Genomic DNA, 210,289 nt, shown 5'->3' with positions numbered 1-210,289 from the left:
GAATCTGGGGGTGAGCAGAAGAAGTGCAGAGGGTTCTGGGGCAATACAGAGCCTGGATGTGCATGGCATCATCGAAGTGGGTTCCCTAGGCACGGGCTTTGTGGAGAGTTTCTCGGGACCTTGGGAAGCTGGGTGGTGGTCTTCTTCAAGACCTACAGATAAGTCACTGTTGGAAAAAAAGAGGAGTAAGACTGTGCAGGGCTTATGTTTATGATTCTGGTAGGTGTGATGTGTAGACGCACCCAGGAGCCCAGGAAAGACCAGAGTAGAGGTCAGGGGGCTGGGTTCTGTGTGGACTCTGGCACTCTGTGTCCTCCTGAGGCCATGACATCTCTGTGGGGCTTTACGCTTCCACATGGTGACTGAGGGCTTTGGGACTGAGTGCAGAGACCGACCATTTAGCTTTGACATTCCAAAAGTATTCATAAACAAAATGAATCCCTAAATACTTCTTTGTCGTTGTTTACTCAAGCTGTTGACTGTCATTTCCTCTAAATCTTAAGTCACTTACTATAAAGATGAGGCCGACTTCTGTGCCGCTGGTCAGAGCTGCAGGCTGAGTCCTTGAGAAAAGTAGATATAGGTCCTTCATTGGGTATTCAGATCAAAAGTCAGGAGAAGCCACCTGCACACGACCTGCATTCTCCACCCTGGCAACCTTGGACTGTGTTTACTTTCTGGAACATGCTGTGTACCTCATGTCTGTCTTGGCTTGGATTCCGTGAGGTGCAGACTCTGAGATGGGGACTTGTGTGCAGGGGACATCGGGGAGAGATCTGAGAAGACACCGCTGTCTTCAGTGAGAAGGCTCAGACAATAGAGGGAGGAGCTGAGCTGGGACACACACACAGGCCTTGGCCTATGCCACTGGGCACTCTTGAGCTGAATGGCCCTTCAGAGTCATGGTCCACTGAGGCAAGGGGATTGAGCCTTTTCACCCACCACCAATCCCTGAATTTTCGTTTGCCCTGGGAGGACCTAATATTGAGTAAGGCAGCTCCCTCTAGTCAAGGGCAATTCTTGGGAGCCATTGGCATCCACCTCTTCCTGTAGCCAGAAGAGTGAGAGGGGTATGTCAGCATCCTGCAACCTGCCACAGTTCTTTTGCTCACGCTCCTCCATCCATTACGAGGACACCTTTGCTGAGAAGCCTCCCCTTCCTTGAGGAACTCCTCAAGGCTGGGATTGCTTTACACATCTCTGTTGCAGACACATGGTGCTGGACAAATAGCTGAAATGAAATTGAATGTGCTGGATAAAAGTGAGGTCAAATCCCACAGCTACCTAGAATGAGAGTATTCAATTTTCTTTCCAAAGCTTCAGTTTCTTATTCTATAAAGTGTATAAATGGTCATTAACACTGCTTTTTAGGGTTGTTAGGATTAAATGAATAAGACACCTGACCCAGGATAAGTACTTAAGTGAAAGAGCAGAAAGCCTGCCTCCCGTAAACTTTACTCCTTGGCCTATTAGTGAGGATCTGATTATTTAGTAGCGAGGAGCGGGAAGGAGAAGAGAAATCAAGGAGAAAGAAGCTATAGCTGAGCCCATGAATGGATGTTCTGAGGGAGCCCTGGGCCCTCAAAGGTGGAGGGGCATTGGGGATAAATGAGGCCAGAGGCTGGGGTGTGGTGTTCTGACCATGGGTGGCTGGAAAGATGCTGAACTAGAAGGAGAGAAATTAAAGACCCAGAAGCAAGCCTGGTCCTGAGCCTTTGTCCTGTATTAGAAAGTCTTAGCCCTTCATGGGTGCCTTATCTTCACAGAGACCTCTGAGCACCATATCTCCTCTGTGTGTCACCTCCCCCAACAACATTCTTAATGAATAAGCAGACAGACATATCGTAAATGCCAGGCGTTTCCTCCCTCTGGTTGAGATTTCATACAATGCATTTATCACTGTTTCATCATATGGGCCACCACATATGCTTCTGAAAAAAGGAAATGGCCTGCATTAGCAGGGACTGGAGAGCTGGGCCGCCTGCATCCTGTCTCCCACGGGGCAGGGCGGGCCGGATACCCCCCTGAAAGCCCACTTCCGTCCCTTCCATCTCCTCCCTCCACAAAACCTCTCAGGAGAGAAACGTTTTCCTGTCCTGGGTGGAGAGAGACCTTTGTCCTTTGTCCTGCCTAGATGAGGGTGAAAGGGAAGACCCACCGCTGTAACTCCCTGCTCCCAGCTCCCTAACTGTCCTTGCGCACTTCAACACAGGCTCCCTAACAGCACTCTGCTTAATGTGTACGTTCAGATTGTGGGTATTTTATGTTATATGTTACTTTGCTTAAAATCCTACAGGATATATACAGATCCAGACATGTCTTGAGTTAAAATCCCTTAGAGTAGTAGTAGGTTTTTGTTTTTGTTTTTGTTTTTGTTTTTTTGTTTTGTTTTGTTTTGTTTTGTTTTTAAATACTTGACTGAAATCAAACCACCTCAGTTGAGCTAGTTCTGGATATCATGCTGGCTAAACAATTTGAAATGGGGATCAGAAGAAAGCCTCATTTGGACCATCTACAATGAATTCTACTACTTGGCAGAACCACCTCCTTCATCTCTTCGTTAGCCATCTATTCACTTAGTAATTCAATACACACCCATTTATTGCATATTTTCAAAATACAAAGTGCATTTCTAGGGTTGTGGGAAATGCAGAGATGTGTAGGAATCATCCCCCGCCCTGAGAAGCTTACAGTTTGGAGGTGGGTCAAGGGGAAGTGCAGCAGGACTGTGTGAAAGAATTATCCATTTGGAGAGCTCAGACAGAAGTAGAGGAAGTAAGGTAGGGGAAACAGCAAGCGAGGAGGCTGGGCTGGCCTGACACTCATATGTACTGATGCTTTTCATGGTTGTCATGAATCTTGCCATTAAATCTTATGCTGAAGGCTCTGGGAAGTCAATGAAACATTGTAAGCAGAGGACTCCCGTTAGACCAGTCAGTCAGTGGCGCCACTAGACGGAGCAAATGAGAGCTAAACGTGGCTTATTCTGTTGTCCATCCCAGGCACTAGCATGGGCTAATCAAAAGAGGTAGGTTCAATAAATATTTGTGAACGAATGAATGAATGAATGAAGATGTTTTAGAATAGCATAGGAGATGAGGGGATGTGGGGAGGGGACTTGGATCTTATGAAGTCTAGAAAAGGTTTGGTATACCTACAATAGGAACAAAGAATAATAAGCAAATGATGGATAAAATGATTGCCAAGCTGCTCAATATTCTTAGCTGTCAAGGCTGTACAAATTCAAACCAAATCAAATACCACTTCACATACACTAGGATGGCTAGAATCATAATAAGCATTGGTAAGATACAGAAAAAATTGGAGCTCTCCCATGGTGTTCGTGGGAATATAAAATTGGGCAGCTACTTTAGAAAGCAGTATAGTAGTTCCTCCAAAGGTTGGATGGAGATTTAAGATAGGGCCCAGCAATTCCACTCCTAGGTATATACTCAAGACAAATGAAAACATAGGTCCACTAAAAAATGTGTCCACAAATGTTCATAGTTAATGGTGTAGATCTACATGGTGTACAACCATAGAAATGAAAATCTGGTACCGCATTTGTGTACAATTAATCAAAATGCAGTCTGTAAAAATAAGAAAAATAAAATTCTTACTTCAAAAAAAAAAAAACTCATAGGAGCATTATTTGTATAAAAAGGAGGAAACAACCCAAATCTCCATAAAATAATAAATATGCAAGATATGGCATATTATTGAGTCTTAAAAAAATTGAAGAAGTGATACATGCTACAACATGGATGAACTTTGATAGCACTACATTAAGTGGAAAAAGCCAGTTGTAAAGACTACAGCTCTGTTTACATAAAATATCCAAACTAGGCAGAGTCAAAGAGGAAGAATATATCTTAGAAGTTGCCCACATCTGGAGTGACTTGAGGGAAAATGGAGAGACTATGATTACTAAAGAGAATGGGGCTTCATTCTGGAGTCATGATGTTCTAAATTTGATTGTGGCAATGATTGTGCAAGTCAAATGGGTTAATTGAACGGTATTTGAATTAAAGTTCAATAAAATGTTAGCAAAAAAGATACAATGACACTCCTACTTGTCTATAATACTTTACATATACATACACTCTCACAATGATTGCCAGACCATGGGGAAGTCCCACGGGGGATCATGACTTGTCATAGAGTCAACTGATCTGATTCTTTAACTTTCTCTGATCAGTTACAACGATCAAGGAAAGTAGATGAAAGAGCCCATAATAGTTAATAATAATTTACAGTTACTGAGGGCATTTATGAACCAGGCACTGTAGAAAGTTTTACCCATATTATCTCATCATACCTTACATATGTTTATGCAGTATATACATTCATCCTTCCCAGTGAGATAAGCACACTCATAAACCCCAGGTTACAAATAAGAAAATTGAGATCCACAAAGAGCAACTAACCTGACCAGGGTCTCGCAGCCAGTCAGGAAGTTATGGGGACACCACCCAGGCAGCCTGCTCCTGAGCACATGTGTTTAACCTTGTCCACACTGTCTTCCTAAGGGTGAGGGCTGGACACAGGTGCAGGGGAAGTCAAAGAGAATGGGATTCACTCACCCTGGGAATACCCACAGGTCCCTTTGGCTTCAATGAAGGTGAGAAACTGGTTCTGTGAGTGTGACAGTGTGTGAACAGCTGCACATAAGCTAAGGAATTTGAATTTCTGACTCTTACTTTGAGATCTTGGAGATGGTCTAGTTTAAAGCTTGGTGCATTCCAAGGTGTGGAGGAAATTGGGCTGGACAAAGAGCATGGGGGTTGATCATGGGGCTTTCATAGCCAGGATGGGTTGCTCATCTTTCATCCCAGATAGTAAAATGATTAATATCTTCCAAATCTCAAATCCCATGAATTTCAGAGGGATGAACATGCCAAAGCCACATCTCCAGGGGAAAGTTAAGGGGAACTCTATCACCTACCAACCAAATGTGGAGACAGAACAGGACTGTGAAGAATTCAATCATCTGCCAGTGATTTCCAAACTATATATCACCAAAGGCTTCTTTCAGCAACACTCTCTAAGAATAGCACATTTGGAAATATTTTGTCTATCCAATTGCATTTTAAGGGGTAATTAACTTGTTTTCAACATTTCCATTAATCAAGGAGATTTACAATTGCCAATTAGAGCTTCTGATCAGCAGAGACCACCAACCTTGCCTGGCTGGAATGCTATATGCCCCAAGCCAAGAAACAATGATCTCATCAGCTAAGGAGGCAATAGTTGGGTAGCTGTGTAATTTTCTGCCAAGCTTTTCCAAGTAAAGTAATGGTCTGCAGGTGCCCATAAGAACATCTCTGGATCCTGAAGGATACACAGGACCTGTGTCAGGATTCATTGTCCCCATCTTGTCCCCTATAGTTAGTGCTGACTTGTTATCAGGCAGAGTGGGTGTCAGGTGGGGGGACAGCTGGGAATTAAGCCCAGGTTTGAGTATCTGGAGGACAAGATGATAATTAAAATCAAACAATCTGAGGCATTGACATTGCACGTACACATTTCCCCAACTTGTGCTGAGCAGATATTTTTTTCATTCTTTTCAGTAAAGGTACTCCCTTAGGTCTAGAACTTAGGTTAATGATATTCAATGATATCAGCAAGTTTTGTAAATTTAGCTTTTCCTTAAAAGAAAAGAAATGGGCAAAGTTAACTTTACTAATGTATTTTATTTAACCCATAATCTAAAAAACCATTTCAACATTGATACTGCTTTTACCATTATTAAAATAATAATGAGATATTTTACCATTTTTTGGTACTAAGTCTTCAAATTTTGTGTTGTATACTCATAGGCCATCTCAGATTAGACTAATTACATTCCAAGTGCTCAGTAGTCACAGGGGACTAATGGCTATTCAGCTAGTAAGAAGATCCATAAAGAGGCCCCTAAGGGGAAATTGGAACCCTTTCCAGACCTCCAAATCAGGAATGGTCCTGCTGCTCTACAAGCCCTGTTTTTGTTTAAATACAAGTAATGGCTTCTTTGAAGATACCCTCCAAGGTCACACAGCCCAGCTACCCAAAGTCATAGCTGCCTATTGAAGTATTGAGTCTACGGAATCTCACAGTATAGAGACAAGCTCCCTTGGGGAAGCCAGGCCCAGGGACCTAAACTCCATTCAGTTGAATAAAGTCTAGCTTTTGAAGGAACACATGTTTCCTACTAGGCTCTTCCCCAGAACTTTCTGGTTTATCTCCTCCACAGGTCACTGTATAGTTAGCTGCTCTATTCAGGTACAAATTCAGTGGCCATGTTCTGCCCTACAGACTGGGATTCAGAAGAACAAAGAGCTTCCAGGGTTCCCTACATGTCCAATCTCTAAAGGTTCAAGTTTCCTTCCCTTGGGCTCTGAGACATTCCCCCAGCAGTAAAACAAGTTCTCCTTGTCACTTAAGGTAATCTCAGTGTGTTCCAGATGCTTGCAGCCAACAGAGCCTAAAAGGCCTGCCTCACCCAGAGGCCCTAGGCACATTCCTGGGCTCAAATTCAGCAAGAGCCTATGTCCTTATCTCGGATTCTTCTAAATGGCAATGGGGCCATTGCACTTTGCCCCCACATCCAATCTGATTTATGGGGATTTCGTTAAGTAGCAAGGCCACTCCAAGGAGAAGAGCAGAGAAGATGTACACCGCCTCCACTCACACTAGATGGTCTATGAGAAGACCAGGGCCCTCTGCACCAGGTCCTACTGTCTCCTCCACATTGTCAGAACCAGAGGCCTCCCTCTGTGGACCTCTGTCCTGGCCACCTCACATCCCCAGCCTTGTCTCTCTTCCTGTGAGTCCCAGCTGCCCATCAAGTCTTCCCCACCCCCCTGCTGGTATTATGTGTGCCTTCTTCTGCATTCCTGCACCCTTTACTAGGCACACATGTAGTTGTTTAGTTCTTGCTGCCTTCTTCTCTGGCTCTCATGGGGAAGTTGACAGTCCCTTGGTGGCAGGGACAGTATTAATCACCATTTATCTTCTCAGGTTTCTTCCCGCCCATCTTCTTCCTTATGGTCAGTGAGCAGTAGATATTCAATAAATGTTCATTGAAGAGAAGCAGGACAGGATGAAAGAAGAAAGGGAGTGAGGAAGGAAGGAAAGAATCCATAGGTCAGTCATTTAAAGTGTAAGATAGCACCTAGTCAATTAAAATCTGGGCCAGTAAACCTCACCAAGGGGAGCCATCCAGAAAGCAAATTGTAGCCAGCAAGGTGCCATCAGGACAGTATAGGAATGGCTTTTGGGGAGAAATCAAGAAGCCTGTAACTTCATCATTCTGATCTAATTTCTTCAGTGGAATTGTGCAATTTCAATTCACTTCTGTATATGTATCTGATATGATTCCCACATCTGTGTGCAGGACAAAAATACCCTTTAAGAGTAAGGTGGACATTTAGGAATTGAAATCAACTGGGCTTGGTGGCTCATGCCTGTAATCCCAGCGTCTCAAGAGGCTGAGGCAGGAGGATCACAAGTTCAAAGTCAGCCTCAGCAAAAGTGAGGTACTAAGCAACTCAATGAGACCCTGTCTCAAATTAAAATACGAAATAGGGCTGGGGATGTGGCTCAGTGGCCGAGTGCCCCTGACTTCAATCCTCAGTACCCCACCTCCAAAAAAAAAAAAAAAAAGAACTGAAGTCAACAGTTTTTTGAAAAAACACCTGATGCCAATGCCAAGCAAATGTTTCTTGAGAGACCAATTATTTCCAGGAACTCCACTGAGTCCTGGGAATACAATGGCCAGCAAAACAAGTGCTGAGCATACACTTGTGGAATTTTAGATTATCAGTTGCACAAATCAGAAAATGGCTCTAAAGAAAACCACAGTCTAAAGCAAATAAATTTTAAGAATCTATTTTAAGAGGCAGTTTTCAAGATGGTGGACTAGAAGGTGGCTGCATTTCAGGTTGCTCCAGGACTCAGGATTCAAAAGAGGAGATATTGAGAGACTGGGGACCAACTCAAAGCAGCCGGGTGAGTCTCTCCCGTTGGGGAGGCATTCCGGATGGGGCGGTAGTCCTGGAACGCAGGGAACTTTGTGAAGTAGAGCTGCCCAACGAAACACCCCCTCCCCCCACTGGAGCAGTGAACTCAGACAACTGGGAGCATCATAGAGGAGGCCGCTCAGCACAGTGCTGGGACTCGGAGCAACCACTGGGGCTCCGGGTGGCTCCCCAGAGGAGGAGCTGCGAGGAGAGCTGTTTGGACTCAGAGCAACCACTCCTGAACACCGGGGCCTGCCCAGAGGAGGAGGAGGAGGAGCGTGGCCGCTTGGACTCCGAGTGACTGTACCAGAGCTACAGGCAGTTGCCAGAGGAGGAGCTGCGTGGCGAGCTGTTTGGACTCAGAGAGACAGCTTCTGAACACTGGGGGGCTGCCTGGAGGAGGAGGAGCACGGCGGGTCGCTTGGACTTGGAGTGACTTCCCAGGGCTATGGGCAGTTGGCGGGAGGAGAGGCACGCAGTGAGTTGCTTGGACTCCTAGTGACCGCACCAGAATATCGGGCGGCTCTCTGGAGGAAGAGGCGTGCGGCGGGTCGCTGGGACTAGGAGCGATTGTATGGGGCTCCAGGTGGCTGCTCAGAGGAGGGGCTGCATAGCCAGGCGATTAGGTGCAGAGCAGGGTCCCAGGACCTAGGAGGATTCTTGGTGGAAGAGCCGCACAGAGACACACTTAAGGGTGGAGCGAAGGTTCCAGGACTGTGAGTAGATTCTCTGAGGAGAGGCAGCCTAAGGAGACTCGTCTGCGAAGGGTGAGGCTCCCAGGCCCAGGAGGTAGGACCGGGCCCCTGGGAACATTGCAGAGGAAGGCAGCCCAGCCCAGGCGGTAATTGTAGATTGAGGGGAACCTCTAGGAGGGGAACTGACCAGCGAGACCTCCGCACCGGGTGAGTCTTCCCTGCCGGGTGAGGTTTTCCCACAAGGATGGCAAAACCAGAGACACAGGCCCAAACAGGCCTTGCCTCAGCCCACAGCCTAGTTCCCCTTTGGATGACCATTGGTCAACAAATGGAGGCACCTCTTTTCCACTAGCAGGGAATATATCCCACCTGAAGGCCACCACCCCTAGAGAGGCAGCTTCCTTGTGGAGCACCGCACTATCAACTTCCTCCAAGACTTCAGCCCACTGAAGGCTAAGAGGGGATATACTAGAAATCTTCAGGGACATTATAAGTCAATAGAGGAAATCTGCAATATCTCAGCGGTCCACTGATACCTGAACAATATGAGAAAACAAGGGAAGAAAACGCCCCAAACAAATCTAGATGTTACATCAATAAAACCCAATGACAGCATGACAGAAGAAATGACAGAAAAGGAGTTCAGAATTTACATAATTAAAATGATCAGGGAAGCAAACGATGAGATGAAAGAGCAAATGCAGGCACTGAATGATGAGATGAAAGAGCACATGCAGGCATTAAATGATCACACCAATGGACAGTTAAAAGAGCAAATACGGGAAGCAAAAGATCATTTCAAATGAGTTAGAGATATTGAAAAAAAAACCAAACAGAAATCCTTGACATGAAGGAAACAATAAACCAAATTAAGAACTCCATAGAAAGCATATCCAGTAGGATAGAACACCTAGAAGACAGAACCTCAGACGTTGAAGACAAAATATTTAACCTAGAAAACAAAGTTGACCAAACAGAGAAGATGGTAAGAAATCATGAACAGAATCTACAAGAACTATGGGATATCATGAAAAGGCCAAATTTAAGAATTATTGGGATTGAGGAAGGCTTAGAAAAACAAACCAAAGGAATGAACAATCTATTCAATGAAATAATATCAGAAAATTTCCCAAATCTGAAGAATGAAATGGAAAATCAAGTTCAAGAGGCTTATAGGACTCCAAATACACAAAATTACAACAGACCCACACCAAGGCACATTATAATGAAAATACCTAACATACAAAATAAAGACAGAATTTTAAAGGCTGTGAGAGAAAAGAACCAAATTACATTCAGGGGAAAACCAATACGGATATCAGCAGATTTTTCAATCCAGACCCTAAAAGCTAGAAGGGCCTGGAACAACATTTTTCAAGCCCTGAAAGAAAATGGATGCCAACCAAGAATCTTATACCCAGCAAAACTTACCTTCAAATTTGACGATGAAATAAAATCCTTCCATGATAAACAAAAGCTAAAAGAATTTACAAAAAGAAAGCCAGCATTACAGAACATTCTCAGCAAAATATTCCATGAGGAAGAGATGAAAAACAAAGAAGCAAATCAGCAAAGGGAGGAATTATCCTAAAGGAATTGTCAAATAAAGGAGGAACCAAGTCATGTCAAATAAATAAATAAATAAAATAAAATAAAATAACCAAATGACCGGGAATATAAATCATATCTCAGTAATAACCCTGAATGTTAATGGCCTGAATTCATCAATCAAAAGAAATAGACTGGCAGATTGGATTAAAAAGAAAGATCCAACAATATGTTGCCTGCAAGAGACTCACCTCATAGAAAAAGATACCCATAGACTAAAGGTGAAAGGATGGGGAAAAACATACCATGCACATGGACTCAGCAAAAAAGCTGGAGTATCCATCCTCATTTCAGATAATGTGAACTTCAAGCCAAAGTTAGTCAGAAGGGATAAAGAAGGACATTTCATACTGCTTAAGGGAAGCATAAATCAGTAAGATATAACAATCATAAACATCTATGCCCCAAACAGTGGCTCATCCATGTATGTCAAACAAATCCTTCTCAATTTCAGAAACCAAATGGACCATAACACAATAATACTAGGTGATTTTAACACGCCTCTCTCACCACTGGACAGATCTTCCAAACAAAAATTGAACAAAGAAACCATAGATCTCAATAACACAATCAATAATTTAGACTTAACAGACATTTATAGAGTATACCATCCAACCAAGAGGGAATACACTTTCTTCTCAGCAGCACATGGATCCTTCTCTAAAATAGACCATATATTATGCCACAAAGCTAATGTTAGCAAATACAAGAAGATAGAGACACTACCTTGTATTCTATCAGATCATAATGGATTGAAGTTAGAAATAAATGAAAGAGTGAAAAACAGAAGCTCCTCCAACACCTGGAGATTAAACAATATGCTATTATATGATGAATGGATAACAGAAGATATTAGGAAGGAAATTAAAAAATTCTAAGAGGTAAATGAGAACAAAGAAACATCATATCAAAATCTCTGGGACACTATGAAAGCAGTACTTAGAGGGAAATTTATTTCATGGAGCGCATTTAATAAAAGAAGTAAAACTCAACAAATAAACGACCTCACACTACAGCTCAAAGCCCTAGAAAAAGAAGAGCAGACCAGCACCAAAAGTAGTAGAAGACAGGAAATAGTTAAACTCAGAACTGAAATCAATAAAATTGAAACAAAAGAAACAATACAAAAAATTGACAAAATAAATAGTTGGTTCTTCGAAAAAATAAACAAAATTGATAAACCTTTAGCCACACTAATAAAGAGAAGACGAGAGAAACCCCAAATCACTAAAATTCAGAATGAACAAGGAAATATCACAACAGACACGAGTGAACTACAAAACATAATTAGAAGCTATTTTGAAAATCTATACTCCAACAAAATAGAAAATTTCAAAGACATCAACAGGTTTCTAGAGACATATGAATTGCCTAAACTAAATGAGGAGGACATACACAATTTAAATAGACCAATTTCAAGTAATGAAATAGAAGAAGTCATCAAAAGCCTACCAACAAAGAAAAGTCCAGGACCAGATGGGTTCTCAGCCGAGTTCTACAAAACCTTTAAAGAAGAGCTCATTCCAATACTTCTCAAAGTATTCCATAAAATAGAAGAGGAGGGAACCCTCCTAAACTCATTCTATGAAGCCAATATCACACTGATACCTAAACCAGACAGAGACACTTCAAGGAAAGAAAATTTCAGACCAATATCCTTAATGAACATCAACGCAAAAATTCTCAACAAAATTTTAGCAAATCGCATACAAAAACATATTAAAAAGATAGTGCACCATGATCAAGTGGGTTTCATCCCAGGGATGCAAGGTTGGTTCAACATCAGGAAATCAATAAATATAATTCACCATATCAATAGACTTAAAGTCAAGAATCACATGATTATTTCAATAGATGCAGAAAAAGCATTTGATAAAATACAGCACCCCTTCATGCTCAAAACACTGGAAAAAATAGGGATAGTGGGAACATTCCTTAACAGTGTAAAGGCTAATATCTATGCTAAGCCCATGGCTAATATCATTCTAAATGGTGAAAAACTGAAAGCATTCCCCCTAAAAACTGGAACAAGGCAGGGATGCCCTCTTTCACCACTTCTATTCAATATCATCCTTGAAACTCTAGCCAGAGCAATTAGACAGGCCAAAGAAATTAAAGGGATACGAATAGGAAAAGAAGAACTCAAACTATCCCTATTTGCTGATGATATGATTATATACTTAGAGGAACCAGGAAATTCCACCAGAAAACTTTTAGAACTCATAAGTGAATTCAGTAAAGTAGCAGGATATAAGATCAATGCACATAAATCTAATGCATTTTTATACATAAGTGATGAATCTTTGGAAAGAATAATCAGGAAAACTACCCCATTCACAATAGCCTCAAAAAAAATAAAATATTTGGGAATCAATCTCACAAAAGAGGTGAAAGACCTCTACAATGAGAACTACAGAACACTAAAGAAAGAAATTGAAGAAAACCTTAGAAGATGGAAAGATCTCCCATGCTCTTGGATAGGCAGAATTAATATTGTCAAAATGGCCATAGTACCTAAAGTGCTATACAGATTCAATGCAATTCCAATTAAAATCCCAATGACGTACCTTACAGAAATAGAGCAAGCAATTATGAAATTCTTCTGGAAGAATAAGAAACCCAGAATAGCTAAAGCAATCCTTAGCAGAAAGAGTGAAGCAGGGGGTATCGCAATACCAGATCTTCAACTCTACTACAAAGCAATAGTAACAAAAATGGCATGGTATTAGTACCAAAATAGAAAGATAGATCAATGGTACAGAATAGAGGACATGGACACAAACCCAAATAAATACAATTTTCTCATACTATACAAAGGGGCCAAAAATATGCAATGGAGAAAAGATAGCCTCTTCAACAAATGGTGCTGGGAGAATTGGAAATCCATATGCAACAGAATGAAACTAAACCCCTATCTCTCATTGTGCATGAAACTCAACTCAAAATGGTTTAAGGACCTCGGAATCAGACCAGAGACCCTGCAGATTATAGAAGAAAAAATAGGTCCAGATCTTCAACATGTCGGCTTAGGACCAGACTTCCTTAACAGGACTCCCATAGCACAAGAAATAAAAGCAAGAATCAATAACTGGGATAGATTCAAACTAAAAAGCTTTCTCTCAGCAAAGGAAACTATCAGGAATGCGAAGAAAGAGCCTACAGAGTGGGAGAAAATCTTTGCCAATCATACTTCAGATAGAGCACTAATTTCCAGAATCTATAAAGAACTCAAAAAACTTTACACCAAGAATACAAATAATCCAATCGACAAATGGGCTAAGGAAATGAACAGACACTTCACAGAAGAAGATCTACAAGCAATCAACAAACATATGGAAAAATGTTCAACATCTCTAGTAATAAGAGAAATGCAAATCAAAACCACCCTAAGATTCCATCTCACCCCAATTAGAATGTCAATTATCAAGAATACAAGCAACAACAGGTGTTGGCGAGGATGTGGGGAGAAAGGTACACTCATACATTGCTGGTGGGGATGCAAATTAGTGCAGCCACTCTGGAAAGCAGTGTGGAGATTTCTTAGAAAACTTGGAATGGAACCACCATTTGACCCAGCTATCCCACTCCTTGGCCTATACCCAAAGGACTTAAAATCAGAGATACAGCCACATCAATGTTCATAGCTGCTCAATTCACAATAGCCAGACTGTGGAACCAACCTAGATGTCCTTCAATTGATGAATGGATAAAGAAACTGTGGTATATATATATATATATATATATATATATATATATATATATATACAATGGAATATTACTCAGCCATAAAGAATGATAAAATTATGGCATTTGCAGGTAAATGGATGAAATTGGAGAATATCATGCTAAGTGAGATAAGCCAATCTCAAAAAACCAAAGGACGAATGATATCGCTAATAAGTGGATGATGACACATAATGGGGGGAGGGAGGGGTTAGTTTTAGGGTTAGAGTTAGGGTTAGGGAGGGGGGCAAGAATGGAGGAAGGAAGGACTGTATAGAGGAAAAGGAGGGGTGAGAGGGTGGGGGGAGGGGGAAAAGTAATGGAATGAATCAAACAACATTACTCTATGTAAATTTATGATTACACAAATGGTATGCCTTATGCCATATACAAACAGAGAAACAACATGTATCCCATTTGTTTACAATAAAAAAAAGAATCTATTTTAAGAGGCACAATTGAAATGAATAAAAGGTTTGAATTCAGAGCAGAATTAAGTTCAAATACTGATAATGCAACTACCAGCTATAACATTTATTAAGAAGAAACATTATATAGGGTTTAAAAATCCCAATGGTTCTGTAAGCTTTATAATGACAACTGGCCTTCTCCTGATCCACAGTTTCCACTCAAGGGACACAGCTACTTTTAACTCTTTTAGCTGTTTCCTCTGGTATTAACTCCACATATTTAAATGGCACACTTAAATGATAACATTTAGCTTTGTTTAAATTTTAGATATTTTCTACCAACTTTCCATACAAATGCCAAGCTTTTATTCTCTTATATCTCCCTGCCCACTTCCCCTTATCATTCTCCAAACAGATATATCATGCTCTTGGTTAAATCCATATTCAGTGCTTTTATCCTATGAACGTGTGATTATTACTCATAATAAGGCCATGAAGTGCACTATATATACAATTTTTTGACATACAACTTTTTGTTTGTAAACTAAGCTAAAAATGATCTTTTTCTTTATCTCTCCATGTCCTTTTACTAACTCTTCACTAGCTTTCCTTCAGAAGTGCAATCTCTCAGTATGACCAGACTCATCTGGTCACAGATCAGTGGCATCTTCCCTGGAGATACCCCACCCCACCTCCTGGGGCTTCTCCAGCCAGTGCCACAGCGCTGGGGCTTCTCACGACCAACCTGGGGATTATCTGGATGGATCTCCTGGAGTGGATGACTGCCTTTACCTTATGTTTTCTCTGTCTTGGAAAATTCCCTCATTTATTTGTAACATACCCAAGGGTAAATAGGAATTAAAGTTTTCAAGACTTTGTATTTCTAAAACCATCTTGATTGACAGTTTAAATGTGTATAGAATTCCATGTATAGACAAACTATTCTCTCTCAGAATCTCAAGGACCTTGCTGCATGGATTCCGAGCATTTAGTGCTACTTTTCTTGAAGTCCAATGCCATTCTGATCCCTGATATCCCCTTCCACCCCTCAGAAGCTTTTGAGTCTTCTCTTTGTCCCTAGTGGTCTCTTTGACCCTAGTTGTCTGAGTCTCTTGATTATATGCATTCTTGTGGATCTATTCCATGCATTGTGCTTGACATTCTGGGGACCTTTTCCATCTCTACATTCATGTCTCTTTCAGATCTGAAGAAAGTGCATAAATTACATCTTTCTCCCTTGTATACCTTCTGTTTCCTTTCTCTGAGACTTCCATTATTTGGATATTAGGTTCCTCTGAATTGATCTTCTGATTTTATTACATTTTCACTCCTGTTTTCCATTTCACTTATGTTGTTTTATTCAAGACTCTGTATGATTACCTTAATTTTCTAACATTTTAGTTTATTTTTTCCTTTTGCTCTCAAACTTTAAAGTTCCAAGGGTTATTTTTGTTCTCCGTGTGTTCCCTGACTGCAGCCTCCTGTGCTTGATTATGTGTCCTATGAGGATCCATCGCCAATCACTCTGGCTCATTCCTTCTGCCTAGATTGCCTGTTTCTTCCCAAGTTCTCATTGCTTACTTTTTTTTGGTTTTCATCTGTCTTTGATATTGGAGTTCTCTCTCAAATGCCCAATGAACCTTGGCTATCCATTCCTATTTGAGAATTAGGCACTAAATTATTGATGGGCAGCTCTTCATGTGCAGTCAGGGTCGACTGTGAGGTTCTTCACAGAAGACAAGAGGATATATGAACAGGCACTTTTGCTGGGGGACTCCTCCCTTTGGCATCTGTAAGTTCTGTGCCCTGAGTCAGCATCCTCCCTGGAAAGGCATCTCCAGGCTCTGGCTTCGAAGGATATCAGTGTGTCCCAAGCCAGCCGCTCCAGGGATGAGAGAGAGGATCTAGAAGGAACCAATTGTTTCGTATACAAATATTCAACACATCCTGTTTTGGCCCCACTCATATTCCATTTTCAGAGGACTCTACTTCAAGCTTCACCCCCACCTACGTAGGTGGCACCATTCTCTAGTCAGTTAAATTGACAGTTGACCCTCTCTTTTCAGCTTTCCAGATTTTATTGCCATTTTTTTTTTTTTTTTTTTTTTTACTTTCCTGTTCTCTTTGATCATTGTTGTTTTGTTGCTTTAAAAAAAAAAATCCCTTTAGTGTCACTGTAGGTGGGTTTCAGGAAAGAGCAGTAGTAAATAAAAGTATTTGCCCTGCCATGTTTAACCAAAAGCCTTTGTCATCTTGCTGAGTTCATTCATGTCTCCAGGCCTCTTCTTCTTCATTTGGAAAAGACTATGAAGGCCTCACATTTGGAAAGGCCTATGAAGACCTCACAGGGCTGTTCTGAGAATAGAATGAGATTTTGTTGGCAAAGCACTATATGTGGTTTATGGTACATAATACGCGCTCAATACGTAATGGTTACTCTTTTCAGTTTCCAGATACGTTCTGAGAAAATGCCATGTAATACAACAAAAAAATTCAGGTTGTAATGAGACAGGACTCCCCAAATTCATTAAAGTTAGATATTGAAAGTAATTATCAGTTAAAGATCCTTTCCACACCTATAAAATTTTAAGTATGTGATAGGCAGTCATGGGCTGGATTATCTTAGATAGTCCTTCCCGGAATCAGCAGACTGAAGAGATCACCCAAAAGAAGAGATAATCACAAAGAAGCAATGCATCTTTTTTTTTCTCTTTCCACATATTTTTCATTGGTGCATTAGAGTTGTACATAATGATAGAATTTTGTTATTACACACTCATACATGCACAAAATATAATTTGACCAATATTAGTTTCCAGCCCTTTCTCTTCCCTCCCCGCCTCCCATCCCTGGGTCCCTTTCCTCTACTGATCTCCCTTTGATTTTTCATAAGATCCCTGAACCTATCCCCTACCATTCTTTTCCTTTCCCTTTCTAGTTTCCACATATGAGGGAAAACGTATAACTTTTCACCTTTGTTACTGTAGCTCTGTAGTATAATTTGAAGTTGAGTATTGCGATGCCTCCAGCATTGCTTTTTTGGTTAGAATCCCTTTGGCTATTCTGGGTCTTTTATTATTCCAAATTAATCTTAGAACTTTTTTCTAATTCTGTGAAGAATGCCAAGCAATGCATCTTTGATAAATAAAGATCACAGGGACTGGGCAGTGGTGATGTGGCCCCCTTCTTAGGCATTTGAATTGCTTGTCTTTCCGGGCCAGGAGCTGGTTGGAATATTAGAACTCTCTGAGTGACATAATGCTACAGGAAACATTCAGCTGAATTATACTAGAAAGTAAGGTAGCACTGCAAGGATATATTTGCATTAGAGTTGGAAAATAAATTTGAATATAGACAAGGAACAGCAGCCCTTAGGTTGACCTCAGGCCATTGGGAACTAGGATTCTGGACTACTCAGGCTTTGAGAACACACAGCTTTCCTAGGAATTGAGTTTTGAAGGGAATTCATCTGTAGAATCTGGTATCTCTTTTATCCAGAGCGAATTAACCCAATAAAAAGTTAACACAGAATGTTTGGGAATTTATATACTTTGGGCAGAGAGGAAGATTCTCTCTTAACTCCTTGACTTCTCTGAGGAGTAATCATGCCTGACCATTTTCAGAGGAAATTAAACATGCACATTTGGTGCCAGTGTTAGGGGAAAACAGTTGGATGGGATTTATAAAGGATGACAAACATTGGACAAGAGTTTTTAGTGAACACTTCCTTTTGAAGGAACCATTACTGAGAGGAAGGTCCTCTCAGGCATAGAGAACTGGTTCACATTCAGGAAGTCAGGAGTGCTTATAAATAGCCACTGCCCTTGTGGAAGAACCGAAAACCCCAGGGACTTCTAGATCCTGGCCCAGCACCCAAGCTTTTGTTTTAATTTTTTTTTTTTTTTATTACATGTTCACTCTAGGAAAGCAAAATATAAATGATAGAGAAAATTGCTTAAAATCTTGCCACCAATCCTAGCTTTTTCACAAATAATCTTTCTATGAGAAGAACATCTAGTAAAACTTTCTGGTTTGAATCCAGTGCTAAATTCCTACAACGATGCCCCGCTCATGGCTTGCACATAGTGGGGAGTCCTCTAGGACCAGATTCCAGAGTGCCTCAAAAGACCATTCTGTTCTCTTGCAGGATCTGGCTCCTTATCATTACAGGGTCACTTATACCAAGTCAATATTAGGACTTGGTGAGTACTCTGAGAAAAGAGTAATGTCTTATTGGCCATTAACACACCTTAGTGGGGATTTCTTTGCTACAATAAAGCCAATACCTTGGGAAGCAGGTCTTAAAGCCCCCAAAAAAGGGAAGTAATGCAGTGCTATGTAAATAGCAAATGCCTCCGCAAACAGGGCTGTTATTATACACACAAGGGGATTCCAGGTAGAAGTGCCCTGAAGACATAGGGCTCACAGGTCAACAGTGCCCACAAAAGTCAGTATCAGAAAGAAAACCATAGGGGCTGGGGAGATAGCTCAGTTGGTAGAGTGCTTGCCTTGTGAGCACAAGGCCCTGGGTTCAATCCCCAGCACCCAGGAAAAAAAAAAAAGACAAAAAAAACAAAAACAAAGCCAGAAAGAAAACCGTGACTCACAAACAGGATCGACTGTGTAACAGCACATGCAGTCGTGAGGTGTGAAGACCTGGTCTGTCTGTCCTGCCAAGTACTTCTCTGTACTGTGGACCTGTGAGCTGGGGAGTCATTGGATCAGTGGGGTTGTGACTGCTGTGATTTCAGAGGCTGTCATAGTAACTGCAATTAAAAACACAAGGAACTCTCATACGCTGCCAGTGGGATTGTGAAATTATGAAGCCACTTTGGAAAACAGTTTGGCCGCTCCTCAAAAGGTTAAACCTAGAGTTACCCTATAATCCAGCAATTCCATTCTTGGGTACCTACCCAAGAGAACTGAAAACATAATTTCACATAAAAATTTATATGCAGACAATCAAAACAGCATTATTTATTATTGCTCCAAAGTGGAAGCAGCCCAAATGTCCCTCAACTGATGAATGAATAAACAAAATATGGTGTATTCATATAATGGAATATTATTCAACCTTAAAAAGAAATAAGGTTAGTCACATGTTCAAGGGTTACTGTGATGAACTTGGTCATTGACACCAGGCACACTTGTGTCTAAATCCTGACTGTCCTGGTCATTAGCTGTGTGATCATGGATAACTTATTCAACATCTGTAAGCCTCTCTGTGTTTTTCATTCATAAAAATAGAAAAAAAATTGCTCCTTTACTGCCATTTTTCTGAAACTTAAGGCAAGAAAAAAATAATGAATGGATACCTAGGAAAGTTCTGGTATATATAATAGCTGTGAAACAATTGTTATTTATTTTCACAGTTTATTTTTTATTGTGACATAATATTTGTACATCTTTGTGGGGTACATTATGGTAATTCAATGCAAGTATATAATGTGTAATAATCAAATCAGGGCAATAAACACTTCCATGTCTGCAACCTTTAAAAAAAAAAGTAATGATGTGCTGATACCTGCTCCAACACGGATAAGCCTCAAAAACATTATGCTAAGTAAAAGAATTCAGACACAAAAGGCAACATATCACAGGATTCCATTTATATGGAATGTCCAAAACAGGCAAATCCAGAGACAGAAAGCAGATTCGTGGGTGCCAGAGTCTGATGGAGTAAGGAGTGACATTGGGTAGGGGGTTTCTTTTTGGAGTAACAAAATATTCTGAAATTGAATAATAGTGATCATTGTACAACTAACTCTATGAATGTATTAAAAACCAATGTATTGCACATTTTAGGGAAATAACATGTTATGGGAATTATATCTCAATAAAGCTAACACATGAAAACCCAAAGCCTGCTTATTCATTCCTAGCTGGTGCCCAGGCAGGATATAGTCTTCCCCCCAGGATACTAAGCCTACATCAGGACAAACCCTGAAAGAAAGGGTGGGGATCAAGCAAGATGGAAAAATCTGGGTTTGGGATACCACAGCATTTTAAACAGCCAATGCCCTTTTTCTTTAATAACTGATCATGATCATGTCTAAGCATCTTCACTATTAGTGAGAACATGCATAGAATACATGACAGAATCAGAGGTGCAGGACCAAACCCCAGTTAAGCCTCTGGCTTTGGTTGTCTGATTCAGGAAGGAAGAAGGCGTACTCCTCAAGGACACACCCTGGCAGGTGTGTGGAGCAGGAAGGGGCCTCCCTGAGAGCCAGGAAGAGGAGCTAGGAAATATTGTTACCGTTGGAAGAACAAGAACCACACCTGGACAGGTGCTGCTATCACAGGGCTAAGTTCCACTTGACTACCTCAAGAAATAGAGAACCTGCCCAATGCCAGGAACTTTTGAATGAGTTTCTTTCCCAATCAAGCCTTCCCTTCCACTGACTGTTTCCCCTTACAACACAGCTCCTGACAAAACAACCAGCATATAATGGGAGCTCAATGAATATTTGTTTCATAAATTAATAGCAACATCACTATGACAACAAACAAACAGAAATGTCCCACAATGGGCTATTGGTTCATACGTTTATGCTATATTCACAATTGGGCAAGTTACTTAATATTTCTATTGCATAATTTTTTTTTTTTGCTAAAGGAGAAAGAGTAATAGTGTATATCTCATCAGGTTGTCATAGGATTAACTGGACCAAGGTATATAAAACATCTAGAATACCGCCCAGCATAGAGGAATTACAAAATAAATGTAAACTATTATTCCACAGAATGCTACATAGCTAGCTGCTAAAACTGTATTAAGGAAATATATTTTCATACCTGGAAAAATTTATGATAATTTGAAAAGCAGGTTATGAAATAGTGTAAACAATAATGCCAATTTTTGTAAAATAGGCATATAAAGACAAAAGCCTAGACATATATATACCTACACATGTATGTATTTACATATATAATGGTAACTAGTTATTTCTAAATAGTGAAACTGATGGTGACTTTTCTTATTTTTACTATTATTAATTCTTATCTTTATTTTTAATAATGAGCATAAATTATTTAAGTGAAGAAATTAGTAAAAATCCCATTTCAATGTAAAAATGTTCATACCCTGACACAATAATTTCAGTTTTGGGGATACTAGTCTAAGAAAACTCCAAATGCCAAAAATATGACATTAAGAATTAGATAAATCATTTTTTCTATATATTATACAATATGGTGACATATAAATATGTTCAAACAGTGTATTTGAACCGTCGTTTCTTACCAACTTTACTGTCATGATATTACTCAGAAATCCTATTGCAAGTAACCTTGAAAGTTATCAAATCAGCTAGGACTTGAGAGCTCTGGGGACCTGTCAGAGGGAGTCTGGGCTGGGAGTAGGGGCATCCTAGAGAAGGAACAAATCCAAATTACCAGTTACTCCTTTCTACAATGCATTCTTGAATTTTGAAAAGTTTGGTACAGTAATTTTTTTGTTGTCATTTTGTATCAGACCTATATTGAAAATTCAAAAGTAACCCTCTGCAGCCTCTCCCTAAGGTCTCCCAGTTTAGCTAGGGCCTGCGCTGCTCTCTGCTCCCACCCAGTGGATATACTAAGGAAGGTCAGGTAGGAAGATTAATCCAGAGGTTCTCAGTGTGGTTCCCCAGACCAGAAGCATCAGCATCAAATTCTTGGCTATCCTAGGAACTCTGGCAGTGAGTCCAGCAGTATGTTTTAACAAACCTTCAAGGTTATTCTGATAAACATTTAAGTTTGAGAAGCACTTGTTTAGACTGCAATTTGTACCTGTCATTCATGAAATTGGTGGAGATCTTTCTGAGTTGGGAGAAGCTGATTCTCATACCTTTTGAAAAATAATTAAATTTCACCAGTCACTTTTAACGAATATTCATCTCCTTCTCAAAAATGACAAGAACACATACAACCCAACTTCTCCTTTTTAGGTAGAATCACCAACTTATAAATATGCACTGATTTCCAGTTACAAAGAGAGGCATTCCAGGGGCTAGAGGTTTGGCTCAGTAGTTGAGCATTTACCTAGGATGTAAGAGGCTCTGAATTCAATTCTCAATATGTCAAAAAAAAAAAAAAAAAAGTGACATTCAAGGTCTTCCAAAATTATTATTCCAAACCTGTTTTCTAGCCTCACCTCCAATCATTCTTCCATTCCATTACCCTAAATTGTAATGCAACTGGCATTAGAAATACCAAACACCATTTCTGCCAGGAGGCCTTTCCTGATTGCCCCATCCTGAACCACCACCACACCGTATCTATACCTCTTTTTTAGGCACTTTAAATGTTGCCCCTTGTTTATTCTTAGTGGACACAATTTGAGTCCAGAGCCCATGGCTTATCTCAGTGAAGCCCAGTGCAGTGTAGGTGCACAGCAAATGCTCTTTGAAATGTATATAAATCAATCACTTTGAGTTCTCACAAAATACCTCAAACACTGGAATTAAAACCATTGCAGTGCAAACATTGCAACAGAATTGGGATAACGCTAACACAGGAGCACCCGATGACCTGGGCAAGGCTGGAAAGACAAACCTTGGAATTGTCCCAAAGTCCTCTCTGGGACTCTGCCATGGATATGCGAGGCCCTCATTACAAGATTCAGGACCTGGGTCAGAGAGACCAACATCTCCCCCTACTGACGACTACAGCGATTACACCAGAACTCACTGCTACAGGTGGCCCTGTAAAGTCTTCCATCCCATCAACCTCAGCCTTTTAAAGAACCCCTCTGGGAACTCAAGAGCCCTCAAACAATTCCACCCCTGCAGCTGCTACTAATACCTAATTAAGGATGCTGCCTCCCATAGACCCGGAGCCTTTGGTCCAAATCTGTCGTCACGTCAGAAGATGAGGTCAGTACTGTTCTCTCTCCTCCCAGGCCACTCCCCCAAGAGTCTTCACCCTCACAGCCTTTCCTGTAAGTGTCCATGTGTTTGTGGTTTCCACCACTGTGGACCTATAAGGAAGAGAGATGCACCAGGCCTCACACTGGAGTTGGGGAAGAGGGTGCCCTTGAAAGAGAATCTGAAAGGCAATGAGAAGTCAGTAAATGATCCAGGGCTCCCAGAGAAAAACTTAAGAGAAGCGGAAGATGACTGCCAGAGGCAGCAAGAGACTGAAGCCTGAAAGGGCAGATGGAAAAGGACAAGCCACCAAAGACCTAGGGCCAACGCAGTGAGAGCCTGGGATAGAGTTGTGTGCATATCAGAACTCATGGAGTTGGGATGTGATCGCTTAGCCTAGGCCGCCACAGACCTCCACAGCTCCCTCTTAAGTGGGAGCTTCCTCATGTTGTTGACACTACAATCACTGGAAAAAGACTTTGTGGACAGCCTTCCTTCAGGGTCTCCTCACCAACCCATGAGTTTCAGGACCAGGTTATAATCCCTCTGTTGAACAGTCCCATGGCGGGTCTCTGTACTGTGGGCAGGTAGGAGCTCTGTGAGGGACTCCTGGCGGGGAGGAGTCAGCCTGGGGGAGCAGGTTCCCAGTGCCCACGCATACTTCACCATCATGTGCAAATCCCTTCAGGTTGCTTGTATTTGGGACAATACAATGGGACACTTGTAAGTTCTTGGGCCTAGACGAATCATTGAGTAACTGGAGGGGAAGAAATAAAGAAACTGAAAACAGTGGTTGCCTCTTGGAAGAGAATGGAGAACCATTCTCAAAGATGGGTGACTTATTTTTCACTATTTTACCAAACTGTACTATTTGCAGTTTCTATTACATGCTACAGACTAGATAGATAAATAGATAGCTAGAAAGATAGATAGATAGAAAGATAGATAAAAAGGACAAGAATAAACAAGTCATAAAGGGCTACCTTATTAAATAAACCTAACACTATGAAAAGGAGACTGCCCTGATGAAAGATAGGTTAATCATCAAAGCTAAGGGTTAGGGGAAGTAGAGAGATTACCACATTTATTTATTGTTGGGGCTATGCAAATTAGTAAGCCTTTCTAAAAGCAATTTAGCAACATCTATAGAGACATAAATATTTCTTTTTACTTGATTCCCCAATATTCCACTTCAGTTGTGTAACTAAAACAAATAACTCGAAATAGAGGGAAAAAAATCACAAATATAAATGCATTTGTTGTAGGAGAGCATAATTTGGAATCCAATACATTCAATAATATAGAGAGGGGTACTTAACTAATGTGATGTAATTAAGGGATGTTATGCAGCATTTTTAAAAAGCGATAAAGATTAATAATAGGAAACATGCCTATTCTACATTGTTAAGTGACAGAAAAATCATATGCAAATTTGTACAAACTCTGTAGTTACGCCTGTGTTTTTAAAAACTGCATTGGAAAAAGACTGGAAGGAAATGTACCAAAATGCTAATAACAGTTGCATCCAGCGGATGGAGTTATTTTCCCATATTTTAGTAATATAGTTATCCTATTTTCTATGGAAAAATAAAGAAATGAGGTTTGTTTTGCAATCCCACCACCTGTCAAGCAAGAGCACATATGAGGCCTCTTGGCAGTTGAGCTGCGAAGAGGAAGGTCAGGTGAGCAAATGCATACTGGAGATCAAACATCACAATGCATGTCTCTTTTTCCAAAATGTTTGAAGAGCAACTTCCAGGAAGTGAAAATTCCAGCTGCTGTGTCAAACTTAAGAGTAAAATATCTACCAAATACAGTTCACACTCCAATCATAAAAGGTCTAAATGAAACATGGCAAAATAAACATGGTGACTAGCTCCCAACTTGTCCTGAGTGATGTGAGCAGTGTTCCTCCTCACCCATCTGACCCTCGAAGTGTGGCTTTAGAAGCAGCCGTCAAGGAAGAGTAGGCCCAAGTTAATTGCAGGTCCAAGTCAGGTGTTTCCAGGGATTACAGTGTGTAAGGGTTCTCTAGAGAACAGAACCAGCAGGAGAGTCGGGAGAGAGAAATTTTGGTTATTGGTTCATGCAGTTACAGAGACTTAAAAGTACATGAAGAAATAACCATCAGCAAGTTGTAATTCTGCCCAGTCGAAAGCCTGAGAACCAGGAGCACTGATGTCTGACAAGGAAAAGACAAATGTCTCAGTTTAAGAAGAGAGTAAATGTGCCCTCCTCTCACTTTCTTGTTCTTCAGGGGCTCTCAACAGATTGTGTGAAGCCACTCACATTGGGGAGGACCATCTACTTTACCCAGTCCACCCACTCGAATGTTAATTTCTCCTGGAAACATCATCACAGACATATCCAGAAAGTGTTTTACCAACAGTTTCATATCCCTTAGCCTGGTCAAATTTACATGTAAAATTAACCAGCACACAGAAAATGTTGCCACTGTTTATCATCTAGGGACAGAGTCAGAGAGACATTGATCTTTGTGAGCCTGGAACGAGACACGTGAACACCTCAGGCAAGCTGAAATGCTACTTCTCAAACAGGTTAACATGGTGTTCTTTCACATCAAGATTTTGCAATATGTGTGTTCACCATACTTAAAGGGCACAGGGAAGCAGTGCTCTGAGTGAGGATGGAGACAAATTCTCTGAAGGCAGCCTTCAGCATTTCCTCCACTGTTCAAGGCAGGACAGTTCTGGTCCCAAACTCAGAAATCCCAACTTGGCCAAACCCAAGCCTCAACCTCTCTGAGGTCACCCCTGTCCCTTCCTAGTCTCTGGTGACTGCTATCTACTTATACATTATTTAACTAATGTCCTCCATCCATCCTTATTGCCATAAAAGATATTTCATCCTTTTACGGATAATATGCCACCATATACATCTACATTTTTTAATCCATTTATTTGTCAAAGAAACCTAGGTTGATTCCAAATCTTGCCTATTGTGAGTAGTGCTACAATAAACACGGGTGTGTAGTTATTACTTTGGTATAAAGAGTAAATTTCCTTTGGACATATATCCAACAGTGTGATTGCTAGATCATATGTTCTGTTGTTTTTTTTTTTTTTTTTCTTTAAATAAACCTGCATACTGTTTTCCATAACAGGTATACTAATTAACATTCCTACCAGAATGTAGAGAAGTTCCACTTTCTCCACATCCTCACCAGCATTTATTTTTTGTCTTTTTGATAATAGCCATTCTAACTGGGGTGAGATGATATCTCGTGGTGGTTTTGATTTGCATTTTCCTGATGATTCGTGATATTGAGCATTTTTTTCCCTATGCTTTTGGGGTGTTTGTGACAATTCTTTTGAGAAATGTTCATTTAAATCCTTTGCCCATTTTTAAAAAGGATTATCTGGGTTTTGCTGTTGAGTTGTTTGAGTTGCTTATATATTCTGGATATTAACCCTTTATCAGATATTTCCTCCCATTCTATAGGTTGTCTCATAATTCTGTTGCTCGTTTCCTTTGCTGTGCAGAAACATAGTTTAACATGATTTTATTATCTAGTTTTGCTTTTTTATCTATTCTTTCAGGGCCTTACCCAAAAAATCATTCCCTATCTTAGTGTCTTGAAGTGATTCCCCTATATTTTCTTCTAGAGGTTTCAGTTTCATGTCTTATATTTAGATCCTTGGTTCACTTTGAGCTGATTTTTTTAATATGGTGAGAGATGGTGTCTAGTTTCATTCTTCTGCATATGTATATCCTGTCCCTCACCCCTGCCACACACACACACACACACACACACCATCTTTCATTGAAGAAGATCTCCTTCTCCCAATCTATGTTTTTGGAGCATTTGTCAAAAGTGAGTTAACTGTAGATGTGTGGATTTATTTCTGGGGTCTCTATTCTGTTCACTAGTCTGTGTGACTTTATGGCTTTATTAGTGCATTATAGCTATACATAGTGGTGGAGTTCATTTTGACAGAATTATACATTCATGGAATATAATTTGCTCTATTTTCAATCCCTAAAACTTCCTCCCTTCCCCTCCCCTTCTTACCCCCACGTGTCCCTCCTCCTCTATTCCACTGACCTCCCCCCATCTATTTATTGTCAAACACTGGTATTTTATACATAAAGGTGGAATTCACTGTGGTACATTCACACACGCACACTGCGTAATTTGATCAACTTTAGTGCACTGTTCCTCACGTCTCCCACCCCTCTTCCCTCCCCCCTTCCCTCCCCCTCCACCCCGCTTCTCTGTTCACTGATCTCCCTTCCATTTTCTTGGAGTCCCTCCCTCCCTCCATTTTTCCCTTTATTTTGCATATGAGAGAAAAGGGTTGACTCTTGACTTTCTGAATTTGGCTTATTTCACTTAGCATGATGTTCTCCAGTTCCACCCATTTACCAGAAGATGCCATAACTTTGTTCTTCTTTAGAGCTGAGAAAAACTCCATTGTGTATACATACTGCACTTTCTTTATCAATTCATCTGTTGACTGGCATCTGGTCTGGTTCCATAACTTGGCTATTATGAATTGTGCTGCTATAAACATGGATGTGCCTATATCACTATAGTATGCTGACTTTAGTTCTTTTGGGTAAATACCAAGGAGTGGGATAGTGGAGTCTTATGGTGGCTCCACTTCTCTTCTTTTGAGGAATCTCCATACTGCTTTCCAAAGCGATTGTACTATCTATGTGTCTTTTTATGTTAACACTATACTACTTTGATTACTGCAGTTTTGTAGTGTATTTTGAAGTTAGGTATTGTGATACTTGTAGCTTTTTCCCTTCCTCTAGATTGCTTTAGCCATTCTGAGTCTTTTGTGATTCCATATGAATTTTGTGGTAGCATTTTTTCTAGTTCTGTGAAAAATGTCATTGGTATTTTTTAAAAATAATTTTTAGATGTCAATAGACCTTTATTTTATTCATTTATTTATATGTGGTGCTTGAGGATTGAACCCAGTGCCTACACATACCAGACAAGTGCTCCACCACTGAGCCACACCCCCAGCCCTAGTCATTGGTATTTTGATGGGGATTGCCCTGAAAGTAGATCACTTTGGGTAATACGAATATTTTAATAATATTGATTCTTCCAATCTGTCATGAACAGGGATGTTGCTATGGCTTATAAGAATGTACTCCAAAGGTCTGTGTGTTAAAGGATTGGTTCCCAAGGTGACATTATTGGGAGATACTGTGGGCCTTTAGGAGGTAGGGCCTAGTAGGAGGATCTTAGGTCATTTGGGGTGTGCCCTTGAAGGGGCTTGTGAGACTCCTGTCTCCTCTTGCTCTTTCTCTGTTCTCTGGTTCAGAAGGTGAGCAATTTTATTCTGCCACGTGCTGCTATTGTGATGTGCAACCCTCACTGGAGGTCCAAAGTTGTGGTGCTACTCAGTGTTAGACTAGAATTGGGAGCCAAACAAACCTTATCTCTTGATAAAGTTAATTGCCCCATATATTTTATTAGAGTAAGATGAAGTTAACACAGATGTTTTCCCATTTGTATGTGTGTCCTTTATAATTTCTTCCATCAGTGTTTTGTAATGTCTATTGTAGAGATCTTTGACTTTATTAAATTTGTGCCTAGGTATTTTATTTTTTGTATAGCTATTGTGAATATGATTTCTTTCTTGAAAATTTTCAGCCAATTTGTTGTATAAAAATGCTCCTGTTTGTTGGCTTTGAATCATTCAACTTCAAATTATATTAGTTCCAACAGTTTTTTGGTAAAGTCTAGGTTTTTCTACATAGAAGATCATGTCATCTGCAAACAGGAAAAATACGAATTCCTCTTTTCTATTTTTGAATGCCCTTTATTTCTTTCTCTTGCCTAATTGCTCTGGTTAATTGCTCTTCCAATACTGTTGAATAGGAGTGATGAAAGTGGACCTCCTTGTTTTGTTCTTGAGCTCTCAGGGAATATTTTAGCTCTCCCTCATTTAGCATAATGCTGGCTGTAGGTTTGCCATATGCAGCCTTTATTGTATCGAAGTACAGTCCTACTATATAATTTATTGAGTTTCATCATAAAGGAATGTCAGATTTTATGGAATGCCTTTTCTGAATCTGTTGAAGTGATCCTATGTTTTTTTCTCCTTCAATGTGATGATGTGCTGTTATGTTTGATGATTTACATGTTAAACTGCTTTTATATCCCTAGGATAAATCCCCCTTGATCTTTTTAATTTTTTTTAGATATTGATAGACCTTTATTTTATTCATTTATTTATATGTGGTGCTGAGAATCGAACCCAGTGTCTCACACATGCTAGGCAAGTGCACTACCACTGAACCACAACCCCAGCCCAGATCCCACTTGATTTTTATGTATAATCTTTTTATGTGCTACTGGATGGATTCAGTTTGCTAATATTGAGATTTTTGCATATTTCTTCAGAGATATTAGTTTGTAGTTTTGTTTTTGGGTCTTGGTTTTGGTATTAGGGTAATGTTTTCCTGGTAGCATAAGTTTGGCATAGTTCCCTCCTTTCCAAATTTTTTAAAAAGTAGCATGAGAAGAATTGGTATTTTTTTTTTTTTTTTTTTTTTTTTTTTAATGTTTTGGAGAATTCTCCAGTGAAACCATCAGGTTCTGGGATTTTCTTTGGTGGGAGATTTTGTTGTTATTATTACTGATTGAATCTTGTAGCTTATTATTGATTTATTTGGGTTTTCTATGTTTTCATGGTTTGAATTTGAGAGGTCACATAAATCCAGAAATTTATCTATTTTTTGTAGATGTTCCAGTTTGTTCGTATATGGTTGTTCATGATGATCCCTAAAGATCCTTTGTATTTCTGTGGTATTGGTTATGTATGATTTTCCTCTCATTTTATTTGGGTCTTCTCTTTTTTGCTTGACTACAGGTTTTTCTATTTTATCTTTTCAAAAAACCAACTATTTCATTGATCTTTTGTATCCTTTTGTTTCCATTTCATTTCTGCTCTGATTTTTGTTACTTTTTTCCTTGTAACTTTTCTAGTTGATTTGCATTATTAGGTCGTTTATTTGAAATCATTTCCTGATGTAGGCATAAATTTCCCTCTAGTATTGCTTTTGCATAAGTTTTGGTATGTTGTATCTTTATTTGTTTTAATTTTAAAATTTCTCCTTCAATTTCTTCATTGACACAATGCTAATTCAAGAGCAGGTTATTTAGTTTCTATGTATTTATGTTATTTCTAAAGTTACTTTTGTTGATTTCTAGTCTTATTCCATGTGGTAAGAGAAAGATGCATGATATGATTTTGATTTTTTGCATTTTGTTGAGACTTGTTTTGTGACCTAACATATGGTCTATCCTTCAGAATATTCCATGTGCTGAAGTAAAGAATGCAAAATCTGTATCTATTGGATGAAATGATCATCTACTTTTTCTATAAGATAGCTTAACTCCAAACTCCAATGCTTCTTTCTTTGTTTTTTGTCTGGATGATCTGTCCATTGAAAGTGGAGTGTTGAAATTCCCAAATACTTTTGTATTGGACTCTCTCTCTCTCTCTCTCTCTCTCTCTCTCTCTCTCTCTCTCTCTAGATCTAATGTTTGCTTTATATTATTGAATTCTACAGTGTTGGGTGTATATATCTTTATAATTGTTGTAGCCTCTTGTTATATTGATGTTTGTCATTATACATATACATTACATATTTCTCTCTTTTTAGTTTTTGACTTAGTCTGTTTTATCTGATATAAGTATAGTCACTCCTCACTTCTGGTTTCCCTTTGCTTGTAATATATATATATATTTTTTTTCCCAGCCCTACACTTTTAGTCTGTGAACACTGTAGAATTCAATAATATAAAGCAAACATTAGATCTAGAGAGAAAGAGAGAGAGAGAGAGAGAGAGAGAGAGAGAGTCCAATACAAAAGTATTTGGGAATTTCAACACTCCACTTTCAATGGACAGATCATCCAGAAGTGAGTTTCTTATAGGCAGCACATAATTGGGTCTTGGTTTTATTTTATGCATTTAGCTTTTCCATATCATTACCAGTCTAGTAATGATTAATTCCCTCAGTTTTTGCAGGTCTTGGAGGGTCTTCATTCCTCCACTTCTGGAGGACAGCTTTGCTGGTTGAGTGTAACATTCTTGCGAGTGTTTTGTTTTGCTTTCTCTTCTTTCAGAACTTTGACTATGTCATCCCATTACCTCCTGGCCTCTAAGGTTTCTACTGAGAAATCAGCTATTGGTCAAATGGGGACTCTTTTAAATAGGACGTGGTCTGTTCTCCTGCTGTTTTTAGAATTCTCTGCCTTGGACTTTTGTCTCCTTGTAATATGCCACGGTGAGGCCCTCTTTCAGTCAAACCGACTTGAGGTCCTTTGAGCCTCTTGCATTTGGATGTCCATGTCTTTCCCAGGAATATGGAAGACTTTAGCTGCTATTTCATTGAATCCGTTTTATATTTCCTTTCCCTTCTCTTTGCCTGTGGAACTCCCATAACTTGAATATTTGTTTAGTGGTGTCCCATAAGTTTCAGAGGCTTTCTTCATTCTTATGCATTCATTCGTTTTGGTCTAATACATATCAAAAGACCTGTCTTCAAGTTCAGAAACTGTTTCTTTGTGTTTGTGGCTCTCAACTATCTTTTGACTAAGTTCTGCAGTTCTGAGACTTCTTTTTGGTTCTTTTTCATAATCTCTATCTCTTGATTCAATTTCTCATTCATATAATGAATTGCTTTCCTAATTTCATTGAATTGTTTGTATTCTCTTATATCTTAAGGAGTTTCCTTAGTGTCATTCTTTTGAATTCCTTTTAAAAATTTTTTTAAAAATTTGTTCTAATTAGTTACACAAGACAGCATTTTGACACAGCATACATAAATGGAGTATAACTTCTCATTTGTCTGGTTGTACATGATGTAGAGCAACACAGGTCATGTAATTATGTATGCACATAATGTCCAATTCATTCTACTATCATTCCTACCCCCATGCTCCCCTCTCCTCCCTTCACTCTCCTCTGTCTAGTCCAAAGTACCTCTCTTCTCTGCCTCCATCCCTTATTGTGAATTGGCATCTGCATGTCAGAGATCTTTTGAGTTCTTTACTAGGCATTCTGTCCCTTTGGAGGCAGCGTGTTGCCTTGCTTTTCCATACTACTTGTGTTTCTGTATTCATATTTGTACTCTGGCATATTGGTTGTCTCTGCCACTTTTATAAGGTAGCTCTTGTAGTAAATGGCTTTCTCCTGAAGAGGTGTCTTAGGGTATGAGTTCATCAGCTGCATTGGCTTTGGTTCCAGGTGGTCACAACAGTGTAGTCTCACTGTGAGTTCTTGGGCCGACACTGGCTGGGTGCAGGATGTGTGCAGTGGCAGGGCTGGAGAGCCCATCCGTCTCCAAGGATCATGCAGGGATGGGGCACTCTAGCATCACAGGGGGGTGTAGTGCACACAGTAGAGGTGGGATGTCCACTGTGTGACCTCTCCAGCCATTGAAGTTGTGACTCCAGGAACATGGAGCAGGATAGACACTTCCTTAGGTACTACTGGGGAGAGCTCTGCTGTGAGCAAGGCCCTCGGACAATGGCAGCAGTAGTAGTACTGGGGGCATGGAGCATGATGGATGTGTCCTCAGGCCCCATGGGAGTGAGCACCACAGGTGGGACTTTCAGCAATGGTAACAGGGGATCTGGGGTTGTGGACAAACCCTGAGGTCATTTGGATGGCTGCTGGTGGTAGGCTCTTCTGACAGCTGCAGAGGGTGGGGTAGTACAACAAAGTGTGGACTGAAGGACACATCTGCAAGCACTCTAGGAGACTGGTACCGCTGCTGGTGGGGCTGGTGGGAGATCTTTCCAGGGCTCCCAGGTAGTACATTCCCACAATAGCCAGCAGTGGTGGTAGGGGGCACATGGACCATAGAAGGTAATACTCAGGCCCAGTTTCCAACTGCAGATGCTGATCTTTCATCTTTAAAAATGACTAGGTGTTTGGTCTTTAACATTTCAGTTGTTCTTCAATGCCTTAGAACCACTGTTTTTCAATCTTTTTTTTTTTTTTTCCTTTTATAGGTATTCTTGATTGGTTTAGTTTTATACCAGTTACTATGTCATAAAGCAGCACTCACATCCTTTTGAAAGTAGACAACATCTAAAACAATGAGTATTTTTTGTTCTTTTTAGATATGCATGACAGTAGAATGTGTTTTGACCTATTATACATACATTGAATATAACTTATTCTAATTGGGATTCCATTCTTGTGATTATACATCATGTGGAGTTACACTGGTTGTGTATTCACATATGAACATAGGAGTTATGTCTGATTCATTCCACTGCCTTTCCTATTCCCATTCCCCCTCCCTTTCCTTCATTCCTCTTTGTCTCATCCAGTGAATTTCTATTCTCCCCCATCCCCACCTCTTATTGTGTGTTAGCATCCACATATCAGAAAGAACATTCAAACTTTCGTTTTTGGGGATTGGCTTATTTCACTTAGCATGATACTCTCCAGTTCCATCCATTTACTGACAAATGGCATAATTTCATTCTTTTTTATGACTGAGTAATATTCCATTACTCTTCACATGAAGAGTATCATGCTATATATATCGCTTTCTTTATCCATTCACCTGTTGAAGGGCATCTAGGTTGGTTCCATAGCTTAGCTATTTGTGAACTGAGCTGCTAGAAAAATTGATGTGGTAAAGCAATGAGGTTTTTTTTGGGGGGTGGGGGGGTACCAGGGATTTAACTCAGGGACACTTGACCACTGAGCCACATCCCAGTCCTATTTTGTATTTTATTTAGAGACAGGGTTTCACTGAGTTGCTTAGTGTCTCACTGTTACTGAGGCTGGCTTTGAACTCGAGATCTTCTTGCCTCAACCTCCTGAGCTGAGCAATGAGTACTATTAAAACTCAATACTCATCACAATTTACCTTACCAAAAAAACAAAACAACAACAAAAAATCACTTACCTCTAGAAACCCAAAATTTCATTTTGGAATGAAACAAAACAAAGGATAAATATATTAATATAGCTAGGTCTCAAAAATCATAATTTTAATGTGAAAGATCACAGAATAATATGCATATAGAATTTAAACACAAAAACAATATTCTGTAGTGTTCATGGATACATAGACAAACAAATAATGTTGAATGGAAGAGTACACACCAGATTGAGAACAGAGGCTGCCTTGAAGAGGGAAATAAATGGATGAGGCAGAGAGTGAGGAACAAAAGGGAACTTCAACTTTATCTGTAATATTTTATTTAAAAATGTGAAACATATATGCATAACTGCTAACCACTCTTAATTCCTGGTGGTGAGAAACCTAATTCCTCAATAAAACTAACCCTGAATCCTCAATTGGAAATTCCCAGAGATTAGATGTCATGCTTTGTTACCTTGCCTATTTTTGTCTTACCCAAATATGGCGCTCCCTGGGTTGCTGATGTTGGTAGCCAAGGCACTGGGACCAAGTCCACAACTGGCCTGGATATCTGGAAAGCAAGCTGTGGATCTAGGCTGGTTCTTCTCAGAAAGCACACACCCCTTGCGATGACCAGGGGAAGCACAGTGCTCCCAGTCTGCACGTCTCTGACTCTCACAAGGAATGGACACCCCTGGTGACCTTGGGCACCCCAGCCTTTCCACCGGGCATGGGAAAGACCAAACATTTTACACCACAGTTTTAGGATCCAGCAGCAATGACACACTCTAATAACAGAAAAAAATTGACACGAAGTGGAAGGAGAATAGTGTGACTTACTTCCTCTAAAACCCTGTTTCAGAAAACCAGCCTGGTTCAGGAAGCCATTCACATGTAAATCAGAAACAAACACTCAGGAGGGCCAGAGCTCTGTGTTATTCCTAGGTCAGAGGAGGGGGCTGCAATCACTTTGAATGGAAGCCAGTTCAGTTTTCTAGTTCATTACCCAAATGGCAGAAGTCTTTCCAGAGAGAGCACACAGGGACACGGAGGAGCCAGAGTCCCAGAAGGAGATTGGGCAGTTTTCAGATCCCTTGCCTGTCTCTGCAGGGAGCCTTGTGCCTGTCTCCAAAAAATCCCAGTCTGCATGCCCAGTGATAGGCAGGGGCAGATGAAAGACAAAACGGCCTTAACAACAGAGATCAGCTCAAGGAGACCGAGAAGCTGGACTGGCAAGCTCATCAGCCAGGCCCTTTCAAAGGCAGGAGGGCATTCAACTGGAGGCACCTGGTTTGTCTTAATCTCCACATCCTTTCCTAGAAAACAAAGCTGTCTGGAAGGGCCAGGACCTAGAGGCAGCTGGAACGCAGCAAGGCCAGCCAGCAGCTGGCAGAAGGGGCTTGTAGAGAAGAGAGGCAGGCGGCTGCCTTCCCTTGGAGCAGGCCTCAGACTCCAAGTGCAGATATAGCAGGAGGCCAGGGGCTATGACCCCAAACAGACTGCCCAGTGTCCTCAGCCAAGGACACCAGCAGTGACGATTTTGGAGGGACAGCATGATGAGCCTGGCCACACACGGGGAAAATCTGGATCGCTAGGAGCAGCAGAACTGGGACTTGATCCTACTCCATTCTTTACTAGTTGGTGGCTTTGGCAAGTTGTCTTTCTGCACATGTTCCAGAATATGTGAAAGGGGTAACACCACCCACCTCACGGGGTGCAGATGAAATCGGGTAAAGTGCAGGGATTTCTGGTCACGGAGTTTGCTCAGTTGCAGCATCTGCTCTGTTAGACATTAATAAAGAACCACTCCTACTGCTGTAAAATACCACTGGGTCCATTTCCAGGGCAAGGGAGATTAGTCCGTGTCAGGTCCCTGGGCAGGGTACTACAGGGATTGCCTTCTGTTCTGCAGGTCGATTTCATCTCCCACCTGTGTACACGACCCCTACCTCCCCTTCCAAAACACACCACCATGAGGCAGCCAGGGTCAGTCCAGTTTCCACAGATGGAGTCCCATCACTCCTGGGAAAGGCTGGGGACAGATATATCTCATTTGAAGATCAGTTGCCACACAGCCCTAAGTCTTTAAGCTTTCTGTGCCCCGCTGGGAGCCAGAGCCCACTCCTACTGTGACCATTCCCTCAGCTTAGCAGAGACTGTGCTGCCCCCTCCAGGAAGGCAGTCCACTGCCCCCAAGCCTAGGGTTCCAGACTCTAGCCCCAAATCCCTATTACCCTGGGGTGAGAGGTATAAGCATGACCCCTCTCCATGGTTCTGTCGGGTACAATCTGCTGATTAGTTTACAAGTGCAGTTCTGAATGTCATGCTAAGATGCATGGACACCACCACTAAAGATTATTAGTGTGATAAACTCACAGAAGGTTTTCATCACAAAGCAGTCTGGGGGGGTGGGAGGGCAAATGTTCCCCATGAACCACGCACCCACATTAGGCTCAGAAGTCTGCATGCACTGTTGCAGAGAAGACTGAAGATAAAATAACAGCTCCAAAGATCCCAGCCACAAATGGCACCGGATGGCAGGTTAGAAGATCAACTAAAAACACATGACCAGCCACATCCATGAAGCCTCTTTGAGTTCCACATACCTCCACTGGCGGTGCTGTGTGGGGCAGGCAACAGGCTGTCAGGCTGCATAGAAACCCACAAGTGAAGCTCCAGGGCATGGGGGGTGGGGCAGGCTGCGGAGCGTGAGCTCCAGAGCCAGACCCAGGCTGGTCCCAGAATTATGTCCTGCCACATGCCGAGGGTGCCTCACTTGTCACAACAGTACCCACTGGGGGTGGGGTGTCATTAAGATCACATGAGTCAATCCATGTAGTGAGTTTAGACAGTGCCTGGTATCCAGCTAAGTACTAAACAGGTTAGCCATTGAAATATACATGGTCTTGAAAACTGGGTACTGACTACAGAGTGGGTTAGCAAAGCACAGGAAGAACAAATTGTACCTGGCATAAGTATACAAAGGACTTGGTTAATACCTGATTTCCATTTAGGTATCAATCACCATTGCTTTTGTATACTGTAAGTTCCAAGGACCTAGCCTGTGGCTTAAACTTTGTTCAGTGTCAGCACCTGGACCACGCCAGCAGTTTCTCCTCATGCACTAGCTGCTTCCCTGATGTGACCAACAGCAAAATGCCCAACTTTCCTGAGACTCAAATTCCTTCTTTGCTGAAGTTTCTGCCTTCTCCAAAATTAGTTTGTGTTTATCCAGCAAACTCTGGAATCACATTTGCCAACCCTAAGCATTGCTGACAATCTGTAGTGAAACCAAGTATGGTTTTGCATGTGGGCTATTTGTCACCCTCCCTGCACACAACACCTATTGTTGAATGTCTTTCTGAACTGCTCAGGCACATTCTCCAGGCTTGATGAGCCCGGCATGACTTACACTCCAATCTTTCTTCAGGACAGAGACTTGGCCAGGCCTTGGCTCACACATGTGAAAGTCAAGGATGACATGATACACTGAGTATTTAAGCAGGTCTGACGGGGCTTAGGTATGCTGATTTCTCTGCAAAGCCTGTATTTCTGGACTTGGGACTGTTAAATTCCATAGAAACTTGCTATCAAGTCATTTTTCCCAACCATTTAAAAATTAAGAACAGAAAAATGTCTAATGTCCAACAAAGATAGGCTTCCTGTTAGTATGGACCAGGCCGAGGGAGGAATGCAGAGCACGTGGAGCAGAGAAGGTGGAAGAAGTGAATGGCAGTCCTAGAAGGATTTCCCCCTTTTGGTTGTGGGTCTCTTAAGAACATTCCTCCTGTCAGGCCGAGAGACAGGTACCACTCAAAATCCCACCCCCCCAAATGGATGCTGGGGTCAAAAAGGGGTCTAAGTAGTTTCAAAATAAACTATCAAAAGGAGATTTTCACTATAAAATTATACCTCAATGTACATGACTTTTAAAAAAGTAAACAGAATTTATAAAAAGGACTTATTAAAACTTGCATTTGGAACATCTCATTTGCACTCGGGATGCTTCTTTTACTTAGAATAAGAGGAACCAATGGCTGGTTATTTGGAAGAACACATTTACATTGATGGGGGACAATGATGGAGTTCTGGGCACGAATCAACAGTCAACTGCAGTGGCAGCTATGAAGGATGGGAAGCATGGTGGAAGCCACCAGGGATGCTGAGGAGCTGCTCAGAGGAACCATGGCAGCAAGCTGTGGCCACCTTTAGAACTGGAGCCAAGGAGGACAGGAGCTCACCCGAGTCCAGAGGAGCATAACCAAAAATGCTGCCGGAAGCAGGGAACAGTGTAGAAATGCCCAGAGCCAGACCAGTCAAGGGAAGCCAGGGCCTCCCTAGAGCAGCCTCTAGGAGACAGGGTGGAGAATCTGCTTTGGTTCCCTATAAAACAGAGACCATGGTGCCTATTATTGCCCACCATGAGATGGAGAGAGACTGTGCATCACAGGTTCTCCTGAAATGCTTCTCCCTTTGTCGTGTCCTGGTATGGGCAGTGTGGATCTCTCGGAGCGTCACAACCACCCAGAGCCACTCATTCCGTCAGCATTCACCACTGACCACCCCCCCACCCTTCTATTTTAGAAGCTGGTCCCAGGGCTGAAAGCCTCTAAATTCTCCTTTCTCCAGTAGATCCCAGGTAATCACCTGAACGGTTTCTTGGGAGACACAGAATCAGGCTCTGGAGAACATAAAGTAAAAATAGCAGAAGAGGCATGATTCCCATTGGATGAAGCTGTTTATTGAAAAGGAAATCTTACTTTACCCAGGAATTCACTTACATGGAGGTAGCCACAATAAGAACATCTCTTCCCCATGACAACCAAAAGGAACTAAACCATACCCGAAAGCAAAAAACCAACAGAATAAGCCAATCGGCACGATAGAGTGACCCTTCAAAGCAGGGAAAAATATAATAGATATATGGTGATTGTCTCAACATTGCATTTGGCCACATATTTCTTTTTACATAAAATATTTTCTTTAAGCTAGCTAAAGAAAACTCTTGAGCAGGGTTAGTTCTTAAAGCAATAGACAAAAAAAATATATATATATATATATATATAATAAAATCAAAGAATGATAGCATATCACACTGGGAAGGACCTTTCTAATCCTCATCTTGTCCCTGGAAGCACCCTGTCAAGGTCATGGGTAATGAGATGAGCTGGAACTTAGGGAAAAAAAAAAAAAAAAACAACTCCCTAAATCTCAGTCCAGTCAATCCCCTCCAGTAGCTTCCCAGCCTGCTACACTACGTGCCAACTCCATTACAGCATAGGAGCGTGCAATTGTTAACATGCTTAGAGGCCTCTTTTCAGGGCGTGTTTTGAATGATGGCTTCTCTTCTCTTCCGGGGCACTTTTACTTCTTGTAGCCAGCCCCATAGCTAACAGAAAGAATTACCAGAATGAGGACAAATCAGATGCTGATTGGAGTTTGGAGTAGGCAGAGGCATTTCTGGGCAGACTCATTGGCAAATGTATAGTAATGGCAGAAGCAGCTGAGAAAGGAAGACCACTCTGAGTGTGACTTCAGACCTGCTGCATCCCCAAGAAGATAGAAGGATCTGGGGCTGGGCACAGAGGTGCTCAGCCCTGTGTCAGCTTGCTGGTTGCCTATTGCCCCCTTCCCCTAGCTCCAGGAAGGGAGGAGTTCTAGTCACTGCTGGGGTCCCAGGGCCAAGGACTATGTATCACAGGTGCCCAGGATGTGTTTGCGAAATGGGTGAATGGCTAAAAGGAGGAATCTGTCCACACCCAGAGAATAAATAGAGGCAAGAACCACCTCCAGCCATGGTGAGGGGACAGTGACCCTGGAGGAGGTGAAGGGTTTGGCTTTCTGGCTCCAGACCCTCATCCTTCAACTGGGCCCATCACTCTGAACCCTGCTGAGTGGGCTCTGTGACTTGCCCCAGACCTCACCCATTCCCTGTCACTGCTTGCTGGAGGTTGGAAGGATCCCTCCAGTTTGCATATCATGCCATTTTTTCCTCCCTCCTTGACGTCCACCTAGCTCCAGCTCCACCTACCTCTTATCTACACATGCCCCAGCTTTCAAGAATTTCTGTCTTCCTCACACTAACCCCACACCCACAACCCATCTCTCCCTTCCTCCATGACTTCACTGGATGCCTCCTGCCTCGTCCTCTCACTTAAGCCCATGAACCCTGTCCTCCTGTGCTCTGCTATCTTCTCCATCCCAGGCCCCAGAGCATAGCAGGGAGGCCTGCTGTGGGGGGAGGGAGGAATGGACCAATGAGACATGACAGTGGGGCCCCCTCCTTACAGAAAACACGCCACTTGTTAAAAACCCTGCATACAAGTCTCCCCTCCCCACCTGTATTAAAGAAAGTGGTGACTGGGAACTGATCTTAGCATGGTTCAGAAATAATGATTTTAGATAAAATAAGCAGCCAAGGCCATAGATACAGCCTATAGTATGTGACCTTCTGTCAGTAAGCTCTTTACCCAGATCACCTGAATACTGACTCCCAGTACTGATTATCCATTGTCACTATGTCAATTCTTTTTGTCCAATTGATTTTAAAAGTGGTCTTCCTTCTACCTCCTCTCTCTACTCCTTAATACTTAAAATCTAGTAGCTTCATATTTTAAGAAAGAATATTCAATATAGTGTGTGAACTTCACAAACAAGCCACCCTACAAAGGCTCTCACATATTCCAAAATGGAACAGCAGTAGTCTGTGAGAAGGTCTGGTTAAAATATGTACAGCCTACATATCACTTCCTCCTCTGCACAGTGACTGTTAACAATAACTCGCATTTCAGACCCTTTCTTTTGGCAGGGGAGAGGAGGGCAGAGCAGCCTATGAAAGTGGCCATAGCAAATGGCTGTGCAGATCAGGGCCTTCAGCCTACCGGATTATAATTTTGAAAATGCCCCAGTGGTGCTGGCTCCTATTCCTCATTTTAAACTGCAATAGCTCCGTAAGATCCAAGCGCCACTGGACCATGGAAAGACCCTAGGGAGGAATGTAAGGTCGAGGAACCGGTGTGCCGTGAGAAGAGGAGGCAGGGTCTCATTGGAGACACACTCCCTTCTGCTTTGGACGGCTGCAGTGTCCATTAGCAAGGATAGGCCACTTCAGCCCTGGAAGTGGGCTCAGATCTGGCTGGCGGTGCTGCTGTCCTTGGGAAGGGAGTAGCTCAGTGGCGCCTCATAGAGGCTTCCCCCGTCGGTGCTGAGGTCGTCGTCGTCATCCATGTCGTCCAGCACTTTACTGGGCAGCTTCTTAAGTCTGCTGAAACAATAAGGGGCATGTTTCCTGGCCCGGGCTCGGGCTCATCTCTAATTTGGAGATGGAGGAAGGTCTTGGGTTCCTGTTCTCCCCAGACTGTGTGCATGAACTGCTCTGCACCTCAGTTCCTTCAGCACAGGTGACAAACTGCCCGCCTCTCACTATCAGAAATGATGTTGGTAGCTGGGCCAGGATAGGTAGTACTGATTCCTCTTTTTTGTCCAAACCCCAATAGGGCTTGGCAGGGCACTGTTATTGACCCTGTCTTAATATTTTTAAAATGTCATGCCTTATTCATCAGATTATATGCAATATTTTTTTCAAACATTACATTAAAATGTTATTTTGATTACTGAGATTTTTGGTGTCCCTTAAATATTGCCCCTTAATGCTGACCGTAGGGCCAGTTTCCCAGTGAAGAGGCCCTGTGTTACAGGATTCTAAATGGGCTAGAGAATTCTGTCCATTTATGAGACCAGCTGGGCAACTGGCACAGAGTCCCTGGGCAGAGTCAGTCTTCAAGAAAGGCGAACTCTGTAGATGAGCATGGAGCTAACCAACCCCTCCCCTCAATGCCCCAGGCACTGGTTCTGGGGTAGGGAAAGCAACCCATCCTGTCCGCTCTACCCTCATCCTTAGAACTTCAGGAGGGGAGCTTGGGAGATCCTAGTCTGTGAAATAAACAGGCTGGGCCACAAACTGTCCCTCCATGTTGGTGAGAGCTAGTGTTCTCTCTAGCCTCACTTTCCCTTTATGGTCAACAGGAGTAATACCTGTCCTGCTGGCACTGAAGCACTGGTATAAGGATGACACATGGGACCTTTCTGAATATGTGAAATGACAAATTAGACTTTCATTTCTAGGATGGGATGACCCCAAAAGACAACAATAAGGAATTGGCTTGGGACAACAGGAATGAGAATGTTCTGAAAGCTTCAAGCGCCCCTCAAACGTGTGTGTGTGTGTAGTGGTGGTGGTGGTGGTGGTGGTGGTGGTGGTGGTGGTAGGGTACTGGACATCACAAACCACCACTTTTACCCACCTTAAGTCCTTCTTCATGGAATTGAGCTGTCCCTGCAGCTGCTCATTCACATCTATCTGCTCCTCCAACTCCCTCTGCAGCTTCTTCTTGGAACTTTCCAGTCTGTCGATTTCCTCCTCAGCCTCCTCTACCTGTCGCTTCATTGCTTTCAAGCGCAGGCTCAGCTGCATTGGGAGAGAGGGTGGGTTGAGTGCTGGCTGAAGGCCCAAGCCAGCGATGATGGAGAAGAGCTCTAGCAGGAGATGCCAGAGGCCTTCTCCCTGGGCAACCAGTCTCACGGGGGAAAAGGCATCCTTTCTGAAAACCAAGTTTAGGGTTTCAAGTTTACTGAAATCCCTTTCTTAGGTAGGCTTTAAGTTTCCATTCTGTGATGTAAGTTAAGAGGAGGAATCAGCCCCACCAGCTCCAGGACTCTGGCCTCCTCCTGCTTTCCCTGCCTCAGATACAGAATATCATTTGAGAACAACAGTGCAAAGGCTCCTTCACCTGGTCCTTCTGATCAGTCAGTGACAGGTGCTCATCATCCACCTGCATCACCAGCTCCTTCACTTTCCGCTCCAGCCTTCGGTTGCTGAGCTGTAGGCTGGCCCGGTCCCTGGAAGAGCAGGGAAGGCAGAAGTGAGCACCCTCTCATTCTCAGCCCTGTAGGAAGCCCAGGCTGCAGAGGAGGGGACACTCTAACCAGGGGAGCTTAGGGTTGAGCTTGAGGTTCAGGAGGAAGGACCACTCTTTTGACAAAGAAATGAGACTCTGAGAAGAGCCATGACTTGTCAAAGGTGGCAAGGCCAGGGAAGGGTTGATGGCCTATCCCAAGTTCTTCCACTCCTGAGCTCTTAACTTTGTAAGGCAAAGAGTTATAGAATGCTGGCATTTTGGGTTCACTCTAGGTTGCTCCTAAAGTCCTCCTAAAGCACATACATATGCATGTGTACTGCACCCCTTTTAGGAAGGTGAGGGGCCATGAGGAAGAACTAAAGCTAGCCAAGTGCATCTTGGTGCTGGTCCTCAGGCTGTGAATGACACCTGCAAGAGTGATCTCACATCCCTCATCTCTGCTTGGATGCACCTGGTCCTCAGGGCAAAGTCAGCCCCTGACCTCCAATCCTACTCAAAGTCAGTTGCTTGTTGAGGCAGCCTGTTTTATTTAAGGGATAGAAAGAGAAACAGCAAGTGCAGTGGAAAAGCTATGATCTTAGGAATAGAGATATAAATTTTAGTCCAGCTAGCTATGTTACTCAAGTCACTTACTCTGATGTGTCAGTTTTCTTACCTGTAAAATGGAAACAATAATAGCAAAGTTGTACTTGCTCTGCCTTCTATGTGGGCTAATGAGGATGGGAAGAGATACCCGGCATGCAAGCACTCTAATGGGACGGCCATGGCCCATCAGGGCCTCTGCCCCACCCTGTACCAGGCTCACCTCTCCTCACTCTCCAGACGATCCTCCAGCTCTGCAATCCTGGCCTCCATCTGCACCACCAGCCCTTCTTTACTGGACCTGTAGGAACCTTCCAGGTGGATAATCCGACTCTTTAAGTCCTTGTTCTGGAATCAGACAGGGAGATTGTGAGGGGCTGTGTGTGTGCCATGCTCTCTGAGCAAAGCAGAAAAGGAGATGGAGCCAGGTATTGGGTGGTGCCCACACTAACACACACCAGGAGGCAGGGCCTGGGGAGCCCAGAGATAGTTGCAGAGACTACCTTTGAACTTGGGTTTCAAACAGTCAAAGGAAGAGAGTCTAACATACTCCCCTGTGAGCCTGAATGGAGTGTTTGGCAGGTCCTGAGACTCCCAGGCCTCTCACAGGCTTGAGCTTGTCCTTTTACAAACCTGTGGGGTGGGCAGGTGTCCGAGCCCAAAGCCATGGAATGGGGCGTGGAAGTCCTGGGGCCTGCTGCCCTCACCTGTCTCTCCAGGGAAATCTTGTCACACTCCAAGTCTTGCCTCACAGCTCTCTCCTGAAGTAGCTCATTCCTCATCTGCTCCATCTACAAGAAGCAGAGCAAAAGCCCAGAGGTTAAAGGAATGGTCCCACAGGCTCTGTACTGAAATGGTTCCCAGGTGCTGAATTCCAACAACCAGGTCAAGTCTCTTCATGAAGGAGGCTAACTTAAAGGGGACCCCTCACACTGTCTGCTCTTGTGTATAGGATCTATTTCTTAGGTGTTCTTGGCTTCTCAATGATTGTGAGGATATTTATCACAAGAACCATAATAGCTAACTCTGTTGTTACAGGTTGAATTGTCTCCTCAACCCCCCAAAAGACATGCTAACACCATACCCCTTGGTAGTTCTGATATGACCTTATTGGAAAGAGGGTCTTTACAGAAGTGATCAAACTAAAAAGAGGCATTGAGGTTGGCCCTAATCCAGCATAACTGGTGTCCTTATAAAAAGCAAGGAGTCTGGATGCAAAGATAAATGTACACAGAGGGACCCCGGCCGCGTGAAGACAGGGATCCAGGGAGAATGCCCTCTGAAGATGGAAGATTGCAGGAACAGGTCTACAGTCCAAGAAGTGTCAAAGATTGCCTGCAAAACACTAGAAACAAGGGTGGCAGCAAGGAAGGATTCCTACAGGCCTGGGGCTCTGCCAGCAGTCTGGTTTCAGATTTATGGCCTCAAGAGCTATGAGACAATGCTTCTTTGTTCTGAGCCACCCAGTTACAGTAGCCCTAGGAAACTTGATACACTTGCTCAGACTCCATGACTGCACCACTGTCCTGTGACATTCCCCCCAAAACCCTGAGAAGCAGGTAATATTATCTCTGCTGAGGACATTAGGGCTTGGAGAAGTTAATCACTTGTAGGGGGATTAACTGCCAAGTATTCCTGGGACTAAGGATTTCTCAGGACATGGGACTTTCAATGCTAAGATGGAACAAGTCCCAGGCAAACCAGGATGAGTCAGTCACTTGACTTACCCAAGACCTACAGAAGTAGGACTAGAGAGGAATGAGTGTCACCTGAGCTCCTGCACTGCATGACAAGGCCACGCTCAGAAAGTTCCTTTCTCATTCCAGAAAGAGAAGGCAGAACATGGGGCAGCTCCAGGCCCTGACTAAAGGCCATGAAGGTATCTTCTATACTGGTAGGAGAGGAGCCTCGCTGGGCAGCACAGGGAAGAAAGCCTCTCTCCTGTCAGTACCTCCTGTCCTCAATTCCAGGGCGCCTCAGCAGGAGTGACATTGAGTGTCAGAGCAGAGGTCCCAGAACTAACCAGCAGAGGGCAACCTGAAGAAGGCAGGAGAACTCAGGTGAGTCAGTACAATAAAAATGACTGTGGAAACAAAATCCAGGTCCAACATGGCCAAGAGAGTCACACAAGAGTTCCTGAACCACAGGGCCTGTGGACTATTTGAAAGAGACTCACCTGGCCACAAGTTGAGTTTTTGCCATCTATCTAAGCACCCTAATGAGAAAGATAGGCTCACCTTCCCCGCCATTTCCCCAGGGAGCAAGAGCTGTAGGTCACAGGAATGGCAAGAGGAGAAACCACCATATTGGGCCAGGCTTGCATTTGCTGCCTTGTCCCCATTGCCCTGACCATGGCGTGTGCACAGAAGGACTAGCAACAAGGTGTGGCAAGGCAGGACAGGCAGGGCCAGACATGGAGGCCTCAGATACCTCCCACCTAGGGTCTGTTTTCTCCTGAGGTATCTTTGTATTAAAACTAAAACAAAAACAAAATTTGTACTTTTGAACTCCTGACTAGCAGCCTTCTAAGTCTTGGGGTTCCAAATTTTACAACAAAGGAAACTGAGGCCCAGGGAGGTTATAAACAACTATAGGCAGCCAGAGTAGAACCCAGGACAAGCTGGTTCACTGTCCATTCTTTCACCTGTTCTGTCTCTCTGGACCAACTAAGCGGAAAGGATCCATATGAACTAGAGTTCAAATACAACTATAACAAGCCAAGACCTAGGCAGGGGAGGCAACATGGATGAATAGAAGTGTCCTGTGCTCAACTCAGCCACAGAGAAGAGTCAGGGCAGCAAAGGGGGAAAAAAATATTTTGAGGAGCATGAGAGAGGGTGAATTCCAGAAATTAGCAAAGAAATAGTAGGAATCCTAAGCAGCACCAAAAAAAATGAGAAAGGCAATCTAGAGAAATAAATAAAGAAATTGTGACTGCAACCCCTATTCCCCAGCTGGGGGTTGGGGGGCAAAAGGTAAGCTGGACAATGCCAGGAACCTCCATCATAGCAGCAGACTGGTTGTCTAACTGCAAGAGAAATCACGGTTCTGGCAGGCTTTAAATCTAGATTGGGGAGCTAGCTGATTTAAAGTGATGCCTCTGATCCAAAGAAGGTTCTCACTGTGGACTTCTCCCAACAGCCGCTGCTAGAGGACAAAAAAGTTAACCCTCCAGAAACTTTGAGCCAGTGTGTGCCCACCTCACTGGGTAGAAGACAGCTTCCTCAGCATCCTGAAGCTTCAAGACCAGTGGCTGCCATTGCCATAAGCCTAAGTCCCATCCAAATTTGGCTTGTAGGAAATAGGGAAGGTCTTCTTTCTAGCCCATATTACCTGTAATGCCCTGGAAGACTTATGGAACATCTCCACAGCCCATAGGCCTCAGACCACAGTTGTTAGTACCCCAAAGCCCTGGTGATACTTGTTTGACCCCTGAGACCTAGAGAAGGTAACATCTGGGTCCCACAGCTCCAAAAATCAGCTAACAGCACTACAAGCCCCAGAACCAAGTGCAATTACTCCATGGGACCATGGGAAGGTCCTCTTTGGGTTCCAAAACTCAATCCCACAGTTTCCAGTGTCATAGACCCTAGTACCATCTGTGTTCATCTGGAGGGACCCAGGAAAGGTCATGTCCCATGGCTCCAGAACTCTCTTGCATTCATCCTAACTTTCCTGGGAAAGTCTCCTTAACATCTGGTGGCACAGGAACCATGGCCGCTGGTGGAAAAACCCTTGGATTCCCTGTGCTTGTCCTGCGAGATCTGAGACACCTTCTCCACAGCCTGCACCACTGAGACTGTAGCAGCTGCCGCCCCCAACCCCAGGGCCATCAGGGCTCAACTCTGACACACACCTTTGAAAGCCTAAATCCACTGCAAATTCATACCACTATCTTCATGACCTGTTGCAGTTTAGACTATTGAGGCACTCAGATATGAAAGATGAATCACACAGAATGTTTTGGAGTTCCCCTGTAACCAAACCACCTATCTGAGAAACTATATCCTATCTGAATGAACAAAGTCTTTTCCTACAAAGGCTACTTCATAATTGGGAGAAACAAACATCCCACAAGATGTGCAGACATCAATGTAAGGACAGAGAAACATAGAAAGAAATATGACACTTCCAAAAGACAACAACTCTCCAGAAATAGATCTCAATTTGAAGAAAATCTATGAATTGCAGCAGGAATTAATCTGTCTAAATCAAGTTTGGTTCCTGATGACTTCACTGTTGAATTTGACAAAACATTTAAAGAACTATTCCAATTATTTTAAATTATTCCAAAGGAAAATTAAAATGGACTAGGCAACAAAACTAAAAATAGACAGAATGGGATTATATCAAACTAAGAAGCTTTTGTACAGCAAAGGAAATAACCAACAGAATTAAGAGACAACCTACAGAATGGGAGAAAATATTTGCAAATTGTTCATCCAACAAAGGATTGATATCCAGAACAAAGAACTCAAAAAACTGAATACATATATATGAACATATATACATATACATATATATGATGATACATATCGTATGTATAATGTATATATATCAAATTCAAAAATGAACCAAAGAACTATACACACTTTTTAGAAGAAGACATAAATGGCCAACAAGCACCTAAAAAAAATCCACTCAGTCTCATTTATCATCAGAGAAATGCATAACAAACTACAGCAAGATATCATCTCACCCAGTTAGCATGGCTATCAAACAAAATAAATGTTGGCAGATGAAAATGGACTTCTTATACACTGTTGGTGGGAATGCAAATTAGTATAGCTATTATAGAAAACAGTATAGAGATTCCTCAAAAAACAAAACACAAAATTACCATATACTCAGCAATTCTACTATTGGGGGTACCCTAAAGAAGAAATTGTTGCACTGAAAAGATATTTGGACTTCCACATTTATTACAGCATTAGTCACAGTAGCTAAAACATGGGGTCACTCAAATGCCTTTAAGAAAACGTGGCATATTTAAACAATGGAATACTATTCAGCCATAAAACAAATGAAATCCTGTCATTTATAACAATGAATGGAACTGGAGGTCATTATGTTAAATGCAATAAGCCAGACACAGAACAACAAATCCCACGTGTTCTCATACATTTGTGGAAACTAAGTCAAAATGAAGTAGAGGTCGCTAGGTAAGAGAAGAAACAAGGGGAGAGAGAAGTCCTATAAAAGGCACAAAAACAGAGAGGAAGAATTGTTTCTGGTCCTTCTTCAGCACAGTACTGGCTACGACCATGTGAGATATTTCAAAATGACTAGAAGACTATGAAAATCCCACACATAGCAATAATTAATGGTTGAAGAGCTGGAAATGCTTATGACCCAGATGTGATTTCTATGCATGTATCATCATTCTGATATATTCCAAAAGGATGTACAAATATGCCTCAAACAAAAACAACAAAAGAAAAAAAATAAATAAAAGCAAAGCAGGGAAGGCTGTCCAGTTTCCTAAGGGCATCCTGTAGAAAGCAGGAGGAAATGCCAGCAATGCAAAGGCTCAGCAGGCAGTTCCCAGAACACTCCACCCTGTCCACTCCATCCCACTCGCCCCGAGTCCTGGAGAATCACATGTTGCAGAGAAGGCACTGGAACAGTTCCTGTAACTGTTTATGAGCACAAAGTCCACAGCTAACGAATGCAGGCTCACAGCCCCACTCTGAACAGTTTCTGCACCAGCTGACGAAACCCACAGGTGGAGGTCATCAGAACAGCCCATCCATGGGACTGCCGACGTGCTTCCCGGAGAACGCCAGTCTGGTCATGGCCTGGGGGCCCAATCCCACACTTCAGTAAGAACAGGCACACCTTTTGCTGTGGTGGGAAGCAATTACACAGATGGGCAGCTCTGACCCTGTTTCTCTTCATCACTCTGCCATTCACTTGAGCGTGACCTTGTTCATCTCACCTCTGGGATACAGGCTCCTTGACCCTAAACTAGGAACTGGAACAAGATGGTCCAAGGGGACCCTTCCCGTTGGTTTGTGACATGATGTCTGGTGTCTCCTCTATCCTCAGATAGCTCAGTGATGTCCCTTCTGAAGAAGCCAGAAAGACCCTGCCTTAGGCAGAGTAGCCACCTTCTCATGCCTTTGGGACTTCCCCCTATGCGGGGGGAGGTAAAAATATACACTGTCGGGGTGAGAGGGAGTGGGTGTTTATGAAGGCAGAGGGGCAGTCACAGAATGATCAAGTGGGTCCGTTCATTGTTGAAACAACATTATTGGTCTCATACGGACATTGTGACCAAAAAGCCCCACACAGTGCCTGCCCTCATCACAGACTCCTCTGGAACCACAGCAGGGATGGAGGTGAACATTCAGAGGGCTGAGAGGCACAGTAGGAGTCTGCAACAGAGAAACCCAGCACCTATCAGCAGATGAGGGTGAGATGTCGTGGAAGGGACAGTTACAAATGAGCAGCAAGAAGGGAGTGTGAACAGGAGACAGAAGGGCAGGGTCCAGGCACTGGGGTCAGCACAAGAGTGGGGAGGCAATTTTCTCTGAACCAGGGGGGAAAGAGGAGTCCTGACTCCTAAGGGTGTCACCCTCCTCTAAGGGTGCTGATTCCTGTAGCCCTGAAGGAAAGTCAGAGGCAAGAGAGGGATAAAAGAGGTTATTTTCCCAAAATGAAAGGATAAGGAGACCTAGATGCTGGTAGACAGAGAATGATATTTAGATATCAAGATTTTGTGCAATGTGAGGTCAAAAAACACCAAAAGAAAAAAGTTCAGCAGATCAGAGGCAAGAGTTCCATTGAGGTTGTGTAGGTCAAGGGACCAGATGGGAGGTACCAAGAGCCCCACTCAAGTCAGGTGCTGAGCCACTGAGTCCATGTCTGAGCTCATGACTCCTCCTAGACACTGAGACCTGTTTTACCACACTGCCTTTCCAAGGGATGACCAGAAATGTGCCTGAGTCAGAGGGAGTTGGAAGCAGTTTGGGGATTCTAGCCCAGGTTTTCTTACTAAAATTCATATGTTCCTTTTTCCCCTTCCCATAATCTCTCAATAAAGGGTGGAAATCCTGCAGGAAGGAAAGTTCTAGTAAGGACTTTGGTGCCCCAAAGAAAGTGAGTACAGTGTAGTGAGACAGCGTGTACCCTGGGGGCACTGAAGATGGCCGTTGAAGATGGGGGCATTGAAGTTGGAGGCTCGAGACAAATTTGTAGCTTAAAGCAGGAGCCACTGGCCACAGGTGGCCTCCCTCATTACCAGCAGCTGAGAAATGTGCATCCCACTAGAAACAGACCTCCCTGCACAGAGATCTCTGAGCAGGGAGCATCCCCACGGGCCTCCACAAGTTCAAGCCCTCCCTGGAGAGCCAGAGCCTCAGGCAAATGGGGACTCTCCAAAGGAAAACAGAAAACAAAACACTCATTATTCATAGTTCACCACATCCTCTCAGAATATGGCTATTAAAATGAAAGTGTAAAATAAATCAGATTGGAGAACAGGAAGAAGTAAAATTACAACCATAAAACTGAACAGTAATTGTGATAAAGCAGCTGATTTTTCTAGAATCTTTTTGCAAACATGATGGGTTTCCTTCCAGTCTTCAAAAAGGACAATCTGACACTACATTCTAAAATGAATCCACCACGTGGAGGCTCATGCAAGGAATTCTACAAGGTTTTGTGGACAATGCCCCCAAGAAGGTCTCACTGCAAACCCGGAAGTATTCTAGCAGTAGCTGCTTGTGGCTCTGCTTCTCAATACAGGAATCCCTTAGACTGGGTCCAAGAACATGGATCAGTTTTCTTAACCATGTCCATAGGGGTAAAATGAAAAGCACCTGGCCTGGGTTGGCCAGCTTCCTCCTTAGGACCTGAGAAGAAAACTCAAGGCCAGGAAAATTTCTATATACGAGCTTAGTGCTTTACATGCTATTTACAACTATATTATGTAGACAAAAGCTTTCCAGTCAAATTAAAAACAGGAGCAGAGGCAAAGTTTATCACAGCTGAATTGAAAGAATGCTAAACTCTGAACATTTTGATCAGAAAAATAACGGCATCAGATTCCTATGAGCTTTACGTCAGCAATACCCATGACCAGAGCCAGCTCTCAGGATTAGAAGCAGCTGCCTTTTGAGTTAATGAAAAGCTAAAGATATTTATGATTGCTAATAATAATATTTAACCCCAACACCTGTGTTTATCATTGGACTGTGAAGAGCCTGGCAAGCCTAGACTCCTGGACTGGATTTAAAAATCATAATCATGAGAAAATTATTATAAATTAACTGTACACGTCAAGTATCAGAGTAGGCAATATAATAAAAGGTAGTTCTGAGCCTTGGATCATTTTAACTAAAAAGAAAGAAGAAAACCCACTTTGATCTTTCACTGGTTTCCTGTGAAGGAGAATCACAGTCTCGATTATTGGCAGTGGCAGTCACTGAGGAGCAGGTGTGAACTGGCCACTGAGGAGCCATCCCCAAAAGTGACTGCAGATGCCCGTAGCTTTATCTACTGGGATTTGGCCTGCAGTTGCCCAGGCAACAAGGCAATCTTGCTTAGCCCCTGGAAAGACAGTGAAGCTACCCAAAGATCAAGTTGGTAATTTTCCTCAGTCTGACAGCTGCTTGGACTAGATGAGTCATCTTTCCACGGGGCTGGGTGATCCTGGCTTCCATGGCCAAGAGAATACCTCCTATTTAGGCCCAGCCCTGCTAACTATTTGCACTTAGCCACCAGCCAGCACTACACTGCCCACTGAACCAGAACACCAGCTGGCCTGACACATTTAAAACACCAAGCTGGACATCCCTCTGGCTATCTGAATCCTGTACTCATAATGAGAGTCACAGGATGATCAGGTGAACTTAAATCCTCACCTATCTCAAAAAACACCATGACACTAGGCACTGTTATGCGCAGCTGTAATGCCAGTGACTTGGGAGGTGAGGGTAAGAGGATGCAAGTGGGAGGTCAACCTCAGCAACTTAGCAAGGCCCTGTCTCAAAATAAAAGATAAGACTGGGGACATAGCTCAGTGGTAAAGTGCCCCAGTTTGATCCCCAGTACAAAAAAAAAAAAAGAAAAGAAAAAAGAAAAAGAAACAGCATGACATTATTTTTAACTTGGGAGCAGAGGTCCAAATGTAGAGGAAGGGGGGCTCTCTAAAACCCTAACAGACTGATAAAGGGGAAGAGTCAAATTGTAGCCCCACCTCTTATAAGCCCTGGGACCATAAACAGTCACTGAACCTTGTAAGTCCTGAAAACAATGAGAAAGCATGTGAGAGACATGGCATATCACCGGGCATTTAGAAAATCCTTGGTATGGATGCCCATCATTATAAATGGAAATACGGTTTTTGAAGGAAGGAGAGGAAAAGAGATTTCTCAAGATTTAAACCCATAAAATAAATACCTACTAATTAACTGAATTCTCCTTCAACTTCTAAGTCCATTAGAAACCTTTCTGCCTGTGGTGAAACTACATTTGGGTATGAAAATAGACATTCCTCACCCCTGTTATATAAAAGCTATCACTTTATCAAATCCAGATATATCCCTTCTCTTCCCTATCAATCAGATACAAAAACAGAATCCAAGTCTCCGAAAAGTTTCAAAATCTTTTCTCTCAGTTAGGGTTCCCTGACTCCATCAGTCTGAATCATAGGTCCTAAGCATGTATGAGGGAAAAAAAGACCCCAGAAAAGTTTGGGACTTAATGCTACCAGCAGGTACCAAGTGTCAAGCAGATATACAAGGAAGAGAAAAAAACAGAAGCACAGAAAGGATGGAGGGCTTGGTCTCAATTCCTTTCTTCCCTGGGAACAGCCCGGTTGAGACCTCCACCCCATCACCTGTCCTTACCCCGAATCCTGCTACATTCATCTTCCAGAACCCGGTATGCTTCACTTTTCTACCTTTGATGGGTCCCCACTGCCTTCACGATAGGGCCATTTAAAAACCTCAATCTGCTTTTCCAAACTTGTCTCCTTTCAGAAACCAGAACACACCTGTCTAGTCTGAGCTCCTCAGCATGCGATATCTATTCTTAACTCCCAACTTTGGTTCCTGTCACTTATTCCATCTCACATTCCATTCCCCCTCCTCTGAGTTGGTCTCAGTCTTCCCCTGTCTTCAAAGCTGACTTGAGGTTAAGCTTATTTTATCTCTACCTGGGTCCCTCTTACTAAGATGGTCTTCCCTTCATTATTGCTCACCTCCTTCACCTGGCATTTAGCATCTGCTACGTATTGTTTTCCATTTGTTAAATCTGGTATACCTCCTTAAACAAATCTTAGCACTTCAAGAACAAGGACCATTTGGGGTAATTTTGTAGCTTTTCCACAATGCCATGCCCAAAGTAAGCATTCATCACATTTTGCAAGCATTAGTGGATAGAATGCTGTCTTTGGAACCAAGAGAACCTCTGAAGCTAACTGCATGACAGGCCAAATCACTGGGTGGCTTGGGGCCTCAAATCTCTCACACGTTACATGAGCAATCTGGAGGGCTGACTGAGATCCTTGCCAGATCTAAGCTTCCATCTGAGGGGTTGGCCATTTACTAGTACTGCTGGGGAACCTTTTTCTGGCTTAGTCACCTAAGCCCTAGCACTAAGACTAGGGAAAAGAATGGGAGGTTTTGGTGGGGAAGCAGAGATCCAGGGGAAAATCTTATGAGAATTCAGAGTTTAAGTAGAGAGAGATACACTTTTTTTTTTTTTTTTAATTTAAGGAGCACATGATCCAAAATTCCCCATGCTTTACCTTTCTGGTGCCTCTTGGCAGTTTGCTGGGAGTCTAGGGCTGACGCTATTTATCAGATTCAGGATAACAGGCACATTTCCTGTACCTTAAGAGCTAGCCCTTGTTAAGGGGGTGTCATAGATTCAGCACTTGGGGCCGGGGAGAAGGGTCTCAGGTTTGCAAGTTTCTCTTTTCTTGTTCAGATTCTGGCAGGAAAGTAGCAGGCACGTGGCCCTGGAAGTTAACCTAAGTGAATTGAAATAGCTTCACAATGAGGGCCCAACTGTCCACACCCAAGGACTCTCTGTACAACCTTCACTCTAAGAGGCAGAAAATAAGCTTCAGATCAACCTCAACTTCGAGTACTAAGGGCTTTCCAGTGAGGCAGGTGTTCAGCCAACACATTTCTCTACCCTGCCTTTCAGATCAGGAGCAGCCAAGGCCAGAAGCTCTGAGAACTTAGTGAAGACAGCGCTTTATCTTGGGGATTTGGGTTTGGTTGTTTTACCAGTTCCTACATCAGTTTGAACCTGGAGCTCAGTTTCCCCATTTATAACAAACATCAAACTTTTGCCTGCATACCTCAGAATGCAGGGAGACGAAAGAGAAGAGGAAAAGAGCTAACAGGAGACAGGCCATAGACATTTACAGGACCCATCTTTTTAGATGTATCCTTTACATACAGGGGAAGTTAAAGGGTGAATTGGATACTTTGGGTAGCATTAAACCTTTTCAATGCATTTCAAGGTTAAAATTTGGAGAAGACTTCAGAATCTCCTGGATTAATGAATCTGTTGCATGGGTTTGAGAGGTTAGGGCTTCCCCAGAGCTCCCTTGGGCTAATGCAGGAACAAGACAGGAACTCCAAGCCAGATCTCTTTCCTGCAATCCATACTAGTTCCCTTAACTTCTTCCCTGGATGGCCATCAGGTTCTTGACTCAGTGAAAACATTGTTGACCTTGAACTCATCAGACAACAATCCCCTTCTCCACAATCTAAGGGCTTGGCTCAGGGAAAGGAGGAGCAAAAGAAACCCCAGGCCAGGTGCCTCATAGTCCTGGGGCAGCAGCTGTGCCAAGGGAGCCAACCCCATTCTAGTTCAGTGTATCTAAGTTTTGGTTTTGGTATAAAACATGGGACTGGAAGTCTGCTTCAACTGCTTGGGCACTAATAAGAGGCCACACTTTCCCACCACTCCTCCTCTTGGGCATAAGTCACAAGAAGGATTGGCAAAACAAATTCATGGTCACTCTTCTGTCATTAAGAATGCTAAGCAGACCTTGGAATGCCCTGTGGTAATGTGATCCCTTAGCCAAGCTGTTGGGAATGCATAACAAAACAGTGTTTATTCCAGTAAGAGATGCAGACATCCCTAAGAACCTTGGGGGCCAAGTGTCAAGGTTGAGCTCTCTGTCTGGGCTTTGGTTTTCAGGAAACCTCTAAACCTCTGCAGCTTAAGACTGAGCAGCTGCCACCACTTCCACATGCTATAATGCCATTAGTGCAGCCCTGTAACCTGCAGGCAGAACCCAGCTCGGTGGAGTCTGGGCTTGGGAATTCCTTCGTTGTCAGAAACAGAGCAGCATGAGTACCACACTTGCTTACAAAGAACTCTGTCACTCTGCCTCTGCCTCTGCCTCTGCCTCGTCAGTTTGCCTCTGTATGGAAACAGGGCAGGTGGAAAAGAAGCCAGTGATCACCTGCATTTCTGTGCAGGGGCTGCCCATTCACAGCATCCCTAAACACTGACCCCCCCATTCTTGTCATCCTGAGTTGAGGTAATGCGTGTGAGTGAGCAGATGAGAGAAAAGAAAGCATCCTTTTAGACAGGAAAGTTTCTGCCCAAATCACTTGCATTTCAGATTTTTAATTTTAACCTTTTATAAAATACTTCCCTAAATCATTACTTGGTGTCCTTCTAAGGTTTGGGGGTTAACTTTTTTAATGCTAATCCTAGTAGAAAAAAATCCTAGTCAAAATCCTAGACTATGTACAATTTCTCTGGTGCCATTTTTAGGCACTAGGCATATAGCTAAGCTGTCACTGAAAACACATCCTGAGAGAAGTCTACCTACATCCGTAGGCATCATGGAAATAAGGATTGAGACTGGAGGGCAGATTTATTTTTTTACTTTTTTAAATTTTATTTATTTTTATTTTTACAGACTGCATTTTGATTCTTTGTACACAGATGGAGTATAACTTTTCATTTCTCTGGTTGTGCACAATGTAGATTCACACCATTGGTGTAATCATACATGTACATAGGGTAATGATGTCTGTCTCATTCCACCATCTTTCCTTCCCCTACTCTCTCCCCCACTCATTTCCCTCTACAAAATCCAGAGTTCTGGAGGGCAGATTTAAATAGCCAGAGTGCTCTGAATTCTTGACCCGAAGTTTCATGTTTAATCCATCAAGTGGTTTGGGCATACACTAGGGACATAGAAACTACTTAACAGTGTCACCACTTTCTAAGTGATAGGACCACTGCCCTCCAGTTCCACCATTCCCAGGGGATCACACAGTCACTCTGAACCTTAAGCAAGAAATGGAAACGAAGCTGAAGAGCCTTGGGATGACACAGAGGGTAGCTTTGGAAATTAGTGCAGTCACCCACCGCCTGAGTACAAGAAGCATTCCAGTGCTGTCATAAAGATCTACTGTTAAGTGAAACTCCCTTCAAAACTGCAAGAAGCATTCACTTGGAAGGTACTGTTATTGAAGAGTGAATGCTTCACAGGGGTACGTACTGTCCCTTAGCTCGAGAAGTGCTTAAAAGGCACCATTGTGGAGTTTGCTTTCTATTGCACCTAACATAGTGCTGCTGCCACATTTCACACCATGGCTTGTTGAACCAAAAACTGAGTGCCTCAGTGCTAAGTACTTCGCCTGTTGTAGTTAGTAGACTGTCATCCTCAACCACGGGGGAAGCTTCTGCTTTATGTCTCTTATTCCCTCACTCTCGAGGCTCATTATGGTGAAGACTACTCAGTCTTCCGTCGTCTTTCGTAGGGCCTGGATTTCCTCTCCTTGCTCTAATTGAATCCTCAGGATTAACCTTTCTCATTTTCTTTGTCACACTGTACAGTACCTGTTCCCTGCTCCGAGTGATTCTCTCAGACAGCAAATCCGAGTTGTTTCTTTCTTCTTCTAGTTCCATCTCCAGTTGGGACACCTTGTCCTGAGAAAGAAATCACACACAAGTTACTTCACTGGCATGGACTCAGATCAGAAGCAAGCACTGACCTGTGGGAGGAAGACCCCCAGGGCAAATAAGAACTCAGTAGCATTAGGGTATAGGAATAAGATACGTCTATTTCTCATACTTCTCAAAGCAGATATTTTTAAAACCATGTGTTTTATTGCTTTTGTAATATAAAATGTAATCATGCATGCAGAAAATACGTAAAAGAAGAAAAAATTACCCCAAACCCTAACAAATCTAGAGATATTTTGGCATGTTTCCTTCAAGTCTTTTTTCTTCCTATGAATCAACAATTTTAACAGATCTACCTAAGCCATTTAGTTGCCTGTTAAAAATTAACATGGGAGCTGAGAAATCATCCCAGGCACATTTCTCTAAATAGTTCACGCTCAGGATAATGTTTTTGCTCCCTCCAGCTTAGAGTTTCCAAGAACCTTACGCCTGCAAGCATAACAGCAGCCTTCCACACCCGCCTCTCTTCTGGGAACCAGGCGCTCCTGGCACCGTTCAGTTCCAAACCTGCCTTTGAATACACAGAGCCGGTGGTGGCCAGTTCTGGTAAACTCATCATCACATATGAATAATTTGTCTTCCTTGCTGGCTTCTAACTTAATATCACTGAGTGTTAAGAGAAAAGTATTTTAAAGCAGTTTTGTATATGAAGAGACTTCCAATGCGAACCAGCCCATCTAGAACTGGGGAGTTGTGGAGTTTATGGCTGTGTTTCTCCTGACACTAGCAGATTAGTCATAGGTCTGGGTAAACTCAGAGTCACACATCCTAAAATGCAATTGACATCTGAGTTTTTAAACAGGAGCCTGCAGCATTTGTATATGAATATAACCTTTGCAATGGCCAAAGTTGATGGACAAGGGATGGATATATCTATAAGCATCAAAAATTAAACTCTCAGAACTCCCGTGAATGGTGCACCATCTGGTAAGGGTCTCCCCTGGTACTAATCTCACCTATAGGGAAACTAGAAAGCTCTCTCCTAGGAACAGAGTCCCAAAAGTCAACTCTGGACAGAATTGTGTCCCCCCACAAGCTGCCTATTTCTTTACTGATTACCCCTCCTCTGTTCCGTTTCAGTGTAGTCAGAAACCAAGGATCGATCCCCAAGAGCTGCATTTACATCCAACAGTCACCGGAGTATCTGAGTTTATAGAAAATGTCCATCATAGGGAAAACTCTCAAGTCCTGAGAATGAATTTGTTAATGCTAGTGAAGGACTAGGCAAGACGTTCATCACAGCAAGACAATCCTGCCAGCCATCTCCTAGGGAAGAAATATCTCTGCAGTGCCTTTTGTGGTGGCAAGGCCTTGAGAGCCAGTCATTTTGTAATTAATGGAGAAATCTCTAGAATGGTGCACAGGGGCAAGTGAAGCTTAGTTATGCCACTGCCTCCAGACTGTAAGTCAGCCATAGGAAATGTTCTTTTCAGTCAGACTATTCTAGAGGGAGATGACCCGACCACCCAATCATCAGCTAATATCACTTCTTAATGGGGCTCTCTTTCTGCCCCAAATCTACACTGGGCAAGGTTCAGGTCAGGGCTCCATCACGCCAAAGGTTCTTCCGCACTGCCTGAGCGACTTCCGCTTGCTTTTAACCAGGCTGCCTGAGCCCAGAGTAATCCATTTCTAGTTAACTGGGTTAACCTTAGCCTGCCTTAAAATGACCTCCCCCACAGAGATCAGAACTAAGAGTTAGTAAAACCGAGCAATCTTATGAAAAAAGCAATAAAACCATAATCAGGTTATTCTGGTCTCTAAAAGAGGCCGATCTCATAAAATCTTCAATGGTTGAAACATCACTCCCTAGATATAAACTGCTAAGTCCCCTAGAGGTTTTAAAAAGTTATTTCTATTTGTTTGCAAAGCTGAATCAGGAATTCCATTGATTTTGAATTTAAGCCGTCTCTCCCTGCCTTGAGCACTGTCTGTCTTTTATCAAAACCTTAACAATTTTAACTTTCCCCCAAAAGTCTGAGGCTTATTTTTTAGCCTCTCTCTCTCTAAACTCCAGTGGGAGTATGTATGTGTGTGTGTTTCTGGTTTGGGCTTGGCTTTGTTCTTGAGGATTATTCTTTTTTAAAATTTCAGGCGCACCAACTTCAATGTTCTGTCATCGTCAGAGATTGTCCATAAAGAGATTCTGCTACTTCATTTACATTTTTCTAAAATGTTGTGTTTTCAGCTCATGAACATTTCAGTCCCAACTGGTAACTGGGTTGGGCCATTTCTGAGAGTCTGTTTTGTAAACAATAAACTGAGCCACAGTTTGCTGCTTGACTCTGGCAAAACTAGATAACATATAAGGGAAACAGACCAGCAGTGGACGGGGTTTGGGGTGTGGCCAATGGGTACTAATGATCTAGGGGACAGGAGATCTGGGTTCAAGGCCCAGTGGGGCCTTTCTCTGACCATGCAGCTGGCTTGTAGCCTTTGTAGTTGGAAGCACCACCCAAAGGAACAAGCTATCTGTACCCAAAGGTACAGCCATCTAACCTCTTAGGGAATCTGTTCCATTTCCTCTTTAAGACATTTAGACTGTGCCTGTCATTCCTGCTAGTTGGAACATTCTACAAGTCTATGAACTACCAATTTCTCCATCGAATCAAGAAATGACCTTAATAACATTTGGCTGATGAACAGACTAGAACAGCAAGGCTTCCCAAAGGCTGAGGGGTGAGCAAATAGGCTACTTTCCTGGTGGCCTGGCCTGGCTCTCCACCTCCCCAGCTCCCTCCCGTGTGGCCCACAGACCTCCATCTGCTTGAGAAGTCTGCTGCGGTCATCTTTGAGGTGACTCTTGGCCTCCAGCTCATGCTCCAGGTCCTTCAGTGTCTGCTCCAGAAGCTGTCTTTTCGTGAGTGCTTCGTCCTGAGCTCGCTGGTAGTCCCGTAGCTCCTCCTCCATGGATCGCATCTAGGATGACAAGGAGTGTATATGGGGTAGGGCAGGTTTCTGGGGTACATCAAGAGCGCAGTGAACCTATCAGATATGGCTCATGCCAAAGCAAAGAGAATCCAGTGAACTTTGACTTTATTAGAGATCAAAAGATGTTGATCAGGTCCCACCTCCCTCTGGGCCTCAGTTTCTTCTTCTGCAAAAAGAGAGCTTCCCAGTTACAGAGAGTGACCCATTAGGTCATAAATTCAGTCTCTGATATACTGATTGGCATTTTTAATTAAATAAAACAAAATATCAGTATGAGCAGATATTGTTTTGTGGTTTTTTTATACTGTACACTAATATTTGTGTATGGACATATTGGTACTAGGTTAGGTTGCAATGCAAGACCTAGTTTTTCCTATGGGTGGTGCTCAACAACACTTGAGAGCTAGCCAACTAGATTAGTGCATTCCCGAGAGTGATTCATTGCCTGTCTGCATCAGTGCCACTAAAAAGAGCTTTAAAGTTAGGGTAAAACAAAAACTAAATTAATGACCTCAAAGCAACTTGCAGGCAGAAAATCTAACAATATAAACATATATTAGGTAACAAGCATGACTTTGTAGAAGAAAATTATCAGCCATCATAACATACAGTGATTTATTTCATCCACAAGATGGCACTAGATTAACAGTTTTGAAGAACATGCAAGAGACAAACTAGCTTGACTGTCAAGGGCCAAAGATGCCTGCCCGTTTGTAATTCCTCTGAATCTGCTCAGTGGGAACAGTCATCTCAGCACACAGTAGGTATTTTTTTAATCATCTGGGTGGGCTGATTCATTTAAGCCCAAGGCTGGTTCTTTTGTTCTCAAGGTCCTACCTTCCTGGAGATCGTACAGGGGTAGAGGAAGGCACAGGCTTAGGAACAAAATACACCAGAGGGTTGTTTCCTTCAGGGAGTGTTTGGAAGAGAGTGGCAAATGCCATTACAGGACACAAAATCCCCCTTTTGGGGTGTTCAACATAGAAGCCCCATTAGGTTAGACTAGTTCAGGAACATCAGTCAGAAAACTTTAGGAAACATGTTCTCTTGGGGCTAACAGAGCATCTGATATTACTAGAATAGCCCAGCCTCAACAAAAACATCTCCAGCTACAGACCCTGGTCTGGATTTGGTGGTAATGAGGAGCAAAAGCAGAGGGTGAATATCATCCCTGGAAAAAGGGTGATGAACATCCTCTGGATGCAGAGGGTTCACTATAATCTGGAGCATTCAGTCTCTCCATGACTCAATTTCCTCATTTGCAATAGTGGAGTAATTATCAACCTACCTTATAGGGCTGCTATGAGAATAAATGAGATGGAACCCAAAAAGAGCATGGGTTTGAGAGACAGGACAATAATATAGCCCACATTTCCTTCTTGGCATCCTGCCCAGTACCTCATGTGTCTGCCATAAGGGCTCCGTCATACTAAGAGTACCCAATAAGGGCACACAGAGGAGAGTGACAGGCTCAGCATCCCCAATCCTGAAATCCAAAACTAAAAAGAGAATTTCAGAGTTCAGATGTTCTTGCTAGAAGTGTTCAACTGGAAAGTCTCCACAAACACTCTGAAATCTGGAACACTTCATTCCCACACATTTTGGATAAGAGATATCCTGTTTTGTGTTTGAGAATAATTTATCTTGAATCAAAACTAAGCAAATACCTTTTGAAATAAGTGCTACCTATAAGTAGTTAAAGCCACCCTTTGCAAAATAATTCAGAAAATAAACCGAAAGTCAGTAAACTCTAAATCTTAATTCCTAAGGATTACCTTCATCGGAATTTTTCGAGCTCCACGCCACAGACAGAATGACAATATGGTCACATGTCCACTTCTCTTGAAGGGAAGACAGCAAGCACTACAGCACTGTTTGACCCCAGTAACTGAGGAGGACAGTGACCAGAGCTGAGTTGAGTTTTCCAAGGATCAGGGATGACTTTGACCTCTTACGGGTAACACTAGACTATAGTTTCCTTTGTGAGTGATGAGGTGTCTATATCTGTCGTTCAAATGCACACAATATCTCACACAGCTTGTCACTGAGAAAATCTAGGAAGGACCATCTTTATTTTCATTATAGAGAATCTTTCTAATTACTACTTTTATAAACAACAGTGGTTCCATCTGGCCTTAACTAAATCTCTCTGAGCCTCTGTTTCCTTATCTAACTAGAGGATCTCTAAGTTTCCTTCCAACCTAAAGACTCTAGCATAAAAAACTTTACACAAAAAGCAAGGGGGACCACTGTGATCTTTTGAAATCAAAACGAACCAGGTATTTGTTTGTGGTGTCCTGGCAAATATCCGAACTCCTCCACCCCTTTGCTATAGAAATGAAAATGTGTTTAATGCCAGAGATCTGTGATGTCAATGTGCTGATTTCAGTTCTTACTGGGAGTCCTGTGTGATGTGACCCTGAGCCAGAGGGACTCTGTTGTTAGAGTCCTCTCAGAAGTGTTCTGGAAGTCTGTAATAAATATCCATTGTTCTCTTACAGTTTCGGCACTGACTCATGGGAGACTTTCCTTTGATCATCAAAGAAATTAAAAGTTTGTTTTTTAAAGAAAACTTGTTTTCCTGTGGAATCTTTGTGCTTTTAGTTCTACATGAGAAAATAAGGTTTAGAACTAAAGAAAGAGAAACTAGCATTTATTAAGTGCTCAGGCAGTATAGGCCCTCTGCTACAGTCTCACATGTTCTCTCATTTAATTACTAAGTCTCTAGCATTTTGTATATTTTTTACAGAAGTGGCAACAGATGCTCAGAAAACTGGAGTAACTTGCTCAAGGTCATCCAGCTGGCAGGAGTCACGGCTAGAAAATCAGTAACCCCTGAAGCCTCTAGTTTCCCATCGAAACAATTAAAAACAGTCCTTTTATTTATTTATTTATTTAGTTAGTTAGTTAGTTAGTTCTTTAGAAACCAGGACTAAAGAATAATAATATTTGGATTTCTTTGCTCTATCATTAAATATAAAATCAAAAATGTTTCAGTAATACCAATATTCAAACTCTTAGGGATTTATTTTGGTCTTCATTTTTACTGTTCTGCAACTATTAGCCACCAACCCATCCTGTTATAAGACTGAATTTTCAAAAGCAAAGGGAACCAAAATAATTTTTTTTTTTTTTTTTAAGTCAGCAGTTATTACTAGCCAGGGACAGTGGTGCACAACTGTAATCCCAGCAACCGGGGAATATGAGGCAGAAGGATCACAAGTTTGAGACCAGCCTGTCAATTTAGCAAGATCCTTACTCAAAATAAATTTTAAAAAGGGCTGGAGATGTGGCTCAGCGATAGAGTGCCCCCTTGGGTTCAATCTCTACCCCTCCCCCCAAAAAAGTCACTACAATCCTTGTTCCAGGACTAAACTAAAACATGAGTGCATATAAATCATTTGAACACAACTGGGCCCACCACTCCTAATCCATAAATGGCAGCTCAACATTTCAGGCAGAAATCTTTGAATGAAGAAAATGCTCCAGTTAAAGTTGTGCTCATTCACCTCAGAGTCAGGTGGTTGTTTTGTATCAGAATGCCATTTGCCCAACTAACCAACAAAAATCATCTTAAACTATCCCAAAGTTCCTTGTAGAAGCATTTCAAAGCAGGCTGGACAGACACTTTGAATGAGGGTTAGAGGACGAAGTTATCTGGCCAGGCATTACCTCATCCTGCATTTTCATGGTCGCCAGTCGGGACTTTTCTGCCTCTAGGGTTTTCTCCTTCAACTGCCTTTGCATTTCTGCAAGGTCCCTGCGATTTTTCTCCTTATACTCATCCAGCTGGTTCTGGAGTTCCAGCGTTGATGTGCGGGATGCCTCAACAATGTCCGCCATCTGGAAAAAGTGACATGGGCATGAGCCCACCCATCTGGTCTCAGGGAGCAGGCTGTGGGTCCCTGACACACAGAAAGCATCTCCTCCTCTCCAAGGCTGTGAAGCACTTAGTCCTAGGCTGTCCAGGTTTGGTCATTTCTGACTTGGCAACAGCATGGAGGAGTGAACAAACACATCCTCTGGAGCTGGACACACTATCTTGGGGCCAGACCCTTGCTCTGCCACTTACCAGCCTATAACTGGGGTACATTCTTAATTCTCTGGGTCTTGGCTGAATCCCCTTTGGAAATACTGAAATCATAATATCTACCTTATACAGTCATTGTCTGAATTAAAACGATGCACAGATAAAGATAGAATTCGAGTTAGATACAAAATAGCTAGTAAAGTAGCACATGACAGGTGTCAAAAAATGGCAAATGTCAAAAAATGTCAGGTCCAAGAATACAGGGAGTCCATCAGCTTTGTGCCTTTCTCCTTCTGAGTATTTTGGGGCAGACGTGAGGGTTAACTAGGGTGTTCTGAAACTGCCTTTCACATTCCTGGACATGTCAGATAGATATAAATGCTTTGACTCTGCACAGAGATGCAGATTCCCATTGAGGGAACACTGGTTAAGTGTGTGCTTCCCTATCAGACTGTTAATTGTTATGAAGTGATTCTGGTGCCCAGGGTCCAGTTTCTCTGCATCTGGGATTCTCAACAAGTCCAAAGAGATGCTTCAGAAATCTACAAATCCCTGGCACATTTGTGCTTGGCTAGAACTACAAGTTTCCCTTTCATCAGATTAAAGGGAGCTGGGTCCCCATTGGGGTGGTCCGCTACATGCCCCACCTCTTGCTCCCTTACCTCCTTCTGCAGCTTCTCAATGGTCTGGTCAAGGTGCCAGCGCTCCTTCTCCATCTCGTTCTTCTGCTTTCTCAACTGTTCCTTCTGCTCAGTCTCATCTTGTAGCTTCTCAGACAGATGCTTCTGCTTCTGGGTCATCTGACTGAGATCTCTCTGCGGATGGCAGGAAAAGGACAGTGTTGTCACCTAGACACCAGGTCAACCACAAGAACAGGTGGCAGAAGGAATATCATAGCCATACTGCAAAGCAATCAGATCTGTTACTTCAGAGATAAGGGGAAAGGTCAGAATAAAGTAATCACAGAGACACAAGGACATCGTTGGTTCTGAAATTCAGGGACAAGGAAAAGGAGGTCAGGTCAATCAAAAGTATCCTCAGGAATGAAGGGGCAGGCCAAGCATGCATTACAGAAACCCCACAAATGGTCAAGGCAGATCATGGTAGGAATTCAGGAACGTCTGAAAAATATTCATGTTCAAAAACTGACTTACAGTTACACCCTAGACAACCTAAACCTACTTGGCAGTTTATATCCTGTGACATACAGCAATGCACCCAATATTCTATAATCTACTCTTCTACATATACAGTTCTTAGAATAACTAAAAATTAATATGTAAGGAAAGAACACTGACCCATGATCCAAAGTCCACCTGAGTGGATGGAATTGTAATCAACAGAAGTCATGAGTTGGACTCAGACACAGATGAAAATGAATTTGAAAATCCACAGGTGAACTTGATGAAGAGAAGGTATAAAATAGAAGGGATGCTAGTCAGGAAAGGAACGTATGCTGATTTTTGAGATGAATCAGCACCAAATTCCAGTACTTACTACAAAATGCCACCATAGTGCGTGCAGTATTTTCCCTGGTTCTGTCCCCAAGGCTCTCATCTCACAAAGTCACATAGACATATAACCTTCAAAATGTAAGCAACATGCAACTCCAAAACAAAAATCCCAAGATTTCCCAGGAAGGTTACAGTAACTTCCTTAAATGGTTCAGTGTTAGGGCCACCAAGCATCAAGATGTCAAAAGGGGGCACAGTGCAGAACAGGACATAATCCAAACAATTGGGATCACTCAGAAACCGTTAGCAAATGCTAATGTGGGTTAGTACAAGAATACATATGCCCTATCTGTCTTGTGTCCCTGCAGAAGATGCACAGACAATCGTTTATCTTTGTACAGTGCTTAACAGTTTCTAAGCTGCCGTCACATACTGAAGTCAGGCATGAAAACACTCCTAAATCGCTTTGGGTTTGCAGAGTATGGGAGAGCTCTGCTCTGCCAACACGTGGCCCAGGGCTAAAAAGAACCTCCCATGGAGGCCTTCTGGTCCCTGGCTCTGGTGGGCTAGCTCTTCTTTGAGAAGCAGCCAGCACAGTCAGACTGCTGAAGTTAATTGCTGCAGGGAACCAAAGTCAACAAAAGCTGTTGGGGAAAAGAAGGTGGCAAAAGAAAGGTAATCAAAAGTTCACCCTGGGGGCAATAAATAGGAGTGGGCCCTGCCAGAGCCATAACTAGGCACATACCAGAGGCAGGGTCAGAACAGGAGTTTCTGTTTTGTAATTTACTCAGTGGTCCCAGGGCAAAGGGTCAGGGGGAGTTATGACACCAGTGAGGTAGGATTTCATCATGTGGGATTAACTCTTAGGAACATGCAAATTCTTAGAGGGGAGGGGAATACAGAGGACCAGTAGTAGCTTCCTGTAGAATGTTCAGGCTCCAACTTAACTCCTGTCCCTAGAAATCCCCAGCCACCCTTTCTGCTACTCTCAGATCCCAATCCCAAAGACTCCAGGGCAGCAAACAATCTAGCTCAGTCCCTGTCAAACTCCATATGCTGATTTCTGCCTCACCTTTGGCTCAGGTTCCTCTTCCTTTGCCACTGAGGGTACCACATCCTCATCTACTCTGGTCGTGGGGGTCCCCAACACTCTCCCACACTTCAACGCACACAGTGCCCAGAAGAATTGTCTTGATAAGTCATATTTACAATATCTCTTGTATGCTTGCCTCTGTTGCAAGATAGCAAGATCCGTGCAGGCAAGGAACAAACAGGGCATATCTCCTCGCCAAGGCTCACTATTAGCAGATGACAGTAACTCAGTCACTGTTCATAGCTATTCCCCAAAAGTGGTCTAATGGCTTCTTATAGCAAAACTACTAAGGGTTGGGGTACTCCTCACTTAAAATATAGATCCTAGCCCTTTGACAGAATCACATTTTTTGTTAAAGTGAGACCCACAAATTTTCATTTAAAAGTTAACCAAATAATTATGTCCCAAAGTTTAGAAACACTGTCTAGAACAACATTCTGCTTCTTCAGTTATTCAAGAAATGTGTTCTGATAAGTGACTGCTGAGAAAACATGTCTCAAACTCACATCAAAAGAACCAAACTTGGCAACTCTGCACTTGTTTAACCAGTCACAAGGCCAATTTTGAGTTAAATGCTCTGTAGCTACAGTGACTATATTTCTAAGACCAAATGACACAAGTCCATTTGCTAATCATGGGACAAATATTGGGGGGAAATTATCCGAGTGGAGAATCCAAGACAAAGTTGGTGACATACAGTGAGTGCCTGTGATTTGGGGACCATTTTCTGTCAATGGATACAGAACCTTTTACTATATGACTAAGTAAAACCCAATTAGTCCTCATTAATAAACCAAGTTGCAATGAACTTGTGAGCTTAAAGGAAGGAGTGGCTTGATTAGAAGGAAGTAGCTCTTTTCAGAGCCTTGTCACACAATAACTGAAGACGGCAACAGTGGAAGCCTTGGGGCTTTTCCCTCTATTGTCTCAAAAGCACAAACCCAGTGCGGGGCTGGAGAAGAAGACAGAATGGATCCTGTCCCTGAAGGAAGGAACTGTGGCTTCCCCAGAAAATGCTTCTTCACCTCCCCATCTGCACAAGTAACGTGGAATCAGAATGATAGACATCTTGGCCTTGAATGCAGTTCAAGTAGCCTAGATAGCAACAGAGTCCTGGGCCAGGGTCAAGCAAACCAAGAATGACACCTTTTACATCCCTCTGCCACAGTTTGTGTCACAGTAAATCAGGTAGAAGTTCACCATTGTCTCTGGCTACCATGTGAAGCTGCACCCAATACTAAAATCACAAAGAATTTGAAATATAAAATGCTTTTGTGAAAAAAAAAATACCAGCTACATTTTTTTCTCTTCCTCAAGGGCAAAGTTCCCTTTTGATTGTCAGTTTTAAGGACAAGAGGTATGCAAATAAGATATGGAACAAAAGGAGCTGACAATCTGGTTTCCGATATTAGAGAAAAAAGTATTTCAGAGTGAGGGTGCAATGTTCATGACACTCTTCTGAGACCAGCTAATTCAGGTAAAGATGGTGAAACCAAAAGGCCCATTTAAAATGCTCGCCAAATTGTATTGCCAGTGGCCAGTGTGGGTAGCCACACACTGCACTGAAGCATTTGTGCCATCTCCAAACCACTGGGAACACAGTCCCTAAAAGTAGCATGTCAGGAATAACCCGAACGAAGCCAGGCTAGACATTAGAACGGGACAGAGGTGTGCGGCAGTGACATGAGGCTCTGTGGGCCCCAAAGCCCTCTTCTGTTCTATACAGGAATTAGCTCTGGTCTGCAGCTGCTGAACTACTTCCACGCGTGGGCAATGTTCTTGTTTGGCCAAAAATGTCCTGAAAGACTTTATAGCTGCACCCCATCCTTGGTGTGGACATGACAGGGATTTTTGTTTCTATTACTATACATTTTTTCCTTTCTTTCTGTCCTGGACTAGCTCACAAATTTAAGCCCCATATTTTGGTTCCTAGTTGGATAATACTAACCATCATGAGTCTTAACCGGCAACACAGTTAAAATTGCCATCCACACAAAATCTTCTAAACAAGAGTTTGTAACAAAGATCTAGACTCGAAGGAGAAAGAAAGAAATCCAGAGCAAAAGCAGCTGGTCACTGAAATCAGAAAAAAATAGGGCTTCAGGCAGAGACAGGTTCATCCAACCCAAGGGGCAGACACTGGGTGTGAGAGGCCTGGGTTGTGGCTGCCCTGAGTGGGTCCTGCTCTACACCCCGCGGAGATAAAGCAGTAAAGGAAAGCTGCCATCAGGCACTTACATATATGAATCCTGACTCAGCATTTAATACTTAATGTGCCCAGACCCCACCTGTCCCTGTGACAACTGGTTGGTCCCTAATGCAAAACTGTAGCGACTTCCCTCTGGCAAACTCTCAACCAACCCCTCTCCCCACCAGCTTTTACCTCCATAGAAACTCGCCCAGGGGATGTGTGGGTGCAGGTTCTTTAACAACCTGACAACCAACAGAAGGAAGGACATACCTGGATCACACTGAGGTCACTATGCAAACTCAATTTAGAACTTCAGTGCAGGCTTTTGTTAGAATGTACTTCAAATAATCTTTCTAACCTTCAAATGGGAAAATCTCATTTTCCAAGAACCTACTGGTTTTGAATAGAGATAGCTATCTAGTTTCAAGGAAATGACTTCCTCCCTCTCCTTTTAATAGCCATCCTAAAGGACTGTACTCTGCCGAATGCATTTGCCCAGAGGAGAAGGGAAATTGGCTTCAACCAGAAAGCTGACTGCACACTGCCTTGGGGACCGATCCTGCCAGCCTTCTGACACAATTCATCTTTTATCTTTGGAAAGCTGTCAAGTTCTTTAATGTATAAACCAAGGTTTTTCAACCCTATCATTGATGAGTGGGCCAGATGATTCTTTGTGGTGGGGGCTGTCCTGAGCTTTAGAGGATATTAAGTAGCATCTCTGGCCTCCACCCACTAGGTGCCAGTATCACCCCCCAGTTGTGACAGCCAAACTATCTCCAGATATTGCCAAATGCCCCCCCCCCCAGGTGAGAACCATCAGTACTTTCAGAAGCCCAGGTGATTATAATAGGTGAAAGAGAACTACCTGGAAGAAGATGACCAGAGGTGATCTTTGCCTGTCCTTTCACAAGGGGGCAAAGACGACCACCCTCAGTGTTTACCTGAGCATCTGCTAGCTCACTCTCTAGGACCCTTCTGGCTGATGTGGCTTCTTTTTCTTCCTTTTTGGCACACACAAGGGCCTCCTCCAGCTGCTGCATTTCACCCTACAATGAAACGCTTGGGTCAGGGTGTGCCGAGATGTGTGCTGTGCCTGGGAGGCTGACTTGGTGGGATGAAATAAACAAGAAGACATCCATGGACACAGTGTGGCTGTAAGATGACACATGACACCCAGAAGCTGGCCTCTTGGATGTGTGAGCCTGTTCGCAGTTCCAATTCTAGCCACATGTGAATATTCAAATTATCTAAGGCGTTTTTTTAAAATACATATATTCAGACTTGCCCCTGGAGTCTCAGAAGCTACAGGAAGCCAATAGTCCCAGGCACAGTCAGTTCTGTGAGACACTGGCAGCTGCCTTTGCTTACTGCCATGGGTGTGTGCATTTCCCACTAATGGCTTCTCACATCCAGAGGCCTAGCAAACTGGATAATTGCTTTGGAAAAACCTGTGTAACCTCAAAAACATCAACTAAGTGTTATCAACAATAGTTCCAAGTGAGAATCAGCCTAATGGTGATGCAAAGATGGCTTCTGCAGTGCTCAGAGGCCCCATGAAGCCTCCGCAGGTTAAGGGGTCTGACTTCAGGACATGGTTTCACATTCTGACCTCACCATCTTGTTCCCAGGCCTCCCATTCACACCTCTTCTGGAGAAACAAAAGAAATGGCTCTCCCAGAGAGGATATACTCAGATTGACTATACCTACCAAATTATGGTAATAAACCCCTTCCCCACCTCTGAGACTACTCACAGGAAAGAAAGCTCGAACCGTGTGCCTCACCTGGCAATTCTTGAGTGTTTCCTTCACTTGGGCTTCATCGCCCTTCACATCCTCGATCTGCCTCTGCAGCTGAGCCATTCTCCGCTCCAGCTCTCCAATTCTTTCCCGCAGCTTCTCGTTCTCCTCCTTTAAAGCCTTTTCGCGGTTGGCAGCTCCCACCTGGTTTTGCTCTGAAGCATTGCTCCGGCTGGCCAGGACCTCAACATTCTGTTAAAAACATGGAGCCGTGAACAAGGGAACTGGAGCTCACAGGCAGCCCCTGGGCTGTGAGTGGCTGACATCTTTGAAAATCCCACCATGTGCCAGGCTTTGTGCTTACTTGGAGCTGAAGGGGAGCTGGCAATGACAGCCTACAGGCCAAATCCAGCCCACCAACTGCTTTTAATAAATGAAGTAGGCTGGAGGTGAAGTTCAATGGGTGGTAGAGCACATGCTTTGCATGCACAAGGCCCTGGGTTCTGATTCTCAGTGCCAAAACAAAAAAAAAAAGTAAAAAACAATGAAGTTTGTTTTGGAACACAGCCACGCCCACTCAAATGCAGACTGCCTTCAAGCTACTACAGCAGAGCCAGCCAGAAACCAGCAGAGGTAAGGCCTCTGCTGTCACAAAGCCCAAAAGATTTGCCATCTGGCTCTGTAAAAAAGCTTGCCAGCTCTCGCCTGTGGTAAGTCCTTTTCATGGGCTCTCCACCTTGTGACAAGCCTCAAGGTGAGAGCTGCTCTTATCACACCTCAAAGACAAGGAGATTGGAACTCCCTGTAGTTTAAGTTGCCCAAGATCACTTAGAAAGAACTGCACTCGGGCAGATGGAACCCAGAACCTGACTCAGCTCTCATCTTCCAATGTGTTCCCTTCCCTGCCCGGCACCATGGGCAGGGTCCTTCGTAAGAGCTCACAACAGAGGATGACGACTGTGCACAGGTTAGTTAATGTTTAATATAAAACAAATTAAAATTTGCTGAAATTTCATAGGCCAAGCTCTAGGTATTATCATCTGAAAGTGGCTTGAGCTGCACACAGTTCACAGTGGAAGAGAACAGCAACAACTACTGTGGTTCCTGTTGATTCCTCTGTCACGTGGGCTTTATAGCGAGGGCTTAGCAACCTAAAGCTATGGCAAGTGGTCTTGTCCAGAGTTTGGACTCTTTGGGCAGACCTCTGGGCTGTTCTCTGTTCCTCCACTGCTACCTACAAGCCCACATTTGAAGTTCTCATTCTCATGAAGTGACAGTGCAGAGGCCTGCAAGGAAAGACTCAGAGGACAAAATTTAGCTCTGAAAGCCCATCAGGGAGAGCTGTCTGCTAAAGTTGTTTGCTTACTTGCATAGCTTTTGGAAAGATCTTTAAATCTTTTAATGATAGAGTAAGCTGTACTATCCTGAACTTAACCAACTTAGAGAATTTCAGAAACCAGAGCATCTTTTGGCAACCCAAAATGTTTAATTCTATACATCCAAGAAGACCCATTAGCACCAAGCAGCTGAGTTACAGTGAGGTTAGCTGGCATTGCTAGGAGCAAACTAAGGTGCCAATGGCTGGGATTTCTCAGGATTACTTGGCTACCATCTTCTAATGAAACCAGAAAGAGAATCCATCATAGAGATGAACCCAGGAGAAAGGAGATGTTGTTGAAATCCGGAGGAGTGATCTGAAGAATTCAATAACTGATCACACTAGCCCATTCCTGCCCTGACTCTTTATGTCTTAAGAGGACACAGTCACAAATATAGGTAGTGGTGGTGCTGGCATAAGGACATAGAGACCAAGGAATGGAACAAGGAGTCCAGACATACACCCTTACATTTACTGTCCATCAATTTCAACAGGGTGCCAAAATGGTTTGGTGGGGAATGCCTGGCCTTCCACAAGTGGTCCTGGAACTACTGGACAGTCACCCTCAAAGGAATGAAGTAAGACTCTTTATGTGGCACACAAAAATGAACCCAAAAGTGCATCATAGGTCTAAATGTAAAAGTTAAAACTGTAAAACCCTTGGAAGAAAATGCAGGAGTCCATCTGTGATCCCAAGATAGGTAAAGAGTCCCAAGCTTCAACACCAAAAGCACACTGACAAGACAAGACAAGAAGGCATGAGACTCCTTCAAATTCAAAACCTTTTGTGCTGCAAATGGTACCATTGCAATGGTGCCAGGACAGCCCATGCATGAGAGAAAATGTTTACGAATCAAATGCTCGAGAAAGGGCAAATAGAAAATATGAAACATGCCTCAAATTAATAAAAAGAGAAACAAGTCATTTTAAGTGGCCAAAAAGTCAATTAGATATCTTTCCAGACACAATATAAGCACATGGAAAGATGCTAACGTCATTAGTCATTAGAGAAACCACAATGAAGTGCCAATTTACACCCACGTGGGACAGCTATAATTAAAAAGACAAGGACAAGTGCTGGGGAGGATGTAGAGAAATTAAAACCTTCAGACATTGCTGGTGGGGATATAAAGTTGTGTAGACATATTAAAAAACAGTTTGGTGGCTCCTCAAAATGTTAGAGCTAGTCTATGGTCCAGCAATTTCACCAGCTGGTAAATACCTAATAGAAATAAACATATATGTTCACAGAAAAGCTTGTACATGAATGTTCATAGCATCATTCTTCATAATATCCAAAAAGTGAAACACCCCCTAAGTCCATCAACAAATGAATGAGTTAAAAAAGAAATAGGCCATGTTGGTATAGTCATAGAGTAGAATATTATTTGGCCATAAAAAAGGAGTGAAATACTGATGCATGCTACAACACAGATGAACCTTGGGAGGATTCTGCTAAGTGAAAGAAGCCGGTCGCAAAAAAATTGCATATGATATTTACATGAAATGTTCAGAATAGCAAATCTACAAAGATGGAAAGGAGCTTAATGGTTGGCCAGGAGTAGAGGCAGGAATATGGGAAAGGGGCAGGAGAGACTGCTAATGGGTATGGGATTTGTTGAGGCAGGGATGGAAATGTCCCAGCATGCATCATGGCTGCACAACTCTGTGAACAAGCTCAAGACCACCAGGTTGTGCACTTCAAATGGTTGAATTGTATGTCCTGTGAACCACATCTTAATGTAGCTGTTTAAGAAAAGGAAAGAGAGACAAAGGAGACCTGGAGGCCAGAGTAGGGATGATGTGGGGATCGATGAATTTGCCCCTGTGGTTTGCTGAAGTGTTCGTGGAGGAAAGGCAAACTGGAGACACCTGCTTGAAGCTTTCAGTAAGGCAAACAAGACATCTGCAGCCAGCACGAGTTCATTCACCCAGAAGTCTCAGGAAGATGAGGAGACTGAAAACTAGACTGGTTTACCCTGGCTTTGGGTCTGACTAGGACCCTGACATGGCAGAAGAGGACCCCTGGATGGCTTTTCGATGTGTAGAACTTGGTGTGCAAGTTCATGGCTCAGCTCACGGCTGGCAGGGATAACTCCAACCCCGACTTTCACAGTGGCACAGGCTGAGCCTGACTCCAGGGAGTTTGTTGAGGCAAACACACACTGAGTCCACACACTGAGACGTGTTTTGATTATCTGTAATGTGATGATACACTTTCCTCTACGTCTTCACGTTGTGGTGAACCACATTATGCTTACAAATAATTTATAAACTTCTGTTGGCAAATCTTTCTAGAAGCAATCTCCTGTCCTGGCCTTCTCCCACCCCCTTCTCCACACACCTAGTTCACTATTCTACACAAAGTTCATAGAACAAACTTCCTTTTCCTGACACCATACCTAATTTGCCTGCGGTAGTACTAGAATCAAAAAAGACAAATAAAACTCATATCCCTTTGTTAGAGGCAAGTACTACATGCAGGTTCTTCTCCATGACTTGCCAGCAAAGAAAATCGGTCTAGAACACCCTCCAAGGCCTCCCTGCTCTGAAACACTTTGATCTAAGCAGCATCTTTTCCAGGGCTTAAGTCTGTGTCTCGCTCCTGTGGCAAAGGCCACAGAACCACAGCATGATAGGGTGAGAAAAGAGCTACTCAGACGGAGGTCACCGGGCACAAACATTCTGACCCCACTGGCAGTGCTGAGGCTGTGTTTCTGTGACACTTTGATCTTCAGTCCTACGAGTCATAACAAGATTAGAGAGGATGTGCCATCGTAAAGGAAACCAAAGAGCCTGCTTTTGATTTACTTAGACCACTTGTAATGCTTATTTTTAAAAGGATCACATGGATTCGCTTTTTAGCATTTCATTATTCGCTCATACAGGTGTCACCAATAGTTAACAAAAATCAACTCTGATTCTTTTGCCACCCCAGAAAGTTGGACACACTATTCTAGATAATCATCACAAAGGCAAAAGTAGGAAATGTGTTGTTTTCTATTGTGGACCTGGACCATCACTAAGAGTTGTATTCAGATCACTTTTTTCCCACCTATCAGGCAGCCAAGGTCAAAAGATTTGATAATGCAGAGTGTGGGTGGGACGAGGAGACGAGTACCCTCATCCATTGCTGGGAGGGTGCCAAAAAGCTGGTAGGAGCTCCTACAGAGCAATTTGGTAGTATATAATCAAAATTATAATGTCCCTTCCGTTGCCTCTGCAACTTTTAGCGTTTTATCCTACATGAATGCAAAATAGCATACATATGGCACTATGATAGCTGAAGATTGCCAACAGCTAAATGCCAATTCATCAGGTACTAAATAAATTACATCAGTTCAATGGTATTCTGAGCAGCTGGAGGAAAAAATGAGACAGTGAGGAATAAGAGACAGAATAATGCACATAGCCCCCTTCTGTGTATAAAATGAAGGTAAGGGGGTTAGATACGTATCTACTTGGCTACACTAGAGACTGGTGGCACTGACTGGCTGTGAGGAAGGAAACTGGAGCTATGGAAAAAGTAGGGAGAAGTTCTCAATTGCAAACCCTCTTAAATTTTTTTAACCATGGTAATTCAACAGGTACACTTTCTTTTCAAAGACTGACCATCCATGGCCACAGGCACTTGGAGGACAGCTCACCCCCTTGGCCAAGTTCGCACCTCCTCTAGCCTCTGGAAACCCTTCCTGGCCGATTCACAGGCACTTCTAGGCCATGAAAGATAGCGGAGATGGAGCCCCGGAGCAGCTGTACAAACAAAACCAAGCGCCAACTCTCCCACGCTGGTTTACATAGTTAAGCAATTCCTTTTCACCACATATAGCTGGGAGAGTGGAAAAGGCCCAGATGGCCTGGGACTTGCAATTGCATGAGTGATTCTCCAACTTTTCCATCCCTGCAATTCTAAACTGGAGAAGTCTAACATAGGGTGATGAGAGAAATCTCAAGGGCTGTGAAAAACTGCTTTCAAGACTCAGGTTTTTCCACTAAAAATGTATGTAAGTCTTGCATTTGACATGGTAACATTTTTCATTTTACATCATGTCTCTTTTTATACTAAAGATACTGTGAGCTTGGTATTCCTGGAAGGTGCAGCTTTTGCCCTGTGACTTTGCCAAGCACCCTCCCCCAACACACTCTGCACACAAACATGGATCCCAGCCTAAGCAACAACCGTAAATCATCTCCAGAATGGAATTCTCATCTTTACTTCAAAAAATGCATAGGATGCCTGTAATCCCAGTGGTTCAGGAAGCTGAGGCAGGCGAATCTCAAGTTCAAAGCCAGTCTCAGCAACTTAGCGAAGTCCTGTCTCAAAATTAAAAGTTGTTAAAAGGCTGGGGGTGTGGTTCAGTGGTTAATGTCCTTGGGTTTAAACTCCAGAACCAAAAAGTGGGGGAAATGCATATCTAACAGTGTAGAGGGAACAGGGGATTTGCAGTTGGCCAGATCAGATTCAAACCCAGGCAGTGCCTCTTGCTGGGGCCTTCCTCTCGACCTGGTCCCACAGAGCCTTTTTCCTCATCTGTGAAAGGGGATGAAGCACCTACCCTTGCAGGAGTGTTATTATGGTTGCTAGGCCAACGAAACCTATATCTGTTTCCCAAAAGGGAGGGACCGTAAACCGCTTAGCCACTGTGCTTCTCCATCACCATGCTTGGCTTCAGGCTATGCCTTGCATATTTTTACCAGCTACAAATGAAGCCCACTCTTCTCAGAAGAAACCATCAAGATCTAAGAGCCTTTCCAGAGCAACTGCACAAAGATGACCCCAATCTTATTTCAAGGATAAGTCAGTTTTCTTAGTTGGTTAATTTGTTAAAAATTTAGGGCCTTTGCCAATCAATGTTGATCCAGCAAATTGATCACAACTAAGAAAACAATTCTTCCCAAAGAGGCATATATTAATATGTGAAATTTCTACTACTTTTAAGATACATGATTTTTAATCATGTGCTCCAGTTAATTTAAAAGGAGGTGAGAAAAAGAATATGTACTTGTATCACACAGACAAAAAGAACAAAACCCCACTCTCTGCCAGATACAAATAATACCTGCTTGCCAGCTCTCATGAGTTAATGCCCACATTGAGAAATGTTCACACTATCCCCTGGAACAGGGGACATTTTTTTACTCCTGACAAACACAAAATCCCCAAACAGCACCCACACTGGCCAGGTCTGAGTGTTTTGCCTGGTCAGAGCACGTCTCAGACAGCCTCAATCCTGATGGAGAACAAATAATCACATAGGGCCCTCGGGCCGCCTGGCTCGTCCTAATACAGACCCAACACATAGACATATCAGGTTTTACTAATTAACAAGGCCTCTGCCACAGCCAGCTTTTGTTTCCTTTCTGTCTCCCTTTTTTTGCTGAATGAGTGAAAACAGCTGAGGCGTGGAGGCCAGGAAGGCCAGGGAATGGAATGTTGGTTTGTCAGTTCCATCTCGCTGGCCACCCCACGCTCCAGTGTGTTGAAGCTGCAGGATCCCAGCTGAGAGGTACCAAAGTGTCCCTAGGTCAACTCATTTGCTGGAAGGTTACTGTCTTTTCCCCCAACACAGCTGTGCAAGTCCACTCTTAACTGCACAAGCAGGGCCTAGGTCACCAATAATAATTCCCTTTCTCACTAGGAGAGAGTAGAAAACCACATTCCTTGTGTTATGTCTTTAGCTTCTCCCCACCTAAGCAACAGTAAATTCTTTAGGGGTAGAAACAGCATATATTTTGGTCATAAGGCATTCTCGTCAGCCCTTTCCCTAGTCATCTGTAATTTCACTGGCCTACAGTTTCTAATCTGGATTTTCTCAAATTCAAATGAACACAGGAATCACCTGGGAATTTCAATCAAATGCTTATTCTTCTCAAGAAGCCTGAAGCAGGCCCAGCACTGCATTTCTGACCAGCTCCCTGGTGATGATAATGGTGCTGGACTGCAGATCCCACCCTGAGATCTAAGTTACCTAGATGCTGCTTAGACTCCAGGAGAGGTACAAACTCAACTCCCAAATGGTCAAGTCCTTCATGCTTCTTGGCACAACTAAGATGGGAATAAGTGGGATGAAGGAAGTGACAAAGAAGTTAAGGGTGCTGATTACCCAAACCCCAAATATCTTCAAGGAAGAGTCAATTCCAAAGCCAAGAATACACAATATTCAATTTCCTTTTGTTAAAAGATGAGAACTCTAGACCAGACTCAGCCAACAACTTATTGCATGACAACTTTAGGAGACATTGAACTTCCCTCTGCCCTCAGTTTCCTCCTAACATGAAAGGGTCAGTCTAGTTAACTTCAAAGTCCCTGCCAGCTCTAACAGTGTAGGATTCTAGAATGAACCTAAAGAAATCAGGCAGTATTAGGCAATCATGGAATTAAGTAAACTAAGACTGGCAGAGGTTTCACTCCTCCGACATCATGTTGATGTGTTATTTCCAAATGCTGTCTGCTAATCCAGGGCATTTGTCAGGGTCCCTGAGTAGAGCAGCGACCACCTACAGCTGAGGACCATATCTAACGACAGGCAACTTCCTGCCAGTAAGGCAGAACAAAGTGGTACTAGCTTATTCTCTCCCTGCCATCACTAACTTACCATAACTCAAGGCTAAACAGACAATGCTTAATGAAGATTTTATTTACAGCCTGTGTTTTAGTTGCCCTGGTGATAATTTTCCCGTGGTCAGAATGGCCTGAAACTTTCTTTTATCATATTCAATTATTCAGTTTTTTCTATAGTAATTCAATGATTATGACGGTTAAAATATAATTGGTCTCCTTTACAAAGTGAATTAAGTTAATATGGCTCCCCTTTACGTATTTTAAGAAGCCAGCAGGATTCACAAAGTGGTCTGCAACTCAGACACAGGTCCAAAATAAAAGTTATGATAATAAAATCCTCACACTTGTTCACAAAATGCGTTTCACACAGGTTCTCATGACAGCCTCACAATAAATCTACAGAGATACTCAAGATGGGAATAAAAATACCCATGATAAAAATGCTCTGCTCCAAAGTAGGTGAAATAGTGATTTTCCCAAAAGACAACATGCTAAACAGTTCAGGCCTCAACATACGGCACCATTCTGTTCAAATGAAATGTCCAGAATAGGCAAGCCCAGAGAGACAGAAAATAGGCTGGCGGTTGACAAAGGATGGGAGAACAGGGAGTTCACACGACAGGACTTCATCTGAGAGTGATGGAAATGTCTTAGAATTAGACAGTGGTAATGGTCGCTCAAAATGTCAATCAATAAGAAACACTGCATTCTATGAAAATGGTGAATTTTTGTGTTATGTGAATGTCATCTTGATTCAAATGAAGGGAAAAAATAAAGCCCAAGCTTTGGAGTCAACAGACCTGAATTGGCCCTGCTTATTCTTCTAGAGTCTCAGTTGTCTGAAAAATGAACCCCAAGACATTACACAAAGCACTTAGCATTGCTTCAGGCAAGAGTAAGAGCTCTGCTGAGGATGGCTACACATTCAGGTCAGGCAGCCCAAAGTCACACAACCAGGACTTGAACCCAGCTCTCTGGCTCCATGTGGGACCTCTGCAAGTTGCTACTAGGTTCTTCCAAAGCAGGCAGGGTGACAGCTTCAGGGACCATCCCACACACCCACTTAGCCATGGAAGGAAAAAGAAGAATCCAAACCTGCTCACCAGGAGCTTTAACTGAGCCCACACTAGGTTGCATGCAGGGGCTTCTCCAAAACAGCTCAGAGTTCTACACTTTTAACTATGCTGTGGCCTTTTACTTTAACACCACTACTTTAAAAATCTCACAAAACATTCCTCAGCCTCTCTGGGTCCTTTCAGTCTCGTGGACATAAAAAAGAGTCTATGTTATATTGATAAGACCTCCCACCAAACCATAAGGGCTAATCTATTGTGACCCTGTGACCAGCATGTGAAATTTCTGTTTATAGAACCCAACATCTCCCTGCTGTGCTGTCAACCTTCAAGCAGCTCCTGACCAGGAAGGGACTCCACCCAGACAATGCCATGCTCCAAAGCTCTGTGTCACCAGGAAAGAAATTGGGGGTGGAGGCAGGAATAAATCAGGGGTTAGACTCCCAGTTAGATTGATTTGGTCACAGACAGACCACATGTCCTTGCAAATCGTTATGAACCAGCTCGCTGTCAGCACACACATGCTGGACAGGTTGAACAGGATTTTCGAAGAAGATAAACAAGAGGGTTTTCCCAAGCTTTGACTCCTGGGGAGGTGTGGAAAGCCCTCCAAGACAAACCCAGGGCTCGATCTGGAAGCTCACAGGACCTAATCAAAGCCACAGTTCTGAACTACTCCCTTTCCCAGAAATCTTGTTATTTGTGAAATCTGATCCTTCCACTTTCCCATTTTGCTGCTACCATATGTCCATGCTGAGAGGATCAAATCTGAACTGCAAAAAATATGCAGTTTTAAGATTAAAAATGCTTAGAACAAGAATTGTTGATATGATGGTCATTCTCATGAGTGCCTCTTTATACCCTCATGCTGCAGCAAATCACCATGTAGAATATTATCACCTTTTCCCTTTGTCCCTCCACCCACATGGCTAAAGAACAATGCCAACCAAGACTGGAGGACCAAAAGAACCTGCATAGCCTTGGGGGCTCAGGGGCTGATGCTCCTGGCCAGCCTGGACACCAATTCCTACCACCCCAGGGTGGAGCACAGGAGACCCCTGCAAAGCCTGCATTTGGTTCTCTGCAGGCCCCTCTGGGGTCAGCAGCCAGCATCACCTGACTGGCAGGAAAAACCGGGCCAGAAACAGAAATGTCCTGATCCAGGTGTGCTCACCTGCCCACTCTGAGGTTTTGCCCACATAAAAATTCCTCTCCATTGCAGTTTGGTTTTCTTAGAAACAGGGGTGGTGTTTATGGATCTGTTCTTTGCACACATCATGAAAAACAAAAGACCAGAGTGCCAAGTGTCAAAGCATACTCACAGTAGAAAGAGCAAATAGGGTCCAGGAAGAAATTGTAATGCCCATCCAGAAGTTACAGAGTAAAATCACAGACTTCCTTCTAGACAGAGGCTTCATGAATTTCTGGTCTGATTCTCTCCTTGGACCAATTATTTCCCAGCCATACTATAAGCACAACTCTTACATACTCACTCCTTTTATGAATGGAGAATAAAATGTCACCTTCTCCCTCAGAAGAACTGGGAAAGGTGGAGGGATGGAGTAACCAAGTCAATCAAAGGCTTTCCCCAGGATCATTTTAGAGGGGGCTACTATGTTGGTTTTTTGTTACTGTGACAAAATACATGAGAAAGTCAGCTTAGAAGAGGAAAGATTTAGTTTGGCTCAGGATTTCAGAGTCTCAGTGGATAGTTATCTGGCTCCATTGTTTCTGGTCCTGTGGTGACGCAGAGCATAATGCTGAACTTGCATGCAGACCAAAGCTGCTCACCTCATGGCAGCCAGGAAGCAGCCGGGAAGAACAAGATACAGTTCTTGAGGGCATGACCCCAAGAACCTACTCCCTTCAACTAGGTCCCACCTCTTAATAGTTTCTACCACCTCCCAAGTAAGCCATCAGATTATGAATCCATCAACAGATTATCCATTGAGATCAGAACCTGCATGATCTAATCATTTCCAAAGAGGCCCTCTGAACACTGCTGCATTGGGCACCAAGCCTTCAAGGTCTGGGCCTGTGGGAGACATTCTAGATCCAAACTGTAACATCTCCCATCTTGCATGCCAACCAGAAGCCCCCATTAATCACTGCAGGGCATTAGTGCACTCACTCCCCAAATGTTTCCAGTTCTCCCTTCCAATCACAGGTGCTTCCCTGCCCCCTTTATATCTGCTGTGACCATAGGATCAGCTTTGGTCAGTGGATTGTAAGTAGTGGCATGCAGCACATCCAGGTACAAGCTCCAAGAGCCCAGCAGTGATTCAGGTCCATTTCCACTGCTGCAGGGATCACAGACACCTGGGTTCCCCAAAGACTCTGATGAGCAAGGTAACCCAGCCCCATCTACTCTAGAAATGTATCATGAACACGAAATAAGCTTTTCTTAGTGTTAAGCTACTGAGATGTGGAGCTATTTATGACTGAAGCATAACCTAGCTCAGCACATCACACAAAGACCTACCACGTGTGGGTTCAGCCTGCCCACCTCAAGTCTATAGGGAACCAAATCTCAAGTACATCATAAACTGCATTCCTCAAAACAATGGAACTGTAACAAGGAAAGCATGGACTTCCAGAGTCAGATTTGGGTTCAAATCCTGACTGTCCTAGCAGCCATGTGATTCTGAGCCTGTCAATTACCTTTCATGAGTCACTGTCTCCTCAGTTTTGAAAGGGCATGCAGTTTTGATGAGGTTGAGATTTAATATGTATAAAGTATGAAGTATTTAGACAGGATTGTAGGGCACACTAAAGAAACTGTAGTGATTATTGGTGACTCTCATCATTATCAGTATCCTGTTTTTATCACATACCAGCTATGAAATGGAGCATCTATTCCCTGCTCTGTATCATGGGGAAGTAATGTACATTCTAAGTGGCTACAAGGGTTCAGGTCTCTCTGCAGGCACATAAAACAATGCTAGGCACAGATAGCAGCTGCTCAGTAACTGTGGATACCTCACCCTACCCCTACTAAGCCCTTTATCCGGGCTGCCCTGAGCAAGCCTGTGTTAGTCAGCTTTCCATTACTGTGACAAAATACCTGGGAAAATCAACTTAAAGGAGGAAAGGTTTCCTTTGACCCACAGTTGCAGAGGTTTGGGTCCATGGTTACTTGCCCGACACTATACAGCTGTGGTAAGGCAGAACACCATGGCAGAAGCACATGGTGGAGGTAAGCTGCTCACCTCATAATGGCCAGCAAGTAGGGGAAAAAGAAGCAGGGCCGGAATCTCAATGTAGCCTTTGAGGACTTGCTCTAGTGACCCACATCCTTCAAATAGGCCCACACTCCTAAAGTTTTACCACCTCCCAAAAGTGCCACCAGCAGGGATCAAGCCTTCAACGAGCCTTAGGGAACATTCTAGATCCAAACTGTAACAGAGGCAAGGATGACCCTAGGGCTGATGAAGTTGAGGCACCCACCCTGCACACATGGAGATGCCTCGTCCTTGACTGGCCTGTGGCCCTGGACTCCAGATTGCCCTCCAGACCCAGCCGATAGGAGTCTCCTCTCCCACCCCCAGTTACATCACTGGCTGCCACTTACTGAACCACAAGCACTGCATCTACCAAGGGGCTTTGACCTTGGGGGCCCTGCACACCAGCACTGCAGATACCTACAGTAGCCCAGGTGACCCACTGGATTTGGAAAACACTCTTGGACATTATCTGCAGAGGCCTAGCCCATTCCGAGAACCAGGTCTACAGGAGTGGGAGTGGGAAGTCCCTTGCCAGGCTCCTACTGACTTACTCCTGAGGACCCAGAGAGCCTGTTCCCATCCCAGTCCTAGCTTTGACAATTATTCTGGTGCAGTGGGAGTCAGGAGAGAAACAGACCTCACATCTAGAAAAATCTGCCATTTGCCACGAAAACTGGTCAAACACTAAAAGCATCCCAAACTGTGCATCCTTAGGCAGGAGCTTAACAAGGTACTATCTATCACTGTGCTGAAACCTCCCAACTGTTCCCACACCTCTGAAAGTGACCTAAATGGAAGGAACGCTAGAGGCTGCACAGAAGCCCGTATCCTGAACCCATGGCAACCTCTGGGACTATTTGACCTGAAGCAAGAAACAACTCGCTGAGCCTCATTCCCACAGCCACAAAATGTCAGAGAAGGAAATCCAATTAAGGACTTCAATGCCCACCATTGATCATCTATGCTCACTGAATACATGAGTTAAATAAGGCACGGTGCCATTCTTGGAGACTTTAAAATCCCACAGGACAGTTAAACATGTCCACAAGTGGAAGAGAAGTAATCACCGGCTAAAGAGAGGCTTATGGGCACTACAGTCCAGTGGTCTCCAAGGTCACAGTCATCTGTGTGATTAAGAAGATGGCATCTGCATGACAGAAAAAGGTTCTTTCCTCTCTCTGACCTATGAAAATTTCCATTTCTGCAGATAAGTTAAAACAGACCTGGGGAGTCATTCCTTCATTGTTCTCTCACTCAAAGTCAGACAGTGTCAGAGTAACGTGGGATGCCAAATTGTTTTAAGTTCAAACCCTAATTTGGAATCTCCAACACTCCCTTCCATCTCTTCACCAGATCTCTGACAGATAAGAAGTCATCCTACCTTGTCTTCTTTAAGCTAAACCCTCCAAGGTCTTTCCCTACTTCCCAGGATGTGGTAGCAAGTATTCCCTCAAAGTGTAGGGCTGAAAGAGTCTGGTCTCACTTCATCCTGATTGCCAACTGATTTCTGGTTCATGAGACAGACTCCAAGTAAAATTATCAGATCCCTCGTTAGACTGTGTCTGCATGAAGGCCAAAGATGAAACGTGGGCCCAGGACTTCTCCTTCAATACCAATACTGCAAGATCCACAGAGACAGAGTGTCACTGCTGGGCCCTGCCCCCATCCCTTCTATGGCCCCCAGTCCCTATCTTCTTTCCTCACCATCTAGGTAGGCCTCTATGCACTTCTCAGGTCCTGGAGAGCACCTCTCACCCCAATCCCAATGCCACTAACTAGAACCTTGACTTCCAGGACAAATAAGACAACACCCTTTTCCCTTAACCTTTCTTTCCCTCCTACACTGCTTCTCCCCCTTTATAGCCACTACCCCGAACCCATCCCAGGCCAGGGGAACTGGACAATTACATGGACATAAGTGAATTGCTGGTGGTGCCACCCAAGGACACAGCTGAACCAAGCAGGCACAGCATCTACTGAGCACTTTCTCTATGACAGGCATTGTGCCAAGTGCTGTCCTTGGGTTACCCCATGTAATTCTTAGGTTCCCTTCACCAAGGAAGGCACCATTATTAACTATTGTTATTATTTACTTACATGTGAAGAAATGGAGGCACTGAGAAGATATGTCACTTGCTTAAGCAGTTACTAAGCCAGTAAGCAAAGGAGCCAGGATGAAACCATGGGTAGCCTGACCCCAGAGCCAGCAGGCTAAACACCAGATGAGTAGCCCTTCTGGGCAGGCCTGCATCTCACTCCCCACCCAAGCTTGCCCAGTGCCTAACACACAGTGTACACACAGCCCAAATTTACTGAATTAATCAGCTCATATAGGTTTTAAGCAGTAGGTGTTATGGTTTAGATATGAGGTGTCCCCCAAAAGCTCATGCATGAGACAATGCGAGGAGATTAAGAGGTGAAATGATTGGGTTATGAGAGCCTTAACCTGATCAGTGTGTTAATCCCCCCAGTAGGGATTAACTGAGTGATGACTGTAGGCAGGTGAAGTAGGTAGGGTATGGCTGAAGGAGGTGGGTCCTGGGGGCCTTCCTTGGGGTATATATTGTCCGTGGTGAAGGAAATCTCTGATTCCTGGTGTGATGTCCCCAGCTGCTTTCCTCCGCCACTCTTCTGCAATGATGATCTACCTGACCTTGTACCCCAGGGAATGAAGCCAGTCACCTAGGGACTGAACCTCCAAAACTGTGAGCCCTAAAATAAACTTTTCCTCCCCTAAAATTGTCTCACCAGGTCTTTTGGTCACAGCAATGAAAAGGCTGACTAAAACACTAGGTATATGACACTGACCAGTCATGCACACTACAATACACTGTGTGTGTATGTATGTGTATGTGTGTATAGATGCAATGTGTATGTGTATATCTATATATAAATATGTCAACACACAATGTTTTAGCTGTGTCATGGGCTAAATTGACTTCGGTTAGTTGGCCTGAAAACCCAACCCTAATATATAACAATGTCTCCTATGAGAAAATTCTGTCAGCTTCCAAACACCCTACATAAAAATAAATTGTTAGCACCCTCTGTTCCTAAATTGAGTACTCAATTAGCAGATTCCTTCATTAGGATGTTATTTACCTCCACATTAGTAAAAGGAAAGACTGAAGTCTGCTTCACTTTGCTGCCTCTTGGCCTCAGAAAACATGCTGAACTTCAGAGGAATGTGTGAATTGAACATTCTACACCTTTTTCTTTTTTCTTTTTTCTTCTTAAACAAAGGCTTCATTCTCAATCCAAATTTTCACAAAATGGATAGTTCTCTCGGAAGCACAAGGTCTTGCTAAACCTGATTAGTGATTGCCCCAGTTAGTGAGTCTGCAATTCTCCGAGATGGGGTGTTCAGCCATGCATTTTCCAGATGAGTGTTCTAGCCACTCCATTTCCTGAAGAGATTAAATGGCTTGTTCAAAGTCACACAGTGAAATTCCAGCCATGGCGGGAACTTGATGGTCTTACCTCAGACTTGACTCCCTGGCCAGGCATTATCTGTTAACCTAAATAGCAGCTCTCAGGCTGGCCGACCCAGCCACACCAGCTGAACACCCGCCTTCTCCACCCGCACTGCCTGGGAGCCCAGGGAGTCCTTCTGCTTATCAGGCTCCAGAAAAACAGATTTTCTCTTTGCTTTCTGCTGCTGATAGTGGCTGCCAGCCAAGGGGAAAGGGTGTGAAGAAAAATATCTTACATTTCCTTCTCGACTTGAAAGAGGCATTCCCCGTCCCCACCCACCAGTCCAGGTTCCCACCTGCTCACTTCTAGAAAGCTCAACTCCCCAGTTCTAACACACACTTCGCCTCCCAGCCCATTCTCAGGGCATCTTCCAGAGAGATCTGGCCAGGGAAGCACTTCCACCTTGCCAGCTCAGAGTCGGGGATGAGTCCTAGCGTATGACAAATTGAGTTCCAGTGCCTGCCAGCCCGATCTCTAAAACCTTCCTGCATCGATCTCAATTTACCTCTTCAATTGATCTTGCCTCAGTCTTCCCTTCAGGACCTGAGTCAGATAGACTCCTCTCTATACAGTGTGTCAGGCTCAGTATCGACCATCCGTCCCCAGAACAAGGAACCACGTAATGTAGAATTCTCCCAAGAGGATTGGAAGAACAAAAGCACTGTGGCAGAGTCTTTGAAAAATAGGTTGTGACCTGGTCATATAGTTCTGAAAAATTCTTCAAGTGGAGTCCTTTCTTAGAAAATCACAATCCACACTCTGCCTATGTAAAGGCTTTGGGAAGTTGTAGAACATAAAAAGCCATTTAACTTTATCCCAGGATTCCAAAATTTACCTCAGATCTACCATCCTTCCTCCACCTCCGTCACCTCCACCAGCATCTCCCTCCTGGATGACAGCGTGAGACCCTCACTGGTCTCATTCCCTCTTCTGCCCTCTCCAACCCACTCCCTACGCACCAGGGCAGGAGATTATTTTGAATTCCAAACCAGATCATTTCACCCACTGCTTAAATGTTTCAACAGCTTTTTTGTACTCTTAAGGATCAAGGCAAAAATAAACAATAAACCTCCTTAACTCTGTCCACAGGGCTGACATAGTCCAGCAACCTTTCTAGCCCCATCTCACATCACACTCCTCCTCCTCACTCACCCTGCCCTTCCACTGGCTCTGATTTTTCTAATTTCCCTACTATATTATTATTCCTCCCACCACAGGACTTTTGCACATATGCCTGCAAGACTCTGCCTCCACCTCTCTACTGCATTAACTCCTATTCAGCTGAAGAGTCACTTTCTCAAGGGAACCATCCCTAACCACCAGACTAGACCTTCTTTTCCATAAGCCTTGTCAGTTGAAATTTTTTATCTACTGGTAGAATTTTTTTAAACACTTATATTCTCTTCCATTACACTCAGCCTTTTGAGGACAGAGAGCACGTGTCAATTTTTACTCACTAGTCTGAATACAGAATCGGGACCTATGTAACTTCTGAAAAGAACTGTTGCAACGATTGATCTGAAGTGTGAGCAACTGTGGTGAAAAAGCACAACCCGCTGCGTTGTGTTGCGTGACAAAGAGATGATCCCAGAGAAGGGGAGCGGAGGCGAGGGGGCCTTCTCTGTACCTGGGCAGAAAAGCAACGCTGGGAAGGGAAGGGAGCTGCAGGCATGGAAGAGCACAGGCCAACGCGCAGAAACATGTGCAGACACCTGCTTTCTAGCTGGTTCCATTTTACCTCTAGACCAGCTTCATCTCCAATCCTGGAGGGCAGGGGAGGAGACCCTCTCTATTGCTGAGCTATTCCCCACAGGGTCTGAGAGGTCACATCCCCATGGGATGCTAACCTGAATCTTTGCTGCACAGCACACAGGTTCCGCTGGTCACATCTTTGAGAATCAAATTGCCACTCACAGATTCTGTGGGACCTGCTTCTGGCCCACCCACATGCTCCAGGCCTGGGCGACTGCCCTGTTTCTGAAAACAGTAGACCTCTCTTTAACCCCACTCAGGGGTTAGCAGCTGTCCCCAATGATTTTCCTATTAACCACACATACTACGCCTAGAGCTAAGAGGGTCGGGTTACCTGTGAGCTTTTCTGTGAGTTTTCCCACTACTGGATAAAAGTTTAAGCTTGTGAGTGTGCCTTCGTTCTTCTTCCCCATCTGAAACAGGGAGATACGTGCTAGGCATTTTTCCTAGAGTGTGTTTTAACCAAGAGGAGCCCTGGCAGGACTGTCCCACCCTCCCCGCTTGCCAAAGACCCCCCTCCAAGCTAACCAGACTTGTTCTTTGTTCCACAAAACAAACAGGTAGTTCCACTGCTAGGGCAGACAAGGAGCTCTCAGGAGCAAACAAAGAAGCCCTCTTACCCAAGGTGTTCTTCCCTGTTGGACGGATGCTGTCACTGGTGCCCTTTGTTTGAAGCCACCAGATGCACCAGGCACCCACAGGGACCTGCCCGAAGCTCCCTGGGCCTGCACCAGCTGGCAGTATCACTCCCCAGCCTCCTATTGCCACACCATCCTATTGCCTCCCACCATCAAACCCAGTAGGATGCAGGGTCAAGGGGTGCCAGAGAGCATAGGGCCTCCTATTCTGGGGTCTGCTCCTCTGTTCTGATTCCACAGAAGGTACGTCTGACCACAGAGGCCACAGAGAAGTCACTGTACTGGACCCTCACCCTTCACTCCTCTGACCAAGAGCATCCATCTGTTGGTACCCACAGTGTACCAGATACTGTGCTGCTACCAAAATCTTGAGTGTATCATCTCATTTCACCCTCATCAAAAGTTCAGTGGGGTAGGCTCTGTTATGATCTCCATTTTACTGATAAGGAAGTGAGGTCTCAGAACAGATAAGCAACATGCTCCAAATCATATAGCCAGGATGCTCGATCTAACCCCAGAACTCATGCTTTCATACTATGAGATGCTATGATATTCACTCACATGCTGGTAATTAGCTATTTGGCCACTGAGCCTTTTTTGAGGGCCTTGATAAATTCCTTTCTAAAACAAACTCGGTAAAAAAGTAGAAGGCTGTGCTAGATCCAAATATTAGGCCCAGCACAACTCTCAATCTGTTCTGCAAATAATTCTGTTTTGATACTTATGATTTTCTTGGAAAGCATCGCATTTTGGGTTCAAAAAATTCTACAAAGAAGAAAAGGCAATTTGGGTCTTGTTTTTATTTAACAAGTAAGTGGGAGTCCATCCAATTACACCCTGGAATAACCCTGTGAACATTTTCCCTGAAAAGACACGCTTCCCTCCTTGGTCTTTTACTCGTTTATCTTATCGCTATTCCCCAGAGTTCATGAGGCTCCATACCAGAGTCACTCCTGGTTATCAGTTTTGCTTTTACAAGCAACATTTATCTGCATTGCTAAGACATTCTTGGCCTTCTGGAAATATGCTTTTATTTTTCTTGTCAATTAGTTGCTTTATGTGCTTCCAAAGTTATGCTTTCATATGAAAATAGATGCCTTCCCAATTCCCTCATCCTTCACATGGCATTATCCGAAGTCGCAATGGATCTGAGACACTAGTACTTCATTACCGTCGATCTGTATCAGAGAAAGTTATGCGGGTCACAATCTAAGTCAAGGGAAACACCTCCCAGGACAACACAGATTCGTCCAATGCTCTTCCATGGGTTTACAAGCACCTCCCTCCCAAAGTTATCCATTCCATTTTTAATATACAGAACCTAAAAAGAACAGGGGCAATGCTTTTGCATTTTCCCAGATAGACTGAGAGTCCCTGGGGCTCATGTTTACCATCATTCTTTCTCTCTCCCCGTAGGGGTGCTCCTAGGTCAAAAGGTCAAAGGCTGTTTTTGAGAGTCATTGCAGGTATAAAACCAGAAGTTCAGGTTTTACAAGAAGTTTGATTTTAAAGGAACAAGGAGGAGATAATAGGCATGAAGAATTCTGAACAGAGAAGGGAGGCCTTCCCATCAGACTGGACCAAGAACCCTCGAGGCCCGAGAGCTGTCAGAGGCCCCAGTTACTGCATTTCACAGTCCCGTCCATGAGGAAGCTGGTGATAAGACCAGCACCAACTGGAAGGCCTAGTGGTAATGAGTTGACTAGAAAGCAAGAAGTAAGTTGGTAACAGCTGGTTTCTGGGTCACGCATGCAAACTATCTCAGTGACTGCAAAGGAAAAACTTCCTACAGGAACTATAGGAAACATCCATAGTTTAAGGACCCACAGGGTATGGCCAAATTACATAAACTGACTCTCTACCCTACAAAGCCCTCAGAACGATGTAAAGAAAAATAAGACCTGCTTTCAAGCAGTTAGTAGTAGAAGTGATGACAACTATCTCCCCAGCTCCTGTCAAACAAGGAACAGGTGCTAAGTCCTTTAGAAAGGGGCAAAGAGAAAGCTAGTTCATGCAGAGGAGAAGGGGAGCTACCTCCTGGCTTTACATTTCACATTATACATGAAGCACATGGAGATATTTAGAGGGATGGCAGACACACCAGTGTCTGAGCTCATGCCTAGACAACTCAAATTTCCAGGGAACACCCTTGGCCAAAATCTGCTGGGTGGGATGCCAGCTGAACACTGTGCACCATCGCAAGTGGCTGGAGTTCAGGAATGAACAGAAACACATAATCCAGCTATTCTGGAATGGAAAATCTAATACACCAGTTTGCAATTAGTTTAAAATGAAGAATCAGGACCATTTAGCTCAACAGCGAAAGAACAGAAAGTTCACAGGATTAGGTCCTTTCCCAAAATAAAATCCATCTCTCTTCAGGCTTTCACATTTTCTATTTTTAATGGTCCAATCATATAGGAGTTTATTATCAGCCACTCACAGGGGTGTTCAATGCTGAATTCTGGTGCAGAGAGAAACAAAGGACAAAGAACAGGGGTGATGGCAGAGCCCGACTCTTTCACACCCAGGAATTCAACAGAACCATAGCAGAGACCTAAAGACAAGTAGAGAGGAAAAAGAATTCCACACCTTTGTACTTTCATCATAAATAAAACTTCTTGGCCTCCAGTTAGGAATATAGATCCTTCTCGACTGCGCATTCTCACACTATCCAGTTACAAATGCTTACTCGGTGGCTACGCCTTGAAAACAAAATGCCTCCAGACTAGCCTATAAATGTAAAATTTTTAAACAGCAAAAGCAGAGGCACATAAAATTGATGGTCTTTGGAGCCTCCATTCCTTGCCTTGGAGATTTATTTTTTAAGTGACTTTCAGGTTTATTTCCCAATCAATGCTTTCACATATCTCTGATTATTCATCTCCTTCTTCTAAGTCCTGTGGGCTACAACAGTGTCATATGACTCCATCCCTCTCCCACACATATTTAGGAGAGGAGCCTGGGTCTCCTGTGAATCTAAATCTTGTCTCCTTTATCTTTTTAGTTCCATTGCCTGAACCAATCTCGTATTTACAATTGGAGCTCAATAATTACTTGCTATTTCCTGAATACACCTGGTTATAGAAAGTTACTATGCAATATCACTGGAGTTGCTAAGTGGTACCTCAGACCAGACATTTCTAAAATCTGATGACATATTTACTTATGCACATGAGTGTAGATGTACTCCTGTCAGGGAGTAGAGTTTAAGGTCATCCAAAAGTCCTACTAAGCAATTGATCCTCTATTCTGTACTTAATCTCTAAAAAGGAAAAGAAAAAAAAAGGAAACAGAAGATGTCGTTTATCTCTTTCATTTTAATCAGTTAGATTTTTAATCCATTGTTTCTGCTTATCGAGATCATTTTCAGTTTTAGGTGCACCATCTTGTACTTGGGCTGTCTCTGCCTGCTTTGGAGCACCTACAGATGTGATAAGTGTGTTTTCTATGTCTTTCTGCCATAGAAAACAAATTAACAGGACAGGATCAAGAGTCCTATCATCCATCACTAGGAAACTCCTTCCACATCTGTCTATGACCCCAATACCCTTCCCTAATAACTCTGTCAAAAGGAAAGGAAGCATATTTGAGTGATTCTGAATGAGCTCTTGCTAACTTCAAGGGATCATCTCTTTCTTTAGATTTAACTTCAATTTTTTATTATTTTCAAAAGGACAAGAGGATTTCAAAAGGACATTACTGAGTTTTACCACCACTAACACCACTGCAAATTCTCATTAAAAGCATTAATTCTGGTTTAATATATTTACTTTCCTTGCCTTGGTAATTCCTGACATCAAATCAGACTTCAGAGGCATAAATACTCACAGACTCACACATGCCTGCTAGACTAGTCCCCTTATCCTGTGATCTTATAATTCTCAATAAGGAAGTCAAATTTGGAAATTAAATGCCCCTACACAAGCAGTTGTTCAAGCCTCTGGACAATGATTTGTTTCCCCTCAATGATGTGAGTCTGAGGCATGTACAGATGACAGTGGGGACATCTGAATCTTAGCATCTACCTCCTCTCTCTGTTCATAGGGGCCCATGTACCCAAGCTAAGAAAAAAACCTTTGGCATGATTTTCAGAATTATGTCAAGCGAAGGTTTATCTCCATTGAGAAAATGTTTGTTTTCTCTTGAACAACAGAAACCGTGATTGTGTCTCCTTTTTCACTTTGACCACTGGGAGACTCAGAGTCACATTTCTAATTTACCTGTGGCTCCTTTGAACTATTACTCATAGAACATTCCTCTCCAAATGAAGACCAGGCAATCCTTAATCTTATCACTGGGCTCTTAGGATTGGAGTGTCATTCTAAAATATTTGTGATGTTTCTGAGGCATTACAGCTAGACCCGCCTCATCTTTTGAATCTCAATTACTGGGGCCAATGAGTAGATCAGAACCTCTAACCTCTGTGAAGAGGTGCCTGCTTATAACTAGATCTCCAGAGTTTACCTTTGTTTTTCTGAGAAACCTACAGCTTTAATATAAATTTAGATTTAACTAAATTTATATTATCTTCCCTACAGGAGATCAACTGTTCTCCTCTAGGAAAGTCATCATCACTGAGAATTTCAAAGAGTCAGAGTCTTACAGGAAGAAATAAAGACTTTGACTAGAAATACAGGCAATAAGTTGATGGGGAAAATGGAAGGAGAGAGTTGGTTCCAGTACTAATCTGAACTCCACTTGGGATGGACAGATTTTTAGAGAACTTTTATTGACATCATCTCATTGTGAACTTCAAGCTATTCTCCAAAGTAGACAAAGTAGCCATTTTTTCTTACTGCATCATGCCATCTCTCAGTCCATTTTGTGTTGCTATAACAAAATACCTGAGGCTAGGTATTACATGAAAAAAGGTTGATTTAGTTTAAAAATCTGGAGATTCAAGAGCATAATGTCAAAATCAGCTTCCAATGAGGGCCTCATAGTGTTTAGTGACACATGACAGGAGTGTATGCAAGAAAAAGAGGTCACATAGGGAAAAAGTCAAAGGCAGGGAAGGGGCTAGGCTTACTCTTTTGTAGCAGTCCACTCTCACAAGAACTGACCCATCCTATGTAATATCATTCACTCCACAAGACCAGCACTAACTGGTTCACAAGGATGGTCATGACCTATTGACCTCTCACCAAGTCTCACTTCTTAAAAGTTTCTACTATCACCTTCAATACTGTTAGACTGGGGACAAAGCTTCCAGCACATTAATCTGCAGGGGACAAACCAAATCTAAACCATAGCAGCAGTATTATCCCACTGCTATTTTGCCTCATAGCTATGCTGTGAGCATCTCTGAATATAGGGACCATAATAACAGAGGTTGGTATGTACAGTAGATTCATAAAACATTCCTTCATCATCCCCGTCAATAAACATGCGAGTGCCCCCCATGTGCCAGAGGCTGTGCATGGAGATGAATGAGGAGCCCATGGTCATGTAGGGAAGATAAGAGAGTCAGTTAACTGCAGTGCAGGTGCTGTAACAGAGGTGTACCTAGTGCCACTGAGAAAACAATGGTGCCACTGGAAGAATGAAGGGATGACTTCACAGAAGAGCTACCAAACTGGGTATCAGAAAATTTCACTAGAGAGGCTTAATTTTTAACTAAATTTTTTGAACAGTTTTAGATTACAGAAAAACTGCTAAAATAATGCAAAGTTCCTTTATTACTACAGCTTACATGAAATAAGACACATCTGTCATGATTAATGAACCAATACTGGAATATAATTATGAACTATGTGAGCTAACGCCTAGGCTTTATCAAGTTTTCCTATTGTTGCCCACGTATGAAAGTCCAGTGTACGGTAGAGAAAATGTATCCAGCATTAAATCTCTCTGGGTGACCAAGTTATCATCAGTAAGGCTACCTGTAAAGCAACACTGAAACTATTTTTACTCTGCCTTCAAATATCCAGTGGAAAAGGCACTCTCTTTTCCAGTAATAATCTAATTTGCCTTAAAAATCTCTCTAGTTTTCTTCACAAACTCTCGCCTGTCTAGAATGGCAATAATTAGTAGTTAGGAGTTTATCAGTCACTTCTGGCTTAAGCAATCACTTTTGAGTAAATGCTCCAATTCCCTAATATCCAGGGCTCAGTGCCAAACCTAAAGCCTGAGAAACAACTTGGAAAGGAGGGGCCTGGCAAACACCTGAACAGGAACAGAACAGTACTAAGGCAATTAAAGAGCCAAGAACAGTATCTTCAACAAAAGTGATAGGACAACTGGTATCTACATGCACAACAATAAAATAGATCTCTACCTCACACCATATTCAAACATTAACTCAAAATGGAATGTAGACTCAAATGAAGAAGCTAAAACTATTAGACTTAGAAAAGCAAATCTTCATGACTTGGATAAAGTGATAGTTTCTTAAATATGATAAAAGTGGAAGAAAAAAAACAGATAAACTGGGCTTCATTAAAATTAAAAATCTTTGTGCCTCAAAGGATAACATCAAGAAATGGAAGATAACCCAAGCAATGGGAGAAAATCTTGCAAATTAAAAAACGTAATAAGATACCAGCATCTAGAGTATATAAGCAACAATCGCAACTCAATAAAAAGACAACCCAGTTGTAAAATGAGCAAAGGATCTGAATAGACAGTTCTCTAAAGAAAATATACAAATGAACAATAAGCACATGAAAAGATACTTGATATCAGTCGTCAGAGAAATGCAAATTAAAAACACAGTGAAATACCAATTCATATCCACTAGATTTGCTATCATTAAAAAAAAATTTTTTTTAAACCCAAATAGTCACAAGTACTGGGGGGATGTAGAGAAATTAGAACCTTCCTACATTACCATTAGGGATGTAAAATGGTAATGTCACTTTGAAAAAGCATTTGGTTGTTCCTTGGTTAAACAAGATGACCCAGCAATTCTACGCCTAGGAATATATCCCAAAGAAATTAAAACATTTGTCAAACAGACAAACAAAAAAAAAAATCTTGTCCACTCAAACTATATCTAGAAACTGCAGAATGTTGGAGACTCTTTTTTGAGAAAAGTTATCTGAAGCTTTTTTCTCCCCACTTAGCAGGCCTGGCAGCATTTGAACTTGAATAGCAACTCTTTCACAGACTGCCACATAAGAAGTAAACAAACCAGTAAAGGCAAGATTCTCAATAACAACACTATCTACAAAGCTACCAACTAATCCCAATCTTCATCACCCAGTATCATACACATATCTGCCTTAACATAGGCTTTTTTGAAATATAAAATAACCACAACAAAAAGAAAACCTGAAGATATTGATTTTAATAACAACCAGATATATTATTACCAGTTATCAGAGAACACCAGCCCCAAAGAATTTCTAAAAGCACTTGTGAGAAAATTTATAATCCAACTCAACATGCCCACCCTGATCAAATGTTCCTACTAAATATCATTTTGCATAGAAAACCAAAATAACTCTGCTCAGTTTGTTTGTTTTGGGCTCTGCAAACCTGAAAATATGTAATGGTGGCTCAAGGTAAAATATGCTAAATAAGTTAAACAAGCTCAAGAAAGGAAAAGTTCTTCCTTGGAATCTACCTATCATCTCAGAAAAACTTATCTCCCAAGGAGAAGCACCCATATTGTTCATAATAAATACGCATTCACTCTAATTCCTCCCATCTGTCTGTCAAATACATGCATACAATAGAGCATCTGATCTTAGTCTTTTCACCTGTTGTAAAATTACCAGTTTAGTGTAATGATGCTGGAAAAAAAGCATTGTAGGACTGGGGATGTAGCTCAGAGGTAGAGTGCATGCCTAGCATGGGCAAGGTCCTGGGTTTGATCCCTGGTAGTCCTGGGGAGAAAAATCTGTCTACTCAAAAGATTTTCTCTACTAAAAGGTTGACTAGCATCAAACAAGTAGATTATTACCACAAACATAGCTGGTAGGGTCAGATCGAAAATTACTATGACATCTTTAAGAAGCTCTAGAATAATTTCCCAGTGGGAATATAAACAAGGACAGAACTCAAACAGCCTCTCCCTCAGGATCACTCAACTATACAAGTGCCCATTGGAGCCAACCAAAATCAGTAGCTCCAGTTCAGCCTTTCTCTTGTGCCAGATAGCCTTCCTTGAAAGGCCTCTCAAACTCAACACAGAAGACCCAATATGGACAAAATAGAAGTCTTCAGCACACTCACCACTGCAAGACATGGATCTCCCCCTTCTCCGTGCTCATAATTCACCCAGTCACTTAGTGTAAAAGTCAGAGTTCACACTTGTCATTCATTCTCACTCATTCCCACCAAATCATGACTGTGAGCACAGACTTCAGTTAAAAGACTAAGATGACAGCAGTAAGACAGAGGAAGAGTGGACAGATATACTTGAAAGAATCAACCAGACGTACTGCTAGGAACAGTTTACTTCTTGCAGAAAAGTCCAAGTTCTGTTTTGCTTTCCAACCATTTTCCTTTCTTCCCCACCCTTACTTATTTTTCTCTCTCTTCCTTTCCCTCAACTACATTCCCCATGACCCTTTACAGTGCCAGCATTCCCACTTTCATAGAAAAGTCATAGGAACCTGAAGTCTGGCTTACATGTTTTTGACCGGTCACCTAATGAAGAAGAGATAGGGAAGTTTGACAGAACTATTATCTGAAATCTGGGAGAGATGAAGTTTCCGGTTTTAGCACCATTGAGTCTATCCAAGCCTTGGAATGGCAGGAAAGCAGCTGATTCAACAAGGTCACCACCTCAGTCTGTCTGAGTCAGCCTGGATCCTGGCTCTGATTCACCCTTATTTGTGATTCCAGGTCCCTGACTCAGCTGCTCACAAATTCCTGAATTCCTGGACCTTCTGGCTCTGGCCTGGTTTGCTGACTTACCTTAGCAGACCCTTTGACTTCTCTAGAAGGCAAATGCTAGACTAGTAGGAGAGGTTACTGAGATTGGGCACCAGAAGAGATGGTAGATGGCTGACCTCCTCTTACATCATTGCCCAAGAGGAGGGATATGCTGCTGCCATTAAAGGGTATGGGAACATTCTATACAAGTTTACCTAAAAAGAGCCTCTGAATATATTGAGAGAGGAAAATTATGTCATCAAAAATAAGGTCCAAAATATGTATTTTTCTACATATACACTTATGCATTACCCAATTTATTTTAAAATAAGCCTTTACTATCATTTCTTTTTACCAAGAAGTAATTTTAAGAAAAATTCCACCAAATTAAATTTGAATAAGAAAAACTCTCACTGTAAAATATGATAGTGCACATATCCTTAATCACTTTTAACATGCAAATAGAATGGATTTGTCAACCACCAAAAAGGATGCAGTCCCACTTTTTAATGTGATATACTTAAGTCTGAGAGTGGTCAAAGATGACTTTTCTGACTAGTAACAATATTTCTAACACCAAACGTTTTTATTGCCAAGCTTGATTTGTATTTACTATTTTTAGAATCCCTTTCAAACAAAATATACATTTTTTAAGTTCTCTGGAAATATATACCAAGATAAACTAAATCTTGAGTCATTAAAAAAAAAAAAAAAAAACCTCACTCAGCAAATGTAAAAGAAACTGAAATCATGACTGTGTTCTCTGTTAAGATAGAATCAAACTAGAAATCAATGAAAGGTAACAGAAAATACCCAGACCCTTAGAAATAATATAACATATTTAACACATGGATCAAAGAAAAAATCTTAAGGAATTTTTTAAAAAATACATTTACTTGCATGAAAATTAAAATACATATAGCTCTAGGTGTTTTTATTAAAAAAGAGGAAATGTCTGAATTCAATAATCTAAGCTCTAACTTAAAGAACCCAGAAAGAGAAGAGAAATATAAACCCAAAGCAAGCAGAAGAAAGGAAATAATAAAGATAAGGGCAGAAACCAGTGAAATTGAAAACACAGCAAAAATTGGGTTGTGGGGAGGGGATGTCAATGAGATAAAGCTGGTTGTTTTTAAAATATCAATAAGATTGACAAACCTTTGGGAAGACTGATAAAGGAAGGTAAAATACAGAGTATGCCACTACAGACCCTGCAGGCATTAAATAGACAAAGGAATACTGTAAATAATACTATACATATGAACTTGACAATTCAAATAAAATGAGCAAATTCCTTGACAAGCAAAATTACCACAATTTAGGTAACATAAAGAATTTGGATAATCCCATAACTACTGTGGAAATTTAATTCACAATTTAATTGTAAAACTCCCAAAAAAGAAATTCCCAGGTCTAATGGTTTTGCTGGATAATACTATTAAGTATTTATAAAAGAATAAACATCAACTGTATATAATCCCTTCCAAAAAACAGAAGTACTTTTCACTTAATGACATCATTATTACCTAAAACCAAATGAGATCCAGTACCACAAAAAAAAAGTGAAAAAAGAACTCAGATCAATAATATAGAAATAAAAATCCTCAATAAGATATATGCAAATAGAATTCAGTAATATATAAAAGAACTATACGAGACCAAATGAAATTGATTCCAGGAATGCTAGATTGACAAATCACATGGTCATATCAATAGAAGCAGATAAAACTTGTGAAAAAATTCAACATAATTTTTTTTAAAAACTGGTTTTTAACAAAAAAAGAGGGAAACATCCTCAATTTGACAAAGAGTATCTACAAAAATATCTACAAAAGTATCTACAAGCAGTATGATAATTGGTAGAAATGAATTAAAATTTTTCACCTTTAAGACCAGAATACCTGCTCTCACAACTCTCATTCCACATAGTTCTAGAAGCTCTTCCTGTGTAACAAAGCAGCAAAAAGATGGAACAGACAAATGGAACAGAAAAGAAGAAAATAAGACTGTGCTTTTTGCAGATATAATGACTATCCATATGAAAAATTCTAGGAAATCTACCCAAAACAAAAAAAAAAGGTTGAAATTAATAAGTGAGTTTAGCAAGGTCCCTAAATTAACAGATACTGATGCAAAATAAACAGATAAAAACATAAAACTGTATTCCCTGTATAGCAGCAATGAACACATGGATACTGAAATTTAAAAATCACTCAAAAAGTTAAACACTTAAGTATAAATCTGACAAAAACACATAAAGGACTTGTATACTTAAAAATACCAATTCAAATGATGAAAGAAGAATCAAAGCAGATCTAAATAAATAGAGAAATATACCATGTTCATGGATTTCAAAAATCAATATAAAGAGATCACTTTTCCCCATATTGGCATATAGGTAAAATTTCTATCAAAATCTCAGCAAGATATTAAAATATCAATAGATATAGAAAACATTATTCTAATATTTATAATGAAAAGGTAAAGTAACTAGAATAGTCAAAACAATTTTGAAGAAGAATAAAACGGGAGGAATTCATCTACCAGATTTCAAGACATCATATAGTCACAGCAATCAAGACTTGTTCTATTGACAGAACAATGGACAATGAAACAGAATGTAGAACCCAGAAACAGATCAACACAAATACACCCAACTCATTTTGGACAAAGATTCAAAAGCAAATGAATGTGAGAACAGTGTTTTCAACAAATGATGCTGGAGCAATTGAAAGCCCATAAGCAAAATAAATAAACCTTGACCCAAACTTCTACTTTACACTAAATTTAACTAAAAAGGAATATCAACTTAAATGTAAAATGCAAAGCTACAAAACCTTTAGAATAAAACACAAATCTTTGGAATGTAAAGTAGGCAAAGAGTTCTCAAGGAAAAATTAATAGGTCAGACTTCATCAAAATAAAGACTTTTGCTCTTCAAAAGACAATTTAAAAGATAAAAAAAAAAAAAAACATAGATCAGGAGAATATATTTGCAAACCACACATCTGACAAAGCACTTGAATCTAGAATATGTAAATAATTTTCAAAATTGAACAGCAAAACAACAACCAAAAAAATACAAAATAGGCAAAAATCTGAATAGACATTTCACTGAAGAGGATATACATAACAAAGAAGCACATGAAAAGATATTCAACATTATTAGCCATTAGGAAACTGTTAAACCACATATAGTGGTTCCATCGCTATACACCTATCAGAAAGGCTAACACAAAAATACCAACAATACCAAATGCTCCCAAGGATTTGAAGCAAATGAATCACTTGCAAATGATTCCCACAAACAGTTGCTGGTGGGGATGTAAAATGGAAAACAGGTTAAAGAAACAGTTGTTTCTTTAGAAACTAAATACATGACTAAGGGCTGAAAATACAGCTCACTGGAAGAGCACACTTAGCATGTGGAAGGCCCTGGGTTTAATACCCAGCACCCCTCAAAAAACTATAAGTACCTTTCAACCCAGCAATTTCACTCTTAGACATTTATTCCAGAAAATTAAAGCATTTACACAAAAACCTATACACCAGCAGCCTTGTTCATAATAGCAGAAAATAAGAACCACCCCAGATATCCTTCACCAGGCAAATGGTTGAACAAACTGGCACATCCATACCATGGAACACTACTTAACAATGAAAAGAACTACCTGATACATGCAACAGCTGTGATGACACCAGAGAACTATATGAGGGGGCAGTCAATCCCAAAAGGTTTGAACTGTGTGATGCCATCTATATATCATTCTTAAATGACAAAACTGAAAAGCTGGAGAACAGATTGGTAGATGTGTAAAGGCAGAAGCTAGGGGAGGAAGGACGTGAGCAAGGCCATAAAAAGATGACATGAGATATCCGTGGGGCGATGCAGACATTCTATGCCTTGACTATCAATGTCAATGACTGGTTGTGCTGTTATACGATTGTGACATATTACATTTGGGGGAAACAGGGTAAAGAGTATATGAGATCTGTCTGTATTACTCCTTCTAACAGTATGTGATTTACAATTATCTCAAAATAAAACCTCCAATTTTTAAAATGCCTTACCCTCCACTGTTTGTTTTTAACCAGTCTTTCCTTAATCATTGGCTCTAATAAACATACCATATTGAGCATATTGAGCAAAACAGCATATTGAGCAAATGCTGTCCAGATACACAAAGGTTTTTACTATTCATTAAGAAATGATTTGGATTGCCTCACATGCACAAGGCCCTGGGTTCAATCCCCAGCACCAAAAATAAACAAAGAAGCTGAAGAAATGATTTGGAGGCAATATTTATGCTGACAAATCAAAGAAGTTGGTTTTAAGAGGAAGGGAGGCACCCCCCAGCCCTAGCTGGAAGAACAGGGTCTCAGACCCACCCAGTTATGCCTCAAGTTCACAGACAGATCCCTGGAAACCAAAAGCACGTCTTTCTTCTCAAGAGGATTCTAAATTCTCAGCTAGAATATATAATTTTTTTTAAAAAAGGATTTGTTGCACTCATAAGGATGAAATCAGGGTCATTTTAGTTCTTCAGTCTTTTCCAACAGTGTTGTTTCAAACTCTTGTCCAAAAACTAGAAGGCACAGCTACAATTTATTGGAGCATAATCTTTTTTTTTTTCCATACACAAATAAATGACACTTGTAGGTCTTTTAAGCATTAAAGACATATTTTCACACTCATGTTCAATGTTATAGACAGAGACCCTAGGAAAAGAAGGCACAAAGATTACCCATATCACGTCACAAAAGACTCATTTATTTTCTTCTAGTTTCTCACACTTCATGCTTTATTTCAAAAAGCCATGAACTGAGTGTGGTGGTACATGCCTGTAATCCAGCAGCTCAGGAGGCTGAGGCAGGAGGAGCACAAGTTCAAAGCCAGCCTCACCAATTTAGTAAGGCCTTAAGCAACTCAGCAAGACCCTGTCTCTAAATAAAATATATTTTTAAAGAAAGGGAGTGGCTCAGTGGTTAAGTACACCTGGATTTGATCACTAATACAAAAAAAAAAAAAGTAATGTATCTAGTAACTATATATTTCTAATATTTCAATAGAACAAACCCTGGCTGCCATAGCTCTCTGCAGTAACCAAGGATCAATTTGGCTCAAACTTCAGTCTCTTTTTACCTCTTGATGTTTCCTGTTTCCTATCCTGCCCACCTCCCACCTCTGATACCTCTCCCTCCTGCCTCCATGACCTCATCATTCCCATTACACCAAACTGCTTTTAACCCTCTGTCTGCCCCTAATGCTGTGTTTCTGCAGCTGCATACTTTGGACACAGCACATGCTGGACTCAAGTTCAGGATCACATTTAGAAACCCAATTGGCTCAAAAGACTTCCCTGAACATACTCTACAGTACCTGGCCCTTTTCCTTTTAGCTCCAACCTTTTCTTTTCCACATCTCTCCTTCTCTAGTTGCTCTCTTTTCACTTCCATCCTCCTTGCCCTCTCATCCTCGCCCAGCTACCTTCTCCAAAAGCACATTTGTGTTGATAGAGCATGGAGATGTTGGCTAGATGAAAGTCAGTGTGTTAGAAAAAGCAACAGACCAGGAACTCAAAAGCCAGACCACGTCGTCATTTTATCTTCCTGGACTAGAAGCCCCACTTCTACAGTGCATCAAAGTTCTTGATAGGGGAACTAACTGTGTTTCTATTTTAGACATCAACCAAGAGCACCCAACACAGATTAATTCAAATAACTCCCTAGTAAAGTGAAAGTCTCCATTGGGATCATCATGTGTTCTTTAGCAGGCTAAACATGTCCAGCAGCTAGCCAGAATTTTTAAACTTGCTTTCCACAATACACCACCAGGCCATTACTGCCTTGGGGCTGCTTTCGTTTCAGGAAGTGAAAGGAACAACGTCTACAACATGAGGCCCCTCCAGTTCAAGTGCCTTCTAGAAGCAGCAGTACTGTTGACTTTTCACCAGGAAGTTTAATCAGTTTAACCTTCTAAGGGAAAGATTCAGAACAGCTCAAGAAAACAAAGGCTGTGGATTGAAAATAAAAGGGGCATGTAGGGACAGGGAAGCCTCTTCACCTACCATACCTAACAGGCCCTGGGCATCTTGATCACTGTGGCCTCTGTCCTCCTATCATGATGAGCAGCTGCATGAAAGCCAGGCTCTCAATCTTGGGTGACATCTTTATCTGCTGAGCACTGTGAACACAGCGAGCAAACAGTTCTGACTACTGTTTGCAAACAGGACCAGCTGTATGTAAATGTCAAGTATAAACTCCGACAGGACTAACCTCAAAACAAGAGGTTATTTGGTAGTCCATTATCCTATAAGTTAAATGCCAGAGCAGGTTCCACTCATTTCGACCAGTGTTTTGTCAAGGTCAACACCCATGGCTACAACTGGGGCAGAGTAAATTATTAACCCTGGTTCCCCACTGGGCCTGAATCAGCCACAGAGGTCACCACCTGCCTGCCATGTTTTCTCCCTGGTTCAGCAGCAGGAAGTACACGGTACACAGCACAGGCATCTGCTTGTAGCTTAAAGGGTCACTAAGACAAATACAGGAAATGGCACTGAGTTGGGCCTGCAAGGGACACCATTTTCATAACAGGATGGGCAGAAAGGAGCAGAGCAGGCAGGGTAGAGGCCTGCCACCCTAGGTCTCAGAAGCCAAGTGTCAAAGGAGTCATGAAAATTTTCTCACACAAGTTCATGGGCTTAGGAACATGGAAGAAAAAATGCCTTAACTAGGTACAGAGGTCCCTGTAGACCAGAGAGCAGTTGGGATCCACACAGTGTACTGTTCTTTTGGATGTGGCACATGCTGGACTCAAGTCCAGGGTCATGTTTAGAAACCTAACTGGCTCAAAAGACTTCTCCATATGTACTTTACTGGACAAACCCAACTGCCTATTTTCCAGGACGTATGAATGCCTTGATTCTTGCTCCAAAGACAGGAAGAGCTCAGTGTTTTCCAACTGCATTTGCCCATGTCTCCATCTTCCCAGTCCTGTCATCTAGCCAACACTCCCTGGTGCACAGCCAGCATCTTCAGGTTCTCAGACAAGGTGGGGATGGAAAAGACAAGGTTTAACATCCTCCACAACAAGTCTGCCCAAATGCTTTCAGATCCATCTCTTATGCCACCTTTTCTTTATTCTGTCATTTGTTTGCTTGACTTCTTTATTTCCAGCCTTCTTCCAAAAACTCTTTGAAGCACATCCAGCCTTTTTTCTTTCCCTAACTATAACTGGACTCAAAGTTTCCTTAAATCCAGACACAGCCAGTATTTCTTCCCTCTGGACCACACACTTGAGAAACATGTGCAGAAATTTAACAAATAAAACAAAAATAAGGAAAAAGAGGGGAAATGTTAGAAGGAGAAATATGTGTGCTTGGCCCTAATCTCCCTTCATCTGTATCCCAAAGGATAAGGCTCATCCACAACTCTGGAATTTCCGGAGGAAAGGAACATGCCTCTTGGGTCCCCAACTCCTACTCACTGTGGACATAGTCCTATTTTATTCATTACTGTGAAAACTGCTGCAATCACCTGTGAAGCAAACACCTTGCCCCTTATCTTGCCTTTCATGAAACCAGCCTAATGATCCTAGCTCAAACAAGAATTTTTCCACTGCATAAGACTGGCTTGTTCTCACACACAGAATCCTGACGTGTGGTCACCAAGAACACATGACTTGTTCTGCAGCTCAAACTCACTAAACCACATCTAATTACGTCAGAGGCCACCTACTTACCACTCTAATGATTTTCAGTGCAATCTGTTTACCACCAATAATATGCCTAAATCCCTTTATATCCTTTATATCTGTCTAGTACCTCAAATAGACAAATACATAAAAATTTGTTCAATGAATAAATACATGATACAAAGTGATTAGCTGCCTAGGATAAGTCAAAATGTTATATTAGTTATCTATTGCTACATACAAACTGCCTCAAAACTTAGCAACCTAAAATAACCATTATCTCAGAGTTTCTGATGGTAAGGAATCTAGAAGTGATTCAGTTGGGTGATTCTGGCTCCGTTTTCTAACAAGATTGTAGTCAAGATGTTGGCAGTGTCCACCTGCAGGTTTGAATGGGGCTGGAGGACCGACTTCCAAGATGGCACACTCATACGGCCCAATCCCTAGCCACTTGGGCCTTTTCACAGGCTGCTTGAGTGACCTAGGAACATGGTAACTGGCTTCCCATAGAGCAAGAAATCCAAGAGAAAGCAAGGAGGAAGCCACGATATCTTTTATGACCTAACAACAGAAATCAAACTCCATGTCCATAACACCATTTAGTTACCCAGATCAGGCCTATTCAACATGAAAAGGAACTACCAAGGAGCAAGAAAACTGGATCACTGGGGACCAACTCAGAGGCTACCATAAATGCTGTAAATACTCTGATTTACTTTGCCAGTATAAATGTTCCCATCTCCATGCCACTCCTTACCTAATGGATTTAGAGCACTTTTGACATGTTCCATTTTCTACTTAGAGCACTCAAATAATAATGCCAATTTTTTTCCACCAAGTAGAAATCTATTTAATGATCTTGGCACATCTTTAGAAAAATACCCATCAGGCAGAGTTTAGAAGGTTAGAAAGAGTATAACACAGATTAAGTAGGATTTCCAATTTTGAAATTAAAGCTATTTTCCTTTCAGATGTTAAGGATTCAGTTGTTTGCAGTATTACAGCAGCTGTGATCGCCCTTGTCTTTTACAGTAGGCCCCGTCCTTATACTGACTGGTTCGTGTGGTTTGGCCATATCACATCCATAAATGTACCTGTTGGGTACAGTGTGTGGCCACAGCTCCTTCTTCACTCACCCTCGCACTCTGGGTAAGTCTATGGAAGGTTCAGAGATCTCAGGATCTCCATTCCATTGGTGCAGATAGGCAAGCACCCCACTAAGAGGCTTCTGTTAACATTTAATGTTATTTCCAGCACTGACCCATTGTCACAAACAACAAATAAATGAAAACTTTACTCCTACAAACCTTCATCACCATCACACCTATCTTCCCCTTTGTCCTTGAGCCCTATTAATGCTCAAGTGCACTTTACAAAGTCAGGTGACTAGCGAAGAGCAAAACCTAACAAAATGGGGCCCAGCATAATTCTATTCCCTTCCCTTTTCCCACAAGAATCAGCAGAGAGAGGGGTAGGTGATAATCCCATAAAAAACAGAACCAGAACACGGAAGAGAACTCACAGCCCAGGCCCCCACTTTAAGTGACAACAAGGGGGAAAACATCCCAGGGCATTCTATCTTACTTATAAAGACCAGATCAGACTTCTTTTCATAAAATAATATGCCATGTCAAATTAACTCACTCTTAAGAAGTCTTTAATGATTTCCATCACCTTTAGAAAAAGAACAGGGTCCTTTAAGATGCACCACATAAGCCTACATGAGTTGGTCCCCATTTGCCCCTACTTCATCTCACAGCAGACTTTCCATCGCCCTTCACAGACCAGCCTCACCATTCTTTCTACCAACATCTTGAACAGATCATGGTCCCTCCTGACAGGATGCTTTGCATGTGCTGTAGCCTCTGCTTGGACTGCTCTATGGGTTTTGTTTTAATCTAGTTAATTCCTGTTCATCTTTTAGAGCTCCATCATTCTCTTTAGGAAGTTTTCCTTTCCTCCCTCCGTCAACTACAAAGCACTATCACAACAGAATCACACATTTATATATGTGACTCTAAAAATAATGTCTGTCTCATCCCTTTTGTCCATTTTATTTCTACAACCTGGCACAGAGTCTTGGATAAATGAATGTTCCACAGTTATTTGCTTACGTAGTTAACAACTATGAGTGAACTATTTATTGAATGGAGATTCCCAAAACTCTACCAATGATTCATCCCCAACTGTTCCTAATTGGTATGAGCTCTTTAACATCAAACCTGCTGAGTTATTAAAGCCTCTTCTTTTATCACCCTGTCACAAGTGGGAAGCAGGCAAGTGTCTGCATGTAAGGCCCAGGTAAAGTAATGCACAGACAACATGACTCTAAGACAGGGCTGCTCTGTTGCCCTTCCTGAAGCCAGCACGAGTTTTATACCCCTTTCTTCACCCAATTAAGTCTCAACACCTTCTCTTCACACTGCATGTGAATTTGCTGTGATTTTCTGAGTCAGCTGAATACTCCAGATGTCCTGAAAGCCCTGTCTTCAGCCCTCCATTGGAATCACTGGAAAATGCATCTCTTCAACCACATTCCCTAGGTTTCAGGTATGGTCACTAAAGACAGTCAAATGTCCCACCTCTCTCTGTGAAGAATCATTGTGATGGATCCCTTCATCAGCTCTTCTTATGATGTTAAAGCCAAAACCCTCTCCTCAGAACAGGAGCAGCTCCATCTACATCCAATGGTCATGACAGTAGACCTGGGTTGTTGTCCTAGCCAGGAAAGCTAGAGGCCCTCCTCATGAATACTTTAGTTTATGAAGATCTCCCCTCTGGAAATCTTAACTGTAATCTAATCAATTTTTTAAAATAAATGCAATGCACTTTAACTCATCCCTGGGTCAATATTCTTTGTCTTGCATCTAGACAATTTAACCTTTCTAGCCACTCTAATTGTGAATCTGAGTTTTACCAAGAGTTCACAAAATCAGGAGGTACATGGTATACTAACATCCAGAAGCCCTTGGGAAGACCTTAGAAAAAGAAAGGTTCCCTTTCATTTCTTCTGAAGTATTTGGTATAGTAAAGGCTCCAAGGGTGTCAAATCACAGATCTGAGGAGCCATATTCTTCTGAATCTTGTCATGTGAAGCAATAGCTGTACTGACCTCCTACAGTGCACAGATCTCAACACACCTACATCTTTCTCTCAAGACCATAAAAGATCCTCAAAGTTTGCCTTTACAACCTTGGGGACTAGCACAATTAGCACATGAAATATGCCCCACCATCTCATGACATATGAACCTGAAAATCAAACACATGCAGTACTCTCGTATTCTGCCTTCTCCAACCCAGGGCAAGGGACTCTGGGCAGCAAGCTCAGTTAAAACACCAGAGTGACTCACGGGGATGCTCTGTTCACCAAGCTGCAGTGACCCAGCCCCCTGGAGTTTTCTCACAACAGGGATGACTCTCAGGGTGCATGGAGTAGCCACGATCAGAGCCACAGAACAGGGTGCTAGGACACCACACCTGACCTCATATTTATGTATCTTTCTGGCAGTGCTGGGGCTTGAACGCAGGGCCTCACGCATGCCATCAAGCATGCTACCACTGAGCTACATCCACTGCCCTTTATATTCTTTTTAATCAATACAGGATGCAGAAGAGGCTTGCAATTATTAAGAGTCACTTTGGGTGTGTGTGGGGGATGTTAACTGTGGATCTCTCCCATTTTCCCTCGCGGGGCAGTTCTGTGTCGCCCTGGGCATGCTGGCATCTGTGAGAGGCATCTCCCTTCTCCTGTGCACCTCGCTGCGAATCCCACTGCTTCTTCAGCTTCCAGGAGCTGTCATTCAGGGTAAGCTGATTATTTGAAGTTAAAATGCTGAGGAAATGAATTTTACAGTTTCCTTGGCTAACCTGGCTCCCTTGGAGAAGACAGAAATGAGATTTTACACTGAATTAGCCATGTCTTAAGGGAGGCAATTCCACTGATCCGGAGATTAGCACTGGTTTTCCCATGTGACCCTCTGCTGACCTTATGCTTTGAAAGAACCTGTTCAGGACGGGTAGGAAAGGGAAAACCTACAAGTGACGTGGGAATAGGGCACCAAAGTACATATGCACTTCTATAAAATGAGTGACATTTCCAAATTGGTTGGTGAGAAAAACACAACAGCAAAAATTGGAGGAAAATGTTTCAACATATTGAATTTGAAAAAAATTCCTAAAGGATTGTAGAATATTAAACAGGGGTATAACCTTAGGAAAAAATTTATAACATAAAGAAAAGATTAAAAGTGTTAAGACTCATTATCTAAATATAAAATGCAAAAATAGATTGCTTTTAGGAATTCCTCAAATAGATAGTTTATTAAACAACACAAAATATTCTTCTCTGTGTTCCTTGTCACTGGACTTGGTCTGCTCTCTTTAGGTTTGTCTGTGTCCTCCTTTCCTCATGCTGTCCTGAGTCCCTGCTCTCTCCATTGTCAGTCCTCATCATGACCCTCCACCCATATGGACTTGCTCACTGCTCCCCCAGTAACTCCCAGGTGGAGAGAGGGAGACCTGTCTCTCGCCAACTATGTACACACACACACACACACACACACACACACACACACACCACCTCAAGACATATACACATATACATAAGCTTTCCCGGTCCCAGTAAGGCCCCTCGGGGCACCCAGAGGCGACACTCCTTGCAGTCAGCTTTGTCTCTTATTTCTCCCTCACCTCACACAAAGCTGCTGCAAGAGCCTTCTTGAATCAGGCCAACCTCTCCTCAGCCCCTTCCTGCACCCGTTCTGCCTCACTCCTTTCCTCACCCATTCTCTAGCTGCCAGCCTCTCCCCCACAACTCACGTCAGTGTAAAGTAACGACCCCGTCGGGTCCATAATAAAACAGCACTCATCTGCCACCTCGCCAATGACCACCTAAAAGTAGTCTCCACAATCTCACCCACCCCATCTTTCTACCTTAACTTTTTTGTGCTGCTCTTTAAAACATAAAAACATGAGTGTTTATTATAGAAATAGAAATGTAGAAAACGCAGAGGATAATGTAACTGACTCTTATATACCCATCAGCCAGCTTTGACACCAACTCATGGCTCATCTTCCATCCACGCCCACTCACTTTTCCCCCAAAATTACTTCAAAGCAAATTCCACACAGTTTATCATTGCATCCATAAATACTTTAATATGTTTCAAAAGAAGACACAGACTCTTAACATTACTACCACCCTTAAAACGATTATTTAAATCATTTCTTACTATTGTTAATACAGAGACAGAGTTTAAATATTCCCAGTGATTTTTTATTTTTTTCCCAGCTGGTTTGTTGAATTGGGATCCAAACATGGACCACTTACTGGGTCTGGGTTCCTGCCTCTTAAATCTCTTAATCTGTAGCAGCCTCACTTTCTCCTGTGAGGGCCAGACATTTCTCACTTCCCCACCTACAAGTCATTGCTCATGCTCTGCTCGGCATCCACCATGTCCATGGCCTCCATGGCCCCTCTGTGCAAATGCCCCTCAAAGTCCAACTCAAACACCACCCTGTCCATGAAGTCTTCCTGATAGGCACCACCTCTCCTCCCGAGCATGGGTAGTAGGTGTCCCACAGTGCTTCGTCTCCTCCTTACGTGGGGTGTTCACACTTTCCTATCATCAGCTTCCATGTTCCTCATCTCACCTCCCATCTCCTGGATGGGTGGATGCTGTCCAGTTCACCTTTATGTCTTCAGAGTGCAGCACCATCTCCTGCACTTGGCAGTCACTCAGTCAATCAACATGTAAATGCAGTATTTAAAAATATGAGCTCACTATTATGTCTGATTATACTGCACCAAAAACAATTTTAAAATACAAGCAGAAAAGTGAAGGATGGCAAGAGTAACTCACACGTCTTCATCCTTCCTCCTCCTCCCCGGGTCCACTCATTTATAAGATATTTGTTGTGTAACTGTTGTGTGGTGGCATTCTGAAAATACCTACTGACTCTAAAATCATATTTCCTGATACAAAAGTGTATTTTTTATCATCCTTAAAATACTTGAAGCCTTTAGATGCAAAATGAGTCCTTCCGAAACCAAATTAACATTATGATATTACTTCTAAGAGTCAAGATTTATTTTGCCCAGAAATAATTCTACTTCATAAACAAGACCCCAGAACATTCTAATGCTTCATCTTGGGATTTTCAGGCACCTCAGGTATCTCCCCTTTTGTCTGCTCATCCTCCCAATCCCACTACTTGCTAACCATCCATCAACTGCCAAGCCCTGTGGGGATGCCAAGCAAAAAATGAGGACAGTTCCCAGCACAGCAGAAGGGACAAAACCAAGAATGAAATTTCCAAAAACTCCAGGTTTCTAGAAACTGTAAAATCCAAGAAGCAAATAGAGAAGTTCTTGAGGGACCTGGATTTGCATGGAGTCTACTCTCCAAGAAATCTCAAGCAACTACACTGCCTGTGCTTCTCTTTGCACAAAGGATGGAGACGGAAAGGGTCAGGAGTGAGAAAGAGAAGCCAACAGTGATGGACCTTCTTCATTCTCCTCCCAGATGGCAGCCATTGCCACCCCACTCATCCATCTCCTCCCATGGGCCCAAGCACTGCCACAAACCCAAGGGGAAAGAGGACATTTCCTTTTCAAAACTAGAAACAGGAAACAGAACAGGAAAAAAGTACATTAGGAAATAAGATGCCAATGTGTTGAACAGTCCTTTAAAAGAATGTTTCATAGAATCCCCTTCCTAGTGGACTACAAAGTCCCTTTTCTCCATCACTTCTCTGCTGGTGAGATCTAATTCATTCGGCTGGGCTAGTAAGTCCCACATAACTGAGGCATTCACCAATTCTTGCCTTTTGAGCAATCTCTCTGTTCTTTAAAAGGTGTGGATGTTTGAGTCTACCAAAAGCTATTACAGGGTATCTATTTGGAATACCTGTAAAATGTTCCTATTATAAAGACAGTTTTCACCAAATGGTCTGGTAATTTAAAACTGTTAGTACCTAAGCTGAGACCAGGATAGAGTATTTGTTATTTGGCAAAGATAAAACAACCCAGTGTTGGTTTTGGATTGGAGCAGTGGCAAAATTTAGGAAAACTGATGAGGGCAGGTTGGCCTGTCTCCTAAGACCTACCAAGGAAATGAACGTTTTAAGGCAATATGATTCCTCAAAGAAAAGGCAACTTTTAGTTCCAGTGGTGGACAAATACTTCCCCTGAGGCAGTGTGAAGGCTAAACAAATTTAAGAAATACTCTTTACCAAATTCAACAATTATACTTAATTCCTTTTCCTCCACGTGTTTATTAGAAAACTCTTACAATTCTATTCTACAAAACTGCCATGTAAATATCGTAACAAAAAGACAGCTTCTGTCTGTTAAAAAAGTGGGGTTTTTTTCTCCATAAAACATAATTCTATCACATCTGTTCAGCAGCCACCTTTAGAAGCAAAAGCTACCAAGCAATAAAAACACAAACATGATCTTCTTTAAGAAGCTGCAGGGAAACTCAAAAGCCAGACATAGAATAGCAGAGTTCTCTGAGAAACTTCCCACATTCCCATTGGAAAAAATATCTAATGGAAACCACTTGGCAAGAACTTAAAACTCAGTTAGGAGGGGAATCTGACTCTACCAACTTTCACTGATCAGACACTGCACAGATGTGACTGTGTGCCCTACCCTGTGCTGAGCTCAAGGGGCCAGGATCACAGACTGATGACCTGCCAACAGGATATGTTTGGTCTATGTGTTTTTTTTTTTTTTCCAGCAATGCTTAAAATAGGAAAACTTACATCAACATCCAGATGTGTGATGTTTCTTAAAACTTGAAATATCCGTCAACATGGGCTCAGCATTCCTTCACTGGTGACTTTCACAGCTGCAGCAGAGAAGCTACTGACCCTGACAGCAAAGGACACACTCTCCAATTTGCCACAGTCCCCACTTTACTCTAGTGTCCCCTCGATGACATACTCAGAGCTTCATTTATTTATTTGGTACTGGAGATTGAATCTAGGAGTGCTCAACCACATCCCAAGCTCTGAACCCCACCTCCCCACTTTTTAATTTTTTTTTTTTTCTTTAATTTTGAGACAGGGTCTAAGTTGCTGAGGTTGATCTCAATCTCAAACTTGCTATCCTCCTACCTTAGCCTCCCAAATCCCTGGAATTATAGGAGTGCACCAACACACCTGCGTGCTTCACTCATTTATGCTCCCTGTCTGGCCCCAGAAGCACTTGAATTCATCACTCTAAAGAAAGAAGAGATAAAAGTGCCTCTGTGCTTAAGAAGTTCAGTCTAAGGGAGAAGGCAGACAAATGGATATATTACAACAGGATAGGACACAAACCCTGAACAGCCAGGGTTCAAGGGAAACCCTCAGGAAAGTGCACTGAATGGAGAGGAGGAATCAGGGCATGTTCATGGGGAGAGGACATCTGGGGAGGGTCTGCAGGACAAGAACAGGTTGGTCAGGTGGAAAAGTGCAAAGAGGTCAAAGTGTTTGGGCATGTGTTTGTAGTTATTTGACTACTTCTAGTGATGGGATTAGGAAAAAAAGGGACTTCTACTGCCTACCAGGCTAACAATTTTGAGGTTAAGTCTGGGACAATGGGGAGCCAAGCAAGTTACCAAAGCAAGGGCTGACATGATCAGATTGTTTCTTAGGGGGAAGGTGCAGCAGTGAATGGCCAGGGGCAGAGACTTTGAGAGCACACACTGGGTACTAACATGAACGCTGTTGTGTGAGCTTCTAGTGCTCAGAAACTCTACATTCTCTGCCAATGATACACGTTTACACTAAACCCCGCTATTTCTTTCACAGTCACCTCTCTTGAGCTGGCATAATGAAAATTCTGTGAGATGACACACAATGCGGACCTCTGAAAGGATCAAAATGAACAGCCCAAGTCTCTACCGGTGAACCTGATTCCATACAATAAAGGTGTGCTCCTTCACCTGCCCTGTTTCCTTCCCCACTTACATGGCTGAAAGAAGACCTAGCAGCTCCCAAAAAATATCCTTCCCACATGTGCCACAAGTTTGACTTTTCTCCCAGTCAAGTGTCTACACACACATGCCCAAACACTGTTCTCAACTGCCTTTAAATGAGCCACATAAACTATAACAATGTTAACTCCCGCTTTGATGCAGGATCAAAGGGTGATAAAGAAATAATGTGCCCTAAGGAGAATTATCTTACTCAGAAGCCTATGGGCATATGCCTGGAGAAGGTCAACTGTAAGGACATCAGGCTGTAGCAACCAGATGCAAAAAATAGACATATCCCCCCCAGCGCAATGACACTGAAATCCGTTTTGCTTCTTTTCCCCTCAAATTAAATCAAATCTCAAAAAAAAAAAAAAAAAAACTAAGATAAGCAAATCAACAAGAGGCTTTTTAAAAACTGTCTCAAAGTTATAATAACCTCAAACAGACTATTTCCCAGACTTTTTATTGTTATAACAAACAAAACCATCTTTCACTTCTTGTCATTTGCAATTACCATGACATAATTGAGAATCGGTGAATCACCATGGGGCTTAGGAGAGAGGGCCTCCTAACTCTGAGCTGTCACTATAATCTTCACAGGATAAACAACATCAAGAGTTCTTTCTTCAGCATCTTTAATCTATATGTTAGAAAAACTGAAAATTTCATACTCTGTAATTCCCCTCTTTCCCTAAAGATGGCATGATATTTCAAAGCATTTTCCCCTTGGAAATACTGTTTTTCTCTTTAACAGCCAACTTGAGTCCTGTGCCAATAGACTTTGACATAATTTAGAATCTATTTGTAAGAGCCAAAAATTCAATTAAGAGAAAAATTATCTTGGAAGGGCTTGGGCAATTCAGCCAATTAACCCTCATGTAACTTTTCTGAGGAAAAACAGAAAAAAAAAAAAAAAAAAAGAAAAAAAAAAATCTGAATGGTTTAACAAAAGACTCTACAAAGTCCAAAGGAACAGGCTAGAGCAGGGGCAAAGGATTCCAGATGTTATTGTTTAGATATGAGGTGTCCTCCAAATGTTCCCGTGTTGATGCCAACATATTCAGAGGTGAAATTACTGAATTGGGAGAGTTGAAACTTATTCCTAGTTTGAATAGAGCAACTGGGTAATAAATGTAGGCAGATGGGACATGGCTGGAGGAGGTGGGTCACTGGGGGTATGTGCCCTGGAAGGGTTCATCTGTCTGCCTTGTATCCCCTTCTCCTCTCTCTGCTTCCTGGTCAGCCATGAAGGAAACAGTTCTTCACTCTGCCCTTTCTCCATAATGTGCTGCCTCATCTTGAACCCAGCAATGGATTCAGCCAACCCTGAATTAGACCTCTAGAATCATGAGCCAAAATAATATTTTCCTCCTCGAAGATGTTCTTGTTGGGTATTTTGATCACAGTGACATAAAGCTAACTAATGCACCAGAAATCGGAAATTGTCTGTAATTCTGCTCTTAGCAAAGTCACACTCTCATCTGTCTCTGTGCCAGATTCTCTGACCCCATCCCATCCTCTGTGGTCCAATGGGCCAGTATGGTGGACTAACCTTTGTTGCTTCTTCCACGCTCTCCCTCAGGGCCTGCAGTTCGGCATCATATTGTTCCTTCAGCTTGTCCATCTCCTGGTCATGGCTGGAAACCTCTTCTTTCAGAGCACCCTTTAGGGCCGTGAGTTCTCGCTCCCTCTTTCTCAAGAGGTCTTCCTGCTCCTCTTTGGCGATTAGTAAATCTTGAAGATCCTGTTTTGCCTGGAGGAGCTCCTAAAGGGAGGAAACGGGAAGAAGGAAAGTGAAGAGAAGACACAGACATCTTTCTTTAGTGGACAGTTATGTCTCCTCCAGTGCAGCCACCAGGTGTACAGACATCTCACCTGTTCTGCCTGCTCCCTGTTTCCTCATATCGCACACCTATGTAGACGATTTCTGCCTCTTCCTCTGCACCTCCAAGGCCATCATTCCCTTGGATTCCTCTGTCCTAACTCTTTTGAGATTTGATTTAATATGAGAGAGAAACATTAATGTCACTACTTTTGAGAGGACAGGTCTGCTTTTGAGGGGACAGGTCTGTTTCCACTTCTGCAGGTGGCCTGCTGCCCTTGCTGTGGCCTTTCATGTGCTGTTGCTACAGAGGGCTGGGCTGACTTGCTGGCCTCTCCTACTTCATCCCTCCTAAACCCCTAGAGTGATCAATCTTTAATCTATATGCCTAGAATTTGGGATGACTCTCACCATTTCTTTTGCCCATCTGAGTGGAGTACAATATTTACATTTTCTCCTGCTTCGCTGCTAAGAGTTCACAAGGAAAGTCACAAAACTGGGGCGTGGAGTCCCACTATGAATCACATCACCTAGGCCTAAGTATGTCCTGGAAGGGATCAGCCTTCCTTTTACTTCAACATCTTTGTCCTGGATCCCTAGGTGCTCCTCCAGCTCAGTGCTTGCCCTGCCCAAGGGTCACCCTATTATACATGCAAATGCTCAGCTTCCCCCTTCTCAACTCTTCTCTGCATGCCAGGCATCTACCCACCAAAGTCACCTCCTAGAAAGCAACTGATCCCTGCCAGCCTACTCCAAGTTTTTACACATCTGTTATCTTTTCTTTCTGTCATTTTGTTCTTTTTTATTTCCTTGAATCTTGGCTAGCCCCAAAGATTTACTACCAAACTTTGAAAACATAATTTCTGTTCAGTGTGTCTCATGGCCACTCATTTGTTTCCTAATCTCCTTTATGGCCAATTTCCTGTATGGCTTTTGTCCCTCTACTAACAGTCATCTCCAAGGTCATCATGACCTATAAATCACTACATCTGGTGGCCTTTCCTCTCTACCATCTCCTAAGAGTCTTCTCTTTCTTACACTTTCCTGGATCCTTTCCCCAGGCCACTTTTTCTGTGAAGATATTTTCCAGTTTTTGTCTCCCTCTTTCCAAAAGCTAAGATGATCCCCAGCAATGCAACTCTGCATTCTTTACTCTTCTTTAACAAGTGGATTTTTTTTTCCAACTATTAATTCTACAAAAATGATTCCCAAACTTTTACTTTCACTCCTTCTCCGAGTTCATTCCTACACTAACACATCCAGTGACTCCAAAACCACCCATCTGGATGCTCCCCAGGCACCCCAGATTCAATAGGATTGCAGTTTTAAGTGAATCCATCATGTTCCTTTCTTTCACTTCCTTTTCTCATTATTTTTGTGAATGTGTACCTCTGGCTAAGCACTTAAGCTTAGGAACTAGACAGCAACTTTGACTTTTCTTTCATCCTTGTCCCTTGTAACCAAAAAATTAGTTCTGTAATATCTTAGACCCCTCCCGAATACCAGCTCACTCCCACTCTCACCCTCTGAGAGCACTTGAGTCTTGTTACCTTGCATTCTACCTATTGTGATCATTTTTCTTATGTCCCCTACTACATTGTCAGCTTCTTAAAAATATATGGATCTGATTCCTTATATTTTTGATGCAGGGATCAATAGTAGGAGCACTGTCTATTCTAGGTATGAACTAACATGTGCAGTACAGCAGGAGCCTGGAGATGCCAGAATTACAAACAAGTCTGTTCCTTCATTTGTGGCTTCTGAATAAGAATATATCCTATTCTCTTGGAGCTCCTGGGATTCAGAGCAACAGCTGCCACCTGGGGACCCAAGGCCTCTGGGATAATGAGCTCAGGAAGCATGCTGCTGCTGAGGGGATAAAATCATTTAAATCAATTTAACTACAACTGACAACAAAATCTCTTTTCTTTTCTCTAGGACATGCATATCCATTGAACTAGGGCAATCCCAAGATGGAGTGAATTGTGCAGACCAAGACTTAGCCCCTCAGGAATCTAACCCGCCACCACTGATAAACTCAGATGCAAAGTCAAGAAACTCATCCAGGTAGAGAAAGCAGCTCTGGCTCTTCAAAAGCACCAAACACAGAGCTCTCATGAAAATTTATCTTATCCTGATATTTGTCAAAAGGACACCTGACTGTCCCTTGCCCTGCCCCTCCATGACAGGGACTCTCCCTGCAGTAGCCCTATTGGTTACCCCACTGGGGCTTCCTGGAGCCTCCTTCCGGAGTCTTCACAGCAGTCCCTGTGATTCTGACCCATGTTTCCTGCTCCGACTCTCACACATTTCTCCATTGTTTTGATGATAAGGCAGTTCCTCTTCCCACACTTATCTTTTCCAGGATATATGTTTCGTGTTGCCTTTTGTGTACGGCCGCCAATCCGTGTCAAGAACTGAGGTTTTTATGGTCCATTCTACACCGACTTGCTGTTATCTGTGGCTGGGGCTGTTGCTTAAGTGGACTATGCTGCACGAGTCCAATCAGATTACACCTTGCCCTATCACAGAGTGGCACTTGAGATTTTCCAGAGTAGGGACCAAAGTAACATGAAGTTTGGAAAACTTCACTCTATTATCCCAGGGCTTGGTTGTATCGAGGAGAGAAAAATACATAAACTTAAGAAACAAGTGAACATCCATTAGAGATGAACAAGCCTCTCTGTAAACTCCAATCAAAAAAAAAAGGGGGGGGGGATTGTGGCTGTTTAGAATTCAGTGCTTTTCAAAACTTTATGCATTAAGAATAGCTCCATATGTGACAAGTAGTCTGCAGATTAAAACCTAGTGTGTACATGTGTGCTTGAGGGAGGAAAGGGGACCTTAGAAAGTGGACTGCATTTTGTACTCATTGTAAGAACTATGCTATGCATTTCCAAAACTTAAAAGAGGAGTATTCAAGGAAATGAATATTATTCTCACCCATAAACTAAAAACAAACAAACAAACAAAACTGAACCTCTGAGATGCTAACATGCTCAGGACAGCACAGTTTATAAGTAGCAGATCTGGACTGTGACCCAGATTGAATCCCAGTACCCTTTCTCTTTACCACCTGGTGATCAAAGGTCTGACACCAAACCACACACTCAGGAAGGTCGAGGATCCAACAATGGCACTGTGACCTGCCTGTGAAGTCCTGTTTGGCCAGAAATGCCAGTTAGGAGGTCTACCTTTTAAACCAAAACAAAGAAACGTGACCAGAGCCTGAAAGACAAGGAGGAAGGAAAGCTGGAAGGAAAAGGAAGCATAGTCTGGCCCAAGTAGCCACTCCAACAGCAAGCCACTGAGAGGCGCCAGAATGTCCAGGCAGCAACGTTTTTGCCCACAGAAAGCTTTATATTTACCTATTCACACACACACACACACACACACACACACACACACACACACACAAATTAGGAAAACACTGGTCCAGATCCTCTTCTACACAAATGCTTCCCAGAAGTTAAATAGGGGCCCTGTCTCTGGCCAGTCGTCATTGAAGTGGTAAATCAGAAGTTTGGTATCACAATGGTAGCTGACAGAAAAATCCTGCGTGTTTTTGTTCCAGAAGGATGATGTGTTAAGTATAACATAGCATGTTCTTGGATAGGAAGAATTAATATTGTCAAAATGGCCATACTACCTAACGTGCTATACAGATTCAATGCAATTCCAAATAAAATCCCAATGACGTACCTTACAGAAATAGAACAAGCAATTATGAAATTCATCTGGAAGAATAAGAAACCCAGAATAGCTAAAGCAATCCTTAGCAGGAAGAGTGAAACAGGGGGTATTGCAATACCAGATCTTCAACTCTACTACAAAGCAATAGTAACAAAAACGGCATGGTATTGGTACCTAAATAGAAAGGTAGATCAATGGTAAAGAATAGAGGACATGGACACAAACCCAAATAAATACAATTTTCTCATACTAGACAAAGGGGCCAAAAATATGCAATGGAGAAAAGATAGCCTCTTCAACAAATGGTGCTGGGAGAATTGGAAATCCATATGCAACAGAATGAAACTAAACCCATCTCTCACCATGCACAAAACTAAACTCAAAATGGATTAAGGACCTCGGAATCAGACCAGAGACCCTGCAGATTATAGAAGAAAAAGTAGGTCCAGATCTACAACATGTCGGCTTAGGACCAGACTTCCTTAACAGGACTCCCATAGCACAAAAAATAAAAGCAAGAATCAATAACTGGGATAGATTCAAACTAAAAAGCTTTCTCTCAGCAAAGGAAACTATCAGCAATGTGAAGAAAGAGCCTACAGAGTGGGAGAATATCTTTGCCAATCATACTTCAGATAGAGTACTAATCTCCAGAATCTATAAAGAACTCAAAAAACTCTACTCCAAGAATTCAAATAATCCAGTCGACAAATGGGCTAAGGAAATGAATAGACACTTCACAGAAGAAGATCTACAAGCAATCAACAAACATATGGAAAAATGTTCAACATCTCTAGTAATAAGAGAAATGCAAATCAAAACCACCCTAAGATTCCATCTCACCCCAATTAGAATGGCGATTATCAAGAATACGAGCAACAACAGGTGTTGGCGAGGATGTGGGGAGAAAGGTATACTCATACATTGCTGGTGGGGCTGCAAATTAGTGCAGCCACTCTGGAAAGCAGTGTGGAGATTCCTTAGAAAACTTGGAATGGACCCTCCATTTGACCCAGCTATCCCACTCCTTGGCCTATACCCAAAGGACTTAAAATCAGCATACTACAGAGATACAGCCACATCAATGTTCATAGTTGCTCAATTCACAATAGCCAGACTGTGGAACCAACCTAGATGCCCTTCAATTGATGAGTGGATAAAGAAACTGTGGTACATATATACAATGGAATATTACTCAGCCATAAAGAATGATAAAATTATGGCATTTGCAGGCAAATGGATGAAATTGGAGAATATCATGCTAAGTGAGATAAGCCAATCTCAAAAAGCCAAAGGACGAATGATATCTCTAATAAGTGGATGATGACACATAATGGGGGGGAGGGAAGGGTTAGTGTTAGGGTTAGAGTTAGGGTTAGGGAGGGGGGCAAGTATGGAGGAAGGAAGCACTGTATAGAGGGAAAAGAGGGGTGGGAGGGGTGGGGGGAAGGGAAAAAAAACAGAATGAATCAAACAACATTGTTCTATGTAAATTTATGATTACACAAATGGTATGCCTTTACGCCATGTACAAACAGAGAAACAACATGTATCCCATTTGTTTACAATAAAAATAAATAAATAAATAAATAAAAAGAAATTTTATGGAGAAAAAGAAAAAAGAAATAAAAAAAAAAGTATAACATAGCTGGTGAGAACCATCATAATTTTTAGTTTTTTTAATTAAAACTTATAGAATGTACAGTAGTATCACAGCAAAATATTACAGCTGTTTTAGAGAACTCATTTCTTTTTTGTTGTTGTTGTTTTAGAGTTTTGTTTGTTTGGGTACTAGGGATTGAACTCGGGGATGCTTCATCACTGAGATACAACCAGCCCTTTTAAGACAGTTTTGCTAAGTTGTGGAGGCTGGTCTCAAACTTGCAATCCTCAGCCTTCCAAATTACTGCAATTACAGGCATGCACCATGGTGCCTAGTTAGAGACCTCATTTCTGAGCTCAAATATCCCAGTCAATACATTAACCAGAATATTTCAGAAATACTGAAGTACATTGGCACAAGCCAGGAAAAAGACACCACAATACTCATGAAGTTAGGTGCATCTCTCAGAACTGCAGGTTCCACCAAAGGAAGATCTCTATCATTAGAAAACACCACTGTCATGGCACTCAGACGTTGCATGTTAACCTACTACCCCCAGGATGGAAGGCAATGCATTCACAAACAAAGAAGTGACCCAAAACTTGCTCTATAATTGCTTTTATAATTTGAGTTTTAAATTTTCAGAACCATCAATTCAATTAAGAATAACAGGGCTGGGGATGTAGCTCAGTCGGTAGAGTGCTTGACTCGCATGCACAAAGCCCTGGGTTCAATCCCCAGCACCACCAAAAAAAAAAAAAGAATAACAAATTTGTTCTATTGTTGGTCAATTATATGGCTTTAACAAACAAAGTATCCTCTACTATTTCTTCCTTTAATGGTTTCATTCTTTCCTAAATCACTTATTTTACAGATTCCTTATAAAGGTTTGATGTTATTTAACAAAATGTGAAATATTAAAAAATACTTCTGTGCCGGGGGGAGGTGTGGTAGCTCATTGGCAGAGCATCTGTTCATCAGGCAGGAGGCCCTGGGTCCAAAACAAAAAGGGATTTCATGAAAAATCTGGCTGTTTTGCAGGCCCCACAAAGTACAGGGCCTTCAACCTTTTTCAGACATGCAAAAGCTTAAGGATTTAATGTTATTGTGTTTAAGAGTCTGATTTAAGCCAAAAGTCATGGAAAACTTGGCTACAATTATAATCTGTTATCAGATTTCCCCAGGCCAGTTTTTATTAAGATATGAAGAATAGATTGAAAGTGACAAGGAAATAGGGTCTATTTTATTGGTGCTGTAGAGACCATAGATCATGTTTTAAATGTTGCTGACAAGTCAAGGGAAACCAATAAAAACTGTGAGGATGAATTTCCAAAGGGCCAAAAAAAAACCCTCAGGCCTAGAGAAGCTACCTGTGTCCACCCACCAACTGCTGCAGAAAGATGGCAGCAGATAACACCTGTCCTGGAAAGGACCAAGCAATCAGGGGCCAGCAACTAGGAACATGTTAAAGAAAAGATGTGCTCTGTTTCCCATTCTTGTCTCTCATTATCAGCCTGGATCTGAACACACATCACCAAAACCAAGGCTCACATCCTTTCCTAGGAAGTAGTGTAAATAAAACAACAAACTGTTTCATAAATGAAAGTATGCTCAGTTAATAAATGCTCAGTATCTAGTGCTTTAAGAGTTAAAGAAGTATGCAGTTCATTTTAGAATTACTCCCTTTTAAAGGAGATTACTTTTTAAAGTAATTTCAATAGTGAAAATTATTTATTCGTTTGCTGTTTGGCACTGTGTTAGGCACCAAAGGAGGGGAGAAGCAAAGATGATACACTGTTGAATAAGCCAGCTAGAAAAGACAGGTACAAAAGTAGAGCAAGGTCATGTGAACTGAAACAGAGCATCTAAGAGGACGGGAGATACTAAGGGAAAGAGCAACAAGAAACTAAAGTTTTCAATTATTAGGGGAAAAAAAAAAAATCAACAGCTCTGGAGACTTCCTAGGAATGAAGATAACATCTTTTCCTTTTAGAACCAATGAAGTATCCACACAAGGAATCAGAATATGACAGTCTTCTCTTTGAACTTGTTTGTGAAGCTATACTTCTGCTGAAACCATAAACTCTTCAGTGACATCATTTTCAGTGACATCATTTCTGGGAATTTATCCTTAGGACCTTTATTTTTTTTTTTTTTAGTAGTAAAAGGATACAAGTAAAAAAGGCTCATCACAAAATTTTTTCAGAATTGCAAAAACAAAAAAATACATTAGAATGATTAAGCATATTATGGTCTATCTCCTTAAAATTTAAATATGAAAATTATAAGCTATAATAAGGACAAGTATTTGACTTACTAACTTTTAAAAGCAGGTATCAAAACTGAAAAGGCACCATGATTGTCCCTACGTTATATATTTAAGAGTGAATAAAATCTAACGGAAGGGGAGGCTAATGAAATGTAGAAATAAAAATAATTGCTTAGGTATTAGGGAAATGTGTTTGTTGTTCATTTTGTAAATTTCATTTTAGGTTGCTTTAATATTTTAATAATAAATACACATATTTTCAAAGTGCCAATTGTCATATACCTTGTCCTTATAACTCTGAGCCCTAAAGCGGAGGAGCCATGAGATGCAGTGTAGCATCAGGAATGTGGTGGTATTTAAGGAGTCATCTGATCAAAAGAGGAACACCAGGTGCTAAGAAACAGGCTGAGGCCTGTGGAGAAAAGGTCTAAACAGGGACCAAGAGATGGTCCTGTGGGAGAAGAAAAAATTATCCTTCTGTGCCCATGTGACAAGAGCCCCACTGCCATGTGGCCACAGCACTCTCCCCTCAGTGCCCCCCAGGCTTTGGGGAGAGGGGCTAAGCTCTTCAGCAGAGGAACCATTAATTCTAAATAAGAAAGGGGAGAGAGAGCAGTTGACAACTGAGACGTCAAGAACTCCAGGAACTTAAGAGTCAGAAACTTTTTAACCCCAAGAAAAGGACAAGGAAAACACCTAAGCCCTGAGGGGAGAAGCAGTGGAAAATTAAATACTGACAAGGTAACTTTTTTTTTCCACTCTTGGGGGGAATGTTGATCTAAATGGTGTTTTATTTATTTGTTAGGTTTTTTCCTACAACCACACCTTATAAAAGAAATGTTTCAAAACTATGCCAAAATCCAGGTGATAATGTTATAGCAAAAATGAAACATCAAAATGAGCAGAGAGAGAAAAGTTCTTTTTCTCATCCTCAATGATATTTGCCCCAATATCCATTATAAGCAAAAGCCAGATGGGTAGCCTGAGTATGTAGCAAATGGATTCATTCATTCATTCACTCTCTCACTCATGGATCCATCCAATCATCCACCAAATATGCACTGCTCTGCGGCCCAGAACTACATCTGTGTGGCCGATGCTACAGTTGTAGTATAGTGACCCTTCCTTTGTGGAGCTTATAGTCTGGTGGGGCCTTAAGAAACAAAAACATGGGCTGGGGATATAGCTCAGTTGGTAGAGTGCTTATCTCACAAGCACAAGGCCCTGGGTTCAATCCCCAGCACCGCAAAAAAAAAAAAAAAAGAAACAAAAACATTAAGTATTGATACAATCTTATCACTCATTTTTCCATAAACAACGTATTTACAAACTATTCTTGTCCAAAGTCTGCCCTAAATCTCTTAGTATTTAGATATAATTTCCAATGTACTAGAAATATAAGGGATAGTGAAACAAGTTAATGGACACCATAAAGATACAATCAGACCCATCCACAACATGGGGCACTGCTCCGATTTCTTCAGAAGGTTAGTGGGATGGGAGAGACAGCAAGGAGTCAGAGATGGGGGACAGAAGGAGTTAAGATAAAATGAAATTTGAGAGACATAATAATGAAAATGTGTGATTCCTGACTAGATCCTGGCTCAGAGGAAGGAAAAAACTATAAAATATGCTTGGGGGGAAAATCTGGAAATTTTGAATAAGGACTGAGAATTAGAGATAAATGGATAGTCATTATGAAAATCATTAGGTTTTAAGTAAATAATGGCATCACAATTATGTAAGAAAAGACCCTAATTTTTCAAAGATGCATGCTGAAAGTTTAGGAGTGAGGTCTAGTATCTATTCTTTACTTTGAAATGGTTCAGTAAACAAAACAAAAAAATGGACGACTGGATGAACAGGTAGATGATTGGAGTAAGAAATGACGACTGTTGAATCAGTGTTGGTGATCTGTGGGTGGTAATGTGCTGTTCTTTCTACTTTTCTGCAGTGTTGAAAATTTTCCTAAGAATGTTTACAATTGATGACATACAGTACCCTCACAGAATCTGACCACCACCATGGTGAAGTGCATGCACACAACAGAAAGTGGCTAGTGGCACCCAGTGACCCCTCCCCAGCCTCTGCAGGCAGGTGGGGCCTATCACTGGCTGCCAGCCTCTTACCTCTATCAGCGCCCCCTTCTCCCTGTCTTCAGACTGTTTAGCACTGTCAAGCTCGTCGTGCATTTCTGAGAGCTGGTCCTGGAGGTCCCTGATCTCCGTCTGGTGCTGTTCTCTTTCCATCTTCACCTGGAAGAGCCTGGCAGAGAGGAAGCCCATTAGAGAGACTTTCCTGGGCTCCACAGTTCTTCATCCAGTCTGAGTTCAGACAGTCGCATAGGCCCAAGGAGCCTCCTGTTCTCTGCTTTGCACTGAAGAAGGAACCTCCAACCTGAAATGGCGCCTGGTGAGAACTCAGGGCTACAGTCCAGCTTGACCCAGATGTCAGGTGAGACCTCAAACCAATGAAATGTGTGTGTGGCAGGGAACGGGGGTAAGATAGGGAAATTTTCTTCCCAAAAGGAGACGGTAGGGTACTTCTTTGATTATTTTTTTTTTTTTCAAAGTCACCCCACTCTGTACTCTAGACCAGGGGAATCAGCAAATTGTGGCCTATGGGTCAATCCAGCCCATAACCGTTTCTGTGAATAAAGTGTTGCTGGAACACAGCCTTGCTGGTCCATATGCATTGCTGTGGCCATGGTCACAGTGTAATGACAGAGTTGAGCAGTTATGACAAAGAGAGCATGGCCCACAAGCCCTAAAATAATCACTCTCTGACACTGAAAAGTTTTCCAACCTCACAACTACCATACCTTTTGAGTTTGTAAGTTCTTTACTGATATTTTTTTCTTGCTAACTCATTTTCTGAAATTAACTTTTATGAATATTTTAAAAGCAAAAAACCCTACCATCAAAACTGCAAGAACAATCAAAGGCTGTTATGAAGGTCCCACTTCTCCTGAATTCCCTCTGGATTTGACCCCAGCTTAACCTTTCACTGAAGGCCACAGGTCTTGATAGCATTGTGCATTTTTAAATCTTGGTTTTAGATCATTTTGCCAGACTTTAATGTGATATACTGGCAAGAAGGTCCCCTTGAACTTGACTTTCCTCCTCTAAGATTGAGCAGGGGTGCAAGTACCCAGCACAGAAACCAGCATGAACCAGAATAAGATTGGCAAACTAGGGGCTGGGGAGATAGCTCAGTCAGTAGAGTGTTTGCCTTGCAAGCACGAGGCCCTGGGTTCAATCCCCAGCACCACCCAAAAAAAAAAAAAAAAATTCCCAAACTGGGAGGCTGTGGATGTCATGTGACAAGTGCTTTTTAGAGACTGAGCCCAGGCTCATTGAAATCTGTCTTTAGCTATTACTACTCAGTGTTCCCCACTTCTCACCTGACATGAAATCTACTTTAAGGGCTGAAACTTTACAAGACATACTTCAAGGTGTACAAAGAATCTTAATAATTATTAACCTTCCTGCTTATTAACCAGTCTGCACATATCACCAACTTCATGATTTTACAAAGAGTGGAGGGAGGAAAAGAAGGGTGGGCAGTCTCAATAAATATTTGCAAGGCTGGGTGGTATTAAGAGGACAAAGGGGCTCGAGTTGCATACAATATAAAAACCCAGGAAGGACAGCAGGCTCTTGCCCCCCAACTCACTCCTCCAGGTTCTTCCGGAGCTCCCCTTCACTTTCTTCCAGTCGCTGCTGCAACACGGAGTTCTCTTCCACCTTACTGTCACATTGGTTTTGCAGCTCTTCCAAGTCTGCCCTCATCCTTTCTCTCTCTTCTTTGATGTTCTGTTGATTCTAAAATGAAACAGTGTGATTTTGAAGTGCCACCACTGTACATTCACATTATCCCACAGAAATCTACTTCCAAACTCTAATGGGCTCGATGTCTTTGCACTTACATTATTGAACAACTTAAACAACATAATTAAAGCATAGGAGTTCATAACTACAAAGAAAATTAAATATTTATATTTAGTGAATTGTGATACTCCTAGAAAAAATATACAGCTAAACCTCATTCTGTTTCTTCTAATTTCTTAGTTCACAGGTTTTACAGACTGACTATACATTTAGTTTCTGATTGTCCCACCTGAATACAACAGTGTTTCTTTAAATCTGTCAAAGCTACCAGTCTTCATAGGCTTTGGTTACTTTCAAAAAATTTTTCTTTGGACAACAGTAGCCAAATAATATAAATTTACTCAGTGATGAAAGGAATACTACTTTGGGGCAAAAAACTAAATGAGCTTTCATTTCACCTGGGCATCCCAATGTGCTTAATATATTCTTTAACAACCAAGACAGAAACAGAAAAAAATAAAGGAAAAGCCAGATACCTTGACCTCTAATTGAAGCTGCCTCTGAAGTTCAGCCACTTCTAAGGTCAACTTGTTTTTCTGTTCCAACAGATCTTTGACTTCAGATGATGAGTTAGAAGCCTGTGGTTAATTGCAAAGATATCCTAATTTAAATGTTCAGGATGCTTTGATTCTCCCTCTCCCAAAATATAATCAGAGCAATAACTGATGAGGCACAGCACTAACAATCATAAGACTCAAATCAAATGTCAACCCCTACGGACTTCCCCAGCTTCGCAGGCAGAGTTAATCATGCCGGCCTCTCAGGACTCCAGTGAACTTTACATCATTTACCACAGTCACAGGAATTATTTCACCAGGTTTCTCAACACTGGTTCAATTTGACTAAAACTTGCATAGGTAGCATATTTTCTGGAAGTCGTCAAAGCATTCTATAGAATATTATGAGATATTAAGTATTAAATTTAGGACAAATAACACTTTAAAAGCTTCTTTGTAAGAAAGTCTAGATTCCAGTTCACAGAAATCACAACAAAATCAACAACAAAACCTTACCTGTTAGCAAAATATAGTTTAGTGCCAGTGTTTCTTAGTAGTTAGAGAATTTTAACCTTAGGAGATTATAAACTTCTGGAGGGCAGAGACCATGTTTTATGCATTTCTGTATCTATAGAATCCAACACTTCTTCTACATTTAAAAAAAAATCTCAATAAAGGATTATTGGAATTCTGGACTTAATGATGATAGAGTAGTTGATATCAGATTTATTCTCCCGGCAAAAACTATGAAAGCTGAACAAAACATAAGACAATCATTCACAAGCACTGAAAATCAAGGGCTGGGGATATAGCTCGGTTGGTAGAGTGTTTGCCTCACAAGCACAAGGCCCTGGGTTCAAATCCCCAGCACCACAAAAAAAAAAAAAAAAAAAAAAAAAGATAGGGCTATAATCCTTAATAAGGAAAATACAAGAGGTCACACTATATTTACCCTGTACTCTCCCATAGCACAATAAAAACTTAAAAGCCCAAACAATGTCATTAGGAAACTGTAAATTAAAATAATGAGATACCACTACACACCTATTACAATGGCCAAAATTCAAGATACTTAAGACACCAAATGCTGGCGAGAATGTGGAACAACAGGCACTCTGTTCACGACAGGTGGGCATGCAAAGCAGCGCAGCTACCTTGGAAGACAATTTGGTGGCTTCTCACAAAACTAAACATACTCTGTGTTCCAATGGTTGCACTCCTTGGTCTTTACCTAAATGAACTAAAAACTTACATTCACACAAAAACCCATACATGGATGTTTTCAGCAACTTTATTGGCAGTTAAAATTTGGAAGCAATCACCATGTCCTTAGCTGACAAATAGATAAACTGTGGTACAGTTTAAATAGTAGACCATTACTCAATGCTAAGAAGAAATGAGCTATGCAGCAGGGGTTGTAGCTCAATGGTAGAGTGCTTGCCTACCACGTGTGAGGTACTGGCATAAAAAATAAATAAATAAAACAAAGGTATTGTGTCCATCTACAACTAAAAATAAAATAAAAAAAAAAAAAAAAAAGAACTATTCATCCCATGATAAAAAAGACAGCTCTCCTGCTTCCTGGCTGCCATGAGATCCATCGCCCAACACACGAGGTTCACCTCCCTATCATCCGACAACAGTCAGCAAACTGATCGCCAACCACCAGTGGAGCACCAGCTGCCTGCTGTTGCCTGGAAGTTCACTGTTACAGTACCTGAAGGTTTGATTACACGTGGCTGCCGCCATTTTGAGACAACAGCCAGGCCCCAAAGGACCCCTGGTCGGACTGACTGAGCCCCGTCTCCAGGATCCCTCAGCCTGACCAATCACTCCCTGCCTCTGGGGCCCTCACATCGACTGACTGCTCCCTGCGGCCAGGACTCCCAGTCCAACTGACTGCGCCTTATCACCAGGACCCCAGACCAACTGATTGCACCCGGCCTCCAGGATCCCGCAACCACACCAAACACACCTGACCAACCTGCCTGACGAACTGCACCCTGCCTCCAGGACCTCCTGCTGACCACGGCCAAACCCTGAGCTGCAGCTCCCCATTTGCCAACACATTTTGAAGCCAGAGCGGCCATCTTGGATAATCCTGGAAGCCATAGCTCCGATCTTTAGGTGGGGCATATCCCATCCTGAGACTCCTGCTGGACACTTGAAGCTCATTGTTAGGTACCTCTCATGCATCAGGCTACTGAAGACTGGGAGGTTTCATTATCATATGACTGTTACACTATAAATTTTCTTTTTTCTCATTATTGCAAAATTTTAAGTTTTTATTTCTTTACTTTTCTTGCTCTCTTTTCTTTTTGTTTACCTGTTCCCTCAGAGTCTCTTTCTCCCAGTTTTGCATGCTAACATCCAATTTCTTCTGATTACACTCTCACCCTTTCTATTATCTAGAACTTCTGTATATTCTTTTCTTATCCCATTAATAGCTACATTCTACATCCCTCTGCATCCTCTTTGTCCTCCATTAGAAATTGCAGACCTTATTGCAAATCTGTTTGTTTTACTGAAGATAATATTTGAACTCATTCTGTTTATTATGACAATATTGTTATTTTCCTCATAGGGGCTATTTGGTCTAGGATTGCATAGTGTCTGAAGTAGGCACTGCTAATATAGATCTCCCCTTAAAGAAAAGGTTTTGGAAACCTATAGGGCCACTATAAGCCTATAGGGGGAAATCTGCACTGCTAGAGGGGAAGATACATGAACAACATGAAAAAGCAAAGGAAGAAAATGATCCAAATAAATCTAGATTCTACATTAATAGAATCCAATGACAGTATGTTAGAAGAAATGTCAGAAAAGGACTTCAGATTATACATGATTACAATGATTCATGAAGCAAAGGATGAGATAAGAGAGCAAATGCAGGCAATGAATGATAATAGCAATAAGCAGTTGAAACAACAACTGCAGAAAGCAAAAGATCATTTCAACAAAGAGATAGAGATTCTCAAAAAAAAAAAAAAAGAAAAGAAAGAAAAAGAAATCCTTGAAATGAGGGAAACAATAAACCAAATAAAAAACTCAATGAAAAGCATCACCAAAAGACTAGACCACTTGGAAGACAGAACCTCAGACAATGAGGACAAAATATTTGATCTTGAAAATAAAGTTGCCCAAACAGAGAAGATGGTAAGAAATCATGAACAGAATCTCTAAGAACTATAGGACGTCACGAAAAGACCAAATTTAAGAATTTTTGGGATTGAGGAAGGCACAGAGATACAAACCAAAGGAATGAACAATCTATTCAATGAAATAATATCAGAAAATTTCCCAAACCTGAAGAATGAAATGGAAAATCAAATACAAGAGGCTTATAGAATACCAAATGCACAAAATCACAACAGATCCACACCAAAGCACATTATAATGAAAATGCCTAACATTCAAAATAAAGTTAGGATTTTGAAGGCCGTTAGAGAAAAGCCTCAGATTACATATAGGGGGAAACCAATACAGATAGCAGCAGACTTCTCAACCTACACTCTAAAAGCTAGAAGGGCCTGGAACAACGTATTTCAAGCTCTGAAAGAACATGGTTAACAACCAAGAATCCTATACCCAGCAAAACTAACCTTCAGATTTGAAGATGAAATAAAATCCTTCCATGATAAACAAAAGTTAAAAGGATTTACAAATAGCCTGCGCTACAGAATGTTCTCAACAAAATATTCCCATGAGGAGGAAATAAAAAACAATAATGTAGGTCAGCAAGGGAGGAACTACCTTAGAGAAAAACTACTCAAAGGAGAAACCGAGCCAACTTAAAAACCAAAAATAAGCCCAAATGACTGGGAATACAAACCATATCTCAATAATAACCCTGAAAGTTAATGGCCTAAACTCATCAATCAAAAGACATAGACTGGCAGAATGGATTAAAAAGAAAGACCCAACAATATGCTGCCTGCAAGAGACTCATCTCGTAGAAAAAGACATCCACAGACTAAAGGTGAAAGGATGGGAAAAAACCTACCACGCACACGGACTCAGTAAAAAAGCAGGGGTCTCCATCCTTATATCAGATAAAGTGGACTTCAAGCCAAAGTTAGTCAGAAGGGATAAACAAGGACATTTCATACTGCTTAAGGGAACCATAAATCAGGAAGACATAATGATAGTAAATACTTATGCCCCAAACAATGGTGCATCCCTGCACATCAAACAAATCCTTCTCAATTTCAGGAATCAAATAGACCACAACAATAATTCTGGGTGACTTTAACACACTGCTGTCACCACTAGATAGATCTTCCAAACAAAACCAACCAAAGAAACCATAGAACTCAATAACACAATCAATAACCTAGACTTAATAGACATATATAGAATATTCCATCCATCAACAAGTGGATTCACTTTCTTCTCAAAGGAATCTTGGAACCTTCTCGAAAATAGACTATATGCTATGCCACAAAGCAGCCCTTAGGAAATGCAAAAAAATAGAGATACTGCCTTGTGTTCTATCAGATCATAATGGACTGAAAGTAGAAATCAATGACAATTAAAAAACAGAAATTACTCTAATACCTGGAGACTAAATAATATGCTATTGAATGAAACATGGATAACAGAAAATATCAGGGAGGAGATAAAAAAAATTCTTAGAGGTCAATGAGAATACAACATATCAAAATCTCTGGGACACTATGAAAGCAGTACTAAGAGGAAAATTCATTGCATGGAGTGCATTCCAGTAAAGAATGAAAAGTCAACAACTAAATGACCTAACATTACAGCTCAAAGCCCTAGAAAAAGAACAGAATAACAGCAAAAGTAGTAGAAGACAGGAAATAATTAAAATCAGAGCTGAAATCAATGAAATTGAAACAAAAGAAAAAATTCAAAAATTGACAAAACAAAAAGTTGGTTCTTTGAGAAAGTAAACAAAATAGACAAAACCTTAGCCACACTAACAAAGAGAAGGAGAGAAAACTCAAATTACTAAAATTTGTGATGAAAAAGGAAATATCATGACAGACACCACTGAGATACATAACATAATGAGAAGCTACTTCAAAAATCTGTATTCCAACAAAATAGAAACTACCAAAGACATTGACAAATTTCTAGAGACATATGCTCCTCCCAAACTGAACCAGGAGGACATACACAATTTAAACAGATCAATATCGAGCACTGAAATACAAGAAGCCATTAAAAACCTACAATCCAAGAAAAGCCCAGGACCAGACGGATTCTACAAGACCTTCAAAGAAGATCTCATTTCAATACTTCTCAAAGTATTCCAGGAAATAGAAAAGGAGGGTACCCTACCAAACTCATTCTTGAAGCTAATATCACCCTCATACCCAAACCAGGAAAAGACATATCAAGGAAAGAAAATTTTAGACCAATATCCTTGATAAATATAGATGCAAAGATCCTTAACAAAATATTGGCAAACCGTATCCAAAAACATATGAAGAAAATCGTGCACCATGATCAAGTGGGGTTCATTCCTGGAATGCAAGGATGGTTTAACATCTGTAAATCAATAAACGTAATCCATCATGTCCATAGACTTAAGGATAAGAATCATGTGGTTATTTCAATTGATGCAGAAAAAGCATCCGACAAAAGACAACACCCCTTCATACTCAAAACATGAAAAATAGGGATAGGAACATACCTGAACATTGTAAAGGGTATTTATGCTAAGCCCATGGCCAACATCATTCTTACTGGAGAAAAACTGAAACCTTTCCCTTTAAAAACAGGAACAAGACAGGGATGTCCTCTTTCATCACTTCTATTCAACATTGTCCTTGAAACTCTAGCCAGAGCAATGAGACAGACTAAAGAAATTAAAGGGATATGAATAGAAAAAGAGGAACTTAAGCTGTCACTATTTGCTGATGACACGATTCTCTATTTAGAGGATCCAAAAATCTCCTCTGGAAAACTTCTAGACCTCATCAATGAATTCAGCAAAATAGCAAGCTATAAAATGAACATGCATAAATCTAAAGCATTTTTATACTCAAGCGATGAAACAGCTGAAAGGGAAATGAGGAAAACAACCCCATTTGCAATAGTCTAAAAAAAAATAAAATACTTGGGAATCAATCTAACCAAAGAGGTAAAAGATCTCTACAATGAAAACTACAAAACATTGAAGAAAGAAATTGAGGAAGACCTTAGAAGATGGAAAGATCTCCCACAGAAAGCTTTATATCACATGCTACCTATTCACACACACAATTCCAATTAAAATCCCAATGATGTACCTTACAGAAATAGAGCAAGTAATCATGAAATTCATCTGGAAGAATAAGAGACCCAGAATAGCTACAGCAATCCTTAGCAGGAAGAATGAAACAGGGGGTATCACAATACCAGAACTTCAACTATACTACAAAGCAATAGTAACAAAAATGGCACGGTATTGGCACCAAAATAGATAGGTAGATCAATGGTACAGAATAGAGGACATGGACACGAACTCAAATAAATACAATTTTCTCATACTAGACAAAGGTGCCAAAAATATGCAATGGAGAAAAGATAGCCTCTTCAACAAATGGTGCTGGGAAAACTGGAAATCCATATGCAACAGAATGAAACTAAACCCCTATCTCTCACCCTGCACAAAACTCAACTCAAAATGGAACAAGGACCTTGAAATCAGACCAGAGACCCTGCATCTTATAGAAGAAAAAGTAGGTCCAAATCTTCAACTTGTTGGCTTAGGATCAGACTTCCTTAACAGGACTCCCATAGCATAAGAAATAAAAGCAAGAATCAATAACTGGGATAGATTAAAACTAAATAGCTTTCTCTCAACAAAGGAAACTATCAGTAATGTGAAGAGAGAGCCTACAGAGTGGGAGAAAAGTTTTGCCACTCATACTTCAGATAGAGCACTCATTTCCAGAATATATAAAGAACTCAGAAAACTCTACACCAAGAATACAAATAATCCAATCAACAAATGGGCTAAGGAAATGAACAGACACTTCACAGAAGAAGATGTACAAGCAATCAACAGATATATGAAAAAATGTTCAACATCTCTAGTAATAAGAGAAATGCAAATCAAAACTACCCTAAGATTCCATCTCACCCCAATTAGAATGGTGATTATCAAGAACACAAGCAACAACAGGTGTTGGAGAGGATGTGGGGAAAAAGGTACACTCATACATTGCTGGTGGGGTTGCAAATTAGTGCAGCCACTCTGGAAAGTAGTATGGAGATTCCTCAGAAAGGTTGGAATGGAACCACCATTTGACCCAGCTATCCCACTCCTCAGCCTATACCCAAAGGACTTACAATCAGCTTACTACAGAGATACAGCCACATCAATGTTCGTAGCTGCTCAATTCACAATAGCAAGATTGTAGAAGCAACCTAGATGTCCTTCAATCGATGAATGGATAAAGAAACTGTGGTATATATATACAATGGAACATTACTCAGCTATAAAGAATAATAAAATTATGGCATTTGCAGGCAAATGGATATAGTTGGAGAATATCATGCTAAGTGAGATAAGCCAATCTCAAAAAATCAAAGAACGAATGATCTCGCTGATAAGCAGATGATGACACATAATGAGGGGTGGGAGGGGGGCAAGAATGGAGGAAGGAGGAACTGTATAGAGGGAAAAGAGGGGTGAGAGGGGTGGGGGGGAGGAGAAAATAACAGAACGAATCAAACATCATTACCCTATGTAAATGTATGATTATGCAAATGGTATGCTGTTATTCCATGTACAAACAGAAATAACATGTATCCCATTTGTTTACAATAAAAATAAATTAAAATTTAAAAAAAAGACATAGTAATACACATTTAAGTGTTTTCCAAGTCAAAAAAGTCCATTTGAAAAGGCTACACACTATAGGATTCCAACTATATAATATTTTGGGAAGACACAACTATAAGACAGTAAAATGACTGATGGCTGTTAAAGGTTAGGGGAGAGGGAGGACAATCAGGCAGAACACAAAGGATTCTGGGATGTGCAAATACTCTGCATGATTCTATAATCAGGATACACATTGTTCATTTATCAAAACCTAAAATATACAACACCAAGAGGGAAACGTAGTGTAAACCATGGACTCTGGTGACAATGATGTGGCGATATAGGTCCATTGATTGTAACAAAAGTACCACTCTGATGAAGGATGTGTATGGGGTGGGGAGCGGGTGGATACAAGGAACTTCCTATACTTTCCACTCAACTCTGCTGTGAATCTAAAACAGCTCTAAAATAAAGCTTATCAATTTAAGGGCTGGGGGCATCACTCACTGATGAAGAAACAGACTAGAGTTTAGAGATGGCAAGCCAAGGGGATTTCAGAGTCAGGGTAATAGGGGAGGTGAGAACTCCACTGAAGCAGCTCCAAAAACCTGCAAGAGAAACTCCCTGGGATCCTAGACGATTCCTAAGCCACACTGTGAACAGGACAAGAATCCAAGCAGCCAACAGAGAAGATCCGCAGAAGGCAAAGAACTCAACAGAAACTTCACAGATTGCCCAAAGCTGGGGGACACGAGGGTTCCAGCTCAGCCACAGCAGAGAAGCTGTGGTAGATATCCAGGTATTCGAGACCCAAGAAAGGAAGATGAGCTGTGCCCAGAATGAAGGGCAAAATCCTAACTGACCACCCTAACAACGCCCAAAACAACTGAGCATACACAAGGAAGAAGAGTGAGGTGACCTGCAAGTAATGTCACTGGCTGTCACAAGAAAACTTAACGTTCTTCAGGGGGAGATAATACAATCCAGAACATCAATAATGTCATCCACTCTATCTAGGTCACCAAAAAATAAATTTAAAGAAGTCCTAGAAATGACAACTTAAAAGAATAAGGCTTAAAAGATAATGAACATAGCCAGGAAATAAGATTAATGAATTTGAAAGATCAACAGACAGTATCTGGAATATTTGATGCATCAAAAGGGGACGGAACACATAGAATAGAGAACAAAAAATATAAGGAGACCATTAAAAGTTCTAACACACATGTCATCAATATCTGAAAAGAACTGAGAAAATGTAAAAGAGGCAATACTCAAAGAAATAATGGCCAAGAATTTTGCAAATGCAACAAATGCCAACAACCTATCAAGAAGACGGTGAACCCCAAGTAAAAGAAATACAAGAGAAACCACATTTAGGCACATTATAGTTAAACTTCTGAAAATTGAAGATAAAATATTCAGAGCAGCTGGAGAGCAAAGAAACATTCAGAAGAACACCACTAAGAATGAGACCCGGCTTCCCGCTGCAGCCTATGGGGGCCAAAAGATAGACAATGCCTTTAAAACCATGAAATAAAATAATGCTTGCCAAACCAGAGTTCCTCAAAAACTCGAGGAAACGAAAAATATTCTCAGACAAATAACACTGAGAAAATTCACTGCCAGCCAAAAAGTACCCCAGGATTTAATAGGAAAGTTCTCCAAGTGGGGGGAAAACAGTCTTCAGTGGGAACACAGAGGTACAAAAGGAAGAAGAGAACTAGAAAGGGAATACATCTAAATGAAAGACAGGCAAGACCTCAAAGACAACAGAATTGCTGGGGGAGGTCAAAGGTGCACAAAAATGGGGAGAGACTTCATGTCTATGCTAAGAGCACCAACAACGTTCAGATGTCAGGTCCACATTTATCTGTACCTTTGATGCAATCCTAATGAAAACTCCTGAAGAAATTTTTAATGGAAAACTGATTCTAAAGTTTATGTGGAAAGGCCAAAGACGTAGCCAAGACAATCTTGAAAAATAAAGGTGGAAGACAAACATCCCACAATTTTAAGGCTTACTCTAAAAGTTATAATAATTCAATGTGTATGGCATTAGTGCAAGGAGAGAGAAGCAGATCAATGGAGCAGAGCATGTTTAGAGGCTATAATGATAGGCATATGCAGCTAAATCCATACCTACTCTACAACCCAGCAATTTTATTCCAGGTATATATGAAAAAAAAAGTTTAAAAAGTGTTTACCAAAAAAAATGTATAATAAAGTCCACAGTTCATGGTAGCTTTATTCCAATATCCAGATACCAGAACTGTCCACCAAGAATATACACTATGGTATACTGATACAATGGAAAACTACATATCAATATAAAAATAGTTATTAATAAATACATCATTAATGAATTCCACTGACATCTGACTGAGGAAACAAAGCTAGACATACAGGAGTACATACTTTAAATTTTTGTTATATAAAATTCACGAAAGATAATACTGATCTAGGAGGTAGAAGTCAGAAGATGATCACCTCCAGAGGGAGGGGGTGTAACAGATGGGCAAAAAGCTCAGGAAAACTGGGTGATGGGCCTCTTGATCTGAGTGGCATTTGCAGGAATGCAAACTATGTTAAAAATTCAGTGAAGTACACAGTTAAGCCATTTACTGTAAGTTATATCCCAATAAAGCAATAGAAAAAATATTTGAAGATACATGTGCTGCATGACATCATACCCAAAGCCCAGGTCTGTGTTCCCAGACACTTTGTCACAGGACTTTCATTACCCTGGTGACTATTGTTCCATAACTGCCAATGAGACATTTATCTCTCACTTTCTGCAAATGCCCATAAGCAAGTAGTAAACAAATGCACATTGGCTAAAGTGACTTTCTTCTTTTAGATGTTACATTTCCATAATGAAGGCAGACATAATGAAGAGGGGCCAGACTAAAGAGAGTATACTAGAAAATCTCTCTGATCTGAATGTGAATATTTATGTATTTCATTTTTTGTTGTTGTTCTTCTTCTTCTTTGGAAATGATAAAAGAATGATGCTCTCAAAAGGACTTGGCTAAACTCCTACAGTAAAGCAGTTAGAAAACTACAAATAGGTGAGGGAAAGAGATAAAGGCAGGAATCAAAGCTATAAAAGGCAACTTTGGCTTGTGTTTCCCTGAATCCAGGTGTGAGCTGAGTGTGATGAACCTGGAGGAGGTCCTTCCACCTACTCCTAGGAAGGGGACCAGAACCAATGCAAAACACAGGACTTCAATTTCCTCAGTGAAGTGAGAACAATCCATTTTAGAACCCTAAATCCACCCCAGTGGGGGAAATCATAAGTTGTTCCTTCCCAAACAAAAACTTCACCTGCTCTGCCATTTCTCAATATGATCTCAATCTAAAGGAGAGGGCTTTTACATTCTCTCCTAGGGAAATACTTAACAGACACCAAAAATAAACTCCACAACCTTTGACAGCAAATAATCAGATTCAGAACTAAGGAGAGAAGGGGAGTAGACAATGGTGGGCAATTAAAGTCAAGGCACCGTCATTGCAGCCAGAAGCCTGAGAGCCTTAATTCATCTTCTATTCACCTCTCACTTGACTCAGCAGCCACTTCTTAATTTGTCTCCCTGCCTCTAATCTTACCTCTCCCCTAAAGCTACAAAAAGAATGAACTTTTACAAATACAGTGGTATTCATGTTCATTTACAATCCTTTAAAGGAAACCCATCCCCTTCAGTTGGGAATAGAAATTTCTTACATGATTTCCAGGGCCCCTTCCATCTGGCTTTTTCCCCACCCTTACTGCCTCCTGGCTATACGTTCCAGCTATATTCAATTGCCTCTAGTAACCTAAAGATGGCAAACCCGTGCCTCTTCTATTTGTTCACTCCACTCCCTGCACCTAGAACGCCATCTTCCCTTATTCTCAGACAGAACTCTGTGCTCTTTTATGACATTGTTCCCACAGGGGCTAACCTGACTTCCCCAGTTAGGGCTGGCTACCTGGAGTCTGTCTATCAGTGGGAATTGTGGGTGTGTATGTATATATACACACAGTATGGTCATGGGCTAGCTGAGTACTATGTGAATGCTAAGCAGAAAAGAAAATGTATGTCTAAAAGTATCCTCTATATATCTATATATGTTTCCAAAGTTTAAAAAAAATACTACAGATAAACTTCATCCTACCTGCCTCAGGTATCACCTCTTTTCCTCCCATGCAGAATTCCCCCAAGGGAAAAGAAAGATGTGCAGTAAGATTGAGGCCGAACACAAGGTGATGCAGAATTGAGCAGCAGGTCAGGACACAAGTACATGGCACATAGTAGGTGCATATCAAATACAAGATGATTCCTATTTTAACCCCCCCCCCAAAAAATCTCCAAGTCCCAACTCAAATTCAGCACAATTAAACAGGCAATCTTTTAAAAATTAGTGCCCCTCCATTACTTCCCTTCCCAACACTGTTTGGTTTCACCAGTCTCTCGTCCTTATTCTACTACACCTGACCATCTGGGCTCACATCCAAGCCCTTTCATGCTTACCTTATGAATTCACCTATAGCAATGTGCAAGTTCTCCATGGGTTATACCATTACATTACATTTTTCTTATTCTTATTTTTCCTTTCTAAATTTTGCCACCTATTTATGTTATCTTGTCATATTTTATGTGTTTTCAATAAAATATCTTTTAAAATTTTCTTTTAAAAAGCAGGTTGTAAATTAGGATTACAGGTTAAGCATCCTTCATCTAAAAAACTTGTTTAGCCCATGTTTAAACTTGTTGAAATGGGAAATCTTTTGGATTTTGGAATATTTGTGCATACATAATGAGAAATTTGGGGGATCCAAGTCCAAACATGAAATTTATTTACATTGTGCATATGACTGATGCACGTAGCTCAGAAGTAATTTTATACAATAATTTTAATAAGTTTGTGCATGAAACAAAGCTTATGTGTTGTGTACTTGTGCTATGACTGTGATGGACACATGAGGGTTGGTGTGGAATTTTCCACTCATGGTTGCATTTGAGCACTCAAAGAGTTTCAGATTTTGGAACATTTCAGATTTTTTTTATATATAAAACCTGGCCTTCTGATTTAAGTACTGCTAGCCACTGAGGAAAGTTCCTACCTGCTGCTATAAACAAATATAGAGACTGAAGAAACAGCAAGTTGTTTACCATGTTCTATGCTAAATGAACTCTGAAAACACAAAACTTCAATTTACTTGATTATTTCCTTGTGCGCTCCCTGCTGCTCGCGACTTTAAGGTCTGGATTTTCTCAAAGACCAAGTTGACTTTCCTTTTGGTAGCATCTTCGTTGTCGGTGCTTCTGCAGAAGACAGAGCAGAGAAAACAATGAGGGACACATGCACTGGGCTCAGAATACTTCATATGCCAAGACACACATGCAATGAGCCCTTTAAGGTAAACCCCAAAGGAATGAATTAGGGCTACAACAAAATCAGCCTGAGAAGAACAGGATCGATGGTGTGTTTTTCCTCAAATCAACTGTTAAATGTTACCACTCAGTTTGGGACAGAGGTTCCCATTTCCAAACATGTCAGAAAAACATCTGCATCTTCTAAAAAAGCTTGGAGAAAATACCCAGTGACAATGTAGTCATTTGTTGTTTGACTCAAACGACTTGAATTCATTCCAAAAGGAATTCTTTTCTTTCTTTGTGTGTGTGTGATGTCTCCCATACACACACTGCTCTTTTAAATTTCATGCTAAGAATAATCTGCAGTGATCTTGTTTAGCCCATGTTTAAAAAACTATCAGCCCATGCCAAGACTGTCCACACAGCAGCCCTTTGTCTTGACTTCACAGGTAATAGTCAGATCAAGTTTTATTAACTTCTACCACACCCCTGGAGCTAAAAGATTTAAAATAAAATTCCTTAAGTAGGTACCTCCCACTAAAGCCTGCCTCACCAGTCTCTCAATATACCAAGGGCCAGAAGAAAAAAGAATGAAAGGAATTTTAAAAGTCAAAGGTTCTTCTACCTTAATCTTAATATGGTAAACCCTTCCAAGGAAATAATAACTAGTTCTCAGCTACAAGGATCTCTTTGGTTACTTTTTTTCCCAAAAACATACTTCCCAGGTTATATTTTGAAGCTATTTTGTCAGCTCCAGCATATGGACAAACAACTGTAAAGCACACATACAAAATTACCAAGGGTTCAGATACCAATGAAACTGGCCAGAGGTTGACTTTCAGTTGCCTCAGGCTACAAAACTCTTTCTTTCCTCCTTTCTTTTTATCATCTAAGGAAAGAACTGAAACAGAAACTTCAAATTCCTTGCTGAGAATTCCAGTGCAGCTAGTATCTGAGTAAGGACTGAAAACCAGATTACTCCAACTAATCTGCAAATACAGCACAGAAAGCACTGCTTTTAAATGACTCACTCGCTTCAAAAGTAATGGAAGAGGGGGCTCCTGGCCAATGTTAACTCTGGGGAGAAAGGAAATTGTTTTTATTTGTAACTTCGAATAAGGGAAAATTGAGGACTACGGTGTGTGTGGAAGAAGCCAAAGTGGTGGCAGACTCAGCTCAAAACTCAACACTGGGCCTTCTCCTATCCTTGAAGAAAGGATTAAAAATATATTTTAAAAATTCATTCGTGGGGTTGGGGTTGTAGCTCAGCAGTAGTGCACTTGCCTAGCACGTGTGAGGCACTGGGTTCAATCCTCAGCACCACATAAAAATAAATAAAGGTATTGTGTCCATCTACAACTAAGAAAGACAAATTAAAAATAAATAAATAAATACATTCTTCCCGGCACTCCCCTACCCAGGTCCCTACCCGCTTCCACACGAGGTTTAAATGCTGGTATGAAACTCCTGCTATTGAGAATTAACGCCCAAATGACAAGCACAGAACAAGAAGGGAGGATAAGATACAAAGCCTCAGGAAAGGAAATCAAGAGCCCAGCCAGAAACAATAATACTTTGCTCTTTAAGAGAAATCACTAACCCTTCTTTGAGGTAATTGTAAAGTATCTGCTTGGCCGTCTCCTCGTTGCTTTGTTGAGTGAGCTCTTGCTGGCCCTTTAGGAGGTCCGGTGTGGCCTAAAACACAAAGTCTATTATTAGACCATGAGGATGACATTTCCAGGAAGATGGCAACGTCCTGAAGCAGTAACTTCCAAACACATTCCTACTTCCCAAAAACAAATCCTCCGGTAAGCTTCCTCATTATAGCCAGTCCCAAGGCTGATGAACTCTAACCTTGGGCAAGTTGCTTAACTTCTCCTCCCCCCAGTTTTCTCACCCGTAAATTAGGGTAAATAATACCTTCCTTCATAAGGCTGGTGCAATCCTATAATATATCCAAATAGTGCTTGGCACTTACCAACCTTGTTATCATTTTCATCAATATCATTATATTTTATTGTTACTACCAAAATGCTAAATGTACCACTTAGATTCCATCACTTTGCAATTAACCTAAATTAGGATTAACCTTATTTCTCAGACTAGAAATTTAGTAGCTCAACTTCATGAATAAAAATATATCTAGACAAACCTAAACACTGACTCTGTGGAAACTAATTTTGCATATTTCCAGATTTTATACAAAGAAATTGACCCTCTCTATAGTGTTTGACAAGTTACTTTGCAGAAAGACCACAATGGGAATCTAGTAGTGCTCAAAATATCCTAGAAAAAACTATGCAATTGTCAGTAGGACATAATCAGATGTGTAATTACTGATTGAAGATTGTATACACACACACACACACACACACCACCTAGAGCCTCCTGTAGCATGAATTTGTCATTTAGAAGGAAAACACAGGATCCACACCAGTATTACCTGAGTGTTTGAGTTGGAAGAAAACGTCTTCACAGAAATTTTCTTGGCACCAGAATCTGGTGAGGTTGGCACCGCCCGGTTCTGTAACATCAAGGTAGCAGTGGCTGTTTTTATTTCTTCTTCCTTTTTACTCTGTGCTGGAGGGGAGGACACAGGAATCACCATGCCTTCCTGACTTCCTTTGTTTTCAGCCACTTTCCCATCTTTGTCCTGCTGAGACCTGGGGAGGGAGCTCTGAGTGCTGCGTGTGGCTCCCTGCAGTTTGGCAAAGCTTCGGCCCACACTTTGCTTCCCTCGGTGTTCTTGAGACAGTGGCCTCTGCGGGCACACCTGGGAGGGCCGGAGGAGGTGTTCGCTGGACTTGCCCAAGTTCCTACTAAATTCAGTTAGGTACTCCGAGTTCCCCTGAAGACCAAAAGGAAAGGCACTATCCACGCTGCGGGATCTTTTCCTGTCATCTGGGTTGATTCTGTTTCGTTTTCCAGATCTTCCTCTTCTCTGAAGCCCAGGTTTTTGATCAAACTTTTCAATTAACTGATCCACACCAGGAATGGATCCCGTATCAATATCCCGCCCAGTTCCTGGCAAGAAGGGGATGTACCTTCTATTTTCATGACGATTGACATTGTCCGCATGGATGGCACATTCCTGATCATCAAGTAAAAATCTGTACAAAGAGGTGGCTGAAGTGGGAGTTGTGGATGACGAGGAGGACCTCCGTGACCGACCTCCATCCAGGACTGGTCCCGCCGAATCTTGTCGCCGGAAAGGAAGAACATCTGGCCTGGTCTTCTTGGTTTCAGGGTGGGCGTGTGGGCTGTGGGCAGCTAGGGACCTCCCACTAGGGGCAAGAGCCTCATCTCCCACCCTCTCCTTGGTGCAGCTCTGAACATTCACACACACTGAGGTCTGCTTTTTGGGGTCTTCAATGACCACGGAGCTGCACAGACGAATGGCTGTCACACTAGATTCCAAGGGAGGGTTGGTAGGCTGGGAATGGCCAGGTTTGGGAAAGCAAGTCCAACCCTTCTTATTGGTGCCTTCTTCTGTTAAATTTTTTAGCCAATTACTTTCAGGGGGTTGGTGATTTTGTAAGTTCAACTCATTCTTTTCAGGGTCATAGGGCTGTAAAAGCTCTGGATGCTTTTGAAAGTTCAGCACGTGGGAAGGCTTCATGGGCCCATCTTTGTGTTCTAGAACTCCGTTCCTGCCCTCATGGAAAGAGGGCTGTTTCAGGTTTCTTATTGGGCTGGCTTGGGCATATGGGTTTTCTGGGACCTGCAACTCATCTGCGCTGTTCTCCTTTAGCACACTCCCATTGCTGGAATGGGGGGTCAGGCGATTCATCAGTGGAGGTGGAAACGATGGCCCATTTTCAGGAAAGGATGTGTCTGCAAGACACCTCTCTGTGTTGTTCAGAACTATGTAGGGATGGCCGTCGATTCCCTGGACCCTAATACTGACCCCATAGGAGCCTGCCTTGGAGTGCTGGGAATTCCTCGACTTTTTGGTCTCATCACTTGCAAGTCTTAGGTGGACACCATATTCCTGCTGCACATGTTGGTATTCACCGAAATACAGCTCCATGCTTCACTGTCCCAGCTACCAGGGCAAGACGGGGTAAAAAGAGGATATTAGTAAGAATTACATTTGTTTAAATGAAGATTGGAATAACCATGAGGGAGAAACTTCAAAGTTCAAAGAAAACAAGCCACTTTAAACAGCAAAGACACTTCATGACCAAAGCCTGAGTGGCTGCCCTCCCCTGACCCTGACCTGTTCAAACAGGCCTTTCTGGATGCCCTTGAGCCCACGTGATCTGAGGCTTGTCAACACTGAGTCTGGCAGAGGGTAGTCACTGGTGTAATGACCTAATAACTTTGGCATAACTTCTCTATTCTGTTTCTGGCTTAGAGACTGTTCTGGTTGCTTTTTTCCCCTCAGTTGGTTTCCTCACACTTTATGCTATTTATTTTTAACCAATAAGGTGTTCCAGCATTTGCTAACAAGGTATTTTTCCATGAAAATGCTTAAGTGCTAAGGAGTTCTGACGCTCTCTGGTTTTCTTTTTTTCTTACCTTGTTAATTTTCCTCTCACTTTCAAACATTTTTATGCACAATTCCACTTTAAAATCCTCAACACTATTTGAATGCACCGTGTAAAACATTTTTACCCAAAACAGTCAGTTGTTTGCAAAACTAACAGTAAATGATTTGAAAGTTTTCTCACTCTTTTCTTTTTCTTCCAAAAACAGTTCGAGAAGCATATCGATCTGAAAAACGTCTTTTTTTTAAAATACGACAATTCAGAGCTCTTAATATTGTGATGGATCCTGATGCCAAAAATCATTGCCTTCACCTTCTGGAGTGTGGACACCCTTGCCAGATGCCTGCCAACAGTTCACCAAGCAGGTCGCCCACCCTGCCCATGCTCTGAGGTGTTCCCAGCAGAAACTCACTTCTGCTGCTCTGAAAAACCATAGCGGCAAAGAAAACCAGGATAATGGCCGTCTCATTTGTCACTGTTAGGAGTCTTCTGTTTTCTTTCTAATCTGGGGTCAATCTGATAGATGATTTTCTTCATCTAGTCTATCCACATTTATTTCACAGAGCTTTGTAAAATATAAATCATTTCACTTCCTCCATATTTCCTATTATCTAATTTTATTTGTGCTTTCTTCTATTTGATTACACTGGTAGGTATGTATATACATATATTTTTAATTGTTCCTCTAAAGAATCACTTTTTATATTTACCAACCATTTCTCTAGTTTTCTAATTCATTAAGTTCTAGTTTGATTTTTATTGTAGTAGCCCCACCCCCCCTTAATTAAGTACCCCAGTGGATGCCTAAAACTGTGAAAAGTATTGAACCCTATTATAAAGATATTGTTCTTATATATACATATCTGTGGTACAGCTTAATTTATAAATGAGGCGCATTAAGAGATCAACAGTAACATAGAACAACTGTACGACAATAAGTTATGTGCATATGGTCTCTCAAAATATCTTTCACCTTTTCACTTAAAGCAAGCACTGCATAGATTCTCTTTGCCATATCCAAAGCACCAGTACCACTATTTTTATACATTGGGGTCATTATCAAATAAAATGAGGGTCATATGAACAAAAGCACTTGACTACTAAAATAGTCAATCTGATAACCTAGATGGTTTCTAAGAGAGTAATGGATGGGTAGCATATACAGCATGGACATGCTGCACAAAGGGATGATTCAACGTTAAACAGGAGGATGTGAAAATTCATCATGCCACTCAAAAACAGCATGTAATTTGAGAGTTATTTCTGGAATTTTAATATTTTCAGAACAAAGTTGACTGCAAGTAACCACAGATAAGGACTACAGTATTTCCTTCTGTTTTTTCACATTTTATTTTGTTGTTCTGTTTCTAACTTCTTGACTTGAATACTTCATTTATTTTTGTTCTTTAATCACAATGTTTAATTGTCACTTAGGAATTATTGTGACTACTGTGAACAATAAGACCCCAAATAGCAGCCTAAGACTTGAGAATTGTTCCCCCAGAAAGTCCAGGGCTGATATAGACTCCAAGATTTTATGGGGAACATATCTTACCTTTTTACTCTTCTATCTCTGTTATCTACTAGAAAACTTGGGACTACAGGGTGGCTGATGACATATGCCAAAGATTTCAAAGCAGGATTGTGACGTCAAACTTCTTTTTACGTTTTTCTGGAAGCCTGCCTACCAATAATCTCTTAAATCTCAGTGAGAACTTAATCATATGGCCACCCTCAGCTATGAGGTAGCATGGGAAACAGGGTTTTGTAGTTGGTCATTGACACTCTCAACTTAGTAAAAAGAGAGAGGAATGGACATAGGGAAGACAGGCAATAGTTTCCACCATAGTTAATGTTTCTATGACAATGCTCTAGATAGTTTCCATCTGAGGTTTTGATTACTTCTTTGACCCAAGAATTGCTTTTAGGAAAGTTTTTTTCATATCCAATATTTCATTGTGCTGTTTTGGCTTACAGGGTCTTTATTTCTTGATAGTATTAATTTCTACTTGTATTGTAGTCAGAAAATGAAGTCTCTATTTGTGTCCTCTTAAAGTTGAGATTTCTTTCGTGGGCAAATATGTAGTAGATAATATTTGTTAATGCTTCACAGGTACCAGGTGTGGCCTGTACTTTAAGGTATTCTATTGGAAAATATACCCTTTAGGGTAACCTTAACAATTATTTAGTTCAGCAATAACACACCCTTTTTTGTCGGATTCATTATGGAACTTTCCGGATACACTCAGTCTCCATTTACTAGCATGTTACTATTGGGTTTTGCTTGGTGATTGTTTTTTTTTAATGTAATATTAGATATCATCTATCATCTTGCCAATGAAAACAACTCAGTCACATTTATCTGATATTTATCACTGTCTCAACAATTCCAATTATTTCATTATGTCTCCTTTCATTTTCAGTTATACCAATATTTTAAAATTTTTAGTCAAAGTCAAATAATAGATAATGAAAACCTATACTTTCTAGTTTCCATTCCCCAATCCCAAACACATTTCCCAGAGGAAAGCAACTAGAAATTTCACTGTTTCTTCTAGTACTTACCCTTCTTGTTGCTAAATAATATTCCTAGCTGAGACTTCTCCACTTATCAGTTTTACATATGGTAGATGACATCTTAAAATTTCTCATTCTGCTAGCCTCCCAGCTCCATCTGTTTTGTTTCACTTCTCTCTTAAGAGAATACTTTTTTCAAATTAAAGCAATTTTCAATGAGACTTAATTGTTCTCTAATTGTTTCCTCTTTCACTAATGCTGTTCTTTCTGTATGAAATAGCTTTTCTCTGAAAATAACTTTTCTCAAGAAATATGTTATCTCTGCTTTCTTCAACATCATTTTCTGGGAAGATTTTCTTTTCTGGTTTGTTTTAGGTCTCTGTCTTTCATATTCTGATAGGTTTGGGCTGCCTGATCCTGAATGAGGTTCCAAAACAGACTGGAGCTGTGTGTGTGTGTGTGTGTGTGTGTGTGTGTGTGTGTGTGTGTGTGTGTGCGCACGCGGTGCGGGTGTGTATATAGAGGACCTATTAGCTTGTGAGCGTCAATTAGTGTGTGTGTGGTGGGGGCTTTCCATGCATGAATCCTCAGGTTTCAGTATCCCGGGACATGATTTTCTGGAACAGTCCAACTTTCTCTGAAAAGAATCCTCCAATACATTGCAGGGACTGTCCATGCCTGGCTGCTGGCACTATTCCAGTTCTATTTGTCCATCCTGCTGATGCTGGGGCAGGGGAGAGGGGTAGGGATAAACAGCTGCCCCATATCCAGGAAGTAGAGAAGATTCTGAAAGTCTAATAGTTCTCAAAGTTCTTAATTAATTCCCCAGACTCTATCCCCATCTCCCCAGTCTTCTCCAGGAGCTAATACCTTCCACGCCTGAGCCTCCCAGTGGCTCTGCAGGCAAATCACCTCACTGCTACAGCTCAGGCACATCAGGTTGAAGCATCTCTCACTCTGCCAAGTCAACTATCACACATCCATCTGCTGCCGGGCCCTCCTCCCTGGCCACCTTTTCCTTCTGTATTCTTTCACGATCACTTTAGTAGGATTTTGAAAAGGAGAACAACTTTTAAACCTACCTAACTCCACGAGGCTAACTAATATGGTAAAACTCAGGATGAGGGTATAGCTTAGTGGCAGAGCATGCGCCAAGTATGCTTAAGGCCCTGGGTTCAATCCCCAACACAAAGAAAGAAAGAAGGAAGGGAAGGAAGGGAAGAAATGGAAGAAAGGGAAGGAACTAAGAAAGGGACAGAGAAATATGCACACAGTAAAATACCTCAACTTCAAGGATAAGTACAGACTGATGAAGCAATGTACAACAACTGGGACCAAAATGACCACTGTCTCTTGACCCCTTTTGGGGGCAGGGGCAGCATTGGCATGTTTCATTCTGGATGTTTAGAAGTCTACAAATTTTTGTATTTATAAAAGTTTATAACAACTTGCAGGGGTACAGGACCTCACACGCTAAGCAAGTGCTCTACCACTGAGCTCCATGCTTAACTATAAAACTTTTTTTTTTTTTTTTTTTTTGGTGGTGTTGGGGATTGAACCCAGGGTCTTGTGCTTGTGAGGCAAGCACTCTACCAACAGAGCTATATTCCCAGCCCCTAAAACTATTTTTGAAAGAGTTTCTACACAAATTTATCTACATAATTTTTTTCTCAGGTGGTATTTACTAAAGTATTATTTTCCTCACCAATAACCTCTTCTTGTGCTGACGCCAACTTTTCAATGAAAATAATTCCTCTAATATTTATTAATAAAAGTCTTGTCTAGGGTTTTATAGTCCTTTTCAATAGCTGCTGCTACTAATACAGTCAACACTAATTACATTTCAATCTTTGAATAAGGCCACCTTGGTTTATTACAGTCTTAGCTCCCTGTTGGTAAATTAATCCACATATTTGAATTTCATGAAACGTCCAGAATTTACACTTCCTTGACAACAAACCTCAATCTAATGTTTTCAGAGAACGACATTTCTCAGCTGGGCACCGGTGTCTTAAGCAAATGTGGATTTCCTTCCCAATCACAGTGTAAACACTGAATTAATTAATGAATTTAAAGACAGCTGTTCTCCAATTCCAGGCACTGGGCCACACTGACGATCCTAACGCACACCACAGACACACTCGCTCTGCCGGGGACTGAGACCAACCGAGGGCTTATATAATTTGGCAGTAAAAGCTGATCAATTGCCAGGATGCAACATTGTGGCACTTGGCAAATAAAAGTGGTGTTTTGGAGTGGAAATAATGCTTCATGAAAAGACTGCTAAATGATGATAATTGCTTTAGTTAGTGAGATCAATGAGTGTGTTTGTAGGAACAAAGAGCTTAACTCTTGGAAGAACTGTGAACATATGCCAGATGGAAACACTTCCTCTCCCTGGGCCGCCACATGTGATCAGTGAGCATGGAGATTAGTCACGTAATGCTGGTGCAGACATCCCTGCCTCTCCACTCTGGGTCCCAGCGGCACCTCCAAGGCCTGGATGCACATTCACCTGCCATGCCAGAGGGTCACAGGCTACAGAGGAAATGCAGCCAGGCAACCTGAAACCTTACATCATGGCTTGCCCTTCCCTCCTAAGGACGGCAGTGCCCAAGCACCCAGCACAGTACCTGGCACTGGAGGGGGACGGGTCTTGGTATGATTGCTTTGAGTGAATCATTCCATTTTTATCATGTAAGTCATTTAGGACAATGACTACAGCTGAGGTGGAAAACTAGTGAGCCTCAGTAAACTCTTGAGCTTAATTCCAGGAAATAAGTGAGCCTCAAACCAAAAAGCAATTTCCCCTGAGTGGGATCTGTGACTGTCTCATTCAGAGGGACACCGCTGCCAGTCTAATGATGATCCCAAGTTAAAACCTCTAAATGGCAGATCAAAAAGCCCTACCTAAAGGACAGGTCCGTGGGACTGATGGGAAGCCATGATTTTGTGTGGGAATATCTGTATCAGAATCTCAACTAAAAGTAAAATGTAAGACCGAATCAGGGTGTGGAAAACCTAAGCTGAACAAAATGTAGAGCAGTTTTGATGTATTTCCAAACGCCACAGGAAGAACTAGCTCCATCTCTTTCGAGTGCAAATGTGGGGAATTGACCAAACTTTCACTATTTGCAAAGACATGGCTTTGCACAGTCAAGCCTTTAGAACTCCCTAGGAAAACCATGTCACGAGGAAACGTAAGAAAAATGATAGCATATATATTTGGAAAAATATCAAAATTTTTAATCTTGAGTGCTACAGCTCCCCACTAAATCTACCTTGTACCAAAGGATGGTGTAAGACAGAAGAAAAACCCAAGAGGGTCCTTTTGTTGTTGTTGTTTTTATTGTTTGGTGATGCTGGGGATTGAACTCAGGGCCTTGTGCTTACAAGGCAAGGACTCTACCAACTGAGCTATATCCACAGTCCCCAAGAGGGTCCTTTTACTAGGATTAAAGACCCTTGGAGACCTTCAAGCAGCAGTCTTTAGATCAGGGTCATTGGGACTAACCCAGCTGACACAGGCACCAAGCTGGCTCTCCTCTGAGGATCGCCCACTTCCCTCTGGAAGATTGTCTCCTTCTTTCTAGATGGGTCTCCAGCCATCCCACCTCCCTTACCCAGAAGGATATAGATCACCACTCTATGGTGTTCATTTTCCTAAATTTAAAATCCACTGGTTAATATCTTGTTTCTCACAGTCTCTGAAAAAATATATAAAAAATTCATATCAAAAAATAAAAATCTTAAAATATGTTGCTTCTTGACCCTTCGAAAGATTTCTACAAGTTCTCCCAGCAATGCAGAGCTGAGATACGAAGTTCTGAGGACAGCAACAGTTCTGCCCAGATCCAGGGCAAGAGGCACTTCTAACACTGGACTCGCGTCAAATCCTGGGCTGGATACATGTTCATCCACTTCCAAGTGTCTTCCTATCTCCAAGGTCAGGTTAGCAACGGTGACTTCAAATGGTAAGGGAGAAAATAAAATCATAAAGTACATGCTAAATGAAATAATAGGAATCTGAAAACAAAAAACAATCCAATGTGGCATTTATAACCACAAGAAAGCTAACTTTGTTCATAAAATGTTTTTAAATGCTTGTGAGATAGAAGCAAAAAGGCTACCCCATCTTGATATAATTTATTAACTAATTAAGAAGCTAGAGGGCTGAGAATCTAAAGTACAATGCTGTGTCCACAGCAGAGATTTAATAAATATTTGTTGGGGCTTGGAGTGTCGCTCAATGGTAGAGCATTTGCCCAGCACTAGAGGGCCTGGGTTCAATCCCCAGGACTACAAAAAAAAAAAAAAAAAAAAAAAAGTAAACATTTGTTGAGTGAATAAATGAACATCTTCAAATTATCATGTGCATAGAAATGTTCCTAACCAGGTGCAGTGATGCACGTCTGTAATCCCAGCTTCTCTGGAGACTGAAGCCAAATAACTACAAATTCAAGGCCAGTCTGTGCAACTAAGTGAGACTCTACCTCAAAATAATAAATACAAAGAGCTGGGGTGGTAGCTCAGTGATAGAGTGGACTGGGTTTAATCCTTAATGGAAGGAAGGAAGGGAGGAAGGGAGGAAGGGAGGGAGGGAGGGAGGGAGGGAGGGAGGGAGGGAGGGAGGGAGGGAAAATGTCCTAACCAGAGAAAACAGATCTGTGCCATTTGTGCTATAGTTTCCTGTATGAATCCTAAACCCAAAGCATGGCATAACAATAAGCTCAAAGACATAACAGCATTTTCTCCCAAAGCCCAAATCTGGTTTCAGACTCCTCAACAGTGCACCTCTGCAGTCACTGCCAATTGATCAGCATAGACACAAAATAGAACATGTTTGCCATTTCTGATATATTTACGTAAACCTACACTGAAGCTAAAATGTTCAAGAAATAAATTACTTCCTAAAACCAGATGGTGTCTTCTCAGATTTCTCAGTCTTGTCCCAAGTTACACTATGGTCAAGGCTGAAATGCCACTCAGAATCTACACACCTATGCTCATGTTCATGTTATTGCCATCAACACCCCGTCCAGGGCCACCAAGGGGAAGGGAGCACTTTTCCAGCAAGAGAAGCTTCTAACCTCACACTGTGCTGTCAGACCCTGTTTTTATCCTTTTTCTTTCAACACATTTTGCCTCCAGTGAAATCTGTCTTTCACCTGTGAAAATCAGCTTTCCCACCCCCACCCCCCAGGCTCAGCTTCTCCAGCAGCTTCCTATTCTCTGGGGCATCCAGCTCAGAATGGGCCACCAGCAGTGCCTTCTCTAGTAAGTAGATTTTGTCCCAACGACCATGTTTTAAGATATTTCAACCAATTGAGTCTGACATGCTCACCGTCCCTCGCAGTGCCAGACATACTGTGACACGAGGTGCCGTCTCCATCACCTAGTCTGATTGGATGGAACCTCAAAATATCTAAGGGATGGTGTTTTACTCTGCCTTAGAGTTATGTAATCTCTGATCAGCAATGTCCTCTAAGGCCTCACACCTGGGTTAGTCAGCGCAGCCCTGGGATTCAGACCCTGACCTTCTGTCTCCCCTTCCTGAAGTCTCTCCAGGTTTCTGCCTCCCACCGTATCTGGTACAACTATGCTGACATGGTCACTAAAGAGCGGCGGATCAAAACACGTCCCTGCACCCCACTTCCCTGCTGTACCAACAGGCAAACTCCTGTCTGGTCAGTCTCTATGGAAGTGTCACTTCTCAGCCACATCTTGCTCCTTGCCATATTTCTAGCACCCAGAACAGTGTCCCACATACAGTAGGCACTGAATAAATTAAGGGGTGAATGAATTAGTCATATTCAAGGCACACAGCTCTCTAAATTCCTTTTTAACATTTGAACAATGTAAAAAATAAAAACTCAAGATTTTCCATAACAAATACCCATTCTTCAGATACCTCCAGCCACAATACTTTTAACTGTTTAAAATATAAGAAAGAACCAGATCCACAGCTCCATTGTTGCTTTTCCTCCCACTTCCAGCCTCCATATTCTAGGTGTGCTGTGTTCCAAAAGTAGAACATAGGCCCTGGGGTTACTGAGCATCTGTTAAGGAAGGTAAAGAGCACTGCAGAATTTCAACACCACCAGCTATAATGTGCCCAGTTCCCAGAACATCCTCAAAGATTTCTGTCAAATAAATTCCAAAGCTAAATATTCTCCCCTGATACACTGCTTTCTGTAGAGCATTTCTCAGTTACTCAAACAAGAGAACCAACCAGGGAGTCCTGTCTATCTGCATCCTCATCAGGAAAAAGGGAGAGAGAATTTGCATCATGAGCAAACTTGGCCAAATGACTATCAAGTCCAGAACCACCTGGGATGTGCCCATGTAGTGAAACCTTCCCACAGTCTTCAATTCACAAACCAAGTTTCAGAAATGCAGGAGTTAGTATTTGCGCAGACCCCAGAGAGATTATGCTATAAATGACAGACACCTGAATTTATCCTCAGAAATCTACTAAATAGTGCAGAATGTGACTGTTAAAAAAAAAAAAAAATACTGTGTAGTCGCCCAATATATTAAAAACTAAAATTAACATAAGGCTTCTGAAATAGACACAGAAGATTCCTAGGTGTGTCAGTGCAGGTTCTGTTGCTCAACATGGTATTATTCCCAAAATCAATGACACCAGAGACCTTGTTTCCCAGTAAGATCTTCTTCCCTGGAGTTCTCTTAACTGGATGGTAAGAGCAGGGGACTATCCGAAATCAAACTGCAAAGCCACCCCAATGCTGCATCTTGTTCTCCATTACTCGCGTTATTAGGGAGCCAGCCATTCACTGGGCTGTTCAAAGCATCTCTGAGGTCCCTCAGTGCCTTTCCTCCTCCCTACAGCACCACTCATCCCAGCCCAGTCTCACCTTCTGCTCTTCCTCTGCCCTACACTCCCTGGCATCTCAGTTCTACATCACTGGGGTGAACAGGGCAGGAACACACACGTGAATTCAGATGAAATGTGTGGAGGAGGAGGACCATGCACATCCCCTTTCACAGCAAGAATGTATCTCCTCCCAGCCCCCCATTCCCAAGCACCTGATTCCATCTTTGTTCTCTAGGAGCCAGGGAAAGACAGAAGGGCCTGTGCACAAATCACAACTGGGAGTCTTGACCCACTAACCTTCCTAATCCAGGCTCTGGAATTGGTAGGTAAAGGCCATCCATTCTACTACCTTTATTTCATATCTAAATATCTTTATTTTATATAGATGTCTCAATGAAGGAAATTTCACAAGTCATAATGTTCTTCAGTAATCAAAAATTAAATCAATGATCCAAAATTAAAAACTTCAACTATGCAAATTAAAGAAATATGTATTTAATCTTTTAGGGTTTGTTAGTATATTCTTTTGTATTCATATGAATGTGAATAAATTTTACTCTTGAAAGCATGTTAATTTTTTTTTTTTTTTTGGCCGGGGGGGAGGGTGCTAGTGATCAAACCCAGGGCCTTTTGCATGCTAGACACATGAGCTACCACTAAGCTACACCACCAGTCCAAAAACATGCTAAAATTTAATAGCCTACTCATTCTATATTATACTTATTTTGTTAAAAATAGCTCTTCACAAGCACTATTAGAACTTAAGAACTTTTCCTGAGTATCCCTGTCCTCAACCACACCTTCAATATTGCTTAATTCCCATTTTAGACTTTCAAAGCTTATAAAATACAGAGATGCCTTTAAAGAAAACTTTAACATGGGGGCTGGGATTGTGGCTCAGTCTCAGAGGTAGAGAGCTTGCCTCGCACATGTGAGGCACCAGGTTCAATCCTCAGCACCACATAAAAGTAAATAAATAAAATAAAGGTATTGTGTCCACCTATAACTAAAAAGTATATATGTAAAGAAAGGACAAAACTTTAAAAAAGAAAAAGAAAACTTAAACATGTACAAATACAAAACTACTATAGTTTCTGCTTCAATATAACTAAAGCAAAACTGTATATTAAATACAAGTACAATTACAAAACTAACATAATTCAAATTTGCATTATCTTAATATGCAGAGCAATGATAATTTTGCTGAAACTATACCACCATATGTGGCATGAACAGGAATTGTCTAGGATAAGTCCTTATGATGTCATCGCACACACATTACCTCATATAGGGAGATGCCATAAGTTTCCAAAGCCTTTTCAGTCCAGTGACTATGAAACTTTCATGTGTTCACTCTGCCATAATCCCACTGGTTCTTCCCTTGGTATGAAGGCATCATTTTTGTGCCCAAGTCCACCTTGGTTCTTTCCAGTAGTTCATGATGATTAGAATATTATAACCTGACACCCAAACCATTATGAACAGGGCACTGGACTCAAGGGGTAGTGCCCAGTGGTCATCAACTCAGTCAGGATATGCTGAAACTGATGTTTTATTTAATCACTAACAACATTTTACTAAGAGCCTATGACTGTGCTGGGCACTCTTCCACAGTACTTGCATGGAGAGACAAAGTCCTCGCCCTACAGGACTTACACTCCAGTAGGGAGAGTGAAGAAGGAGCTTAGCGTGGTATGGGATATGAAGAAAATGAAGCCGGGAAGAGATGGAGGCAGTGGTGGTAATGGTCATCCTAGACAGAGACGTTGAGAACGACCTGTCCAAGAAGGGAGCAATTGGTTTGCACGAGGTAATGAGCCCTTTATAAGCTGAGCGAGCACCAGGAAAACAACCAGGAGCCCCCGAGGGAGGAATATGCTAGGTACCTCAGATGATCAGCAAGAAAACTGAGTTGGCCAGAGCACTGTGGGAGATGGGGAGGGACAGGTGTTGGCAGAGAAGTGGGCAGGAGTCAAATCAGAGGGTGCTGCAGGCCTCAGTAAGACCCTGGGCTTTATCTCATTTGAGGTGAGAAGCCACCAGTAAGAGCCAAGGTGTTATTTAAGCCAAGCACTGGATGGGTCTGCTGGGAAGTAGAAGCTGAAGGCAGAGCTCCAGGGCTTTGCTGCTCAAGGTGTTCCACTGACCAGCAGGGGAGCTTGTTAGAAATGTTAGAGACTCATGCGCCCAGTCCCAGACTCACTGAATCATTATCTGCATTTAACATGATCCAAATGAATCTGCTGTAGCATCTCAACACTGAGAAGGCAAGAAGAGAAGCAGCAGGCTAGAGGGACTGACAGGAGCAGCCAATGGGCTGGAGGAAGCCGGCAGTGTGTGGTGTTTGGGGAAGGAAGGTCTCCAATAAGCCAGAAGCTACAAATAAGTAGACATAGATGAGGGCGGGGTTGCTGCATTAGAATGGAGACCGAAGGTGACCTGACAAGAACTTTGACATTGGAATGGAAGGCATGAAGGTCCAACCACAGTGGGTTAACCAAAGAATGGAGTGAAGGCAGATCTGTCTGAGGAATTAAAACAAAAATAAGAGGCTATCACAGAAAACTTTCCCAACACCAGGATGAAATCTCTGCTATGTCTGTTTCCTCTCCCAGGAATGTGCTTGCAGCCTGCAGGACACAAATAAAAAGGTATAACCTGGAATTCATACTCAAAGAATGCTGAGCAGGAATGTTACTTAATTTTATGGAATGCGACTTTTTTTTTTTCCCTCTGGAAGTTGCCTGTTGTCCCGAGTGAGAAGGTAGGGTCTGTGTTTAATAAAGACCAACTGTAGAAGCATCAGAAAATGACCCTACCATAAGAGTAGCCAAACAAACACACATACTCCCCAAGAAAATCCAGACCAAAAAAAAAAAAAAAAAGTCACTCCTTGTCCCTTGTCCCTCTCTTCTATAGAACCCTTTAAGTTATTAATGTCTACCCTACCCCCACTCCATCTTACTCCAGGCAGAGGAACCTATACAGAACCCCATTCTACAGGTAGAACAGTTATCAGAGACCTTCCAACATACCCTTGACTTCCCTTAGATGAGCCACCTTCAAGCTCTCAGTTCAAAGTTCTTAGACCCAAACCTCTGTTCTGGGATCCATTACCATCCCCATCATCACTTCTCTTGTGGCAGCAACACAACCATAGCAATTCCAGTCTCTCTTCCTCCATCTAAAGCCAACACCGACACTGGTCCCTCAACGTCACCTTACTGGGCCTCTTATAGGCAACATGGGAGCAATTCTTTAATCCGCAGTAATAATAATGTAATTGACTCTTAAATACGCTTACTGTGTACCAAGTACACATCTAAGTGCTTTTACAGTGAACATTAACCTACCTTGAACTGTAACATCCAAAACAATCCTCTGCACATTAACCCTACGTTGAACATTAACATGCACACTTCAATTTGGGTGGTTAACTGATGACCACATAGAAAGCAGCAAAATGACAGAAAGTATTTAAATGTCTTAGTTTTCTCCTAGGGACTAATTTAGAAAGGATTTTTATATTAAAAAACAAGCTTTCTGTATAGATCTCTGACAGGAGCCTTCGGAGTCATAGCAGTGGAACTCATGGTATGAAGCCATAGATAAAAGTACCCCACCTCCGATGTCCAGAAGGCAATAGGAAGCAGACATTCCTATCAAAACAGGTGTCAAATTGTGAAATGAAACAGGCAAAAAAAAGTAAAAAAAAAAAAAAAAAATCATTACAAAGAAAGGAGAAAAAACTAAAGAGGAAAAGGAAGAAACAAAAAAGGCAGACAAAGAAAGGAAGTCCCTGCCGAGCTGTTAAGGGTTTCTGTTGTTGTTTTAAGTCACCCATCCCTACAGTGAAAGGCCAGTTTCCCTAGAGCTGCAGGCTTCATTTGTTACCCAACCAGTAAGAGCAGCTTCTGGAACTTCTTTAAGTGTGAGGTGTGAGCAGAGAGCTACATGGAGGAGACAGGACAATCCCTGAAGGAGCCAAAACACTGACCAATAAAGGGAGAAGCATTAGAAACCCACAAGCAGCACCCAGGAGTAAAACAGCCTCAGGGAAGCCTATAACTGAGGGCATTGAATAATCACTCTCATCCACATTCGTGATCTCCAGCAGGAACCTAAAGTGTGCCCAGGCCATACAAAGTCACAAAGAGCCAGCACTCATCCAGGTCCAAGGCCATCTCCCAATGGGCCTCTCCTCAGCAGGCTTCCTACTGTAAAACCAAGCCTCCTGCTCAAAGTAGGCTCAGTACACTTGGAGACAGGGGTTGTTTTCCTTCAAGTAGATGAGTCTAGTCTTTCCACTGAGAATTACCCTGAAATTAATGCTTGTTTTAGCAAGAAGAATCTGAACAGAGAGCCTCAGACAATTCCAACCAAGAGATTAATCTGGAGCCCTCACATCTTAATGTATTGCCAAGAATGTACTAAAACCTGTCTCCTATCCCAGTGCGTTACAGGAAACGGGCCTCTATGTAAAGGCAGAAAGTGGGATCTGGGGATTGAGCTCAGTGGCAGAACGCTTGCCTAGTGTGCTCACAAGCACTCAGCAGGTAGAAAGGGAACTGGGCAAACCTATGCTACATGTAATGGTGTCTTCACTCAAGCTGCCTTAACAAAGTATCACAGAGTGGACAACTTAAACAGAAATTCATTTTTCACAATTAGAAGCTGGCAGTCCAAGAACAAGGTGCTGGCTAATTCTGTTCCTGATAAGGACTCCCTTTCTGGCCTGCAGAGGCCACCTTCTTGCTATCTCCTTACATGGTCTTCCTTAGTGCCTGGGCACAGAGGGCAGGGAGAGGTCCCTCTACCCCTCATGATCTAATCTAGCCCAATTACCTCCCAACATCTCATTTCTAAAAACCATCACTTTGGGAGCGAGGACTGTATTCTCCAATATGAAGTTTGGAAGGACACAAAATATTCGGGCTATAGCAAATAGATGGGAACAAAAGCAAGCAAAGAAGAAAAAAATTACAGGAAGTCTGCCATTCACAGGCATGGACTCACAAAACATTTGATAGCAAGAAAAAAATGAATTTTCACAAGCTCTTTCTGAGTTATTTCTTTAAAGGCTGAATCTTCCACTTCAATTTCTCTCTTTAAAGAGCCATCAGATCAAATACAACACAAATTCATGGAACAACCTCTTAGAAGCAATGAGAAAGAAAGAGGTGACCCAAGTAACACAGGAAATGAGTGGAATCTGTACAAACAAAGGCAAAAGAAGTGAACATGTTTTACTATAGTTGATAAAGTAATTTCCATAGAGGGATGTGTTAACAATTCTGAAACCACCACTCATGTATACTAAAACTGAACAGTTAAATAAACAGATACCAGGCGGTAGAAACCTTGTCTCTCGCTGTTAGAGTGGGAGACAATAGGGGTGCAAGGTAAGAAGGCTGAAATGATCTGTCACAGATTCAAGTTGGAGACATAGGTGTGAATTCAGGTTTTATCTGATATGTAGATGGTTATATATAGAAATATTTTTAAACATGTATGTACATGGGTGACCACATACACATGTATTCCCTTGCTGTTTCTCAACTGAGTCTCTACAAACAGCAAAGCCCCAGAGCAATGAGCAACCTAGCACCCAGACTGTGGCTTCTAATGCCAACAAATTCTTCACAGAAGGAACCAGGACTTCTTGAAGAAATGATTGAGCCTAAGACCAGGGTAAGAAATAGATAAGATGAATCTAGAGTATCCTGCGGTGTCAGAAATTCAAGAAGTATTTAAAAAACAACACACAAAATGACAGGGTTATGTCAAAGGGACAGAGCAGCCATCTGAAAGAGCTTCCAATAGCCAAAGCAAGAACAAAATAAAGTAGCACTGGTATATAACCCAAAGTAGAAAATATCCACAAGTTCATATTTAAATGACAGAATAAATACATGAATTGGGACGATATCTCCCATGTAGAAGAATCCTGAGGAATTTACTTAGCTACTCTGCCCTCCCTAAGGGAGGGGGAACGTGCTCCTCAGTCTCAGGCTGCTCATGGTGTCTCCTTCCAGAAACTACAGTATGGAAAAATACAGCTCGAGATGGATAAACCCGACCCGTCCTACCTCAACCTGGCCCATACTTCATCAAGATCCACATGATAGTGATGAGTCATGTTGATAATATGTGCTGTGATGAGAAATGACAATCTAATACCTTGTCACTTTACCTCCCTGAAGTTCCTAGCCCTAGTAAAATCGTGGGGAATAATAAGACAAATTGAATAGAGAAATGTCCTATAAAATGCCTAATCTTCAAATGTTAAGGCCATCAAAAACGAGGAACATCTCAGAAACTCTCACAGACAATAGGAGATGTAACAACTAAATGTCATGTGGGATCCTGGAACAGAAAAGGACATTAAAAACCAAGAAATATGAATAAAGTAGGTATCCTAATTAATAATTTTTGTTCACAGATTGTAACAGTCTAAATGTTTGATGTTGATAATAGTGGAAACAGAGTGTGATGTAGAGGGGACATTTCTGTACTATCTTCACAATTTTCTTAAAAGTAGAAAACTAACTTTAAAAAAAATTTAAAGGATTATTATTTTAAAAGGCCACCAGGACGACAAAACCACAGTGTGGTCAAGGTGGTCACTGAGGCTGGCACTTATAATTCCTGACTCATCCTACATCTCAGGCCTGTTGGGCAGTGAGAGCAAACTTACTCAAGTCCTTCAGCAGATCGCCTGGCCCACATCATGGATGGGTCTTAAAACACTGCTCCTAGATTACAGTCCACCAGGAGGAACAGGGAGCCCAGTGAACATGGAGCATCCCATATCACAGGGACCCAAGGAGAGGCCCAGCAAGATCCACCCTGCACAGGGCGGAGTGTGAACATGATCTAAAAAGTGATAATTTATGAGCTGTGGGCAGTTTTCCATAAGCCGAAGGGTAGAACTGGAGAACAAAAACCTGCAGCTTCTATCTCGTACGCAGAAGGAGCAAGTGAAGAACTGGGCAAATAGAAGATAGACCTTCCCCAGGGAACACAACCTCTGAGCACAGTTTAAATGGTGACACAGTCAACATGCCCCATATGCCAATAATGCTTCTACAAGACAGTACCCCGTCCCTTCCTTCCCCATCTCACTCAGAGGATATGCTTCTCCAATGAAGAAATGATAACTGGATAAAAAACAGAAGAGCTGATTAGTCACAGAGCAGGATAGGAGACACTCAATAGGAGTGGGGAATAAGAAGAAAGGGAGTTAGAACAAGAAAGGAGGAGCAACAACTGAGAGATGTGAGGGAGACAATTATGTGGAAGTGATTAATAAAAACTGCTTGGTCACAGGAAGCCAGAGGACAGCAAAGGTGAACTGGGGTGTTATTTTGACTGAATTCAAGAGATGACCGGGTTAAACATTCCTTAATAAGCACCGCCTGGGAAATGGCTTCCCTGACCTGAATGCAGGATTTCTCCAGCAAGGCCCCTTCCCAGCTTACCCCCCCCTTATACAGACTTCTTCCTCAGTCACCTAGGAGTCTATTGGTACCCCAGGACAAGTTGGACTGTCATCTGCTCTATCCCAGGCTACCATGACCAACACCCGAGGGCTCAGGCCACCTCCATCCCTGCTGAAATGTGAACCCAGTGCTGCCAAAGCCCCAGGCCACTTAGCTGAATGCAATGTCCATCTCCTAACATGGACCCAACCCAGGGGCACATCAAATTCCCAGGCCACATCTTCCAGCACTGCTCCTAGCAGCAGCTATATGTTCACATTTCTATGACTTTTTAAAAATTTTGCTTAATTTCAGTCTCCCCCATCAGACAAGAAGACTCATGAAAACAAGGACTATATCAGGTTTTGCTCAGCATTTTGTCCCCAACACTCCACAGCATGTCTGCATAATGTTATTACTTATGAATTGAATATACAAATGAAACACTCCCTCCTCTCAGCTGATAACCCCAGAAGTTGAAAAAAAAAAAATGATATTTCAATATCATTTACTTAGAGTCACTAAGCACAAAATTTGACCCTGGAATCAGTTTGTCCATAGAAATGGCAGAATTAATAGTGGCTAGGCGTCTGGTACTAGTTAACAAACTAGTATTTATTAGTAATTAGCAATACCTAATGAATAGTTCAGCAATAAATAATACTGACCATTCAACAAGTGCCAAGTACTATGCTAAACACTTCATGTCATTCAGCAACTATGCCAGGTAGTTACTTACCACCATTTTGCAGGTGAGGCAACCAAGACAGAGGGGTTACATCACCTGCCCAAGGTTACCTGGATAACTGCAGCAGAAGTGAAGCCCATGCCTGTCTGACTCCAGAGCCCATTCTCTTCATGACTCCCAAGCTCAGCTACAAAACAGGCAAGAGACATTGGGTGGGGACCTGGACCCTAACCACCACTGATGGCACTGAATCCTAGGGGAATGCATTCTAGCTCCAATCAACCCGTGGCAAAATAAGCTTTCAGAACTCATCTGGATTGTGGGCTAGAGTCTACCTACAGAGATTTATAAAGAAAAAAGGGGCTGAGGATGTAGCTACCAGAAATCCAACCACCCAGCATGGACTGAGCATGAATGTGCACCGTGCAGTAGAGACAAGTTCCCAGATCACCCTGGCACTGGGCGCCTTCTGAGAGCTGCTTGCTGATCCGGAAGCCTTCCTGGAGTATTTCAAATTCAAAATGGAAGGAAACTGCAGGTTACATAGTAAGAAGGCACCTTTAAGAGCAAGGGTGAAGGGGTCACAGGAAGATACTGGCTCAATTAAGAAAAAGAGCAGGATGTTCCCCATAACTCCGAGAGGTGTACAGCTGTGGTCCCAAGAGCACTGGGGACAGAAACATCTTTTGCTTTTTATGAGCAGGGAGACCTTGAGCAACTCTAACCCATAAAAAGGGATGGTGTTTTCCACCCTAACATGTGAAGAGCATGGAAGGCATGACTCCAAGAAAAAGCTGAACAAGCTGCCAAGTTGCTGGCTACTGCATGGGCCACCACAGGATTAAATGAGATCATGAACAAGGAAGCAATTTTTCAGCTATAGTATGTTAAGGAAATAGAAGTTATCAAACCTGTATTTCTGTGGCCTTTTTAAATCCAACCCTGGTATTTGAAGCCTATAAAAATGGCAACAGCTCGGTCTCAGAGAACAGGTGAACTCACAACACAGCAGGGATCCCAAGCGTGGGAGAGAGGCTACTTACTGTCTGTCGCTAAGCCCACTTTGGGCTCACTGGGATTAAAATGGGAGGGACTAGCCTCCATTCCTTTCTCTGGTAGGGCTACTACTAAACACAGGAAAATTAAAAAATTAAATTGCATAGGCAGATTTCAGAAACGCATCATCTGGTTCCTCTTGGAATCTTTGGTTCGGTGGACAGTTACCAAGAACTGACCCCTGGAGGCTGGTGATGGGCACTGAGGGAGTCGATACTGATGGAGAAAGAGGGAAGACAGGAACAAGCAACTCTCTCTCCGAATGGGGCTGGAAGATAGATAGTTGAAGCCTCATTACTGCAAGAGGGAGGGAGAAAGCAGGAAGATGGTAAGGGAAGGAGGCATTTGCAACTTGGAAATGGAAAATGACAGACAACCAACAGGCAAGGGACTGCATTCCTTACATGGAGGCTTTAGGGGAAATCCCCGCCCTTGCCTTTCTCAACTTTTAGAGGTCACCTGCACTCTTAGCTCTTGTCCACTTCCTCCAGCTTCCAAGGGCAGCAGGGCAACATCTTCCTCTGACCTCGCTTCCTCAATGCACCTCCTTGTCTGACACCAATGCTCCTGCTGCCTCTTGCCCCTTATAAAGACCCTTACTGGGCCCACCTGGATGACCCAGGACACTCTCCCCAGCTCATGGTTGTTGATTTAATCACACCCCTTTGCTGTGTAAGGTGATGTATTCACAGGTTCCAGGATTAGAATGTGGATACCTTGAAGAGGGGGGTCGGTGTCATTGTTCTGACAGGTGGACAGAGTCAGTCTCCAGAAAGGAAAAAAAAATTAATGTTCCAAGAGAAGTGGGGATGATCTGAGGAGATTGCTCAGTACTCAGCATTCCCAGTTTTGACTTCCCCAGGCTGCTGCCTCCTGTCAGTGGATTTCATGAGACACCACTAAACTGCCCCAGGACATTCTTCCCCGTGCCTTTGCCCCAAACCACACAACCAGAAAGTGGTGGAACTGGGATTTACTCCCATGTCTCTCTCACCCCAAAAACTGAGCCCCACTGGAACCCAGAAACACAAGTAACACATTATGGGAGTGTTTAGGAGCCAAACAGATGAGCAGACTGGAACGATGGGTCAAACTGAACAGCACAAAGTGCAGTAAGGAGAACTCAAGGCCTTGAACCTGAGCCCTAGAAACCTACTATTTGATTTCAGGCATGGACACAACCTTGTTTTTTCAGGGGTTTGTTTTTAACAAGACCTAGGGGATCCCAATTGACAAGTTCACTGTACACTGACTGGCAAAGACCACTGTGATCTCTGGAAAGGACCAGATTCAGCAGGACAGGAAAGTTAACTACACTGTGGATTCCCTTATGATCAAGCACAACTCACCCATCTGTTCCAGAGATGTCTTTTCACTCAAGCACACAGGCTCAGAGGAACACACAGGGAGTCCTGAGGAGAAGGACCTCCAGCCCACATCCCATGCGCCAAGTGAACCCTTCTGATCATGCTGCAGATCTCCCCACCCCCGCTGAGGGAGGGAGCCCCTTTGCCCACTGCTGGTCAGCAAGAGCCTGTTTAAGAAAAGGTGGCCATGATGGTTTCAGGAAAGAGAAACAACAAAAAGGTACAGAGTGTAGAAGAAGGGAAGGAGGTAAGAACCAAATCAACGCACAACAAATATGAATACCAGAAGGGCTGTCATGTGCAAAGGAGATTAAAGGAGCTCTGTATGGCTCCAAAGGTTAGAACAGGGACAATGAGTAGGTGTGCCAGGGACATACATTCCAATTCAATCTGAGGAAGGAAAAACTTTCTAATAGGAATGCCCAAAGATAAAACAGGCTTTTCAGGTAACAATGATTCCCCATCGGTGGCAAAATGCTAAACAGGGTGCAGGTGTTCTCAAAGCCCCTCAGGTACTGGCAGCTCCTTTCCATATTTGAGGGTTGGTGGTTCCATCCCATGTTTACTGGGTAACAGTCATCCCTTTACATATACAGAGAACATCAAGACAACCACACGAAGAAGTGCAGAGGCGAGTACAGCAGGAAGAGAATACAGAACAACCCAAGAACAGGGTTTTCTGCAGATCTTATCCTGAGTTTCTTACCTGTGCACAAACTGACTTGACAATAAAAGTCCCTTGAGTGAGGGAAGCTCTCCTGCCTGCAGCTGAGAGGGTGACCTGGGCCCATTGTGTAAGGACCTCCAGCCTGAACTAGAAATGAATGAGAATCTCAAGAATTACTTCAGGCACACATCGCCTCATGCCAGAACAAAGTCTCAAAACCATCAATAGCTGGTTGCCCTCTTGGCAGAAGAGGGAAGTCACCACAAGCCCGTCCCAGAGGAAACCTGGGAGTGTCACATAAAAGCCTGCACACACCACTGGGGCTTTGAATGCTAATGATGCAGTTGATGTTTTGAGGATACAGAAAATATGCACCTTGATGGAAGTGTCCAAGAAGCATGTGATACACTTGATTTGGAATAGCTGACCTTTTGGTACTAGGAAAGGAGCTGGAAACAGCATGAGGTGTCCGATGAGGTATTTAGAGAATCAGTGTATGAGCTGAGCCAAAGGTTAATGAAATCATCCACAAAAGAGAATGAGCCGGGGGCCATGGCGCACACCTGTAACCCCAGTGGCTCAGAAGATTGAAGCAGGAGGCACTAAGCAACTCAGTGAGACCCCGCCTCTATATAAAATACAAAAAAAGGGCTGGGGACATGGCTCAGTGGTTGAAAGCCTCTGAGTTGAATCCCCGATACTCTCCTCCCAAAAAACAGAGAGAATGAAGAAAACAAGAGGGGCCTGAACAGTACATGGCAGAGATGTCAGCACAGCTGAAGTGTCTGTAAGTTTCCTGAGGACGCAATGACCAGATCTTGCTTTGCTGGTGTCATGGGAGAGCCCTTAAATGAATGAGCCAGCAGTGAGTCCCTGAGAGCCCCCAACACTCCCCAGACAGGTTGATGACCTACGAGTCTTAATTCTGGAGAAAATAAGCTCCTATTCCAAAAAGGAGGACCAGAAACGCTCATGTCAGCAGTCTCTGTGTCTACTGAAAAGACCCCTCAAATGACACTCTTCAGTGTATACTGATATTAAGAAAACATTGCCAAAATTTCCATCCAACCTGGATAGATTTGGTAAATTTTAGTAAAATCCTTCAAAAATTGGCGAGGGGAATAACCTCAGTACCTGTGATCCAATAGTAATTATGTTCTCTGAACTGTCACAGTTTATTTTCAGATTCATGTTAAAATACAAATATCACATATTTATTATCTTATCATTCTCTAGCAAATATGATTTTCTCCATGGAATGTGACAAGACAAAAACATGATAAACTCCACTCTTTTTAAGAAAAGGATTGCATTTTCATCTTTTCAGCAAAAGAAAAGAGAAGCTAAAGGAACCCAGGTAAATCACGTTTAACACAACGAAGTGCTCAAGAGTCATGATACAATCAGGGAGCAGGGTTTAGCATCTTGAAAAAGCAATTTGCTAGGTTCTATTTACAGTTTTACTAAGAGTTAACATTAAGACTGTTTACAGGTTTTTAACAAACAGTACAGCTTCAAAAGTATGTCAACTGAATTCACTTTCTTCTCCCTCACTTCCAATTTTTGTCCCTGAGCCTCTTCATGCACACATGAGTAGACTTGTTGGGACCAATCACACACTGACAGAGACACCTGGCTAGAAAGAGGGCAGGTGATGGGAAGACTCTCAGAGTATTCCTCCACCTACCAGCCTGACCAGTCGTGTGGAGGAGAGGAGGGGAAGAAGATGGCACTGCACCAAAGGACCAAGCCTCACTCAGGTCATCAGAAGAGAGCCAGGACTAAAACAGAAAGCCAAAGTTCCATCCTCCACTTCCACTAAGGGAAAGAAACCATAATTTACAGAGTAAGTGCCATAAGTCAGGTACTGTTTTATGCACTTAGCCTGGGTTCACATTTAATCTTCCTAATAACCTTGCAAAATGAAAAAAGTGACAGACAGAGGTTTCAGTAATTTGGATGAGGTTATAACATTAACAGATGACAACGCTGGGGTCCTGGTGGAGTCCGTCCCGTTCCACAGCCCTTGCCTGTCCACTTGACTAGACCAGGCTCCCTGCTAAGCATGGTCCTCAGTCTGCAAACCGGGAACCCCAACAGAGACATGGCGACTGGATTCTCACTGTCGGAATCCCAAACCATCCTGGATAAAACACCTTCTGGGATGATGCCTTGTGCCTTTACTCTTGCAAAGTGGAAGGAATCATTGCCAACTGTCAAGCCCCAGAAGGACAAGGTCCTAATGTAAGACAAGGTACAGGAAAGATGCTCTGTAGGGAATTTTCTGTTCATTATTCCCTTCTAAAAACTTGGTTTTTCAAACAAAACATGGTTTTTATTGGACCCATCTCTCCATACTTTTCTCATAAGAAAAACAACTCCCTGCTTAGACTCAACTTAGAACAATACAACTACACCTACTCTGGTTTAAGCAGCTTCCCATTCTCTAAAAGCCCTACCAGCACCCAGCTCATTTGGCTCTTCAAACTCCTCACTTAACCGCCACAGGACATGGCAACACTGTCAGAGACCTGGAAGCATCTGGCTTCTTTCTCCCCTCACTCACCACACCAGCAGTGGCTGCCTCCTCAGTGCTCCCAGCTGTCCTTCCCTACCCTGTGCTGGCGCGTAATTTAGGCCCTGGTGTGCCTCCCTAAGGTTGCAGCAACAACCTCCTACGTCATTCCTGGTCTTGTCTTCCTCTGACCCATTCTGCACATGACCAGTGTGATCTTTTCAAATGTGTCTACTACATTTGTACTTCAGCTTAAGAATTATTCAACTGCATCTTCCTTTGCTTTCAGGATAAAGATACAAGCTCCTCCTTACCAAGGAATAATAAGACCTGGGCCCTGACAATCTCCAGTCACATGAGGCTCCTGATGCAGGCTCAGCAGAGCTTGCCTGGTCACCCCTTCTCTTCTCAGCCCCTACCTTCCCTGACTCTCCCCTTAACCAGATTTCCCATCTTCCACCACACACACACACACACACACACACACACACACACACACACATACGAACTTGCCTTAGCCCAGGCACAAACTGAAGTTACCCTTTGTTTATCTGCCTCTGTGGTGGGGGCAGGGGAAGGCAGAACCCCTGCATTAATCTCTACACTGTTTAGTTCCTAATGGTCCCCAGTGAATACACAATACCCAGGACAAGAAGTTTCAGGGCAGTTTTGAAGGAGTCTAAGAAAATCTCTGGCAATTTCTATGCTGACTGAGAGAAAAATGCACTAATATGCAGAGCTTTAGCTCTGGGAAGATGCCCAAGCTATGCTTTGGGGCTTGCAAGTCACATTCCTAAATAATCGATTCCATGATTCCAAAGAAACACCTGAACTGGGCACATCTGAGAAAAGAGAGTGAGGCCTTCAAGACAAGGGTTTCCATCAAAGGAAAAGATTTTGATTTGTGAGTATGTGTGTTCATCCCTGAGGTTCAGGGCCCCAGGAAAACCTAGTTCTGTTTCCCATTTGGAAAATGAACAGAATAGGGCATGTTCTACCCCCAGTCACTTCTTGGGCATCCCACTACTGTGTGATCACAGCAGGACATGGACAATTAGGTCACTTAACCCCTCAACTGCCACTCACCCTCATCTCCATGTCTTTTGAAGAATCCAAATGAAATATATATATATATTTTTTTACTTTCACACACAGAACCTTTTTTTGAAACTTAAAAATTTTAAACTCAGAGGGAGCATTTTGGTTTTAGAAGAAAAAAAAAAAAATTAATGAACTTTAGATAGGAAATTCCATTCACACCTGGCCTGTTTTTCACAAGTATCTCTCAGCATTTGGGGGGTGGTAAGAGTAGAAACAATTCAGAAAACAAAGCAAATGAGGAGTCTCTTGTGCATCCTATTTGCTAAAAACAAACAAACAAAAAATACCCAAACATCAAGTGGCAAGACTTCCTATAAACACTACAGTTCTCACTGCCTCCCGGGTCTTGCAACACCTCCTGAATATAGAAAGCCATCCAGAAGCCCACCTCCTATGAGCAGGGGCAGTGACTGGATTTTTGCCTGCAGTAATCAGATGATTCAACAGTTCCTGATTCTACCTCCATCAGACAGATGGCCCAACCTTCCAAGAGACCTGTGAATAGAACAGGAGTAAAACAAGAGCTATAAATTTAAGTTAGGATCAATGAGTCCAGTAAATACTGGTAAAGACTGAATATTTTGAGAATAAATGAACACAAGAAAAATTTTTTTTCAGAATACATTCGGAGCCTAGCACTATTGATCACTCTGGCAATTAATTCAATACACACAACAGTAATTTTTTGGAATTGTGTCCTTTCATGTGAGTTTGATTACTGCACTAATTGCATATTTCACATTTTTCAACACAGATTTGAAGTGAGGACTGTCTGGACCAGGCAGGCATCTGGTTTCTGAGACAATCACTGCAGGCTCTCAGTTTCCACCTTCAGGGCCTGGCCACTACATCCTGTCGTGCCCCTCAATATGCCACTCCACCTTGTAATGACTTCAGAACAAATTCCACAGAAAATCCTGAGCTGCTTCCCTGAGCGTCTAACTGGCTGCTTGCCTCCACCCCTCTCAGAATGCTTAATAGGCTTCTAACTCCTTGCAAAGGCCATGCTCCGCCCTCCCCAACCCCACCACCTCCTCTTGGAGCATGCCCTTCTCAACCTCTGCCTTCAGCTACATTGGTTCCCTTGCTATTTCCAGAACACACCGAGCACCCTCCTGTCTTTATGTTTAATGCCTAATTCATGTTCCTGTCCCCACCTCCCTATTCCCTTTCCCCAGATAACCAGGTACCCAAGCTTTCCGCGGGTCTCAACTTCTCTTTGCTTATCAGAGATGAGTTCCCTGACCATCTCATAGAAAAGGCCATTCTGATAAGGTGGCCCCTGTCCTGGCAGTCCTCTTTATCTTGCCACATTGTTCTCCTCAGCTCTTATCACCCAGTGATATGCCTTTATCTCTGTGTGTGTTTATTGGTATCTCCTCTGACAGGATATAAGCTGTCATGAGTGGGAACTTTGCTTTACTTACACCATACCCTTAGGCTAAAGTAGGGCCTGGCACACAGTAGGCACTTGGTAAATATCTGTATTAAATAAATGAATGAATAAAAATATGCATATTAAAAGTTGTAGGGGCTGGGTTTGTGGCTCAGTGGTGGGGCCGCAACTGGCCTAGCTTGTGTGAGGTGCTGGGTTCCATCCTCAGCACCACATAAAAAAAAAATAAAAATATTTTTTTTTAGAAAAGCTGTGTCCACAGGATTAAAACAAAAAATCTTTTTTTTTTTTTTAAGTCAACACCTTCTTTTTAAAAAGGTGTTTTACTTTCATGTATTCTTAAAGCCCTGGGGAAAGGCTCAAAAGTCAGGGCTGACAATCCCAAAAAACCAAAGGCTGAATGTTTTCCCCAATAAGTGGATGATGATATATAATGGGGGTCGGGGGGTGAGAGAAGAATGGAGGATCTTTAGATTCCGTAGAGGGAAATGAGAGGGAGGAGGGGGTGGGGTATGAAAAATGGTGGAATGAGACAGACATCATTACCCTATGTACACATGATTACACAAATGGTGTGACTCTACATCATGCACAAACATAGAAACGAAAAGATGTACCCCATTTGTATACAATGAATCAAAATGCAATCTGTAAAAATAGAAAAATAATTAAAAAGAAAAATTCAGGGCTGAGGGAGGGGAACATGGAGAAAGCCCAGAAAGGTCCTATTAATGAGCTGGCTCCTCAGGGGGCCCAGCCTCTTCCTGCTCCCCACTCCTGGAGCTCGCCACACAGCCATGGAAGGTAGGAAGGCAGCATTGCAGATTGGAAATGACAAAGCAAAGAATGGGACAGGGGTTGGGAAAACTAGCCAAAGATAAAGCAGGAAGATCTGGAAAGAGAAAATCTTATCTGAGAGCAAGAAAGGCAAACATTACAGCTCCTAAATTAAGAGTAGCACTAAAGGTGTCCCAGAGCCAACAGGAGGGATGTGAGAGGGAAGACGGCCCATCTGGAGAAGGGGAGCAATGGTGCCCATGTCACTATTGATCATGAAGACTATGAGATGAGTGAATTGAAAACAGAAGCCATCATCTGGATGCCTAACAAGTACACTGCACTTTGCTGTTAGGAAGCATCAATACAGGGTGAATTTATTGGTTCACATAAAAAGACTGTGAGGTGGCCAATATGATGCTGAGCATCTCCATTCTGCAGGTAAGAAAACGGGACACAGGAAGGCCAAGTGATGCCTTGCTCAAGATCACACAGTATGTAAGTAGCAGAGGTAGAAATTCAGGATCCTGTGGCTCCAAGTACTCCCAGTGCTTTTGAGCCCCAATTCCTAATAAACTTGATTCCTGAGTGATTAGTAGGACTTTACCCATGTTGTGCTAAGGTCTATTCAGGGCATGCTGCGCCTCCTGAGTGCCTCTGAGGATTTGTTCTGTGACCTCTTGATTGGAAGAAATGAGGTGTTCTCTGTCTATGCCTTCCTAGAGAGTTTGAAAGTTGAAGTGACCAAAGACCTCAAACCAAGCCTTTAAAACAAGTTGCCTGAGGGCTCCAAGAGACCACAGCCAAGTGGCTGCAGAATAACTGAACAAAACTGCTACGGAAAGCATTTTTATGTGAAAATGCATCCTTTACAAAAGCATTCACTGTAAAGGCCCATATTTTTTCGATAAACTTCAAAATGTCATTACCATAGCTTTTCATAGAAACTTGATTTCAGAAAATCCCATGGCAGGTACATTGGATTTATTAGAACTGCATTCTTACTTGGAACTATCTTACATCTATTAAAAAAGAAAAAAAACCTCAACATTCATAAATCCATGAAGATGCTGTTCAGCTGTTGTCACCAGCGGGTAGATGCAAAATTGAAGAGGAAGAAAAGTGCTAGCTATGGCCTTTCAAGAGATCCAAGGCTGGCCCCTTCCAAACTCAGCAGGGAGAAGGGAATGCGTGAGCTAAGCCACTTTCCTGGAAATACTGCAGGCTTCCAGGTGGCTGGACTTCTGGGCAGGTTAGTAAGAACCAGCACCCAGGAGGCCTTGGAAAAGGCTGAGAGGGAGGAGACGCTTCTAACAGCCTAAATCAACACCTCAAATTGCAGGGGAAGCAGCTGGGAAGCCAGGGCTGACCATAAAGTAATGGCCCAGGGTACGCCCAAGGCAGCAAACACATCAGTGGTGGCTCTGGGCACAGCTGGGGGTGTAGGGGAACCCTGCTCTTCCTGGGAAGCCTGGAGTGGGCAGGAAAAGGACTATGGGGCTGTGCATGTCTCTTAGGAAGGCAGAGCAACCCTCCGCATAGGGAAGAAGCCAGCTGGGCCAGGGCAGGGCTGCCTCTCTAGACATGGGCACTAATATCACGGGCCACACTTGGGATGTTTCTGTCCTTCGAAAAATGTCACCTCCATCTATTTAGATTGAGTATTTGCCAGCCTGCCTCCAGTCAGCCAGATGTTGCCTTTCCAGGGCTGCGTATTTCTCTAATTATTTCCAGGAGAAGCAAATACTCTTGAGTCCCTGAGGTTTGCCATGGAATTCACTTTTTTCCACAAAGGGTTGTGGCTCAGCCTCTGCCCATTACTCTCAGGGGGCACTCAATGGGGCAGGCGGTCATGATGCTTGTAGTCAATGAAACCTGTTTTGAAATAAATTCCTCAGTATCTGTGAAGAGTTCCTTCACCTACCAGATTTTGCTTTTTGCTTTTTGAGGCTGGGAGGGTGGTGATTGTTGTTGTTGTATTTAAACCTGTATTTCTTTAAAACAGAGCTTTGCTGTTGAGGGAGAAAGTGTTTTAGAAACATTCTCATGCTTGCAAAAACAGTATCATTTTCTTAGCAGCAGAGACTTTGCCTAAATGCTTCCAGGACGTTTTCATATTGTCCCGGGTCCCAAAAAGAGGCCATCCAGCCTGGCCGGCGAATCTCAGTATGAGTCGAGGCAGACTGGTCTGGCCAAGACCACCTCGAAGGTTGCCCCTGAGAAGGCAGATCCCGTCCTCAAGAGCTGGCAATTAAGAGTCCTAAATAATCACTTTCAAGACTCCCCTGACATCAACTTCCTGGCAGGCACTGTGGAAAATACAGCCTCTACATGATAGCAAGGATTCAATGGTGGCCTTTTCTGACATCATTCAAAATACCACCTCCAATTTCTTGAGGACATTCAGATTCTTAGATTTTCATTTGAAATAACACACACAAGTAGCTGGAATCTCAAATACTCACTGCCATCTCACTGCCTTGTCAAAACATTTGAGCCTGTACCCTAAAGCCCTACTACACACAGGGTATAACTTCCTGGGTGGGAACAGGAGAACAAAAGGTCCCTGTCAATAATTTAAGCTAAGGCAGAAAGGGCAGAGATCTGAAAGGCTGAAGCCTTTGAACTTTCTACCAATGCCTGTGGGTATTTGTCAAATGTTTACCAAGCACCTACTATGTGCAAGGCACCACACCTTCAGGACAGTAAGGGAGACACACTGAAATGAACACAGCTGGAGTACCAGGTTAGGTTTAGCTTTATGTGATGGGAAACCCCAAATAACTTGGGTTTAAGGGGGTTGGGGATGTAGTTCAGTGGTACTACACTTGCCTAGCATGCAAGGGCCCTGAGTTTGAGCCCCATCATCACAAAAAAAAAAAAAAAAAATCCTTCATTTTAGCCAATAAGAAAGAAGTATGGAGGTAAGTAGTCCGGGGCTGATATTGTAGCTTATGGTCACTGGAGTCAAGGCTGCTCTTTAATTTACGTTCCACTCACTTAGAGCCCGGCTTCCATCTTCACAGTTACCCCACCATCCAAGACAAACTTTGGCCTTGTGTTCCTGTTCCAAGCAGTAGGTAGGACAAAGAAGAAGCAAAAGTGATGTATTGCCCATATAAGATATTCCCCAGAAACTTCTTATAAGCCCACACAGGGTTCTTCACCTTTCACCTAATATAGTGAGTCACTAGCCATGCCCAGCGGGAGTTTGGGGAAGGTGGCTGGAAAATAGTCTTCTAGCTCAGCACATTGCACACCCTAAAAAAAATCAGGGTTTGGGTTGCTGAGAAAGGATGGGAAAATAGATGCTGGATATAAAATCTGTACTCTTTGCCACAGAATGCATAAGAGAATTTGAGGACAAATCAATTTATAGCTCTGCTAAGTTCAAGAAAAAAGAATAGGCATCAAGGGATAAAGGCTCAAGTTTGAGACATCAAACTTGATGTGTCAAGGAATTCCCTACCGTACATGGGAGTCTCCAAGTAAGGCAGGGTTTACCATCAACTGATAGCAATGAAAAAGTCAAATTCTCTTTTCTGCCTCCAGATGTGGTTTGGGGCTAAAGATTCTCCAGGGAAACTAAAAACTTAATTAAGTTGAAGTTATTTTGAACAAGTAATAAGACCAATTTTCCAGAACCATTCACCTTTGCATTGAACATATTTCATGACATATTAAAGCTGATAAGGAAATTTCTTAGGCATTTTATAACTGCAGCTCCATCAGAATCACTGGGGAACTTTTTGTAAATACAGATGTCTGAGATTTACTCAGAAATTCTGATAGATGGTTTGGGGTTAACACCTAAAATTCTGCATTAAAAAAAACCAATCCAGTTAATTCTTCTGATGGGTGGTCTGATTTAAAAACAGATTTCATAAATTTCAAACAGGAGGGTACAATTTAAAAGTCATGTGACTTGACCAGGGTCCCTGTTAGTTGTCAGGAAGAAGCAGGTCTAGCATACCATTCTCTTCATTCATAACCTAGTCCTCTTTCCCTGAAGTTACCACCGGGCTGCCAAATGCAAAGATTTAGACCACCTAACCATCCCAACGAGGTCTTTCAGCTAAAGGGTCTTGCTTACCAAATTAGATCCAAGTCCCAAGTAAATTGTTCTTCCCTTGCTATCAGGAAACTTGGTACAATGAACTGTGTGCCTAAGTCTTAAGTCTTGCTGTTAGATCCAATACCTTCAAAAGCCTATGCCTTAATGCTACAGAACTGCCTAGAGTGGGAGGACGGACTGGGAGTTAAAAATTAATATGTGTACACAAACATGTGTACAGATTTGTACCCATACATCTACGTCACATCCCCATTCTCTGAGATCTCAAAGACTCTGGAGAGGGACGCAAGCACAATTATCCAGGGATAACAGAAAGAAGTCAGAGAGGATGCATATTTACATATATACATAGACATACATAGACAGTTTTTAGTTTTTTTTTTTTTTTTTTTTTTTGTAGCTGACGAGTAGTTTAGTTGGCATCTGAATGAAATCCCTTCCTGTGTCAAGGAATTCCCTACCGTACATGGGAGTATCCAAGTAAGGCAGGGTTTACCATCAACTGATAGCAATGAAAAAGTCAAATGCTCTTTTCTGCCTCCAGATGTGGTTTGGGGCTAAGGACTAAGGTGTGGGCCTGTGCCCCAAATGTGGCAGGCACCTGGCAGCATGTCCAAATTGGGGCATATCTGTGGTGGGTCCAAGCCTGCCCAGTTTCCCTTGGTCTCTGCCCACTTCCACAGCATTGTCCCAACTTTCCCAGTAATTCTGTGGGTTTTATAACATCCTTTCAGTACATTCTCCCTGCTTAGATGTATCAGGGCTAGTTTTTAGAAATTAAGAACCATGGTTGATGGGCTTGTGGAAATATGGAGGACTCTAATTCCCCAGAGGTGAACCACATAGGTGGAAATTATAATCCCTACACCAAGGCCAAGTACAGTATTCCCTCAGTATCCACAGCAAATTGGATACCAAACTCTGCAGATGTTCAAATCCCATATATAAAATGATGCAGTGTTTGCATATAACCTATGTACATACTCCTGTGTGTTTTAAATCATCAAGATTATCTGATACAATGTAAATAATACATAGTTGTTTATACTGTGCTCTTTAGAGAATAATGACAAGAAAAAAGTCTCTACACATTCAGTACAGATGCAGTTATTTTCAACCATGTTCAATCCAAGGTTGATTGAATCCAAGGATGCAGACTCAGAGCTCTGATTAGAGATGCAATAAAACAGAAGTGTGAGCTGCAGTAGGAGCAAACAAAGACATCAATTACAAAGATGACAGAAGAACCACAAAAAGCAGTCACAAGAATTAGAAGCACAGCAACTTTCACATCCACTTAGTGTAAACACAAAGAGACCTACATATCCAGGGGACACTAAGGGTATTTCTTTTTCTTATTATTATTAAAATCTTTTTATTTTACAGACTGCAAGAGATAAATAAGATTAGTAAGAATGAAACTGGTAATTTTCATGTGGTGCCTAGGTTTTAGTAATTCAGGAAAATGTGTCTCTATTAATTTTTTTCAATGGAAAAGTTCAATATTTCATCTTACCTTAAAGAAATAAGCTTTAGAAATTAAGAAAATGAACTAATACAATAGGCCTAATTGCCCAATATTCTCTATAATTAAACTATTCTTTTTCTTTAGATTGTATTTACTGAATAAAGTTATATGAATTCTGGTTTCTATTCTAAAGGCACTGAATAAACAGTTATAACTCTCCAAAGAAATTCCCCACACACAACCACCCAAGGGAATTTTCACACAATTGAGAAAACTTTGCCCTCAGTTAATCTTGAGACCTCAAAAGGAAGATTCTACACTCTCTGCTCTTAAGACAAAATTAGGGACCTCTACTAATGATCATGAAGATATAGAATAAAGTTCTATTTTCTCCCCCACAGGACGTTTACTGGCAGCAAAAATAAGTCCCAGGCCTCCAGAAAATGAACAAAGTTCATCTTCAAAAAACAAGGTTCTGTGGGCTGGGGATATAGCTCAGTTGGTAGAGTGCTTGCCTTGCATGCACAAGGCCCTGGGTTCAATCCCCAGCACTGAAAAACAAACAAACAAAAAAAAAACAAGGTTCCATTCTGCAAAAAGTAACCAACTAGAATTTCAGCCAATAATGCAGTGTATTCAAATATAAACTGTAATTAGGACTGAGATTAAATTCAATGTTGAACTACAAAAGCTTGAGTTTAATGCAAGCTTAAAGGAAAAGAGGGCAATTGTTTAAAATAGGAGGCCATGCACTAAGTAATTGAGTATTCTCCATTCAGAATGTTCCCTGAGTGTTAATGTTCAGATGGGTTAAAACAATAGAGGTATGTGTACCTTCACAATCAGGCAAACAACCCACCAGTTTGAGCAAATTCGATTTCCACTAGGATGAGCCTGACTTTCCAACATGCTCAGCTATTAGGCCTGCAATGTGCTATAGGTTCTGTGGGAACCACACCTTTCCATGGTACTCCCACCTCTCTGGACCACGGTTGCCCAGCATTCATCCTGCCCAGCAGTGCCAGGTGCAGGGCAGGCATGCAGTCAGCCAGGCTTCCTCTCCCAGTTCCCTCTTCCTCCAAATAGCATGGGAAAATGGCTGTGGGAGGCAAAACCTACAGTGTCACCAAGTCTTTATCCCTGGGCTTTCCATTCATTGCTTCCTATTTCATTATATGGACATCCAAAAGACCTTTTTTAATAGTATCTTACTTGTGGGAAAACAACCCTATTTGTATTTGAAAAACAAAAGAAGGAAAAACATATATATACATAAATAAATATGGGGGTGGAGAAATACCCCCAAATATTAACAGCTGTTTATCTTGATGGTCAAACTGGAAACTGTTTTTAATTTTCATCCTGTATTCTTCCATATTTTCCAAACATTTTACAATAAGCATCTACTGGTTTTTGTTTCAAATAATTAAAAATGAAAAAAACATCAAAATTTCAATGGTCAAAGTATTCTGCTTTATATTTTACAAACAATAAAAATGTGAAGATTAAATTCCAAGAAAAAAAGACTCAACCTGTGAAGTGGCTCAGGGACACACACAAAAAAAAATCTACACCTAAGATTAAAACTGAGGGGCTGGGGAAATAGCTCAGATGGTAGAGTGCTTACCTCGCAAGCACAAGGCCCTGGGTTCAATCCCCAGCACCGCAAAAAAAAAAAAAAAAAAAAAAAAAACCTGTGTGGGAAAAGAATAAATAATAAAATGATCATTGAGTTACCTTCTCCACTTTATGTCTTCTGTAAAGTGGTTCAACTACTTTTAGTTCATAAAACGATACAAAAATTTATTTGTAAAACTTACATCAAAAAAATTAATGCTGGGGCTGGGGTTGTGGCTCAGTGGTAGAGCACTTGCCTAGCATGTGTAAGGCACTGGATTCGATTCTCAGCACCACGTAAAAATAAACAAATTAAATAAAGGTCCGTCAACAACTTAAAAATATTTTTTAAAAAAGCTTTTTAAAAAAACTTAATGCAACATCTTAAGAACCTATCTTAGTAACTTAGAGTTGTGCTCAGGAGCCCCACATTTGTGGGTTAGTTAGTCCATTTTCTCCCCAGCACAGTCACCCTGCTAGATGGAGGCAGCCCCCACAAAGCCCTGTGTGTCCTCTCTGGGTCAGGGACGGATTTATAGCAGCAACAGACCTCCTTCAAAGCCTTCAGTGGTTTACAAATGCCAAGGACTGGTTCACCCACCTAATTTCTCTCAGTTCCTCCCCCTCAGCCTCAGGATAAATGTCACCTTCCCAGAGAGACCGTGCCTAAAAAGGCTTCCTGTGGCACTACCTCCTCACCACCCTTCTCTGCCCCTCAGTCCTCCAAGGAGACATGATCCGTAGCATTGATCCTTGATCTCATTGTGAACATCAACATAATCAGTCCCCAAACCTCTCCCCAAACCTCCCTCTCTTCTCATTGCTATAGGCATTGCTCATTCCAAGGCACAATCATTTTGTTTTTAAAGGTCTGAGTTGGTGAACAGTCCAGGGTCCTACACTCAGCCCCACCGGGCATTAACCACTTGACCCTGACCAAGTCTCTCAATGTGCTTGTGCCTCAGATTCCTCAAAAGTGGATCTTGAAAGACTATTTTTATACTTCACTATTTAGAAATACTATCATAAAATATTCTCTCAAAATAATGCTCACTAAAGCATACACATTTTAAATCATAGCAAAAATGACTTCTTAATAGGCAGCGTATCAGTGATACCTAAACTTTTAGAAAATTTAATAAGTAGGTCATAGCCAGCAATGTGTTCTCTCATTTTCTTGCTATTCCAGGGAAGATGTGCTCAAATGATTCACTTGAATGGTAGAAATGTAAATACCAGATGAAGAGAAACAGTATAGAAGGGAAAGGGTACGGAGTTCCTCTCCCACTACCAGCTGGGGAACTCTACATCCCTCCCTCTTCTCCAACAGACAATGGTTTCATTGGCCATCTTACAGAAGGACTTGTAAGGACTTAGGTCGTGTTTTCTTTCAGCCCCCAAGGAAGACACACTCTGAGCTTTGATAATACCTCCTTCCTTGTTTTCTTAGGAGTCACAAGAATATGGCCAAGTGGACTAATGATCAGTATAGTCATGGTTTGAGTCCACATCCCAGAAGCTTGGCATTTTCCTAAAGCACTTTGTAGAACCCTGCTCTGAACACATAGACTAAAGGAGATAAGCACTCTTGGTCTTTCAAAAATGTTCCCTATGCATTCTACCTTAGACCCAAATTATGTGATTTTGGGGTCCTTTCCCTCCAACTAGACTGTAGACTTATCCTTGAGGGCATAAGGCAGGTTGTGTTCATTCTTATACACAGAGCATAAGCACAATGCTCTCCAGAGAGCACAATATTAATGGTAAAATGGATCTCCTTAGGGTTAAGCACATAGGCCTGAGTCAGAATCAACATAATGCAGTTCTACCACACACTCACCGGAATGGCTGAAATGAAGATGACAAACAAGACCAAGTGTTGACCCTGAGCACAAGATCTCACACCTGGTTAGGTGAGAGTGTAAAATGTTTCCCATGGCTCCACACCTGTTAGGACCCAGCAATTCTGATGCTAGATACACACCTAAAGGGCTTCGTTGCATATACACGGCCTGTACAAGAAGGTGACACTATTAAAGCAGCCAAGAACTACAAACAACCCAAAAGTCCGTGAGCAGCAGAACAGAAAAATCAATTATTGAGGCATAGTCATACAATGAGAAATGTAGCAATGGATTTAGCAACCAGAAAGAACAAATTATGACTGCATGCAAACCTATGGATGAATTTCACAAGCATGATATTGTTTTAAAAAACCAAAACGGTACATACTGTGTGAATCTGATTTCAAAATTTTTTAAGTTCAAGTACCATCAAAACTTATTTATAGTGAAAGAAACGGAACAGTGTTAACTTTATTGAGAAATAATGACTGGGAGGAAGCATGAGAAAACTTGCAGAAAATTTTGTTATAACTTGTGTACTTTTCTACTTAAAAAACAAAACAAAATCTGAATTTGTGCCATAAGTATAACCACTCACTAGCGGTATGGCCTTGGATAAACTTCTTATAAACTCTCTAAGCTTCAATTTCTATATCTAAAATTGAGGATTAAAAACAGAAACATAATAACAAGAGAAATGAACGTTGTACCCCATCTGTATACAATGCATCAAAATAATAATGGTAATGAAAAAAAAAAGAAAAACAGAAACAGCCAGGCTCAGTGGTGCATGCCTGCAATCCCAGCAACTCAGAAGATTGAGGCAAAAGCTCTAGGCCTGTCTCAGCAACTTAGTGAGACAAGACCCTATCTTGAATAAAAAATAAAAAGGGCTGAGGATTTAAGTCCGTGGTAAAACAACCCTGGATTCAATCTCCAGTACCAAAAATTGAAAGAAAAAAAAAAATGTAGGACTGGGGTTGTAGCTCATGGGCACGTGTGAGGCACTGGGTTTGAGTCTCAGCACCACAAATTTTTTTAGTTGTTGATGGATCTTTATTTTAATGATCCATCAACAACTAAAAAAAAAATTTTTTAATGTAAAAAATAAAAAACCAGAGACATTCCTGCTTCATGGAAATGTGATAAGAATTAAATTAAACAATGCATGTAAAGTGTGGTGCCCAGCGCATGGTGGAGCCCAATACATAACAACGAGAGCAGCAGTGGTCAACATCTACTGATGTCTTAGTGGTGCCAGGCGCTGCTCTGAACTTTAAGCTCTTAATCTCATCGGGATCCCATCTCTCTGGTTCCTGTTCTTATCTATTACTAGAGACCAGAAGCGCAGTCTGTGTGGAACCCAAACCACTCATCTCCAGAAGAAGGGTGAATCACTGGGGAACTGCTGCTGAGGTTTCAAAGAAAGGAAACTGGCAGGAGTCACACATCAGGATTAACCACAGCCCACTGAAGAGAAAAAACAACTTTAGCTTCTGAAAGCAGGAGCTGCTTTTTCACAGGAGTAGAAAGAATATTTTATTCTGGTGGAATAATTTATTTGAAATTGAAGAGTCATTTGGGAACTGAAAGAGCTCATCTTTCTTCCCTAAGGAAAGAGAGGAGACAGCAAACTCTCTGTTAAAAGTATTTCATGTTGACTAGCTAAATTTACTACCCTTGAATGTATTATATCAGATTTACAACTAAAATAATTTTTTAAAACACATGCTTGCTGAGTAAGATAATTTAAAAAGTTGGTCATGAAGCAAAGAACTCAGATTATATCAGATCATTTTAGTTAAACCCTGTAAACATGGATATAATAGTCCCCATGACTTGTTTCTCATGAGTTTTTGCTTCAATTCAGTAAAGGCAGCCCCATCAGGGACTGGTTGCACAATTGGAAGTTACTTAGGCTCTCTGACCTCAGTTTCCTCAATAAAATGGGGTAGTAATGGAGTTATTAGGAGAGCAAAATGACTTAATACTTGTTAAATACTCAGATCAGTGCCAAGGACTATTGAGCAAAAGAAAGTATCAGCATGATTCATTTTTATTATATTTTCTGAGGTAGACGCAGAATTCATCTAAAATTGTACAATATAGTCACAATTTGCATAGTATAGGCTGTTTGAAAACCAGAGGAGGGTGTGTGTTAATATTGTGTCAAGTGAGCATGAATATTTGGTTGTCGTAGGTTTATACATGCATATACGCACCTCCCACACACTGGAAATTTTTAAATCAGGCCAGTTCTAGAACACAATGTACCAATGATCTCACGTTCTTTTAGATTCCCAAATAATCCCTCGAAAGATGTGAAATATTATTCTTCTTCCAAATACATCTAAGGACTCATTTTTTAAAAATAGACTGAAGGGGTTGGGGTCATAGCTAAGTGGTACAGTGATTACCTAAAATGTGTGAGGCACTGGGTTTGATTCTCAGCACCACATATAAATAAAGGCATATCAACAACTAAAAATATTTTTTTAAATACACTGAAAAGGGATATTTGCATTTTTGTAGTTCAAAAAACCCTTTTCACGGCACATCTGAGAAGTGAAGTAGATGGAGTTCAAACATGGGCTCTTTTCAACCTGCGGCAGAGGAGGCCTACTAAATTTTTACATTTTCCTTCCATTGTGAAAGCTGAAAGCTTTTCATTTTGTTCCAAAGGAAATGATCTTACCATAGCTCAACGACATCATCATTGTCCGAGTAGAGGGGGTATCCGGTGGCCATTATAGAAGGCTAAACTCTAAAACCCAAGGGCATAAAAGCTAAAAGCAACTCAATGGAAACGTCAGTTAGGACATTCTTCCTTTTGATTTACAGGAGTCACTCTCAGAAAGAGAGGACCCTCGAGGAAGGGAATGGCAAACAATACCAACACGGCAAAACAGCAGCCTTCCCCTTCCTTGTCCTCCACCCTTGCCACTGAAAAGGCTTTCAATACTCATGTGCCTTTGCTTCTATAAGGAAGAGAATTACACTTGAAAATGCCACTGTGTGCAACGCTTCCATCTCACCTGTGGGCACATTTACACTTTCCTACTGACGCTGGGCAGTGTGGTCGCAAATCCCTATGACTGTTATCTGTGGTTTGTTTCCTGTTATCGAAGTGAGATAATTAAGATAGCAATTTCCTTAAGTATTACTCCAGGGTATCAAAGAACTTAATTATGGTTAAAAAAATACCTGTGCAGCCTATACCTAACAAACAATACGACATCAAGAAACCTCTCTATGGAAGCCATGCACTAGTAGCACAACATACCTGGCTATAAATCACCAATATACAGCAGAGTTCCCTGCCTTTGCTCTACCCTTTGCTGAAAAACCCTTTTTCAGCTTTATTTTCCAGAACTTGGCACAGTAGGTGTCAGTATGAGACGGATAATGAATAGAAAGTTTCATACTCAGATTGATTCCTCAGCAATGAATTAGATTCTGGGAGCTCAAGGAAAAAGTAGGAGATGACAGCCATATTTTATTTGCAAGAATCTACTTTCTTGCTGACTTGAGCTGCTTGGTTGGGTTTTACACTTCATAAAGTCACTTTGGGTCCTGACCTAAACATTCATTCATTCTTCAAAGACATATTTGACTCTACTAGGTGTAAGACCAAGGAAGGTTTAAGAAAAAAAAAAAAAAAAAAAAGACCTTATTTCATTGCTGGATTTTTCCATTCCACAAACTCCCATCACACCAACCACATACAGACAAACATCACTCCCATCATCTCATAACCAAGTTCCAACAATGCTGGTATCTGGACCGTGGTTTCCTCTCCATAAACTCACCTCCTCCATCAGACTTCTCCCAAATCCTGGCCACCCAATTAATTACTTAAAATCCTGGATCACCAATTAATTACTTAAAAATAAAGTTGACATTCCCAAGTAGTGTCCAAAATTTAAATTTGAAACATTAAAAAAAATATACACACAAAACAAAACTCCCTAGTTGGGGGTGGAGCTCAAAGAAAGAGCCCTAGGTTTGATCTCCAGCACCACAAAAAAAAAAAAAAAAAAAAACTCCTTATATCCTTATACTTTACTTTAACTCCAATGTCTTTACATTTTACTTTTAGAAGAATTTTGTTTCATCTGCAAGTGCGAAATTTTTCCCACACTGTTCCCTGAGGACAGCACAGAAGAGCAATTTCAGTCCTATTCCCTCTTAGGTCTACCACCACTCAGACTCACACATTTAATAATCTTGGTCATGAAACCTTTCAAAGATCTTTCAAAAATCTGAATAAAGTCTACATCCACTGGTGTGCCCTTCTTTCCACACAGATTTTCTCCCTCGGGAACTTTCTATAGATCCATCAAGCATAGTTTCCCCCAGTCATGTTTTCTTCGGGGTCCAGTGGTGACAGCCTGTTCAAGGGACTGCAAGAGCCTGCTAGGTACAAAAGCTTCTGAGGACAAGAAGCACCTCTACAACTCTCTAAGTGGGAACTCCCACATGCACAGCTCTTCTTCCAATGGGGTTCCAAGCACTCACATGTGAACCCGCATGAGGGAGACCAGGGACAGGATTCAGACCCGGGCAGCACAGGGCTGAGTCTCCTCTTCATCCCCACATACCTTGTGGTACTGGGGACTGAGCCCAGGGGCACTCTACCTCTGAGCTAAACCCCAGAACTTTTTTATTTTTATTCTAAAACTGTCTCGCTAAGTTGCCCAGGCTGGCCTAAAACTTGAGAAACTCCTGCTTCAGTTGCTGGGATTATAGGTGTGTATACACCTGGCCTGAGTCCGGCTCTTAACAGGCAGGACCTGCAGCCTGCCAAACCCTAGCTCATGCCTACTGATTCAGTTCCCTCACCCTCTTGTCCCTACCCCCACCCCCAGCACAAGGAGGGTCTCCTCCATAGAAGCAGCGAGAATGAAAGAACTTGCTCTATTTCAGGACACAGCTCCTTCCTGGCCACTCCTCTATGATAGATAAATCCTCAAGTTTTCCATGAAGTTAGAGCAGCCAACGTCCCGCTTCCTCTTGGCCTACTCACCTCCCCAGCATCAGCACAAAGAGCAGAACCTCCTCCAGCTCTCAGAAGGCCCCCAGAGAGGTGGGGCCCAAAGATTCCAGAATCTCAAACTTGTGCTGCCTCCTAAATCCCCCATCCTGTTAATATGGCTCAAGAGGGGAGGGGAAAGGAAGAGAGGGAAGCCGGCAGCTGCCCTTCCCAGGTAGGGGGATGCTTTCACTTCTTTCAGTCCAGTCGCTCTCCAGTGGGCTAGTTTTTACATCTCTATGCAGCTTTGAGTCTTCTGGATCCTCTACCAGTGGGTGCTGAGAGGGGGAGGACTAAGGCAAGAATGTCCTCTACCCCATCCCCCATATCATCCCCAGTCTGGGTCAATGACAAGCCACATATCTGGCCAGGCCTCCACCTGAAATCTAAAGCGAAGGATATTATTAAAGTCACAGGTTAAGGATCACTCACTCCACAGCTCCTCATTTAGAAGCCCTTGCAGTGGTGTTAAATGTAAACACCTCCCCAGAATGCTTTAAAACGGAGGGAGGTTTTTATTAAACGACTTAATTGAGGGCCACTTCTCATTGTGGAAAGCTTTTAAACCCAGGAATAAAAGGGGCCTGGTGGGTGTTTTCCAGACACTTGTTTTTAAAACCTGCCACGCTGTCATGGGGAAATGAAGCACGCCTCAGGGGCCCCTGTGTGTTCCTGTGGCTAATTCTCCGGCAGAAATTATATGCTCAAGAAGCCTACTCCCCAGCGACACCAGGAACCTGGCACAAGAGCTTCACTCCAATATTCATTTCAAGGGCATTAGAACATTTAATGGGAAAAGTGGAGAAAATAGGGCTGACCAAAAAGGACCAAAATAATGGAAGAAAGATATTTAAAAGCTTGAAAACAGGACACACCTTTGGTCTCCCAACATGCCCAATAGTTGTGGGGTCTTCTTCTACAAAAAGACAGCAAGCAGGAAGTAATGAAGTGCGGGTGGTAATGATGTTATAATATATAAATGAACTTTGAAAACATACTAAGTGAAAGATGCCAGACACAAAGGTCACATACCATGCGATATAAATTTATATGAAATTTCCAGAATAAGCAGTTCCATAGAGCCAGAAAGTAGATTAGTGGTTGCCAGGGCCAAGGGAAGGGAAGAATGTGGAGTGACTGCTTAATGGGTACAGGGATTCCATTTGGGGAAATGAAAAAGCTTTGGAATTAGATGGTGCTGATGGTTGCCCAACACTGCGAATGTACTCCATGCTGCTGAACTATGCTCTTTAATGTCAAAATGGAAATTTCATGTTGTGTGTACTCTACCACCAAAACCCAAACAAACAAAAAAAACAAGGAACTCTAAAATCAGGAGCAACCCCTTCCTCACCTGAGTAACAATACAAAGGCTACAGGCCAAAAATATGATAAATGTTATTTTACTAACAACTCTACTGGGGTAAGCTTCAAACTTCTCTGTGCTTAGTCCTGTTCAAACTTCCCCAAAACAAGTTGCTTAGTCCTCACACCAATCTTCAGGTAGAGTTACTGTTGTCATTAATGCGGAAAATGAGGCAGGAGAGGTCAAGTAGCTTGCTTAAGGTCACATGACAAATATGGGGAAAGCCACAGGTGAAGCTGAGACCTAGGGTGCCAGTCCCCTGGCACCCCCACCTTAGGCCCCCCACCCCTCATCCTCCCATCCCCCCCACCCCCAGGCCATGCTGCCTCCGGCCTCATGCATGCTGCCACAGGGACTGCTCCCAGGGAGTGTGGTCACCTTGCCCGAGACAGATATTTTTTCAGTGCTGAGGCCTGATCATTTTGTAGAGGCCTTGACTGAGTGATCACCTATGAACTCTGAAAAACACCTTGAAGAGGCAGACCTTGGGTTGCCAGGGAACACAGTGGTACAGTACGTGCCAAGCACTGGGTTTCATCCCCAACACCATGAAAAATAAATTAAAAAAAAAAAAAAAAAAAAAAAAAAGCACGCCTTCAGAATCATACAAGCACCTTCATGTGGGTAGAGCTGTTTTATTCGTCCTCGAGCATGATAGTAGGGTGACAAGATAACCTGCTCTTTGTGAGAAGAAAAGCTTTCAAGACCTGTTGCCAGCCCCAGGCCCCACTCTACCTGGTGTCTTCCGCAAGGGCTGGGGTTAACTACCCAGAGACTAAGAGGTTTCACTGCTTTTAGCATGGTTATTTACATGTAAATAGAACCAGTAATTACAAATGAAGTTAAGGAGAGCTTAATGGGGAATAAAGTAGCTATTTCCATTTCAGGGGCACCTGCAGGACAACCCATAAGCATCAATAAAAGGTGAAATTCCATTCTTTCCACCCTACTTAAGGAAGCAGAGATCTGAGTCACTAACCAATAACTCCCTTTGATCAGAGATGTTAAAAAGTATTAACACTGTTTGAGGTTCCGCCTTGCTAGGTAAGCCTTCTCAGCCTTGGCACTTTTGACCTTTGGAGACCAGACAATCCTGTGTGGTGGGGGATTGTCCTAAGAACTGTAGAATACGTGGAAGCATGCCTGACTCTACCCACTAGAGCCAGTAAGCCTCCAATACTCCCAGTCAAGACTACCAAGAGTACTTCCAGATATTGTCAAACGTCCCCCAAGGGGGGCCCTATCTGAAAACAAATATAATATGTTTAACAGATGTGGCCCTAACAACAACTCCATGAGATAGGTACTATATCCCAATTTTACAGATGAAGAAACAAATCTGAAATGAAAGAGGAATCTGCCAGAACCACATTCCTAGTGATAGGCAAACAGGGCTTCCAATTCAAGCAGGTAAAATGCTAAAGCTCTCCCAACAGTGCAAAAAAGAATGAGAATACACTCAGCCCTGAGCATCTGTGGGGATCACATCCTCAGGCTCCACCAACTACGGATTGAAATAAGTTTTAAACAAATCTGTACTGAACCATAGGCTTTTTTCTTGTCATTCCCTAAAGGATACAGTATAGTAATAGTTTACACAGTATTTACATTGCACTAGGTATTATAAGCAGTCTAAAGATGATTTAAAGCATACAGGAGGCTATATGTAGTTATGTGCTGTTATGGTTTAGTTATGAGGTACCCCCCAAAAGCTCATGTGTGAAACAATGCAAGAAAGTTTAGAAGTGAAATGATTGGGTTATGAGAGCCTTAACCCAATCAGTGGATTAATTCCCTGATAAAGATTAATTCTGTGGTAACCGTAGGCAATTAGGGTATGGATGGAGGACGTGGATCCCTGGGAGTATGCCTTTGGGGTTATATATTTTGTCCTTGTTGAGCAGAGCTAGCTTGCTCTCTCTTGCGCTCGCGCTCTCTCTCTCTCTCTCTCTCTCTCTCTCTCTCTGCTTCCTGGTGCCATGTTCCTCATTGCTTTCCTCAGCCTTACACTTCTACCATGATGTTCTACCTCACCTTGAGCCTCAAGGAATGGAGTCAGTCATTTATGGACTGAGATCTCAGAAACCAAAATAAACTTTTCCTCCTCTAATTGTTTTTATCAGATCTTTTGGTCAGAGCAGTGGAAAAGCTGACTAAAATGTGCAATATAGTTGACTATAAATGTGCCTTTTATATACATAGAGAGATACATATCTTTTTTTAAGTTTATTTTATTTGTGTTTTTCTGCATTGTATTTTTTTAATGTGGTGCTAAGGATTGAACCCAGTGCCTCACACATGCTAGGCAAGCACTCTACCACTGACAACCCCAACCCCATAGTGTGATATTTTATATAAGTCCCTTATATAAGAGACTCGTTCCCTTGAGTAGCCATGGATTTTGGTAACTACAGGTCCTAGAACCACTCCCCCATAGATACCGAGGGTCTGCAGGAGAGATGAAAGACTTGCTGCTGGCTTGTATATGAAAATAGTAATCTGTGATTTGCCCAAGAAAAATGGATGGTGGGCTAGAGCCCTATCAGTATTTGGTTTTCAACATCAAAGAAAAAATGTCCTGCAGGCTCTAATGGCAGGAGCAGCCCCCAAAGATGCCTGTAAGTCTCGAAGCCTCCTCTACTCACAGAATAATCTGCCAGCTGATTGTAGGAAAGACTTGGAACAATAAATACTTTAAGCAAATACAAGCAAAAACCATTGGCTGATAACTTGCAATACGTTTGTATAAAAAAAAATAGACACCGTTATCAAGAATTCTCTCATCATTTTTATGAAACACTCTCCTACACTCTCACACTTCTTAGCATTTATCTGTGTCTTCTGTTTAAAAACAATAATAATTACCAGAATTATTGCTAGAAAGAGGCAGATGAAATACAGGGACGCCAAGTTTCCAAAGGCTGTCTTCCCCTCTCCTTCCACAAAGATGTATTGAACATCTATTTTCTCCTTGGCACTAGGCGTACAAGATCAGTAAAGAAACCCCTCCCCTTCACAGGTTGGTTTGCAGGTCTGTGGGAGTCAGAGGTGTACACAAGGGCATTGATGGTGTTCTGACTGCTAAGATGAAGGCACATGCAAGCCCTTATGCATGCAGAAGATGTGAATGAAGAAATGAGTTGAAGGAATGAAGAGGAGCCTGTGCCACCTGGAGAGGCAGAAGCTGTTCAGAACACAGCTCAGAGCTGGAAACCAGCTTCCACCCTGGAGCCCACCACTAGAAAGAGGCACAACTGACAAGCGGCTCAACTTCCCATGGCCTTGTTTCCCTCCCCTGTAAATCAGGCTTCTCATAATACCTGTTTCACAGAGTAGCCACAGTAAATGCTCTCAGGACAGAGCTGGGGGCAGAAGCTCTAGGAGAATTTGCTACTGTGAGAATTACTGATCTTGGGCAGATCTCCTGGGAAGGACCAGGTCTCTCTGTCTCTCTCTATCTCTCTCTGTCTCCCCCCACCCGCCCCCCACCCTCTTACCCAACAACCAATTATCTACAGAACTTGGAGGGCTGCAGAACGTCAAGGAATGAGGAGATAAGGAATTTCTAACCTAGAGTTGGGACCCATTCCAAACAGCCTACTCTACCCTGTCCTTTAAAACACCTAGAAAAGTAGGATTCCATAAAATTCCCCTAGGGATCACTTTTCTCGCTGTTGCGCTCTCTCTCTCTCTCTCTCTCTCTCTCTCTCTCTCTCACTCCCCTCCCCCCTTGCCCTACCCCACTCCCTGCAGGGAAAGGCAGTCATGCCTTGAGCAGGCCAATCTCAGAGAATCAGTTACTATCTGGGTCTAATCTCTTGCTCCCACCACTCCATTCCCCACCCTTCCCCTCCCCAAAGCTTCTAGGTGGCCCAGGACAGGAGGGACAGTTGGGCCAAATCTGGACACATTTTAGAAAAAAGTTCCTAAACCCCAAACCTGAAATTCACAAGCCAAAGAAATCTCAAGCTGGGTAAACAGCACGTTGCAAATTATCCTCTCTCTCTCTTATCTCTCCCTCAATTCTTTATCTGTTCCTCTGTAACCCTGAGAAAACTTTCACGTTTATCACTACTCTAAGCCAACTTTCCAGGTTTTTGATAATGGACTAGGGCAAGGAGAGAAGCTAGTCCACTTTTCAGCTGCAGCTGTGTGATTCCGAATAAATCATTGCTTCCAGTAAGGAGGATAAAAAACAACCTAAGCAAAAAAAAAAAAAAAAAATGGAAAATGAAACTCATTTTTAAAAAGCTATCAATACAGCTACCATGAAGTTGAAGGACATACATTAGTTCATAGAATATACAAGAACCCCTTTATGACTTAGAAAACAGTTCTCTCTCTCTCTCTCTCTCTCTCTCTCTCTCTCTCTCTCTCTCGCTCTCTCTCCTTTTTTTTTTTTTTTTTTTTTTTTTTGTAATCAAGTCAAAAGAGCCCAGTCCAACACTCTAAGTTGGAATCCTCAAATTTCCACTTAATATCTGACACCCAGCTTAGTACCTGACTTTCTCACCTAGAAAATGGAATCAAGAGCGGGCATGCTCAGTCGCAGGACTCCTGGGAGTATTCGTGGATCTACTATTCACAGTGGATTCTCTTCCTATGCTGGTCTGGACATTTGCAAGAGAAAATAGAGGGTCTGTTTCAAATGCAACAAGATACAATGACAGAAAACCAATGGCGGTAAGAGGTCAAAACCAAGGGAATTGTTGAAGCCAGAAGTAGAAAATCATGGTCATTTTGCCTAAATCCTCTGGCAAAAAGAAAAGGGGAATGATTACTCATAATCAAAGCGAAGTCCTGAACCATGGAATACATTAACCAAGGCAAGAAGAAATCCCCGTGATTGGACAGCAGGGTGTAAACTCCACCCTGAAAACAAAGAGGTTTCCAGTCAGGCTGGCAGGAATAGTCCATGTTCATAACACATGCCCTTGCTCTGATCCTGCACACTCTCACTCCACTGTGACCCTCCACTGAGTTCCTGGCACTGCTCCCAGGAGCCAATCCTGGGGTTGAAAGCTTGTGCAAGACCACTCATTCAAGAACCCTGTTTCAAACTCATCCTTGCTCATGATAGCACCATTCGACCTCTAAGCCCTTATTACCTGCAATTTTAAGAGCCCCATATAACTACTATGCAGCAGAGTTTTGTTTTTGTCACAAGTACCACAGAACAGGAACTGGACATGCATGGCTTCATTGTACTCCAGAAAGCCAAACAGTGAATCTCTTACCCAACAACCAATTATCCACAGTACATGGAGGGCTACAGAACTTCAAGGAATGAGGAGATAAGGAATCTCTAACCTAGAGTTGGGGCCCATTCCAAACAGCCTACTCTACCCTGTCTTTTAAAACACCTAGAAAAGTAGGATTCCATAAAATTCCCTTTGGGATCACAAGGTTACAATGGTCTTTAGCTGAATGTTTACCTCTTCTAGTAGAGAAGAAGAATAAATCAATCCAGCCTTAAAGAGACTATGATGGTTAAAAAAAAAAAAAAAAGAAAAGAAAGAAAAGAAACAGGCACTGAAAACAATTTCTTGATCCAATCTGCTTAAGAGGAGCAACTGCGCAAGGAACTTCGCTTTGTATTCAGGCAGATCTGAGCATTCTCAAACCTCAACTCTGACATTCCAAACACTGTCAGCTGCCACAGAATCCAACAACTCTTTGGGCCTCAGTTTCCTTATTTGTGAAAGAAAGCTACTGCCTCCTATGTCTCAGGGACATGATGGTTCAGAGCAAGGAGAAAGAAATGCTGAGCATGAGACCTGACACTAGGAAGCCTGTCTATAAACAAAGAATAACTGTTCTTATATCAATGGGATGGTATGCTCTATGGTTGGCTATTTGTAAACAACTTCCCCAAAGGAAAAGTTGCCTGAAGCCCATTTCCAGCCTGACCAGGGAAACTGAGCTAAAATAGCAATGGTATTATGAAGAATAAAGATTCAACCACTGGCTAGCGTGAGATACAAACCAAACACTTGCTCTAAAAAGGATGATGCTCTGGGCCCTCCTACCAGTTGTGTGTGGAGGGAACTACTACTAAGTTTACCTTGCCAGCTACCGACATGTCAAAAATAGATCCAGAAGCTTCCCAACCCCAGAGAGTCCCCTGTTCATCAGAGTCCTCTAAAAAATGCACCTGCCAGAATCTAGCCTCCTTTTCTTCACTCCTCTCTCTCCTCTACCTGAAGTGTACTTGTTCTTCCCTCCCCTCCAGTCAGAAAAATACTCCAAATCAGTTATTGTAAACTTGGTATAGGGACCCAATTAAATAAATTCTAATTTAAACCCAAGAAAAGTGTTTCTTCTGCCTTCTATGCCAACGAACTCAAGAACTCAGTAAACCCATGTGAGGCTAGCCAGGTGCCCCAAGGCACCCGTCAGATCTCTGTGCCCATCTTAACTGCAACCCAGAGTTTCCATGCCCCTCACCTCAGCTCATTATGGCAGGGACTATCTCCCATTGAGCAAGAACTCAGCAGAGCTCTGCCAGTAGTGGGGGTTTCTTAAGGATTTGCTCAATGAGTAAATAAAGAAAAAACAAAAAAAAAGAAAACCCTCTTGTGGATTTATGATGAAGCCCAAGCAATACCGGTGTGGGGGATGGAAGAGGCAGCATTGAGAAAGAAGGCAAAGGGGGTTGCAAGAAAACTCCCACCAGCTTCCCCTGGTGAAGGCCACCCAGCTCAGGCTACTCCCACCAAACCCCCTCACAAACTTTTTTTCTTTTTCACGTTCGGGGTTTTCATGTCATAACTTGTTTCATGATAACAGCAGTGTCATGGGCCAGAATAAAGAAAGCACTGGATCATTCAGGGAAAATTACCCAATTTTCAATTCCCCTTGAACTTTGTGTTTCTCCTCTAATGCCAACCTCTCAGTCATTCCTCTGCCCTTTAGCACCAGGACCAGAGGAGGGAAAGAAAGGCACAAATAGGCTTTTTAAAAGGTCCAGGGCCCGCATTTGTGTATAATAAATCAAAATGCATTCCACTATCATGTATAACTAAATAGAACAAATAATTTAAAAAAAAAAAAAAATTCCAGGTCTTCTCTTTAGATAAGTGAGTTTCAAGGGCATTAAATTTCATTAACCATCCCTCACCCCATCAGTAGGAGCAAATTGACCTAAAGAAGACCAAAATAAATAAATAAATAAATAAGAAAAGAAGAAGAAGAAGAAGAAGACGACGACGACGACAATAAAAAGGAGTCTATTCTCAAGAAAAGTCAAAGTTCTCCTAGATACTGTCTACCCTTTCCCTGAACAAAGAAATCCCTTTCTTTACTTCAGGTACTGCCTTCTACCCACTTTACAATATTAAACCTGCTATTCCAAAGTGAGAAATGTGTCTGTTTAGGTCCACATTTAGATAATTTTTTTTTGAAAGAGGACAAAGTATCAGTATATTCACAGTGTTACTACTGCTATTCAGATGCAACTTTTTGCAAGAGTTTAAGAGGATCCCCAAATACACACACACACCCACACACTGAGACAAGATTCACAAGTTAACAAACCATTCAATAACATGGTTCATTTTATTTGCCTGGTCCACACATGAGAGAAAGAAAAGAAAATCAACAGTAGGAAAATGCTTTCCATATGGTCTTATTCCCCCAAGGATGAGGATTTGGGTCAAGGGCCATCCCATAAGAGCATGCACGCCACATAACCCACACTCCCCAGCCAGGACCAAGGCTATTACAATGACTCCCACAGTCTCACACTTTTCAGCAACTGAATACAGCAACAGGAGAGGGTATGGCAGTAGACGGTAGGGAAAAGAGAAAAACCAGCTGGGCAAAACTGTATTTTTTTTTTTAATGATTTTTTTTAACTCATGTTATGAGTTAGAAATTAACACAGACATTCCTCCACCTCTGGAGGGCATTCTTGAAAGGATGTCATTCCATGGCTAAGAGAAATACAATACATAGGGCCAACAGCAAAGGAAAAAAAAAAAATCAAATCCTCTGATTTGTGGCCAGGCAGCAACATCCGGGTGAGAATCTAATACAAACATCAAACTTGGAATACACCAATAAATTAACCAAGATCCCCAGAGACTATCATGTTAATAACAAGGACACTGGAACACACTTTCTACATAACATATGTACAGTCAAACATATGCTTCAGTCAGTACAGACATGTTCAGTTTTTCCTTAGTACTATGTGCCTATCATTTTTAAGGTCAGTTGACAGGTGGCAGAGGTGTCACCTCAGATGTGCCATGCAACTTACTTAAGGTACTAATTTCCTAACTCAGATATTATTCTATTGAGAAATGTACACAGTGGTGTATCTGTAGGACTTGATCACACATCCAGAACAAGTTTAACTCACAAATGTACACACATTGACACAAATATCAACCACAAAACCTTAAGGATCTCATTAGCTTTGCATCTTGAAGAAAAATTCCTCACTTATGCAAACAAACAAACAAACAAAACTAACTCTACATGTGTGTTCAGGGGGGTCTCCAAAACCTGACAAATTCCTCAAGTTTTTTTTGTTTTGTTTTGTTTTGTTTTTTAATCTTCTTTGGACTGAGATCCTTTGCAAACACGTCAAATCACTTCGTTTTTCCAAATAGGACAACCTTGCATTATAACCTTGATCTTTGCAAGGACTTTTGCGAGTGATTTTAAGGTCTCATTCCTACCTCCTAGGCAGAAAGTGCCCCAGCAATATTTACTGTAAATAGAGAGATAGAAACAAAGGAAACTTTAAAAAAAAAAAAAAGGCACCAACTGGCTCTTCAGGTAGAAACGTGGATTAAGAAGCCTCCGGAGTTCCTGAGATGAGTTCTACACCAGGACTGATCTTTAAAGGTTCAAAAGTTGGCTTGTGGGAGCCCCTCCCAAAACAGAAGCTCTCAAATCTGGCTGCAGTCAGAATCACCTTGGGGGCTTTTTAGAATGCCATTGTCCGGGGTTGCATCCCAAACCAACTGAATGAGGATATCTGAGTGTGGGACGGAAGTACCAGAACTTTTTTAAACTCTAAGATGTGAAGCCCGGTTTGAGGGCCTCCAAAAGAATTCTCAACGTGTTTTAAGCAGGTAAGCAGCGTTAGAGGGGACTTGGGGCAAAGGAATACACACATAGTAAGTAGACAAAGTTTTTAAAAATCCTGTGTAACTAACTCCAACATGACAGCCAAGCACCTGTCTAGAAGCCAAACAGTGATGCAACTTGGAAAAGTCCTTGGAAGGCTAGGATATGTGCTCTAAGTGAGACGGGGGATTTCAGGAAGACCTGCCTGGACCGTGCAGTGGTGCGGCTGGCCAGGGAAACAGAGGCGGCCACATGCCCTTTCTTTTCAAAGGATGGTCTGAACCCGCCCGCCGAAGAATTAAGTACGACGGGGTATCACAGGGTCTGCCGTGCTCCCTAGGGATCGCTCCCAGCTGTCACTCCGAACTCCAAGGCGGGTTCACTAGGAATCGCCACCAACTGTTCTGCACGTCTCTGGGGCAGGGTGCGGCGAAGGAGCCTGGAGCGCACCTCCCAGCCCAAGACCCGTGCTCGGTGCGGGGACTCGCGGGCTGAGCGCAGCGCACCTGGCGGAGCCGAAGCCACTGGGGGTCCCAGCTGCACTTGGGTCCTCCGGCAGAACTCGAGGTTCACACCCACCCGCCCCGGCTCCGAGCTCACTTACCGTCGCTGCCTCCCGGGTCCCGCTCCCGTTGCAGCCCCCGAGCCCGGCCGGAGTGCAAGGGCCGCGGCGCCACCAGGAGGCCGAGCGAGCCCGCGCCGCGCCCCGCCCCGCAGCAGCCCGCCCGCCCGCCCTCCCGGAGGAGGGGCGGGGGCCGGCCGGGCGCCCAGGCCCGCCTGAGCTGCTGCCGGACGTGCGGCTGGCCGGGGGTGCCAGTGCGACGCCCTCTCCCGGGCGGGCCTCTGCGCACCTCCCCACCCTGCCTGCTCTGGGCCCGGGGCGCGCCGCCAGCACTTCCTTCCACCCCGCCTCAAGCTTCACTCTCTTCTTGGGCACCACTTTGTGCTTGCCCTTCCCCAGATCGGAATGTCCTCCCACTCCACTCCGCCATCACTGTCTATTTCCCTCCTCCCAGCCTGGCCTCTCCAAATTTCCCTTCTCTAGGAAGCCTTCCCTATTTCGCGCCCCTACCCCAAGAGCCCTGAGCCCAGTTTCCCCTTACCCTTCCGCGCAGCCCTTTACTCCCCAACTAATCAGAAACGTCCACCACATCAAATCTGCACGTGTTCACTGGGCACCTACTACATCTGGACCCTAGCGGAGCGGTATTAGATTGTAGCGGTCACTTAGAAGCTGAGGCCAAATGCCTGTCGGCAAGGAGGCAGGGCAGTGACTTACTTAAGGGCTGCGATGTAGTAGGGCTGGGATTAGAAGTCGGTTTTCAGTTTCCAGTTTAGGCCCATTCCCGGGGGAAATGCCTAATGTCGCTAACTAGCTGTGAGAGCCTAGCAAAAAAGGTTATCGTTTGCCGAGCCTCAGTTTCCTCAGCTGTAAAAAGAGCAGAATATCCACTCTACCTGGTTGTGAAGATTACCTGAGGAAACAGACGTGGAAATACTACACACCTTAAGAAGTGAATGTTTGCGGTTGGTTTTTAGTCCAGTCGTTGCCCTGGCTTGAAACGGACATGCGTTCTGCTTCCCCCACTCCGCACCCTTCGGTTTCCGCCTCGCTGCGCGTGGGCAGTATGGTCCAGAAGTAGAGCTACTATTCGGATAAGTACTTCCATGAGCACTGTGAGTGCCGGCATGTCGTGTTACCTGGAGAACTTTCCAAACAAGTATCCAAAACTCATCTAATGTCTGAAGAGGAGGTGAAGGAGACTTGATGTCCAGAATCTAGCCTGGGTTCATTGCAAGATTCATGAGCCTCTTCCAAAAGAGCAACGAAAACAAAGTATATCTGGGATCATCACTTAAATCTTTTGCAAATTTAATGTTTATGTGTATTAAGGTAGTATTCAGTGAATACTTGAAAAATGTACAAATCATGCATCCAGACCTGTTCATGAGCTGTATTCTTCACAACAGAGCTCTGTTAAATGCAACTGGAAGTAGGTTATTGAAGGTGTTTAAGATAAAATTTCTTCTAGTCAGTTTTTCTTTTAATATAAGTGCCCGTTTGACATTACTTGTTACTTTTGTTAAATGAAGTTTATATGTTGCATTAAAAAAAAGTAAATGTTTGCTGACATATTAAATGAAACTGACACTTGAAAATTCAGTAATTCAAAGTAGCAACATAAAAGAACTCTGAAGTGTAATAGTGATTCCTTGACACAAACTGAATTTATATATATTTATAATTTATATATGCATATATGTATATGTGTATATATATAGATATAGATATAGATATATACCACTTACTGGAGTCACTTCACTATGTGTCACTTAAGATCTCAAAGGAGGCAGTCATGGTCCCTGGAGTCTTTTCAGAGGAGGTGGGATTGATTGAGTTCTTCTAGAGACAATGGGTCTAGGCACAGTTAGTCAGGATCATATGTGAACAGTGTGCAGCCAGCCCCTTTGTCTGAGCAGAGATGGTCTGGCTTTGCAATTCATACTAGAAGATGGAATGAATCATACTAGAAAAAGAGATGGGGTCAAACAATAGAAAAGGCATCAAATATCAAAGTTAGGGACCAAGGTAACTAAACCTTGAACACCTCAAAATGGTTGCAGTGGAACCTGTATCTAACAGTGGACACCTAAGTGGATCAGGAAAACTGGGATGGCAGAAACCTGCAATTTAGAAATGAACAAAACAAGGAAGGGGGATTACAGCAAGAAGGGACAGGGAGAAAGAAATCTCCAAGCAGAACTCCTGGAACTTAGTGAACAGATATGTGCAATGTGGGAGTGGAAATAGCAAAGATGAAGCTGAGGTTTACAGTCAGGCAGTTTGGAGAAGCAGAAATAGGAACAATAATAGTGACAATATGGGGGAAAGTTTTTTTTTTGTTTTTGTTTTTTTGTTTTGTTTTGTTTTGTTTTGTTTTGTTTTGTTGAGAGCTGCTAAGGGTTCCATGGAGAATGAGGCAATGGTGGAACTCAGTAGAAAGGTACTACCAGCAGGCAGCAGGGAAGTAGAAAGACATATGTGAGCAACATCTAGGTAGAGGGTCAAGAGTGTGAGGACTGGACCAGCTGCCAAGAAAAGAGAGTGAAGTGCACACACTTGGAGCTAAGGACAGGAGGGCATCTACCAATCAACCAAGGGAGGAAGGGAACACGACATGAGAACTGTCAGGAGCAATCGGGTGTCTAGAGGACCAAAGGGTAAATGATTCCTAATGGAAAGGATAGTACGCAAAGTCACCCACTTGCTTTTCACACAGACCAGCATGAGGGTGTATAGAAAGAACACACAGAATAAATATGTATTAACTGCAAAAAAAAAAAAAAATTAATCAGCAATTGCTCTCCTTTGCTTCCAAACAAATATTTTGCTGATAATGAAAATAAGAGGCATGGTTGGGAGCGAGGAGAGTAGCAGGGCGGAGACCAATTTATCAGAGAATTTGCTTTTGATGCTGCTCTTGTCCGCATGAATACTCAAGCTCCTTCAGTCTCAACTTAAAGCAATGTCTCCAGGCAAAGCTTTTGAAATCTTGAGAAGCATCTTTTCCTTTATTTTTTATTCAATGTAAGTCTTGCTTCTTTGACTGTTGTTATTGAACCTGAAATATATTATCTGTCAACGGTAGCAATTTGCCAGAAGAGAAATGTATAGGAAGAACTGAGAAAAACCTCCCTTTCATCCTCCAAATTGTGTGAACATGAAACACGTGACACAAAAACATTCAGATAAATGCTGCAGTGTAAATGACATAAAAGAAATGATGTAGAATACCAAAAGGGAGGCTGTCTTGTAAAACACTTCCATGCTTTGAAGACGTGATGAATTTCGGTAACAGAGAGAGTGGAGGCAATATTGGAAGGTGTGATCTGATACATGAGGCAGGGAAACTGGAGAAAATAATAACTGGTTCATGGGGCTGGGGAGATAGCTCAGTCAGTAGAGTGCTTGCCTTGTAAGCACAAGGCCCTGAGTTCAATCCCCAGCACCCAAAAAAAAAAAAAAAAAAAAAACTGGTTCATTTGGTTGAGGTGGAGAAGCTGTGCTTGGGGAGGAAAAATGGGGTTGGAAAGGGCCCCAGGAAGAGGTCTTTTCGTTGAACCTCTGAAAAAGAGGTTGACTTAATTCAGGTTGCCCTGAAAGTGGAGCCTGAGGCAGGTCTTAGTGGAGCCTGAGGCAGGTCTTAGCAGTGGGTGATGTTTTAAGAATGTGACCCCAGAAGCAGGGGTGAGGGAGTAGGGAATGGGGAAAGGCCAGGACCAGGATGTTCATGAGATGGATGCTACATGTATCTCCTCCAAACCTCCTGAGAAGTGTGCTGCATGCCCACCAGAATTGACAGCCTGGAGCTCAGGGGCTAGAGTACTTTGCTAAGGCTCCATTAAGACTGTTCCCCACTGCCTTAACCCCTACTTCTGGGCTGCATAGCCCACTCCACCTCCCAGGCTGAAGGGCTCCTTGGGGCAAATGTGTTCACTTGATGGGGGAAGCTGAGTCTGAGCTCCCATGTCTGAGTTTGCATAATACTATCCTACACTTATGGCTTCTCCCCTGCCTGGCTTCCTTTCCAGCACCAGTGGCTTCAAGTTCTATCTCCTGAAGGGTCCACGGCTCTCACACTACCTGCCTCCTATAGCACAAGACAGTCAACAGTTTTTCATGGCACTGTCCCCTACCCCATTCCCCCCACTCCAACCCATCATAGTGCAGCAACCCCAGCAAAGCACTGCCTCCCCATGAGCAGCTTTCCCCAGAGCCCCAGAGGTCAGATTTCCAGCAAGCCCCATGATCATGGCAACTTGTCTTCCAATGAGACCCAGCCATGCCCTCTTCAACATATCTGACTCACGGCCAGGCAGAGAGGGTCTATTCCTTGGTTACTCAGTCTCACTTTTAGACCATGCGAGCTTCACATATGGAGTGAAGAATCTCAGTCTTAGCCAGGTGCAGTGCAGTGGTGAGCACCTGTAGTCACAGCTACTGGGAAGGCTGAGGCAGAACAACCACTTGGGCCCAAAGTTGAAGCTAGCCTGGACAACACAGCAAGACCCTGCCTTAAAAAAAAAGATCTGTCTTAATACTTTTCAAAGGGTTTATTCCTAGTAAAGTGTGAGGGGAAAGGATTTAATGTGGCAAGCTATGATATTAAGTTTCTGTTTGAAGTTATAGAGTCCTTCCAGCAGGCAAACATGGTAGGTCTTCCTCTGCCTACAGAAAAAAACTAAAACTGGCAAGGTGCAGAAAGTTCCCAGAGTCTGGTCCAAATTGCCAAACATGTCCGTGAGGGGCCATGCCCCTACCCACCCTTCATCCCCTGAGCCTGCTCTAAGGTTCCTTCATCTGAAACACCCTTCCCTCTTGCACCACTCTTTCAAACATTAGCTCAAGTCCTTCTCTTCTGCCCTCCTTTAGATGTATAGGATGTTTTATCACAACACCTATGTATTTATGCATACATTTGTTAAGTCAGTTGGATCCAAGTAGGATTTGGCTTTCTAGAAGCTTGACTGCCTGTTGTGTAGGCTCAAGAACTAGAGTAGAAATGTCAATGCTCAGTCTACTGTTGGAAGGAAACATTAATCTGGAAACACAAATTTTCACTCACTATCTCCCTAGTCAGTCATCACTAAACCACCAACAATACTAATCAATAAAGGCACATTTGTTGACAGTTATCTTCAATGTGTTCCTGACTAATGCCAGGATGTAAGAGTCCCTTTTCTGCCATGCTTTGGCCAAAGTCAGGACAGCTCAAATTCCACGATTAAAAACAAAACCTTAAAACATTTAAAAAATGTTGGCTCTGTGGGCCACATTTTCTCTGGAGCAAATTAGTGAACCATTTTTTAGATTGAATTGTTTGGTCATAGATAATCTGAATCATGGCAGGGCCATATTTCAACCAATTAGGCAATAGTCAAGACCTGAAAATATGGGTACAGATGTCTTACAATCTGTGGTTTTGTTCCTCTAGGATTGCTAAACTCCTCTAACAGAGACTTCTCCTTCCAGAATACATTTTCCTTGGATATGACTAAAGCAAAAGTAGCAAAGTGGGACAAGTTGGTGGTTAGGTCTGAAATAATCAGTATTAGAACTTGGTTTGCCTTGCAGAAGTGGATATAATTTATTTCCACAGAACTTGTGTAAGGACTGGCCAGTTGGTCTGCTGCAAAGCGGGTTACAGTGGATTCTTCAGCTTACAGCCCCAGGTCAAGGTAGACACGATCAGAGAAGGAAACCTGGATTTCCTAGGCAATTTGATGAACTTCATATTTCATGTTTAAATTGAATAGTCAATGTTTTTAGGTTTGTTTGGTTTGTTCGGTTTGGCATTGCTGGGGGCGGAAGCCAGGACATGCATACTAAGCAAGTATAGCTCCATCACTGAGCTACACTCCCAGTGCATGAGGCAAATGGTTCTTATCACCATTTTACATATGAGGGACTTGAGACTCAGAAAAGACTCAGATCTTGATTTACCCAAGATCACATCCCTAAATAACTGGAGGAGGAGAGGATGAGACCTGGGACTGTCAGAACCAGAGCTTTGCTGAAGAGTCATGGGACCTCCCATTCCTCATTTCAGACCACGGGTAACTTTCTCTATAGCTCCCTGATAGAGGCAGAGGGACCACAGTACCTCAGGCAGCCACAAAAGTTTTGAGACAGAGGTCGCCTTGAGTCTCCCTTTGTGGGCTTTTGTCTTGCAAGGACCACCTCCTCTGAACTCTGCATTTGATCTGTCCCCTGCAGGCATGACTTCTCAGTCTCTTGCAACCTTGGGTCCCCTCTTCAAGGACATAGAAATTGACATCCACATGCCTTTCCTTCACAATGAAAATACAAGAGTTTATGCCAATTTGATGAAGATGATTCAAGATATGGATGTATGTTTGGAAAAAGGTAAATGGGGCAAGCGTTTATAACTCAGCCTTAGGAAGCTCTGCCTGCCAGAGGGTCCAGGTGGGAGCTAAATGGGGGTGTCGAGGGCCAGCGAAGCTGAGGCAGAGAGCCCAATTTTGGGCAGTCCAGAATCACCCCAAGTCTCTGGCTTAGGGACAAAGCTTCTTTTTGTCTCGGACCTCCTATCAGCTCTATGTCTGAAATCTCAGGGACTGGGGTCTGTAGCCCCATATCAAACTTCAGAAAGATACTGGATGTTTGGATGAAATACTCAACACTCAGAACACCACTTTGACTATCATCAGCAACACAGGGGAATTAATATATAGCTCATTGAAAAGGGATAGAGACCACCCTTGAACCAGATGGACCAGGGGACAGGGGATGATGAGGGGAAAATTACACATTATCATTGCCAACGTAAGGTGCAGACATCCCTGACAAATTTCAGCGTGTACTTAATGTGAACAGAATAATTCTTTTTAGTAACATCTGAAGATGTACCTTTACCCATGTCTCTCCTCACCCCAACTTTGAAGAGACTGTCCTTCAAGTCTGCTATTCTCCAGATTAATTTTTCCCAGCATGGAACATGACTGTATTTTCTACCAGAGGAAATCCACTTCTTCATGTGGGAAGATGTTTTTTAAAAGTTAACCAAAACATCCCCCACTTTCTGCTCCACGTGGCTCCTCCTTTCCTTCACGAGCTTTTGTACACTGCCAGGGGGGTCAAAGGGGAGACCTGACAGGGTTCGGGTTAGAGTAAAAGGCAGAAAAAGAAAGGAATGCTGTAGCAAAAGATTTCAAAGACTCTGGGTTTGGAGGTCTCTAGGCCTAGACCAAGAGTGTGGGAAATGTGGGCCTAAGTGGGGGACAAGGGTTGGTTTGAGGAACTGAAAAATACTGCAGTGGAGTAAAGAGTTGAGTAGGTAAAGGAGACAAAGACAAGAATGAGGGGGAAATGACTGCAAAGGTAGGTGACATGAAGGAATTGAAGGAGCTCTGTGGGAGCCAGGCGGCCTCAGTGCTGGCCCCAGGCTACCCCAGCTGTCCCTCCCTGGGCGAGACCTTCCCTTCCACAGCAGTCAACCCTTTCCCTGGTGACAACTGGGAGTGGGAGACCCACTCATCCCCAGAGATTTGGCACCCTCTCCTTCTCCTGACCCTCCATGCTCTAGTCCCAACTTAAAATATTCTAGAACATTCTTAAACCCAGAAAAGGATGGGACTCTGAACACCATATTCTAATGAAGTAATTGACCCTATTGTCACAGGATTAAATATTTTTTAGAAAATATAGAGCAGTACAGTTTGTTTCAAAGTCTTAAAATATAAGCCTACTACCAGAAAAAGATCCATCCACTCAACAGTTAAATTCAGACATCTCAGAATTATAACTTCCTTAATGGATACAACAACGGTAGAAACATTTTAGGCAGGAAAATGACCTACATTTGATATTATGTAGACAGCTAAGAAGTATGACACCAAGGGACATATAAAAGAACAGCATAATGTAATAAACTGAATTTGGCCAGAACATTCTCCCATAAGGGAGCCCTTAGGATCACACGCCATCTATCTTAATTACATACCTGTCCAAATGATAGAACACAACAGGAAGAGCATAGTTTTAATGAGCTTGGAGAGCTATAAAATAGTTACCTTGTTACAAACTTTGGTTTTTATATACAAGCTGGGGACAAAGTATTTGTTTTCTATTTTAAATTTTGCTTTCATAAAACAACATTACTATGGAGTTGCAAGGAATGATAAAATGAGGAAGAGATTTTTTTAAAGGGATTCTTTGTTGCTTCTGATACATCTGATGTATCACATTTTTTTCTTTAGCTGTTACTCGTTGAATGTGAAGTATTTCATAAAAACCATAGTTTTCAAAACATTGTTTAGATGCAAAAATCCCTCAGGATAGTGGAGATGGTTGCACAATAATGTGAACATTTCTACTATACTGATCTATGGTCTTAACAATAGTTTAAATGGCAAATTTTATGTTCCTCAGATTTTACCGTACTTTAAAAAAATGAGTCCCTCAGCCCAGGTTGGTTGGGGAACAGAAATAAAAACACTGTTTGTGTTTTTAGAGTGGGTGTGGGTGTGCAGGCACGTATATATGATCAAAGGAAGAGAGATGATTTATATTTGTTTATAAACAGTTTTCTGAGCAAGTGTGGTGCTACATACCTATAATCCCAGTGACAGGAGTCTGGGACAGGAGGATCACAAGTTCAAGGCCAGCTTCAGTGAGGCCCTGTCTCAAAAATAAAAATTTCAAAAGGGCAGGAGTTATAGTTCAGTGTCAGTGTTAGAGCATTTGCCTGGTATGTGTCAGACCCTGGGTTCAATACCTAGTAGTACCACAAAAAAAAAAAAAAAAAAAAATTTCCTGGTTGTTTCAAGCTATTGGAAATATAAAGTATGAGTGTTGGTTCATGTTTAAGCATTTGTGGGCATCTAATAAAAAGCATCTGGCAAATGGAAGACATGAAGTCTGCATCTTATTTTATGAAATGTCACCAATTAGTTTATGTTAAGAAAGGAAATTTACAAATCACTTGCAATATTTAGCGTCTTGTGTAAGCCCCACCTCTGAAGGCTTCTCTTCGGGGTCTGCACCATTCAAATACCACAGTCAGAAGGTAAAAACCTAACACACAAAGTCACCTATAAAATCTCCCAGAGTGTGAGATGTGGCGGCACAAGCCTATAATCTCAGCTACTTAGGAGTCTGAGGCAGGAGGATCACAAGTTCAAGGCCAACCTCAGTAACTTAGGGAGATCTTTTCTCAAATTAAAAACTAAAAAGAGCTGGGGACTAGCTCAGTGGTAAAGCATCCCAGGGTTCAGTCCCCAGTATTGCAAAAGAAAAAAAGAAAAGAAAAAATACCTCCCAAAGTTATTCTTTCTTTCTTTCTTTTCTTATTCAAATGAACCATTAGAGAGGTATCAATAAAGTAGTATTAAGATGTATGTGGTTTTAAAAAAAAAAGCCACACTAAAGAACTCTGTATGTAGACCTAGGTACACAATGTATTGAAAATGGGATTAATGGTCACACAAAACACCTATTTCCTAACACTCCTGCTGTTCCTCAATAACGCCACAAGTAATAAAATTGCTGGTTTGCCCTCCATCTGTCTGACTCTGAAGTCTGTTTCAGTCCCTGGGAAGTGGGAGAGAAGGAAGCTTTCATGTGCCACTTCATGGGTCCTCGCAGTAGCCCAGGACACATGGTTGTGCTCTTTGTGCGAGGAGGAATTTGGTCCACAGAGATCATACATTGTACCTGGGATTGTACAGCTAGTAAGTGGCAGGGTTTGGATTCAAATCCAGGGCTGTGTAGGAGCCAGATTCAGAGCCTGTGTGCCTAATCATTGTGATAAATCACGTGCCCCTAGGGCCAGCTCTCTCTTTCATACTGCTTATTTTATAATGCATTTTTTTAAACTTATAAAAGTAATTCAGACCTTCCTAGTCAAGATAGTTGAGTGAGCAAAGACTGAAACTATGTCCCTCTACTTCAAACAAAAATAAATAAAAGAGAAAAGCCCTCAAAGTAGAAGAGAGGCCTAGAGCTATAGGGGCAGCCACCGGGAACTCATGGAGAGATGGGGGCAGGAGTGAGCTGGGGCCCTGGTTTCATTGTCTGAGAACAGGAAGCACATTCACATTACTCATGGTGAGGGCAGACTACACTGAGAGCCCCGAGCGATCGTGAAGCCAGAACTAGAGACCATCTTCCCTGCTCAAGAATGGAAGTCAAATTAGCTTATTTAGATTTGTATCCAGAGATACATCACTTGCCCACAGCAGAAGCAGATACAGGGCACTTGCATGACTGGAAATTGATTCACACCATACATCCAGAATGTAGTTTCTGCCCAGAATATTATATCATTAGCCTAAGATCAAATTTAAAACCAGAATGTACAACCAGGAAACTACCCAACAGTGAGGAAGAAAACTTCTCTGCATGACAATATCTCAGACAAAATGACAAAACACATGAGTCAACCTGGTGCTATGAAAAATAGTATAAAGATTCAACCAGTGAGGTAAGTCATGCTGGAGGAAATATAGATAAAATCTTATATTTTATAAGATTTTATATTTTATATTTATATATATATACACACATATATATGAAATTATATGTATATAATATATTATTTTATATGTCATATATGAATATATAATACATATTATATATTATATATATCATACATACATACATATATCTGTATATATTCTTGAAATCCTGATAGAAAGCCAGGTATGGTGGTGCACACCAGTCATCTCAGCTGCTTGGGAGGCTAAGGCAGGAGGATCACAAGTTTGAGGTCAGCCTAGGCAACTCAGCAAGACCCTGTTTCAAAAAAAAAAAAAAAAAAATTAAAGGCTTAAAAAAACACACGACTAGGAAACTATGAAACAAGAACAAAGACATGAGTCCTTGGTTTTCAAAAGTCCCATTATTTGAGGACATCAATGATAAAGAAAAATATTAATAGGTACCCGAAAGAAAAGACTACTCTGATTGACCATAAACTTCTTGGCAAGACTAGATACCCAAGGATGATGAATAATAATCAACAGGCTGAGGGGAAATCACAGTGAATTCTGTACATGAGGATTCTATATCCAGAAAAGTTATTATTCAAGAGAAAGGAGAAATAGACATTTTCAGACATATAAGATCTCAGAGATTTTATTTCCTCCAGGTCCTTGCTAAGTGAATTATGTACATATAATAAATAAACAGTAAGCAAAAAAAAAGTGTGTTAGAAATCTAAATAAAATTGACTTTAGAAATAATATTATTTTAAAATTGGGATCCAGAAAATACAAGCAGAGGAAGCACTTGCTAACCCATTCTACAAAGCCAGAATATCCTAATACCAAAACAGATAAACATATTGCAAGAAATAGAAACTACAGACCAAAAGTTTTTGTGAATAGAGATGCAAAAATTCTGAACAAAAGATGAACAAATAAAACAGGATTACATTAAGGGAGTTGTACATCAGGACTATGTAGGAAATGTTCAAAGTACACAAGGTTGGTTCAATATTTGAAAATAAAGTAATGTGATTGACCAAATCAATAAGTTAAAAATAAAAATAATTGAGCCAATGGATGCTGAAAAATTCATTTGATAAAAATCCAGAATCCATTCATGATTGTAAAATCTCAACAAATGTCAGGGGTGTAGTTCAGTGGTAGATTCCTTGCCTGGCATGCATGAGACTCTGGGTTTGATCCCCAGTGCCTCTGAACAAAAACAAAAGCTTCCAGGAAAGGAGCAATAAAGAGACTTCCTCCACTTGATAAAGAACATCCACAAAAACTTACAGCTAACATCATGCTCAATGGTGAGAAACTGGATGCTTTCTCCCCAAGAGCAGGGTCAAGGCTAGGAGGTCATGGTTCACCCCTTCTATTCTATATTGTGTTGGAATTCCTAGCGAGAGCAGCAAGCCAAGAAAAAGAAGGAGAAGAAAGTAAAACAATTGCCTTCATTCAGAGATAACAGGTTGTCTATGTAGAAAATCCCAAGGAATCAACAACAAAACTCCTGGAACTAATGGGTGATTATAGCAAGTTCTTAGGATATAAGGTTAATATATAAAAGTTCATTGATTTCCTGTAAACCAGCAATGAACAATTGATATTTGAAATTATGTAAATACCACTTTATCAGCACCCCCGCCAAAATATGTTTCAGATTTACAAGCTTCCCCTCAGTGGAACATTCTGTTGCTCTTACTACTGGTGATGTTAACCCTAGTCACTTGTGATGACAAAGGGTTTCTACACAGTAAAGATATTATTTTTTTCCCTTTATGATTAATAAATATCTTAGGAGAGATACTTTGAGGCTCTGCAAATATCCTGTTTAACCTCAAATGGTTGCCCATTAATTTTAACATCAACTGGTGTATTATGACTGCAGTGATTATTACCTTGGTGTTTTCCCAAAGGTGATTTGTTATTCTCTCATTTATTAATTATTATTACCATATATTTCTCTCATTCACTAATTATCATAAGTAATTGAAATTTTCTGTGAAGAAAGAATGTCCTTTCTCATCCACTTGTCTATATGAGTATAGACTCATGGATATTTATTTTATTTTACCCTATAGGTTATAATAGAGTTGTGCATCCTTAATCTGAAAATCCAAAATCCAAAATGCTTCAAAATTCTAAACTTTTCAAGTACTAATATGATACAAGTGAAAAATTACACATTATAAAACTGTTTTATGCACAAAGTAATTAAAAACATTGTATAAAATTACTTTCAAACTATGTGTATAACATATATATGAAACATGAATGAATTTCATGTTTGGATGTGGAGCCCATCTCCAGGAGCTCTCCTTATATATATGCAAATAT

General features: G+C 42.0%; 1 protein-coding gene across 3 annotated transcripts; it reads right to left on the bottom strand.

Annotated features, from left to right (window-relative positions):
• Window positions 1-38,884: 38,884 nt before the first annotated feature.
• On the bottom strand, window positions 38,885-197,706 carry CGNL1 (cingulin like 1). Of its 3 annotated transcripts, none has more exons than XM_079125857.1 (19): window positions 197,541-197,706; window positions 144,004-145,605; window positions 143,161-143,255; window positions 141,404-141,509; window positions 128,403-128,504; window positions 127,712-127,860; window positions 126,166-126,301; window positions 116,202-116,414; window positions 71,104-71,310; window positions 70,262-70,366; window positions 65,245-65,397; window positions 64,225-64,395; window positions 60,379-60,540; window positions 57,496-57,585; window positions 44,373-44,456; window positions 43,889-44,013; window positions 42,955-43,063; window positions 42,469-42,632; window positions 38,885-41,426 (listed from the first exon to the last, which is right to left on the bottom strand). In XM_079125857.1, exons 2-19 carry the CDS (start codon window positions 145,588-145,590, stop codon window positions 41,291-41,293), a joined length of 3,894 nt encoding a protein of 1,297 aa, XP_078981983.1. In that variant the 5' UTR covers window positions 145,591-145,605; window positions 197,541-197,706; the 3' UTR covers window positions 38,885-41,290. The 3 variants fall into 3 exon arrangements, with proteins under 3 accessions (XP_078981983.1, XP_078981985.1, XP_078981984.1); XM_079125859.1 differs by lacking the exon at window positions 197,541-197,706 and adding an exon at window positions 158,441-158,677; XM_079125858.1 differs by lacking the exon at window positions 197,541-197,706 and adding an exon at window positions 156,688-156,866.
• Between the last annotated feature and the right edge of the window lie 12,583 nt (window positions 197,707-210,289).

This window comes from Sciurus vulgaris (assembly GCF_902686455.1).
Source record: "Sciurus vulgaris genome assembly, chromosome: 2".
Taxonomy (NCBI): domain Eukaryota; kingdom Metazoa; phylum Chordata; class Mammalia; order Rodentia; family Sciuridae; genus Sciurus; species Sciurus vulgaris.
The sequence above is the reverse complement of the archived record's forward strand: the minus strand, read 5'-3'. Positions and strand labels throughout refer to the sequence as shown.

Excerpts from the sequence above, each read along its gene's own strand:
- CGNL1 (XM_079125857.1), bottom strand. The coding sequence starts at position 145,590 with ATGGAGCTGTATTTCGGTGAATACCAACATGTGCAGCAGGAATATGGT. Across the intron at positions 71,311-116,201 it reads GCGTGGAAGAAGCAACAAAG|AATGTTGAGGTCCTGGCCAG; the intron begins GTTAGTCCACCA and ends TGTTTTTAACAG. Across the intron at positions 65,398-70,261 it reads GTGAGCTAGCAGATGCTCAG|AGAGATCTCAGTCAGATGAC; the intron begins GTAAACACTGAG and ends TGCCATCCGCAG.